The 222,109-nt window shown below is 38.7% G+C and overlaps 2 protein-coding genes, 1 long non-coding RNA gene and 1 pseudogene across 9 annotated transcripts; 3 read left to right on the forward strand and 1 right to left on the reverse strand.

Annotated features, from left to right (window-relative positions):
* Nucleotides 1–6,242: 6,242 nt before the first annotated feature.
* LOC122438096 lies at nucleotides 6,243–28,963 on the forward strand. Its single transcript, XR_006268447.1, has 3 exons — nucleotides 6,243–6,326; nucleotides 27,618–27,680; nucleotides 28,265–28,963. It is a non-coding gene; the product is annotated as an uncharacterized LOC122438096 (long non-coding RNA).
* HEPACAM2 (HEPACAM family member 2) lies at nucleotides 21,127–80,851 on the reverse strand. 7 transcript variants are annotated; one of them, XR_006268446.1, is made up of 10 exons: nucleotides 80,642–80,819; nucleotides 73,341–73,694; nucleotides 69,384–69,668; nucleotides 51,345–51,641; nucleotides 31,378–31,503; nucleotides 31,266–31,290; nucleotides 31,136–31,173; nucleotides 29,245–29,373; nucleotides 25,536–25,645; nucleotides 21,127–21,628 (listed from the first exon to the last, which is right to left on the reverse strand). XR_006268446.1 is itself a non-coding variant. In XM_043462595.1 (10 exons), the coding sequence occupies exons 1-10, from the start codon at nucleotides 80,718–80,720 to the stop codon at nucleotides 21,544–21,546; spliced, it is 1,473 nt and encodes a 490-aa protein (XP_043318530.1). In that variant the 5' UTR covers nucleotides 80,721–80,851; the 3' UTR covers nucleotides 21,127–21,543. The 7 variants fall into 7 exon arrangements, 5 of the variants coding, with proteins under 5 accessions (XP_043318530.1, XP_043318531.1, XP_043318532.1 ...); XR_006268445.1 differs by having other exon boundaries at nucleotides 21,127–21,799; XM_043462595.1 differs by having other exon boundaries at nucleotides 29,300–29,373; nucleotides 80,642–80,851.
* On the forward strand, nucleotides 55,785–57,733 carry LOC122438899 (annotated as a pseudogene).
* A 6,020-nt stretch (nucleotides 80,852–86,871) lies between the features above and the next one.
* Nucleotides 86,872–207,475, forward strand: VPS50 (VPS50 subunit of EARP/GARPII complex). The gene is made up of 28 exons (XM_043462594.1): nucleotides 86,872–87,026; nucleotides 96,818–96,886; nucleotides 108,512–108,634; nucleotides 109,988–110,059; nucleotides 112,255–112,308; nucleotides 113,096–113,166; nucleotides 114,136–114,253; nucleotides 114,338–114,373; nucleotides 116,189–116,271; nucleotides 129,514–129,556; nucleotides 131,046–131,144; nucleotides 132,526–132,666; nucleotides 146,387–146,519; nucleotides 148,746–148,837; nucleotides 150,577–150,671; nucleotides 151,008–151,106; nucleotides 165,924–166,014; nucleotides 167,897–168,073; nucleotides 171,513–171,631; nucleotides 174,774–174,880; nucleotides 185,525–185,646; nucleotides 188,599–188,679; nucleotides 194,771–194,919; nucleotides 196,174–196,270; nucleotides 197,694–197,852; nucleotides 201,014–201,135; nucleotides 202,899–203,088; nucleotides 206,763–207,475. The coding sequence occupies exons 1-28, from the start codon at nucleotides 86,994–86,996 to the stop codon at nucleotides 206,880–206,882; spliced, it is 2,895 nt and encodes a 964-aa protein (XP_043318529.1). The 5' UTR covers nucleotides 86,872–86,993; the 3' UTR covers nucleotides 206,883–207,475.
* The last annotated feature ends 14,634 nt before the right edge of the window (nucleotides 207,476–222,109 follow it).

Here is a 222,109-nt window from a genome sequence, read left to right on the forward strand (position 1 = left end):
AACCAGGCTGGGAGAATATTTGCATACATTTTAAAGGGGCAAAGAAATAATTTGCAACAACAAATTTTCTAAAGTAAATGCTTTAAGGAAAGGGAGGCCTTTAGTCAGGGACCTATAATCTAGAAGATACCTGTCCCAAGTTTAGTAAAGATTTCACGCTCAGCTGCTTAGTTGTATCTGACTCTTTGCAACCCTGTGGACTGTAGCCCACCAGGCTGCTATGTCCATGGGATTTCCCAGGTAAGAATACTGGAGTGGGTTGCCATATCCTTCTCCAGGGGATCTTCCTGACCCAGGGATTGAACTCACATCTCCTGCATTGGCAGGAGGATTCTTTACCACTGAGCCACCTGGGAAGCTTAGAAATCATTAAAGTTCATTTTGGTTAAGAGTCAGAGCTGAATTGAGAGAGGAGGGCACTTCTTCTGGGCAGGAGATAGCAGCATTGAGATAGAAGATTGATTACACAGAGGGATTACTCAAATAAGAAAATATGTAAGGAAGTGAAAGCTGTGTTTCTCACTGTTGGAGAAGTGGGTTACAAACATGAGAAGAGGATAGATAATTTGCAGTATGGAACTACAGTTGGAGATATCTGTGTGAATTCATGTTTTTAAAGTATATTTAGATATGGAAATAAACATAGCTGTGAGTATATTGTCTTCTCTTGTTGATTGAGAGTGAGGGGAGACACCTCCATAGCAATGAGCACAACTAGCACTCAAATGGTGCCTTCTAAATGCCATTTTTCTCTCTAAAAAACCAGGGCCTCTTAGAAAGATAGCAGATTCCAGAGATGGGACAGGGAAAGGCTAAGATAAGCTTGAAACATCTTTTTTTTTTTTTTTTTTGTCCAGAAAGCAAGGAAGAGATCAAAGAAAGATACAGAAAGTACTAAAAAGTTTAGTCAACTTGAATAGGCTCCTGATACTCAAATCTAGGACAACTGGAGGATCCAAATAAATAGTGTAGTAACAGATTATCCACTGAATAATCAGATAATTCACTAAATGATATAGAGAACCATGAGTTCAAATAGATATAAATAAGTAAGTGAATAAGTGGAAAATTTGATGACAAATAGTGTGTTGACAAAGTTTTGATTTACCTTCCCACCAAATACTTACTAATGACAATGAGAAAGACTAGCTTTACAGTGGAGAAGCCTGCAGGCCCTTTTTTTCAGTGGTATCTTTGCATCATCGAGGTGAATGACATCCATATGGGACAAATGAGAAAGATGAACCCGAATAGGATGGCGAGTACACAGCATCACTCCTGTGATATTCCTGCCAAGATGCATAACTTAGATCTACGAATCCTGAAACATCATACAAATGTAAATTGAGGGATGCTCTACAAAATAGCTGGCCTCTCATCTTGAAAAGTGTCAAGGTCATAAATATGTAGAGGTTAAGGAAATGTTTCAGATTGGAGGCAATTCAATGCAACTTATGCTGGGTGTTTTTGTTATAAAGCACATTATTGAGACAATTGGTGAAACTTGAATGAAGTGTGAGGATTAGATGAAAGTAATCAATATCTAAGTTAACATCAGTGTCCACCCCAAGTTAGCCATCCCGATTTGGATGGTTGTGTTGTGACTAGGTTTCCTTGTACTGTGGCTAGAATTTCCTTGTTTGTTGAAATACACACTGAAGTATTGGAAGGTGATTCAATTTCTTACTCAAACCACTCATTAAAAACTTTTGTCCTTGTACTTCCTATCAATCTGTAAGGTTTTGATTGGTAGATTACAAGTTGGTAATTACTGAAAATAAAATAGGAATCATACAATTACCACCTGTATAATATCACTCCTAACCACAATAAGAGAAAGAAGTAAAGTGAAGTTCATTCTCTCCTTCGTTCTCATGGACTTAACTCCAAGTTAAAATTTCCCTCTTTAAATGGCATCTTTCTCAGCTGTATGCAAATAGGTTTAGGATCCAGGAATTTTCACTGGAGATTCTACCACCCATAAAAACATTCATAGAAAGCATACTGCTTGGTTCTGTCTACTGGGACTGGTTTGTTACCTATACACGCACTTGGCATTCATCCACGTTGACGTAGCTGTAGTTATTTTTCATTGCTATTTAATATTCTACTGAGTTACTTTGCCATATCTGACTTATCCATGCTTCTGTTGATGAATATTAGAGTGCATAATGTAGTTTTGAACATTCCTGTGCATGTCTTCTGATGCACATGAACATGGGCTATTCTAGAAAATATTGCCTGGAGGGGAATCTTGGTCGATGTACACGATCAACATTCCTAAATAATACTTAAATGTTTCCCAAAGTTGCAGCAGCTTACATTCCTATTGTTGCTGTTTTAATCACTAAGTCAGGTCCGACTCTTTCGTGACCCCCATGGACTGTAGCCCGCCAGGCTCCTCTCTCTCTCGGGATCCTCCTGACCCAGGGATCTAACCCTGTCTCCTGCCTTGGTAGGCAGATTCTTTACCACTGAGCCATGAGGGAAGCCCCACATTCCTATAAGCAACGGATTAAGGGGTTTCTCTTACTCTACATCCATGACAACTCTTGGTATTATGAGACTTCTAACTTTTATCATTCAAGTGGATGTGAAACTGTGTCTTGCTGCAATTTTAATTTCCATTTGCCTCATTACTAGTAGATTGAAAATCTTTTCATATGTTTAGTACTATTTATGCTTCCTCAGCTGTGAAATTCCTGTTTATTTAATTTGCATGTTTAAAAATCATTTTGGTCATAATTTTTGTTGCTTGTTTTTGGATGTTTTAATTCCTAATCCTTTATTTACTGTGTGTATTGCAAATTTAATTCTAGCTCTTAGTTTCTCTTTTCACTTGCTTTGTGGTGGTAAACAGAAGCTCTTAATTTCAATGTGGTTAAATTCATGAGCTTTTTCCTGCGGTTTATGTTTTTTGTATCTTATTTAGAACATCTTCCCTACTTTGAGATCATATTTTCTCATGTTATTTTGTAAATACTTTCTAGTTTTGCCTTCTACTGGGTATAAGGTAAGGGGCTCTTGTAATCACATATAGACAAAGGAAAGGGTACATGCTTATTCCATAACTTAAAGTGTTAATCATGAATAGAAGGAGACAATTATGTAAGAACTGACATGTGGTATCTACTTTTAAAATTCAAAATGAGGGAAGAATGAATAAAAAAAAATCTGGACAATTTCATTAACCTATGGAGTAACCAACCAAATGGGTCAGTAGGCAACCAAGAGAAATGATGCAAAAAAGCCACTTCCTGTCATCTCAACATTTTCATCCTCACCCCAACTAGAGAGCAGATATATGGCAGAAACATCAAATTTTCCTTCAGTGAAATATCTCCAGCAATTGAAGGCTGAAAAAGGAAAGAAATAGGTAAGACCAGTAGAGAGCATGACAGGCTGGAAAGTATGGTACTCGGAGGGCTTCTGTTAGAAGTCTATCTTTTCACATACAGTTCAGATCAGCAATTATAATGTATAGATTTCACCTCTTTTTCTCTCTTTGTGAAGAGAATGAGAAGAGTTCCTAAAGAGACAAGTGAAGAAAAAATAGTACTTAAAAGGTGAGCCAATTCTTCGGGGGGAAAAAAAAAACAAGAGAAAGAAATGTATATACACTTGGAATACAGTAACCATGGGACCTATCTCAAGGTACATGGGAGGCTTGTGGTCTCTCTTGGAATCAATGTTTTGGGGCTTAACCTGACTAAGAGAATGATGCTCAGGTACCCTGTCCACATGGTGTCCCTTACAGAGCATGGTCCCTGATACAGGACCAGATAAAATTAGATAACATTAAATTGCAGATGGCTCAATGATTTAAACATAATAAATAAATTCAATAATACACTCTCAGAAGACATGACCAAGTTTTGAAAGTATTAAAGTGGGGAAAGTTATAGTAAAAGCCCTAAAAAACATACAGAGAAAAAGTTAATACATTTGAGTTGCATAAATATGTAATCATTCTGTAAAATATTTCATAAAGTCAGCCAAAAGAGCACCAACCAACCAGGAAAATTGTAACACTTATAACACTGTTAAAGAGCTAACTTTGTAATTTATAAAGAATCTGTACAAATCAGTAAGGAAAAACTGAACACTTCAATTTAAAAAAATAAGCAGTTTTTAGGTCCATCCATGTCTCTACAATTCCGTTCCTGCAGCAACTACCACAACATTGTAAAGCAACCATACCTTAATTAAAAAAAGAAGCAAAGGATATGAAGAGGATTTTCAAGAAAAAAAAAGATAAACGCAGTATTTTCAGCCAGAGTCATACAAAAAAAGTATTAAAAACTACAAAATATCACCTCATATCACGTTGCCAACATGAAAAATTTAATAATACCTGGTGTTGGGGACGATATGGGGAAATAAGCTAGCTCATAATACTAAAGATAGAAATGTAAATGAGAATAATCGAGAGAAATTCAGCAGTATCTATGAAGACTATAGACATTCAAAACCGAAAGAAAAGTTTGAAGACAAAACACAGGAGAATATGAAGGTAGGCCAAAATTTCTTAAGCAGGATATGGGAAGTCCTAATGATAAAGAAAGACTATTTCTTTAGACTATATATATTTTTTATATATATATATAAATAAGACTATATATATTTTATATATATATGTAATATATATATTAAGATCAAGCAACTGGAATGCTCATACACTGATTATGGGAGTATAAATGTGTATATCCACCTTGGAAAATGATTGGATTTTGTCTCCTCAACCTGAACATTCTAGGTATATCCAAGAAAGAAGAATGCATGTGCCCACCAAAATGTACAAGGATGTTTGCAGCAGTTTTATTTATCCTTGTCCACTATGCTGATAACATCACGCCAAGTGACTCAGGGTACAGGAAATACTCTGGATTCCTTAGGAGGAGAAACACATACCAGACAGCAAAGATACATGGTACAAATTCAGGGGTCTGTCACACAGGTGAAGTTTTTAGGGATCTCATGGTCTGTGAAGGAAGAAACAGCTCTATAGAAGATGGTGCAAGCTGCTCTGCTTTTCAGCCTATGTGGCCTGGCAGAGCCCAAGATACTAGATGTGTCCTTTGTGGAAGGAGTCTTTCAAAAGGCCTAATATTAGAGGCATGTTGCAGATTTTCCAGGATTCTTGTAAGAGAAGGACTTTTGGGCAGAGAACTACTTATGCTTGAAAAAAGAAAGACCCAGAAGAGACTGAGTGCTTGATCATAGGATATCAAGTGACTGACTATGTGGCTGATTTTCACAACACAAGCTATATGTGATCAGATGCAGTGAGTCACGAGGTCAGGCTGGGCAGACGTGCAAATGCTAGAATGGCACCTTCAGGTCACATCTCGGTAGGTCCAGGGGTCACATGAGGAATCACATAAAGGGTGCATCAGCCTCATAATAGGACCGGAATTCCACATTATCTATCTCAGGTGCACTTTTGCCTCTCCCTGAAATTGTACTTATGATATCAAGGTAATTCCTCATGACTAATAGAGAGAAAAGCAGGAAATAAGGTTTGGTTCACAGATGAGTCAGCTCAGTATGTTGGCGCTCACTGAAAATGGACTGTGCCTGCTACACCCACACTCAACAGTAACCCCGAGTGAAAGGAAATCTGTCCAGGGGGTCATTCTATGGAGGGGAAACGATCTGAAGTATGGACATACATGGATCCTTTGAACAGCGGCAGACGGTTTAGATAGCTGTTCAGGAGTTTGAGGAGGAGGCATATGGACAAATCTTTGGGAGTGATCACAAACTGTGTGCAACCTGTCATCTCCTGTTACGCCTAGAGAGCACCTACTGAAGGGAAGGCCCTAAACAGCCACCCTGTCTGACCAGATGGGCAGCTCATTCTGCAGATGTTCCTGCCTCTCTTCTCAGACACCTCAATTCTTGCGCAGCAGTTCCTTAGGTGAGCTGGCCAGAACAGGTTTTGAGGCTGTTCAAGTATCACATAGCAAAGACTCCCTCTCACAAAACTGGATCTGGTTATTGTCTCTGCATGTTGACCTAACTGCCCACAGCACAGACCAGTGCCGAACCTTCAATGTGACCCCATCCTTCAAGGGTACTAGCCAGGCACTAGTGGTAGGTTGATTATATCAGATTCCTTCCACCCTGTACTAGTTTATTCTTACTGGGGTTGATACCCACTCTGTATAGTGTTTGTCTTCCTTCCTAGAGCGTCTCTGGAATCCAGACCATCTGAGCGATTATAGAATGTATGGTTTACTCACATGGGATTTCACACAAAAATACATCACGCTCAAGTGATCCATTTTAAAGCAAAGGAAGATTTATTGTCCTGGAAGGATCTGGTAAGTCCTGACTCAACAATATCTTAGCCTTGTGATCTTGGCCAAGTCATTCAATCTCTTTGTCTCAGTTTCTCCATCTCTTAGGATGAGGATGACAGGGATCCTGTTAAGATCATGTGAGATGAAACAATATATGAAAAAGCCTTTTAGGTCCCATCCAGTGTAGCTTAAGAATGAATTCTGGATATGCAGCTGTAGCTTACAGTTATATCTTTAGAGAGAAGGGGTATTACTTGTTACAGAATTTCCCATCTGGTAAGGGAAAGAAATGTGCCTGCAGAAGCAACTGTGGCCCTGAGACTCTGGGGTTGCTTCCAGTGTTTGGGAGCAGATTCCAGATGGAGACAGCTTTTTGCTTTCTTTTCTCCGGCAACTTTCATGAACAGTAATCATTCCAAGCTGGTGTGTCCCTTTCATTGTTTTCCCCAAACACTTGGACTCTGTTCAGTTTTTGGTTTTTTTTTTTTTCCCAAAAGAACTATGTTGGAGGTTGTCTCTTTCTGGTATAAACTTTCCTAGAGATTCAAGAGTTTTTAAGCTTGAAACTGATCGCCCAAGTCATCAGCCCATGAGAATCAGTGTTCCTAGTAGAAGTTCTGCTTAATCCAGGATGCACAGCAAGTGGGATTTCTGGGGGACCTGACCCACGTCTTATAAAGGATAGAGTCTGTGAGCACCAGGGCTTTCTGAGTGACCTAAGAGTTGTGTTTCTAAGAGTTTGGAAGCTCTTTAAATATTCAAACATCAACTCATTTTTCCTGAGTTTTCCTTGAACATATTGAGCCAGAAAGTGTTTGGTTACGTATGTACTTTAGGCTTTTCTGGTGGTTCAGAGGTAAAAAAATCTGCCTGCAAAGCAGGAGACACAGGAGACATGGGTTCAATCCCTGGGTCAGGAAGATCCCATGGAGGAGGAAATGGCAACTCACTCCTGTATTCTTGTTGGGGAAATCACATGGACAGAGGAGCCTGGCAGGCTACAGTCCATGGGGTCGTCAAAGAGTTGAACGCGGCTTAGTGACTAAACAACAACAAGCAAAAGGTACCACTCATTTTAGCTTTAATATTCAAAAAGGTTCAATTTTCCTGTGTCAGACTTCAAAGGACAGTTCAGACAGACTATTCAGAATTTAAAGCTAGATGGCATCAGGTCAAATCATTAAAAACAAAATTACCCTGCTGTGGAATCAAGGCTTTCTAGGAGGTGGATGGGAGAAGGTAGAGAGGGTTTGGAGGAAAGCATCTCCTGAGATAGTCTCAGGAGGGAGAGTGAAGGACATGGGATGCTCCCTCCTGCTCTCCAGGACAGCGCGAGTAGGGCTCAGGGCATGAAGGCTGACAGCCAGGAAGGGACAGGCGCTGGCCCCCTAAGGATCATAATCTCAAGAGTTGTGTAGTGAGTAGGCAAAGGGTTCCACTGTGCCAGCACCAGGAGCTGACTTGGTAAAGTGAGAGCTGACATTGGGGGGTCAGTTTATATTGCCCACTCTTTGAGATCACTCCCTCCTGTGAGCTATGAGGAAATCCCACGGACCCTTCTCTAGCCAACCTAGAGTCACCCATGTGAAGAGCAGACCACAGGTAACTGCCCAGTCACAGTACATAAGGCAGGGATGGGATCAGTCTCTCTGAAGCTGAGCCTACTCAGGGAATTGGGGGGGACACAGACATTGTCTCATAAGCAGAAACCTACCAGGAATTGAACCAAAACAACTAGCCCAGGACTCCACCAGTGACAACTTTACTACCAAGGTAGGAGTCTGGATGCAGGTGGAATCAACTAAAAGTTTGCCAAAGTGCTAATGATAAGCTGGTCAAGAAACAGAGGGAGAGAATAAATTCACAAACCAAGATTACAAACAAACAAAGCAGCTAATGTCAAACAGACAACAAAATTAACTATAAACTCATCCCCCCCAAATAATTAGACTTTTGAAAAACATGTTTAGGATTATCAAAGAGAAATGAAGAGATACTATCCATAAATAAGAAGCTATGAAAAATTTAGAAGTTAAATAAGAAAATATAGAGAAGAGTGAACTGAAAATCTTAGAAATTATACATATACACACATATAAATATATACATAAATATATATATAATTTTGTTTTATGTGTATGTTGCATATATTATATATAATACATGTAGTAATATATTACATATGTATATTCATCTTATATGTATATATGCATATATTCAATAAGAATGATAAAATCTGATTATAGTAAAATAAGTTGTGTGTTGAAAGATACTTCTGAGGAATTTACCCACATTAAGCACAAAGGAAAAAATAAAAATATATGAAAGAAAAATTAAAATTTATAGTGAAGAGTTTGAGAGGCTTCAACAAATGTCTGATGGCTGTTTCAAAAAAAGTGAAGAGAGAAAATAATATTTACTGTGATAATGACAGATATTTTCAGAACTGAAAAAAAACTTGAATTCTTTGATTTAAAATAGAGAAAAATAACCAAAAAAAAAAAAAAAACCAAAAGAAATAAAGTAAATCTATAGCTAGATAGAGCATGCGTGTGTGCATGCTCAGTCGTTTCTGTCTTGTCTGAATCTTTGCACCCCCATGGATTGTAGTCCACCAGGCTCCTCTGTCCATGGAATTCTCCAGGCAAGAATACTGGAGTGGATTGCCATTCCCTTTTCCAGGAGTCTTCCTGACCCAAGGATCGATCCTGGGTCTCCTGCATTGCAGGCGGATTCTTCATCACTGAGCCACCAAGGAAGCCCAGATATAGCATAATGAAACTGAAAAACAGTAAGTGTAAATAAAAATTCAAACCCCCAAAGAAAAAAATCGCAAATAATCTACAAAAGATGAGGGGAGGGAACAGTATTCTCATTAGAAACAGCTAATGATAAAAGACAGTGGATAACATATTCAATATTTTTAGAGAAAATATTCATTGGCCTAGAAACTTACAATTAGATAAACCATAATTCAAAAGTAAACATTAAATTAAGACATTTTCAGAGATGTAAATTTCTAGAGGATTTATTACTAACTGATTCTAATTGAAAAAGTGATTACAGGATGAATTTTAACATGAAAAGTGAGCTTAGAAGGAAGACACATGGCTTAAAAAATTGGAGGCACATAAAGCAGTAAGGAAAATATGGAGGCACACAACTTGATAAATGTGCTGAAAACGTAATCCTCTAACTAAGACTAACCAGCAATAACAAAGTGTGTGTGTAGGTGTGTGTGTGTTCTGATAACAGAATACTAAAGCACTATATTTTTCACAGAGGACTATAAAGATATATATTAACTTCAGATTTTGAAATACAAGTTATTTTAAAAATATAGGGTATTCTATGAAGGGTAAAGGGATATATTCTAGAGTGCCCATGAGAGCAGGGGATATAAGAAAATGCAGATAATTTTATCAGTTTAACAGGAGGCAGGAAAACAGGAAAATAAACGAAGAAAAATGATAATAAATAGAAAATATATGAAGGAAATACAAAGAGAATGTAAATATATAGTAATCACAGCAAGTGTAAATGGATTAAACTCACTTGCTGAAAATCAGTCTATCATGTTGAATATATGCAGTTACAAGAGACCCAACTTAAAAAAAAAAACAAAAAACTGAGATTTATTTAAAATAAAGTATTGAAAAATATAATAGGCAAATGACCAAAGGGTATATAAGTGTTAATATAAAATGAAGTAAAAGAGAATGTAAGATAAAAAGCTTTAGTAGAGATAAAGAACATTCAACCAAGAAAATGTAAAAATAAATTTGTGAGCATTTAACAACATAGCCTTGAATTATATAGAGCAAAAACTGAATGACATGGTGAAATTGATGAATTATAAATTAAAATGAAACAATATGGTGAATTAACCATTCATTTAAAAATTTAAAACTTAAAAAATTCTATAAATTGATTATGATTATGTAGATATACGGCACAGAAGAAATTATAGATGTTACATTGTGCTTCTCTCTCCGTGGACAGAGAACCTTGTGGGCTACAGTCCATAGGGTCAGACATGTAGAGTCGGACACGACTAAAGTGACTGAGCACACACGCACGCACATGTTGTGCTTAAAAAAATAAATCTGATGTCCATCAATAGGTAAATGGATAAAGAGGGTATGGTATATCTAAATGTACACACACACATACACACACAATGGAATATAACTCAGACTTGAAGAATGAAATTATGTCATTTTTAGCAACATGGACAGACCTACAGATTGTCATACTGAGTGAATTAATTCAGAAAGAGAAAAGACAAATATCATATGATATCACTTATATGTGGCATCTAAAAAGATAATACAAATGAACTAATTTACAGAAGAGAAACAGATTCATAGACATAACAAACAAATTTATGGTTACTAAAGGGGAATGGGTTGTCATGTATGCATGTGAGAGTTGGACTATAAAGAAAGCTGAATGCCGAAGAATTGATGCTTTTGAACTGTGGTGTTGGAGAAGACTCTTGTGAGTCCCTTGGACTGCAAGGAGATCCAACCAGTCCATCCTAAAGGAGATCAGTCCTGGGTGTTCATTGGAAAGACTGATGCTGAAGCTGAAACTCCAATACTTTGGCCACCTGATGTGAAGAACTGACTCATTGGAAAAGACCCTCATACTGGGAAAGATTGAAGGCAGGAGGAGAAGGGGATGACAGAGGATGAGATAGTTGGATGGCATCACCGACTCAATGGATATGGGTTTGGGTGAACTCCCGGACTTGGTGATGGACAGGGAGGCCTGGCGTGCTGCGATTCTTGGGGTCACAAAGAGTTGGACATGACAGTGACTGAACTGGAACTGGAAAGGGGAATGGGGTGGGGGACGACATGGATTGGGAACTAGGGATTAACAAATGCAAACATATATGAAATGGATAAACAAGAAGGTCCTACTGTATAGCACAGGGAACTGTATTCAATATCTCATAATAACCTATATGGAGAAGAATTTGAGAAAGGTATATGTATAAGGTATATATATACATATATACACACACACACACACATCACTGAATCACTTTGCTGTATAGCTGAAACATTGTAAATCAACTGTACTTTGATTTAAAATAAACCCTCTCTCACCCTAAATCCAGACCATGAGTCCTGTCTGCTCAAGGGAAAGAGCCACACAGAGGGGCTGCAGAAGAAACCAAGCAGCCGCGTGGACAAGGACTACACCAAGAGGGACAAGAGTGGGCCTGCCTTCCCAGCTCATCGTAGGAAACACAGAGAGGAGTGTGATGACCACAGGGAAGGTGGCCTGGGGGGATTCAGTCAGTGAGACACAGCCCCTATGCAGAGGAGGGAATGCAGGGGAAAAAGAAAAAGAAATGCTGCAAGTGTGTGTGTGTGTGTGTACACGTGTGCAGGGGTCAGAGGGGGAGGGTTCCTTCCACTGTGTATTATTACATGAGAGGAGGAACAAGTGTTTCTCTAATACTCAGATTTTAAAAATCAAGGTTTCTCAATCTAATATATATTGAGTGCCTACAAAAGCAAAAAGCATGTGGCTGGGTGCCCCATATGCCACAAAGACGACAAACTCTCTTCTCATGGAGCAGCTGACAATCTGGTGGGACAAAAGCAAGAACAGAATCTGAGCTGAAAGGATGTTCATTATCCTTATGACACCGCAGTCAGCTGAGAGAACGTCAATGGATATAAATAGTTTTAAAACAAGTTCTTAAAGTTTTAAACACAAATGTATTGTGATATGTCTAATACTGTACTTAAGAGTTCACTGACTCTGTAACTTGATCCTAGTATCTGAAATAAGGATATTTTGAAAGCAACTGATTCTGTTCTTGCTAATCCTAAGAGGTGATGCTGTGAAAGTGCTGCACTCAATATACCAGCAAATTTGGACAACTCAGCCTTCCTTAGTAATCAATGTAAATAAATAGAGGAAAACAATAGAATAGGAAAGACTAAAGATTTCTTCAAGAAAAATTAGAGATACAAAGGGAACATTTCATGCAAAGATGGGCACAATAAAGGACAGAACTGGTATGGACCTAACAGAAGCAGAAGATATTAAGAAGAGGTGGCAAGATTACACAGAAGAACTATACAGAAAAGATCTTCATGACCCAGATACTCATGATAGTGTGATCACTCACCTAGAGCCAGACATCCTGGAATGTGAAGTCAAGTGGGCCTTAGGAAGCATCACTATGAACAAAGCTAGTGGAGGTGATGGAATTCCAGTTGAACTATTTCAAATCCTAAAAGGTGATGCTGTGAAAGTGCTGCTCTCAATATGCCTACAAATTTAGAAAATGCAGCAGTGGCCACAGGACTGGAAAAGGTCAGTTTTCATTCCAATCCCAAACAAAGGCAATGCCAAAGAATGCTCAAACTACCGCACAATTGCACTCATCTCACATGCTAACAAAGTAATGCTCAAAATTCTCCAAGCCAGGCTTCAACAGTACATGAACTGTGAACTTCCAGATGTTCAACCTGGATTTAGAAAAGGCAGAGGAACCAGAAATCAAATTGCCAACATCTACTGGATCATCAAAAAAGTGAGAGAGTTCCAGAAAAGCATCTACTTCTGCTTTATTGACTATGCCAAAGCCTTTGACTGTGTGGATCACAGCAGACTGTGGAGAATTCTTCAAGAGATGGGAATACTAGACAAACTGATCTTCCTCTTGAGAAACCTGTATGCTGGTCAGGAAGCAACAGTTAGAACTGGACATGGAAAAACAGACTGGTTCCAAATAGGAAAAGGAGTACGTCAAGGCTGTATATTGTCACCCTGCTTATTTATCTTATATGTAGAGTACATCATGTGAAATGTTGGGCTGGATGAAGCATAAGCTGGAATCAAGATTGCTGGGAGAAATATCAATAACCTCAGATATGGAGATGACACCACCCTTATGGCAGAAAGTGAAGAACTAAAAAGCCTCTTGATGAAAGTGAAAGAGGAGAGTGCAAAATATGAGAATGATAAATACTCTAATTTAAAATCAGATTACTGTTCATAATACATAGATTTTATACTTTAACCTAACACTTTCTAATTTGGAACCATAGGTGGCACTAACAGATCAAGGAATGGAACCACTTTCAGAATCCCAGGTTGGAAAGGATTTGTATGGATGTCTCAGCCACCCACAAGCTTTAAACAATTCTAGAAAAATAATCCTTCCTGTTCTTAACTTACCTATAAATCAACTTGATTGGACATTCTAACTTATACTTTTAGTATTAACTGTCATATTTGAGACTGTGTAACGATGCAAGCCTCTTTGCATTTATCTTGTCTAGTCTGTAGACTATGCCTCAGCATGCCATTTGCAAGCTGTTCCTAAAAAGACCAATTCTCTATTCAGAAGCTTTCATTCTTTTGTTTCCGTAACTTTTGTTTTCTCCAAGAAGAAAAATTTAGTGAAGTGAAAGAAAGTCAAAGTATTAGTTGCTCTGTCATGTCTCTTTGTAAACCCCATGCACTGTAGCCCACCAGGCACCTCTGTCCATGGGATTCTCCAGGCAAGAATACTGGAGTGGGTTGCCATTTCCTTCTCCAGGGGATCTTCCCAACACAGGGATTGAACCCAGGTCTTCTGCATTGCAGGTGGATTCTTTACCATTTGAGCCACCAAGGAAGTCATAAACTGGGAAACGAAATAGGCACCCAAGTCCAGGAAGCAAAGAAAAATGATTCTCCAAGGTTATCAAGAGCTCTGAGCTTCAGTCTCAAAGGACTGGAGGATTATTGGAAACAGTTGCCCCCTAATCATGGTGTCTTCATTAAATATACAAAGCATAGGTAATCCTATTCATTACAATTTGAAACCATATATTGTATGTCTTTTAAAGTGCATATAAAGGAATGGATGCCACAGGGGACACTCAGAAGAACTGGCTATCATGGGGGTGTGGTCTCTGAAGTTGCTACTACCTAGGACAACTGGTTTTCGTAGAATTTAAGGGATTGACTGTTTTGAAGCTTCAGAAAACCTCTGCCATAAACCAAAAGTGGAATTTTGCTTCAGGGAAGAAACAATCTGCCAGTTTACGCCCATTGTGTGGTGAGCAAAAGAGTTGTCATCTCCCCTAGGAGTATATTCAAATGAGAAAGTTCTCAGACACAAACAAAAAGCAAATAAATACTGTCAGCTCTCCATATATGGGGGTTCTGCATCCCGGATCCAACCAACCATAGATTGAAAACACTCAAAAGAAAAAAAAAATCCAGAAAGTTCTCCAAAGCAAAACTTATAAGTCATCTAAAGATTTACAGTATAGGGGAGGAACTGAGGTGGATGAACCTAGAGCCTGCCACACAGAGTGAAGTAAGTCAGAAAGAGAAAAACAAATATCGTGTATTAACATGTCTATATATGGAATCAAGATTGCTGGGAGAAAAATCAATAACCTTGGATATGCAGATGACACCACCCTTATGTCAGAAAGCGATGAGGAATGAAAGAGCCTCTTGACAAAAGTGAAAGAGGAAAGTGAAAAAGCTGGTTTAAAACTCAACATTCAAAAAACGAAGATCATGGCATCTGGTCCCATCATTTTGTTGTAGGAAGGGGGACCCCTTCCAGGGCCCGAAACTGGGCTCTTGTCTCACACTCGGAAATGAATTGTCCGAGAAGACACATGTGCTGACAAAGCAAGAGATTTTATTGGGAAAGGGCACCCGGGTGGAGAGCAGGAGGGTGAGGGAACCCAGGAGAACTGTTCTGCCACATGGCTCGAAGTCTCGGGGTTTATGGTGATGGGATTAGTTTCCGGGTGGTCTTTGGCCAATCATTCTAATTCAGAGTCTTCCCTGGTGGCACACGCATTGCTCAGCCAAGATGGATGCTAGCGAGAGGGAGTCTGGGAAGTGGACAGACACGCGATGTCTCCTTTCGACCTTTCCCGAACTCTTCCGGATGGTGGTGGCTTATTAGTTCCGTATTCCTTATCAGGATCTCCTGTCGTAAAACAACTCATGCAAATGGTTACTATGGTGCCTGGCCAGGGTGGGCAGTTTCAATCAGTGTGCTTCCCCTAACAATTTCATGGCAGATAGATGGGGAAACAATGGAAACAGCGACAGACTGTATTTTCTTGGACTCCAAAATCATTGCAGAGCGTGACTGGAGCCATGAAATTAAAAGACACTTGATCCTTGGAAGAAAAGCTATGACAAACCTAGATAGCATACAAAAAAGCAGAGACATTACTTTGCTGATAAAGGTCCATCTAGTCAAAGTTATGGTTTTTCCAGTAGTCATGTATGGATGTGAGAGTTGGACCATAAAGCTGAATGCTAAAGAATTGATGCTTTTGAACTGTGGTGTTGGAGAAGACTCTTGAGAGTCCCTTGGACTGCAAGGAGATCCACCCAGTCCATCCTAAAGGAAATCAGTCCTGAATATTCATTGGAAGGACTGATGCTGAAGCTGAAGCTCCAATACTTTGGCCACCTGATGTGAAGAACTGACTCATTGGAAAAGACCCTGATGCTGGGAAAGATTGAAGGCAGGAGGAGAAGGGGACAACAGAGGATGAGATGGTTGGATGCCATCACTGACTCAATGGACACGAGTTTGAGTGAACTCCAGGAGTTGGTGTTGGACAAGGAAGCCTGGCGTGCTGCAGTCCATGGGGTTGCAAAGAATTGGACGTGACTGAGTGATTGAACTGAACTGATATGGAACCTAGAAAAATGACACTGATGAACCTATTTGCAGGGCATGAATAGGTATACAGACGTAAAGACTGGACTTGAGGAGGCAGTTGGGGGAGGAGAGGGTGGGACAAACTGATAGAGTACCATTGACATATGCACGCTACCAAGTGTAAAATAGATGCCTAGTGGGAAGCTGCTATCTTACACAGGGAGCCCAGCCTGGCGCTCTCTGATGACCTAGATGGGTGGGAAGGGGGTGGGGTGAGAGGGAGGTTCAAGAGGGAAGGGACTTATGTACGTGTAAAGCTGATCATGTTGTTGCACAGCAGAAGCCAACACAACATTGTAAAGCAATTATCCTCCAGTTAAAAAAAATTTTAAATGTAATTCTGTAAAGCAATAATCCTTCAATTAAAAGATAAATTAAGAGGGGAATATTGTGTAGGTTATGCACAAAATGCATTTTATGTAAGTGTCTTGAGCAAGTCTTTTAACTTTCTGAGTATTTGCTCCTTCATCTGTAAAGCAGCCATGCTTTTTTCTAGCCCACAAGGTTCTTGGGAAGATCTATATGGGTAATAGTTGTAAAAGTATTTGTAAACTTCAAGGTTAACATGATAATCCCACTAAGAAGTGTATGTGGTAAATAAGAAGGAAGGAGAACATCAGTGTTACATCCAAGTGCTGTGTCTTACTTCCGTCTACTCATTAGAAAGAAATCTCTGCTTTCTTACTGCCTTATGAAACTAAAACAAACACATTCATATATATTTGAACATGAACTTTAGAAGAATATATAAAAATGACATACAAGTTCACAGGGATGATAGATGCATACAGAAGCAGAAAATTAAAAGTTTCTGAAAATAAGTTAAATCTTTAATAACATATAGTAAATTATATGTCATGTACTGTGCAATTTTATTAATACAATTTTATTAAACAGAACTTTATAGGGTGTGTGATTTTGTAAAACTTAGGGATCACATGAACCTTCTTGGAGTGTATGTGTGCCGTTTATGTTAACTGAGATTGTCTTATTAATATGGAAGTGCTCAAACGTCAGAAAGACAGGGAAAATTGTTTTATTCATAAGGATTTTAATTTTTTTGCTTAAAAGATTATCAGTAAGATATACTCTTTCAAAATAATAAGCAGGAGGAATATGATTCTCTTCCAAGTTAGAGGCAGGAATATAAAGTTAAAAATTTTAACAACAGCCACGATTATGTTTAGTCATAAGGGAAGAACTTTAGGCTGTTTTTAAAGATTAATTTGTTAATTAGGTGAACATCTGGGTTGATTCATCACTTCCCTTGATTAATTTATGAGATTTTCATCCCTATTTACTAAAAAAAGCAGTGAGTCATCCGGTGTTACACACCAGTGACAGCAAAAGTTAATTAGATTCTAGATCCTTTCACATTTCTCCCTTTAGCAATTCCTTGCTGCTTTGAGTGGAACCACGCACTAAGAGGGTCTGTGTGTTTTTGTGTGTGTGAGAGATACAAAAGTGAGAAGAATTACAAGTGACTGAAAAGTGAGTTTCAAAAAGATAAGAATATGTGCTTATATTTCCCTTGGTTGCGGCAAGAAAATCTGGAGGGATAAACAGAAACAGCCAAACCAAAAACCAAAACCAAACACTAATAAAAAAAGTTTTCTTAATGCATACTTTTTATAGGATTTTGACTTGTGAATCATGTGAATGTATAATTACATATTTAAGGAAAGGCTGTTTAATGTTATATTTAAAATGCATAACCAATAAGGACCTACTAGATAGCACAGGAACTCTGCTCAATGTTATGTGGCAACCTGGAGGGGAAGGGAGTTTGGGGACGAATCAATACATGTATAGGTATGGCTGAGTTCCTTCACTGCTCACTTGAAACCATCACAACATTGTTAATCAGCTATTAAAAAATAAATAAAAAATAAAAATGAAATAAGCTACAAGATATATTGTACATCACAGGAAATATAGCCAATATTTTATAAGTGGAATACAATCTTTAGAATTGTGAATCACTATGTTGTACACCTAGAACTTACAATATTGTTGAATATTGTATATCCATTATACCTCAATAAAAAATTGTCATTTTGAAGCAAAAAAGAAAAAGGCTGTTTAAGACTATGTTTTAAAGTGTCCCAAAATTTGATCTAGGAACAGGAATACAGAGATGCAGCAGTAGCTTATTGTAGTTAGAATCTTGGTGTTGGAGAAGACTCTTGAGAGTCCCTTGGACTGCAAGGAGATCAAATCAGTCAACCCTAAAGGAAATCAGTCCTGAATGTTCATTGGAAGGACAGACACTGAAGCTGAAGCTGCAATATTTTGGCCACCTAATGAGAAGAACTGACTCATTGGAAAAGACCCTGATGCTGGGAAAGACTGAAGGCAGGAGGAGAAGGGGATGACAGAGGATGAGATAGTTGGATGGCATCACCGACTCGATGTACATAAGCTTGAGCAAACTCTGGGAGTTGCTGATGGACAGGGAAGCGTGGCGTGCTGCAGCCCATGGGGTTGCAAAGAGTCAGACACGACTGAGCGGCTGAACTGAACTCCAAGGAAGAAGATACATGGTCTCTGGAAGGAAGCGAATTCAAGCTTGAGAAAGGAGGAGAGAGGCGGATGGATCTGGGGTGACTGGCTTGCTGGGAAGGCTGATCTGCTCTCTTCTAGCCCTACAATAAGACTGCAACCTTTCTTTGGCTCTGACCACTACAGATGGCGTTTGGTTTAGAGGCCCCTCCTTAGACATCCTCCTGTATATGCCACGTGATCTCAGGGGTATAAAATAGTATTCTCAGATGAAGGGGAATTCATCATACTAGTTACTAACCTCATTTCTTTTTTCACACTGCCTTTGTAAACTCTCAGTTTTCCTTCATCCTGTTTTCTTTATCACCTTTATTTTGAGGGGTATATTTTATCTTGTTCTATTATGCATTTATATGAGCTACCATAAATCCTTTCTGGAACTGGAGGGAGTAGGAATAAACGTATGCATGACTAACCTGAGAAAATTCTAACAGGTTATTTTCGTGGGAGTGAAATTACAAGTGATTTTATATTTATTTTTTCCAGATTTATTGAGATATAATTGACATATAACATTGTGTTAAGTCTAAGGTGTGGTGATTTGGTACATGTAAATATTGTAAAATAATTACCACAATAAGGTTAGTTAACACATCCATCACCTCACATAATTACATTTTTCTTTTCTTTTGTCATGAGAACGTTTCAGGTCTACTCTCTACAGGTGATTTTAATTGCTTTATGGTTAGCTTTCTGCATTTCCAAGTATAGATCCACTTTTAACAATGGGCATGGATTCCTTTCTTAATTAGATAATACTTTTTTTTTAACCAAATGTAGAGGAAAATATTTGTGGTAGAACTGATGGACTTTTCTAGCAGAAAAATATATAAGGCTAGTAGAGAAAAAAGAGCAGGAAAGAATGAGTAAGTTGTAGGACTTAGTTTTCCTTTCACCATGTGATTCTATGAAAATATAAGAGATATAGTATAAATATAGTGGTTTACTCAAAATGCATTTTAAAAAGAAATGCTACTGTTTTTATTCTTTAAAATTTTGTTTTTTATTGCAGTTAATTTACAATATTGTTAGTTTGAGGTGTACAACAAAGTGATTTTTTTCAGGTTCTTTTCCCTTTTAGGTTATTACAAAATATTGAGTAGAGTTCCCTGTGCTATATAGTAGGTCCTTGTTGGTTATCTATTTTATATATAGTAGTATATATATGTTAATCCCAAACTCTTAATTTAGTTCTCCCCTCCCTTTCCTTTTAGGTAACCATAAGTTTGTTTTCTATGCCTGTAGGTCTATTTATTATTTGTAAATTTGTTCATTTATATCATTTTTTGATTCCTTATATAAGCAATATCAAATGATATTTGTCTTCCTCTGGCTTACTTCACTTAGAATGATAATCTCTAGGTTCATCCATGTTGCTGCAAATGACATTATTCCATTCTTTTTCATGGTCATCTAATATTCCATTGTATGTAACTGTCCCATCTTCTTTATCCACTCATCTGTTGATGGACATTTAGGTGCTTCCATGTCTTGCCTATTGTAGATAGTGCTGCAATGAACACTGGGGTGCACGTATCTTTCAGAATTAGCATTTTATCCAGATATAAGCCCAAGTGTGATTATGCTGGGTCTTTTGTAGCTCTTATTTTTAGTTTTTTACAGAACCTCCATATTGTTCTTCACAGTGGCAGTACCAATTTTCACTTCCATCAACAGTGTAGGAGTGTTCCTTTTTCTCCACATCCTCTCCAACATTTATTATTTATAGATGTTTTAATGATGGCCATTCTGATCTTTGTGAGGTAATACTTCATCATAGTTTTGATTTGCAGGAAATGCTCTTCTTTTGATGTCTTTCTTCTGTATAAAATAATAGGCCATAAGACATAGCTTAAAGTCGGAAAATTTTGTCATGGTTCTTCTTTTTTAATAGTTGGAAGGTGAGTCACTGCATGGAATTAATGTCACCGATGTCATTTTAAATCCCCCACTGCTGTATATTTAGACTGCCTCTACCTTTATTTAGCCAGAATGAAATCCTAAAGAGCGGCACTGGCAGGTCAGAGTGTCTGTAGCCAAAGTCAATGAATATAAATATTTGTCTTTCATCTTCAAGACTACGAGACTTGGATGACCGCCCCGACCCCACTCCCCCGGCCTCGCTGTGCCCTGAAGCTCTCTGTGCCACTCTGCAGACCTGCTTCTCTCTGGGCCGCGACCGCCTTTCCTACAAAGGGTTTCTGCAACAGGATTCTTGGTAGTTTGATCTGGTAAATTTTATCTAGCAGTCTTGCCTAGTGCTAACTGTTATCTGAATCAGTTATTTCATTTGGGAGTTATAAAGTGGTGTTTTTAAATTCTACCATTTGGTTTCTGTTTTTGTTTTTTAGAATACAGCAATATACAAGGAGAAGTCACAATCCAATAAAGTAAAAATTTCTAGCCTGAAAAGTAAATAGCCATGTGAGAGCAAGAGTCTTATTTTAGCACACCGGGGAAAAGGGATTAAAAAAATCTAATTCTATAATGTCAATTTATGTCAGATTTTTACTCTGCAAGACAAAGAATCAAGGCTATATACAAGCAAAAGCATAATAATTTATTTGAATCCTGTTCCTTGAACAAAAGTAAAAATCAGACTTTAATAAGTCATTTCCTTCAGTGTTTTACAAGTCTTGTAAAAAACTCCATTGGTGATTGACAACCTAGGAGAGGGCACACTCTTGCTTTTGTGACAATCATCTTTATTATTCCATGGTACAAACAGCAAGAAGGAAATTTGGGAATGAAAATTTAAAAGTGTAGCAATTTAAAATTTAATAAAACAAAGCCTGCTGAAGATTTTACAAATAAAAGTTTCCACACTTGTAGGTCAGATAGGATAGTGTCGGTGCTGAGGAAAGGGAAAGTATAGATTAGAACTAATTGAGCTTTGTAGGAAACATGATACAAAAAAAGTAATTGGAAAGTCCCGTCCTTTTCTTTCTTCTGTCAGCACGATAAAGGCTGTCCTCTGGGAACTCTTGCCCCACCACGCTCCTCTGCTGCACAATGCATTGTGTGTATGCTGGAAAATCTGCGGTCAGATTTTTATAAATGACTTTATTCTGCATTAAAAGGACCAATGAGTAAGAGGTACTGGCTTGATTTCTTCACTGATTCCAGATGAATATACATTTCCACTGCTTGCTCAAAATGTGCTTTCCTTATTTCACTTAAATGCACTGCTTTGCCCACGAATGCTTACCTAGTGAAGAGACATGCAAAATATTCTACAGATTTCCAGGTCTACAGGTTGAAGAACCTTAAATTCATTCATTCCCTGCTACAGCTGCAAATAATGAGAACTTTGAACTAGTTCAAGTAAACTATATTTACAAGTCAATAAGTATAAAGAGTAAGCCATCACTCAATTCTGTAGATAATTTCTTTTTGAAACTAAAAGGTTGACTTACGTGAATGTCCTATGAGCAAGTTGGGTTTAAAACAAACTGTGCCAAGAGTATTTAAATGAGGTTGACAGACAGCATTTAAATAAATGCAGCCATGAATTCAATAAACAAATGACCGGGTACTAGAATATGAACACAGGCCAACTCACCAATTTGTTAAACACCAGTTCAGTTAGGTAACAGACATGTGTAGTAATGAAAACAACACTGCTAGAATAATAGTCTAAGAGCCAAAGGAAAAACATTTTGGCTGTGTTTCTATCTCACAACCAACTGTCAAATAGAGGTAAAGAAAGCAGTAAGTTACAGTTCTTTACCCCAAGCTGGGAATGCTGGAGATTCACTAACCACCTGTAATACTGCATTATTCATGAAATTGATCTCTAAATTCAATTGGACCTACAGAATAAAACCATAGATAATCAGGAAAGAAAAATGATTTCTGCAAGCTTAGGGAATATTTATTCTATTGAGGAATACCTGTTCTACTAAGGATTACTGATCTTCAGTTAAAACAAGCAAAGAGGAGCTCACTAAGCTATAAAACCTTTAAAAGACTATGTCTTATATTTAATCTCTATCCCTAGTACATAGTTAATGACCTGGAGATGTTTGTAGATTGACTGTAAAAAAAAAATACAAGTGAAAAACGGTTTCTGAAGAAATAAAAAGAAAATATTCTACCTGCTTGATTTTAAAATTTAGAATACGTAGCCACATCTGTATTCAAGGAAAACAACAGTTTAAAAAAAATGTACGTTCCCATTTAGGATGAGCTGGAAGAGAGAAAGAGGAGAAGAAAATTTAAAAGTGATACTAGAGAGGAGGGAGACAGGAGGAGACAGAGGAGGAGAGAAGAAGGAAAGAGAAGGCAGATTCAGAGAGGGAAGACATCTTAGGATGGAGGTCAAGTCAAAACAAAGACACACAAATGGAACTTCCTCAGAAGATGGGGAGGAATGAGGTGAGAAGAGAAAGGCCAAGGAGATGGGGATTGGGTGAAGAGGAAAAGTTAAAATTTTACATAACCTCCTTCTCCTGCCTCTGTAACTCAGCTTGCCCCTTGCAAAGTCGAGATCATGTAGGTCACGCAGTCTCAGAAAGTGGGGACTTGCAATACTAGGAACTGGAGTTTATCTCACTCACCCTGTCCTGCTCTTTGCAATGGCCCAGCGCCTGCAAACCTGCTTCATCATGCCTGTCCAGGAAGGCATCCCCCTCCCCATCGTGACTGCTGCTCCTGAGCAAGAAACCCCTTAGTTTAAACCAGCCTGTTGAGAACTAGTGTTGCCCACTACAGTCTGTCTATAAAAACTCTGTAATCCCTTTGTTTGGGGCTCAGAGCTTGGAGTGTTAACTCCTCTGGGCCGCCGGTGTAATAAACCTGAGTTCTCCAACTCTCCGAGAGTGGTGCTCGGTTTCTCGAGTACTGGTTTCTGCAACATGGGAAGCACTGGGGCTGGGAGTGTGTGTGTGGCGGGGGGTGGGGGGGGGGCGGTCTTGAGTGGACTGCCCCTGGAAGGAGCACGTCCTCAACAGCAGTTAAATAGTCCTTAATGAGCTTGAAAAAGAGCTTTTCTGCTGTATTTTCAACCTTCAAAGTTTATTTCTGAAATAAAATTTTATACTCTCAAGAAATTCTAGAGATATTGTTCATGTCTGAAAGCAGTCTAATTTCTGAGGATGATTTCCTTTTTTAATTTGAGGAATCATTTTTTTCACCAAGTCATTTTATTTGGTGTTCTGAAATTATAGCTGCCATACTCCACAGTTGAAAATCAATATTTATTTCATTAGTTGGAGACTTAAAAGATAAACCTCAAGTCTTCCTTTGGTTTGTTTGCAGGCTAACTGGAAAAATATAGAATGAAGGACAAAAAGAAAAACAAATGAATTTAAATAGGGCAAAATTTTTGCTTGGAAACAATCTTAAAATTAGGAAGCAGATAAAATCTTAAAATTAGGAAGCAGACATACTCTCAAAATTCTATATATTCCTTATTTTTAACAAAGAAAAATACCCTTTCATTTTATATTCCAGACAGTAAAGAGGGTTGGGTATCATTTTAGAGAGGTTTTGTTTAACTGTCCTGGAATAACATTACACTATGGTGCCCTATGAGATTAATATCATAATGCTACAAAGCAATTTTCTTTTCTTTTCAAACCGGAAGCTCCCAGCTCTGTCAGAGTCTGTTCCGAGTTACCTGACTCCCTTTTCTCCAGGTTCCTTGAGACAAGAAGGAATGCACTGATGGGGTCCTCTGAGGTGCTCCTGTCACTTATTCAGCCCTTAAATGAATGCACAGGTCCCCAGGGCTGGGTCTCCTCCCTGGAAGACCATTCCCAGGCATTCATCCACTGCTAGCTGTTATTTTTGGTATTCACCCAGAGGTGTGCATGAATTACTTTGCTAGAACTGTTTTCTTTTGCCAAAGGGGAAGTTCCCGTGTATGGTTATTGATGTTCTTTTCAAAGTCAATAAATGACAAATAAAGAAATGATGGAAGACGATTCGTGGCAGTTATGCCTGCAGGCAGTTACAGCCCACAAAAAAGGGAAGTTCATTTCATTATTCCAAAAGGCTGTTGGCGTAGTTTTTCCACCCATGGGAAGGGAAGGCGACTGCCTGTTGTCAGCCCCCAGGTTAACTGGATGAGCAGTTTCCGGGCTTTTCTTGGAGTGAGCCCAGTCCTTACCACGGTGGTTCTATTCACTTGAGAGTAGACTGCTTTGAGTCTGTGAGAGGTGGGCATTTGATGGGGACAGTGTTGGGCACGTTTTGCAGGGTTTTTTTTTTCCTGGTCCTATTTGTAGTGATCTGCCTGCCAATGCAGGAGACGCGGGAGACACGGGTTTGATCCCTGGGTCAGGAAGATCCCCTGGAGGATGAAATGGCACCCCACTCCAGTATTCTTGCCTGGAAAATTCCATGGACAGAGGAACCTGGTGGGCTACAGTCCACAGAGTTGCAAAATCGGACACGACTGCATGACTGAACATGAACACGCCCATCTGTAGTGATAGATCACTGGGCCTAAAACTACTACATGTGTGCTTAGCTGCCGAAGTCACGTCTGACTCTTTGTGGCCCCATGGACTGTAGCCTGCTATTCTCCTCCGTCCATGGGATTATCCAGGCAAGAATACTGGAGTGGGTTGCCATTTCCTTTTCCAAAAACCCTATAGCCACTGGAAAATCAGCAAGAGAACCAAGATGGCTTGAGAACTGGCCTAACGACCCCCTTCTTCTCCAGAAGTGGATTCATTGGGGGAAATGCTAGATTCTAGAGCTCTGCGTCCGGTCCACTGGCCCAAGTACTTGGCCCCAGAAGATACTTGTACGTTTGCCTGTTTTATTTCTTAGAGCTGTTTTCAGGTGGGAAAGTGTGTTCACATGTAGGGGAGCTATAATTTTCTGTTTTTAATGCATTTTTTTTCTTCTGAACCTTTCAATAAACTCTGGGGACAGCAGGGACTGAATGCTGAGCCCTCTCAACATAGCATCATCAAACACAAGTTCATACTTACTCTGGATGATCTTGCTGTTGGGCAGGGATGTGCTGAATAACTTCGTAAATTGTACTGTGCAGATCTTGCCCTGGTACACCATCAGAGGCTGGAACAGATCTCGTGGGCATCTAGAAAATAGAGCACATTAAAATAATTGGCAGACTAGCAAATGGAATTTCCACTTCGCTACACAGCTGAAAACAACTGGAAGAGGTGATGATGAGAGAATTAGAACTGTTTAACTTCCCTTCATGGCCTTCCCTGGTGGCTCAGTGGTAAAGAATCCACCTGCCAATGCAGAAGATGTGAGTTTGATTCCTGGGTAGGGAAGAGCCCCTGGAGGAGGGCATGGCAACCCACTCCAGTATTCTTGCCTGGGAAAACCCATAAACAGAGAAGCCTGATGGGCTACAGTCCATGCGGTGGCAAAAGAGTAGGATATGGCTTAGCGACTAAACAATAACAACTTCCCTTCAATATCCATTTCTTCCTTGCTACAGTTCCTTTCACTTAGACTATAGTAGTTTGTGCAGTGGCACAGCTATGAGGTCAGAAGAGGAATAGCTGGGCAAACTATCACTTTTTTCCTCCATTTAAGCAAAAAGCTGGCAGTACTGTATAGGAAGTGCAATAGAAAGAAAAAAATAGCAAAGGGGAAGATATCAGGATAGCTTAGAATCAAAGAGCATATATTACTATCCTTTATATTATATCTCAGTCTTAGCTTTTTGATACTAATTGCCAATCATGTGTGCAAAGGTGGTTTAGGAAAAAGAATAATGTATAGCCAGAAGCCCTCATCACGTGGCAAGTTAGTAAAGACAGTACCAAGAAATATCGAACATACAAGGGAAGATGGTTTGGTTTGAATGCAGTAATGGGCTTTAAAGGTAAAGACTTAAAATGGAATACTGGATGTTTTTATTCAACAAAATAAAACATACTATAAAAGCTTGTGAATTAAAAAAAGATAAAGGCTTGGATGAATGTGGAAAGTATAGTAGCACATGCTTGGTTAAGATCAACATGTATTTTATTATTGCAAGTGGCGTTTTTGTTTCATTAACTCCTATTTCTTATATTTGATGCTGCTACTCTTATAAATACTTCCCAAGTCTTTTGCTAAAGTCTGGCTCCCCTCCTCATCCCAACTCATCCTATGTTCATTGTACTTGTGGCCACTTTCAGTCCTTTGTATATATATAGTCCTACCCGTAGAGGACTCTTTGCACTATATAGATCATCTGAAGAGTTCTTTATTTCATCCCCATTTGACTTGCCAGATCACTTTGGAACATCTTAGCTTCAGGTTTTTCTGGAAACTTCCTATTTCCATTCTACTTGTTAAAGCTTTCACAACAGTCCTAGGCTATGTGATTTGATTCATCCCATCATTTTTGTGTCAAGGGAACTTTGGTTCAGAGTCTGGACTTAAGATCAAGTCTTGATTTTCTTTGGTAGAGAGGTATTCAGGGGCTATGATAAAAACAATCTACAGGCTTCTCTGCTGGTCCAGTGGTTAAGACTTTGCCTACCAATACAGTGGGTGCAGGTCCTATTCCTGGTCAGGGGCTAAGATCCCACATGCCTCATGGCCAAACATCGAAACGTAAAACAGAAGCAATATTGTAACAAATTTAATAAACACTTTAAAAATGGTCCACATCAAAAAAAGTCTTTAAAAATTTTTTTAAAAAGCAATCTATATAGAAAATGACTAACTTACTCACGTAACCTAATACTAGAGCTGTTAGCAAGTAATAAATTTGTTCATTCTATGCCATTGCTTTCTGTACAATTCCCAAAAAGAAGTGCTAAATGGACAAAGAAAAGTATAGCAAGTAGACAGAGGAGTATTCATCTGTTCATGTATCACGAGAAACTAAAAGATGGATTCCGATTTTTGAAAAATCATAAAGTTAGTAATTCATTCCCCTTCGTAACTTCAATTTTGAGATCTTGGTCATGTTATTATTATTCCTTTCTCAAAGCCATTGCATTCAGCTGCTAATCTTCACACAATTCTGGCTGCTTCTAACGTGGATCCTTTTCCTCTTCCTCCTTGGGTTGTTCGTGTTGGTTTCTCACTTCTTCCCAAAGCACCTGGATCTGCCAATGAAAGACCTCAGCTGATTCCTCAGGAGTTTTCATCTCTGAAGATGGGTATGGTTCCAAATCGAGTTATTCCACTTATGACAGATTCCCTGGTGGCTCAGATGGTAAAAAAATCTGCTTGCAATGCAGGAGACCTGGGTTTGATCCCTGGGTTGGGAAGATCCCCTGGAGGAGGGAATGGTTACCCACTCCAGTATTCCTGCCTGGAGAATCCCATGGACAAAGGAGCCTGGCAGGCCACAGTCCATAAGGTCACAAAGAGTTGGACATGACTAGGTGGCTAACACTTTCACTTTTCTGGTATGTAATCAAGCATTCATTTCTTGGCCTTAGGTTCTTTAGAACTGTAGCATTTTGAGCAAACAGAGGTCCTCTCAATACAATCTTAAAACTGAGTACTGGTTAATTGCAAGTATAAATTTAAAGTTTCTTACATAGAACTCACCCCTTTCCAATGCATTCCTAGGAATAAAATATGACTTCAAAATTCATTTCCAGGCCTTATCAGGCTTCAGTTTTCTGCTTTTCCATTTTAAAGACATGCCTGAGAGGGGTGCTTGCTGTCATGATAAGGAGCTGTCTCTGAAATAACTGATCCACCAAATTATTTGTTTTTGTCTTTTTGGTTGTAGAAGTGAACGGTGAGCCTATCCTGCCTGAGACTGAACAGGACATTGCAAAGATTGTGCAATGCAGTTTTGCCCTTTACCTGTGACGACGTGGACACTGGTGCTATGACTCACCCACAAGAAGATGAAATTCCATCATTCCCCCTCCATTACTCACTGGCATTTGAGAAATAAAGCCTGTGGCCAGGTAACTTGCTGGATGAACCTCAGAACCTTAGAATTCTCTGAACAAGTGAGACAACCAATCCTAAATGGCAAATAGCTTTTAAAAATGGAAATGAAAATGCCCAGGCAAGTAGTTCATTGCAGGGGCCCCTTTCTTAGATGAACTATCACAGGGGCATAAGGAAACAGGAAAGATCAATTGTATATAAATCTATAAAAATGTTAATGAGCTGATTAGCTCAGAGAAACATTCTATTTGTCTCTTAAACAAAATTGATTGCTTCAAAGACCTTGTCTGTGCAGACTGGAAAAGAAAAAAAAAGCTTCAACTGTATAAAAGTTCTCTTGCACCTTCAGAAAAAATTAAAATACGTACCTGCATATTTTGGGTTTCTACACTACCTTTCTTCTGAAGGGCATAAAGTACCTGTATAATCAATTGTCTCTGCAATGTCCTCAGGAGATATGAGGGGGAATTAAAGGGGAAGCTGAATGACAGAGACAGTCAGTGAAGAGACAGTCCACAGTCATCAAAGTGATGCAGAATGATTTAAACCAGGGTCTCTCCGTCCCTTTTTTATTCAATTCTTTTGACCTTCAACCGAGTTAATTCTCTCTCCACTGAGCTTACCAGGTAAAGAATGATTATTAATTCGTGTAATTTCCTTATTTGTGTTAGCCTTTTTGATAGAGGCTTAGAAAAACACTTTAGCTCCCCAGATCCGGCACCGCCATTCATTATAGAGTGAGTCAATACGGCTGAGGGTAGTGCAGTCATTGGATTGCGGTGCCCCCAGGTTTAAAGGAATGCTGCTTACACCTCTGCTGAAGCAGAATGCTACTTCTAGGATAAGCAGCCACTAGAAAACCAACCCTGGAAACACCAGAAGCATCTGGGAAAGCAACAAATTCGTATATTCCAAAGTCATCCAGCGCATCCTCGTGGCCTGAAATGGAAAACAAATACTCCTTACAAACCAAATGCCTTGTACTGCGATTGTTATACTTTTTTTTTTTTTAAGAAACCTTTATAAAGTGATCTTTATGGTTTACTTCAAGTGGTATGGTTTACTTCAATTTAACATTTCCCATTGACTCAATGAACATGAAGTTGAGCAAACTCTGGGAGATGGTGAAGGACAGGGAAGCCTGGATTGCTGCAGTCCATGGGGTCGCAAAAAGTTGGACACTGCTGAGCGACTGAACAACAACAATCCTCTATAGCCATGCTGCTACTAAGTGTGGAGAAGGCAATGGTACCCACTCCAGAGCTCTTGCCTGGAAAACCCCATGGACAGAGGAGCCTGGTAGGCTGCAGTCCATGGGGTAGCACAGAGTCGGACACGACTGAAGCGACTTAGCAGCAGCAGCAGCAGCCACTAAGTAGTACTGGAAATCACTCCTTTTGAAGCTCAGAATTGAAACTGAATTGGGACAATTATCCTTAAAGTCTGATGTGGGAACACTGGTGTATCATATATATTCAAATAAACACATGTGGGCAGCCTTGCCCTTTGTAACTTTCAGTTACCAGAGACTTGTGGCCACCAAGGCCTCAATCTGTCAATCGCAGCAGCTCTTAATCCACCCATAATATTGCTATGTTCTGCTAGATCTAACAGAGTCCACCAGGACTGATAAGAAAAAAATAAGCGACTAAGAGCTTCCCTTGTGGCTCAGCTGGTAAAGAATCCACTTGCAATGTGAGAGACCTGGGTTTGATCCCTGGGTTGGGAAGACCCTCTGGAGAAGGGAAAGGTTACCCACTCCAGTATTCTGGCCTGGAGAATTCCATGGACCATATAGACCATAGGGTTGCAAAGAGTTGAACACGACCTAGCAACTTTCACTTCACTTCATGGCTGCCTATGCATACAAAATAGAATATACAAGTTCAATATCACCTAAACTATCATATGTAAAATGTAGGGTGGCTCTTCCAGGTACTCTCTGGGAGCTTTCAGAACTCCAACACTTTAATACTTGTGAGAAAGGACTAGATAAGGGGAAGGAGACCCATGTTTACTAAGAATCCAGGCATTCTATTAGGTGCCTATAACGCTGGATTTAATTCTCAGAGCAACCCTAAGAGGACGTTATGAGCGTTAATGTAGAGATGAGTGGAGGTCAGGAAAAATAATTTTCCCAAGGTGACTCTGGGGGGAAGAGGCACATATGGGACAGAAATCCAGCTCCTATGATTCTAAGGCCTGAGCAAAAGCCCCACTGTTAACAACAACTCAGGCGGGAGTCAGAGGTGATGGCAGTGAGGGGCACCCCTCGGGTCGGAGAAGCAGCAGCCTGGGGGACCTCCCTTTCCTCTTCTCCCTGGGCGGGAGCCGTCAGCACTGTGTCTGCTCCACAAACTGACGCAGCGAGAGCGCACTTGGGCAGTTCCGAAACTGTAAGAGGATCATGGAGTGCGGGTCAGTGACGGCGGGCGGATGACAGTCTCTCTGAGCCTGGGTTCTCTCGCCTGCAAGATGGCGTTCAAAGTGTGTTTCGGGGCTTCTCTTACAGATCTATGTGACCTACACAAAACTCACACAAGGGACAGCACTTCGTGAAGTGAGGGCAGTCACCCTGGGAGGGGATGGTAGCATTATCTCATGAATTCTGTTATCTCAACAGTACATTATATGGAATAGCTAATATTAACAATATATATCAATAATGATAATACATAGCCCCTCTCAGCCTGGCCAGTACCTGAAAATGTTCGTGCTTTCCTGTATTCTGTTTCTGGCCTGAAAAGACAAATTGGTGTTTCTGTCAGTCTTAATCATTGAGGAAAAAGCATTCTAGAGAAAAATTATTTTCATAGAAACATATACATTACCTGCCTTCTAGCTTTTGTTTTATAACTAAAAAACAGAAAGAAAAAAACATAGTAAGATGCTTTTTAGTATACATATAAACCATTCGTATATATTTTTTAAATTTTAACCTACCTTTGTAGGGTTGAAATTTTTTCCATAAGAGAAGAAGACACATGGATATAATCAAAAAGAGTGATATTCCAGTTATACTTGCTAAAGGGGACAATGATTTCCCTTTCTGTGCAAGCTTCTCTATTCCTAAATAAAAAGACAAGTATATTTTAATATTTTTTTTAAAGATCAATAATAAATTATTATATAGCTTGACTTTATGCTTTGTTCTAAATGGTACAGTACTGCAAATGTATATATATTACACTATACACACACACACACACATATATACACACATACAGAGTCTGAGCAAGACCTAACAGAAGGAATACACTTATTTGAGAATACACACTAAACTTTCTAAGGATATTTATGATTGGAAATGTGGTGAGCTGTTCAGAATAATACCATTATGTTATACTAAATGTAGTAAATAGCTCATGTCATATTTTTCAATAGTGTTTGCTAGCATTTAACTTGGATCTGTTGGATCTCATTGTATGAACATCCCCAGATGCTAGGCTGCTCTCTCTCTTCCCATCTCACTTTTTAAACACTGTTCATGTATGCGGATTTTCTAGAGTGGTGGTGTGTGATTAAATGTGCAAGAGGAGAGGTGTTAAGTTTAAATAATTGCTAATTTTTGACCAATAAAGAGATTTTAATTTCTAAAATAAAATGTGCATGATTGTCAACAGAATATTTTAAGTCCCACTTTGGACTTCAATTCACTTTGGTTTGCAAGTCATTCCTTTTGTTAATATTCCTATAGAAAATATAGTGCTAATAGCTAACACCTGTTGAGTGCTTACAATATGTCAGGCTCCATTCTAAGAGTTCATGATACATATCAACCCCTGGATGTCACAACAATGTTATTAGGGAGGGCTCAGAGGGTAAAGAATCTGTCTGCAATGCAGGAGACCTGGGATCCATCCCTGGGTTGGGAAGATCCCCTGGGGGAGGGCATGGCAACCCATTCCAGTATTCTTGCCTGGAGAATCCCCATGGACAGAGGAGTCTGGTGGGCTACAGTCCATGGGGTCGCAAAGAATTGGACACAAATGAGCGACTAAGCACAGCACAGCACATTACTAGTATTATGCCCTCTTAGAGATGGGGAATCTGACCCTGGGGTCACTCAGGAAGTAAGTGGCAGAGTCCAGATGAGACCCCAGACTCTTGGCACTCTGTACTTCCTCACTTTGATGCTGTTTTGACAAAATTTACTAGGTATGGCAAAGTTGACACTAGTTCCAGACTATAACATGCTTAGTCAGAGAGTTAATCTATGAAGTGGAAATTGTTGTGACCCTCAACAAAAGCAAGTAACAGATGTCTTCCATATTACATCTGAATCAGGTATTGATGTGGACATGAATGGTGGTAGCTGCCCATCTCAGTCCAGTTGAATGTGGGGGGTCACAGTCATGGGATGTCACTTCCCTTCTGCCATGGTGGAGAACAGCTTGAAGCATCTGGGTGTGGTGAAGAACACGGTGGAGACTCAACTCTGCAATAAATATCCAGCCTGCATCCTGTTGACTTCTACCAACAAAGACTCGGCTGAGGCCTCCAGCAGCCAAGATAAGGATGAAAACTTAATCTTCCCCTTCTTTCACTGTGGACCTATATATACTCTCTCAGCTTTTCTACCTGCAACACTTGCACTTTTTAATCTTCCCCGAATCTTGTTAAAATGTAGTGTAGATCATATATGTTAAACTCCAGTTAAAAAGTCAGGGGAATCATGATATCTCCTTTAATTTCTCCATGAATTGCTCTTCTTATATTCCCTTTAAGTCCTTAAGAGTTTAGGCAAGTTGCTTTTCTTCACCAAAAATCTTGACTATTTCAGATGGTATGTTTATATGTTTCTGGTAGGTACTCAGAGAACTGTGTTCTTAAAACGTTCCTTTTTTTTCTTTACATGTTTTAAAAAATTTGTTTAGTTATTTAGGCTGTGTTGGGTCTTTGTTGCTCCATGAGGGCTTTCTCTAGTTGCAGTGAGTGGAGGCTACGCTCTAGCTGCGGTGTGCGGGCTTCTCCTTGTAATGGCTTCTCTTGTGGTGGAGCGTGGGCCCAAGGGTGCAGGGCTTCAGTAGTTGTGGCAGATGGGCTCAGTAGTTGTGGCACATGGACTCCGGAGTGAGCAGGCTTCAGTAGTTGTGGTGCGTGCGCTTAGCTGCGTTGTGGCATGTGGGTTATTCCCACACCAGGGATCAAACCTGTGTCCCATGCATCGGCAGGTGGATTCCTAACCACGGGACCACCAGAGAAGTCCCCAAAATGTTCTTTTTATGGAATTACAATAGCTATGTAATATTTATTGCTTTTAAACAGGTTGTAAATTAAACTTTTTTCAGCTTTGGGTAGAAGAAATAAAAGCAAGGTAGTGTAAAATGAGCTAGAATTGCAACTTATTGGTTCTGAGCTAGAACAAAACATCACAAAACTTATTAGAAATATTATTTTTCCTCCTTTTCTCTCTGTTAATAATTTGTAGAAAAAGTTACACTCTCCCACTGTTAGAATGTTGGCCTTTTAGTCGGTAACTGTTTTAGCATTTGGGGGATCACTGTGTGAGGTCTAGGCCTTTCTTCAGATACCACGCTCCTACTTCACAGGTTTGTTTTCTCTAAAGAGCTGGGCAGTGTTGAATGAGCTGCTTACCTCTAAGGGCCTGGATTTTCACAGTAGTAAAATGAGGAGGCTGGAGTGACTGGTCTTTAAGTTCTCTTGTTGCTTAAATATTATATGATTTGAGGCAGCCAGAGAGTTTTACATGAAGTTTATGCAAATAGGACATTATATGCAATAGTATGGAGAAGACTCTTGAGAGTCTCTTGGACTGCAAGGAGATTGTATCAGTCCATCCTAAAGGAAATCAGTCCTGAATATTCACTGGAAGGACTGATGCTGAAGCTGAAGCTCCAATACTTTGGCCACCTGATGTGAAGAACTGACTCATTAGAAAAGACCCTGATGCTGGGAAAGATTGAGGGCAGGAGGAGAAAGGCACGACAGAGGACGAGATGGCTGGATGGCATCATGGACTCAATGGATGTAAGTTTGAGCAAATTCCGGGAGATGGTGAAGGACAGGGAAGCCTGGCCTGGCGTGCTGCAGTCCATCGGGTTGCAGAGTTGGACACGACTGAATGACTGAACAACAATGCAGCGGTATGCTAATAACCGAGTATCAAAAAAGTTGTATGCGCACATATACATACAAAAGTTATAAATTTTACTGATGTGATAGATGTGCAGCCTAACTTAGAATTATTATAATAATAAAGTATGCAATACTCTTTATTGCTAATTCCAGATATCTAACCGATTCTCATGGTTTGTTTTTGATTTTTGCTGAACTCATGTATTTTCAACTATATTTTGAAACAATTAGATTTCAAATAAATGCTTGGTTATTATCCAATTCAGCAAAGAAATAGTTTACGTTGAAGATAAACAAGTGTAACTTCACCATGAATGTTGGTTGACATTTATTAAGATGAAACTGAAACAATGGTGACATTTATTGGAACTTCATTTAACAGTAATTTGAATAACTGCTTTACTAAACTGGATAATAGTTTTTGAATACTGGAAGAACTCAAATATTTTTTGGCCATATATAATGTAATGGCTATGGAAACAATGCACTTTTAAATTTTCTCTGTATTATCATCTTCATCACTTAAGTGTAACAATCAACAATCTTTCCATCACTCTCATACATGGCAACAATCTTATTAATTGAACAATATCCCCTGAATTCTGTAGTTGCTGTGTGCAATATTCATATTATTTCATTTAGGTCAAATTGTTTTTCTTTATCATCATTAGGTTTTGACTGCTTGTTCTATCAGTCATATGCTAAAATCTCCCACTCTGTGGATTTTTCTATTTCTCTGCTCAATTTTTGCTATTTATTAGACGTACTTAGAAGATGTTCTAGTAGATGCATATAAATTCAGAATTTTTATATCTTCCTGCTGAACAGACCACTTCATTTTTATGAAATGTCCATTTTTAACCTAAAGTAATATTTCTTATCTTAAGAAATATATCTAAATCTTATCTAATTTCTTTGGTATTAGTGCTGCCACACCAGCTTTCTCTGGACCATTTGCATGGCTTTTTTGTTCACTCATTTACTTTCAGCATCCTTTATATAATGTATATCTCTTATAAGTGTTAAATAGTATTTTCATACCTAGCTTTACTTGTCTTTTAGTTGGAATATTTAGTCCATTAATATGTAAATGTAATTATTAACATATTTTGGTTTTTAACTATTGTGAGGCTGTCATGGCTAACGCCATGGCAGGCAGCCTAGATTAGGAGTAGGCCTGGTTTCCCGGGGTAACATAATTATCAGGCCTCCTGGAGCCAGCCAATCAACATATGCCTAGCCAGAGAAAAGGGAACCTATCAAGGGAAAGCTAAAAGCCCCACGTTGGGCCAACAAAAATTACCTTGCAACTGTGTAACCAATCTGCTTACGCCAACTACCCACTGTGTAACCAATCCGACTGTGCCAACTACCTGCTGCTTATTTTGACCTAATAAATACCCGAGAGAACTGGGGCTCGGGGCCTTTCGTCCTCACACACCTGGTGAGGGCGGGAGGCCTTGGCTCGAGTCAGTAATAAATTCCCCTATTGCGAGTTGCATTGTTTCGAGGAGTCTTCTTTCCCGACTGGGGACTTGAACTACGGGCAGAACATTTGGGGGCTCGCCCGGGATCCCTTGACCGGGGAAGAACGCTCTTTGGAACAAAGGGGAAAAAAAGATAGGGAATAGCACTGGTGCTCAGGCAGGTTTAGAAAAAGACCAGAGTAAAGCCGAGGCCCTGCTGTGAAGCGGGAAGGTGTCTGGCGCAGAAAAAGACCAGAGTAAAGCCGAGGCCCTGCTGTGAAGCGGGAAGGTGTCTGGTGCAGAAAAAGACCAGAGTAAAGCCGAGGCCCTGCTGTGAAGCGGGAAGGTGTCTGGCGCAGAAAAAGACCAGAGTAAAGCCGAGGCCCTGCTGTGAAGTGGGAAGGTGTCTGGCGTTAGGGAAAGCTTTCCATGAGGGAACGGACTGGCCGTTCCGGCTGGTGTGAGGCCGCGGCCAGCGAGCGCGCTGGGAGGCAGCCAGCTCTGCGGGAAGGAGACCTCCTCTCCTAAGCCCGAATCTGGGGAACAGTGAACGCCATGCGGTAAGGTGACCCTTGTTCCAGAGGATCTGTGTCGTCGGCCGATGTATGTCTGTCTGTGTGTTTTTCTGTGTAACTGCCGGCATTGTCTCCTGTCTCGTTGTTCTCTGGTGTGTCGTTGTCTACTTCTTCCTATAAAGCCATGGAGCCTCATTTCTGTTTCTGGGAGTTTCAGTGAACAGGCAGACAGTTGTTGGGGCAACTGACGAGTCCTGGCCAGGGCTACTCCCTGGCGGATTCTGAAGGCCTCCCAACAAGTCAGCCCCAGTAATGGGAGCCCGAGAGGGTGAAACTCCTTTCTTTTTTTCTCGTATTCTAAACCGAGAATCTGGCCAAATAAAAACCCGTCTGTGTGGGCACGGGACAGGCACTTAAGAGCCGATAGGGTGCCTGCCACTGGAAGACTCCCGTGAAAGGATAAGGGGGTCATGGAACAGGCTAGAAACCCTTAGGGTGCCCGCCCCCAACAAGAAAACTTCCGTGCAACGACTAAGGCACTCAAATAGTTCCACAAAGCATACCACAAGCCCAACCTCCTGGCCGCCACCACTCCCGATAGGATTTATTGGTGGTAATTCTCGGTGACTTTCTTCTGACTCTCGCTATGGGGCAAGAAAATCTACCTCACTCTCTCTCATGACTGATCATTTCTCGGATGTCAGGGCTAGAGCATATGATCTGTCGCTACTGGTTACAAAGAGTAAATTAATAACCTTTTGCTCTGCAGAGTGGCCCACCTTCCAGGTTGGATGGCCTTCAGAAGAAACTTTTCAACCTTCTATTATTCGGACAGTGAAAAAGAAAAAGTTATGGCTCCTGATCCCTGGGGCCACCGGAGCCAAGTCCCATATGTTATGGTCTGGCAAGATCTAGTAAAAGATCCGCCCGAATGGTTAAAACCTTTTGTTCACAAACTCCCTGATTCTCCTGGTTATGGTACAGGCCCTGGTACCAGGTACAGGCCCTGGTTATGAAAACTCCCACTGCCCCAGAGGAAGCCAAGAAGAATAAGGGCCTGAAACCGGTCTTGCAGGAATCCTCGGACCGGAACCTGATTGACTTGGAGACAGAAATTAGGCCCCCGCCATATGCCCCTCCTCCGTTGCAGGTTCCTCCGGGGGGAAGAGCCCCCCCAATGAATCAGAAGGGACAAGGGAATCCCGACCCCGGAGAAAGAATAGAGGAAATAGGGGTGAGCAGGATCATGGGGAACCTTCATCTACTGTACAGACACTCCACGTCCGGGTGGGACCAGCTAACCCGGACGGAGAGTGAACCTATCAATACTGGCCCTTTTCCATTTTGTTCACTCATAACCCCACCTGGGATGATTGCCAGCCGCTGTTGCAGGTGCTCTTCAACATGGAAGAATGGGAGCAAATCCTGGCAGAGGCGCGGAAACGGGTCCCGCGGGTCGACGGGAGACCAACCGCCCAGCCTCATCTCGTGGACGAGGGGTTTCCTCTGTTGCAGCCTAACTGGGATTTTGAGCGAGTGGAAGGTAGGGAGCGTCTCCGAGTGTACCGCCAGACTCTAATGGCTGGCCTGCGGGCCGCAGCTAGGAAGCCGACAAATTTGGCAAAGGTAAATTTAGTAAGGCAAGAGCCCACTGAGAGCCCATCAGCCTTCCTAGAGAGGCTAATGGAAGCCTTTAGGCAATATACATCCATGGACCCCCAGGCTGAGGAATCACGCGCTGCAGTTCTACTAGTGTTTGTGAATCAGGCAGCCCCAGATAGTAAGAGGAAATTACAAAAGATAGAGGGGTTAAGAGAGCAGACAATACAAGACTTACTGAAAGCAGCTGAAAAGGTATTTAATAATAGGGAGACCCCAGAAGAAAGGGAGGAACGACTTCGTCGGGAGGAAAGGGAACTAGCTGAGAAGATCAGGAAAGAAGATAGGGAACATAGGGCAAAAGAAAACTGGAAGAACCAGAGAGAGCTAACCAAGATTCTTTTTGCGGGGATGAAGGCCAGAACAGAATTGAGGGAGCCTCGAGGCCCCCAGACGGGAGAAACAGAGAGACCAAAAAGGCAGGCCCTAAGAAAGATCAGTGCGCTTACTGCAAAGAACGGGGGCACTGGAAAAATGAGTGCCCTAAGAGGGACCCGAAGAAAAGAACAACCAAGAGAGAAAGTTTCCCCTGGAACTCGAGTTCTATATGCGGGGGAAGACAGTGACTAGGGGAGTCAAGACTCGACACCCCTCCCCGAGTCCTGGGTAACCATACATGTAGAGGGGAAACCCGTTGGCTTCATGGTGGACACTGGCGCCCAACACTCTGTTTTAAATCAAAAACTGGGACCAATGTCTAAGAAAACCAGCTTGGTGCAGGGAGCCACGGGGACAAAAAAATTATTGTTGGACCACAGAACGAAAAGTAAATTTGGGGACCCATCAGGTGTCCCATTCGTTTTTGGTGATACCAGAATGCCCAGCCCCTCTACTTGGACGGGACTTGTTGACTAAAGTTAATGCTCAGATCCATTTTGACCCTGGGAGAATGTCAGTCACGGATGGACTTAGACAGCCGATACATGTCTTGTCTCTAGCTTTAAGAGATGAATACAGTCTTTTTGTGCCTAAGCCCTCAGAGGTTATAGCACCAGATATACAACCGTGGGTCCACAAATACCCATTGGCACGGGCAGAAACAGCAGGAATGGGACTGGCTAAACAGAGACATCCGGTCGTCATCGAACTAAAAGCCAAGGCGACTCCTGTGAGGGTGAGGCAATACCCTATGAGCCAGGAGGCTTGGCGGGGGATCACTCCCCACATTCGACGGCTCATGGATGCCGGAATTCTCAAGCGGTGCCAATCCCCTTGGAACACCCCCTTACTACCGGTGAAGAAGCCAGGGAGTACAGATTACAGACCTGTCCAGGACCTACGAGAAGTCAACAAGCGGGTGAGTGACATACACCCTACTGTCCCCAACCCGTATACCCTCCTGAGCAGTCTGCTGCCTGACTACACTTGGTACACTGTGTTGGACTTGAAAGATGTTTTTTTCAGCCTACCCCTGGCAGCCCAGAGCCAGGAGATATTTGCCTTTGAGTGGACTGAGGGGGAAGGCCAACCAGTAGTACAACTAACTTGGACCCGCCTCCCACACGGGTTCAAAAACTCCCCTACCTTGTTTAATGAGGCTTTGAGTGAGGACCTCTATGAATATCGGACTCACCACCTAGAGGTCATCCTGCTGCAATATGTGGATGACCTTATGTTGGCTGGAACCACAGAGGAGGCATGCAGCCATGCCACCGGTGACCTCTTACAGACTCTAGGCACCTTGGGATATCGTGCTAGCACAAAGAAGGCACAAATATCCCGGCAAGAGGTCACCTATTTGGGGTATAAGATCAGGCAGGGGCAAAGGTGGCTAACTCAGGCCATGAAGAAAACAATATTGCAGATACCAGAGCCCAAGACCCCCTGCCAGATGAGAGAGTTTTTGGGGACTGTTAGATATTGTAGACTGTGGATCATGGGGTTTGCTGAAAAGGCCCGGCCCTCGTATGAGGGAAGTGAAGAGACCCCAAACTGGACTTAGACTGAGCCAATGAAACAGGCTTTCCAGACACTCAGACAGGCCCTACTAGAAGCGGCCAGCAGGGACTACGCCGCCCCCATATTAGCCATGGGACTTCCACCTCCTGGTATGGGGACTCTGCCGCCAGTCCCCAACTATTCCCTCCCTGACCTCGTTTGGATCAACAAGGATACCACCCTCCAGAAGGATGACAAAGATGGATGGTACCGAGATCAAAACAACAACCTGATATTGCCTGCCATCCTGGGTCGTCACCTATGTGAACACCTGCACACAACTACACACTTGGGAGAGAAAAAGACCTTGACTCTTCTCCAGACAGCCTGCCTGAGGTTCCCTCGACAAAATGCAACTGTATGAGAAATAATCCAGGCTTGCAAAGCATGCCAGCTGATGAGGACAGGGAAAAGGCAGCACACTGGAACGAGGTACCGAGGGGAAGAGCCAGGGCAACAATGGGAGATAGATTTCACTGAGGTAAGACCAGGCAAGTACGGGTATCACTATCTGTTGGTTCTGGTAGATACCTTCTCGGGGTGGGTAAAAGCCTTCCCCACTAAGGGAGAGACAGAACAAGTGATTGCTAAAAAGGTCTTAGAGGAGATAATGCCTAGGTACAGGCTGCCAGTGACTATGGGCTCTGATAACGGACCTGCCTTTGTGAGCCAGATTGTACAAGGGCTGGCCCAAGCTCTGGGGACAAAATGGAAGTTACATTGTGAATATAATCCCCAGAGCTCAGGACAGGTTGAGAGAATGAATTGGACCCTAAAAGAAACTCTGACAAAGTTGGCAATAGAGACTGGCGGGGACTGGGTGACCCTCTTTCCCTTCGCGCTCTTTCGAGCGCGTAACACCCCTTATAAGCTGAATCTTACCCCTTTTGAGATTCTGTATGGAAGACCCCCTCCTGTGTGTCCTATATTCGAGGGAAAATGCCTACCACCCCCTACCTTGGGACAATTCCAGCAATCACTGATGGCATTAAGCAAGGTGCATAGCCATGTTTGGAAATTAATTCGAGAGATACACGAGGGAACAAGCAAGGGGACCATCCCCTCACATAATATTGGCCCGGGTGATTGGGTTTGGGTAAAACGACACCAATCTAAAGCATTAGAACCTAGATAAAAAGGCCCTTATGTTGTTCTCCTCACCACTCCTACTGCTGTTAAAGTCGATGGGATCGGGCCCTAGGTTCACTGCAATCACGTGCGGCAAGCCACCCCGGAAGAACAAGAGAAGATGCAAGCAGAATGGGAGGCAAGACCTCATCCGTCAAATCCTTTGAAACTGAAACTCGTACGACGGGAGCCCTCTTAACTCTCCTGCTGATAAAAGTTTTCATTGGCCCAGGAACAACCAGCCACAACCCCCATCAGCCAGCTAACCTGACTTGGGTGATCTACAATCCTGAGACTGGAGAAGTGCTTAATTTGAGCTCCAACGTGGCCCCCAAAGGGACATGGTGGTCAGTACTGACCTTTGATTTGTGTGTGCTGGCAGCTGATGGTAATGGGTTTGGTCCCCACCAACTGACCAAGTTCTTTGCCCACGGCCCTTTCTGTCTGTTCACCCGTAACTGTGAGCGGAAAGGCCCACAGTACTATGAAGAGGTGCCTGTCTATGTCTGCCTGGGGGGAAAAAGGGATCGAAACCAAATTGAAAAATGTGGGGGAGTTGACTCTCTTTATTGCACTGCTTGGGGTTGCGAAACCACGGGAACAGTCCATTTCGCACCTCCAAGAATCCTTGAGCTCCTTGGCTGAAGTAGTGTTACAGAATAAGAGAGGTTTAGATTTGTTGTTTCTACAACAAAGAAGATTATGTGCAGCACTGAGAGAAAAATGCTGTTTCTATATCGACCATTCAGGGGTGGTACAAAAATCTCTCCAAAAAGTAAGAGAGAGACTAGCCCAGTAGAAGAGAAAACGAAAAGTCCAACAAGGCTGGTTTAAATCTTGGTTTCAGCGCTCCCCCTGGTTGACCACTTTGATTTCCACCCTCCTGGGTCCACTCATAATATTAATATTGTTACTGACCTTTGGTCCATACATTTTAAACCGTCTGGTCTCATTTATTAGGGAGCGCCTAAATACCATCCAAATTATGGTATTGAAACAACAATATCAGTCAGTTTCACAGGGTAAAGAGGAAGATTCCTCTACTTGAACAACAGACAGGGGGGAAATGTGAGGCTGTCATGGCTAACGCCATGGCAGGCAGCCTAGATTAGGAGTAGGCCTGGTTTCCCGGGGTAACATAATTATCAGGCCTCCTGGAGCCAGCCAATCAACATATGCCTAGCCAGAGAAAAGGGAACCTATCAAGGGAAAGCTAAAAGCCCCACGTTGGGCCAACAAAAATTACCTTGCAACTGTGTAACCAATCTGCTTACGCCAACTACCCACTGTGTAACCAATCCGATTGTGCCAACTACCTGCTGCTTATTTTGACCTAATAAATACCCGAGAGAACTGGGGCTCGGGGCCTTTCGTCCTCACACACCTGGTGAGGGCGGGAGGCCTTGGCTCGAGTCAGTAATAAATTCCCCTATTGTGAGTTGCATTGTTTCGAGGAGTCTTCTTTCCCGACTGGGGACTTGGACTACGGGCAGAACAACTATAATCTGATTTTTTTCTACATATCCTACATTTTTGCTCTCTCCTTTTTTGTCTTAATTTGGTTTTATTAGGAGTTTATTCTATTCCTCTTTTCCTCTCTTGTTTGTTATACACTGTTTGTTTCTTAGATTTTAGAGATGAAAAAAAATCTAACCAGAATTAATGCTTTTAGGCAAAATATTCTGTGACATAAATCACAGAAATATTTTCCTAGATTAGCTGCCAGGGCAAAAGAAATAAAAGCAAAAAAACACAGTGAGACCTAATAAAACTTGTAAGTTTTTGCACACTCAGCAAAGGAAACCATAAACAAAACAGAGAAGCAACTTAAGAACTGGGGAAAAATATTTACAGATGATGCAACCAACAAAGACTTAATTCCAGAATATATAGACAGCTCATACAGCTCATTATCAAAAAACCAAAAAACTCAATCAAAATATGGACAAAAGACATAAACAGATATTTCTTCAAAGAAGACATACCCATGGCCAACAGTCACACGAAAAGATGCTCAATATCACTAATTATTAGAGAAATGCAAATCAAAACAATACAGTAATAATAACTTTCATAGTAAAGATGTTCAAGCTAAAATTCCAATATAGGACTCAAATTTAATCTAGTAGTGCTGACTACAATTCTCTACTCTTTCTACCACTCTTGCCTGACCATTATATGAGAAATAGAAATCCTTTAAACCATTAGGCCCAAATCTACTTGGTTCTACCAACTGGAACTCCAACAAATAAATCAGCCCCTGCATGATGCCACATTGATTGTTTGATGAAGCTCTCACTTCTCCCCTGAGAATTCTCTTCTTCAGATCCAGTATCTCCAGATGATATTCTTTATGTGACTGATTTTCACATTCTCTACCATTTCAGAGGTGCAATTTTAGAAGCTCAACAAAGCTATTCAATTTTACTTCTAAAGTATAAATTCAGAAGGACGCATACTCTGGTGTGGCTGTCAATAAGATAGAGGCAAACAGAATGGTCTGAGACACCAGCAGTGATACAAAAGCAAAGTAACATAGCAGAAAAAATTAATAAGAAATGCTCAGTAATAAAATGGCATGATTTAAGGTACAGCATATTACTTGGGCACCACTTTTAGCAAGTGAATTCTCTTATTTGTTCATTTTAGATCCAATTACTGAAATCAAATTTAGCCAATTTTCAGATATACACAATCAAATCTATGTGCATTATATGTGAATAAAACCAAATGTACATTTGTTTCCCATTTATTTGGTATAGGTACGTCATATCAGTAATAATGAAAATAATAAAGAAATTAAAAGTGTCATTTATAGGTACAAATAAAGAAGCAGTTTCACAGAAATGAAAATACATGCCATAGTCAGTAAGTCCTAGAACGGAGACTGGAGAAATACATTTTTTCCCTGATTGCAAAAATTTTAATGGTTTTAATAATTGGCAGGTAGGCTCAATATATTCACTTTTCCTCTAAACTTTTCTAACACCAGGTTTGATGTACTCCAACTCTCTCACTACTTGATAGCCGGACTGCCTTCACTAAAATTCAATATCCCCTAGTCCCTAGAAATAAATTTAGTGCTAATTTATTTGGGTCAACCATCTACAATACACTTTACAATGAAAAACATTTTAATGTCGTCTCAGCTGTTTTTCCCCTTAAGCTTGAAAACATGCTAATAATTATTATTTCAGAGTGTTTCTCGTAATGCTGAAGTTACACTCTGGCATACACTGACTCTGCCAGGCGATCCTATGATTCTGATGCCTTGTAGTAGGTTTAACAAACAAGGACTGGATGTCTTACACGAGATAAGACACATCTCCTCCCCTCTCCTTCATTTTTAAATTTTTGTCCCTTTTATTGTGTTTCCTGGAATGACTGAATTTGTACATTCTGTCCTAGAGAGGATCCAACTCATTCTCTTTAGCATTACTTCCTTATTTCTTCAGGCTCCTTCCTTATTGCCCTCTGGCCTCTCTTCCCTTTAGCCTCTGTTAGCCCTCCGTCAGAAAGTATCCTGAGGTGACTAGCACCTGTCAGCTCAAAACCTTGGCCATGGCTAAGGCCAAGTATCCTCTCCCTGGAGACTGAAGAATGAAGGCAATCCTTTTCTCAGAACTGATGATCTTCCCTGTTTAGGCCCCCTTCTCTTCTAGAGCATCCTGATTCTCTCAACACTGCTTCTCATACATGGAATCTAGAAAAATGGTACTGATGGACCTATTTGCAGGGCAGGAATAGAGATACAGACATAGAGAATGGCCTTGTGGGCATAGTGGGGGAAGGAGAGCGTGGGACGAATTGAGAGAGTAGCACTGGGATCTATCTATCTGCTACCATGTGTAAAATGCATAGCTAGTGGGAAGCTGCCGTATAAAACAGGGAGCCCAGCCCAGCCCTCTGTGCTGACCTAAAGGGCTGGGATGGGGGTGTGATGGTTGGGAGGCTCAAGAGGGAGGGGTATATATACATATGTTGGTGAGCGATCTGTGTAGTTGTATGACAGAAATCATACAATCCTAAAGGAAATCCAGTCAATCCTAAAGGACATCAGTCCTGAATATTCATTGGAAGGACTGATGCTGAAGCTGAAGCTCCAATACTTTGGCCACCTGATGAGAAGAACTGACTCATTGGAAAAGACCCTCATGCTGGGAAAGACTGAAGGCAGGAGGAGAAGGGGATGATAGAGGATGAGATGGTTGAGTGGCATCACCGACTCGATGGACATGAGTTTGAGTAAGCTCAAGGAGTTGGTGATGGATGGATGGAGGAGGAGCCTGGTAGGCTGCAATCCATGGGGTCACAAAAAGTCGGACACGACTGAGCGACTTCACTTTCATTTTTCACTTTCACGCATTGGAGAAGGAAATGGCAACCCACTCCAGTGTTCTTGCCTGGAGAATCCCAGGGATGGGGTCGCACAGAGTCGGACACCACTGAAGGGACTTAGCAGCAGCAGCAGCAGCAGCAGGGAAGCCTGGCGTGCTGCAGTCCATGGGGTCACAAAGGGTCAGACACAACTGAGCGACTGACCTCAACTGATGACAGAAATCAACACAGCATTGTAAAGCAATTATCCTCCAATTAAAAACAAAAAATTAAAAACAATGTGGTTCTGGACACTTGCAGCAGCTCCCCTCTTCCTCCTTTCAGAGAATTTTGTACTCTTTAGCACATAGCATGCCATTCTCCCCCTTATTTAAACATGATTGACTCATTTAGCAAAGCCCTAGTGCAAATGCTATTTGCCCCCTCCTTAGGCAAACAAATAAAATGAAATAACATATTAAGTGCAAATATAGGTAAGAGGTGTGGTATCCATGGTATCGCAGCCCTGCTGTTTGAGAGACTGCACCTAAAACAAGACAGCCATATGCCACCAGTCAGCGTGTCTATTTCTAGGTCAGAATGGAGTCCTGAGATCGCTCCCACCCAGTCTGCAAGCTGATTATGGCCACTGATTCATGTTCTTATGGAAATGAAGATGGCCTACTGAGGGCATGCTATTTCCACACCCTACCACAGCCCCACCTGACAGACACAGTTGTTCTGTGATAGATACTCATGGGATGTCACCTAAGGCTTCAGTGGTTGTAGCTCACCCCAGTGGTTATCCTCCACGATCTAAAGTGAAATACATCTCCTGGAAATCTTAACCAGAGAAATTTCTAGGTAGTTAATAGAAATCAGTAAATTCGTTTCCCTGCCTAGGAGTAGGGTCATCTTCCCATTCTCTTTTTTATGAAAAGTTGTACAATTAGAAATATATACTAAAAAATGAGAGATTTCGTGGGATCACATACAAAAATATTTCTACTATGGCTAAATCTCAAACTGTGGCCATGTGGCCCTTGAGAACTCTAATAACTTGTACATTGGAATGTTGTCATGAAATGTGAACATTTGAATTCTGATTATAAACATTTTTATTTTATGTATATTGCATGTCACAATAGTGATTTAGACCCAGTTAAATTTTAAAGTAGGGATACTTGCATTCAAGAAAGTAATTACGGTAATAAAATCATTGTTCTTCCAAAATATGAACGCCAAGTTATTACTTTAATTGCTATTCTTTTCTTGAAAGTTACATACTAGGTATTAGCTTTAGTTACAAATATTTCATTATTTCTCACTCATATGAAAGTACACATGTCTGGATAAACCAGAGTATCTATTTGTTTATAGCATAAAGTTAGTTAAGGTGATAAGAAAATACATACTATCTTGTACATACATGTGACATAGCCTGTAGATACGTGACATATTTTTTAGACATTGATATTCTCAGTCAACGTCAAGGGAGGCAGTTTACTCAGTGTTTAAAAAAAGAGGTTTTGAATTCAGACATTACTTTATCACTGACTAGCTGTGTGTGTGACTTTGCCTATTTCCCCTGTTTTCTTTAGGATATCTCTTCTAAGATACAGAGAGGTCGTGGGATTACAGAGATAACTTAGATGTGAATCACAGTCCAAAGAGAGGGGAGGCACCATCTGGTTGAGTCTTAAACAGGCAGGAAAACATAGAGCTAATAGCCACATTCTCTAGTCTTCCTCTCCTGAACTAAAAGTCGCTAATAAAACCTTTGATTATTTCTGGCACTTGTTGTTTTCTTTCCAAATTTATGACTACATAGTCATCTTTGACTCCTTCCTTTGCCTCTCATGTCTTATTGCTGAGATTTTTTGATTGGCCACATTTCTTTGCCTCATTACAAAGAGGTTCTATTTCTTACAACTAGACTCTGCTTATGTCAAATGTAACTTGGTTTTAAAAATATCTCAAAGGCAGACATCTTACCACTTTAAATTATGTTGCATTTTCCACAGATAATAATATAGGTAGCTCATCAGAGTGGATGGTCAGTAAGTGTTCAACTGACAGTTACAAATGATGTCCAATTTTTTCACTGTAGGTTGTTGTTGTTTATTCCCTAAGTCATGTCCGACTCTTTTGTGGCCCCATGGACTCTAGCCTGCCAGGCTCCTCTGTCCATGGGATCTCCCAGGCAAGACTACTAGAGTGGGTTGCCATTTCCTTCTCCAGGGGATCTTCCTGACCCAGAGATCAAAACTGCAACTCCTGTTTAGGAGGTGGATTTGGACTCTTTACCACTGAGACACCTGGTTTGTTTGTACCTTAATTTGCATTGCAGAGATTCACTGATTTAGGAAAGTTTCTAAAAATCAAATACTTAAAACACATTAATACTACTCATTTTATTTGCCATTTGCTACTGTTTAAGTTCTGTGGACATTTGGGGATTGGAAAACAGCTCTACAAACCACAAAGAGGTCATGAATGTTGACAACACTGAATCACTTTGAAAAATAAGCACCTGCTCTTCTTATTTACAGTAATAACAAATGTCTGGTCTTTGTACAGGTCAAACAGGTTTTTTAGATTTTGCAAAAGGTAATTATTTGATATTAGGGCTGTAGCTGTCTTTGGACTTTGGTAAAGAGATCTGAATCAAATATTGGGGGCTTCTGATATTATGATCCCTTGGCTGAATATTAATGGAAAAAGTTTAGGGAGTAAGGAAGGTTTCAGTGCAGTACACACCTACATATTATAGACATGTTTTCACTTGCAATGAGTATGAGGAACAAGTCTAAGACAACATCCAGACTGCCACAAAATTACATACTTAATTATGCTGCTTTTAAAAATTATGTTTCAGTTAACCACTGAGGTAAAAAGCTGGTGAAATATGTTAAAAACTTGGTAAAATAGAAAGTAAACTATGCTAGCTGTTTACTTACATGCCGACCACCCACCCATATCAGGTTGTAAGCATCTTGTTAGCAGGAATTATTTTTTTCAGATGGCATTTACCCTAGTATTTGGCCCATAACAGGTGTCAAATAACGAAAGATTGATTGCCTGATTTATATAACCCTAAACACCCTGGTGGCTCAAATGGTAAAGAATCTGTCTGCAGTGCAAGAGACCTGGGTTCACTCCCTGGGTCAAGAAGATCCCCTGGAGAAAGGAATGGCAACCCACTCCAGTATTCTTGCCTGGAGAATCCCATGGACAGAGGAAACTGGCAGGCTACAGCTTGCGGGGTCGCAAAGAGTCAGACATGACTGAGAGACTAACATAAACACATATATGTTTTTGAGACCTATAAGGAAAATATGTTATTAATTCCTGCCCAAATGAAGCATAATTTGGGTAAAAGTTCTAGCACTGCATTGTCCAATATGGCAGTCACTAGGTACATGTTAGCCACTAGAAATGCTGCCACTGCTGCTAAGTCGCTTCAGTCGTGTCCGACTCTGTGTGACCCCACAGACGGCAGCCCACCAGGCTCCCCGTCCCTGGGATTCTCCAGGCAAGAACACTGGAGTGGGTTGCCATTTCCTTCTCCAAGGCATGGAAGTGAAAAGTGAAAGTGAAGTCGCTCAGTCATGTCCAACTCTTAGCGACCCCAGGGACTGCAGCCCACCAGGCTCCTCCGACTGTGGGATTTTCCAGGCAAGAGTACTGGAGTGGGGTGCCATTGCCTTCTCTGAGCCACTGGAAATACTTAAATTAAAATTAATAGGGACAAAATAAAAGCGTCAGTTCCTCAGTGGCATAATCACATTTTAAGTGCTCAAAAGCCAAATGAGCTATGGGAACTTGAATAGGATTTGCACACTGCTGTTGTGTAAAAATTGTATAAATCTTAATCACGTTGAGTTGGTTCATGGTGCTTTTCAGGTCTACTGTATCCTACTTTTCTGTCTATTCATTCCATTAATTTTTGAGAGTTTGATATTGAAACTCCAACTAAAACTCTTAATTTATTTACTTTAAAATAATTGCAATATATAGAGAAACTATATGTAACTTTGTTCTGCGTTTTTCAAGACTCCTGCAAGTTGCTTTCATAATTTAACACAGAAAGCGGAAAAAAGAAAAAAAATCCAAATGAGGCTAGGAAGTATTATATTGGATAGAGCAGATATCAAACATTTCCTTCAAAGCAAAAGTCCCACTGGACGGCACTCTCCTAGATAGTGTGGCATTTTCTTCACATGAGTAAAAACAAATCCTCCCATGCTGGTATGTAAATTCCAGTGGACGTAGATGATTTTTGCAAATATGAATACCCTCAATTTTAAGGAGTCTTGGGAAGATCCCACCTACCATTTATTTATCAATCTGTATATTTACAATAGTCTTATAACTCTTAATGGCTCATTATGAGTTTTTAAATAAATTTAATAGGCTATGGAGAAAAAAGTCACCATAAACAAGTGGGTGTCATGCTTGTGCTTGTTGAATATTCAGATCCCATATACGAGCTGCCAGGTTCTGATCCGAAAGGTCTGAGGTATCTTAATGAAAATATATTATTAGATATCCCTATGTGATTCTGATGCCCGTGGCCTACAGGTCAAGTACTGAAAATTCTAAGGATTATATTCTTGTTTTACTTATTAAAAAAAAAATGCACTGACTTTCTATGTAATGGGTCCTATTCTAGGCACCAGGGCTATAAAGACAAAGAAAGAGAAGGCACAAATGGAGGAGATAATTTCGGAGGACGAGGAGGAGAAGGGGAAGGGAAAGGAGAAGAAGAAAAGAAAGAAGGAGGAAAGAGGAGAGAGGAGAATGGACTTGAGAGGTAGGAAGAAAGGAAAATGGACAAATTTGATTGGATGCTGGTCAGGCAATAAGCAAGAGAAAGGAGTCTGGGATGGCAATTAGCTTTCTGGCTAAGGTTGGCAGCTACTAGGACCATTCATTTAAATAGGGAAACAGAAAGAATAGCAATTGGAGGGAAAAGAAGATGTCCCACTTTTGATATATTGGACCTGTATGCTGCCTCTGACACGTCAAAAGTGGAGACATTTAGAAGGTAATTGTGTATACAGTTTTAGAGCCTTACAAATTTGGGATGTACCAGTGTCACATGAAACTGCGGGAGTGAATGAAATCATACAGTAGAGAGAAGAGTAGGCTCAGAAAGTTGGGAATTTGGTGGACAGAAGTATTTTAGGCAATGATTCTTAACTCTTTGGATTTATGACCTTTCTAAAAATTAGATGACTTCTAAAAATGCCAAATTTCACAAGTTTACAAAATTCTGTAGTTTCCAAGGTGCTGAGACCCCTGTTGCTAAATCCCAAATCCCACAGATTTCAGGTTTCAAATGGTGAAAGAAGAAGGGAAGCCCATGAAAGACAGTGAGAATGAAGCTAGATGGTAGGGAAATCGCATTTCTAATTCATGGAGGTGTGTTCGTCTGACTTAATGCAACAGTATATATAAACTTCTATAAAGGAGGGATCTGCTTCTCTTTTATTCCCCTTTGTAAAATCAGGAAAGCAAGAATGCACATTTAGAAGGATTGTACTGAATTCTCTTTTTCTTTATAGTCCCTTAGAGGTAGCAACTGATTTCTCTCTCCACTATTCTTTGGGTTTTTTTTCTTTGACTGTTAGAAACCATGGCTTAGTTAACTCAAAAAAGAGTTTCCTAGAATATATGATACACACAATGATATTCTCTTCCACACAAATATAAAATAGGAGCAGAGCAAGGCTAACATGCATTTGGGTTTCATCGGGATCCCTGCCTTTTACGTCCCACTTACCTACAGAAGTGATGATGATGGTGAAGTGAGTTTCATCTCGCCTTCCAGTTATGTTGTTGTAAGCACAGCACACATAGTCGGTTGTCTTCTGGGCTATTTTCTCGGATGCAACTTCCAAGCGAGGCCCATGCTTAATGACATATGTGGCATTGTTTGTCTTCTGGATCCAGGAGTAGGTGTTGGGAGGATAAGAATCAGCAGAACAATCAAACAAGATGGCTTCTCCAATATCCACAGTGAACACTTCCCCTACTTTTAGTCCTCTATCAGAATTAACTTGAAGTCCATAAGGTCCATCTACATTAATTGAAAAGAGAAATAAAGGGGTGACATAAATAATCACAATAAAGTTATTGAGCTTCGGAGAGTTTAGCACCGTTTTATTTTCATGAAAGTCTTCATGTTAAACTTGGGCAATTAGGTCCTCATTTAGACTCCCAGTAAACAATAAGGACCTAAAAGTGTTTTATTCTGATATCCATGGAAAAGGAAGTCATTTGAGATGCAATTGAACTTGTCTGAAACAGTGAAAGCCTTAAAACTTAGGATATAATTTTACAGACACTGTTATAATAATTGTGGTGCTAAGCTTTTGAGTCATGTTTAGATAAATCTATAAGCTTGTTAGATAAATTCCATCTTTCTGAAACTGCAACTGTACTTAAAAGTAATTTTAAAATAAGTTATGGCTTCTACTTTCTCTTTGACAACTTTTTTTGAGGATTATCTGTTTTTCTTCTAAGTGTTGGGACAGTTGATGCAAATATTTAAAAGTTATATAGTTTTACATGGAGCACAAATTTATGCAAAAAAGTATAGGAGTGTTCCATATTTTCATGACATTTTAAGAGTTAAAAAAAATTTAAAAATCCCTCCCCACAAGCTAAGTTTAGATTCCATTTGGAAAAAATACATCTTCACTACTATCAATAAACTACTTAATCATGGATATCCCATGGTGTTTTTTCCTTACATAGCAATATTCCTGGAGCAGGTTGCTATTTCTATGGCACCAGATTGTCTGCAGATAAAGACACATTTTCCATTGTTTCTTCAGAGAACAAATAAGAAGAGATTAAAAAAAAAATATTCCCCAGCTATACAGGTTTTTCTCATTCAGTTATATCCTGACTTATATTCTAAAAACTTTAAGGTTTAGGTATTACTGTGCTCATATTTTAGCTGATCATAATCAGTATTTGTTGGCTATTTGCCATCTGAAGGCACTTTAAGTACTTATGCAGACAACCACATTTAATCTTTAAAGCAATCATATGAGGTAATTGTTTTTCCCATTATAAGGTGAAGGAAGAGATATTTAAAAAATTAATTTCCCCATGGTCACAAAGCTACTAAATAGCAGACCTAGGGTTCTAAAATACATGTATTTAATTATTCATACTACCTCTCCAAAAAACTGCCAAGTTGTGTAACTTTCTTTTTCAAAACTGTGTCTGTTTTTCTAATTGTATTATTTGTTGTACAATAAATTATTGTCCAATTACATATTAATTCTGTACTCAAGTAGTCATTCAAAAAATAGTTGTTTGAGAGATACTAAGTGCTCCATAATATATTTAATATGTGAGTGATAAAAAATGTATAAGACACAGTTCCTACTTTCAAGGAATTTATAAACGGGATAAGGCTATTGATGGTTTGCTCAGAAATAACCTAATCTCAAATGTGATGATTTAAAAAAAAAGTAACACCTGTTCATCTCTCATTGTGTGGAATAATACAATGTGATGATTAGAGAGTAGGATATATAGGTTAAATTCTGACTTTTTCAATGATTAGCAAAATGTTCTTCAAAAGTCACTTAAGCTTTTGGGGTCTCACTTTCCTCCCCTTTGCTATAAAAAGATTGACTGGATGACTGGCTGCCAATTTTGCTATCTTTGAAATGCCATGATTCATGCCAGGCTTGTTATTTTGGATACTGGCAAGTCAACCTCAAATTTGCCAATTCCCAGAGTGGTTCTCCATTATGTCAACATTTTCTGACCAACCTACCACTGGGGAGACAACTTTCCTAAGATACAACAGAAACTGAAGGTGCATAGCCATAAATTATATTTAGCTAAAGGCATACACTTTACACATATTCGCTTCCTGAAGACACAGAGGCATCCGAAAGAAACCTATAGATTTATATTAATATATATACATGAGATGATCCTGCTTTTAGAAAGCAAACATAGAGGTACCTTCAAATTCAAAGTAATCAGGAACTGGAGATGGAGGATTCAAGTGCAGAGAAATGAATGCTCCTTTCCTGGGCCTGTACTAGAACTCCCATACTGTTTTCTCATTTCATGCTGTGATAGAGCCTCAGGGGAAAATCTCTGTTTTAGAATTGTGTGTTGCAAAACCACTTAATAGTTAGTTGTGTAATGGGGATGAAAAGTTGTTTTCATTTATTCAACCAAAATCAATACTGAGATGCAACTGCACGCATAATACTGTTCTAGGCACTGTGAGGAGACCTGAGGTGCTGTTGCTATTCTCTCAGCTCCAGTGCAGCAGCAGGAGTTGATAGTACTCAAGGAGTTGATATCCCCTCAAGTTGATAGCACTGATAGAATATTAGGGAAGCAAAGGTCACTGTCTGGTGGACACTGGTTATGGTTCACACCATAGGAAACCAGTGGGAGGAATCAACAGAGGTTTGGAATAACAGAAGACCCCCCTGTGTCACAAAGACTGAAGCCTGAGTGCATTTCAGAGAGCAGAGCAAGGCAGGCTTGAAAAAGAGAAGTGTGGTCACTCAGTACAAGTTTCTGTCTTTCTACTTGTTTTCAGGGTTTATAGAATATAAAATAAATTGTTTGAAAACACACATAATGATGATAAATATTGCTTTCAAAGTTTGCTGACATTACTCAAAACTTCTTTGGGAACTTTCCATTTGGAATCACTTTAGGACTGCTTCCCCTGTGGTTCATGTAGCAAAGAGTCCACCTGCAATGCAGGAGACCTGAGCTCAATCCTGGGATCAGGAAGATCCCCTGCAGAAGGGAATGGCAACCCACTCCAGTATTCTTGCCTGGAGAATTCCATGGACAAAGGAGCCTGGCGGGTTACAGTTCATGGGGTTGCAAAGAGTCAGACATGACTGAACAAGTAATACTTTCACTTTCTCACAATATAATGGTGTATTCTTAAAAGCAGTAATTCTTCCATTTTGGAGAATGGGTTTGATTTGCAGAGAAAGCCCACAGTAATTTAAAGTGAAGGTAGGTGAATAAGGTTGATTATCTAATTTAATAATCACTCTAGTTTCAAATAAAACATGTTTCTAAAGAAAGGAATCTGATTGTCCTTATTCATCTACCCTATACTCATTTTTATTTTGATTTTGCTACTTCCTCATTTATTGGATTTCATGATTAGCACAATCTTTTCTCTTCTGTCTTAATTATCTGTTATATCTGTCTCTTCAGAGTTAGCATTAACTATCTCAAACTTCCTTGGTCCCCACACAAGCACCTCTTTCAGTTCTTGGAACCTAATACTTTGATGAATTTAAGTTCCTTGCTTCTGATATGATTCATGAAAATTCAGCATATTTTACCTGATTTTATAAGAAATACATTTCACTGCAGAAAATCCTAAAATTCTAGAGAGGCATGAAGATGAAAACTCATTTGTTTTCATCTCAGAGGACGAACATCCATATTTCAGTGTATGATCTTTAAGTCTTTTTCTTTTTTTTTAAAAAAAATGTTTATGTATTTATTCTTTTTGGCCCCAGTGGGTCTCTGCTGCTGCATATGGGCTTTCTTTAGCTGTGGTGAATGGGAGCCACTCTCTAGTTGCAGTGCACAGGCTTCTCATCTTTGTGGCTTCTCTTGTTCCAGAGCTCGGAATCAAGGTGAGTGGGATTCAGCAGTTGTGGCACACGGGCTTACCTGCTCCGTGGCATGTGGGATCTTCCTGGACCAGGGATCAAACCTGTGTCCCCTGCATTGGCAGACGGATTCTTAGGCAGGAAAGGCCTGTCTTCTTTCTTTACCCATCATCTCTCTCTCTCACGCACACAGATGGACTGATCTGTTTATCTATCACTTTCTACATACTGCTTACAATCTACTTTCTTCTGACTACACGATGATGCTATTTCCTTCTTCATTACCACGTCAAGCTGACCATCGCTTACTTTGAAATGCAGCCTAGCATATTATTCATGGCATGAGCAATCCAACTGAGGATATTTGGAGTGATTCAACCAGTATGGCCTCTGACATTGAAGATGAAAACAGATGGATAGCTCTATTTTGACTGTGGTTCAGTTTCTTGCCCTTGGCAGAGAACTCCCAATAGAAATGAAACCTTTGCCTCAGGAATGGGTGTTTACTAAGCGACTTGTAAAATCATATATCATCTGTTCTGTTTAACAATTTATGGCTGGGTGGGAACAGAACCTAAATTTCCATCATGATGTTGCTTGCCATCCTGTTTGGGAGCAGATGGTAAGTATTTACTGTGAATGACCCTTTTTTCTTTCATATTTATCACTTAGAGCACTTCCTCATGAGCAGTGCCATATGTTGTACACAAAATGCAGTGGTTACTGGGTTATAATTTACAACACAGATGGACATACACATTTCGTGAACTGCAAGTAGATACCTGCCTGCATTACTGGCTTGACACTGTATTCCACCAAGGCCAACACCAGGTTATTACATCATAACCTCAACAATACACTGTCACTCTTGACTTTGTTATGCTTTTTTTTCTGCCAAAATAAAAAGCAATTCAAGCCTCCAACTAATAAAAATAAATGAAAAAAAAAGAAACCAGAAAAAAAAGAAAGCAATTCCTGTTTTTGTGATGGAAATTGTCATAGAAACAGCACCTCAAGAAAACAGAAGAGGTGATTCATGCTGAAATTCTAAATTATGATGTGGGCCTCTATGGGGGAATATTGAAATATCACATTTACTACATTACTGAGGAACTTTGCTAAAGGTCAGAAAAAACAAACAAAAGCAAATGGAGGGCAGTGTGAGGGCCCTGTTGAGATGAAGGGCCCAGCTGTGTAGTGCTGCAAAATGGCCGGAGCAGGCAAGGTGTGAGACGGGAGCCACTCTGGAGGAGTCGGGGGCTGGTGGCTCTTTAGATGACATCGAGGGGTCCCCTAGAGGATGAGGAGGCACTCCCAAATAGATGGAAGTCCTTTGTTGGATGATGGGTGTCTGAGCGGGGGGAGGAGCCTTGGGGATGTCCATTTGGCCCTGACTTCAGAGAAGCCCCTGAAGAAGAATGAGAGAAAGAAACAGGATCCTGAGGGGTCACTGAGAGGATGCCCCACTGGTTAAGGGGTCCGTTGTGTGATTTCTGCATAGATCCTAGAGGGTAGAACTGTGAAAAACCCACAGAATCCTCAGGATGCTCATGTTATGACAGGTTATTTCCTCCTGCTTTGGCCAGGATTGCAGGGCCTCAAAGAGTAGCCCTTGGCAGCCAGGTCTTTCCTCGGATCCAGCATCCCACAGGCTACCCTGACAGTTCACCAAAAATGGAGTGCCAGAAGAGTAAGCCCGTTACATTTTAAATCCGCATATGTTGGAGCAGCCTCATACACACAGTCCTCTTATGAACATTTTACCACGTGGACGGTGGAGGTTATGGTCTTCCGTTGCATTCAAGAGTGTTCCCCAGAAAGAGCTGGAGCTGGCAGATGAGAACCTGTGGTCTCTTAGCTGGTCTCATTCCCGTGTGTCTCACTGTGTGAACATCTTGTGCTGGTTCTAGGTTTCGTCACCTAGCCCTGGTTTAGACGTCACTCTACTGGTAATGAACCACGTGCCTCTTCCTTCTGGTTGTGCTCGTCAACACAGATAGTTTTGTAAGCAGCAAGCTTGAGGTACAACAACTTACAGCAGTTTTTTGCATGAGTAAAAGTCCCTTGCAATTTCTGACTGTTCGGAAGAACTCGAAGAAGGCCAGAAAGGAGTAGGAGATGGCACAGTTAGCTGGGGTCTGTAAGATGACGAAAACATGACACAAGATGGACAGGGATGATAATTGGGCCTCCAAGAACAATTTATGAAAACCGAATATACAACCTTAAAATAGAATGTGTATCTAAATATCCAGAAGCACCCCTCTTTGTAAGATTTGTAACAAAAATTAATATGAATGGAGTTAACAGTTCTAATGGTGTGGTAGACCCAAGAGCCATATCAGTTTGCAAATGGCAGAATTCATATAGCATCAAAGTGATCCTGCAAAAACTTCAGAGCCTAATGATGTCTAAAGAAAATATGAAACTCCCTCAGCTGCCTGAAGGACAGTGTTACAACAATTATCCAAAAAGAAAACCACAGGCCCTCCCCTGCCCCCCATTCAATTTAAGCAGTTTTCTTTTTCCACAGTAGTAAATTTTCTAGATATGTCTTGTAGACCTCAAAGTACTGGAAAGAAAGCTCCCATTCAAAAGCAGTTTATCTTAAGATACTGTTCAGTTCAGTCACTCAGTCATGTCCGACTCTTTGTGACTCTATGGACTGCAGCACACCAGCCCTCACTGTCCATCACAAACTCCCCAAGCTTGCTCAAACTCATGTCCATCGAGTTGGTGATGCCATCCAACCATCTCATCCTCTGTTGTCCCCTTCTCCTCCCACCTTCAATCTTTCCCAGCATCAGGGTCTTTTCCAACAAGTCAGTTCTTCGCATCAGATGACCAAAGTACTGGAGTTTCAGCTTCAGCATCAGTCCTTCCAATGAATATTCAGGACTGATTTCCTTTAGGATGGACTGGTTGGATCTCCTTGCAGTCCAGGGGACACTCAAGAGTCTTCTCCAACATTACAGTTCAAAAGCATCAATTCTTTGGTGCTCAGCTTTTTTTATAGTCCATCTCTCACATCCATACATGACAACTGGAAAAACTGTAGCTTTGACTTGATGGATCTTTGTTGACAAAGTAATGTCTCTGCTTTTTAATGTGCTGTCTAGGTTGGTCATAACATTTCTTCAAAGGAGCAAGTGTCTTTTAATTTCATGGCTGCAGTCACCATCTGCAGTGATTTTGGAGCCCACAAAAATAAAGTCTCTCACTGTTTCCACTGTTTCCCCATCTATTTGCCATGAACTGATGGAACTGGATGCCATGATCTTAATTTTCTGAATGTTGAGTTTTAAGCCAACTTATTCACTCTCCTCTTTCACTGTCATCAAGAGGCTCTTTAGTTCTTCTTCATTTTCTGCCATAAGGGTGGTGTCATCTGCATATGTGAGGTTATTGATATTTCTCCAGGCAATCTTGATTCCAGCTTGTGCTTCATCCAGCCCAGCATTTTGCATGATGTACTCTGCATGTAAGTTAAATAAGCAGGGTGATGATATACAGCCTTCATGTACTCCTTTCCCTATTTGGAACCACTCTTGTTCCATGTCCAGTTCTAACTGTTGCTTCTTGACCTGCATACAGATTTCTCAGGAGGCAGGTCAGGTGGTCTGGTATTCCCATCTCTTGAAGAATTTTCCAGAGTTTCTTGTGATCCACACAGTCAAAAGCTGTGGCATAGTCAATAAAGCAGAAACAGATGTTTTTCTGGAACTCTCTCACTTCTTTGATGATCCAGTGGATGTTGGCAATTTGACCTCCGGTTCCTCTGCCTTTTCTAAATCCAGCTTGAACATCTGGAAGTTCACGGTTCACATACTGTTGAAGCCTAGCCTGAAGGATTTTGTGCATAACCTGGCTAGCCTGTGAAATAAGCGCAGATGTATGGTCGTTTGAACAATCTTTGGCCTCTGTTGAGTTTTTAATCTGTGTCAGGTATTGCCTTAGGGATTCAGAGGTGAATGCCACAGAGCTCCTACTTTTTCCTGAGATGCTTGCGAGTGGGAGACGCTCGCGGAAAGTGCGTCCTGGGGAGAGATGGGCATGGAGTGCTGCAGGCACACAGCAAACCTCTGAGGGATGCTGAGGGCTGAGACAAGATGGGGGCAGGTGAGCCTTTCCGAAGAGGATGATGTTGTGATGGCTGTAATAGGTGAAGGAGGGACAGTGACAGCGGTTTCCATTAAATGATAAAGATTATAAGCATGTTGATGCCATACCAGTAAGATAAACGACAGATCTTCAGCCTACATATTTTATTTAATTCTTAAAGACCCAAACCAAAAAGAAAACAAAAAGAAACAAGAAAATATGGCTAATGAAGTGATTTTATGGAAAAAATAATGAACATGTGTTGTGTTTCTATATGTTATATGATGGGTTGTTGTTTTTCAGTCACTAAGTCTGACTGCAGCATGCCAGTCTCCTCTGTCCTCCACTATCTCCCAGAGTTTGCTCACATTCACATCCACTGAATCGGTGATGCTATCCAACCATCTCATTGTCTGCTGCCCCCTTCTCCTTTTGCCTTCAATCTTTCCAAGCAACAAGGTCTTTTCCAATGAGTTGGATCTTAGAGTCAGGTGGCCACAGTATTGGAACTTCACCTCCAGCATCAGTCCTTCCAATGAATATTCAGGGTTAATTTCCTTTAGGATTGACTGGTTTGATCTCCTTGCCATCCAAGAGACTCTCCAGAGTCTTCTCCAGGACCACAATTTGAAAGCATCAGCTCTTCAGTGCTCAGTCTTCTTTATGGTCCACCTCTCACATCAATACATGACTACTAATAAAACCATAGCTTTGACTACATGGACCTTTGTTGGCAAAGTGATGACTCTGCCTTTTAGTGTGTTGTCTAGGTTTGTCATAGTTTTCCTTCCAAGAAGCAAGCGTCTTTGGATTTTATGGCTGCAATCACCGTCCAAAGTAATGTTGCAGCACAAGAAAAAAAAAATTTGTCACTGCTTCCACTTTTTCCTCTTCTATTTGCCATGACGTGATGGGACCAGATGCCACTATCTTAGTTTTTTTAATGTTGACTTTCAAGCCAGTTTTTTCACTTTCTGCTTTCACCCTAATCAAGAGGCTCTTTAGTACCTCTTCACTTTCTGCCATTTGAGTGGTATAATCTGCATATCTGAGGTTGTTGATATTTCTCCCAGCAATCTTGATTCCAGCTTGAGATTCATCCAGTCTGGCATTTTGCATGATGTATACTGCATAGAAGTTAAATGAGCAGGGTGACAATATACAGCCTTGATGTGTTCCTTTCCCAATTTTGAACCAGTCTGTTGTTACATGTCCAGTTCTAATTGTTTTTTCTTGACCCACATACAGGTTTCACAGGAGACAGGTAAGGTGGTCTGGTATTCCCATCTCTTTAAGAATTTTCCACAGTTTGTTGTGATTCACACACTCAAAGGCTTTAGTGTAGTCAATGAAGCAGAAGTAGGTGTTTTTCAGGAATTCCCTTGCTTTCTCTGTGATTAAGTGAACATTGGCAATTTGGTCTCTGGTTCCTCTGCCTTTTCTAAAACCAGCTCATACATCTGGAAGTTCTCAGTTCATGTACTGCTGAAGCCTAGCCTGAAGGCTTTTGAGCATAAATTGGCTAGCCTGTGACATAAATGCAGTTTTATAGTAGTTTGAACAATCTTTGGCACTTCACTTCTTTGGAATTGGAATGAAAACTCACCTTTTCTAGTCCGCTGGCTACTGCTGAATTTTTCAAATTTGCTGACATACTGCACGCAGAACTTTAACAGCATCATCTTTTAGAATTTTAAACAACTCAGCTGGAATTCCATTACCTCAATTAACTTTGTTTGTAGTACTGCTGCTTAAGGTCTACTTCACACTCCAGGATGTCTGGATCTAGGTGAGTGACCACATCATAGTGGTTATCGGGGTCATTAAGACCTTTTTTGTACGGTTCTGTGTATTTTCGCCACCTCTTCTTAATCTCTTCTGCTTCTGTTAGGTTCTTAACATTTCTGTCCTTTATTGTGCCCAACTTTGCATGATATGTTCCCTTGGTACCTCTAGTTTTCTTGAAGAGATCTCTAGTCTTTCCCATTTTACTATTTCTTTGCATTTTTCATTTAAGAAGGTCTTCTTATCTCTCCTTGCTATTCTCTGGAACGCTGCATTCAGTTGGGTATATCTTTCCCTTTCTTCCTGGCCTTTTGTTTTTCTTCTTTCCTCAGCTATTTGTAAAGCTTCAGACAACCACTTTGCGTTCTTGCATTTCTTTTCTTTGGGATGGTTTTGGTCACTGCCTCCTGTATAATGTTATGAACCTCCATCCATAGTTCTTCAGCACTCTGTCTATCAGACCTAACCCCTTGAATCTATTAGTCACCTCCAGTGTATAATAATAAGGGATTTGATACAGGTCATACTTGAATGGCCTATTGGTTTTCCCTACTTTCTTCAATTTAAGCCTCAATTTTGCAATAAGGAGCTCAAATCTGAGCCACAGTCAGTTCCCGGTCTTGTTTTTGCTGACTGTATAGAGCTTCTCCATCTTTGGCTGCAAAGAATATAATTAATCTGATTTCAGTATTGACCATCTAGTGATGTCCACAGATAGAGCCATGTCTTGTGTTGTTGGAAGAGGGTGTTTGCTACAACTAGTGTGTTCTCTTGGCAAAATTCTTCTTAGCCTTTGTCCTGCTTCATTTTGTACTCCAAGGTCAAACTTGTCTATTACCTCAGGTATCTCTTGACTTCCTACTTTTGCACTGCTATCCCCTATGATGAAAAGGACATCTTTTTTTGGTGCTAGTTCTAGATGTTGTAGGTCTTCACAGAACCATTAAACTCCAGCTTCTTTAGCATCAGAGGTTGGAGCACTGGATTACTTGGATTACTTTGGATGACTTGGATTACTGTGATGTTGAATGGTTTGCCTTGGGAACAAACCGAGGTCATTGTGTCATTTTTGAGATTGTACCCAAGTACTGCATTTTGGACTCTTTTGATGACTATGAAGGCTACTCCATTGCTTCTAAGGGATTCTTGCCCACAGTAGTAGATATAATGGTGATCTGAGTTAAATTCACTCATTCCTGTCCATTTTAGTTCACTGATTCCTAAGATGTCTGTGTTCAGTCCTGCCATCTCCAACTTGACCACATCAAATTTACCTTGATTCATGGGCCTACCATTCCAGTTCCTATGCAATATTGCTCTTTATAGCATCAGACTCTACTTTCACCACCAGACACATCCACAACTGAGCGTTGTTTCTGCTTTGGCCCAGCTGCTTCATTTTCTCTGGAGTTATTAATAATTGCCTTCTACTCTTTCCCTAATAGCATACTGGACACCTTCCAACCTGGGGAGCTCATTCCCAGGGTCATATCTTTTTGCCTTTTCATATTGTTCATAGGGTTCTCCCAACAAGAATAGGTGAATGGTTTCCCATTTCCTCCTCCATTTGACCACATTTTGTCAAAACTCTTTACTATGATCCATCCATCTTGGGTGGCCCTGCACGGCATGGCTCATAGGTTCAGTGAGTTATACATGCCCCTTTGCCATGACAAGGCTGTGAATGATGAAGGGGTATATGATCAGTAGTAAATTTCTTAGCACAAAGAAGACCATGATGTTTGATTTTTTGAATCAAATCAAACCATGAGTGAATGAGTGAATAAATGAATGAATGAGTGAATAAGTGAAGGTCGAGAAGATGAGATGTTGACCCAGTGAAAGTTTTTGCATTCAAATGCAAAAATAATCAAGAAGATGTTAACACTATTCACAATTACTACATAGTAAGAGTAAAAAAAAAATCTTTCTTAAATCATCTAGGTAATTCATCCTTACAATGTATAAATGGAACTCACATGGCAAAATTTTCTAAATGTTCTTTCAACTACCTGCCATTAGTCTTTACTGAAGACAGGCATTTCTCTGTGAAGTTTACAAAGATTAAAGAGAATGTCTAAAAAGAATGTAAGGAAGAAAGTTCAGTCTATAAATAAGAGATATGTTCTATAAAATCTGAACTTATTCACATGGGGATATTCTAATTCTTTCAAATAACACAGGAAAGGAAATGAAATTTAGGAGTTTAAAGCCTTTATCGGTGTGATTATGGTTTTCCCTCCATTTAAATACTTTACACACCATTTTCTGTGATAATTAGGGCATGAACATGCACATGTTGAAAGAAAGATCTTATTCAATATTTTTACTTTGTCAGATTAAAGTAAACTATATAGCAAAACAAAAGTGTATTTCAAGATCATGCAAATGACATTTTCATGTATCTGTAGTTGCTTATGAAATTTTCCCCAGGAATTTTTCATTTAAATTTATGGCTAAAGTTCAGACATAGGTAAATAGATGGCAAGATAAAAAGGATTGCTGTAAAGGAAATATTTTCATGTAGAAAAATGAAATATGTTAAAAAACGGTAACTTCTGGGGAAGAAAGTTCTTTTCAAAGTATTCTTTCAGTATTCTCTTTGCAGGTATCTTCCAAATTGCACAGGTTTTCCATAATTTCTTGATGTCATGTTGCCAATTATGTTAGCATAGTTTGGGCTCCAAGGAAAAAGAAAAAAAAGAGGAAAAGCCAAACAGCTAATATTATTGAGTTTTTCCTATGTGCCACTCACTGCCTTCTTTACACATAAAATCTCACATAATCCTCCCCATTCCTCTAGAGATAGGGTTTAGCCTTACACTGGGACAGTGTTGATAAGGAGATGAGGAAGCTGACACAGAGTAATAATGGCAGAACCAAAGCTTTAACGCAGGCAGTTTGAATGACAGCTTAGACTCATAACACTGTGCTAAATGCTATACTCTCCAAAGGACATAGCACTTATTGGAGTCTGTATTGAAGCAAAATATGATCAAGTTTTCATCAGTGGACAAAGAATGTTCCGCCATAATTTTCTGCTGTCTCTTACTACACTGAGTGATTGTTTCTCTGAATTAATTTTTAGTTGATGATGCCTGGTTGGTTTAATATCTTGTTTTCCATTTTGTACCTTTTCTATGTGAATGTAAATTGTTTAGACCAAACAATAAAGAACATCCTAAATAATGTAAGGAGTCTCTAAGATAGCACTAGATTTGATTTTATTTGTCTGCTCCCATTTTCTTTCACTGTGTTCAGGTAACTTGAATGCTTAGGTCTGTGCTCCCTGGAGTTGAATGGAAGTTTAAATTTATGTCAAAATAACCTTATTCAGTCAAGAATATGACTACATGTACTAACAGATAGTGCCAAATCTAAATTTTTCACTCTAATTCAATGCTAGTCGTGCAGATAGTCACAATTTATACTTTGTAAATCCATTTCTCTGTGTTTTAAGGCACACAGAATATTTTCACAGTTATCTGAATATAACGTTACATAAAACTACTATAAAATAGTAGTCCCACTTCTGGGCATACACACTGAGGAAACCAGATCTGAAAGAGACATGTGCACCCCAATGTTTATCGCAGCACTGTTTATAATAGCCAGGACATGGAAGCAACCTAGATGCCCATCAGCAGATGAATGGATAAAAGAAGCTGTGGTACATATACACCATGGAATATTACTCAGCCATTAAAAAGAATTCATTTGAACCAGTCCGAATGAGATGGATGAAGCTGGAGCCCATTATACAGAGTGAAGTAAGCCAGAAAGATAAAGAACATTACAGCATACTAACACATATATATGGAATTTAGAAAGGTGATAACGATAACCCTATATGCAAAACAGAAAAAGAGACACAGAAATACAGAACAGACTTTTGAACTTTGTGGGAGAATGTGAGGGTGGGATATTTCAAAAGAACAGCATGTATACTATCTATGGTGAAACAGATCACCAGCCCAGGTGGGATGCATGAGACAAGTGCTCGGGCCTGGTGCACTGGGAAGACCCAGAGGAATCGGGTGGAGAGGGAGGTGGGAGGGGGGATCGGGATTGGGAATACATGTAAATCCATGGCTGATCCATATCAATGTATGACAAAACCCACTGGAAAAAATAAATAAATAAATAAAAATAAAAATTAAAAAAAAAAAAGAAAAAAAAAAAACTACTATAAAATATAGCTAAAAGTTTAGCTATAAAAACAATGTCATTGTTAAATACAATATAACTAGTGATTGCAATAAATCTTATATAATTTTCTTGAAGAGTGGTATTTTGGTATTTTTTTGGTGAAAAACTATAATTTCCTTCTTCCTTTATGTTCTTTAATACATTGATAATTTCTCCTCTTTCTGCATGAAGAGACTGGTTCATCTTTGAGACACTGAATTCTGAACTAGGTTGGACTAGCAGATAATCCTCTTTGGATTCCCCTACCCTAATGCTGAATTATACAATGTATGAAGTTTTTTCTATTTCTGTGTGAACAATATTTTTTTGGAAAAAATGCTTTTAAGTTGCTCTTAGATGTGTTTAATTACTGCATGTAGCTCAAATTTGGTGACTTTTTTCTCTGTACAATAAGTTAATAAAATACATCCTACCTCCCTTTTTTCCTTTCCTACATATATTCTTTCTATAATTGTATGACATTCGTGACCTAGCTTGAAAACATGCTCTCTAGACAAACATTTCTTGATCTACCCTAGAATATGTTTGTGTATTTATTTATAAAATATTCTGCAGTCTTCTAAAAAATTGGAGCTTTCTTAAAAAATAATTTTCCTAATTGTTTACCAAGTGATGCCTGCTGTTCAAAGCTCCCTACAATCTGATGCTGCTTTTCAAAGCTCTGCTTATGCCACTTAGCTTTTATGAAAGACCTGCATTAATACCTGTTTTAGCTGACTGAGAGAAGTCTGGAGAGGACTTTTGCTTTCTCGAAAAAAAGATGAAAAGTGAAAAATAGCATTCGGAGTTTGTTTTCCAGGAACTGTTTTAGAGGCAGTGGGCTCCCCAGCAGCAAAAGTGGTGCCCCCAAGCTCCTTCCCAGGGAACTACACTCAGCATCTCAGCATCAAGCCTCCGTAGCTCTGAACTTTGTGGGCACCTGTGTTTTATTTTGACTCACTTTTCGCATCCCTTAGCAAGACAGGTCATAAGGTAATGCTTGTTTACTTTGCACTATTTTGATTCATACAAGGTTTCAAAGGAACATTCCATTTTCTGACAGAGGGGCGTGGGGAAGCTGTATCTATTCCTTGCTGCATCTTATGCTCCAGTCAAACTGGACCACGTGCCAAATACTCTGATCTCTGCTTAGCGTCTGTGCCTACTATCCCTAGTGCCTGAAATGTTTTTCCAGACATTTCCCCTTGTCCCCTTCACATCCATCGTTCGAGGTCCATCTCAAATGTTACTTCCTACAACAAGCCTTCTCTCCAGCTAGAAGTAATGTTTTCCTTCTCTGAATTCCCAAAGACACATAATATTGTAGTAATAATAGTAGCCAACAGCTATATATTATTTACTATGGCCCTGTCACTGTGGGGCTTTCTTAGTGACTCAGATGGTAAAGAATCTGCCTGCAATGCAGGAGACCCGGGTTCGATCCCTGGGTGGGGGAGACCCCCTGGAGAAGGAAATGGCAACCAACTCCAGTATTCTTGCCTGGAGAATTCCCTGGACAGAGCCACCTGATGGGCTACAGTCCAAAGGGTAGCAAAGAGTTGGACATGACTGAGCAACTCACACTGAGTCACTGTTCTAAGCAAGTTATGTACAGTAACAGATTTAATCCAAATAGTAACAGTACCTAGGAAGTAGCTGCTATCATTATCACCATGCTGTAGATGAGGAAACTAAGGCACAAGAGAGCTAAGGCGGCAGAAGCAGGATTTGAACCCGGGCCTTCCGTTCCCGAGTTCTGTGCCCACGCTGTGCTCCTTTGCAGGCATTCCTGCAGTATCTATGAGGGTCTCACACACTTCATCGTCACATTATCTCACTTCTGCTAAAATACCGGATAGCTTCCAGTGTTAAGAAGCAGCGTGCCACAATCCTAGCCTGTGCAGCGTTCCCGTTCCCTTACGGGGGATTCCTGGCAGAAGATTAGAATGAGGGAGGAGAATGAGGCTGAGGTGTTTGTTCCCCTTGTTTCTTTCCTCATTCTGGCTGTTTCTTCCCACCAGAGGCCCCTGCTTTATGGAATTTTACTTTTCAAGGTCTCCAGGAACTTCTCCTTGCGCCTGTCCTTTAGGATCTAGGTGCAGAACCAGGTTTATTGGTAACAGTCTGGGTTTCTCCTACATCTCATTCACATCTTTGAACTTAGTCCCTTTGATTATCCTAACCTGTCATTTGTCCACTGCTGAAATCCAGATACAGCCAATAAACACATTAAAAGATTTTTAAAAAGAATCAATGGTTCCATTTTTCTTATCTTAATCTTGCTTAATGAAGCAGATATTATTGTATACCTGTATCGAACCACCATATTACACTTCCCAGAAGTTACTTTTCCGACCACATTTCTGGAGCTCAGTTTTATTGTTAAGCTTGATCTAGCTGAAAAAAAAAAACAACACCTACATATGCTGGTGCTTTTCCTCAAAGAATTAATAACACACATTCTCAAGAAAGACTATTAATTTTCTATTGAAGAAAACAGAAGACAGATGTATTGATAACACAAACAGCCTCCACTTACTGAATCCCTGCTTGGTGTCAGTCACTGGCTAATTTTCAGACAGGATTTCATTTATTGTAGGGAAGTAGTTTTAACCATCTCCATTTCATAGATGAGGCCCAGAAAGGTCAGGGACTTCTTAAGGTCACATATGTAGTGACAGAACCCATTGCCTACTTAGGTCTGTCTACCTCCTAAACACTTAAACAATAGTCTTTAGGGCCTTTCTGGGCATTATGGAGATATGTTTGATGAGGGAGTAGATATATTTACAAGGCTTAATTTTACCCTTGTGGTTCAACCAGCTGAACCCTCCACCCTCACGCCACAGGGTGAGAAGTTTTCCTTTGCCATGCCTTGTTTATTTTGTTATACTGCTATTGTGGCCATGCACTAAGTCAGCTACGGTAGTAACTGATCATATGGCTTCCCAATGTGAAAAGCCATTGGCTCAACTTGGGGAGATTTTGCACATACCACTCCCTCTCGCCTGCACTCAGGGGATATATGGCAATGTCTAGAGACACTTTTAGTTGTCACAACTGGAGGGAAGGGTGCTACTGGTATGTAGCAGGCAGGGGCTAGGCAGTTGTTAGACATCCTATAATGCAAAGGACAAGTACCCACAACAAAGAGTTGTCCAGTCAAAATGTCATTAGGGTGGAGGCTGAGAAACTTTGTGAGAGGCTGAAAGTAGGATGCAAGGCTAAACATATTAGAGGTGGTGCTGCGGAGTAGAGGTGATGGGGAAAAGTAATACAATCAAGAGAGACCTTGCATGGGTTGATGATGATCATACGACATGAACTGAAAAGTTTGGTGAACTTAACGTTGTACATGAGATTGAAATCACAATGATAACAACAGCAACTACAGCAACAGAAAAAAGAACCAAAGAAAAGTGAAACCTGAAATAATTACAGATTCGCTGGGAGTCTGAATAACTTGCTGCAGAATAATTAGGTTTTCTCTGTGATCCTCTCTGCACCCTTGCCTCTAAATATGGGGCTGAGAAAATGGGCAGAAAGACTAGCCATACCCTGGGCCGTATTACCCACATATAACCTGGGAACATTCTTTCTCCCAGTGGTCAGCTCCAGAGCACATCCCTGTCCCATTTTATGATGAACAACTCTCCCTCCTTGCGGGTGAATAAATCAATGCCTTCTGCATGGTTCTGGGTTCTTGAAATTGAGGTTTCTATTTTTCATTGGCAATAAGGTCACAGAATGCACTGAGTCAGAGAATATATTCAAAAGACCAGTATCTCAACTGGATCTTCAAGAAACTGGGCTGTGCAAGTAACTATGCTTCCTGATAAGACAGTGCCTAGGAAGTACAACTGCAGCTGGTGCTGCGTTACAATAGTGGTGAGAACCAAATGGCACCTGGCATTGATGTTCTCTGTGAGACTCTGGTGAAAACTTCCCAGAAGAAAACTCAGTCGATCAGACATGTCTGACTTTTGTGACAGCACAGACCAGGGCCCATCAGGCTCCTTGGTCCATAGAATTTCCCAGGCAAGAATACTGGAGTGGGTTGCCATTTCCTTCTCCAGGGGTATACAAATACATTTACATTTTAAAAAACTTACAGTATATGGTAGGCATAATGATGTCGCTTTCCATCTTACTGACAGGGTTCTTCACCAGACAACTGTAGTTCCCAATGTCTTCTTTGGTCACTGGAGCAATATGAAGGCTGTTGTTCTGAAGAGAGAAGGAGCTGGTGGAGCTGGTGTGGACAGGCCGCCCATTCTTCAGCCACTGGTAAGCCCGCCGGCTGCCCCCTTCCACGAGGCACGTCAGAGTCAGGTTTCCCACGTGCTCCACAGCCCCAGAGGAAGGCTGAACCCGCACCACTGGTTTCGTGACCGGGTCTGCAACACCAAAACAAGAGAAATAATCTTTGTCACCCCAGGATTACAATTAAAGTCTAGGAGGTCTTTCACATGTTTTAACTCCTAGGAAAATGGTTCCAAAATTGTGTACTTTTTAAATGTAGACAGCTCAGGAAGTAATTAAAGAAGAGGATAAAAAAGTCATTACAAATAGAAAATGATGATATAAAAATATCATTTATAGCAGAGATAACCAATTCTAGAATTTAATCTTCAAGAATTTTGTAATGAAAACATTTAGTTTATAGATAATGCAGTTAGCGGTGAAGAACATCAGCTTCCTTATTTCCTGTTCATTGTGCTCCCTCCAACACCATAAAGGTTTACTCTTACAGGCAAATTTTACATGGTTATTCCCCTCTCTTGATTTGTCCTGCTATCCCGAGAGCAATTGGTTGGGATAGATGTAGTGAACCCAAATTCCTATCCACTATCTGCAAAATACAAAGCTTAGACATACTATACTTTGGGGGTATAAAGCAAAAGTTTTAAAGAATCATATTTTCACCATTTACTTTTCTTCCTATGTAAGTAAGTTAATTATATGTTTTAATTGCTGTGCATTTGTATTGCAGCATTATTTCAGTCACTGTACCATGTTAGTCTCTTTAACAAACCAAAGCCTATTATTAACTTTCCTTCTATGCAAAATTACAGGTCACACAGAGAGAGTAAGATGATAAATAAGTAACAGACAACTGGTTCCAGTGTTTAGCTTTGAATTCCTATCAGACTTTTAATTGGAGTTGATGCATCTTCTCAGGTAAATTTGTTTTGACTCATGATCACTTTCATTTTACACTGGCAAATGCACATTAGAGCATATACAGATTCAATCCTTCCACCCAGAGAAGACAGGAAAGGAGAAAGGACTTTGAAAAGCAAACTGCAGGAAAGCTGGGTAGCCCTGAAGGCTCCAGCCTTTCTCAAGATGGAGGCAATCAAGATGTCCACTCATTTTAACCCTTTATATTCCCTGGCAAGAGCAAACGGTTTGGAGTAGCTTTTGCTTACAGTATCATGATTTAAAAAGAAAGACTGTTTGGTACATTTATTATGTAGAAATAGTTTTTGTTTCAAAAATGCCTGTGCATGGAAATACTATATGTGATATGGGAAAAGTCAAATAGGTAACATCTAAAGTCTTGTACGGGGAGAACCAATCATTAGAAAAGACACTGGTACTGTGATCATGCACTTGGGTTTAACAGTGTCACTCAGAGGTGGAAGTTTCCCAAGGAGATTTTTTACACAGGTCCTGTGCATGTGTGCTAAGTCACTTCAGTCACGCCCAAATCTTTGTCATGGACTGTAGCACGCCAGGCTCCTCTGTCCATGGGATTCTCCAGGCAAGAATACTGGAGTGGGTTGCCATTTCCTTCTGCAACACAGGTCCTAAATCCCTACTAAGACGTTTTGGTTGCAGGGGGAAGGGGAAAGATAGAAGTAGGTTAATAAGAGGTATAAACTAGCACTATAAGATAAGTAAGCTACAAGATATATTGCACTACATGGGGAATATAGCCACTATTTTATAGTAACTATAAACAGTATAATCTATAAAAATTTTGAATTATTATATTGTATACCATGAAACTAATATAACATAGTAAATCAACCACTGGCTCAGTGGTAAAGAATCTGCCTGCAATGCAGAGATGCATGTTCAATCCCTGGGTTGGGAAGATGCCCTGGAGAAGGAAATGGCAACCCACTCCAGTATTCTCGCCTGGAGAATTCCATGGATTGAGGAGTCTTGCAGGCTACTGTCCACGAGGTTGCAACAGAGTAGGACATGACTTAGTGACTACAAAAACAAGTAAGAGGTACAAACTAATATGTATAAAACAAGTGAACTACAAGGATATATCATACAGCACAGGGAATATAGTCAATATTTTACAATAACTACAAGTGGAGTATAATCTATAAAAATTCTGAATTATTACATCATATACCTAAAACTAATATACTATTGTAAATCAACTATACCTAACATTTTTTTTCTATAAAGAACTTCTGGCTCCGTTTTCCTCAACACATCTAGTTGCACTACACATTAACAAGGAATGGATGTTCTATTAAAAGTTTGGGGGGAAGAGATAGGGTATTACCCAGGAGAGTTTCATGAAAGTGTAAAAAATGTCCTCCTTTTCTCTCCCCAAAGTTCCCCTCTAGGCATCTGCTGCCACAGCCTGTGTCTTTGCCCCCCGGCAATGTCTCCAGGTCCACTCATTTCCTGGGCACATATTTACTGAGTGCCTACGAACGCCCAGCATCAGGGATTAGGCAGTGAGGACAAAGCAGCAAACAATATAAAGCCTACTCCCGTGGAACTTGTATTCTAGACCAGGAAGAGAAGCAATAAAAGAAATAAATGCATGTAATATATCCAGTGTTATGAAAAGAATAAAGCGGAACTCAAGGTAAATAGTAGCTCTCTTTCTCACCTCTCTCTCAGTTTGGGGGAATGAAGTTATAATTTACATAAGGTGGTCACAAAAGCCTTCAGAGGTAAAGTGACACTCTGGCTAAGATGATAAAGAAACAGGGGAGGGGACCAGGCCAGCATGGGAGAGGAGCGCAGTCTGTGTAGCGTGGACAGCCAAGTGCAGAGACACTGAGGTATGAGAGTGTTTGGCTTGTTCTAGGGATAGCAAGGGGGCCAGAGTGGTGAGGGGAAGAGAGGTGGGAAGGGGCCAGAGGGGGACTGGGTGTGGGGGGGGGATCACACGGGCCTTGAGGGACGCTGTTGGCACTTTGGCTTTGATTGTGAGTGAGATAGGAAGCCACAGGAGGATTTTGAGCTGCAGGAGGCAGGGGTGGAAGCAGGGAGAGTGGGCACAGACTATTTGGAGAGTCCAGGCCAGAGCTGATGGCGGGCTTGAGTAGGGCAGCTGTGGGGGCAGCGAGAACTGACTGACTCACCTCTGTCCATATTCCGAAGGCAAAGCCAAGAGGGTTAATTTGTGGACTGGATGAGGATGTGAGAGAAAGACAGAGTCAAGGGTGATGGCAGAGTGCAACTGATGGAATGAAGCTTGCATTTGCTAAAACAGAGGAATATTGTTAAACAGACAGGTCTAGGGGGAAAAATCAAAAGTTGTGCTTTGAACATGGTATATTATCTTTAAGGTACACTGCTTACATATCTCACTAAGGAAAATAAATGTTTGAAAGTTAGCTGAATCCCATTCTTCCTCTGAGGACATTCCCAGCACCTTCTGCTGTTCCTCAAGTATGGTCATTGAGCAAGTCTCATCCTCTCCCAGTGTACCAAAATTAATAAAAAAACAAACAAACAAAAAAAACCGCACAAATCTTTATGTGACAAAAAATAGGGCTCTTCCCAGGTTGCATTCTGCTAATGAAAAATAAAATTTTCTCCATCTCATCACATCAGCAACTTTACACTTGATAGTTTCCAGACAAACAATAACTCCTACTTACTGCTTGATTAACTTTAACTGGGCACTGTGCATATCCTTTCTACGTATGTTCTTATTTAATCCCCAGAAAGCCTCTTGAGGTGGATAATGCCATTCATGCCATGAGACACTGAGGTTTTGAGGGTTAATGTGCCCAAAGTCGCAGAGCAGACCTAAAGCCCAGGTGCCACTCAGCAGCCGATGTCACTCACGGTGGACTTACCATCAACCGTGACTTGAATCTTCTGACTAGCTGACAGAGTTCCGTTTCCCTGGATGTTGATCTTCACAATGTAATTGCCTTCATCGGTGAACTGCAGTGGGTTGATGAGCAGGGAGGCATTGGGTGGCATCATGGTGAATTTGTGCTGGTATTCCAAGTCGGGAACCACAGACTTGTTCACAGAGCCCAGCAAGTACTTGGGCATCGTATGGGGTCTCTCAAAAAGCCATATGACCTGGATGTCTGATGCTGGAGTGTGGAATCCATAGTGCACGGGGAGATAGAGAGCCTGACCCCTGATGCCATGGACGGTCTGTGATGGCACCGCCACCCTCAGCCCCGAGCAGGCACCTGCTGTGAAGGAAAGGAAAGCTGTGAAGACCCTGAGCCACATTTCATAACCTAAAGGCACAAAACGAGAGAACCTGATCGGGCGACAATCCTTTACAGAGAAGAGAGGCTTCTAGGTACTGACTAGTCTAGTGCTGGTTACCTGTAGAGGTAAATATTTGTCTCTGAAATGAGCATTTTAAAAACTCCACCCAAAGACCGTGTGGATCGCATGACCTCTTTAAATGCATGATGAAAAGGAAAAGCAGAAGTTATTATCTCCGACTGTTAAAGAATAATGGGAAAAGGAGAACTGGGATAGATGATTAGTTCTGAAGTCCAACGAAACCTTTAAAAAAATTGAAATTGCGACTGTATTAATGTCTGAGTCATATCATATCCTAATCAGGCTATGTGATTGAGGGGCTACTTCCTCTTGAGAATCTTCCTTCACAGTCTTCTGACGTGACCTCGTGGTCCCTAATTGGAAGTTTTTCCCTTTAGCCAAAGCCTTGCCAAATGCAAATATCCTAAGGACAATGGTAGCAAACCATTACCAGCTGTGATTGATTATTACTGCTTAGAAACGGGGATCTGGTTTGTGTGTTTGATCAACAGTAAGAGACAGGAAGGGATGGAGCCGAGTGGAGCCCGCGGAGCCTGGTGAGACGGGAGACCAGCAAGACGGCTGGGCCAGAGCAGTAAGTGCCTTAGGGTCACGGCAAACACTCAGGCAATTTTACCGTGAGCAAGACGGGAACACGACCAGAGTTTTGTGAGCAGGAGGGATAGGGGTTTTCTTCTTATTTTTTTTTTAAGGTGTACTCTAGCTGCTGTGAGAACAGACTGAATCAGGGGAAAGAGCAGAAGGGAGCCCACTTAGAAGGTGCCTGCAATAAAGTAGGCAAGACAGGGCTGTTCTCTCTATAAGGGTGGTAGTAAAAGATACTGTGAGAAAAGACCAGTGGTGCCTACAGTATTTGATGACACGTTGGGAGTGGGATAAACAAAGATGAGTGAAGAATGATTCTAAGGTTGATGACTTGATCAACTGGAAGAATAGAGTTGTCATTTATTAATGAGCAGCTAATAAATTAATCATGGGGAGACATTTTTGGAAGACATTTTGTCTTATGGACAGAAGGGCCTGGCAGGCTACAGTCCATAGGACTGCAGAGTCATGACTGAAGTGACATATCATGCATGCAGAGACATCTTACAATTTCAATTCCGTCTTATACAAAGTTTTTATCTTCTTGCATTGCTTCTCCCTTTTTATCTCTACTAGCAAGGGGATCTTTAAGATTTATCTGATTCATATTATGAAAAGCCATCAATATTAAGAAGGGAATGGTAGAAAGATCTGTTTGTACAATGATTTTCTTTGGAGAAACTGAAAGATGCTGGTCTGCTCCTGTGAGGAATAAAAAGCCACCAACAGGAAATTTTCTTCTTTCCTTCCCAGGGTGAAGGTCAGAGCAAAGATTTCCATGGTTTTAGTTTTTGGGTAGCTGTTAGTGAACTCTTGCCTGGAAAATCCAATGGACGGAGGAGCCTGGTAGGCTGCAGTCCATGGGTTGCTAAGAGTCGGACACAACTGAGCCACTTCACTTTCACTTTTCACTTTCATGCATTGGAGAAGGAAATGGCAACCCACTCCAGTGTTCTTGCCTGGAGAATCCCAGGGACGGGGGAGCCTGGTGGGCTGCCGTCTATGGGGTCGCACAGAGTCGGACACGACTGAATTGACTTAGCAGCAGCAGCCCCAGTGAAGAGTGAGACCCTGGGGCTAGCAGGGAAGTCAGAGCAAAGAACTGAAGAGGAGAAAGAACAAAGAAGGATGGAGGAGGTTACAGGGAGAAGATACACAGTTGAAACTGACTATATGGACTGAAAATTAGGTGACTGTCTGGGGAAAATAAATGTGTGTCTTACAGACTCCTTGGCCTCTGTGTATATTTGTGATTGACTTGTAATTTTTTTTTTTCCTGACAATGTGTTGTATCTGCACATTTCATTTTAATGATTTGGTCCATTACAAATGAGTTACAAAGGTATGAGCATTTACTGCTATTTTCTTTTCTGACAAGTGCAAGAATGTTAAATTTGTAGTTGTTTTTAATTTGAATCATTAGAAAAAGAAGGAACTGGTTGCTGAGAGCTGTAAAGAGGAGATATAGTGGATTGCAGGAAAGGAAATCATAAGAGATAAATGAAGTTGAGAGAGTAAATCTAGGACTTAACACTCGTGATGTCTGAGATATGTGAAGCAGTGATAGTGAGAAGGGAGTGAAGCTCTTGAAGCCATAGATATAGAAAGACATTGGGCATCTGGGTGGGGGTCCTGCACAGGAAATTATTATTCTTAGTACCTGTGATATCGCATGAAACAGCATGTATTTTCATGACTTTCAATGTAATTGGCGATAGGAAGTGCCTGACAAGTTCCTGGCAAGAAATAAATAAAAACTAGTTTGCCCATTATTACTAACTTAAGATATGCAAAATGTAATTTTCTCTGTATTTATTGTGTTGCTGTTTCCTTTTTTTTTTTTACTTCAGTGAATACAAAAATATTCCTGTGGGTTTCACGGTTCATTCTTGATCTTGGACTCCCCTGTCCACACATTCTTAAATTAATCACTTGTAAACTGCCTGGAAATAAGAGCTTTTAGGAACCTATTCTCTAAGGTTTCAGAGAGATTTTTGAATTTGCTACTTTAATAAAGTTAAAAGTCCACTAAAGTTTGAGGTGTTGAATATATACTTGGGATAAAATGGTGATTAGTTAGATGACTTACCTTAGATAAGTCATTTTAATTCTGTGACTCAGTTTTCTTTTGTGTGAAAAGAAGGTTATATTAGATGAGGTCCAAGGCCTCATCTTATGGTTATGTTCTCAACATCCTAAGATGCCTTTCTCATGGTAGCAGCCACCCTACATTTGAAGGGGAAGGGCCCATATTTAAGTAAGAGAGGGCCCAAAGAATTTTGAAGTATTCAATCTCAGATTTAAGTCTACTTAATAAGTTGTCAATCCCTTTGTTTAGTCACTAAGTCATGTCAGACTCTTTGTGACTGCATGCATTGTTCCTGCCACACTCCTCTGTCCATGGGATTTCCCAGGCAAGAATACTAGAACGATTTGCCATTTCCTCCTCCAGGGGATGTTCCTGCCCTGGGGACTGAACCCGAAACTCTTGCCTTGGCAGGTGGGTTCTTTAGCACTGAGTCACCAAGGATATCTTCTAATAAAGTGGCAGTTCTGTGTTTTTTTGCCAAGGAATCAAGGGGGATGGTGGGAAGCCACATCATTGCCTTGTGAACACATTGGAAAAAGCGGCATGGCTGCTGATAAAAAGCTCGGTAGTTGCCTCTGACAGTGAGCAATTTGGTCACTGATTTATTGGTCTATTTAATACATTTCACACCTCAGCTTAGAAACTGCTGGTAGACTGCGCTGTAGCTGGAGATGGCCTGAGTGCAATCCTGGCCAATCCGTTCTTGGCATTTGGGGAAGTCATTGCAGAAGTCCTTGTTTACTTTTTACTTTTTTTTTTTGAAAAGAGGAAGCACCCTTTTTAATCTACTTTTTTGTGCGGTTTGAGTTGAAAAAAGATTAACTGAGATTGTAATGTTCTGAAAATGACTGGGAAACACTTTATTACGTGCGAGCATGACTGGAACAGAAATGTAGGTGGATCTTGACTCAGAAAGCTGAATCTTAAGCGGACTGGAAAGTCTATGACTAAAGTTACAGAAATAAATTTTATTTATTAAAATACTGAATATGACACAAACATTGCAGTCTAGGAAAATATGGCACGTACAGTAATCATTAAGGGGAGTGAACTGGTTCTTTGGTCTATTTTGGAAATAACAGACATCATGGAATAGTACCTTAAATAATATATTACCATCAATAATATCTCTGAATATATTCAATGCTTATCATACCAAATGATGTGAAGTCATGTCATTTAACTTTTTTCTTGACATGAAATCATGTGTGCTTTTTCAAGTATATGTATGCCAGTGAGAGAGAACATAGCTGTCACAATTGCTGTTTGCTTAGATTGCCTACACCATTTTCATCAGATAAATTATAGGTAGAAAGTTATGAGTATCAGTGAGGGATGAAATTTTCTTTATAAATTTTTTTATATCAGCCACTAACATCTTTTTAATTTGTAGGAAATACATGAGCCTATTGATATGATGTAACCCTTCCTTGTAATGAACTTTGCAGAATAAACAGATAATTGCATGCTTCTGCTCCACTTTAGGAGCACATACTCTTTAGCCATTGCTGAACTTCCCCCTATAGATGTGATGAACTTATGCTGTCCAAACAGTAGTTTACTAACTTAAAAAAATTAGCTTCATCTTCATAAGTTTTCAAGTGTTCTTTTCTCATTGTATAAGGAAATGTAAATGACTGAACTATGTGGATTTTAGAAAGTCAACCTCTGTAAGAATAAATAAACTTTTTGAAAATAAATGATATGAAAATTGATGAAATTTTAATTTGACATTTCAAATATTTGTACTTAAGTGAAAATTCAATTTTATTATTAGGTTAATACTTTTGAGAAAAGAAAACTCTTGATTTTTTATATCTGAGGCACTATACTGTTTTGAAGAACATTGATAATATCATTAATAATCTGACATACAAAATTATAGCAAAACTCTCCCCTTCAGAGATTCCCTTAAACTATAAAACAAAGGCATGATAAAGGAATGTCCAGTGTTAAAGAACACGACCTCATATTGTGAAATTATCTATAGTCCAGCAACAAAAGACTCTATAGACCAGTTTCACTGTATTGAATATAAACATCAGACTCCACAAAGTGACCTCTACTGTAGCTCAAAATAGTTGGCATTTACTTCCCCATTGCCAAGTCTGATATTAGCAAGCACAACACAGCTATTGTTGACTGTAAATAAACTCTTGTATCTTTAGAGAAAATAGAAATTATGATGATGTACTTTGAATAGACTATACAAACTACATTTGGGGCTTCAAATAGCTACGACTTTTAAAAAAGAAAAAATGAACTGATAACTTAGTATTTCAAAATACAAAAAACACACACCCATGTGCCTTTTCAAAACCAACTAAACTTCTATAAAGCATCTCTAGTTCTTTCAAAATTTGTGTTGTAAGCAGTGTAGGTGATGCTGTAGTACTTTATTTTTTTTTTCTTATAATGACAGCTACCAATTCTTTTTCACTTAGGTTGAGAAATTTCATTTAATGGCAGCTGAAGGGCCATTTTCAATTGGGAAAATTCATTTATATCTGTGGTAAACTTTATTTTGATGAAAAGTTGCACTAGTATTTTACCACCAGATGAAAACAAGATGAGCATCATTTAAAAAATTAATGTATTTAAAATAAAGTACAGAGAAAAACATGTATATAATATATCAGGCTTTGTTTTGAATGAATCTTTTCCCCCAATCCTTAATGTAAAGATCTTGTGCTATAACTTCTAAAGCCATACAAATAAGAGTGCTAAACTGTGGACTTAAAAGTAGGTGTGTAAATATTTTTAATCAGTATTACTTGGAAAATAAAATATAACAACTACAGAAAATAAAAAAAAAAGAAAAAAAATACAAAAAAAAAATTCCAAGTTACCCATGGTCTTTACAACTCACTACCAGTGGGGAAGATTAAATTTGTGAAAGTCTTAAGGGATAATAACTGCTTTAGCTACTTATGGACATGCTATTTCTCGAAATTATGTTTAATTTTAGTTTGGTAGAATCCTTCAAATGAATTGACTCTCAGTGCTTCCTAAAGCCAGTTGTAAAAAAGTACTTAGAAATGACAGCAGTCCTGTTGTAAAAAATTAAGCATGGCACTGCCACAAACGATACTTTTGAAGCCCAGAAAAATGCACAAAGACAAAAAGTCAGCTATGGTAATTGCAACAATGTAATGGAAAAACAATCACAATTATGGGAAACTCAAACATTTAAAAAATTAACAAACTGTACATTTCAAGTACATGGAGTATGAACAACATTAGGTATAAATGTAAATAATCACAGGTACTATGAAGACTAAGCCATAAAATACCAGTAAGTGCAAGCTCTAAATACTGATGAAGGTTAAAAACTTAAGTGGCTGTTTAGCTAATTTGTTCTTAAAATTTAAGGAATAAAAGGTTTTTTTGAATTCCTGTCTGTTGGATATAAACAAAATAAGAAACTGACTCATTCTTTTAACTTGATTTTTAAAGCTGATATAGGAAGAATGGAAAAAGAACGTCTGGGGAAATTATGACATAGACACAGTGGGCTCCTTTAAATTCTAAGGATAAAGAGGAGAATGAGGGAGAGACAAAGTAGAGGGGGAAAATTAATTGAATTAAATATTGGGCAAAGAGAAAGACTAAAGGTATTTTGGAGAAATAATACTTTTAAACACATTTCTCCCTATTGTGTATATTTTTTGTTATCAGTTTGGAATCTAACTTTTCCCCCACATTTCATAAATTAGGTAAAAATAGCTGGAGTTAACAGTTTACCACAATATCTTTAATTAAAACAGCCAGAAACTATGTTCATAAATTGTTCTAAGTTTCCCGGTAAGTGGTAACAAATTCATGACCTATAAGAATGTTTGCCAAAGTAGAATGCATTAAAGAGTATTGAACCTATATATAAACTCTATAAAAAAAAGGAACACATTTAAGTTTTTAGAATATCTTAATTTTCTTAATGAGTGCTATTGACAATAATTGTTGTCTTCAGAAAACAATAACCATCTATTGATTGAACTTCCTTTCTCCTAAATGATCCTGTTTCTTTGCTGGAACAAACTGTGTTATTGTTAAAAGGTTCTGTGCTGTCCTTCAATTATCTGAGTGAATCTACAGCCAAGAGCAAATATTTACCTTATGCTCACAATTTTTGAAAAAAGTAGTTGAAATGCACTTTATGCAGTGCCTTACCTAAGAGAAGGAGGTATATCTTGCACCGAAGGACCCCAGCCGTGCTGCTGAAGGGTTCCATGAATGCATCCTGTTCCATGCACACAGTGCCCTGGTCCTGGCGGTAACTTGGTTCATGGACCAGCAGCTGCTGGTTTATTTGCCAGGGAAATCAGCAGTGAGGTACCAGACCCTACCTTGCCTCTTGCTTCTGTGATTTGAATACAGAATGAATGTGTATACAAAGGACACAGGGAGTGGGAACACCTGTTACATGCTCTGCAAGAAGACAGGCTTGTGACTTTCAGAGCCACTTCTTAGTGATTATCAGTAATTGTCAGCATGTTTCATCAATTGTTCTTAGTTGTTAATCATCACATGAAGGAAAACATCCTTTTGGGTGACTCTAATAAAAAACAGTATGCTTTAATAATCAAGAGCATATTGTGAAATTTTCTGAAAAAACAGAAGCTAGTATCTTATCATGGAAAACGATGCCATTATTTTGAAATTAAATTTTTTTCTATGAAAATCGCAGTATTTCATATATCTGCTAAAATAGCTATAAATCACCATGAAATAACATGTAAAAGTTATATCAAAGAAAACAGAGCATCTTAATATCTTTAAATATGTATTTTTCTGTGTAGTATTTCCTGTTAGAAATGTCCACCATGGCTTTATTGAGTCTATGGATTCATGTTATTTTTAAAAGCAAACCACAGGTGTGTTTCCGAGTAACACTGAATCATGGACTGTGCATAATTATAACAGATAACATCTGAGGCCACATTTTCACAGCTGAAGCACAGAGTAAGTGAACCAACGGCTCAGAGACCATCTTGCCTCTACAGTGGTGCCTGGGCTACGGATTTTCTGCCTGGCTTTTCACTGCCAGGCAGTGCACTTCCGCTTAATTTACCAAGCTGTAAGTTAACCCCTATTTCATTTCATGTCATCTACTGCAAGAAGTTTCCAGTCCAAGCCTCTACTATATAAAACAAATCTGCATCAGATCATGCAAAATTCCTTGCATAAATCATTTTTGAAAAGTAAAGGCTCACTGAAGAAGTTTGATGATAAAATAGGTGAAGAAAGAATATTCCTCGATTGTAATTAAAGGTAAAAAAGAGAGTGATGGTTATTTTGGAATTTAAGTTTGGAAACATTTTTTAGATTAAGGTTAACAGACCTGTGTGTGTGTGTTCAAGCTTAGTCATGCAGTCGTGTCCAACTCTGCAAAACCATGGTCTGTAGCCTGCCAGGCTCCTCTGTCCATGGGATTCTCCAGGCAAGAATACTGGTGTGGGTTGCCATTTCCTCTTACAGGGGATCTTCTTGACCCAGGGATCAAACTCTAGAGTCTTCTTGCACTGCAGTCGAATTTTTCACAGTCTGGGCCACCAGGGAAGCCCAGCCTGGCCGGATCTGCTCTTACGAGCAAAGTGACTGTTGGAAAACCTGAGGCCTCTTCAGAGGTCACCTCTTCAGAGGTCTCTCCAAGCTTCAGGAAAAAAAAAAGGGTAAGAACTTCCCCCCAGGTAATTGTTATACCACAACTTTCTCTGTGCTATTTCTAAATCTTGTATATGCAGTCTAGAGATAGCAGCACTGTTGCAGCACTTATCTCATTAACCTCAACTGATTTTGTTGCAAGTTTATTTTCCCTCTGGGTCCTCGAACACAAAGACTGGTCTTATTCATTTATGAATCTAGCATAGTGATTAACTAGTATTTTTCTTAAGTTGTTCCCCCAGAAATAAACCCAAAAGTTCCTTAGTCCATGTCTTCTGGTTCCCACTTGATGCTTGAGAAATGCCTACAAATATTAATATTGGATTTTACAAAACAATTTGGAAAGTAATATTGAAATTCTACAGATAGCAGATAGACTCCCCCCTCACATCTTTTAAATCAATATCCATCTTGAATTGCAATTTAGTAAATAAGCTCTTTCTAGTGTTTTTCAAACCCAGTGCTGGTTCATGATGAACTTTTTTGGGTCCTAAGCAAAGTGAGATAAATAAAGATGATTCAGTGAGTTTTTCCTAATGTTAAATTTACTCAATTTAAAGGAATGATTTTTATTCTGCATTTTTTTGTTTTTTATATTAAAATAGCCTTTATGATACAGTGATAGTAGATGTTACATAAATAAATAAAATATCAAAATGAATTAGATGATCTTTTCATGTCGAGACACATATTAAAGGGCTTCCCAGGTGGCGCGAGTGGTAAAGAACCTGCCTGCCAATGCAGGAGACTTAAGAGACAGGGGTTCTGTCCCTGGGCTGGGAAGATCCCCTGGAGGAGGGCATGGCAACCCACTCCAGTATTCTTGCCTGAAGAATCCCAAGGACAGAAGAGCCTGGCGGGTTACAGTCCAGAGGCTCACACAGAGTAGGACACAACTGAAGTGACTTAGCATGCAAGCACATATTAAAAAATGACGACTGTCTGGCTCATCTTGGGAAAGTGCTGAGACAAAAATCATGACAATGCGCCCTCTAGTGGCCAGTAGTAGGAATAAAAATCTTAATCTGCTAGAGTAACTTCAGACTTCCCTGGTGGCTCAGACAGTAAAGCATCCGCCTACAGTGCGGGACACCCAGGTTCAATCCCTGGGTTGGGAAGATCTCCCGGAGAAGGAAATGGCAACCCACTCTAGTATTCTTGCCTGGAAAATCCCATAGACAGAGGAGCCTAGTAAGCTACAGTCCATGGGGTCGCAAAGAGTCGGACATGACTGAGCGACTTCACTTTTCACACAGGAAGCCACACAACATAACGCTAAAATATAACTTCAATTTTTTTCAGTTTTTAAGTGCTATTACAGATGGTTTAAAGTGTTTTATCATTGTTAGAAACTTTCCATCAGCTACATCTCACATCTCAGCTGTAACCCCCAGAGGAGCTCTGTTCAGGAGCCTATGGATTTCAAACATCCACACATTTACTAGTAGCATAGGAATGCTTTGGAATGGTAGGAAGAATTGGGAAGGAGAGGTGGTGACACGCCAGTGCCAAGGTCCACAGAGAACAGTGGCTTACCAGATGGCTCAGTGGTAAAGAATCTGCCTGCCAATGCAAAAGAAGCAAGAGACAGAGGTTTGAGACCGGGGTCGGGGAAAACCGCCTGGAGAAAGGAATTGCATCCCACTCTAGTATTCTTGCCTGGAGAATCTCATGGACAGAGGAGCTTGGTGGGCTACAGTCCATGGGACTGTAAGAGTGGGACATGACTGAGCATGCACGCATGCAAGAACTGAGGAAAGAAAGCCCTGTCTTCTGTTCTAATTTGATAGACCTCAGGAAAGATCAGAATTTACAGGGAAGAGGTGGCTGCTAGAGAAGGCCATCACAATCACCCATGCCTGTGCTAACTCCTACCTTTAGGTCTATAGTACTGCCTCCCAGGAAGCCTGATTAATTCATATGGCTACTACATGATTATCAGCAACATCTTCCTTCCAGGGCCCCTCTCCAGATCAGTACTTTACCTTCAGCAAGTGTCCTGTTTTTCTACTACTGCTTGCTCAGGAAATGTCTTTATGTTTGCTGGGGAGGCCACATCTTTCTGCTGCTTTGATATTTATAGGATGACTAGAAATTCATCCTGGTCCTAATCAAACCGGGATCTCTGTTTTAATTTAAGCTTCAGAGGCTCCTTCTATCTGGGCCATCAGAACTATGCCCTTGTGGTGTGTGTGTGTGTCGCTCAAGTGTGTGTGTGTGTGAGTCACTCAGTCGTGTCCAACTCTTTGCAACCCTGTGGACTGTAGCCCGCCAGGCTCCTCTGTCCATGGGGATTCTCCAGGCAAGAATACTGGAGTGGGTTGCCATTCCCTTCTCTAGGGGATCTTCCCAACCCAATGATCCCAGGTCTCCCATACTGCAGGCAGAATCTTTACTGTCTGAGCCACCACGGAAGCCCTTATCCTACATTACAGCTAATGTGACTGCCCCGAATCAGATCAACTTACTTCTTAGCCCGGATATTCCAATCTACAAAAATGGGGCGGGAATTCCTTCACAGAGGGACTACTATCCTAAAAACTTTTGTCAGGATTTGCTGGGAGGCCATCCACACTTTTCACTAATTTGTTCTGGTCTACCACTAATGACCCTCAGGCAACTGTGTGAGTACTAAATAAGTCTAATGAATTTATTTTTGGATCTTTAGTTGTGGCATGCGAATTCTTAGTTGCAGCCTGTGGGATCTTGTTCCCTGACCAGCAATTGAATCGGGGTCCCCTGCGTTGGGAGTGTGGAGTCTTAGCCACTGGACCACCAGGGAAGTCCCCTAAATAAGTTTTACATATGTAGCTTTGAAAAATGGAAATGAAATAACATGCTTCACCTTTTTAAAAAAGTGCGCTTTAGGGCTCTAGGTTTTTGTTTTTATTTTTTAGCTTAAGGAGTCAAAAAACCTATCATGTTTACTTCAACTATTTCCTATAGTGTTAGGGTATGCTGAATTAGGGCATATATTTTATTTAGACAATAGCACTGATTTACTTTCCATGCTTCTACTATTAGAGCTACAGCCTTTGAACTTTTAGAGGCCTGGGTTGTCCATCTCCTTTTAGTTAAAAAGAAACATACTAAAATGTAGAGTATTAAGAGTTAAATAGAGTTTTAATGCTTTCTTGCCTTTTCAGGTCAAGCAGATACAGAAACCACTCTTTTCCCCAATTTGGTTGATAGGAAAACACCAAACGAATGAAATTTAAAAAAAAAACAAAACAACTTTTCTTTTTTTGTCACCTGCAACCTTGTGTAAAAATTCTGGGTCTGGATCTGGGTTCATTCTAAACAGTGTATTTTAAATTCTACAGCTGGCTGCCTATAAAAGTCACTGAAGGTCTTAAACAAAGAACTCCCACAAAAATGATAACAACTGTTCCCTCCTCAGGTGAATCTGAACAATCAAGTTTGAGAACTACTGAACTTAGATCTCCTCTAATACATGCTTTGTAACTAAATTGTAAACTCCTTAAGGATCACGATTGTATTTTATCAATTTGAAGTGCTCGGAATAGGGTTGACTAGTGCCCAGAAATCAACAAATGTTTAGTGAATTGGGTTTCATTTCATTCCATATGGTCAGCAGTTTCTCTTTCAGGGACTGCCTATCAGTAACTGTCTAGCAGTTAAGATTATAGCAGGTAATCCGCTGTAATGAGCTACACTAAGGTTGCCCAAAAGGCACTGGAATTTCTTCATGGGGCGAGAAGTAATAGAGTCTGAAAAGCATATAGGTAAGCATATATTTCAAAAGGAATTGTCAGGCACAATGATAAAACTATGCACAGGGTGGTTCTGTTGGAGTAGAGAACTGGGTAGAATTATGACTCTAATACTTCATAATTATGAAGTGCCTTACAATTTATTAATTGCATTCACTTACTTGTGTGGATAAGTGAGATACCACAAGTAAAGCTATTAGCAAGGTTTTTGACAGTAAGTTTCTGACAGGTAGCAAGCTCTCAATACATGTCTGCTATTATTTATTGTTAGCTCTGGGTTACTTATTTCTGTTATTCTTATAATTGGAAAGTTCTTTCTTAAACTGAGCCCCCAAAGACTCCCTTATTGCTTTCCTCAATGTAACTAAACTGCTGTAAGTTGAAAAGAGAACACTAAGATGACATGCCTACTTACGACTGTTGCTGCATTCATATTTTCTATCTTGATTCGCCTTAGATTACATAGGTGGTAAAAGGATAAGTGGGGAGTTAAATCCTTTGGTTTTAGTTTTCCGCTGTGAATACCAAGACTGAGGAAGAAGAGCCCGAACCTGGACAGCCAGCACGGGACACACGTTTCCTCAGGCCAAGCCCAGCGCCACCTGGGGAACGGCCAAGCTCTCTTGGAGCGTCCAGTCCCTTCGCGTCAGTCTGTCGTCCTTTCACTTCGCCCGGGAGACCAGGTGGGTTTTCCTTCACTACATCCCTAGGGGGCGTCATGTCAGTCAGGTTTATATGCTGCCTCCTCGCTATTTGTTCCTGGTCACCTAAGAATTAAGTTTTTGCCGCCTCCCCGAAGCAGAGCTACCGATACCTAGTACCTCTTTAAAGACTGGCGGCTGCCGCGGTCTCTCAGAGCAACAAGTTTTGCGCATTTAACCGTAGCGTCAGCTGTTTTGCTTGCCGGGAAATGTAGTACCTGGACCGTTCTCTCGCCTCCATTACAGGTGCGACGGCAGCCGGAGGACTACAATTCCCAGCATGCTAAGGGATAGGAAGAGAAACCCAGGTCGGCAGTTCCACGTGACCACTCACTATGGCTTCCCTGTGTCAGGGCCAGCAGTTTGGTGGTTGTGTGTGATTTGTTAGTTCTCTGCTGCAGGATACCGCCTCACGAATTCGACATGCAAAAAATAAAATCTCTTATGACCCGGCAGGTAAGTTACAGAGCCTGAAGCAAAGGTCTCCTTCATCTCTGCTGGGAGAGGAGCCGAGATATTCTGTCCCTGGGCCGCAGGCAAGCAGATACCCAAGTTATAGGTGGTGGCAGGTGTCAGGGGCACTATAAATTCTGGGCACACCCTGGAAAACTCACCTGACCCGCGGGGTTCCGAGCCTTGCTCAGGTGGGACCCGGGGACCCAAAAACATTCCTTTAGATAAGGCCAATGAGGGAGCCGGAGGTTATCTTTGTCTCCCCCTTCCCCCTTTTGCCAATTTTCCAGTGATCGCCCTAGCTATACTGCCGGGTTCCCTTTATCCCCAAGCTGCCTGGTTGTCTGAGGGTGGCCTGGGTAGGAAAGTGAGGTCTATGCAGTAAAGATGACTAGAAAGAATGGGGGGGGGGGAAGCAGTAATTTGAAGGCAGAATTGATATTGATAGCTTTATGAGTTTGGGCAAGTCCCTAAATCGAGTAGCATAAGTTTCCTTATGCGAAAGTGAGAACAATAATTATTTTTGTTCATCCTGTTTCACAGTTCTGTTATTAAGGTCATCAGTAAGATAGTGTCTGTGAAATGATCTTTTAAAAAACAAAGTCACTGTCATGGCAAAATAATGATCTTTTATTTTTTGCCAGAATGTTAAATCTTGAATAAAAGCTTTGGCTGTTTTCTGTCATAAATTATAGGGATATCCTAATAATGTGTCAGCTTCCTTCAAATCAGAAATGGCAGAAATCTGTTTTTATGTACTTATTGATTATGGTTTGGTTTTAGATACCTTTATTTGTTTCAGTTCTAATATTTTACTAGAATTGATCATTCTTTGTTATTTTTATAATAATAAGAGAGGGTAATTTAGATTAGAATTTTGAATCAGTGTCATTTTGAGAACTTTGGAGTATGTGGAGGCAAAGCATTTAGTGAAAGATTCATTTGTGAATATTTTTGTTGTTGATGAAAAAAAGACTACAAATTCCAAATTAAATTCTTATTTGATAGTTTAGATTTGAGAGACATCTGAGTAGATTACACATTGTAGGTCTCTGGTGAAGAATACACAAATTCTATGTGATTATTTTCCTCTGTCAAATTATGTTGTTGTTGTTGTCATGAAGATAAAGTTTTAAAGTTCTGTGAATTATAAAATATTTAATTAAGTGGATAGTAAGATTTGTTGAGTCCTGGTATTATGCTTCATAACACTTCTTTCTTGACAATGGTTTTGAATCCTGGTCCATCCTGTAGCTGTGTGACCTTGAGCAACTTTACCTAACTAAAAAAAAATACTTAGTTTTTAATTGAAGGATAATTGATACCGAATTTTGTTGGTTTCTGCCAAACATCAACATGAATCAGCCATAGGTGTACATATGTCTCCTCCCCCTTAAACCTCCCTCCCATCTCCCTCCCATCCCACCCCTGTTTGAGTTCCCTGAGTCATATAGCAAATTCCCATTGGCTATCTATTTTACATGTAGTGATGTAAGTTTCCATGGTACCCTCTGCATACATCTCACCCTCTCCTTCCCCCCTACCTCCGCCGTGTCCACAAGTCTGTTCTCTATGTCTCTGTCTCCATTGCTGCCCTGCAAATAATTTCATCAGTACCGTCTTTCTAGATTCCATATACATGTGTTAGTATATGATATTTGTCTTTTTCTTTCTGACTTACATCATTGTATAATAGGCTCTAGGTTCATCTACCTCATTAGAATGGACTCAAATGCATTCCTTTTTATGGCTGAGTCATATTCCATTGTATACATGTATCACAGCTTTTTTATCCATTCATCTATCAATGGACATCTAGGTTGCTTCCATGTTCTAGCTATTGTAAAGAGCGCTGCAGTGAGCATTGGGGTACATGTGTCTTGTTTAATTTTGGTTTTCTCAGCGTATATGCTTAGTAGTGGGATTGCTGGGTCATATGGTGGTTTTATTCCTAGTTTTTAAAGAAATCTCCATACTCTGTTCCATAGTGGTTGTGTCAATTTACATTCCCACCAGCAGTGTGAGAGGGTTCTCTTTTCTTCACACCCTCTCCAGCATTTATTACTTATAGACTTTTTGATGATGGCCATTCTGACTGAGGTGAGGTGATACCTCATTGTAGTTCTGATTTGCATTTCCCTAATAATGAGTGATGTTGAACATCTTTTCACGTGTTTGTTAGCCAGAACATCTTTTCACGTGTTTGTTAGCCAGAACATCTTTTCACGTGTTTGTTAGCCATCTGTGTGTCTCCTTTGGAGAAATGTCTGTTTAGGTCTTTTTCCCACTTTTTGATTGGGTTTTTGTTTTTCTGGTATTGAGTTGTATGAACTGCTTGTATATTTTGGAAATTAATCCTTTGTCAGTCGTTTCATTTGCCATTATTTTCTCCCATTCTGAGGGTTACCTTTTCACCTTGCTTATAGTTTCCTTTGCTGTGCAAAAGCCTTTGAATTTAACTAGGTCCAACTTGTTTATTTTTGTTTTTATTTTCATTACTCCAGGAGGAGGGTCATAGAGGATCTTGCTTTGATTTATGTCATCGAGTGTTCTGCCTATGTTTTCCTCTAAGAGTTTTATAGTTTCTGGTCTTGCACTTAGGTCTTTAATCCATTTTGTGTTTATGTTTGTGTATGGTGTTAGGAAGTGTTCTAATTTCATTCTTCTACACATAGCTGTCCAGTTTTCCCAGCTCCATTTAATGAAGAGGCTATCCTTGCCCCATTGTTACCGTTTTTGAATATCTGTTTTCACATCTTTCTAACAGGAATGATAGCATGTATCACGTGGGGCTTTCCTAGCAGTGTTTATGTGATGTGATCAAAGTAAAGAAATAAAGGAGTTAACAGTTCCTGGGGCTAACAAAGAAGTGCATAACCACAGAGATTATCTCCGTGGCTGCACTGATGGTGGAAAAGCCGGAAAACTGGAAGCCGGCTGTTGCAGAAATTTAAGCAATCATTGATTTCAGGCTCACTTTGGTGCCATTTGACTTTTAAAACAATATACACTTCTGTACATTGTACCACTAATACCCCTAAACTGCCTCTGGCATGCTGAATTTGGACTTTTGTGCAGCAGCTACGTTTGGTGCCCTCTCCTGTTACTTGCTGGTGGTTCAGTGTAGTCAACATTGCCATCATTGTACTTTGGTTGGTTTGTTTTCTAACCCTACTTTGTAAGAGTGAGTGAGAGAGAAAAGATACAAAAGTCCAAATAACCAGTGATAATAAGTTTATGTCTCCTGAATGTAGTGAAATTGTTCTGAAAATGATAACTCTTCAGCCTTAGTCATTTGTTTATCGGATTGAGCAGGTAAAATCTGTGCTTAGCTGGGATAGGAAAAAAAAAAACCTAAAGAACACACACAAAAAGCTGGAACTGTACTATATAGAAGGTGAGGTAAAATTAGGAGTTTCACACAGAGTTTTAAGGTCATCCTAATTATATTTGTTTATGACTTGACTTCCACATGTTTGTGTGTGTTAGTTGCTCAGTCATGTCTGATGCTTTGCAACTCCATGGACTGTAGCCCGTCAGGCTCCTCCGTCCGTGGGATTCTCCAGGCAAGACTACTGGAGTGGTTTGCCATTCCTTTCAGTAGGGGATCTTCCTGACCCAGGGATCGAATTTGGATCTCCTGCATTGCAGGAAGATTCTTTACTGTCTGAACCACCAGAGAAGCCTCATATTTAATCATTATTAATACACTTTTTATGAATCTACGAGGTATGAAAGCAGGGTGCTGCCTAGCATTGGGAATTTTATTTGTACTGTTTATTATTAGGTTAAATATAGCAGTATTTCAAATAAATACAAATAAAGATGTTTCTTTTTGGAGGGACTAAAGAATATGCTGATAATATATTGCTGTTAATGTGGAAAGGTATGAAATTAAGGTCTCTGACACTTTTTGGCATTTCAGCTCTCCAAGGATCTTGGTTTGGAGGAGAGTGTAGAGCAGCCTTTGTTAGCTCTCTCTGTTTACATGGGTTGCTTTGTTCTCCTTTCTCTATGATGCTGGCCTCTGTCCTTTTGTTCAACAAGTGCTTACCGAACTCTATGTACCAGGCACCATCCTAGGTCTGGGGAATGCAGCAGTAACAGAACAGACATGTGTGAAGGCAGTCATGGTGATACACGTTTCAGAGGAATAGAGGTTAGAGGGTCCTGGGGGTTGTTGGCGATTTAGGGTCGTTTATAATTTGTAGATGGGGCTTTCCAGGCGGCTCAGTGCTTACCACTGCCAATGCAGGAGATGAGGGATGTAGGTTTGATCCCTGAGTCTGGAAGATCCCCTGTGGGAGGAAATGGCACCTTACGCCAATATTCTTGCCTGGAAAATTCCGTGGACAGAGGAGCCTGGTGGTCTACAGTCTGGGGTCGCAAAGAGTCGGACACGACTGAGCAGCTGAGCACACACAGCGCACACTTTCTAGGTATGGTGGCCATGGAAGGCCTCGCTGAGAAGGGGACATTTGAGTAAAAACTGGAAGGAGGTGAGGGAGTGAGTTCTGAGGATGTCTGGGAAGGAGCATTCTGGGTGGAAGGAAAAGCAGATGCAGAGGCCTTGAGGCAGGAGCATCTTAGAGGGGCAGCAAGAGGCCAGTGTGGGAGGAGTGAAGTGAGTGAGGAGAGAAATACCAGGAGATGAGGTCAGAGAGCGAGGCAGGAAGCCAGGTCACATAGCCTCATCTCCGTCTCATCTTCTCTGCTTCTCTCCTCACTCATGGGAAGGCCAGGGCGACCAGCAAGGATGCTACTGCAGTAATCCAAGTGAGGCAGGACATGGGCCTTCCTCAGGATGCTAGCAGCAGAGGTGTTGAGAAAAGGTCAGACTGTGGGTATATTTGCGAATGTGGAGTTGACAGAATTTCTTAATAGATCGGATTTGGGCTGTGAGAGAAAGAGAAACTTCAAGGTTGACTCCAAATGGTTTGGCCCCAGCAACTGGAAGAATTGAATCGACCTGGGTAAGACTGAGGGAGGAACAGGTTGAAGGAAGGAAGCAAGTTTTTAGACTTGTTCATTTGAAAGCCTCTTGGCTGTTTGGAGGAAGAAAGTAGGCAGTTGGGCTGAAAGAGCTTGAATTTTTGAGGAGAAATCCAGGGTATAGGTAAACATTCAGGAGTCACGAGCATAAGGAGGGTGTGTATGCTGGCTAAGATCACCAATGGTGTAAGTGTAGAAATAAAACAAGAGTCTGCAGTTGGAGCTTTTGAGGACTCCGAGTTCTGAGCTCGGGGGTTTAGGAAGGCAGATTGAGAAGGAGCAGTGAGGGGAGCAGCGTCCCCTTGGAAGCGTTCTCCTGCATCCCAAGGAGCATCCCAAAGAGCGTCCCAAAGAGCGTCTCTCCTGTGGCAGATGCTCAGTACATATCTGTTGGATAAAGAGAACATCCCAACCAGTTAGGTCCAAGTAAAGAACCTAAAAGAAAAGGGAGTGAGCAGCTGTATTAACTGCGGCACCTGGGCCGTGGAGGGTGAGAACAGGAGTGAGCCTCTGGATTGAGCAGCAGTGAGGCCATCAGTGACTCAACAGCACTGCAGTAAGTGGTGAGGAGGAAGGCCCGATCCGGGGGGGTTTGAGAGAAGCCGAGGGCTGAGGATAAACACTCTGAATTTTGCCAGAACTTTTGCTTGAAAAGAGAAGGAATCACAAACCAGCTCCTTTTGATCATCGGGGCCTGCGTTGCTGCTCTCATCGAGGAAAGTTGAAGATTCATGTAGACAAAACAGAGGTGAATCTGAAGTGTAATCTGATTCGGCAAAGAAAGTTGCAGAGGCATGTATTATTTATGATGGATTTTATATGGGGAAATTATGAAAACGAAAACCAGATACAAAAGAAAATCAAACAATGGCTAATGATTAGAGTGAAAGTTTCAATTTTAAAAAGGCAGAGCACTGTAGTTATAGAACCTGAAGCGCCAATACTTGGGCCACCTGGTGTGAAGAGCCGACTCATTGGAAAAGACCCTGATGCTGGGAAATATTGAAGGCAAAAAGGAGAAGAGGGCGGCAGAGGATGAAATGGTTAGATAGCATCACCAACTCAATGGACATGATCCTGAGCAAACTCCGGGAGATGGTGGACGACAGAGGAGTCTGGTGTGCTGCAGTCCGAGGGGTCACAAGAGGTCGGACTTGACTTAGTGACAGAACAACAAGCAGCAGCATAGTTATAGCCATGACTTCCTGCTTTAAAGAGGTGAAGATGAGATAAAGATGATGACTTCGTATTTGTTAATAGAGATTTATAAAATTGCTAATCGGATCTATAATCCTAAAATACGGATGAGTGTCAGATATTGTGCTTTGAGGCATTTACCTAACTCTTGGTTTCTGTTTTGATGAGGTAAAAGCATTTCTCTATGATGTTCAGAATAATTGTCAACACTTAACGGGTGTTTACCATGTACCAGACACTGTTTCTGGCCTCTCATATATGGTATCTCCTTTATCCCTTATAAGAGCCTCTGAGATGTTGTTACTATCATTAGACTATGATGAGAGGCAGGTTGTTCAAGATGGCAGAAGGCATTCTTTGAATCCCTTGCTTCCTAACATGGATATAGGGTTTCCAGTTTTTATTACTTTTATTTTGTATGTTTGGTGGAAAGCTGCCATGTATTAATATTAGTAGCAAATTATGGTGTGATAACTAACTTGGAGACAAAGTGTTTTTCTAGATACTGGTGTGTACCACTTGTTTGCTTGTTTTAGGCATTGGATTCTTTCCTCTTAACTCTAGGGAAAGAAAAAATGACACCTGATATATTCTTCCAAGAATTTGTTAGGTTTTTAAACAAATGGTTTGTTTAAAAGGCATGAACATTGTATTTTAAAAATATATTTTAGGATTAGTTGTGGTTTTGAATCAAATTATGAAGTTTTACTCTCATGTATGTGTATATGAATGCATAGAAGTGTGTGTATATAAAATGTATTTTGTTATTGTTCAGTCGCTAAGTCAGGTCTGACTCTTAGAAATCCCATGCACTATATATAGCATGCAGGGCTATAGTGCATCCTCTTTCCGCCACTCTCTCCCTGAGTTTGCCTAAATTCATGTCCATTGAGTCAGTGATGCTCTCTAACCATCTCATCCTCTGTCACCCACTTTTCCTTTTGCATCAGGGTTTTTTCATCTTTTCCAGCATCAGGTTTTTCCAGTGAGTCAGATGTTCGCATCACGTGGTCAAAGTATTGGAGCTTCACCATCAGCATCAGTCCTTCCAATGCGTATTCAGGGTTGATTTCCTTTAGGATGGACTGGTTGGATCCGCTTGCAGTCCAAGGGGTAATTCTGTAATCCAGCCTTGCCCTCTTCACCACTTTTGGTGCTATGCCCTTATGATGACTGTTGGTGAGAAATTGGGACAAGGAAGAAAACACACACACCGGTCGTTTCACACTTTAATTTTCTCACTCATTGTAAGACTTTAAGCCTCAGTGCGTGCATGCATGCTCAGTTGTGGCTGACTCTTTGCGACCCTAGGTACTGTAGCCCACCAGGTTCCTCTGTCCATGAAATTGTCAAAGCAAGAGTACTGGAGTGGGTTGTCATTTCCTACTCCAAGGGAATCTACCCAGCCCAGGGATCAAACCCATGTCTCTTGCGTCTCCTGTATTGGCAGGCAGATTCTTTACTACTGTGCCGCCTGGGAAGCCCTTAAGCTTCCATAGGCTTTTCTTATTCCTGCAGACTTCCCTAGAAACTTCATTTTAGAGTCAGTTTAATGTTCTTGTGGGAATGGGGTTTAATTAGCTGGAGGTTGGAGCCTAACCAAGGCTCCAAATAAATTACTAATTTCTTTGGTGTTTACTCTGTTCCTGGAATTGTGGTAGCCAAAGGCTAGAGAGGCAAACAGAACCTGGTCTTTCCCTTCTCTTGGGTCCAGAGAGAGAGGTATGTTTACTATTTAAAACTTTGCTACTTTGGCAGAGGTATTGGGAAATGTCTAGCAGGGTTTCCAAAATATTAGAAATGATAGTAGTCACCTGGGTGGCTTGTTAAAATGCAATTCCTTGTCCTGATCCAGAAATACCTACTTGTTAGATCTTTGGTGGGACTTAGGAAAAAACTTCCTAGGTGATGGAGCTGGTCTGTGGATCATGCTGAGAAATAGTGTTTCTTTGAAACATAGGATTTAGGAAATTTTCACAGAGGAGCTCTGAAAGTGGGGTGTTGGTTTGGTGGGGTGGAATGAGAGAGAGAGAAGTGTGCAGGGAGAAGAAGACGGGGAGAATGAGAGCGGATGAGAGAGAGAGAGAGTACGGATGGAGAGAGAGAGAGAAGAGGGAGAGAAGGCTGGCGGAGGGGGGCATTTTCTGGGGAAAATGGAAGAGTGGGGATGAAGCAGAGCACCTTGTCATAAAAAAAATTATAGCTACGATTGGCGGTATTTTATATTAGGGAAGGTAAAATATACACTTCTATAATTTAAAGATGAGTAAGTTCTACTCTAAGTCTCAAATAAATGTGCCATATATTTTGGTTACTATGGACACCAGAAGACCAGTATAGGATAGCTAAAGAACAAAAACTCAACAGCATAAATCTCTCCTTAAGTTCATGTACCAGCTGATTTTGCTTTCAGACTATTATTACAGGGATTTTAGGGGTTTGCTTTGAATAGCCTATGTTAAAAAGAGGCTTTTAAAAGGAAATTTAAATTGCACACTTCTTTCTGTCTTGATGACTTTCCCTGGTGCACAAATGAGACTTTCACAATCCCTGAATTCTTGAATCAGAATCCCTGAATACAGAGAGCTGTTATATAGTCACTCAGTCGTGTCCGACTCTTTGCTATGTCATCCGTGAACCGTAGCCCACCAGGCTCCTCTGCCCATGCGATTTTCCAGGTAAGAGTCCTGGAGTGGGTTGCCATTTCCTTCTCCAGGGGATCTTCCCGACCCAGGGATCGAACCCTGGTCTCCAGCTTGGCAGGCAGAGTATTGACCACTGAGCCATGAGGGAACCTGGAATAGAGAAAGTACCAAAGAGCTAAAACAGTGAGACGTGAGATTTAACTCTCAGTTATGTAGTATAAATTGGGTACGTTGATGAGAATGATAAGGTAAATTCTAGGGATTACTTATGTATTAATTAAGCCTTTATCATTTAAAAATTTATCATTATTTAAAAATCTTTGGTTAGCTCAGTCATAATGCTTGGACCTTTTTGCCAAGGTCCAATTTGGCAAATGAATTTGGTCCTGATTCATAGATAAGTGCTTTTATGGAATACTTTTTGTCACCCAAGTTTCTTCTCTCTTGGTTGTTTTTGAATAATGGTTAACTTAGACTTCAACCATTAGGTATGAAGTTGCCATATAGTGATTTTATTTTGAATTTTCAAAAGTATGTTTTTCCTTGATTTAATAATAGTACTGTATGTATTGTGACAGCTGTTTTTAGAAACATATTCTATATATATCATACAACAGGAGCATATCTATTTTTAAAATGGTGATTTTTATTTCAGTTAAGTATAGTCTAACTGAGGGTTGAGAAATATGAATGGAAAGTCTTTTGCTGTCAGCTGATGGTCTCAGTGAAAGAAGAGGAACGCTTTGCAGCTTATTTTTGACTCCTCCTGCAGTTCTCTTTATACAATAAAACGTTAAAAAGCAACTGTTCAAGGAGATAAACAAATCGCACATATCTGCACATCAAAATCAATAAACTTGGTGGAAATATAACAAGACAAACAAGCAAATAAGTATTTTCTCTCATGTTACAGTTCTGCAGCACAGTTGAAATTCTTCTCTTTTTTATCTTTTTTTGAAGGGTCTGAAAAGTCCTCCAGAGAGCCTCAGTGATCTTGGTGCCATTGAGAGTCTCCGGGTCCCTGGAAAGGTATTGATCTACACGAGTGAGCGTGACTTTTCGCTTCCTAAAGAAAATATTATTGCCTTCGGATGCTAATTGATTCACAGAAGATTTCTCCTCCCACAGGCATATGGTTGATGTGATGAGCTGGATCAAGTTTTATAATGCAGTGGGCTTGGGGCTTGTTTTTGCTCTCATCTTCATTGGGATGCAGTATGATTCATTATTGTGAAGCAGAAAATGGGAAATTGATTAATTTAGAGTTGATTACTGCATCAAATTCTTTGCCCGAAAGCAGTGAGAGATATATATATATATAAATGAAACGTATTGATTCATCTGCTGTAGTTCAGATAAATAAAATGAAATGATTTACTTTTTATGCTACAACACTGAGCTCCAAATCATAGTAAATTATGTTTTCGTTATGAAGCAGAGATATTTGAATAAGTAGCTAAAGCACAGCTTATACTAAATTGTAGAGATCTTGGATTTTAATCCCCTAATATTCATGTGAACTTGGCCATGTACAAATTTAATAGGTGTTATTTGAAAGCTAGCTGGCTCCCCCCCAGGAGAAATATTAGCCATTGTTAAATAAGTCAATCCCTGCTGTGCCTCACTCTGGGGCCCCACTCCTCAGAGCTGCCTCTGTCTGTAGTAGCTCCATCACAGATCAAAGCCAGTTTTGAATGCCTGCTCTTGTGATTTTCAATTTGGGCATCATATCTGAAACTACTGTTTGTTTCCTGTGCCTAGCAGCTTAGTACAAGGGCTTGTTTCTCTTGATTGGCCGTCACAGGGCCCCTCATCACACCTCCATGTCAGCTGCTTAGGAGGAGGATTTCCCACCTCTTTGAGGTGCCTTACCCCCTAAAGTGAATTTTGTATTTACTGCTTAGCTTTTTTATATTAGGTCAGATCCAAATACAATGAAATTCTAACCAACCCTTTTGCATGAAATGGCTCAGACAGAAGTCTTATAGAGGTATTTTGAATCATTGTACATAGTGTTATAAAAGACTATTGGATGTGATAAAATTGGGAATTGAGAGATAACCATTAATCCTAATTGACCGATCATTTTCTATTTCTTTGACTTAAAAAAACGTGTATCAGGCATTATGAATATTCCTTGAATTAGATGGCATTAGATGTTTCTGAACCACTGTGAAACTGATGAGTGAGCCCTTTTAAAAAAAAAAATACAGTAATGTATTGCTGTTGTCTTTAAACCATGAGCTCATGATGTCTTTCCAGTAGTGGTATGTAGTGAATTTATAATGATCTTATTATACAGTCTTCTTACTGACTCCCAGCTCTCCCTATCAGTGATCAGCAGTGTACACTTTTTTATTAAAAAAATTTTTTTTAATAATTTTTAAAAGTTTTACGTTGAAGTATAGTTGATTAATGCACAAGAAACTCTACTCAATATTCTGTAATAACCTAAATGGAAAAAGAATTTGAAAAAGAATAGATCCATGTATATGTTTAGCAGTGTATACTTTTGAGATGTTGGGGTCGGGGAGAACAGTCTGAAATCACAGGGTCAACAGGTGTAAATAAATGGTTCACGTGATGATTGAGCCTGAGGTAGTAGTCTTATTGTGGGCTTCCCTGGTGGTTCAGAGGTTAAAGCGTCTGCCTACAATGCGGGAGACCTGGGTTCGATCCCTGGGTTGGGAAGATCCTCTGGAGAAGGAAATGGCAACCCACTCCAGTATTCTTGCCTGGAGAATCCCATGGACAGAGGAGCCTGGCGGGCTACAGTCCCCGGGGTCACAAAGAGTCGGACACGACTGAGTGACTTCACTTCTGGTAGTCTGATTGACACACACTAAGAAGACGATTTAGGTAAACTGTAGTATCTCTGCTTTAATGTAGCCTTTAGCTTAGAGAAACTTTTAAATATTAATTCATTTAATAGCTCTTCCTTACTCAAGTATGGGTAGAACATTAAAAAGAAGAAAGCATCTTTTATCTTCAGGACTGGACCCATTTCTTTTGCCTGTTCTTGTTATCATGTCTTTCTAAGTTAAAACAGGGAATTGAGATTTTGTTGGGGTTTTCAAGAAAGAAAGAAAGTTTAGCTTGGGTATGTTCTGTATAAAAGGGAAAGTAGGAGGGGTTATTAAGATGGAGCATATGAATTAGCTGTGTTTTAGGTTAGAAATGGTTTAATATTGGCTGATTTCATATGGTTCAACTCAGAAAAAGGAGGGTAGTTAAGGAGAACTGAAGAAGGGCGGCAGGTGAGCTTGATAATCTAGGAAGTACTGTTGATTTTTTTTTTTTTCTTTTGAGTACTATATAAATTCTGAGTGGAAGAAACCTTAGAAATCATCTGGTACAGTTTCTGTATTTTATACACAAGATGACACTATCCAATCTTAAGAGGAGATGCAAGTCAGTAATAATCCATATACTGGAAATTGGGGATGTGGGTGGAGAAAATAGAATGGAAGGTAAAAAAGAAAAAAGGATTCTTTTCAGAACTTGCCATAGGAAAGGAAAACTTTGAGGTCGATTAAAAAAATCATAGCTAAATACTTCAGAGCCAAGGTCAGCGGTGGCCACATTTTGCACATTAGAATTGCTAGTATCCAGGCCATGGGTGTTGTTTAGTTGCTCAGGCATGTCTGACCCTTTGTGACCCCATGGACTGTAGCCTGCCAGCCTCCTCTGTCCATGGGATTCTCCAAGCCAGAATACTGGAATGGGTTGAGATTTCCTTCTCCAGGGGATCTTCCCAACCCAGGGGTGGAACCTGGGCCTCCTGCATTGCTGGCAGATTCTTTACCACTGAGGTACCCCATTCTAATTGCTGCATGGGGGTTAGAGCTAGGCGTTCATAGTGTTTAAAGATCCGGTGAGGATCTTGATTCTGGATCCCCAACTGATTCCGCTGAGGAGCCATGTTTGGGAACCATTGGCCGAGCTGAGGGTGCAATGAGGAGAAAGAAAGGTGGACCACAGAAACTGTTCTAGATAAAAATTTGGTAGTTTTCCTAATAATTTTTGTGGGGAAAAAGGTAGAATAAAGAGTTAGTGATGATCTAAGATTTTATTTTTGGGACATGGATACTGTTTATTTTTATTTTTATTTTTTTTTAAATTAATGGGTTTTTTTTGTGCAGAGGTAAGGCTATAAGAAATTAATCTATACTGTGTTTATTGACTGAATATACATTTAAGGAAATGTATACTGTTTGAACTATGTGAAAGATTTTTAGATAATTGGGTAAAAGAATTCTGAAGAATTAAGACAAAAATTTAATATAGTATATAATAATTGTAATAGCCACATGTTTAGTAGTTATAGAACTTATAAGGACTGTTTGAAAGGACTTGCTGAATCATGGTTTACAAATACCTGCACTTTATAAATGTATATCTAGGCTTTAGGTACTTTCCATAGCGCCTCCATAATAGTTACATGTCATAAACCTGAAAAAGAGAACTAATATTAATATTTTTTATGAATTTTTACTGAAATACTGCCTCCTTAATGTTAAGGATTTTTGGCGGTGGGGTTAGTTTCATTTTTTTTAGGCCTTGATCTTACTGACTCATAATACAGATAGGATTCTGCTGCATTTACTCTTCACGGTTGGTTTAGCTATGCCTTTGATTTTTTTTATTGAAGAAAAATATAGGGTGTGGAGAAAAAAGAAATCTATTGCTGTCAAAACCTGAAAATACATTTGTCTAAATATAAGAAACTATTTTTGTTTGTATGCCTAATTTATTCCACAAATATTTATTGAGTACGTACCTACTCTGTGGCATTTCTACTATATAACATTCTGGGATTTGGGGTAGAGTGTATGCTAGCTTTTAGATTACTTCTGTGAAGTATGAGAAATGTATTGACTGACTTATTAGTATCCGTGAAAAGACTCCTAAAACGACCCTAATTACAGAGCTTTATTTTCAGAACTTTACCAAGACATGAGGAAAGTGCTGGAATAAGAGCTAGGAGAGCTGGTTCAAGTATTGACTTAAACGTTTAGCTTATTATTAAAGGGAAGTCATTTTAATAGCTTTTTACCTCAGCATCCTCATCTGTGAAAACGTGATTAAACTAGAGCCCTTTTAGCAATGATGTTTTTTAGTATCTCTATTGTAATATTTGTAGCAGAGATATGACATAAAAATACAACCAAAGGATAAACTGAGCAGTTTTTTTTTTTTTTAAAGAAGATGAGTATATTACTGTCTGATGCAGACAGAATTCGTATCAACATTTTTGACTAGGAGACTTTTTTAGCTTTAGTGATTGGGATAAAAACTTTCAATTTAGGATTATGTTTCATTTAAGACAGGTGTCTCCTGCAGGTGGTACCTTGAGGGATTCTAACTGTGGATCTGCAAAATTATTTAGAATTTTTCTTAGACACTCGTGGATAAAAATGTTTATCTGTGTTCTTTTTAACCATTAATGAAATTCTGCTTCTCTTAGATGCTTTGGGGTTCTTAACCATTCTTTCTAGCAGATCATAAAAGATCAGTTACACTGTGCATTTGGCAATGATTTATTGTGCTTTTGGCAATGATTCATTGACCCAGGCAGTTACTAAGCTAGGAAGAGGCAAAGAGGTACAAGACTCTGTTCCTACCTCAACCTGAGTAAAAGACAAGCAAAAATAGACAACGTCGGAGGCTATGGTAGAGGTCTATAGTAAGGTGTGCATGCTGGTAGCACAGCTAGGGGACGCTGGGGGTAGGGAGACGTGGGTGCTTGGATCTTCTGGAGTTGGTGATGGATTTGTTTTTGAAGGATAACTAGTGTACAGATAGAGTTTTGAGTGGCAGTCCTGCGCCAGGATACTGATTAAAAAGATAATATGAGGTTTAGGAAATGAAGAAAAGTTAAAATTTGAGAGACATTTTAGAAACAGGATTTAAGACTGAGGATTTTATTGGCTGTCGAAGGTAAAGGAATTGGAAAGACTGAGGTCATTAGACACTGGGATTAAAGGTGCTATGATGTCTTTTCTCAGAATAGATAGAAATCTCAATTTAAAAGAAATTCTTTTAAAGAGAGGGTCTGATCAGATGTTTGAAAACTAAAACCAGAAGCCCTAAATTAAGGCTTAGACACTGGACTTCTCTCCGTGTGCTTCAGTCTATGTGTCTTGTCTTCAGCTTTAGCGCGACAGGCATGTGGCAAATAGCTTGATAGTTTTCACTGAAGTTGAGAAATTTTTAAAGATAGCTTTTAGGAATAGATATACATTTGATGCCTCTCTCCAAAGCAGTTACCTTTAATGTTTTCTCTATCATAGGAATAAATTGGGGATAAAATAGCGTAGCTATTGAATAAGAGAAGTAAGTAATAATAGTTGGCAGAGTATCAAATATGAAAGTTTTGCTTGATCATTTGGTGATTTTTAGTACATGTTAATAATTCAGTGCATTTCTATGAATGAAATCAGTTTTTCTTCAATATATATTTCTTTAAAGACAGATATGTATATATTTGGGTTGTTGTTATTTTGAGGAAAGAATTAAAATAATGCCACTTTAATAATAACCTTTTATAAAAATCTTCTATAAATCATGTTGCTAAAACCTTTCAAATTGTAGCGCTAATAATATTCCACTAGATGGCACTGACAGCCTGAAGAAAAACAGTTGGCTTGAAAAGCTATGTTTTATTTAAAACACACAGAAAATGATGAACCGGCTGCTTTGATAGATTATTGTTGTTCTAGTAATAATTTTAAGAAAATATGCCATTTATCCAACGTAATCAGACATCTGTCAATTCATTATAAGCTTACATTGGTAGATGTATAGTTTTAGTGTATTTGTGATCTTGAATCCTTTTTCGTTCGGAAACAGAAAAACCTACTTTTTTTCAGTGATTTATGATTTTTATAACACTGATTGCATATTGAAAACTCTTGTGTTTTTGTTCTTCCTTTAAGCTCTGTATAGTTTTTGATAATCACGTTTTGTTCTCAATTAGAACTCTAATGTGATGTTAGCTTTAGTAAGACTATGATTTCTGTTTTTAGTATTTATTATAACAGAATAGCTTTTTGTTGTTGTTGACTTATGAAAAATGCAAGCAGACAAATAAACCTTTTGTCTTTTGGCAAACCTAAATTCATGCTGTGTAAGAGCAAACTTTTTTTTTCTTTACTCCCTCGCTTGTGCCCAATACAATGCATTCTGTATTTATTCTGGTATATAATTTGAACTATGGTCTGATAAACTATGTACCAAAATGGAAGTTGGTTTGCATTTCTTTTTTTGTTCCACTTTACATTTTTCTGCAGGATTTTGAAAGCTGACCTGTGAAATGAAGATTTTTACATTCACCTTTTTATTTGAATAAAAACCTACTACCGAAGATGATAAGTTTCCAGGCTGTTCTGTGGGTTTAAAAATTAAATTACTTTTCAAAGAGAATATTGAACCGAATAATGTTAAGGAGAACTGTTAAGCTATCATAACTAACTTTTTACACTTATGAAAGTGAATAGGATTGAAAGCCTGAGCCTGGGTTGATATTTTTAATTAGTGTGGTATTTCAGATAATTTGAAAGTAGTGATTCAATATAAAATTTGTAGTTTTTCTTTTCCCTCCTGGACTTGAATACATCCCCTTAAGAGGTGAACTCTTAAGTGGGAAATAGTTTTGTAAAGTTATAGCTTGGTTTCTTTGGAAACCATAGATATATTGGAAATGTTTTATAACACCTTTACACTTGAGGGCTCCAATTTATAGACTTGAATCCCCAGTTCTCATATAACCTTTTGTTGTAATGTTGAGAGGAAACATGGCTTGGCTAAAATCAAAGATGTTGACTTAAATTTCTATTCTGATTTTCTTTTTCAAAAAGTTACATTTGCAATATGCATTTTTATATGTATTAGTATGTTCAAGTAGCTTTATCTCAGAGATAATCTGAAGAATAGACTAGGTAGTATGTATTATATACAATCTGATGGTGTACTGTGACTGCTGGAAAAGGCAGCCTCTAAAACACTGAATGACTTCTTCGTTATCTACCACTTTGCCAAAATATTCCTGCTTGGTGTATTATGTTAAGAAAGTGGTGAATGTTTATGCTTGTTTTTTGGATACAGCATCTGGCACCGTGGTAATGTGTTAAGATATTTTTAGTAAAGGAAAAATATGGTCCTAGTTTATATAAAAAAGCATGTTGAATTTTAACAGCATCACAATTGTTCCATTTTCTTGGCTCTTGGTGTCCACGTAGTCTCTCCCCCATGACATTTTGCTGCCCTGCAGGAAGTCATCCACTGTTACTTAACCTGTTGTATGCTTTCCCACTCCACTGCTTTTACTTCTGCTTCACTTTATTTTTTTACCCTTATCCCCCCAATCTCTCATATTTGAAATTTTACCTTTTCTCATGTTCTGTAAATGCCACCGCTTCCATCAGATGGTAGCTCACGATCCTTTAATGCCCTTCATTTTGTTTGTATTTCCTTTATGTTCTGCCTAGCATCATCATTTATTCATCTATTACTTCAGCAGCTATTTGAGCAAAGAGCTGTATTTTACTCATCTTTGTTTCTGTATGACCTAGCACAGAGGATTTTTACATAGTGGGACTTTAATTAAAAAAGTTCTTTAATTGGCATATGTGACTTGACTGGGAAAAAGAGATAATGGAGCTTTGCTAGTAGGCAGGTTATTTCCTAATGATAATGTGGGAGAGAGGTTTGATTTGTTCTTTTTTGACATTTGTATTTTTGTTTCTATGTCCTTTACAATTAAGCTCATTAATTGTAGTTTTTCTCCAGCTTTAATTCTGGGGTGACATTCGTGTACTTATTTGAGGTGTAGTTGATTACCCACCCTTAGTAGGCAAGTTGTGACACGTTTGATGGATGGTTTGTAGTTGCTGATGAATTATTTTTGGATTTTCAAAGTTTGCAGAGCATTCCCACCACTATTATTAATAATAATATGTATTTATTACTTGCTGTGTGTCATAAACTTTACTATAAAAATTCAGTCCATAAGACTAAAATATTTTATTACCAAACATAGTTAAGGCATCTAATCTTGTAACTTTTAAGAACATTACATATTTTAATATTGGCTTGAGGAGTTTCGTTTGTTATTCTACTCCCCTGATTATACCTTTAAATTTGTTTTGTAGGGAATCTTGTTCATTTTGTTTATGTAAAGTTTTGCCACATACATATATATTGGCTTGCAAAACTGGTTCTGTTTTAGGTGAAGAATTAATACTTTTGCACATTTCCAATTCTAAGAAACCAGTTTACATAATGGTAAAATTATGGAGTGATTGTTTTAAGAATATGCCGTCTAGCTGTTTCTTTTTATTTTTCTACTCTACATGCATAAAATATTCCTACAATCATTTTATATTTATTGTTACTTCTATTTAGAAGAAAGAAGCCTCTCCTTAGGCGTTTGTGGAAAATTTTGACTATCAAAACAAGAACATACAGTCTCTTCCTTTCCCTTTGTTCTTATATCCCCTTTTTTTTTTTTTAATACGATTCACTGTGTAAATTAGTTTGATCCATGATTTTTATCTACCGTGTGCCTTGGCACTTGGGAGCAAATGATGGAAAGTGAAGAAAAGCCTCCGTCCTCAAGAAGTGTGTAATCTGATGGAGCTGCCGGCACTAACAGACGTTTAGAGAGTGATTGGATAGTGGCTGAGTTACAGACGACAGTGCAGTGCGATTAAAGGGAACACAGTGATTGTGATTCCAGGCGGAACGGAGTGTGTTCTGACTGAGTTCAGACGTACGTGTTCAAACCGGAGCCCCTGAAAGGAGCGGGCATTTTATAGCGACGTGGCGTCAGGCGCTTGTCTTGGTTGAATTCTGCTTTGTGTGCTGTGTTTCTCTTTCTGCCTTTCTTGATTTTTCTCTCCCTCAGTTCCAGGTTTCTTAGTCCGGTGTTTTAAGTGTTACATGTCACCGCTTTGAAATTATTTCGAGTCTGTCTGCTCTCAGTGATACAATTGCTTGGTATTCTAGGAAGGAATGGCATTTGACCTTTTATGTACATATACAGATCGTACATTTTATTTATTTTTTTTACAGATACATCACCTTTGTGAAATGAGTATTTGTGAGATATTTATAAATCATGTTTTCCCTCTGACATTCTTAATAACTTTGGAAATTTGTTTCACTGTCATTTGGAGTGTGTGTGTATGTCCTTTACAGGTGGAAAAAAAATAGGCATGAGGAGACCTAAGTTGCCATTAACTAAGGTTAATAGCCGAGTTGCAGCTAAAACCTGCGTCTTTCCCTTTAGGTTAGTCAATAGATAGTATATTTAGGGAGAACCTCAGCATGGAGTTCATGCCATTTACACAGTTGAGATGACAGTGCTCATTCACTGCAGTCTATTTGAATTGCCGACTTGTTTCACATCTGATAGTTTTCATTCTTAGACATTTTTGTACTCTTCAGTTTTTTTGTGTGTGAATAGTCCCAAGTACATTTATTTGCCACTGGTGCTGTGGAATTACTAGGGAGGCATACCCTCACTTGGGCTTTATTCCTTCCCTCAGCTTGCAGTATCTGAAGCTGGTATTTCAAATGCCTGCGCACCTTTAGGGAGGGAGAGTGCCAGGAATTTCTGATCTCTTTTTCTGTTTCATGTCTCACTGTCAATTCAGATTTCCACCGTACTCAGGGAGGTGGCCTGTGGACACGCTAACTAGTCGGAACCCTCCCGCAGATGGTGTGGGTTTCTGTTGAAACTCTTCTGTGCCGTTGTCCAAGGTGCTGCACCGTGAGTGTGGTAGATAAATCCCTCCCGGAACACAGCTCCCCCTGTTACCGTGCTGGATTTCTTATCGCACTCACAGGATCTAATTGCAGCAAAATCCGTGATGGCGGTATCTTTAACCTTTTTATTTTTTTGATTAGTGTATTTTTATAAGTTGAGTTTTGGTACCGAAGAAGCATTTTCTTTTTCATGCACTTTTAATTCTGCAGGTTTAGTTTTTGTGATTTTACCTTCTCTTTTCAATTTATCAGAATTTTAAATGTAAACAGCTATTATCTTAAGTTTCAGGTTTACTGCTCTAATATTTTCTTTTAGCTTGAGTCTACTGAGAAGAAATAATTTTATAGTAATTGTATAAATTTAAGATATACATTAAAATCCTAAAGATATATGAGCTAGGCTCTTCCTTTTTTTCTTTTCTACAAATGAAAACTATGCCCCGCAATAAAACAATCTAGTGTCTCTACTTGGCAAGTTTGGTCCTCAAATTAACCATATAATTTTTGTATATTTAATTAATGGTGATTCATTAAGAATTCTTGTTAAATATTATTTTGACTGTAAAATGATTTTAAATACTGATTTCTTTTTGTGTACTTAAATATTTGAGATTAATTTGAATAAAGCCAAATAATTAAATTATGTATCTGTAATAATGTTTTGATTAATTAGTGTGGCAGAGAGTGGGTATCTGTATTATTGAAATTTCCCAGTTAACTGAAGTTTTATCTGATTATGCAGTGAACTTGCATAGGATAAGGATGCAAGGATAAGGGCTTGTCTGTTAAGCTCTTTTTGGTTGCATATCCATAGAAGCCCCATAATGTATCTTTAGAAAGCAAGCATTTTATCAGAGCTTTAGGTTCATAATCAGTTCATTAATTATAGTATCAGTACACTTTGAAGGAAGCCTCATGGGAGTACAGAAGTAACCTTGTGAACCTTTTTTTAAAAAAAAATATTTATTTATTTGTTTTTGACTGTACTGGGTCTTCGTTGTGACACTCAGGATCTTTCATTGTGACCCACAGACTCTCAAGTTCTAGCTCGTGGGCTCAGGTGCCCCGCCCTTGGTATATGGGATCTTAATTTTCCAACCAGGGATTGAACCCGAGTCCCCTGACTTGAAAGGCAGATTCTTAACCTCTGGGCCACCAGGGAAGTCCCTTATGAACCGTTTATGGAACAAGTTTTTCTTAGCCAAGCAGTGAGATTTTCAGCAGAAAATCTGTTCAGGGTTCCAATACTGATTGTGACCCGAAAGTCACTGAAATGTCCATGGGTTATCTGTGGTGGGACAGATTTTAGAGCATTGTAGATGAAGAAAGGGCTTCCCTGGAGGCTCAGACAGGAAAGAATCTGCCTGCAGTGCGAGAGACCTGAGTACAGTCCCTGGGTCTGCAAGATCCCTTGGAGAAGGGAATGGCTACCTACTCCAGTATTCTTGCCTGTAGAATTCCATGGACAGAGGAGCCAGTGGGCTACAGTCCATGGGGTTGCAAAGAGTCGGACACGACTGAGCGACTAACACACTTACGATGAAGAAACTGTGTATATTTATGATAGATATTAGGTAGTCACTTTTTTTCTTTTTGTTTAACATCTGAATTTTCTCAACTACTAGTTGATACACCAGGAATTGAAAATAAAATCTGAATCTTCAAACTGGCTAGTATTTTCCTCCAATAGATGGGTGGTTTTTAGTATTTGACTTTTTCTTAACTTTACACAAACTTTCTTGTTGTTTTCTGTCAGTTTGTCTCCTTGGTCAGTGTTTCCCAGGAGATTTGTCAGGGTTAAGACAGATGATTGATTATTTCTGTGCAGATAGAATTATAGCAACTACAAGTACTATAATTTTTTTGTTTTGTTTTCCCTTGAAGGAGGAATTCCGAGAACTTCGAGAACAACCTAGTGACCCTCAAGCTGAACAAGAACTAATTAATAGTATTGAACAAGTGTATTTTTCTACAGATTCATTTGATATTGTTAAATATGAACTAGAGGTAAAAAAAAAATTCATTAAAACCTATCTAAAGCCTATTTTGTTCAGTGATTTAAATTTGTGAGTGAAATATGAATGGTTTTTAGGGTCATTGTCTTTATTTGTGTTTGATACTAGGACCGATCTCTGATAACCAGAGTTAAGTTCTGATTAAATGAACTTTCAGCATTGTTTAAAGATGAGATTATTTTTTTAAATGTAAGGTTAAGTGCAGCCATAGGATATTGGTCCAAGAAACATTTTTGTATTTTTCGTTTTTAACTCTCAGCACACAATTATGTTAGTGTACTGCCTCTATCTTATTTTACGTTGGCTAAATATGTTTAGGGAAGCTCTGAGACTTTTAATCATGAAAGTGTATTTACATCATTATTTAGTTGTGATAAATACCCCTGTGCCATAATGTTTATAACTTTGGCATTTTAAATTTATAGGAATTTCAAAAAAAAAAGTCAGAATAGTAAAATTTGGGTTTTAGATGAAACCAAATGCTGTATGCACGCGTGCTTCATATGTAGTACCTAGAGTTAGTACCCAGCTTATTCCGAAATTTCATCATCAGTTGACTGAGACTGGAGGTCTAACTTGGTATCTTCCCATCTTCACCATGGCATGCATTTTTGTTAGTTTTTGCACTGTCCTCTGGGCTTCCCCGGTGGCTCAGATGGTAAAGAACCTGCCTGGAATGCGGGAGACCTGGGTTCAATCACTGGGTCAGAAAGATCCCCTGGAGAAGGGAATGGCAACCCACTCCAGGATTCTGGCCTGGAGAATCCCATGGACAGAGGACCGCACACTGCGGTCCATGGAGTTGCAAAGAGTCAGACATAGCTGAGCTGCTACACTTTCACTTTCATACTGTCCTCTGGAGTATGTATCATCTGTGTCTTCAAATAACCGTCACTATCACCCTACACATGGAGGGGTTCATTTCCATTCATGGTATTTCAGAGGGGAAGTAGGTTTTGAGTTCTGTCATGGATGAATAGGGAGATACCAGGGCTGGTAGAGTGGGGAATTAGGGTTAGGAACTTTCTCACATTCTCCTGTTACGGGTGTTGGAAGCAGAGTTCCCCAGCTTAGGGGCCAGGAGTCCCCACAGGAGTGGGATTTCCAGGAGGTTGGAGATGGCTGCAGTGGAGATAGCAGAGGGAGGGTGGAGGTTGAGCCTCAAAGGGTTAGTAATACAGGCTGGTGTCTGGGTCTAGTGCAGAGGTAGGGAGGATGGGCGGAGTGGGGTGTGACACTGTTTTGTATGTGCAGATTGTAATTCCTCACTTAGGTGTGCAGGGAAGTGAAACTAAATTAAACAATTGATTTTTTTCACTCTTTATTTATGGATTTTTCCTTTTAGAAGCTCCCTCCTGTTCTCAATTTGCAAGAATTAGAGGAGTACAGAGACAAATTGAAACAACAGCAGGCTGCAGTAAGTAAAAAACACATTTCTGACAAAACTGTGAAGGAAACGCATCAGAGAAGTGTAATGTTTGCAGGTTTTATGGCTTCACTAATACGCTAACATTTTAAACAAATCTTATTATTTGACATGACTTCGACTCAAATGATACATTTATATGTATGCACATTTACTATCCAGTTCCCCTCATGTTACCTTGATAGATTTGCTTCTAGAACTTGGTGTTCTTTCTCTGGAATCCTAAACATGATGAAAGAATTTTGAATTTATTTTTCTCAAATTACTAAGTACCTTCTTAGATTGCTCCTTGTCACATGTGTGTGACTTTCCTATCCATATATATTTTTTAATCCATAGTTTTATGATAGGTAGAAGGTCCTTATATCAGAGTAGAGGCTCCCACTTCTAGTTGAAAGGTCCAAAGACAATACAGGGTTAAGGTTCAGAAAGTCTGAACTGCTGTCGCTTTTAATCGTGTGACATCGGGCAAGTCACTCTGCCTTGCTAAATCTTTTGTGTCATCTGTGAAGTAGTGGGCTGGGCCTGCATTTTACCTAATGATGTAAAATTCTGTGATTTTCTGTTTTCCTTGTGTTAGGCTGAATTCCTTTTATAAAACTCAGACTGTACTGTAGGAGATTAAGTAATGGTAGTAGTCTTGTTAATTTTTTAAATACTAAAAGCAGTAATAATGCATTCAGCCATTTTAATTTAAGATACAATCTTTAATAATACATGTGACAAATAAAGGAAGATACACTTCTGTATCTTTTGTGTTATACCCAGAGGCCTCAGTGGGTCTGGGATCCCCTAGAGGGCGGCAGCTGTAGCCTGGGGAAGGGCCCTGAGCACTAGAGGGCTGTGTAGTAAAAGCATGTTGTTGTTCTGGAGACTTTTGAGTTCAGCGGATGCTGGCACCTTTTGGCTTTTGGTCTCGGCGTGTTTTAATATGTACTCCCCCCTCTTTGTAACTCATGTGGTAGTATTCTTTTGGGGATGCATCCCACCACAAGGGCCATGTAGCATAGTGGCCTTTGGAATTTGATCAACCTGGCCTTGAACTGTGACCTTGCAACTTACTGTGGGTGAATTATTACTGTGTCTAAGATTACACCCCTTGGAAAATAAGGAAACGTGTCACCCATTTCAGTAGATTGTCCTAATTACTAATTGAGGTGATGCAAGAAAAGCACTCAGCACACTGCCTGGTGCCATGGAAGCTGACATAGCCACCTGGTCTATTTAAAACAAGAACAATGGAAAAACCTGTAACTCCAAGACGAAAAGCAATGAACATACACAAATGAATGAACGAATGATTTACAAAACAATATGGTAAGATTAAGTGGGTTTCTGTCCGTGTACATCTCTACAGGTTCCTGTCTATACAGATCTACACAAATTCAGAGCAGATTAAGAAAACATGAAAGAATCAGTGCAGTAGTTGAATGCGTGTGCAGTGTTTTGTTCTCAGCCGAGTTGGGGCAGGGGATACAGTTGTATTTCTTGAGCAGATGGTCACTAACTGCCTTCTGTGCCCCGCAGCATGGTCGTGGTCATTGCTGGTCATGGTACCTCTGCAGTGCAGTGTTGCAGAGGCCCCTGAGATTGTGAAATAAGAAACTTACGTTCAAGATCATTAGAATTCTACATTGCATACATCAACATTATTCATGACACCGACCAAGAAACCTTCAGTACCTTCATAGTGCTCCAAAAAGCACATTTGCAGTTTTTCAGAAGTAGTGGACCAAATTGCTGTTTGTCTTCTTATGCAGTACAAACAGTTTAAAGGGGACAAGGATATTTTCTGTTTTCCAGATAGTATTTCCATAAATTGAGTAGATTAAACATTTCTTTATCTTAAGAAGTCTGTGTTTTGAAGGCAAATCAGGTACCCTTAAAGATGGGTAGACTTTTGCACATGTTAGTGAAATCAGATAATGATACTCATGTTATTAACAGTAATAGTGACCATTTATTGAGTTTCTATTAAGGACCAAGTATTGTGCTACGTGCTATACCTCTTTTACTAAGTTCATGGCCAGAAAAATGTGTGTGTGGCCATAGCATGCCAGAATCCTGCTGTAGGAGTGATTGAGAAGCCCTGTTGAATGTTCTTGCTATAACTTTAAATGTAAAATGTAATAGGAAGCATGAGACTTTTTCTTTTATTTCCTTTGTTTGATTGCATGTTCTTCTAGGTCTCTAAAAAAGTAGCAGATTTAATCCTTGAAAAACAGCCTGCTTATGTCAAGGTAGGATAATATTTGTTATTTTTCAAGTAAAATACTAAAAATGTTTGAGTGACTTATGCTTGGAATTTGAAATATTTATTCTTTTGTCTGTAGTTTATAGCAACATATTAACTTTATTTGGGTTGTGTTTGTATATGGTTTTTTCTCTCATGTGTGGAATTTACCAAACTGTGAGAAGTGAAAGAGTTTTTATATCTGACTCTAATCTGTTTGGTTTTCCTAACTTGAGAACAGCCAATGAAAATTGCTTCTGTGTATTTTGTAACTCAGATCATCAACAGTGATTGCTCAGTCTGCCTTTAAAATATGATAAAATTGGAACTGTCTCTGTGAATCTGCCTTTTCATCAGAAAAACAGAGACTTCAGAATGCACTGAAATATCTGTGTTCAAACGAAGCCATTCACTGTAAAAGCATCTTAGCAAACAAATCATGTTTGTCGTATTTGTCATTATCTTGTGAAGCTCTCTTGGGTAGAAACATTTAAACGAATATATTATTAGTATTTATTTACACCCATTTGAAAGAGGATGGATCTAGATTTCCTTACAAGCAATACTGCCTAAATATTTTGTGACATGCCATGATGAAAATCAATTGAAAGTAGTTATTTAAAATGATTTTATGAAAAAATATACCAACAGTGTACGAGTTCAGGTATCTTTGTTACTACTTTATCAAGCAGGCTTCTCTTTGAAACCCACTAAAGTTTGATTTAGAGAACCATACCAATGAGAAAGAAAAATAGAATGCCTCACCCAGTAACCTACACCTCATCTTTCCATAGGAACTTGAGAGAGTTACCTCATTACAAACAGGTCTTCAGTTAGCTGCTGTTATCTGCACCAATGGGAGGAGGTATTGTGTTTGATGATGCTTTGTTCTTTAAGCTAAATAACATTTAAGAGAAACTGTCTTGGAAATTGATTTATTTTGTGGTGTCTAGAATGCCATTCATTAACTGAACATACATAATGATCTATAAACTGCACTAAGAAGGTGTGTGGGAAATGTTTTAAATCTAGTTAGGGATTACAAATATTAGTTTTTTTAAGTTTTTTTTTTTTTTTTTTTTAACGTGGGCCATTTTAAAAGTCTTTATCAAATTTATTACAATATTGCTTCTTTTTTTTATGTTCTGGTTTTTTGGCCCTGAGGTATATGGGATTTTAGGGATCAAACCTACATCCCCTGCTTTGGAAGACAAAGTCTTTAACCACTGGACCGCCAGGAAAGTCCCAAAATATTACTGTTTTTGTATTGCTTAAATCAGTGCTTCTCAAACTGTCTTTGGTGAAGGACCAGCTTTTTTTTTTTTTTTTTCTTTTTAATTTCCAACATGTTACAGATTATTGTTTTTATAAAATACCATAAAAACAAATTACTAGAATAAATTAAAAAAGACAACCAAACACATATAAAATACAGTCTCATTTTTTCCATTATCAGATTCATTAAGCATAAAATTACCATGTCAACTTTTGCTCTGTGTGTTTAAAATTTTTTTGGTTAGATTCATCAAGCATAAAATTGTTTCGTCAACTTTTGCTCTACATGTTTCTAAATGTTTGTTCTCAATTTCTCTACTTTTCTTGTGATGAACTAGTAACAGTTTGAAGTTTGGTAGCAGACCACCTACCGCTCTGGTAATGCTGATTTATTTTGAGCCATTGAATAGATCGGTCAGTCTGTTCAATCGGTAGGAGGACTCACAATCCCCAAATTTAAGAGCAATCCAGGATACTGTCTCATTAACTGCCTAATTGTTCTGTGTGTATAGTGTTCTTATAGTAGAAAAACTGAACTATTTATTGTTCACTTTTACAGACACTTGAATATTGCAAAGGAAGGTTTTACTCAAGCTAGTTTAGGCCTCCTTGCAAATCAGAGGAAACGTCAGTTGCTGATTGGACTTCTGAAATCTCTGAGAACTATAAAAACATTGGTATATGCCAGTTCCTTTTTAAAAATTAAAACTTAATTTTATGGTTGAAACAGGTTTTACCTTTGCATTTCTGTTATTTTTCAGCAAAGAACAGATGTCCGCTTAAGTGAAATGCTGGAGGTAAGTTTACAAGGCTTGGAAGTTTGGTGCTCCTCATAATATTAGAGAATTATTGTGGAAAAACACAGATGTGTGTTTTTCTCTAATTGGTGTATGGTGTAAAGAGCACTGTTAGACAGTAAAGGACCTTACTGTTTCTACTCTTACTCTTGTGCATCTTTTTCTATTGTCATGATAGACTTCATTCAGAAAAATTGATTGGGGGGAATGTTCAGTGTGTAGCAATGTGGGAATGTTAATTTCAGTATGTTTCCATTGTATCTGGGCCCAAATAGCAATGAAATTACCTTTTGCATGTAACATAAAGTAGTAATTTGAGGAAGAAGGCAGGTATTAGTTATTTTGGTGTCTCATATATATATATATATACAAATATTTTCTAATTACTAATTTTTAAAGTTTTTGGCTGTGCTGGGTCTTTGTTGCTGCCCGAGGGCTTTCCCTAGTTACGGCAGACGGGAGCTGCTCTTGGTTGTGGTGACTTCTCTTGTGGCCGGGCACAGTCTCTAGATGCACGGGCCTTGGTAGTCATGGCATGCAAGGTCAGCATTTGTGGCACGCAGGCCGAGCCACCCCCCTGGAATCCTCCCAGAGCAGGGACTGAACCTGTGTCCCCTGCATTGGCAGGCAGATTCCTACCCACTGGATCACTAGGGAAGCCCTCATATATGTATTGATTTTCTGAGTGAGCCATCTGTTTTCTCTTCGATGGCTTTCTTAAGAATTTTCTATATACTTCTGTTGTAAGGTTCACCAAGGCCTCGTGTATTATGTGTGTTTCCCCATAATTCTTAAGCACCTTTAGGTAGGTACTTTGTCATGATCTCAGCATCCCCTGTGGTTTGAATTGCCTTTGTTGAATTTAGATATGAACTTAAGGAACATTTTTTTTTTGATGGTTTTCTGTTTAATCACTGTATTACTTCTAAACTATTACCACTCAACTATGGTTTGAGAAATCCATATGAAAAATTAATTTGGCAGTAAATTACTCTGTTTAGGTGTTAAAAATATCCTGAGGCCATTAATGAATATTTCACTTTATTTTCCAAATTTATTTAAGAATATTTATGGATTCATTGATGGTAAAACTGTTGAATGTTGATTACAAGTAGAATAAAAATGGAACGTTTTTTATATAAACACGACCGAAAGAAGATACATTAACAGTTAAAGAACTCCTCTCTGAAGCAGCTTATACTTCCTGTGTAGGCTTTACCCGCATGTCATGGTCTCAGAGGGCTATTACTGTGTATTTGGCACAAGATATTTTTTCCATGTTACATTTTAGGTCTGGAGCTAGTTGCTTTGTTACATTTTACTATTTATCTGTTGCTGGTATTATAATCTTTGAGAAGAATTAAAGCTTTCTCGTAGTGTAACTTTTAGATAGAGTTATGAACAGAGATTTATCCTTTTCAGAGGCTTTTAGTTTTGGCTGCACTGGGCCTTCATCATTGTGCGTGGGCTTTCTCTAGGTGCAGCAAGTGGGGCTACTTCCCAGCTGTGGCGCACAGGCTGCTCACCGCCTTGGCCTCCCTCGTTGTGGAGCACAGGTCCTAGGCGCTGGCTTTCGTGGTTGCAGCCTGTGGGCTCAGGAGTTGTGGCTCGGGCACCCTGAGAACGGGTTCAGTAGCCGTGGTGCCTGGGCGTAGTTGCCCCACATATGTGGGTCTTCCCGGACCAGGGATGTAACCAGTGGCCCCTGCATTGCAAGGCGGAGTCTTAACCACTGGACCACCAGGGAAGCCCCTTTTCAGAGTCTTTTAAGAGAAATGTTTCTGTCCTAATGATTTCTGTTGTTGCTCTCTCCAGGAGGAAGACTATCCAGGAGCTATTCAGCTGTGCCTGGAGTGTCAGAAAGCTGCCAGCACTTTTAAACATTACAGTTGCATAAGGTAAGCTAAAATCAAATTTTTCAAGCTGACTCTGCCGTCAGTTTTAATATAGGAGTTGTATAATATACAATGTTAACAAACACTGAAAATTACTAAGTGTTGTATCCTAGTTTAGCTTTCTTGTTTATAAATGGACAGTACAGTAAAATAGGACTTCCTTGGTGGCGCAGATGGTAAAGCGTCTGCCTACAGTGCGGGAGACCTGGGTTCAGCCCCTGGGTCCGGAAGATCCCCTGGAGAAGGAAATGGCAACCCACTCCAGTACTCTTGCCTGGAAAATCCCATGGACAGAGGAGCCTGGTGGGCTACAGTCCATGAGGTCAAAAAGAGTCAGACATGACTGAGCAACTTCCCTTTCACTTTTCACTTTCACAGTAACATAACAATTCTTAAGGTTTGAAAGATCAGAGAGATACTTTTGAATCCTGTTTCCTGTGACATCATTGTAACTCTTTTTTTCGTATTTTTCCCAATCTTACTGATTTCATTTTTATGCAGTAGTAGAGAATAAATTCATCTGTTCCTGTCTTCATTGCACCTCTTGGGAATTCTTCCTCCTTTTCTTTGCCCAGCTTATAAATATTGAGAGTGTTGTCACAGTTTGTTTTTCAGATCCAGATGGTCCAACTGTTGGCTCATCGTGATAAGAATTCTTTTGGAAAACTTAAAAGCAGTTTCACCTTATGTAATTGTCATCTTTGTAATATTTAAGTGATTATGTAATTAATGTTTCATATCTCCTGTTTGTTAGTTAATGTATTATATCTTTTGTTTGTTTGTGAAATGTGCTGTCTGAAAATAGCTGCTGCATCTTCTGCTCTGAGTGCTAACTTTTTTAATGGATTTGATCTGTTTAAAGTGAAGCTTTTGCATTAGCTGTGACAGTACCTCGCAGGGGTGGGGGTGGGCTCTAATCCTCATACGTAATTTCTGTCATTCCTCTGAAACCATCGAAAATAAACATACAGTCTAAGGAAAATAGTGAGGTTTCGAGGCAAACTCAATTTCAAATTAACTTCATACTAATCTTAGAATGTAGCCTGTTAGTCTCTCTTGTATGGAGATTCCAGCTGTCAGTGAGCAGGATGCCCTGATGTTCTAGGTGTTGATTCCTTGTGTCTGAAAAGATGAAAGGATTGTGATAGAGTAAAACATTAACACAGCTTAAAATTAATTTTTTTTTTGTAATATACTCACACGTAGGTCTCTACTGGGTATGGAATAACTGAGTATTTCCCCCTAGAGATGATGTTTTTTGTGGTTTTTGTTTCTCTAGGATTATGCATTTTGAAGCAATATACTTTTTATTTGATTAGGAAACACATAGTTGAGTAGTACCAGTGATATTTGGATTTTATCCTTTTTGACAGTGATTAACTGTCACTGTTAAAAACTTGATTACGTCATTTATATTTATTAGGTTGGATGAATAGAGTGTTAGCTTTAGTGTGTGAATATACTTGAACCATTTCTAGCAGGGCCTTCTGGTTCCCGAAGAAGCATAACAACCATTTGCTTCATTTCGTGATGATATGTCTCTTAGAATGAGAAAAGTTTATTTCTGGTTGGCTTAAAGTAATTCAGGCAGCTATATATCAGTTGAGAGCTTGTTATATGCCAGGTGCTTTGTTTTGGAATTGGTTGTATAGTGATGAATCACATAAAATATAATCAGTATAATCCTTGGTCATCAAGATGGACTTGGATTGAGGTAGGCACAAGTAAGATGGGGCTTTAGAGAGAAGGAAATTGAGCATATGGTGGAAACACTGGGGTCTAATTCTCCTTGGGAGTCAAGACTAAGGAGGATCTGAAGGAGGTGCAGGAGGGTTTAGCTAAATGAGAGGATGCAGGGTTGTGGATATGAGATTATGGGTATTGTGATGAAGTTCTTTGTTGCAGAGATGTCAGGCAAAATGAGGACTGAAATTATCTATTGTATTTATAGCAACAAAGAAATCAGAGTTGACCTTGTTGGGGACAGATTTGGTTGAAGTGTAAGTGTGAAAGTGAAGTCGCTCAGTCGTGTCCGACTCTGTGACCCCATGGACTGTAGCCTACCAGGATCCTCCGTCCGTGGGATTTTCCAGGCAATAGAACTGGAGCGGGTTGCCATTTCCTTCTCCAGGGGATCTTCCCAACCCAGAGATCGAACCCGGGTCTCCTGCATTGTAGGCAGATGCTTTACTGTCTGAGTCAGTACAGAATGAGGAAATTTTATAAAGAGGAAAGATGTGGAATTGAGAGGGAGAAACCTGAGTGTTTGAAAATCAGTGGGAAAGAGTGAGAGATTGAAAAGAAGAGAGAACATCCTCATAAGGCTTTTTAGGGATCATAGGAGAGATTGACTTTGAAAAGGTCCACTGTTCTTTTATAATAGAAAAGAATGAATGTGGAAAACTGAGATGACATGTTGATACTTTATTTTTTCCATTAATTGTAATGTTTACTTTAGCTTTGTTAAAGTAAGTATCTTACTTGATGAGAGTTAGCTATAAAAAATGTTTTTGAAAGAAGCCCTTGTTTGGGTTTTTTTTCAGGTTGGCATGAGGTAGCCTCTAAGCACTTTTTCATTTTTAGGTATATAGTGATGTGTGGAGGAGGTGTGACTACAGTTATCTCACCTGGTGAAAAGTTTTGAAATTGAAAAATCTGTAATGCTGATTTAAGTTAATCCTTGTTTTATTTTAGATGTATAGAATGTAAGAGGCATGCTGTGTTAACATATATGAGTCATGCATGCAGTAATAAGAAAAGGTTGACATATTCTGGAAATAGAAAAAAATAGATGCACAGATACATTGAAATGTCCTAAGGAATTCATTGTAGTGGGATTTTTACCTTAGGTTTCCTGGAAATTTGTTAGAATTGTGTTTTTAACTTGGCAGTTTAGTGACAATGAACTGCTTGGTGGTGATTGAGGCCCTCCAACGATTCTTCTCTTCCACACACAGCAGTGTTTCCTTCTCCTGCCTAACCCAGTCCCCTTCTCGAATCTTCACCTGTTAGATCACCCATTTGCTCCTAGTTGGGAGAACCTAAGCTTGTTCACTTCTTGTAGATCATATGATGTAGCATACAGCTATAGAGTTAATTGATTTATAGGAGAGATTGAGTCCACAAAAATGAAAGGGATTTTATTATATTAATAATTTCCTTTTAATTTTGTGTTTATTTATTAGATGTGCCTTTCTTATTCCATGCATTTTCTTCATTTTGCTCTTTTTCCTCTGGTCTTATGAATACAGTCAATATTGAACCTGTTCTTGAGCTCTCCCCTTGGTTCAGATGTAATTCACCAGCACTTGAATGTTCTTTCCATTTACCTAGAGCTGTTAATTTAGCCAAAGGCAAGATTTAATCTTTTGCTTAGATCTGAGTGATTCAAAAGTGAAAAATCATTTGACACTCTGGTAATCATAGAGTAGTAATTAAATTCCAACTGAATTCACACTCATTTTCTTTAACATTTAAATTTATTTTGTATTCCTATTGATGACTAGAGAATCAAGAAATAGTCTTCTTAGCAGTGTCCTTTAAGAGAACCATTCCCTGAATCCAAGTGTTTCGGAATTATCGGGTAATATTTGGGGCTTTTGTTTTTATGTTGCAGGCAAATTCATCTGTACAGTGGGTCTATTCATACACTTCTTAATTTTTCCTTAGTAGATTATATGTTCCTCTTTTCTTTCCTAATCACATTGCTCCTTTATTGGAAATAAAGTATTTGATAGAAGGCAGAGACTCTGTGGCCTTAGGAGTAGATTACATGGAACAAGTGAGGGTGAACTCTTATGATTCTGAAAGTAGAGAAAAAGAGAATTCACAACTTTGCTTCTGCATAAAAAGGCACTGACTGTATGCCTAATAAATTCAGGTTACATGACTATGTAGTTTAATATGTGACGTACCAAGTAATTCAGTATCTTGCTTGATGTGCTGTGTTTCAGCATGAGAGAGTTATATGGTTGGGATTTATCAGGAATAAGAATCAGAGTGTGTTTATCTTAAAGTATGCCTGAGTAAAGCATTTAATTTCTTTATCACTTGAAATTTATCTAAATTAGTTTCTTGAAAAGTTATTAAAAGTCAAAACTTCTTTATTGCTTTGTAAAATTTCCTTTGAAAGAAACTACCGGAATGAATCTTAGAGCATGCTAGATTATGCACCAGAAAGTTCATGTACCACCAGAACTAGTTTTGAGTACTGCACTTTAACATAGACAGCTGTATTTAATTTCTGATGATCTTAAAATATCCTTTTTTCCCCCCTCAGATGATGATCTTGGCAGTTGAAAGAAAACTGTAGGTTGCAGACCCTTAGATCACCGAATAATGAGCACAGCCTTTAGGTACAAGTACAGTAGTACTTGGCTTCCCAGGTGGCTCAGTGGTAAAGGATCCACCTGCCAAGCAGGAGACTTGGGTTTGATTCCTTGGATCAGGAGGATCCCCTGGAGAAGGAAATGTTGGCAACCCACTCCAGTGTCATGCCTGAGAAATCCCACGGAGAGAGGAGCCTGGCGGGCTATAGTCCATGGGGTCGTGTAGAGTCAGACGTGCCGTAGTGACTGAACAACAGACAACGGCAGTCCTAGGGACTGTTCTTCTGTGGCCCTGGAGGCCATCTTAGCAAGCAGAGTCTGCTCTCTCTTTCTTTACACTCAGGCAGGGGAAACCAGGAGCCTCACCTGGAGAGATGAGCAGTGAGTTTCTGCAGGATCGCCGGGCCTGCTCAGCTAGACTCACATGTAGGTCTGGAGTCCCTGTTGCTTGATTTGCTTGGGCTGTTATTGACACCATGGTATTCTGACACCACCTCCTTCCTTCGTCTTTTACCTTGTTTTCCTCTGCCTTCCTCCTCCACGCAGTGCCATTTAAAATTAATGTAAAGTGAAATCTACATAAAACATGATACTTGAACAAAATGGTCTTAAAAGGTGAAAGTTTTTCTTTCTGCCCACCCATCCTTCCCTCTACTACTCCCTAGAGTAAACCATTTTTACAGCTTAATTTTCATCCTACCAGATTTCAGTGTAATTTAAAAGATTACATTATAATATCCTTTTCCTGATTTATCGATGTAAATAGTCATTGATACTGTTTACTCTCCATAATAAAAAACAATAAGAGATAGGCACATGGTGTACCCTTTTACTTCTTTTCACTTCTCCATCTTCCAGGTTTTGTTAGTGAAACTGTTATTTTTACTTGGTCAAGTTTATAATATTTATATTCTTCTCACAACTATAATTAAATCTCTGTTTTGTCTAATAGGTTACTTCTAAAAAATTAACTTAATAGAAGTCATGTTTACTATATTATGGATAGTTAAATATTATTATCTGCAGAACTGAGTGATTGGATGTATGAAAAAGGAAAAATAATCCTTTGTCTCTAAATGAAAATCCAAATCCATAGTGTTTTTCTGTTTCTCTTGAATAGTTTTCACTTTTGTAGGTCCTGCTTGACTTCTATCATCTTTGTAATATTCCATTTTGGTGCATTTCTTTGTTGTTTGTTGTTAGTTGCCTCTTGGGAAATTTTTTTAATACAGGATACTTAGGGGGTAAATTTTCAGATTTTGAAATGACCTTAATTTAGCCCATTCATACAGCCCATTCATCTCATCAGAGGATGAGATGGTTGGATGGCATCACCGACTCAATGGACATGAGCTTGAGCAAACTCCAGGAGTTGGTGATGGACAAGGAAGGCTGGTGTACTGCAGTTAATGTGGTCACAAAGAGGCAGACACAACTTAGTGACTGAACGACAAATGATTGAAAGAAAAATTATTTTTTTTCCTTAAAAAATGGAAGGCATTGTTTAGCTGTCTATTCCAGCCTCCTGTTTCAAAGGGCAGAGTCAGATACTACTCTCCTCATTTTTTCAAAGAGATGGTGTCTTTCTTTTAGAAATTTTAAAGATTTTTCTTTTTTTTTCCACTTGATCTAAAATTTCACGTCTAGAGAAGTCCTGTCTTAGATTCTTCACTCTGAGATGATGAGACAAGAATGAAGTAGTATTTAGTGCTTAGCTGCATGAGATGCTGTGTTTGCTTGTTACACCGAGAGCTTGTGAAATGTGTTTGTTCCGTAGGAGCTGGTAATAGCAGGCAGTTAACAGGCAGGACCGTGGGATAATATGCCAGTTAAGAGCACAGAATACATAAACAAAAGCCATCAGAGATGCTCAAGCTGTGAATGGTTCACTTCCCATACCCCCGTGGGAATGGGAAATACTGACATTTATAGGAGTGGGAGTAGGAGCTTGGCACCATTATCCAAGGCAGCACTGACAATACAGTGATTCTAAATTAGATTTTAATAAGGCTTTCTCACTAAAGCTTTATTCTTCAGCTTTTAAAAACTGAATCATGATAATAGTGATGATATAATATTTGAAAAAATTTTGGGCTTTAATAAATATCAAGCACTGTACTTATTTTTTATCTTTTAAAGATATTTAAACATCTTTTATTTAAAGATAATATTCCTTATTTTTTCCTATTTAGCATTAACAAAGTATTCCTCAGGTGGTGGTATTCTCTCTCTTGTAGATGAGGACATTGATGCTCTGTAAAATGAGTGGCAAAGGCAAGATTTAAATTTATACCTGTTGGGATGCACATTGTGTTGTTCTTTTTTTTTTTCTTTTTTCATCGTGTTGTTCTTAACCACAGCTATGGTAGGCCATCTACCAATGTAATAGCTGTTATGTGCAGTGGAAGCTCATGGCCAATAGGCCAATTTATATTATTTTGCTCCAGTCTCTGAAGTATATTCTGACTAGAGTTAACTGTATTTTTCCTAAACCCACTCTGCCAGTTGTGTTTGTTACTGTCTTTATGTTGCTTGAGTAAATAAACTAATGAGATGAAACAATGTTTTGGAAGTAAGTTGGATGCATTGGAAAAATAGAACTTATTGTTAAAAATAAATTTCCTTTTGAATCTTTTGTAGGTGAGACAACTCATAAAAAACTGGGGGTTATAAGATAACTGTAATTTGGCATTCAGGTTGTTCTGTGTTTGTTTTTAGGTTCCTGCTTCAATTTTGAGAATCTGAAACTTGAAATTATAGTCAATTTATTTGTGATTTGGTTCATATGAGACTAAGAAGTTAAAACTCCAGTCAGATGAAAAGACCTTAGCTCTAAGTCAGAAATGGATGTACACTTAAACAATTTTAGTTAAAATATCACATGCCCATGCCAAGTCACTTCTGTTGTGTCCGACTCTTTGTGATTCCATGGACTGTAGCCCGCCAGGCTCCTCTGTCTGTGGGATTCTCCAGGCAAGAATACTGGAGTGGGTAGCCATTCCCTTCTTGAGGGGATCTTCCCAACCCAGGGATCGAACCTGGGTCCTCCCACACTACAGGCAGATTCTTTACTATCTGAGCCACCAGTGAAGCCCTAAAATATTCAGTGCACATAAATATTCCTGTTTTAACTTTGATCAGTTGACCAACTAAACGGTCTTCTGCTGAACTGTAGCACAGGGCTGCCAGAGGGCCCTTGTCTTTAAAGGGCCAGATAATAAATATTTAAAATTTTGCAGACCATAAGGTCTTGGTTGCAGTTATTCAGCTCTGCCCTTGAAGACCAAAAGTGGCAGTAGACGATATGTAAACAAATGCGTGTGGCTGTGTTTCATTAAAACTTTATATAGAAACGTAGCCTCTTGGCTAGATTTGACTCCTGAGCCTGGCCTCTGCTCTGAAATTATAATTCATAAAGTTTGGAAATATTTTGAACATTTTTAGTGTCCTTAATAATGAACTCTGAACTTTCTATGTGGTGAATGGTTGTGTTGTGAGTTAGGTCTGGGATTTCTGAACAGAGTGAACAGAGATCCCAGTAGAGCCAAAGTGATCTTGGGGTTCTTTTACAGTTTTTTCATGGTTTGAAGGATCCTGTGACACTTTATGGTACCTCAGGGTTGTTTGTTTAGCCTCAATGTGTTTGAAAATCATGTTTGCTCTGAGGTCTGTTGATAAAACTCGGCAGCAGTGAGTAGATTGAAATCCTTGGAATTGTATAATACCTCTGATCTAAACAGACTGGAGTTTCTGCGGGCCATGGGCACACAGTATAAACTTGGAAGAATAAATTTTACTTCTGTGTGTTCCAAAGGTTTTAGCATTCTACTGAATCATATACAAAGATGTGCTAATTGGTTAGCTGGTGTTCAGCATATAATAAAATCTAGAAACTTTAGAGCTAGAAGCAGCCCTTTAGATCTAGCCCACTTTTGTATAGGAAACTGGTGCCCAGAGTTATTAAGAGACTTGTCTTAAATCACTTGGCTTAATAACAAACCATGGAAAGATTGTTAAGAGGCTGATTACCTCCATACCATCTTGTCTTTCAGTAAGTACAGTCAAATTGCACTTTTCTAGGACACATTTTGTGAGTGTGTGTCCCAGAGCAGCTACTTAAAAGAAAAGTTAATTATTTATGAATGTTATTTTTAATATTTTCTGTAGTGATTATAAAAATGCCCTCCAAATTGTTTGAATCATTCCACTCACTTGCAAATAGCTTTTAATAGCTTTTAGTCTTTCATCTTACAACTAGTAATTTTTTTGACCATAATGTAGCTTTTATTTATCCAAATGTTCATGATTAGGTCCTTTTTACATACTCTGATTAACTGACCCAAATAACTGAAATCCATGTTTCTAAATGATGGCTGAAGATTTCTTTAAAGACCACATTTAATATGTCCACTCCTTAATCATACTTTTATATGTATATGTTAATTAGTAGCCAACTGTTATCAAACTACAGTTGTAGATTTTGAAAGCATTTTTTTAAATTTATTTTTAATTGGTGGATAGTTGCTTTATGATGTGTTGGTTTCTGCCATACAGCAACAAGAATCAGTCATGAGTGAGTGAAGTCGCTCAGTCGTGTCCAACTCTTTGCGACCCCATGGACTGTAGCCTACCAGGCTTCTCCGTCCATGGGATTTTCCAGGCAAGAATAGTGGAGTGGGTTGCCATTGCCTTCTCCAGGAGATCTTCCCAACCCAGGGATTGAACCCGGGTCTCCCACATTGTAGGCAGGCGCTTTACTGTCTGAGCCACCAGGAAGAATCAGCCATACCTATACATATATCCCTTCCCTCTTGAAAGCATGTTTAATAAAACCAAAATGGTTGATTTATAGATTTTATATTTAAAAATTTCTGCATACTATATACATTACCATGCTTGCATTAACTCTTAATATATAGGCTACAAAATCATTTTAACCATAAATAATAGAAGGAATAAAAGCACCTAGATTTATGATAATATTGTGAATAAATTCTAAAGCCCATTTTTTTCAGTTGAGAAGCTGAAGAAATTGTTACTGTCACCTCTGAATTAGTTTAGATATATTCCTTTTTTTCTCCAAACTCAATATTCCCTGAAAGAATGTGTTTATGAATTCTGATACTTATTATTCTGGGTGTTCTTGCCTCTCCATGTCTGTGTCTTCAGCCTTAGTGAACTTCTGAGTGCTGTGTGATAGAGGAGTAGAACCAACTTCTCTGCTTCTCTCTCGCGCTTTTATTTTTTGTTTTTTCCTTTACTAAGACCCCTGTAGACCCAGAGTCCTGTCTGACTCTTGTTCTTCTTTCTTTTTTTAGAACATTTTTCTAAAATGTTCTTTCTTTCTTTTTAAATTGAAGTAGAATATGGGAGCTAAAGGAATGATGGTTAAAGGTTGCTGTTTTTTGTTTGAATTGCAGATTTGACTCAGCAGATGTTTATCTCCTGCTCTGAGTCAGGCAGTGAATTTAGTTAGTCCTGGGGAATCCCTGGGGAATAAGCCACAGTCTGCTCTGATAAATAGTCACAGATACTTCTTTAACCTTAATTCAGGGTGCTGTAAACCAAGCATTGTGTAATTTAAGGGAACAGTTAGTCAGGAGAGAGAGACTTCCCAGAAAAAAAAACATTTGGGAGTGAGAAAAGGGGAATGTACTTTCTAGCTATTATGAACATTACATGCAAGAACAGAGAATGGAAAAGCCTGGGGTTTGTTTGGGGAATTGCACCTAGTTCATCTGACTAAATACATAGTTGACTCTTGAACAACCTAGGGGTTGGTGGTGCTCACCCTTGGCTTCGTCAAAAATCCACATATAACTTACCTACTTGGACTTCTGAATAGGTGATTCCGCATCTACAGATTCAACCAACTGAGGATCAGGAAGTACTGTAGAATTTACTATTGAAAAACATCCTCTTATAAGTCGACCAGTGCAATTCAGATCCCTGTTGTTTAAGGGTCAACTGTAGAGGCACTGAAAAGTGAATGGGAAGTTAATTTTTTGTCAATTATGAAGAGTCTTACGTGCCATGCTAATTTAGGGCTTTATCCTTGGTTTCATGGGGAATCACCAAAGGTGTTAAAGCAGTAGATGAATACGATTTTTATTTCTGCTTCACTTAGGAACTGCAAACTCAGCTGTCTTTAGGGACCAGGCAGGTAACATACATGTGAAGCTGCCAGATGACAGCAGGAGATGGTCAGGTGCACAAGACTGTTGCCTTTTCTGTTGAGTCGCTCAGTCGTGTCCGGCTCTCTGTGACCCTGTGGACGGTAGCCCACCAGGCTCCTCTGTCCATGGGCTTCTCCAGGCAAGAATACTGGCGTGGGTAGCAGCCATTCGCTTCTCCAGATTCCTACATGGTTGATTGTCAAATGATAAAGGCTTGTTCATTTCAAGTTTTACTTGAGAGTATAATCTTCCATTCTCAACCTTAATTTAAAGCATGCTTATGGTACATAGTATTTGTTGAAAATGGTCTAATTCCTCCACGGGTTTGAGTGTTGATCTTTGAGACCTTCAAAACTAGGTACTTATATTATTAGTTTCACTTTCCTGACAGACTGCTTGGCATTTGTATATGTCTATATCTTTCTCTCTATCAAACCACCTTGTTGTTATCTTCTCAGTTTGCACTAAAGGCTCTTTAAAGGAAGCCATGAATCCATATTGTATATTCTGTAAGGCTGTTGCTGAGGGTGTTGTGCCTTAGGAGAGAAAGTATTGCTGTTCTCTTTATCAAGACTGGCAAAATTTTCTCTCTGAATTTAATGCCAGCAAAAGTGAGTTTTGTCTCTTTGCTTTTGCTCTTTCTCTTAAATTACTGGTTTGTTTTGATAGTCTGGACACCGAATTGTGTACTGTGGCCTTCCCTATTTGTTTTGGCTGCTAGGACTTTGAGAATCACATTGATAATCAGAAGACAGTTGTAAGAAAAAAAAAAAAAAACCCTTGTATAATTTTGCTGTGAAAATATATCTTTCTCTTGTTCTTACTATTTTATTTTACTTTTACTTTAATCCCTTTTGTCAAAACTTTTTCTCTAAAATTGTATTTACTTTTTTAGGTAACAGCAGATATTGTTTAGTAATGAGCTGTTATAATTCCAATATCAGTTGTTTTTAAACTGACCTCTTGAGCATTAGGGCTTCCCTGATGGCTCAGACGGTAGAGTCGGCCTGCAATGCGGTAGACCCCATTTGATCCCTGGGGTCGGAAGATCCCTTGGAGAAGGAAGTGGCAGCCCACTTCAGTATTCTTTCCTGAAAAATCCCGTGGATGGAGGAGCCTGGCAGGCTACAGCCCATAGAATTGCAAAGAGTTGAGAACAACTGAGCAACTAACACTAACGCTGGAGGATTAAAGAGGAAGAAAATCAGATTCAATCACATATCCTAAATGTATAACTCAGTACATTTTTACAAAGGGAGCATAGTTGTGTAATTACTTCCCAGAAATAAAAACAGAAGTAGAACATTTCTAGGACCCTAGAAACTTCCTTCATGCCTCATTCCAGTCATTATATTACCAAGGTAACCACTGTTCTGGTTTCTGTCACTAACGTTATTTTTGCCTGTTTTGAACTTTATGTAAATGGAATCATGCAGTATGTACTTTTTAAACTGACATCTTTTGTATTATGTTTTTGAGATTCAGCTGACACATTTTCATTGCTATAGTATTTTATCATATAAATAAATATATCCCTTTAATTTTTCATAGACAGTTGAGCTGCTTCAAGTTTTTGCCTGTTACAAATAATGTTGTGAGGATTGTGTATGCATTTGTGATAGATAGAACTGGAGTAAGTGTATGTTGAGTTTCAGGAGGTATTAATGGTTCCAGAGAGGTGGTGTCACTTTTCCCTTCTCCAGCATTGAGTTGAGCGTTTTATTGTTCTACATTCTTGCCAACATTTGTTGATGTTGTTTTTAATTGTTTAAAAATAATTTTTGCCATTCTAGTCATTTGTTATAGTCTTTTTATAGTTTTAATTTGCATTTCCTGAATGCCTGAAAGAGTGCATATTTATGTTTATTGGCCAGTTGAATATCTTCTTTGTCAAGTATTTAAGGCTTTTACCCTTTGTTTTTATTCTGTTCTGTTGATCTGTTAATGTGTTCTTATAATAAGTGCCACACTGCCTTATTGCTGTAACTTTATAGTAAGTTATATATATATAACTACCTATATATTACATATATATGTAGTCTACATATATATAGTCTACTGTAGTAACTATTTTAGTATGTTTTACAGCATTGTTCTTCAGGGTTTTCTTGACTAGTCGTAGCCCTTTGAGTTTCCACATAAATTTTAGAACAGCTTGTCAGTTTCTCCATTAAAAAACCTACTGGCTTAATATTAATAAGAAATCCGTTATTTTAAGATATCATTTTTGTGAGAATTGGTATCAGTTATATTAAAGATTTTAGTCTGTTTACATAGTATACCTCTGTGTAGTTGTCTTCTTTATTTTGGCTCTGTTTTGTATTGTATATTCTTTATTTGATTTATTCCCAGGTATTTGGTTTTTTGAAGCATATCTTTAAAAATTTCATTGTCTAATTCCTTGTTTTTGATATATAGAGATTAGTTTTATCTTTGTTTTACTTTTCATCTATATTACACATATTATCTTTAAAACTTGCTATCAGTATTTAATTCTTAAATTCTTAGTTTTATCTATAAAGTCTTCAGGATTTTCTGTCCACACAATACTGCTGCTGCTAGTGATGACTCTTATTTCTTCCTTTCTAATTTTTTTCCTTTATTTTTCTTGCCTTATCGTACTGTCTATAGAATCAGCACAACTTAACTGCTCATACTATTGATTTGTCATTTTAAGTGTTTATTCATCTAGTTTGTCTCTTTTAAAGATTGACACACCTAATTCTGTTTTTATTTAATAGTGAACTGAATTCAAAGTTGCAAGATACTTTAGAACAAATCGAGGTAAGAAGGATTGTATCTTAAGGTAAACGACTTTCTTTCCAGAGGTTTTTGAATAGCATAGATGTATCTTACGTTTTGACTTCCATATTATTACCAGTGTTTGTAGATCACTACCCTTTGTGTTTTTCATTTGGAATGTCTGTTAATATTAACAGACTTGATCAAGTTAATGTTAATTTACTCATTCTCTCAGTGATACTTTTGGAATTGTAGGGTCTGAAAAGAGTATTTGAAAATACTACCATATCTACAAAGATTCCTAAACTCTTAGTTATAGGTGTGTTCTCACATAAACTATAGGCAGAATATTTACCATGCATCAGTTATTTTTTGATTATCAACTATTTCTCCTTTTTAGCTTACTGAGTTTAAGAATGATTTTTTTTAAATTTTATTAATTGATGATAACCCTCCTAAATTCATAAACCTCATAATAACATCTCATACAATTCCTCAAACGTGTAGAAACTGGAAATGAAAAGCTATGTCATTGTGAGCATAAAGTCTTCCTTAGCAATCTTTGTAAAGCAGAGGGTTCATTTAAATACATTTAATAAGAATTATTTAGTTTCTTCTGAGATTTTATTTTATTGTTTTCCTGATGAGAGTTCTTAGAAAGGTTGAGGCTAGACTTTCAAATGACCTTTGTGAAAGTAGTTTTTGATCATAAATGCAATTATTTCCATAGTAAGAATGATAATTTATTTGGTAAGCATAAATAGAATTATTTTGAAAGTCCCTTAAGTAAATAATCACCTGATTTTTTTCTTTTCTTTCTTTCTTTTTTTGGGGGGTGTCACCTGAACATTTTAATGAAGACTCTCTTTAGAAAACTATTTTCTTCATTCTTATAATTAAAATGAAATCATTGAGATAGAAACCCATAAACAAAGTGGATATACTTAGATATAAAAAGGCAGTACCTTGAGGTATATACTTTTAAGTCAATGTAGTTTTGTTGAGAATTACTTTTCAGTGATTAAGAAGGGTTGTTTTATTTTTCAGTAGCCCTTACAAACTCAGTTCATATAATTACACGATTTTAGTTGATGCTTGATGAAACATAAAGCTAAGTAAAAAATAAACCTAGAATTCCTTTAGAGACTAGTATAATTATTTTGTGTCCCTAGAAATACCCGGCAAAATTTTTTTTTAAAATTCACATATTAATAACATCTCAATAAACTTGAGTATAGTTGGTAATAAGAATTATAATTTATTCCCTGGTGGTTAGGACTTGGTGCTTTCATTGCCATGTTCTGGGTTTGATCCCTGGCTGGGGAACTAAGAGCTTGTAAGCAGTGTGGTACAGCCAAAAAAAAAATTCCAACTTATGCTTTTAATTAAATTTGTTCTTGACTATTCAGTCGTGTGTGATAGTAATGTGTTTAGGTATTAATTACAAGTGAGGAATTAGTCTTAATATTTTCTTACTACCTTGAAAACATGATTCCTTAACCACCTCTCACTTTCTCTTTTAATTACATAGGAACAGTTGGATGTTGCTCTGTCCAAAATCTGCAAGAATTTTGATATTAACCACTACACCAAAGTTCAACAAGCTTATCGACTTCTTGGAAAAACACAGGTAAGTTTTAAAAGGATTTTTTTTTTCTTAATCAATAATCTGTTGCTCTTCCTGATTGCTTAAGTTTGAATATTATTAATGTCGTATGCTTAAAAAGTTTCACTGAAGAAAGTAAATTTTTATGATGTGTTAACAATGGTAACAGGATCGCATAAGCTCAGAGTGTGGGTAGTGTTATTAATACATTACTGAGGTCTGTTTTAAACTATGAAGTGTGTCTCAGGTTTAATATTTTCATCATTTCCTGTAGGTTTTTAAAAAAATATACTATAATTCAGTGGGTGAGGATGTGTAGTCTCTTTTACCGCAGTTCTTGGTCCTGAATAAGACCTTTTAAGGTTGGAACCTCATGGTTCCTAGATGGGCCAGCGTGATTCCCTCACAGTGGTCTGTAAACTTTTGTGTATTGTGTACATTTGTTTTAAAACAGGTCTGTTTCTTTTATCAGAGTTTTCAAAGGATTCTGTTACCCCAGAATGTCCTCACTATTCCCATATTGCATGTCTTTATCTGTTCTTACTTCTCAGGGGCTTTCTTGAAAAGCCTGAAGTGGAGGCCATAGTTTGAAAGTTAATTACATCTTCTGCATATAGGAGTATACATTTTTCTTGAGAACATCAAAACATTGATGTAAATTTTTTTTTCCCGTAAAATGTAAGTCTCTCTTATTAAAAGGAAATGTAAGACTACCAAGCTATTTACATTGTGTAATGTGAATAAAGAAATATGGTTATTTATTGTACTTAATTAGTTTTGATATCTTTAGATATACCTAGGGAAAATACAGGAAGGAAGACATGTGGTAATTTTGAGGGATATGTATTTTCAAAGGTCTTTAAGCAACTATAACTTCTAATTTCCCCCATTAGATGAATTCTTTCTCTCATTAAATATTTATTGTTGCCAACTATGTGCATTGCTCCAGGCACCTGGATATAACCCCTCGTGTATCTCACCTTCTAGTTTGGGAGACAGACATTAAAGAAAGAAAATCAGTGTAAAGGTACAGAGTGATGCGAAGTACTGGTTTGTATGGGATAGTCAGGAAAGGCTTCTCTGAGAAGGTGACCACTGAGAATCCTGAAAATGAAAGGATGGCAGAGGGAATTCAAAGGTGTGATTAGGAATGACATGTTTGGCAAACTGGGTACCAGTCTTAAGTATGGAGCAGTGTTTATGATTCAGGTTTATCTGTAGTGGTATCATGTTGTGGTTGTTTGAAGGGTTAGCTGCAAATAATCAACATTTATAATTCTGTGAATAATAGTTATTTGTGCTACAGGTAAAATTGGTAAAGATTGTTTCCTATGTTTTTCAAATCTGTTTTTTTATTTTAGTAATTTATTTTAGTAATAGGTGATAATGTGCTTTATTTCCATAGACAGCAATGGATCAACTTCATATGCACTTCACCCAAGCCATTCATAACACCGTGTTTCAAGTTGTTCTTGGCTATGTGGAGCTATGTGCAGGAAACACAGATACAAAATTCCAAAAGCTGCAATATAAGGATCTCTGTACGGTATGTTGTAACTTAATTACTGTTAATATGAATCTCTTTTAGTTTTTAAATTCATATTCCATTTTTCCCAGAGCCTACTATCAGAAGATGTCACTAAAATAAAAACAAATATGTTTGCCAAAAGTTTTTTTTACTCCTTTGCTCATAGAGAAACTGGAAGATTCAGTCACAGAAACAGTAAAGGTTGATGAGATGGTACCTATTTGTGGAGTACAGTTGCTTCTAAATGGACTTTCTACCCATTTAAAGCTCTTTTTACCATCCTGTCTCAGGCTGTGGATTCTATTCTACAGTGGCATGTAGCGTGCTGTTAAGCAGTCTTCTTTGCTGATTTTCCTTATATATGTTCAATCAGTCTTTTCAGGTACATAAATGCTGTTTCTGTCAGCATCTGTAACCAGTTCTTCTTTTTCATTCTTAAAGAAGCATAGATCTGCAGGTAATATAACCCACAGGTGGGAAGTGAACTGAGTTGGGTTCCATTTTCACATTGTTCCTTCTGGTGGATTGATGTACATATGGGAGGAAAAGAGAATGATGAACATCTAGGAGAACGGTGGTGTTTCTTGCCTTTACAAGAAACCAGGTTTGCAGTGGAAAATCATGATTTCTGTTTGATACATAGGGTCGCAAAGAATTGGACACGACTGAGCGACTGAACTGAACTGAACATTCAAGTGGACTTATTGAGGCAGTTGAATGTAAAAAGATCAGAACTGAAGTTATAGGCTGGGGACCATCAGCATTTAATGTATTTTAAGCCATGGTACTGAATAAGAAGATTGGGGAAAAGGGTGGAGAGAAAAAAGACACGAGGGCCTTGGGCCTGTGACGTTCAGAGATTGGGTGGGGAAGAGGGCCCAGTAGAAAAGCCGGAGAAGGAGCAGCTGGCGGGGGAGGAGGACATCTAGGAAATTGTGTCGTCACCGCAGCTTACAGAAGGAAGTGTTTACGGGATGATCAGCTGTAAACCTATGTCAGGTGCTTCTAAAGAGTCTGAATAAGTGGTCATAGAACTGACCTCTTGACTTGACAATATGCAAGTCATTGTTGACCTTGGTCTCTTTAAGTCTAGCCCAAGAATATCTTATGTCTCTGACTGAGAATTTCTTGAGTTTTTTCCCTAATGTCCCCTAGAGAACAAAAGTTCTTAGGAAGTAGCTATATATTGAGTTAGTGTGAAGTTAATGTTCATAATGATTTTGTCAAAAGTTCAGGTTATATGTCCATTGGTAACTGGGGAAATACTCTCACTTAAGCGCCAACAAATATTCCAGAAGGTTGTGATTATGATTAAGGATTAAGTTAATAAGGACAGTGGATGTTTGTTAATATAGGTTAAAATGTCTTTTTAAAATCACTTCATAAATCACAGGCACTATCTCACAAATCTTATGATCAAGTGTGCAATATAGTTGCATAGTTCTATTTTAAATACCCAGTTTTAAGAACAGCCATTGTTTGATAACTTTCAATGATTTTGAAATGTATCATTTATTTTCTTAGGTTGATAATATACATTTTAAAACTAAATATCCAAAAAGTCAATTTTACTGTTTGATTCTGTTAGTGTTGCTATTACAAATAATTGGCTTAAGTGGTAAAGCAATTTATTGCAAGTTAGTGATTTTTCTGTTAAAGCAGAAAATAACTTTAAAAACTTAAAGTAAATATTTTTAAACAAATCAGACTTTTGTTCTTCAGTCTTTTTTACTTTGGTTAAATCTGGTATGTCTGTATGCCTGTAGTGTATTTTGTTACTATTAAACTTTTATATGCCATTAAAAGTCCTCTATGCTTTTATATAACACAAAGGTGAAAGCTGTATTTAGCTTATACATTTTTATGAACAAAAAATTTGTTCTTAAGATGTTTACCACAGCTTTTTAAAAATAATTTCTTTTGCTTTTTCCTAAAAGGCTATAAAATAACCTTTTGAGGTGTCTGTGTATATTTAAATTATCAGATAACAAAGGGCTTATCTTTCTTGATTTCATCTCAAGTAAGTGCTTATTAAAATTACTCCAGAAACATTTGGTACTTCTTTATAAAGTTATCCATATTTGTGTGATAGTAGGTATATATATATAATTAAATTAGGGGAACAACTGCTTTACTGGTCCGTTAGTGCTCAGTCATAGAAAACAGCCGCCCTACACCCACACACACACAGAGAACGGCAGGTATGTATATTATTACTCATCTAACATAGTTGTACATTTCTGATTTATACTCAAACTGTGCTAAGAGCATTAGTTGAAGTAGTTTTAGGTGTAAAGTGGTGAGAATAGTATTGAATGTTAACAATGCATTCATGGAGGCATTTCTTTTGAGGAACAGATTTAACAGAATTAGGTATGATAGGGTCTTTAATGTTGAAAGAACAGACATAGAAGACCTGAATAATGACATGAAGAATATGATGCCTTTTAAAGTGGCCCACTTTCTTTGGCACTATTCTTGATAAAAAATTAAGGAAGTTTAGAAATTACCTAAGGCCTCTTGCAAGTATGTAAGTCAGTGTTGTTGTAGGCAGACAGGAATGTGAACATCTCTTATAAGCCTAAGTTTTAATTTTTTCTATAATATTGAATGATATTGGACCTGTTTAGCCCAGGTAAGTTAGGAAGAAATTATCCATATCAGGTTTATTTATTTAGTTTGGTGGAAAGATGTGTACTTCTAGTTATATAAATAAAAGTGGTTAACTCAGGAGAGGAAAAATAGAAGGAACTCTTAGAAGTTCAGTAAGCTGATGAAACTTAAATATGTTTTCCTGGTGAGAACACATATCAATGACCTCGAATGGCATAACTCAGGCAAGGGAGGGGATTTGTGAAGGAGCCTTATATTAGAATGTGTGGTTCTTAATTTTTCCATATATGGCACTCGGGCATCATTTTTGCCCCGATTAAAATGAGCTGACCCTAATTACTGAGGATATGCCAGCTCAGGAGGATACCTGGCAAGGAGCGCTCAGCTAGGAAGGAAGCCGCAGAGCCCTCAGGGCACGCATGCCGGGTGTCCACAGGGAGAGTTTGGAAATGAGGGGGAGGGGCCCAGGCATTTGGGCAGTGGTTGGTTTTCTCTGCAGAGCAGCAGTATTTTCAAGGAAGCCTTTACTAGTAGATAAATATTTAAATATAAGAGTAAAAAAATAAAAAATGGTACACTGATTGAGTTGAGAGAGGGATAGAGTTCCTGTAAACAGGGAACCATTTTGTTTCCTTTAAATGGAAAAAGATGAGAGATGAAGAGAGAATCATTTGCTTGTGCTCATTCACAGTGTTATTTTAAACCACTCACAGATGTCTTTCTATTACTGAAATGGGCTAGAATGGAATTGAACTTTTTTTTTTCTTTTTGGATATTCCTTTACAAAGAAGCCTGGGGCAAAATTCATGTTCTGTTTTTATTTTCTTTGGTAAGCAGAGATCTTCAGCATTCTTAAGGGCAGCAGCATACTGTCCCGTTAGGAAGTGTCTGCCCTGTGTGTCCTGTTACCATTGCTCTATGTTTAAAAGTGAGTTGACTTTGAACTTTTTGAAGTCATTTTGCAGTTGAAGGTACTTTCTTTACTAAACTGTGTTTTCTAAATGACTAAAAGTACAGTTTTTCTTTGTATAGTTTATCTTTCAGTCTTGTTTTGCTATTTATCTTGAATGTCTCGACTTAAGAGTTTTAAATCAGTAATTTTGGCTCTTTTAAAAAATATGTACATAATCTTGCAGCACAGATGATGAAGTACTACTTATAAGGAAAAGTTTGAAATGAGAATTGCATCACATTCATTTCTGGCAAGGGCCAACGTAAAGGGGATAGTAGTCAATTTATTTGATTAAAAAGCCTTTTTGTGATTACATTTATCAGTGTGTTGATGTATCTTGCATGTTTACACCAGTTTGTGGAGAGATTTAAAAATATCAAGTGGAAGAAGCTATTTCATGACTTTGTAGGGAAACCCTGTGTAGATTTTTTGAAAGTTTATGAAGTATGCATCAGTTTTTTGTCTTTTTTTAAGTGTTGTTAAAACATTTTTATTTTGGCAGACTCATGAGTTTCCGTGGGGAACTTATTTCAAGATATTAATTAAGGTGTTACTGATTAATTTTATAGAGCTGGCTAAGCTGGCTGCATTTTCTCAGCCTTTTTTTTAATTGTTCATTTCCAAATGATTTTATTGAGTTTTGAGTTCTGTTTTTGAAATGAACTTGGCAATGTAATAATACTTTGGGGGGAAATGTAGTGTTTCTTTTAGAAAAAGCTTTCTGAAATAATTTCAGTATTTATTTTCACTATCTGGCACATTGGAGGTGTTTAGTAAATGTTTAGTATGTTGGATTGAACTCATTGTCTCTAACTTGTGTAGTGTTGACTTAATCAGGCTTTGGATTTGATTGAGGGGAAAAAGACCAACATTGAGTGCTTTCTCAGTGCCATGTACTTTTAAAACAACTTTTTATTTTATATTGAGGTGCAGCCAGTTAACAATGTTGTGATAGTTCCAGCTGAACAGCAAAGGGACTCAGCCACACATACACACGTGTCCATTCTCCCCCAGACTCCCCTCCCATCCAGGCTGCCACATAGCACTGAGTAGAATTCCTGTGCTGGATAGTAGGGATACTTGTATACTTTTACAAGTTCCTTCAGGTGCATACTTTATAGAAAGACCAACAAAAGGCTCGTCCAATGTTCCATTCTTCTAGGTTTTAAAATTTTCATTCTCGGAAGTAATAAATACCTTTTGGTACTGAATTGTAATGATAAGCTGCTAGGAATTACCATCATATTGACTGTTGGCAAGTACAGAAAAGTGAAAACGGAAAGTAAAAATGAGTATTTCTGCATGCAAAGCTGGTTCTTTTAATGTATATTATATAAGCAAATAGCTTTTTAAAGTAGGATTATGCTGTACATGCAGATTTATAACATTTTTTTCCCACTTGCTATGTTATCAACAATTTTCTGTTTGAGTAAGTATGCTACTCACATACCTTTTAGGGCTTGACAGGACTTCAATGTAAGAGATCCTGTGGATTAATTAACCAGTTTCTTATTCTTCAATATTTATATTATTTCCAGCTTTTATCATGATGAACAGCACTGTAGTAAATATATTTAAAGCTAAATCTTTGCATAGATCATTATTTCTTTAGGATAAAGGATGAAGAACAAAATTGCATTGTCAAAGGCTTTGCATTTTTAAAACTTTGGTTTATATTTCCAAAATTGCCTTGCAGAAAGCATGTTTCAGCTTAGGCTTCTCATCAGTAGTGTTTGCTCTTACCCTTTCCCCTGTGTATGTGAGTGCTGCGTATTTTATATTTAATAGCTTAATTGTCAAATACCAGAAGATAGCATATCAATAGCAGTTTATGTTGTTTTTCACTCAGGCATATTTAGGATCTGAAGGAAATTAAACGGGGGCATTTCCTTGATTGTTGAGGTTAATTTGGTTGATTTGGTTGGATAAATGAGTGAACCTTTCCTTTCTTACTAGAGAAACCTTTCCAGTTAGAGGAATACTACTATTTACTTGAGTGCTTTATCAGATTAGCTTTAAAATACTCCAAGAATTCAGCTGTCAGATTTATTCATATCAAGTGTATGTAGCACCCAGTCAGTTTTTTTATATGAATTATATATTGGTTTCTAAATATTTAAGGTAAAATAAAAAATAAATTTTGGTAATTTTAAATATTTAAAACTTAATGACCAAAAGATAAGTAAAGGAAGTTTATCCATCTCTTCCTTTTTCCCCACCATTTCCTCTTTGGACTGTCAGGAACTGTGAAAGATTGAAATTTTATCCTACTTGCAGACTAACAAGGTAGTCTGTTAATTGTTTTGTGGGTGCTAGTAGAAGATGCAAGATTCCGCTGTCTTAGCATTCTTAGTATAAACCAGTTCCCTTGTCGTTGGTGGTGGTTTAGTCACGAAGTCATGTCTGACACATTGCAACCCCATGGACCATGGCCCACAGGCCCCTCTGTCCATGGGATTTCCCAGGCAAGAATATCGGAGTGGGTTGCCATTTCCTTCTCCAGGGGATCTTTCCAACCCAGGGACTGAACCCATGTTTCCTGCATTGGCAAGTACATTCTTTATTGCTGATCCACCAGGGAAACCCTCCCTTGTCATTACCCAGTTTTTGTTCATCAAGTCATCAGTTCGGCTCAGCAAGGGGCAATAAGCTTATAAGGAGTTTGTTACCTAGGATGGTTGTATTCATTATGATCAAAGGTAGATAAGAAAAGTTCCAACAACATATACACATGTCAGTTGGGATCAACAGAATTCTTTAAGGGTTGAAGGAGACAAAAAAGCAGGCTATGACTTGTGAGTGGGTTTGGATTTCAGCAAGCACAATGTATGTGGCCGGGTCCAGAGATACAGAGGCAATATTCTGTGCAGTGGCCTGAAAGGAGAGCGTGGGCAGAGGAACGGAGCAGTAGGCTGTCTGGTTGGTTTAACAGGATTACACTAGATACAGTGATTTGGTTTCTCTGCTACCCTGGGGTTAATGAGTGCCTGTAGAGAGCATGATGTTGTTTGCGTAGCCACCTTTCTCCCCCTCGCCTGGAAATGAAGGTGTTTTCTGCTCACTTGAAATGGACGCAGGTGTACTGAGGCCTCTCTTAGCTGCCCAAGACTACAGACACTTAAAACTACCAATGTAGTTTAGACTGCTGGGTGATCTTTTGGGGGTAAGGATGGGGGTAAATATTAAAGAGCCAACCTATTTTTTCTAATATTTATCTTTATTTATTTGGCTGCATGAGATCTCAGTTGTGGTGTGTGGGTGCAGTTGCCCCATGGCATGTGGTATCTTAATTCCCTGACCAGGGATCAAACCCGTGTCCCCTGCATTGCACAGCAGATTCTTAACCTCTGGACCACCAGGAAAGGCCCCAAGCCAACCTGTTTGCAAGGTGTGGTACACAGCTGCCAGCCGAAACAGTCATTTACTGGTAAAAGCCATTCTTGAAACCTGCCAAGTTCTTATTTTTAAATACTGCCCATTTAGGGTGATGATCTTAGCATGGGAGTTCACAGCACTTCATCATTTGAAATTTTGAAAGGTAAATTGTATATTCTGATTCTTCAAGCTTTGCTTGTTTTGCAGTATTAAGCTTTGCATTTGATGAAGGCCACTTAGCAGCAATTACCCAAACCTGGAGCTTCCCAGGGGTTGTAGGTGGTAAAGAACCCCCTTGTCAGTGCAGCAGACATAAGAGACACGGATTCGATCCCTGGTTCCAGAAGATCCCCTGGAGTAGGTAATGGCACCCTACTCTGGTATTCTTGCCTGGGAAATCCCATGGACAGAGGAGCCTGGTGGGCTACAGTCCCTGGGGTTGCAAAGAGCCGGACACAACTGAGCACATAACACCACATCAGGCAAACTTGAGGATGGTAGTAAAGGAATTCCTTCTGTGTATTTCACTATTTAGAGGGTGCTAGTTACTTAGTTCCAAGTTGGTATCGTTTATACCGTACATGTTACATATGTCTTCATGTGTACATACATATTTAGTATTAATGATGAAATGCCTAGAAGATAATGACTAATTTTTTACCATGATATGTTTGTGTGTTGAAATCATGAATGAATCTGGTTCAGTGTAAGGAAAGTCTTGCTATAGCATATGCATGTTTTATCTATGGAGAATCATAGTCTTTAAAGCTTCAGAGAAACTCTACGTTATTTGCTTTATCCCTTGGGGTTTGGATACATGAAATGATGTGTTGGAGTTATGCATGGCTGAGTAAGTCACAAATTTGGGCCCCAGGCCCAAACACATGTCATCCAGTCCACTATACAGAGCACTGCTCTGGTGTCCAGTGATTCGAAAGGACTTAAAATATTCATGTTTTGTACAGGGTAGTCCTAACAGAAGTACTCAGTGGTTGGGAAAATCTTTAAAATTGCTTGGCCCAGCCACTTATTTAGTTCAGCCTCCCCAGAGATGTTTTTAGTTCCCCGGAGCTGAGTGCTGTTTTGATCTCCAACATGTTCCCAGAACCCTCTCAGCTACGTAGTCAGTCTTCTCCAGCAGCTTCTGGTGATGTGAGTTCCCTGTGCTAACAGCATTTGTCTAGAGATGCCGATAAGCCTCCACTGCCCTTTGAAATCATTTCTGAGTGTGTTTGTGTGTTTGGATGAGGGTGGGGATGGCAGTGCTAGGAGTTTTAAATCTCTGGGCGGATGCCACAACATCTGCTCCCTTTCTGTTTGGCGGGATGTGATTAGAGTGCTAAGTCAGAGTGAAACAAGAACATGGTAATAGTTCAAGGATGCTCCTAAGAATTTTTGTTGTGCTTTTTTAACATAAAAGATCATCTTGCTGAAATTTTTGTTGGTAACTTGTAATAGAGAATTCTGGTGGGTAAAAAGTAAATTAATAAGAATCAAAAGACTAAATTTAGTGGCCCCTTTTTTTTTCATATTTACCACTTGGCACTGAAGCAAGTTTCAAAGGTGAAATTTTTTTCATTGTGTGGTTCAGGTGTGAAAAGGCTGCATGTATTCATTCTGGCTTTTCTCTGTTCTATGAAAATGATGTCTCAGTTCTTACTAAATTATTGCTTATAGGTAAGGCTGAGATGTTGCTGCTTTTAACAAGCTAATTTCGTCATTTTAACTTTGACCAGGTAGATTGGTTGGGATGGTTAATAGTAGAGATGGAAGGTACAAAGTTTTATTCTTAACTAATAGTGATAAGATTAGAAATCAGATCTGTGGATTCTGTCAAAGTGTTCATCAAGACTTGATTAAATAATGAATTTTCACAAAGATAAACTCAAAATGGATTAAAGACCTAAATATAAGACCAGAAACTATAAAACTCTTAGAGGAAAACATAGGCAGAACACTCAATGACATAAATCAAAGCAAGATCCTCTATGACCCACCTCCTAGAGTAGTGGAAATAAAAACAAAAGAAAACAAGTGGGACCTGATTAAACTTAAAAGCTTTTGCACAGCAAAGGAAACTATAAGCAAGGTGAAAAGACAATCCTCAGAATGGGAGAAAATAATAGCAAATGAAACAACTGATAAAGGATTAATTTCCAAAATATACAAGCAGCTCGTACAACCCAATCAAAAAGTGGGGAAAAGACCTAAACAGACATTTCTCCAAAGAAGACATACAGATGTCTAACAAACACATGAAAAGATGCCCAACATTGCTCATTATTGGAGAAATGTAAATCAAAACTACAGTGAGATATCACCTCAGACCAGCCAGAATGGCCCTCATCAAAAAGTCTACAAACAGTAAATGCTGGAGAGGGTGTGAAGAAAAGGGAACGCTCTTGCACTGTTGGTGGGAATGTGAATTGATATAGCCACTATGGAAGACAGTATGGAGATTCCTTATAAAACTAGGAGTAAAACCACCATATGACCCAGCAGTCCCACTCCTAGGCATATACCCTGAGGAAACCAAAATTGAAAGAGACGTATGTATCTCATTGTTCATTGTAGCACTATTTACAATAGCTAGAACATGGAAGCAACCTAGATGTTCATTGACAGATGAATGGATAAAGAAGCTGTGGTACATACACACAATGGAATATGAGTCAGCCATAAAAAGGAACGCCTTTGAGTCAGTTATAATGAAGTGGATGAACCTAGAACCTATTATACAGAGTGAAGTAAGTCAGAAAGAGAAAGATAAATACCATATCCTAATGCATGTATACGGAATCTAGAAAAATGGTACTGAAGGATTTATTTATAGGGCAACAATAGAGAAACAGACGTCGAGAATAGACATATGGACATGGGGAGAGGGGAGGAGAGGGTGAGATGTATGAAAAGAGTAATATGGAAACTTACATTACCACATGTAAAATAGATAGTCAACAGGAATTTGGCTGAAAAAAAAAAAACGAATTTTGACGTTTGAATAGTGAAGCTTCGTAATAATGCTGTGTTGAGCTTTCTTGCGTTATAACATCTGGATTTGTGAGTCTTCTCCAAATCCTGCCCATAGGATGTTTGTTTCTTGTGATCACTGGTTACTAGGTGTGTATGTTGTTTGTATGGAGTTTATGAGTTGCAGACAAAATTAAGGTTACTTAAAATATTCCTCCTTTTCTGCATGGTTTTTGAGATGGTTCTAAAATACTATACCTTTTTCCCTTTCTCACCTGTCAACCTTCCCTGAATAGATTAGTACTCATAGCTTTAGAATGGCAGTGGAAAGTTGCTCTGGAACACAGAAAAATGTTTGATAAGTAAATTTCTATTTCCTCTACTTACAAGATTTTCAGACATGCTGTTTCATTCTTTGGGGTGTCTCACTGTGCGAATGTTTTCTAGATTGATTAATTCAAGGCTTTTGTTGCTATTATTGATACGCGATAGGAGCACTGGACTGATACTGTTGTATGGCCCTGCTCTGACCTGGTGCACCTGATTTTATGCTGAACGAATCACCCATTACTTGGAACTTGAACTGAGTTGCAGTGCTGGGTATTTGGTAATCAGTGAATGGGTTAAACCATTGATGGAGTAGCAGAACTGAGAATCTCTAACATTGGTTTGTGGAATGTGAGTGTGAGCTATCCAGAGTGGTTTACTGTCTAAGGGCGTGTGACTGGTTAAGTTGTGAAACTGGTGCTGGTTGGGACCCAGGGCTTCCCATTCCTTGTCTAGTCCTCTTTCTGTTACGCTCTGCTGGTGTGAAGAAGAATTGATGTCTGAGCGGAAGTAGTAATTCAGAAACCCAGATTCTCTTCTCGGCCTGCCTTTTATTTACTGCTTACTTGTACTGCTGCTGCTGCCAAGTCGCTTCAGTCGTGTCCGACTCGGTGCGACCTCACAGACGGCAGTCCACCAAGCTCCCCGTCCCTGGGATTTCTCCAGGCAAGAACACTGGAGTGGGTTGCCATTCCCTTCTCCAATGCGTGAAAGTGAAAAGTGAAAGTGAAGTCGCTCAGTCATATCTGACTCTTCGCGACCCCATGGACTGCAGCCCACCAGGCTCCTCCGTCCATGGGATTCTCCAGGCAAGAGTACTGGAGTGGGGTGCCATTGCCTTCTCTTGTACAATTATCTGCATATTTGTTGGTTTTTTTGATTCTCTCATTATAGTCATGGTTCACACATGTCTGAAATAAGATTCTCTATTTGAAATTTGTTGGTGATTTTGTAAATCAGTTGGAAAGCATCAGTTGTGAATGATTTTAGTAGTGATGTGTTAAAAGCATCAAAAGCATTTGTTGCTATGAGAGTTGACCCTGGTTGATTGCGCAGTATAGTGGAAAGTGGTTTCTGGAGTCCAATTTTAAAATGAAATGACTTCTAGCCAGCATGGGCTTCCAAGTACAGAGATGAACACTTTTCAGCTTAAGTCTGTTAAAAACAATATATTTCCGTTGCATCTTGTCTTTTTTCTTAAACTGTTTGCTGTCTATTTAGTATGATGAATCTATACATTTGTTTCTATTTTAGAATATAAATTTAGGTCAGAAGCATCTTGCTCAGTACATCACAGTCTTATGTTTGTACATATGACATTTTTGAAGATAAGTTTGGGCAACTTTCAGGTGTGGGCTTTGGCTAGATCTGTGAATTCTTTACACTTGAATAAGTTAGGTGAGAAAAAGCTTCTGTAGTTTCACTAAATAATTTCAACTTCTTCTGAAAAACATTTCACATAAACATTTCTGTGTGTATAATCTCATCCAAACCCATTAAGTTTTAGCAAATCATCAAGAGGTAACAGTAAAGAACCTCCTTTTTTTTGAACAAATAGGAAACTAATGTATCCAGACAGTGATCTAATGGAGAACAGACGGTAGTAGCTCCAAGTTTCAATTTTCTGATTTGTTAAACTGTGACAATTATAATAAAAGGTAATTGGTGGACTATAGCACCATTATTTGTATAGTCATACTTTTGCTTTGGAAAAAACAGACTAGCACTGCTTTCCTTTATCAGAAAGATATGTTGGGATATAATTAGATCAAATTTATTTGCATAGTATAAACGCAAACTTACACAAAGTTGAGTTTATTAAAGTTTGTAGAAGAATACCTTTATTCAAGTGAATGGTTGTTAAGCTGCAGTTCAGACCTTTTTGTGATCTTTGCCTTTTCTTTGTCCTCTGCTTTCAGCTCTTTTCTGAACTCATACATCAGTATTAATTTTAGTTACATGTCTGTGGTATGAGAGAGAAGTCAATTGTAGTGATGTGGTAAAAGTAAACCAAGGAAAAATGCAAGACTGGTTCACTGTAAAAGTAGTAATTATAAAAGTAAACAGGGAAAGTCAACATAAAAAATTACCCCAAATTATGGCGTAAGTGTGCAAAAATATTTGTGTTAATCTCTGCAAGCCATGTGTAAATCTGGATAGCTATCCTAATTTCGTTCCCTCCTGTGTTCCTTGTCTCATCCCCCATGCCACCTCTTACAGGTAGCTAATTTCAGTGTTTTCTTCTTTATATTCACTATGTTTATTCTTCTGATGATAGGCAGATATATGCATTAATTTTTTCTATTTATTATAACATACATATATATAATAAAAATGTTTCCCTTTCTCACATGTATACATATCATATGAAAGGGAATATTTTTTATTAAACTTTTTTTTAAAGTGTATGCTTATTATTTTTCACAGTGCTCTTTTGTGTGTGTAAAGATAGTTTATTCAACGGATCTCCTGTGTTTGGACGTTTAGATAGATTCCAGTATTTTGCAGTTACAGATTATCCTTTAGCAAACAACCTGTGCATATGTATTTTCACATTGTTTGAAGTACACCTTCTGTATAAATTCCTAGAAGTGGAATTGCTGGGTCAAGGGGAAATACAAATGATGGAGCAAATGCTCCATTGTGACAGACAGAAAACCTGCTAAATAGAATTGAGGCATTACCCTACCTATGAAATAAAAAGAGCAGAATGACAACTGCTAGTTTTTTACTAAGGATGGAGGGAGAAAAATCCACACATTTTCATTAGGGAGAAGATTTGGGACCACATACTTTTTCATAGCCATATGCAACATATTTTAAAATATTATTGTCAAATATGAAATGGCTATATCTCTGTAATTTAAAGAATTTACAAATTGTCAAAGGTGCTAACTTAATTTACGTAAATGATTGTCTTGTAAAGTACGACCACCTTTTTGCGAGTTGTAACTTGGGTCTAAGAATGAGAATAAAGCTGCGTTTGTATGCTAAGAACATAGCTTTGAAAACATATATTTGGGGAAATTTGCACTCTTATTCATAACACTTACCAGTTCAGTAGTATATGGATTCATAGTATGAGAATTGATACTACTAATGAATACTAAAAAGCCATGTTGAAGTAGGAATTACTAATTGTAATTGTTACTGTTAATTACTAAAAGTGTGCTTACTTACTCATACAAGTTAGTATTTTTATTAATTGCTTAGTGTTTTACTAACTGGGGAATTTAGAGGAGGGGGAAATCATTATGGAGAGAAATTACTATTTGTTCCACATTGAAACATGGAACATGTTGAACAAATTACTATTTGTTCCATGTTGAAATAAGAACACAATTTTCTTGCCGTTGGGCTTTCTTTTTAGATGTATCAGTGGAAGAAATTTTCTTATCTAATTCTTTATTGCATTTGATTGACACCATAGCATTTTATTTCGATTAACTTTGTGTTAAAGTAAACGATCATTTGAAAGTTGGCTCTCGTCATTTCCTTCAGCATGTTACACCAGACAGCTATATCCCATGCCTTGCTGACCTGTGCAAAGCACTGTGGGAAGTCATGCTCAGCTATTACAGGACTATGGAATGGCATGAAAAGCATGACAATGAGGATACTACTTCTGCTTCTGGTAGGAAATAATTTTGATTTTATTATAAAAACTGAATTATAAATATGCCATATTTCTGGAGTAAGGAGAAAGAAAAGGGTAGCTGTACTTTTAGAATTTCAGGGACCGTGACGACCTGAATGGGTGAAACGGGTTAGATGTTGCGCAGAGAAAGCAGTTCAGCTACTGTAAAAACTCCATCACCTTTGGGGATTTACCAGGCTGAAGAACTTCCTATGTGATAGGTATTACCAATTTTCAGGAAAACGTGGTCATGGTCTCAGCACTAAATTATTAAGAGAACGCTTTAAAAAAAACCCAAAAATTAAGATAGACATTAGTCTGTCCAAATTTGCAATAAAATTAATGCCAATTTTTTTATTAAGTCTTTTTTTGCTAATTTTCAAATTGTACTAATAAAGCTAGGTTCTAAGAATTAGTAATTATACTGATGCTTTTCTCCTTGAAAATAGTGGGACATTAAATTTTAAAAAAGATGTTTTAAATACTATCTTTGAAAGAGAAATACACTTTAAATGTCTATCGTATACTCATAAAGAGCACATCTTTGAGAAATTGTATTAACTAAGCATTACTTCATAATATAATTATATATCTTAAGTGATTATCCTTGAACAATAGCTAAGATTAAGTATTCAGAGTACTTTTAAAAGAGTGTATCAGTATTTAGTATGGGCAAAATAAATTATACAATACATATTTTTTTGTATTACATACAGTTTAGTATAGCTAGTTAATCAAGTTATTTTAGTAACCTCTAATTTCTGAAGCACTGGTTTTTGTGATTGTGAAGGAATGCTTAAATCTTACTGTTTGATGAAATGTAGGATTTTGGTAGTATAGAAGATGTATATTTAATATTAATCTTGACTTGTAAGAAGCTCATAAATACAGGTAGCAAAAAATAAGAAAGATAAATTCTATGGAAGGATTTCCCTTCTTTTAGAAATATTATTGGGGAGGACGAGGTTTAAAGAAAGAAAGAGAAGGGAGAAGGTAGAAAAAAGAGGAGAGCACTGAGTCAGGATCCTAGACCAGACATTTTACCCACCTCCTCTACTGCATCTGCAAGTGTGGGCATACCTGGCTTCAAATTTCGATTGCCATTTACCAAAGGTGAGAATGTGAAGAAGTCGCTTTTGTCCTCTCCAGGCTCCAGTCTGCTCCTTAAAATGGTAGGTTAAGAATAAACAGAACAAACAAAAAGTTTCATCAGATAGTAACACATTTACCTGTAGGATCTCTATAAAGTTTAGAGACAATGTAAAAAGTGCTAACACTAGTTGTTATTAATATCATCAAAAGAAATGAATCTAGAGAGGTAATTATAATAATAATGAAATGTCTATAGGCCTTTTTTTTTTTTCTAATTTCATTTTATTTAGGGAGTTTGTGAGCTTAGGGAATTTTTTTTCCCCCCACAAAGTTTATGCTGTTTTGGCAACCTTAATTTTTTTCTAGATGTGGTAACTGTTTAGACATCTCAGCATCTTTTTCCCTTTTCTAGTCTATTATTTAAGAAAAAGTCCGGCATGACTGAGCAACTAAACAACAAAGGCATGTGTCCAGGGCCTGGATATGAAAGGGCCTTTTGCTGATTTCCAGTGGGCGGACACCCTGCTAGCCTGAGATGATTTATTTGCACAGAGGCATAATTTTTTAAATACAATGTTTTTATGTATTTTTCAGTTGCTTTTAGGGAGAGAATTATTTTTGAGGCCGGTCGTTGATCTTAACCTCTTGAAGTGGACATTTTTAGATTACTTACCTGGAATGGATAAAAGTATTCTGGATCATGAAAAATAGAAATTGTATACATCATTGCCTCACTGCATGAGCAGTTTTGCACTCCATACTCTTGTTAACATGTGTATTAGTTGATAATTCGGTTGATCAGTCCTGTAATGCTCTGGCAGCAGGCAGTATACGGGTCATTAAGAACCTGATTTCTGGGATTACACTGCCCAAGTTGGAATCCCAGCTCCAGTCACACATGACTTGAGTAGTCTTAGGTGTAAAGTATAATACTTAACATTTCACAGTCTTGAGTTTGTCTTATCAAATGCATTTAATCCCAGTTCTTATTTTTGACATTGTTTTGATTATGTAAATATTGAGAATATTTTATGTATTTTACATATGCTTACAGTATATTAGAGTTCAAATTTTTTTTTGAGAACAAAATATGAAGCAAGTTTAAAAATGTATATGATCTTTTATTTTCAGAAGGGAGTAATATGATGGGTGCTGAAGAAACAAATTTTGATCGTGGCTACATAAAAAAGAAATTAGAACATGGACTTACACGAATATGGCAGGTTTGGTTTTTTTAAACTATTTTTTTTTCTATGAAAACAATAGAAACCTTCATGTCAAAATTGTTTTACAGATTCAGTATTTAGATTTTCTGTATTTGTTTTTCCTTGCAGATTTAGTCATATGTTATTTTCTTTGGAATAAGTCTGTTATTTGAGTTATATAATTTATTAATAGTTGTGAATTATATTTGACTATAAGTGGCAGTAGAAAAAGTGGTTTAATTTGAAATTCTCCATTGAAAATATCCCTTGACTACATCTTACTTTTAGTATCGTAGCAGATCTGTGTGCTTTCCTAAAGAAGTTGTTTTCTTATGGAGATACTGTTTATTTTATGTGTTTGTGTGTTTTCCTTTTCTGTTAATTTTAGGAAAAGGATAACTGTGTAATAGGTGACATACTTGGGTTGGAGTCTAGAATAGAATGAAGAATTTTTTTCTAAGTCAATGACTTTTGTGCCTTCAGTGAACCTTATGTGTTTATTGACTGAATGTGTCTTCCTAGGCTTTTCTTTTGTGTTTTAGTAGCTCAGTTGTTGTTATCAGATAATTTAATTTGTTAAAATTTTTCATTTCCTAGATAAAATGTAATTTCTTTGATAACTTTTTTGTCCGTTTTGGACTTCCTCAAAATTTAGAAGACTGTAGAAACTTTGATCATATTATATTGTTTCAAAATGTATTTTTGATTTTTCTAATGAAGGTGATGTTTAGTTTGAAAATCTTTTACAGGATTTCTTTTGAAAAAATTATTTAGCTAAATATATACTACAAACATAAATTTCCTTAAGAATCACTTAGCAGTTATAATTTAGTGTTCTTCTAACTTTTTATTACTTGCTATTGGATATGCTATTTGAACTTATACTTTACTATTTAAATATGTGATAGTTGAAAGAGCTTCATCTTTTATAATTTCTGATATGACCATATTAAGGTAATTTTTAACTTTCCACCATCTGCAGTGATTTTGGAGCCCCCCAAAATAAAGTCTGTCACTGTTTCCATTGTTTCCCCTTCTATTTGCCATGAAGTGATGGGACTGTATGCCATGATCTTAGTTTTCTGAATGTTGATTTCTATGCCAACTTTTTCTCTCTTCTCTTTGGCCGTCATCAAGAGGCTCTTTAGTCCTTCTTCGCTTTCTGCCATAAGGGTGGCGTCATCTGTATATCTGATGTTATTGATATTTCTCCCAGCAATCTTGATTCCAGCTTCATCCAACCCGGCATTTCACATGATGTACTCTGCATATCTTAAATAAGCAGGGTGACAGTATACAACCTTGACGTACTCCTTTTCTGATTTGGAACCAGTCTGTTGTTCCATGTCCAGTTCCCACTCTTGTTTCTTGACCTGCATATAGATTTAAGGTGATTACTTAAATCTGTATGCAGATTTAAGTGATTACTGCATACAGTATAAGGTGATTATACTAGATATACACAAATAGTGGTGATTTTTACCTGTGTATCCAGCATAAGGATATAATTCTTATCTTGCTTGTGTATGTGTATATTAATAGTGATGACTGGCCTATACTATTTTTATATCTGATTATGGGACTATTTCTGATATCACCCTTTGTTGGGTATTGGCCTAGCTATATATTTAGATATTTTTTTGTCAAGTTAATCTATTCTGTCTCATTTTAATGTGTAGCTATACAAAAACATGGTTCTGAAAACTTACTTTCTATATTTTGGATTTACTTGAAACATTTTTTGTTTTGTTTTATAGGATGTTCAGCTAAAAGTTAAAACCTACTTGCTTGGAACTGATTTGTCTATATTCAAATATGATGATTTCATCTTTGTTTTGGATATAATCAGCAGGTACTGTTTGAGATCTTGTTTTATTCTTTATCTTGATTCATTGAACCATGATAATTAATGAAATCTTGAATCAGTGAGTTATAAGCTATAACTTCATGAAAGTGAAGATAACTGAGCATTCACAGTCTAATTTCTGCTGGTTTATGTGTGAATGTGTTTAAATATTTTTGCCCTTTGGATGTTTGTAAACTGTAATGAATTTGTGATCTTTAGAATTTCTTCAAGTATCCAAATTTTTATGATTTGTTATCTTTGAATAAAGATGACCTGGACTTCTTTTGTTTCCTTATAATAAGCATGTTGCTGAAATTGTTATAAATCTTTCTGTCCACGTAGGTTGATGCAAGTTGGAGAAGAATTTTGTGGTAGCAAGTCTGAAGTTTTGCAAGAATCTATTAGAAAACAAAGTGTCAATTATTTTAAGAACTACCATAGGTAAGAACTCTAATAAAACATGAACAGACTTATTTAGGTAGTGAGAATAGCTTTTTCTCATGTTTATTCATCTTATAGACTTGATTGGTTTAAAAGAATTACTTTTGAGTTTGAAAGACTCATAGCTCTTTTTAGGGTGGTTAGGTTTTTTTTTATTTTTTACCAAAAATAGCATAAATTGTCCTCATTACTTTTTGTAAATTTCAATCTGTACTTTGTCTTGAGGGGTTTAAAATGTTGAACTGACTTCTTTGTGGGTATAAGATGAGTCTTACATTGAGGATCCTTAGAAACATTTGACCACTAGTCTCTACCTGCATATGTGGTGTAAGTTTATAATGAAGTTAAATCAATAGAGGCAGCACTCAGTGAGGCGGGAGGTACTTGAAACTGTGTGCTTTTTAGGAGTAAAAAGGCTTTTAGACAGTGGGGCATGATATTCAGAATCTAGCTACAAGGCCAAGACTATGTACTGTGTTGCTCTCACAAACAATCACTACCAGTTTTAAAAAGGGTGCAGTGGAACAGCTTTGGGAATGGGGAAAGGTGGAAAGAATGTTTACACAGCCGTGTGATGGTGTACTGCAAGTGGCATTAAACCGAGAGAGCAGGCAGTTACTAGACCTCTCTTCATGTGAGCTGGGCCCTGCACGCTCTCTCTTATGTACATTTTATCATTTGCATTGAGGTACATTTCACTTGTTATTCTGCTTTTTAAAATGTTTTAATTCTGTTGTTATTTGGTACCAGGGAGAGTTGGGATTTGAAATTCTTTTTCTCCTTGTTCGGAGTCAACCCCTGGTCACGGTGATATGTGCTGAGTCAGAAGAGAGATTACTGCATGTGAAACCATTGACTAATTTAATTTACTATTCAATATATTTCAGTACACATTTTCTGTCTTAATAGTAAACTATTAAAATTAAATATGGGCTTCCCTGATAGCTTAGTTGGTCAAGAATCCGCCTACAGTGCAGGAGACCCTGGTTCAATTCCTGGATCTGGAAGATCCACTGGAGAACAGAAAGGCTACCCACTCCAGTATTCTGGGCTAGAGAATTCCATGGACTGTGTAGTCCCTGGGGTTGCAAAGAGTCGGACAGGACTGAGTGACTTTCATTCACTCATTTATTAAATATTTATTTTGAAAGCATATTTAAATTGACTCTTTACCAAAGTGGGCTTCTCTGGTGGCTCAGATTCTCAAAAAGAATTTGCCTGCAGTGCAGGAGACCTGGATTTGATCCCTGAGTTGGGGAGATACCCTTGAGAAGGAAATAGCTACCCACTCCAGTATTCTTGCCTGGAGAATTCCATGGACAGAGGAGCCTGCTGGGCTACAGTCCATGGGGTCACATAGAGTCAGACGTGATGGAAGTGACTTAGCACGCATGCACAGGAAGACAGTGGTAAGGCAACAAGACAAAACCCTAACACTACCTTTGTTTACAACTTCCGTTTCTGTTAAAACTTAAGCCCTACTAAATGGAAGTCCCAGCCTGTACACACTGCTTTCCAAAATGAGGGTGGGAATCTTGTAATCACAGATGGGAAATGGAAAAGAATCAAGAACTGTGAAGAAACGAAAAGCCTCACTTAACCGTTAGAATGAAGGCGTGCTGCTTTTCTGTTTCCCAAAGATTGCTTTATATCCTACAGTACCACTGGAGGGTCTTTTGTTCGTTGTGACTGCAAGATGTATGCAATGCAGAAATGTGGGCTCATTTAATGGTTTCCGTTCTGCATTCCACTTTATTATCAAGAGATGTTTGTCATCTGTTGCCACCAGGCATAATAGGCATTTCTAGATGCTAATGGAGATTCCTCACAAAAGTTCACCTTGAACTTAGAAAACATAGATATTAATTACTGTTTTCAAAACACTCAACATTTTAATTGACTTTTCTCAGAAACACTTGTGAAACTTGATTCCCAATGAGGAGGCTATGTTGTATTGTTAGAAGGAGAGGAAGACTGGGAAATAGTAGATTGGGTTCTTATCCCATCTTTGCCTCTTGCCACTTTTCTGACATTGAACAAATTACTTAACCCTCTGGGATATGGTTCTGTCTATCAATTGTAATCAATTACAATCTATCAATTGTAAAATGAGGTGGTTGGAGTAAATGGTCACCCTAAGTATTACCTGCAGATCTTTCCCTTTTTTCATACTGGTCTGTATATTATAAAAGTAGGTTAAAACATAAAGATTTAATTTTTTCTTTTCTTTTTTTTTAGTATTCCCTTTACCCAGTGTTTAAACCAGTCTTGCTTATATACTGCCTGTAATCATTCTCTTTCCAACAGCTGCCATTGGGAAATTATAATGAAAATCACTTGGCAAAGTGGGTGCCAACCATCACTGTGTTCTAAAGCAAGATAAACTCGATAGGCAGTTTAGAAATGATGCCAGTGTACAAATATTGAGTTGATGAAAGTCATTACATTAGCCAATGATGAATCTAAATCTACTAAATTCTGATTTAATACCTCCTTCACCAAATCATCCTACGCAAATACCAGAAAATACCGTGAAACATGGTAAACTACAAATCATCTGTTCTGATTTTATTAAAGTGTTTAAATATGCTTACAGTTTGTTTCATGGTCTTCTGCCAAATAGAGCTCTTGAGAATGAAGAAATTCCTGAACCGAATTATCCTGACTTTGAGTCGTTTAGGCTGTTGGTTTGAAGATGTAGACATAACAACCAGGTGCACATAGAAGCGTTTTGCTCTGTGGCAGAACATCTGTTTATAGAATGTACTGGTGTTTTTTTGTGGACGTATTAAAGTTTGCCTGCCATTATCTTTTTCTTGGGCCAAGTTGGATGAGCATGTGAGGAAGCGCAGTCTCTGTCGTCTGTCAGTGTAACTTCACATCTTTCAGGGTGTGTTTTATTCCCGCAGGTTTCTTTATGTTCAGGCTCTAAGTTTGTATACACCGAGAGCTGTCAGTCTTCTGCCAGATGTCGCAGAAATCCCCAAAGCACAAATAATCTAAAACAATAGTGACGTAGAAACTATGCAGTAGTGTACTGTTGTCAAGACATTTAACAAGTGCATTTTGTTTTTAATTACTTTAATAATCAAGGTTTATAAATGTTTTCAGTGACCTTAAAGGTGCATTGACTGATGTCAGCAGAGAAAGATCACTTATCCTTTTAGGGAGAAAAGTCTTTGCTTGCCTGAGTAAGAAAGTCTTGGTTTATTCCTTAAAGTGTCCTTAAAAATGTGTGCTTCTAGAGTTAGTTTTATTATCCATATACTTACCTTTGTTTTCTGTCTCGGTCAAGTGATTGAATCGTGTGTTCTGGTTTGAATATTGGACCTGATATCTTCTAGAACTGACCTGCCTGCTCATGTCACACCGCTCCTCCCTCCCCTGCCCATATATCTTCTGCCAAATAAACTGTTTTGGTTAAGGCTTCAGAGAGAATAGAAAATAAGTTATCAGTAATTTTAGTTGTTGTATAAGATATCTGAGAGTTTTTTTTTTTTTTTAAGGAAAAGGTTAACCAGTATAATAACTTCAATTTACATTGCAGTTATTTGTTACATATACATTGAAGTTATTTGTTATATATACATTGAAATATAAGTGTCCATGGGTATGTTTTCCTAGTATTGCATTGTAACAAACTATCCTGAAACTTACAGGCTTAAAACAGCCACCATCTTATTGTTATTTCATGTATTCTGTGAGTCAGGATTAATTTAAGCAGGGATCAAGATTCTTCTGCTCCTCATAGCGCTGACTGGGGTGACTCACCAGTGGTCAGCCTGGTGTAGCAGGTTCAAGATGGCCTCCCTGGCACCTTGGTGGAGGTGGCTAGAAGGGTGTACAGCTGGATTGGTTAGTCAGCGTGCCCACGTGTGGCCTCCCTGGTGTGGTATTCTCAGCATGCTTGGACTTCTTCTATGGCAGCTGACTTCCCATAGAACCAGCTGTCCAAGAGAACCACGCGGAGGGTGCTTGGCCTTTTCAGATACACGCTCGGGACTAATGCAGTCCTTCTGCTACATTCCATTGAATGCAGACTTCTCATAACGCGGTTCAGATTGAAGGGGAGGGAAAGCAGACTTCTTCTGTTGACAGGGGAGTGGTTAGGTCATGTCGTAGAAGAGCTGTGTGTGGAATAGGAGATACTGTTGCAGCCCTCTTTCCTGTATTCATTGGGAAAACAGGGAGAAGTGTTTTCAGAAACCAATTTTGGGGGGAATTTGGTGAAAATGGTATCAATAAATTTGTTTATTTTTTTAATCACTTGACATGTTCTACTAAAAATTCAATTATGTAAAACTTGACTATTTTCCATGTCTAAACTATACAAGAGGGCTTAAAATTTGAACTTAAAATGAGAGCGAAAGGAAGTGTCTTTATAATATATACCTCTTATGTCAGACTAGTTTCTCTTCTGTATATATATATATACACATTATATAAACATACGTGTATATATGTACATACACATATACATAAATTTTTTGTATATGTACATACACATAAATACACCAAATAGTGAGTAAAGAACTATCAAATTCCACTTTTCCTCCTGCTGGTAAAAAGTTTGGGGCCATGTGGTGTTATCAGTGGCCTTGGGGTTCCTACCTTTACTGTGTTCATCAATAGCTTTACTGCCTGTGTGATTTTAACCAATCTTTTTAATTTTCTGAGCATCGGGTTCCTTCTCTTCAAAGTGTATAAGGCTTATGTTGGATACTCTGCCTTCTTTAAACTCTGTGCTTTTATCATTCACTTCTGGAGCCCAACTTCTATTGCTTTAAGTCTTTTATTAGGTTAAGTAAAAGATCTGTGTTTCACACACTTGTAATTCATTGATATTTTCCCTTTAACTTGGAGGTCAACATATTTGAGACAGTTTGTAGATCGGTTATTATCTTCTTCACCATGTTTGCACTTTAAAATCTCTTTAATTTTAATTTCGTTGCACCTGTTCTTTCGTTTGCCAAAAAAAATTCTTTGTATCCTGCTTACGTCTGGTTTCTTGAAGACGCAGGTGACACCCACAGTGCTTAAAGTAATGATCAAGATTGCTTTTCACTTAACTTTATGATTACAGTCAATTCTGTTATTCAGCATCTGGTTGCAGTCTGTACTTTACATACTTACTGCTTTTTGATCATAACTGCCATCTTTTGTGTATTAGTATAGTAAATTAGAAGAAAGGATATAAAATGCAGATCTTTCCATTTCTATAAAATGTTCTTGGGGAAAGAGATGCAGAGGAAGTTTTCCTTGGCTTTATTGAATCAATTTGGATAATACTCACCAACTTATGGTTTCCAGTAAAAAGCGAAATTTTTCCTTTTTGCTATTGTTTCTGACTATGTTGCAGTGAAACGAACATGACTTGGAAGTCAGGGCCCCTGTCTCTGCTGTCTACTAGTTGTGACCTTGGGACCCTTTACAAGTGGACTTATGCTTGCTTGAGCCACCTGTGGCTTTATCTTTAAAATGGGCCTGCCTTTTATTGCACACAGTTTGGGAGGATAGTGATAGACTACTAGTTTTTTCCTTTGAAAAAATTTTATTAAAATTTAACTCACACAAATGTTGGCATATCTTATTGTACAGCTCTATGAATTTTTAATATATGTACACTGCATAAGGGGCTTCCTAGGTGGCTCTGTTGGTAAAGAACCTGCCTTACAGTCCAGGAGACCCAAGAGTTGTGGATTCAATCCCTGGAGTGGGAAGATGTCCTGGAGGAGGGCATGGCAACCCACTCTAGTATTCTTGCCTGGAAAATCCCCATGGACAGAGGAGCCTGACGAGCTACAGTCCATGGGGTCGGAAAGAGTGGAACACGACTGACGTGACTTAGCACGCAGACACACACACTGCCTAAACGGCCCAGGTTAACATGTGTAGCTTTTCCAGTGTCCCCGAGGAATCTCTGTACTTCCCTCAGTCAGTAGCCTCTTCAGAGTTAACTGCTGTTCTTAACTTCTGTCACCATTGACTAGTCATGGCTGAACATGGTGTAAATGTTGTGGTTTTATAAATATTATTCTGAATTGTCTTGCTTTTGTTGTTTCTCATACACATAGACGTTGAGTTTGATTTAGTGTATTGACCTAGGATTCCTATGGTCTGGGGGTTAAATTAGCATTTTACTAAATTTAATTGGAAATTCTTTTGAATTGCCCATGTATACAATATGTCATGTGTGAATAGTGATGGTTTTATATATTACTTTCTAACATTTGTATTGGTTAGGACTTCTGGTACAATTTTGAATAAAAGTGCCAACAAGGGACATTCTTTCATTCAGTACTTTACCGGTAAATATGATATTTGTGGTAGGTTTTTGTAGATACTCTATATCAGATGAAAGAAATTCCTAAGAGATAGTCAACTCTAAGTCAAAAGGTATTAGTAAAAGTAAAGGTGAATTCATTCATCATAATGATGAATAGATTTTCATTAGGAAGGTGTAACTGTCCTAAATTTGTAAGCTCTTACTAAAATAAAAACAAAATATATAAAGCAAATTTATTCAGATTAGGAGAAGAAATAGACAATTTATAACCGTAACTGAGAATTTTTGGGTGCCCTTTTAGTAACTGGTAATATAAACAGACAAATTAGTCAGGATATATGTTTGACCAAATATTAGTAAAATTTACCTAATTTATGTAGATATATTGATATATATATATGTTTATATATATATTATATATACATTATAATACTTGATAGCTGAAGAATTCATATTTTTTTTTCAGAGCAGAAGGACAGTTAATCAAAGTCAATCAATTGGTGGGCCGTAAAGCAAGTCTTTGAAAAAGAAGAAGTCAAAAGATTGAATTCAGAGCATATTCTGACCATAGTGGAATTAAACTAGAAATAAGAGAGAACTAGAAAATCTGCCAGTTTGGGGATATTAAGCAACCTATTTTCCATGATAGAGAAGGAACCATATTGGGAATTAGAAAATATTAAAAAATGAATGTTAATAAACATATAATATAAAATTGTGAGGTATAACTGAAGCAGAGGGGGGGATTTTTTGGTCTAAATGCATTTTTTGGTAAAGAAGAAAGTTTGAAAATCAGTGCCCTAAACTTACATTTCAAAAAGTTTAGGAAATGACAGCAAATTAAACCTAAAGAAATAGTGGGAAGATAAATTATAAGAGTAGAAGTCAATATAAGTAAAAGAGGAGAGTGAAAAAGTTGGCTTAAAGCTCAACATTCAGAAAACTAAGATCCAGTTGAGCAATTTCAAATCCTGAAAAATGATGCTGTGAAAGTGCTGCACTCAATATGTCAGCAAGTTTGGAAAACTCAGCAGTGGCCACAGGACTGGAAAAGGTCAGTTTTCATTCCAGTTCCAAAGAAAGGCAATGCCAAAGAATGCTCAAACTACCGCACAATTGCACTCATCTCACCCGCTAGTAAAGTAATGCTCAAAATTCTCCAAGCCAGGCTTCAGCAATATGTGAACTATGAATTTCCAGATGTTCAAGCTGGTTTTAGAAAAGTCAGAGGAACCAGAGATCAAATTGCCAACATCCGCTGGATCATCAAAAAAGCAAGAGAGTTCCAGAAAACATCTATTTCTGCTTTATTGACTATGCCAAAGCCTTCAACTGTGTAGATCACAATAAACTGTGGAAAATTCTTCAAGAGATGGGAATACCGGACCACCTGACCTGCCTCTTGAGATACCTGTATGCAGGTCAGGAAGCAACAGTTAGAACTGGACATTGAACAACAGACTGGTTCCAAATAGGAAAAGGAATATGTCAAGGACATTGTTACCCTGCTTATTTAACTTATATGCAGAGTACATCATGAGAAACGCTGGGCTGGAAGAAGCACAAGCTGGAATCAAGATTGCTGGGAGAAATATCAATAACCTCAGATATGCAGATGATACTACCCTTATGGCAGAAAGTGAAGATAAACTAAAAAGCCTCTTGATGAAAGTGAAAGAGGAGAGTGAAAAAGTTGGTTTAAAGCTCAACATTCAGAAAACTAAGATCATGACATCCGGTCCCATCACCTCATGGGAAATAGATGGTGAGACAGTGGAAACAGTGGCTGACTTATTTTTCTCGGCTCCAAAATCACTGCAGATGGTGATTGCAGCCATGAAATTAAAAGATGCTTACTCCTTGGAAGGAAATTTATGACCAACCTAGATAGCATATTAAAAAGCAGAGACATTACTTTGCCAACAAAGGTACATCTAGTCAAGGCTGTGGTTTTTCCAGTGGTCATGTATGGATGTGAGAGTTGGACTATGAAGAAAGCTGAGCACCAAAGAATTGATGCTTTTGAACTATGGTGTTGGAGAAAACTCTTGAGTCCCTTGGACTGCAAGGAGATCCAACCAGTCCATCCCTAAAGGAGATCAGTCCTGGGTGTTCATTGGAAGGACTGAGGCTGAAGCTCAAACTCCAATACTTTGGCCACCTCATGCGAAGAGTTGACTCATTAGAAAAGACCCTGATGCTGGGAGGGATTGGGGGGCAGGAGGAGAAGGGGACGACAGAGGATGAGATGGCTGGATGGCATCACTGACTTGATGGACGTGGGTTTGAGTAATCTCCGGGAGTTTGTGATGGACAGGGAGGCCTGGCGTGCTGCGATTCATGGGGTCGCAAAGAGTCAGACATGACTGAGCAACTGAACTGAACTGAACTGAAGATCATGGCATCCGGTCCCATCACTTCATGGCCAGTAGATGGGGAAACAGTGGAAATAGTGGCTGGTTTTATTTTTGGGGGCTCCAAAATCACTGCAGATGGTGATTGTAGCCACGAAATTAAAAGACGCTTACTGCTTGGAAGGAAAGTTATGACCAACCTAGACAGCATATTAAAAAGCAGAGACATTACTTTGCCAACAAAGGTCCGTCTAGTCAAGGCTATGGTTTTTCCAGTGGTCATGTATGGATGTGACAGTTGGACTATAAAGAAAGCTGAGCGCTGAAGAATTGATGCTTTTGAGCTGTGGTGTTGGAGAGGACTCTTGAGAGTCCCTTGGACTGCAAAGAGATCCAACAGTCCATCCTAAAGGAGATCAGTCCTGGGTGTTCATTGGAAGGACTGATGTTGAAGCTGAAACTCCAATACTTTGGCCACCTGATATGAAGAGCTGACTCTGAAAAGTCCCTGATGCTGGGAAAGATTGAAGGCAGGAGGAGAAGGGGACGACAGAGGATGAGATGGTTGGATGGCATCACTGACTCAGTGGACTTGAGTTTGAGCAAGTTTCAGGAGTTGGTGATGGACAGGGAGACCTGGCGTGCTGCAGTCCATGGGGTCGCAAAGAGTCAGACACGACTGAGCAACTGAACTGAGAAGTCAATGAGAGAGAAAGTAAATGTATAATAGAAAGAAATCTACAGTACTACTTAGCAAAACTGGGCAAGAAAAAGAAAGAAACTATGTCATCAGTTAAAGGGATTCTATAGATCTTAAGGTGCTTCCCTGGTGTCTCAGTGGTAAAGAAACAACCTGCAATGTAGAAGTCACTGGAGGCACGCATTTGATTCCTGGGTCAAGAAGATCCCCTGGAGGAGGGAATGGCAACCCACTCCAGTATTCTTGCCTGGAGAATCCCATGGACTGAGGAGCGTTGTGGGGCTATAATCGATGGGGTCGGAAAGAGTAGGACACGACTGAAGTGACTGAACACGCTCCTACATAGATCTTAAGACATTAGAAATAAAATGATATAGACTTTATGCTAATAAAGTTGACAATTTAGATAGAAATGAATGAATGAATTCCTTGTGAAATCAAACATAATAAGCTGATATAATATAGATAATCTGAGTAGTCCTGTATCTTTAGAGAAATTGAATCTTTGCTTCAGAGCATCTTCACAAAGAAATCTCCAGGCCTGTGGCTGTCATTGATCAATGGTCATTGATCAATTCTTCTAAACCTTTAAGGGGGAAGTAATATCAACACAAACTCCTTCAGAGAAAAGAAAAGAACTTCCCTGGTAGTCCAGGTGTTAAGGATCTGTCTTCCAATGCAGAGAATAGAAAAGGAGGGAATGCTTTATAACTTATTTTATGAGGCCATCATAGCACTAATGCCAAAACATTACAAACAAGAAAAATTACAGGTTAGTACCTCAAAGAACTTAAGAGCAAAAGTCCTGAACAAAAGATTGGCAGGTTATATCCAGTATATCTTAAAAAAAACCATACTTCAAGAATAGGCAGAGTTGAGTACAGGAAAACAAGGTTGGCTAGACTTTTTAAAAATTAATAAATTTAATTTACTAATTCACAGCTATAGGAAAAATACCATATTGATCATTTTAATAAATGAAGAAAGAATTTTGATAAGATTTCCTTTGTAGTTCATAATTTTAAGAAATCATGTCTGTAATTTTTACTTTCAATGTAGTTTTGCTTCCAGTCTAATTTTAACTTCAACCTTGTAGTTAAAGTATTCTTATAAATAGCATATAGGGTTTTGTTTTCTAATTTTAAAATTCAGTTTGACAATATTTGTGTTTCGATTGGACCTTTATTTCATTTTCATGTAATGTATTTATTGTCATAGTTGGGTTTAAGCCCATCATATTGCTATTTGATTTCTAAAAGTGTAGATAACTGTTTTTTCATTCATTTTTTCTCTCTCTCTGCTTTCTTTTGGATTGATCTGTGTCTTTTCAATTTTCAGATCACTTTTTTGTCAGCCTTAAAATGTATATTCTGGTAGTGGCTACCATCAACATTCCAATATGCATCTTGCTCTGTTACAGTTGACCTTAGGTTAATATGCTTCCAAAATAATGCAGGAGCCAACTTTGTAACTCATTTACCTTCTCTTACCCTTTTAGTGTTGTCGTATATTTTACTTTCTGTATTATTTTCCATACTTTTTATATGTAGGTGTAACTAAACTTCAGTCTGGGAGTTGGTATCTTTCATCACCGTAATAGTTTTATATTATTGTGTAATAGAACACCATGAGTTTTAGCAGCTTAAAACAACTCCCTTTTGTTTTCTCACAGTTCTGTGAAAGTCTGGAAGTCTTATCTAGGTTCCCAGCTTAGGTTCTCATAGGGCCTAAATCAAGGTGTTGTCTGATCTTTCATCTGAAGACTTTGAGGACGAATCTGCATCTGAGCACATTCAAGACACTGGCCCAGTTCAGTTCCTTGTGGTTTTAGGACTGAGGTTTCTGTTTTCATGCTACCTGTCAGCTAAAAAGCCTTCTCAGCTTCTCAGGTCTCTGGTGCTTGCACTTGACCCCTTTGGTTTCAAAAGCCAGCAATTCTCTCTGACTTCCCCATCTTTTATTAGGAGAAGAAAAAAGGTCTACTTTAAAAGGACTTGTTCACTTAGGTTTGTTCCACCTGGATAATCTCTGTTTTGATTAACTCAAGGCAGTTCAAGTAATCTTAATTATATCAGTAAAATCCCTTTTTTCCATATTTGGTAATGTAATCACAGGGTGGTCTTCATCATACTTAGTCCTGGGCATTAGTGTAGACAATCTTGAGGGATTTTAGAGTGCATTTTAGAGTCTTGCCTATCTCAATAATTGTTGTGTAGTAATAGCTTTATCGAGATATAAGTCACATACCGAAAATGCCAAAAATTCACTCCTATAAAGTATATATTAATAATTCAGCAACAGCATCGCAACTATCTAATTTCAGAATATTTTTATCACTTCAAAAAATAACCCTTTACCAGTTAATTGGCACTTTTCTCCTCCTGTGGCATCTGACAATCACTTACTTATTTTTTGTCTCTGTATGTTTGCCTGTATATGAACATTTCATATAAATGAAATCATTTATATATATATATGTGTATATATATATATAGTGGGCTTTAACTTAGAATATTTCTAATAGTTCATCCATGTTGGAGCATATAACAGAACTTCTTTCTTTGTCATTGGTAAATAATATTCCTTTGTATAGATAGACCATAATTTGATTATCCTTTCCTCAGTTAATGGACATTTGGGTTGTTTTCAGTTTTTCAGTTCAGTTCAGTCGCTCAGTCATGTCTGACTCTTTGCGACCCCGTGAACCGCAGCACACCAGGTCTCCCTGTCCATCACCAACTGCTGGAGTCCACCCAAACCCATGTCCATCAAGTCAGTGATGCCATCTCATCCTCTGTCATCCTCTTCTCCTCCTGCCCTCAATCTTTCCCAGCATCAGGGTCTTTTTCAATGAGTCAGCTATTCGCATGAAGTGGCCAAAATATTGGAGTTTTAGGCTTCAACATCAGTCCTTCCAATGAACACCCAGGACTGGTCTCCTTCAGGATGGACTGGTGGGATCTCCTTGCAGTCCAAGGGACTCTCAAGAGTCTTCTCCAACATCACAGTTCAAAAGCATCAATTCTTTGGTGTTCAGCTTTCTTCACAGTCCAACTCTCACGTCCATACATGATTACTGGAAAAACCATAGCCTTGACTAGACGAACCTTTGTTGGCAAAGTAATGTCTCTGCTTTTTAATATGCTGTCTAGGTTGGTCATAACTTTCCTTCCAAGGAGTAAGCGTCTTTTAATTTCATGGCTGCAGTCACCATCTGCACTGATTTCAGAGCCCAGAAAAATAAAGTCAGCTACTGTTTCCACTGTTTCCAGTGGAAATCTGGATTTCAACCTTGTGATTTCAGACTTCTGGCCTCCAGAACTGTGAGATTGTAAAGTTCTGTTATCTTAAGTCACCTGTGTGTGCGTCTAAGTCACTTTAGTCATGTCAGACTCTTTGTGACCCTATGGTCTGTAGCCCACCAGGCTCCTCTGTCTTGGGATTGAACCCAAGTCTCCTGCATTGGCAGGCGCATTCTTTACCACTAGCATCACCTGTGAAGCCTTAAGTCACCGGTTTTTTTGTTTGTTTGTTTGTTTTATAGTAGCCACAGAAAACCAATACAGAGTGAAGTTTCTGGGTCATATGGTAACTCTACATTTAACATTTTGAGAAACTACCAAACTTTTCCAAAGTGGTTGTACCATTTCGCATTTCCACCAGCACTATATAAGGGTTCTAACTTCTCCAAACCCTTGCTAGCTCTTGTTGTCTCTTTGGTTTAGCTATCCTGGTGGTTGTGAAGCGTACCTCCTTATGGTTTGGATTTATGTTTGCCTGATGAATGACACTTTTTACATGTTTACTGGTCGTTCATATATCTATCTTCTTTACAAAAAAATGTCTGTTCAAAGCTTTTGCCTATTTTAAAATTGATTTATTTATCTTTTCCTTGTAGAATTGTAAGAGTTCTGAACTTCATAGTTTCAGTTCTTACATTCGATCTGTGATTCATTTTAGTTAATTTTTGTAAATGGTGATAGATATGGGCACAACCACTTTTGCCAAATTCTCAGCCATGACCTACCACTTCAGACGTTTCTTTTGCTCTTCTCTCTATCCTCTCCATCCAGTTGCATGCATACTAGATGTTTTGACAGTCTCACCTATCTCTTATGATCTTTTCTGGTTTTTCCCTTTTTTTTTTTTTTTTTGCATTTGTGCTTCAGGTTTGCTATTTCCTATCAAACTGTCTTCAAGTTCATTAATTCTGTCATCTGGTGTTTTACTTACCCAGTTTTAATTTGAAGTATTATAGTTTTTCAATTATAGAATGTTTGATTCTTTTTTGTTTTTATTATTGCAGTTCTTAAAAAATTTTTCTTTTTATCCATTTTTGTGCATCTTTTTTCTCTATTTTGTTTAACTTGTTTAGAGTAGTTATTTTAAAGCCCTTGCCTGTTAGAAACACTAATATTTGGAGCAATTTCTGCTTTTCAAAGACTTTACCATTTATTCTATCTTTAATTTAGAGCCTGTGAGTTTTGTTTTTTTTTAATCTAGATTTTGTTTTTAGCATGATTTTAGTAACAGGAGTGAGGCTTGTTGTAGGAAGAGGACAGACACTGGCCCTTTTATTCCTGGGTTAACAATAAGGAAGTATTTGTTTCTCTGGAATTGCTTGCATAATATACTGATTACCAAAGAGACAGGGCTTCCCAGGTGGTGCTTGTGGTAAAGGATTTGCCTGCCAGTGCAGGAGACACAAGAGATGGGAGTTCGATCCCTGGGTCAGGAAAATCCCCTGGAGAAGGAAATGGCAACCCACTCCAGTATTCCTGCCTGGAAAATTCCACGGACAGAAGAGCCTAGCGGGCTACAGTTCATGAGTCACAGAGTTGGACACTGCTGAACATACATACACACACATGCACACACTCAGAAAACAGTAAGAGCAATAGCATTAAAGAAAGAAGAGATCAGCATGATATGTGACTACTTGTTAATTTAAGTGCCATACTTGCTAATTTATCCCGTAAATGTTGTGTAGAGATAGATAGGCACTGAGCTAAAATATATTTAGAGTGATAATCACCTTGATATTGTGGTTTAGTAAAAGTGATTAAGATCTATGCTCTTTAACATAAAACATTTGTCAGTATTTATGGTTTCCTAAACCCTGTAAATTATTTCTTGTTTTTTCTTTTGGCAATGATATGTCATTAGCTAAAGGATATCTTACGTACATGAATTGGTGAGTCGCTTAGTTTAGTCACTTAATATAAATGTCATTTTCCATGCATTTATTATTTTTGCAATATAGTAAAAATATTCTGAGTTTGGTAAATACTTGAGGTTTTTTTCTCTTACAAATAAGTACATAAAAGCAAATGTTTGTGTTTACTATATTGGTCTGAATGGATTTTCAGAATTGATTATGATCACAATGATAGCTGTAATAGTTTTTGTTATATTAATTCTTGCATGCAGTGTGCTTTTCTCCTTACTTTTTGGATTATTCGTTATTTGTTTTTAAGAACAAGGCTTGATGAACTGAGAATGTTTCTAGAGAATGAGACCTGGGAACTTTGTCCTGTGAAGTCAAATTTCAGCATCTTGCAACTTCATGTAAGTTTAAGAACAGATATATCAGTTTTTTATTTAGTAATCTTTAAAAGCAAACCAGATACATGAAAGCATTTATAAAATAATTAAATTAAGAAAGAGTGACTTTCCTTTCTTCCTTAAAAGTGATTAATAATAAGCCTTTTTTTTTTTACAAGAGTGACACTTTTATAGATGTCATAGTCTGTCACATTTTACAAATTTCAGTTTATACAGGTTAGAGAAACTCTTTTGCCTGCAAAGAGTCACAATTAAAGTAATTTGTTTTCTTTAGATTTCAGAAGAGGGTCCCTGCTTTGTTTAAATCTTACAGAAAAATAATCAGTTATGTTTTGATGGTCTTTAGTGAAAATGCTCATGTTTGAAGAATATTTGTCATTCCTTAAAGAGTCCAGTAGGTTCTTAATTTCTGCTGCAACTCATAAATTTGTCTGCAATGAGAAAATGCCTCAGGGATAAAAGAGGCATTTACTAAAAAATACCACTAATTTTTATTAGTTGATTCCTTGAATCCTGTAATGTAATCTGTGAAAATATCTTTAATTGATTTGTTTTTTCTCTTGGTTGAAACATAGTGTAGATAAATATTTCTTGTGTGTTAGACAATGTCCTACAAATATCCAGTGTCAGAATATAGTATATAAATTTAGATTCTTTTTTAAAAGGTCTACTGTGGTTAGTTTTTGCCTCTGGAAGAAATATCTTTCTAGAAAGAATTTTCTTATTCTGGATAAATGTAAAGAATACATGATTAAAAGGATTTTTTTAATGTAATAGTGTTTACACTCATATTGTATAATAGCTTACTTCTTATCCAGGTTTATCATATTGCTTTCCTAAAGTGGCAATATGAAATGCAATGAAACATGTTGATTAATAAATGCTTTAAAGATAGAAAAATTAATATTAATTTTAACGTTATTTTAGAGTTATTAAATTAAGATGTTTCCTTATATTACTTCAAATTCCAGCATTGATTTTAGAATCTCTATGTAAATAATTTTATTTGAATTTGTATTTAGCCATCAATTTTGTGTGTGGTACAGGCATACATAAATTTGATATAATTATAAAACAGGGCTTCCCTCATAGCTCAGTCAGTAAAGAATCTGCCAGCACTGCAGGAAACCCAGGTTCAATTCCTGGGTTGGGAAGATCCCCTGGAGAAGGAAATGGCAACCCACTCCAGTATTCTTGCCTGGAGAATCCCATTGGCAGAGGAGCCTGGCAGGCTACAGTCCATGGTATCTCAAGAGTCAGACCTGACTTAGCGACTAAACCACCACCACCACCACCATAACAGAGAAAAATATATGTGCTTGGTTTTCATTGTTTTCACACAGAGTATCTTAAATGGTGTAAGCTATTTGACCTGACAATAATTAGCTTTTATAAATGACTCTGTTGATTAAAACTACCCTACTGGGACTTTTGCTATTGTGTAAAAATTTTTAGAATTATCATTCAAATTGAAGTTATTAAAAAAAATTTCTGTGCCATTCCATAAAGTAAGCCAAAAGTAGCTTGATGCAGACAGCTCTGTTTTAAGTGATGTCGGTTACTGAATTGTCTTTAGGAAAACATTTGAACATGTGTGTCCAAGCTTGTGCTCTCAGAAAGCTTATGAGATTTAAAAGTGAATAACGTAAAGAATCAGGATGGTTTTCTTCACTAACTCTGCATTTGCTCTGATGGAATATGTTTATGTTGATGTTGTTCAGTCACTAAGTTGTGCCCAATACTTTGTGACCCCCATGAACTACAGCACGCCAGGCTTCCCTGTCCTTCACCATCTCCTGGAGTTTGCTCAAACTCATGTTTATGTACTTGAATTTTATTGCTGTTGCAAAAAGGAATCTGGCTCGTTTCTTTTTTTAATGTCTAGGAATTTAAGTTCATGGAACAGTCTCGTTCCCCATCCGTTTCCCCCAGTAAGCAGTCATCTGCAACTTCCTCAAAAACAGTAACCTTGTTTGAGCAGTACTGCAGTGGTGGGAACCCATTTGAAATTCAGGCCGACCACAAAGATGAAGAAACGGAAGATGTCCTGGCTTCTAATGGGGTATGTGGTGTTTTTAAAACATACCGTGGCATGTAAGTGGGGTTTTCTTATCGAGAGGGTGGTACCCAGTGAGCAAGGTAATTGGCTAGATTTGTTCTTACGTTTACTACCCTCCTCTCCTACCTGTGGGGCTTCCCAGGTGATGCGGTGATAAAGAGTCCACCTGCCAGTGCAGGAAACACGGGAGACACAGGTTCGATCCCTGGGTCGGCAAGATTCCCTAAGAGCAGGAAATGGTAGCCCACTCCAGTATTCTTGTCTGGGAAATCCATGGACAGCGGAGCCTGGAGGGCTACAGTCCATGCGGTTGCAAAGAGTCAGACAAGACTAAGCACACGCGCATGCATTCATATATTTACCACCCACTTTCCTACCTTTATACTTAGGCACCTGTGTTACTGTTTGTGCTGGAAGTGAATGGCTTTCCAGTACATTTTGTTGACATTGTCCTTTTGAATGATGAGCTCTGTCTTTATGTTTGCTTTATATTGTTATCAGATTGCTTTATATTCTTATCAGATTATTGATGGAATAGGGGTATAGTTTCTTCACTGCACAGTTACATGATTTGTTGGATGGGTGGATGTATGCAAGAATAGATCATCTTCACTTTTCTCTCAACTCTACTCTTAGGCAGCTAAGTGAGTCATTTTGTTCCATATCCCCTTTACTGAGAAAGGGTAATGTCCTGTTTGGTTACTGGCTAGGAATGTTTAGAGCATTTAAGAGTATGATGTTTTTGTTTTGTAAATTTATTTATTTTTAATTGGTATATAATTTTATTATAATGTTATGTTGGTTTCTGCCATACATCAATGCGAATCAGTCATGACTATATATATATATATCACCCCGCTTTGTGAATTTCCATCCCACCCTTCTAGGTCATCACAGAGTGCCCCGCTGGGCTCCTTGTGTTATATAGGAGTAGTGTTTTAACAACACTGAGCAGTTCAAAAAACAGCATAAACCAGGAGTAGTGTGAGTTGGTGGCAAGATTTGCAGGCAGCTGAATGATTATGACTTTCATTGATTAACTGTGGGGCTCTTGGCAAGTTATTGTAACTCTGTGACCCTCAGTTTTCCCATATTTACATGTGGGAATGCTTGCTTCACCATTACCTATAGGGTGTATTCACAGTTTTAATTTGGATGTGTCCTTCTGCTCTTCAGAATTTCCAGAGGGACTGGTACGATTTTTATTTTGGATTTGATGAAGATGCAGTGAAAACTGTGCAGATTTGACAAAAAGCTGTTGAATTTGTTTCCATGTTTTTGGATTTTGTTATTAAGTGAAACTATCCTTTAAAAAATATTGTCATGAAAATTTACCAATATCATGTTTCATTGTGAAGTAGAAATTATTTCATAGTAAACCTTATTTAAAATGATAATTTAGTGATTCTTTGTGATATTTTGTCTCTGTTAATGTAGACTAAACAGAAAGGATTAAGCCATTTCAATATTTTTGAAATAATGTATCCCTCTGTACTAGTGATTTGTTCATTTTAATCTCCCATTGCCTTTGATTCTTTCTTTGTGGCAGTTGTATTCTATATAAGGTAACCACGAACACTAAATCTGCAAATAGAAAACTGTTACTTTTAGGCAACATATGGGATTAAGTATCTGCAAGCTTCTGGTCACAACATTTGCACCAACTGGTCAGTATACAACCTTTGTTTTATGTGTGTTTTAATATACAGGGTCGACTTATTAACATTGAGCTCACAGCTGACAGCACCATAGCCCATGCCTGAGTGAAGCTTACCTAACATACTTACTTTTGCCATACGGCGCCTTACAGTCTTCTTGCACTTGGAAACTCTACACGGCACTAGTCCTGTGCTTGGGGCACATTCTGAACAGTGAAATCACCAGCAAAATGCACAGAGATTTTAAGAATGTGGCAGTAAATCAACTGTGAAAAGGGTGTTTGTTTACGGTGGGAGGGCCAAAATAAGAAGGTGGAGGGTTGGTTGCCTGGTTGCCTTGTTACCTTGTTGGGAGTATGCAGGGCAGGTGACTCAGAAGGGTTTCCCACTCCACGCAGAGCACACACCCATGCATGACCATGGAAGTGTTGTGAAGTGTTGGTGTTGGGTTTACAAATTTTATCAGGTAGGGAAATGTGCAAACACAGAATCCTTGAAAATGATCTGTGGTGCTGGGGAACTGACCCTAGTTTATAGAGAAGACCTTTCTGAGTGTCAGCAGAATCACGTTGTGTACAAGTAGAGGAGAATGTCTCTAATGTTCGTTTGTATCTATTAACATGTGAGCTAATCTTCCCGGGTACAGTATAGGTCCTTGAGAGTCAGAGTCCACATCTTAGAAAGAACCTGTCATAATGCTTTGTTGTTGTTGTTTAGTCGCTAAGTCATGTCTTACTCTCTCGGGACCCCAGGGACTGGAGCCTGCTAGGCTCCTCCCTCCATGGGATTCTCCAGGCAAGAGTACTGGAGTGGGTTGCCATTTTCTTCTCCAGGGGATCTTCCTGACCCAGGGATCAAGCCCTCATCTCCAGCTTGGCAGGCAGACTCTACCACTGAGCCATCTGGGAAGCCTGTCATAATGCTTTAGACTCGAAAAGTAGTCGTTGAATGAGAGGACTAATTCCTTCCCGTGTTGCCATCATACTGGTCTCCTCAGCTGGCATATGGGGATGAAACTCCTTTGTAGATTGTTCTGAAGAGTCGGTGGGACAGTTTATGAGAGCACTTAGCCCAGTACCTGGTTAAAACTCCATCAGTGTTAGCCGTTGTTCAGCCACATTAATTTATAATGCCCATCGACGGTGATGTGGTGACACCACCATGCTTCCTTTCTTGGGCGTGGACTCCGCTTCCTCTCCCACGCTGGCACGGGGCCACGATGCCAAGAAGATGAGGCACTCTGCCTCTCAAGAGCAAATCTACCATTTTTGTCCTTGATCAGTAGTCCCTGGGCGCTTAGCCTAAGTTTCTAAGCTGCCCTTGGAATTAAATAATGAATTAGAATATTAGCATGTGTGTTGTATGTGTTTATTAAGCTGAATTAATACTTCTAGACTGTCAGAATTTTATCCTTCAGCTTTTTATAATAAAGTAGCAAAATGGAAATATGTTTGATGAAACTACTTGAAGAAAGAGTTTTTTTAAATCAAATCAAACATACACTGTTTTCCTCTTCTAGGGTGTGTTGTTTTTTATTTGTTTATGTGAAAACTTTCTTTTTCTTTTGGTCATTTATAAGCTTTTGAAAGTATAATGTTTGTATTTTTCTTTTTTCTTTTGCTGGTTAGGGTAGCATGATGATAAAGAAAAGGGAAGGTTAACAAGCTTTTGATGGCAAAATTAAAGCTTCTTATAAGATTGGTTATTATTGTGTTGAAAGACTCCAAGAAAGGTTGGTTCTATGTTCACACTGTTGAATATACTGTTTTTGTTTTTGTTTTCAGTATGAATCTGATGAACAAGAAAAAAGTGCTTATCAGGAATATGACAGTGACAGTGATGTTCCTGAGGAACTAAAACGAGATTTTGTTGATGAGCAGACAGGAGATGCTCCTGTGAAAAGGTAATTATTCTTAGGTTGTATGGTATTTCACATTTTATGTTGCATGCTTAGCATATAGGATTTACTTGCAAGGTTAAGAAAAAACAGACCTCAAAAATTAAATTTTCTTTTGGTTATAATGTCACATGACAAGTTAATATATTTTTTAAACGATTCCTGAAAGGCTGAAAATGTAGTAGTTTTTTTTTTTTCTCATAATGGCATAACCTAAGAGTTCTTAATTCAGTAGCTTTTGCAGATAAACAGACTTGCAATTTATAGAATCAGTACCGCTTTCGAAGGCAGTTTATGCCTCACATAGATCTGTTTGTTTCACATTGATTTCCTTTTCCTCCAGGAGGGAAACAGTCATCTGTTTTGTATGTGGAGTTCCTGCCTCAGTCTAGTAAATACAGAAAAATCTTCCCAGTGTCATTGATATTTGCTATTTGAGCCTTTTGTTGATGTTCCTTTTTTTGTACTTGAGTTTTTGTTTTATGATTAACTGTCTTCTTCAATAACTATGATAACCATATAAGAATTTTTGTCACCTTCTTTAAATTGGGCCTGATTCTGATTTGTGAGTAATGTCATGACTATCAGACACTGAATGACCACAAATATACTTTATTTTTAATGACAGATTTACATACCCTTTACCCTCCAAGTACCTAGTTAATACTTGGTTGGTTTGACACCTTGATTGATGTAATCTCTCACCTCAAAAATAAGCAACTGATATAATTGGGAAAATTTTTTTTCCATTGGTTTGCACAAATGTGTGATATCTACATCTGTGATCCATTCTGAACTGAGTAGAACTATTTTGTTGGACTTCTTCATCAGATGTTCTAGGTTATGTTTTTGCTGAAAAGAAAACTCTTAAGTTGAACAAATAGCTGCCATTTACATGTGTATGTACTCACATTCTTGGTAGATTTTACAGCCCCTTAAACTTTTGCCCCTAAGAAATATACATGATGTAAACTACTAATTGGCAACCAGCCAACCAGTCGACAGTTACTGTCAATTCCAACTTCCCAATGTCTCTTGAATTTATCAAAATTTCTTGTATTTCACTGCCACCATCCTAGTTCAAGGAAAAGTCTCTGTGCAGATCATTGAATCAGTCCCCTTTCCTTGGCTTCCCATCTCTAGTCTTAACCTTTCTAATCCATTGTTGGACACAAATTTAGATTTTTCTTTCATATACAAATTTGACTGTGTCTTTTTCCTGGCAAAAATGCTTAATGACTCACCACTGCAATTAAGATAAAGTTCATGCTCTTTATGATCATGAGGTTCTGTTGTTTCCAGTGGTCTGGCCTGTACTTTTCCTTCTGCCCATGCATTCTCCAGGCTTCCACTGTGAACCCCTTAGGCCTCTCTGAGCACACTCTATTGTTTTCTCACCTCTGACCTTGTTACATGTTGTCCCCTTCCTTCTGCACTTACCGTATATCTGCTGCTTTTCCTTTGAATTTACTACTGTCACCCCAGACTTTACCATTATACTTTATACCTATTTCAGATTCTAAGTAAAATGTCGTTCATATTTGTAGGTCTGAAGTCAGGATGCTTTGTACAGTTGATGTGTTATTTCCCTAGAACATTTTTTTTTTTTTAAATGGTATAGCTTCTTTTTTGTTTATTATTCATTTATTTAATGACATATAGTTGATTTATAGTTTTGTGTTAGTTGTCATTGTACAGCAAAGTGATTCAGTTATGCATATATATGTGTGTATATATATACTTTTTAAAAATTCTTTTCCATTACTGTTTATCATGAGATATTGAATACAGTTCCCTGTGCTATACAATAAATCCTTGTTTTTTAATCTATTTTATATGTGATGGTGTGCATCTGTTAATCTTATATACCCAGATAATCTCCCCACCACTTCCCCTTTGATAACCATAAGTTTTTATTCCAATGTCTGCGAGTCTGTTTTTGTTTCATAAATAAGTTCATTTGTACTGTTTTTTAGATTCCACATATAAGTGATATCCTATAGTATTTGTCTTTCTTTGTCTGACTTACTTAACTTAGTGTAATAATCTGTACGTTCATCCATGTTGCTCTGAATAATATTATTTCATTTTTTTATAGCTGGACAGTATTCCATTGTATGGGTGTGTTTGTGTATGTGTGTGTCCATATGTGGGTGTGTGTGTCTACATATATATATTTATACATACACATACTTTATCTGTTCATCTGTAGATGGATACTTAGGTTGCTTCCACATCTTGGCTATTGTAAATAGTGCCACCGTGAGAACTGGGCTTCATCCTTTTCAAATTAGAGTTTTCATCTTTTCTGGATACATGCCTAGGAGTGGGATTGCTGGGGCATGTAGCTCTATTTCTAGTTTTTAAGGGACCTCCATGCTGCTCTCTATAGTGGCTGCACTAATTTACATCCCCACCAGCAGTGTAGGAGGGTTCCTTTCGCCTCACTCTCTCCCCAGCATTTATTATTTATAGACTTTTGATGATGGCCATTCCGTCTGGTTTGGGGTGATAACCTCACTGTAGTTTTGATTTGCCTTTCTCTAATAATTGGCACTGTTGAACATCGTTTCATGCACCTGTTGGCCACCTGTATGTCTTCCTTGGAGAAATGTCCGTTTAGGTCTTCTGCTCATTTTTTGATTGGGGTGTTGTTTTTTTGTTATTGATTTCTATGTGCTGTTTGTATATTTTGAAAGGTTAGCCCTTGTTAGTCCCATCATTTGCAAATATTTTCTCCCAATTCATGGGTTGTCTTTTGATTTTGTTTATGGTTTCCTTTACTATGCAAACGAATGTAAGTTTGATTAGGTCCCATCTGTTTATTTTTGCTTTTATTTCTATCGGCTTGGGAGACCTAAGAAAACATTGCTCTGATTCAGTGACACAGCTTCTTTTAGTGGTTGATAATGTGTGAGAACCAAAGAAATACGTTATAGTCCTTTATTTCTTGGTTTACTGATTTCTCTTCCCCTCTGGACTGTAAGCTCGGTAAGGACAGGAGGGTAATCTCTGCATCCCCGGCTGATACGTGGTAAGATTTTCAATAGCTAACTAGTGAAGGAAGGCTATATCCTAAGCTGAATTACTTATTGACTTACTACTTGACAACCCTAATTTGAAATCTGTTTTGTTTTCTCATATCAAGTGTTTCTCGAGAGACCCTAAAAAGCAGGAAGAAATCAGATTACAGTCTAAATAAAGTGAATGCACCCATCTTAACAAATACAACATTAAATGTAATAAGGCTTGTTGGTAAGTAGCTATTCCTTTTTTTTAAAATTATCATACCAGTTAAATTAGTCTACATTTGTTACCAAAGGGGTTTTCATTGTGCAGTCCAGCGCCCACCACAGTGAGGAATTTAAGAGTGTCTTACTGTCAGTGCTTTCTCATCTTAATTGTTCCAAATAGTATAATACTAATGTCAGTTTTTCTTTTTTAGTTAGCTACTTAATATTTGTATCTTCCTCTTTTTCTAAAATATTCCAATTAATAGAAATCTAGTGGAAAAATTCTCTGTGTGAGTTAGAGGTCCATATAGGAAGATGGTAGTACCAGTTTTGTATTTATACAGTATTTTGTATTTTATTGTTTCACTGATATTCACAATCTTGTCAGATAGGCAGAGTGAAAAGTGATTGTTCTGGCATTTTTCAGACACAAGAGTTCTACAAGCTAAATGTTCACACCATGGGAAGTGTTATTCATATTACAGATAAGACCTTTATTGATGATTTTGTAGACAGCAGATAACCTAGAAATGCCATGTGAAATATTTAAGTTTGAAGATGATATGGATTTTTAATATCAGTACTTCAGCATTTTATATGCTCTCTTAACCTTTGTATCTCCCAAATAAGTCTGTACGTTTGACAAATAAGTTATAGAGATGTGTTCTGATGTTAATTAAGTTACCTATACCAGTCAGGAATCTTAGTGATTTTCTATAAGAATCTCTGTCTTCTATTTATGGAGATGATAATTTCCTGTTGCCTAGTTTAATTACTCTTAGCTCTAATAAAAAAAAGTCTGTGTTCCTAAAGATAATTTCTAAATTTCATTAATGAATGGGATAAAGAAGGAAAAATGTTTTTTTTGTTTTTTTTTTTAAATCTCACTTTCTTTAGGAAAAATAGTGTGGAAAAGTAATAATGAATTGAGCAGAAAAGAAAAAATTTATATTTAAAAAGTTTATATTTTTATGACACAAAAAAATGGAAGATTCTAAAAAGCTATTATATGGCTGATTATTGCCAGGGAATTAGCTTTTCTTCTTTATCCAAGAGAGCTAACTGAACCTACAATCGTGAGTTACTCTCTAGAATTTATAGTCAGAAGAATTCTGAGGAGACAATCTTGTATAATTTCCCATAAAATGAGGATTTCTTTCCCTACTGCATCTAATATATGTTGGACATCTAGTTTCTGTTTCATGTCTTGCAGTTGCTAAAACCATTACTACTTTGCAAGACTCCTCATTCTGCTCTTACTGATATAATTGGTAGAAATCTCTTCCTCATAGTAAACCAAAATAACTGTCTAATTCTACCTCTTGGTCTTAGATATGCCCTTAAAAGCAAAAAGAGTAAGTCTATATTTTTTTTCTCTTTTTTTCCCATGTGGTCACTTTTCCGATAGGTGGTGGTAGCTATACTGTGCTTCCTTTCCTTTTGCTTCCCCTCCCCCAGTCCCTTCTTCAGGGTCAGTGTGCTTAGGTCCCTTATATGGTCCTCACTGATGGATATTCCAAGGTCCTTGTCATCCTTACCAGTCCTCTGTACTCACTGTAGATTACAGCGTCTGGGCACACTGCTTGAGATGTAGTTGAATGCAGTCAGTTTTTGCTCGGTTATGTGGAAGTGACAGAACACCCTAACTCATCAGTGGCCTCATCATGATTTACCATGATGCATATTGACTCCTGAGCATCTTAGCTCTGCCCCCTGTGTGTCTTCATTCTGCGATGCAGGCTGAAAAAGTGGCACCAGTCTGGGATGTGGGGAGGACAGGAGCTGAACCATGTTAGGACTCTTAAAACTGCCACTCTGATGTGCCGCCCTGACTCCTGTGACCTGTCACTGGTCATAGCAAGTCGGGCTTGACCCATGGCAGAGACGTGAACTTCTGTCACAGGAAGGAACTGCCAGTCCAGGGCAGTGGGCAAGGATGCGTAATCCTCTTCCAGGGAGTGGAGGTGGGAAAGAGCAGATAATTGGGGAAAATAGTACAATCAACCACATTAAATGGTAACTTAACCACATTTAAGGTAGGTTAACTCCTTTACCTAGTTCAAAAAGGACTAGAGGTCATCATTGTTGCCTTTTACCCTAAAAGACATATATTCACTCAAAGCAGATAGGAAGCCACAACAAAATTGAGGAGGGGAAAATCATGTTTTATTCAATTGTGTGCGTGCTGAGTCGCTTCAGTCATGTCTGATTCTGCGACCCTATGGACCCCACCAGGCTCCTCTGTCCATGGGAGTCTCCAGGCAAGAATACTGGAGTGGGTCACCAGGCCTTCCTCCAGGGGATCTTCCCAACCCAGGTATTGAACTCGAGTCTCTTACATCTCCTGCATTGGCAGGCAGGTTCTTTACCACTAGCACCACCTGGGATGCAGGCAAATCAGAAGGAACAATGCATTCTGTTTTCCTCATTATCTAAGAAAGGGATATGATAATGATAGAAGTGTGCTGCTGGAACTAAATTCAGAAGACAGGAACAACAAATTCTTCCATAAGGATCACTGACCAGCACAGTGGACATTGTTTTCTAACAGTGGCTTTATAAAAACAGAAAAACTTCATTCTGTGGCTCTTTAGAATAGCAAGTGTGTAAAACCTGAGCAGTCCTGAATAGAACCTTACTCAGGGAACCTGACCACCGTAATTTAAGTCGTCTTCCCCCTGGATCTTTTACTAGAGTTGTCACTGGGGCACAGTGCCTAGTGTGATCATCTAACTCGTGTCTTTCATTTCGGGCTGGGACTAGGTGCTGCCACTCTTCCTCAGTAGACTTCCATGCCTGCCACTGTCTCTCTGCCTGGGTGTCTTTATCTTCATTTCGGACATATTCATAAAATAGAACTTTAAGGGAGCCACTCACTGAGGGGTCTCTGACTAGTAAATAACAGTACTCCATCCCCTGTTATTATTGCATAGAAATACTTGAAGGTAATACTGGCAAAGGAAACATCTCTTCTTACAAAGCCGGTTCAGTTCAGTTCAGTTCAGTCGCTCAGTCATCTCCACCTCTTTGTGACCCCATGAATCGCAGCACACCAGGCCTCCCTGTCCATCACCAACTCCCGGAGTTTACTCAAACCCATGTCCATCGAGCCAGTGATGCCATCCAGCCATCTCATCCTCTGTCGTCCCTTCTCCTCTTGCCCCCAATCCCTCCCAGCATCAGGGTCTTTTCTAATGAGTCAACTCCTCGCATGAGGTGGCCAAAGTATTGGAGTTTGAGCTTCAGCATCAGTCCTTCCAGTGAACACCCAGGATTGATCTCCTTTAGGGATGGACTGGTTGGATCTCCTTGCAGTCCAAGGGACTCTCAAGAGTCTTCTCCACAAAGCCAGTTGTGTAAATAAGCTAGATTAATTTTTGGTGCCTGGGAAGATGAAGGAACTCATTCTCAGTGGTTGGGAAGCACATTTGAGAACATTAAAGGCGTATACAAAGTGGTGTTTATTTGGCAGATATTTAGGAGAGATTAGACAAAAGAGTGCTAATGGGGCTCCCCAGTCCTAGGTGGTACCCAAATCTATTAGAAAGGCTTGGAGTCTTTCACAAGTACAGGGGACCAACCAGAATGCTTGCTTGTGAAAAGAGAAAATCCTGTCAGGCTGAGAATTTCTTGCAGCTAGAGGCAGAGAAATTTAAAGGTATATGTCTCATCAGTGAAGTAGCCTTGTTACCCAGTTTTCTCTACTGGAGGCAACTCTCATGTGAGCAGCTGTGGTTAAGCTGAGGGGCAGAAGATAGGGTGCCAGAACCTATGTTCATAAAACCTGCAGTCCTTAAATCAAAATTATTACCTTAGCAGCTGGAAAGAATACACACCAGCCCATGCACAGGATTTAACATTACCGGGAAACGTACATAAGGGACATTTAGTCAGACTGTGGCTGAGTGGCAGTGTATGTGATGGAGGAAACCCAGAAATAGGAGGGAAGAAATCTCTTTCATTGGTACATTCTTATAGGTGGGGCATTGATATTTTTCTTTTATCACAGAGTGTTTAATTTTTGTGTGTGTATGATTCCTTTTTTTTTTTTTCAGTTTTATTTATTTATTTTCTTTACAATATTGTATTGGTTTTGCCATACATTGACATGACAGAGTGTTTTAAATTGAAAAAGTAATGTGTGAAAATGGTTAAAAATTAAAATACCCCAAGGTATAAACAAAGCCCTGACCTCCAAATCTCCTTTCTCACTTATAGCATTTCCAGTTGGCCTTAATGTGCTATTTATACCCATTGAGGATCTCTCAGCTCAGTGCACTGTTCTAAGGATAACGAGCATCCTCCCAGCTCAGATCCTGTTCTTGCCTTTGCCCCGTCAGATTGTCAGCTCCTATACAAGAAGGAGAAAGTTTGCCATCTTCGCAGCATATAGAGCACCCAGCCAAATGCTTTTCGCTTCTGTAGCTACTCAGTAAATTTTACACTGAGAACACTTAATTTTTAACACACACACAGACACACACACACACACACTTGCAGCATTTCTTTTTCTTTTTCCCCGCATTCCCTCCTCTGCATAGGGGCTGTGTCTCACTGACTGAATCCCCCCAGGCCACCTTCCCTGGGGTCATCACACTCCTCTCTGCGTTTCCTACGATGAGCTGGGAAGGCAGGCCCACTCTTGTCCCTCTGGGTGTAGTCCTTGTCCACGCGGCTCCGTGGTTTCTTCTGCAGCCCCTCTGTGTGTCTCTTTCCCTTGAGTAGACAGGACTCATGCTCTAGATTTAGGGTGAGAGGGTTTTTGTTTTTTGCTTTTTTAAAAAAAGTTAAGTATAGTTGACTTACACTGTTTCCGATGTATAGGAAATGGTTCAGTTTCATATACGCACATATGTGCATACATATATATGTATGTATTCCTTTTTCAGATTGTTTCCATTATAGACTGTTACAAGATATCAAATATAGTCCCCAGCGCTGTACAGTAGGCCCTTGTTTATTTTGTATGTAATAGTGTGTATCCGCTAAACCCAAATCCCCAGTTTATTCTCCCTCTTACCATTTGGTAACAATAAGTCTGTTTTCTATGTCTCTGAGTCTGTTTCTGTTTTGTAAATAAGTTCATTTGTATCATTTTTTAGATTCCACATGTAAGTGATGTCATGTGATTTTTGTCTTTCTCTGTCTGACTTGACTTAACTTACTATGATCATCTCTAGACCCATCCATGTTGCTGCAAAGGGTGAGAAAGTTTAAACAGTGCTTCCTCTGAAGCGTTTCCTCATCTCCAGATTAGGTTAGATTCTCTTCATGTAATATCCTATATATATATATATGTCTCCCATTTTGCCTTCATCATGAGTATATTTATTTTTAAAAAGTAGCAGAGGTAGCTAAGACATTTTGCTCTCTTATTATATGCTATGTAAATACTTGACAAGCATTTTCTCATGAGTTCTTCAGAGTACCTTTTTAACATACAGTTAATTGAAGCCCAGTGATAAATAACATGCCTTATATGTCACACAGGTTGTCTGATCCTAGAGCCAGTGAGCTCTTGACTTGCATGCTTCATAGCCCTAGTGGAGGATGTCAGGAGTGTCAGTTCCTGGACAGAGGTCAGCACGGTGATAATAGAGGTTGGAGGCAGAAATAGGAACTTCATGAAGTTTGTAGTTTGGGAGACACCTTTCTTGGTTATTTAGGCTACCTGTTAGGTAACTTTCCTCTGTGTCCCTAAAGCATGCTACCTCTGTGCCTTCTGTCGGGAACTCTGGAGAGGAAGAGAGGGTGCTTGTGTATCTGAACTACAGACCACATTTTCTCAGCTCCTCTGGCTAACTTCGGAACCATGCTTCTGTATTTTTATCAAGGTGGCTCCTCTCACAGTAACACGTGCATGTGTACATGCATGCTCAGTTGTGTCCGACTCTTCGCGACCCCATGGACTCTAGCCTGCCGAGCTTCTCTGTCCATGGGATGTGAGCTTCTCTGTCCATGGGATGCTCCAGGCAAGAGTACTGGAGTGGGTTGCCATGCCCTCCTCCAGGGGATCTTCCCGACCCAGGGATCAAACCCGCATCTCCTGCACTTCAGGCAGGTTCTTTACCACTGAGCCACCGGGGAAGCCCTCGCAGTAACACATTAATTAGTAAAGAAGAGCCTGTGGTAAAAAGCAAGTGTCTGCCACCCACCTACTGCTCCCTCTCAGTAGTATGGAGGCAATTTCTTGGTTTGTTTCCGATTGTCTTTCTTCTAATTGTAATTTCTCAGAAAAGGGTGTTAAGAAGTAAATGTTTTGAATACTTGTCAGTCTAAATATGTCTTTATTCTGCTCTTGGAATGACAGTTTAGTTGTGTATAGAATTGTCGGCTGAGAATTACTTTTCCTTAGAAAGTTGAAGTGTCTGATGTTCTATTATTCATTTTGTTGTAGGTGAATCTCTTCTGTCTGTCTGAAAGCTTTTAGTGTTTTTTCCCCTTGATATCTCAGAATCCTCTGTGATGTCTCTGTGTGTGAGTTCTTTTTCATTAAGTGTTTTGGGTAGTTTGTTATCCTTTCAGTCTAATGGTTCATGTGTTTCTCAGCTATGATGTTTCTTTGATTTCTACCTCCCCATTTTCTTTAATCTCTTTTTCTTTGATTTCCCCTTACTCAAGTGTTTAGTCTCTTAAGTTGGCCCTTTACGTCTCATATTTCTCGAATATCAATATTTTTCTGTATTCTTATCTTTTTGCTATACCTTCTGGTAGACTTCCTTTCCCCATTTCTTTAATATTTTTAAAGATCACATTTTTAATAACTTTAAATACATAACAACCCTTCTGTACTCTTTTTCTTCCTGCCATGTTTGCCTGTTATAGGGCTTTACATAATTACTGTGTTTTCTCTTCTTTAGCTTCAGTTGTTTTATTTTCTCTAGCATCAACTTTTCTTTTTACTGTCACTCTGAATTTTCCTCATGGGCCTGATGACTTTTGATTATTTATCCCTAGAAGGCCTGGATAGCCATGTGGGTGTCCTCTGCTGAGTAATTAGAACTGTGTTGGAGCAGGCTCTTTCTCCTTAGTAGATGTTCTAACTGGGAACTTGGTATAGAGTAGGGCATGTCTGGGTGGACTTGCTGGTGGCCTTTACGTTATGGGGACAGATCTCCAATTTCCCAGAATGAGAAAGGTTTTAATCTGTGGTGCCAATAGCCACACTAGAAACCTTAGCTTTTCTAATTTATAAGTTTGTTCAGTTAAGTGTATTTGCTGGGGTTGGGGGTGGGGGGAGATGTTGTTTACTGTATACTTCTTTTAGAAAGAACTCCTAGGGGGTTTTATTTTGCTTTTGTCTGGGAAATTCTGGCAGCCTATACAGTAGTCCCCCCTTATGTGTTGAGATATGTTCAAAGATCCCCAGTAGATGCCTAAAACCATAGATAATGGCATACTGTATATAGATGATATTTTTTCTTAGGTATACATACCTGTGGTAAAAAGTTTAATTTATAAATTAGGCTAGGCACAGGAAAAGATTAACAAGCCAAACTAATAATAAAATAGAAAACTTATAACATAGACGATAATAAACGTTATATAAATGTAGTCTCTCTCACAGTATCTTACTGTGCAGATTCAGCGCCTTTACCATCTTGGCTAAACACTTATTGCTTTGGCTGAAACTTTTGCAGTCCAGGGTGTGACAACGAAACTAGCACAAATTTCATTTTCCTTCTTCATGGTTTCACAGAAGATTCAATCTTACCGTAGATCTTAGCATCCTCAGCATATGATTTCTTTTCTTTCATTATTAAGTTGTGAACGTCCACCTTTTCACTCAAAGGAAGTACCGTACAGCTTCCCTTTGGCAGATCCAAATTGCCAGCATCACTTCTCTTGCATTTGGGGGCCGTTATCAAGTAAAATCAGGATTCCTTAAACAGGCACAGAGATACCACAACAGTTGATCTGATAACTGAAGTGGTACTAAGTGACTAGCAGGCAGGATTTGCTGGTCACAGGGATGGTGCCAGACAGCTGAGATTTCAGCACGCTACTGAGAGCAACACTCGACTTAAAACTTACGACTTGTTTATTTCCAGAGTTTTCTATCTGCTATTCTCGGAGTGAGGTTGACTGTGGGTAACTGAAACTGCAGGTGAGGTGGGGGAGGCTACAGTACTGTAACTGCTGATGAGGAACAGTAGCTAGGACAGGTAGCTCGTTCCGTGTGCAGACCTTCAGTTCATCCGTCCTTTCTCAGCCCCGTGTCTCGTTCCTGTTCTTCTGCAGTGCCTGTTGATTCTCAGCAGTCACGTCTTACCAGACAGCTTCCACATCCTTTGTGGTTCTCTTTGTATCTTTCCATCGTCCTGCTCCCAGCTGCTCTCTGTCATCTAGTACAGACAGGGATTGGGAAACTGTAGCCTGCAGGCCAAATCAGTCTGACTACCTGTTTTTGTAAATAAAGTTTTATTGGAATACACCTATGCTCATTTGTTCACGTATCGTCCATGGCTGCTTCTGTGCTGTGATGGGAGAGTTGAATAGTTGAAACCAAGACCAGCAGAGCTGAGTATCTGCCCCAGAGACTGAATGACATACAGAGCCTAAGCTATCTAGCCTTTGGTCCTCTACAGGAAAGGTTTGCCAACCCCTGGTCTAGGAATGTTTGGGGATTTATCGTTTTCTGGTGAGCACACCTGCCTGCCTTTACTTTCTCAGCCACTTCTCTTCATACGTATTTTAAGTGATTGTAAAATTCTTTTTTAGTTCAGTAATACTGAGGGAGTGTGTAAGTTCCCTCAGGTCTCCAAAGGCCTACTCAACCCTCTAGAACTGGAAAGACAGATTTCTTACTCTTCTCGTTAATATACTGGCAGCCTGCTTATCAGTGACTGCCTTCCATGTCGGACCCTGTGAAGTCATGGAGTGGGCTCTGTGAGAGAACAGGGACTCTGTATGGTTCCTTGTGTCTTAACACAAGACCGGGAGGGAGCATAGTAAGCTTTCAAAAAGTGTTTGTTCAATGTATTGAATGAGTGAATGATTATGTTTCATTTTTTTTCAGACCAATTGGGATCATCTGTTATTTTTTTTTCTTCTGAATGCACATTTAAAATAGCTTTTACCTATTAATTCATTTTTATATCCTTTCTTAAGATGACTTATATGAAGAATGGTTAATCTTATTAAGAATGGAGAGGAGCTTTGTATTCTGGATATGTGTCAATACAGATGTTTTCTACTATTCACCTTTTAGAAAAGTTCTTTTACAGACTAATCTACTTCTTCATTTTTTTTTCTTTACAGTAGCACATTATTTAATGGGTAAATAGTTGCAGTTTAAATAGCAATGTGTTTACAGTCAATGAAATATCTTCATAATGATCCAGAATGTTCTATGAGTGTATTTTCATTAAAAAAAAATCTTGATTATGTGAAATGATTACAAAAAATAATTCTGAAACAAAAGACTTGTAAATCTTTTGTTTACAAAGATCTAAAAAACTAAAATTTAAAAAACTCTAAATCGAGGAGTTAGAATCTAAATTGATGTTTTTTTTTCTCTTTGATATATGTGTGTGCTTGTTTTTCTGACTGTCCCTTATTTAAACTAATTTCTCTTGTAAATTAAGACAGATACACTGAGTTCTTAGATAATAAAGAAATGATGTAGATAGTTCCATTAGAGTAAATTTGTCATTTTTTTCCTACTGCAGTTAATGTGTTTTCTCTTGAATTCTGGTGTCCTCACTGGTACCACTTTAAAATGCATAGCAGTTCCATAAAGTGGAGATGGCTCCTGAATGCTCATTTGGAAAAAGCAAATAGCCTGTTTTGACAACTTCTGCAGAAGAGCATTTTTTATAGATATGCTTCTTTCCCTGTTATTTCCTTTTAAAAAGAAACACAATTCAGTACTCATTATTGGGTGTTATTTGATTCAGCCCATCTCCCATGCACCTTTCAAACACATGAACAAGTTTATAAATGCAGAAATTTTGGGTTTTGAATGTTTTTATGTAACTGTATCATATGTGTAGAGGAAAAAGAAAGGAACACTGGCATCTCCCAAAGGAAGGAATGAGGAGGATGTGTTCTTGGCACTTTGAGACTGTTGAGCTCTGATGTGGTGATAAAGAAATGTTCTTGGCCTCCAGCAGCAGATTTCACAGGGCTAGGATCCAGGGTAACGGGGAGTGTCTTCCACATTTTATTCTTGTTTGTTTGTGTTTTACTTTTGCTACATGTGTATAATATGCTTATGAAAAGAACCCCACTTTTTCTCAAAATATATTGTCTTTTGTCTTATTACACCTAAGCATTTTTGAAGAAATTGTTCTAAATAGAATCTCCAAGAGATGAGGAACTGTGTTGGGTATGTGTACAGTGTCACTATACACATAGAAGAGGTCAGGAGTTCCATGAATATAAGGCAAACCGTAAAATAGAATGACCTGAGAAGTCTTTATAGGGATTGTTTTTCCTTTTTTAATCAGTGCCATCCTGTAGTACTTTCCAAGATGGTATAACTGTTCTATATCAGCGCTGTCCAGTATACTAGTCACTAGCTACAAATAACTGTTGAGTACTTGAGGCATGGCCGACATGACTAAGGAATGTAATATTTCATTTAAAATATTTTGGTAAAGTATTTCTATGGTTTCTTAATTAGAGGCTAACTTTGTGCTATTTAATTTTTTTTTCTTTTCAGGTAAATATATGCAGATGATGAACATTCTTAAGCCAATTGCTTTTGATGTTATCCATTTCATGTCTCAGCTCTTTGATTATTACTTGTATGCAATATATACCTTTTTTGGTCGGAATGATTCGGTAAGTTAGTCTTTTGGGGGAGGAGTCTGTTTCTTTTAAAATTTGTTTTTGTAAATGTAAAGTTCATTCTGTATAAAATACACAAATAACATTATTTTGAAAATTACCCATCCAAAATGCAACAGAATTATTGATACCAGCTTTTTGTATGCCCAGTTGCCTTGATTAAAATATTAATTTTAAGCTTTGATATAATAGACATATATTATTCACATTTTTGGCAGAAAAAGTGCAGCATCTCTTTCTAACTTTTATGTATTTTGGCAGTGAAAATGTGCATGTTGCTTTGTTTAAACCTGTCTTGGTGTATATTTATTACAATAAATGAAACATTTTAAATATTGGCTAACAACCATAGCAGGCACTGTACCTTCAGAAGATAATGGCAACTATTTTTTAAAATAATATGAAAACCTTTGAACTGAACCATCTGCCTGCGATAGATTTAATATTTCCTGTACCTCCTTTATGTGCTTACAAAGATCTTGTTGAGTTTTATCTTTTTCTACTCCTAAGGAGAACAGCACAGTATTAAGCAGGTAACTGATCTGATATTTGGGAATTCCTAGATTTTTGACAGACTTTTTTTTTTTTTTTAATAAAAGCATAGCATTGGGTTTTATGAACATATCCTCATATTAATTTTTCACATACAGTATTTTGTACCTTTTCAAAAACTTGTGGGTTTTAATGGACGACTATATTTGTCACACAGAATGCTCACATCCTCACTGTGATCACAAGTGTATCAAAGACGTGATCTTTTAATATAGGATCTGAATTTGCTGTGTTCTTTACTCTGCAAAATTAGAATACTGACATAATCAGAGACTTAAGTTGTTGTAGAGTTCATGTCACTATAAAATAGGTACTAATTCATTATACAATGCTCAATAAATATTAAAGAAGAAAGCCATTCTGGAGTTTTAGCTAATTGTTAGCATCTTTTAGCCTTTTAAATGAGCCTGACTCTATCTTTTTTTAGACTGTGCCTCTAGAGCAGTGCTGTCCAAGAGAAGTTTTGCAATAATGGAAATGTTCTATATTTGTACTGCCCAATATGGTAACCACAAGCCACAGTGTCTCTTGAGCACTTAAACGTGACTGGTGTGATTGGGGACTGGATTTTTCATTGTACTTGATTTTAGCTGGTTTATATTTAAATTAGCCACACGTGACTTGCGACTATCATATTGGTTAAAACAGTTCTGTTCGGGCTTGAACATTTGTCAGGATAGACCATACTTCTGGGCCATGAAACATGTTCCAATGAGTTTAAAAACCATAGAAATCATATAGGATATATTTTCTGATGTCAACATAATTAAATTAGAAAGAAATAACAATAAAATGGGAAAACTGAACTATTTCAAAATTAACACACATCTAAATAAAGATTGGGTTAAATAAGAAACCACTAGAGAAATCAGAAAATATTTCAAAGTGAATGATAATGAAAACACAGCGTACCAAAATTTGTGGAGTGGAGTTAAATCAGCACTTAAAGAGAAGCATCTGGTATTCAGCTTTACCTCTTCTTTTCCAGTCTGTTTGCCTTGTATGTTTTAGTCTGTAGGCCTCATGTAGCATATATATCTGTATGCTGGAGAAAAATTACAAAAACTTGACCTCCAGCACAACGTAAAATGAAAGTGGTGAGAGTTGACATCCTTGTCCTGTTCCCCCCTCCTCCATCTCTCCAGGATGGAAAGTGTTGAGCCTTATACCATTGAGTATGATGCTAGCTATTTTATAGAGTCCTATGATCATGTTGACAAAATTCTCTTCTGTTACTGGTTTTCTGAATTGTTATTATGAAAAGATGAATTCAGTCATGAAAGAATAAATTCATGTTATCATGAAAGGATAAAGTTTCTGAATCTATTTAAGCAATCATAACTTTCTTTCCTAAAGAAATATATTAATATGATGAATTGTGTTGGTTAATTTCAAAGTAGTATTTTGGGCTATTAAACCAATCTTGTATTCCCAAGACAAACACCACTTGGTCATGAAGGAATTTGGTAATATCTTCTTGTTTGTCACTAAGTCATGTCTAGCTCTTTGCAACTTCATGGACGGTAGCATGCCAGGCTTCCCTGTCCTTTACTGTCTTCTGGAATTTGCTCACACTCATGTCCATTGAGTTGCTGATGCCATCCATCCATCTCATCCTCTGTCGTCCCATGCTCTTTCCTCAATATTTTCTTAAGAATTAAAAAAAAAAATTGTGTCCATAAAGTTTATGAGTCTGTAGTTAGGTTTTCTGTGATATCTTTGGCTTAGAAATCAGTGTAATATTAGTCTCATAAAACAATTGGGAAACATTCTTTTTTATATTTTCTGAGAGTCTATGTAGGGTTAGTACTTTTTGAAAGTTTTTATTAAATTTAACAATAACTGCTAAATATTCTATTTCTTCTAAGGTCAATTTTTATGAGTTTGTCAAGGAATTTGTCCATCTTATCTGGTTTGGTAAATTTATTGGCATAAAATTATTCATAAAATTCTCTTATTATCCTTTTAATGTTGAAGAATCTGTAGTGTTACCATACTCTCATTCTTGATACTGAAAGTATGTATCATCTCTGTTTTGTTTTTCTGTGTCAGTGTGGCCTTTCCCATCCTTGGGTTCTTTAAGTATATGAAAATCTTTAGGCTTTACAGTTGAAAGTAGTAATCTGTGGGAAGGAAATTCTGGTGAATTCTCTTCCGAAAGATTCATTAGATTGATTGATGTTAGTGTGACATGTGTCAGTAGCTCTCTTGTTCCCTTGAGGGTGAAGATTTGACTTCTTTCCTTGATATTTTGGTAATTTGGTGTTTGGAAACCCTCTGAATGCTAAGAATTTGAGTAAAAACTCATCAGATAGCTTTTCACCACTTTGAAGTTAAAACATTTGCAGGGTTCTCTCCAAAGTGATTTAACATGCTTGCCGTTGTCTTTTTCAGTTGGAATCAACAGGACTAGGTCTTAGCAGTAGTAGACTAAGAACAACTCTAAACAGGATACAAGAAAGCCTCATTGATCTGGTAAGTAATCAGTTGGAATCCATTCTTTGGGGTTATTTAAAATAGAAATTGGCCATCTAATCAACTACATGTAAATGTATTTCTGTACATACATTAATCTCCTGTGTTCCTAGTCCACTAATTGCCTGTAGGAAGTGAGATGGAGGTTTCTTATAGCCAGATGGAGAGAGACAGCTAGTATACCCAAAAGAATATGATACTGGTTCTGCATGCAGTGCAAGTTCAAAGAGAAGAAAGGTTTATCTTCACAATTAATGTCTGAGAATGACTAGAGGAGGATGCTAGACTTTGAAGAGCAGGCATGGGATTAGTGAGGAAAAGGAGAAAGAGTGGTATTCAAATTAAGGTTCTGAGGCTGAGCAAGGGCTTGGAGGTGGGAGCAAGCCCAGCCCAAACTGACAGGTTTTTGTGATGGGGCATCTGTTTATGCCAGAGAGTTGTGCTGCACAGATTGTTTAAGGACCACTTTGTAAATGTCTTTAACATTTGAGATGTTTGAGTTTAATTGGCTGTATAGTAAGGAGTCTTGATTCTTAACTGTCATGTGATGAAATGCATGTTTTAAAATGCTGTGTTAGCAAAGCTGGGACTGATCCACTATAGTATTTAAGCCAACATAAGCATTTAATATAAGGAAAAAATTTTTTCTTATGCTTGGTCACTGTAGCCAGAGACATGTGTTCTTCAGTGCTTTTCTCTGCATCCATGAATTTTTCTTTATTCCTTCACTTACCCAAATAAGCGATCACTTTTGCATAAGCTCTATATTATGAGCATACTTCTTATTGAAGTTTTTGTAATCATTCATTCTTTTAAACAGTACTTATTTGGAATAATTATTATATGTCATGCATTACTGTAATAGTGGAAAAGTCATCAGTACACAGAGGTAATTCTTATCTTCTTGAAACTTGCATTTTATTGGGGCAGCGAGACAGATAAATATGTAAGAGTGGCGGGTCCTGGTAAGTGCCAAGTAGAAAATGAAGCAGGGTGATGGGACAGTGCTCTTCAGACAGATATGAATAAAGTGAGAGAGCCCTGTGTAGATATTTCGTGTGAGCACTGTTTATGCAGAGGAAATAACCTGTATCTGTCTCAGCTAGTCCCCTTTAAATTTGGAGATCTTTTTGCCCAGCACTTATTTTTAAAATATACATTCATATTCATAGCACTTACTTTAGTACACAGCATCTCTTCAATATATGTATATAAAGTAAATGAATAAACTTGAATCCTTGAGTTTGGTGTCACCTGGATTAACCTGACTTTTCTTGGTCTTGTTTTTGGTTTTCTTGGTCTTGTTGCCCACTTAATCCTGATCTTCATTTGCAGAGTCAAAGCTTGTTTGACACAGTCATCAATTTTTTTTTCTGTATCTTTTTTTTTGGTTTTGTGTAAAATCCATCATTGACTTTCAGCCCTATTGGCATTTATCTGTTTCGATTTTGCTTCTCCTTGTTTGACACTGAGTATGACCTTGACCTGAAGATCTTGTTTTCCAGATCTTAGCCCACAGCTGAATTTTTTCTTGTCTCTGGCTGAATGCCTGATGATAGATGGGCCAAAATATACCACTAGAGTCATTCACGCTGGTGTTTCTCTGGTAGCTGTGCTAGCTACTAGCTTATGATTGTCAAGCCACAGTTCCAGATCTGACCCTTGAGGTGTGGATTTAATATAGTGTGTAATGAAAGAGCATGATCCGGTAAATAGTGACCAAACTAGCTGTTCCTTAAGACAAGCTGTCACCCATCTACTATTAACAATGCGTCTGTAGCATCTGTCAGACCAGCTCTTGATGCATTGGAGACCTTTTGTCCTGGTGGTTTGTGGTTTAGTCGCTAAGTCATGTCCAACTCTTACGATCCCATGGAGTGTAGCCTGTCAGGCTCCTCTGTCCATGGGATTCTCCAGGCAAGAATACTGGAGTGGGTTGCCATTTCCTACTCCAGGGGATCTTCCTGACCCAGGAATCGAACCCGGGTCTCCTGCATTGCAGGCAGATGATTTACCAATCGAGTGATGAGGGAAGCCCCTAAATTGGTATAATTGTCAATTTTATAAATGCATTTTTTTTTTAAACTGGAGACAAACCCCTCCCTAATAAATAGATTTTTCCTTTGGTACCTTGTCTTTTAAAGATATTTATTTGTTTATTTTTGGCTGCACTCTGGGTCTTTATTGCTGTGCACGGGCTTCTCTAGTTGCGGCCCAGCGGGGCTGCCCTTCGCTGTGGTGTGCGGGCTTCTCGCTGCGATGCCTTCTCTTGTCGCAGGGCATAGGCTCTAGGCTCACGGGCTTCCGTAGTTGGGGCACGTGGGCTCAGTACTTGTGGAATGTGGAATCTTCCCAGACCAGGGGTCAAACCCGTGTCCCCCTGCATTGGCAGTTGGACTCTCAACCACTGGGAGAGTTCCTAAAGATATCTTTTTTTAAGACCTTATTCTTCCGCACCTTGGACCAGAAGCCTGTGCAGGCTGTAAGCCCCTCAGTCTGTAAGGAGCACCGACCTTGGACAGAGCCTCTCCGGAGTCCTGACTCCTCTGATGGATAGGGCTCTACAGCAGCACACCGGAAGTTTTTCTGAGAATTCCCATTAGTTTCCAGTGGTTTGCATGTTAAATTGTCACTCATACTGATAAGCATTGCTTTATTATTTTAAAAAATATATTTGTTGTTTACTCGACCTTGATCTCAGGTTTCCATAAGCTGGTATATAAATCATCTTCATTAATTTGCATCTACACTGGCAGAGAACATTAATTGGTTTCTTGCTATTCAATATATTTCTTGTCTGTCAAAACAAATTATAGCCTAATCAATCTGAAACCACTGGATGGAAGTAGTATTTTTTCTTCATATTTCTGCTGTGTGTTCCTTAAAACTTTAATAAGCACTTTTGGGGTAATTTTCTCCATATATATTTTTTAAGTTTTGCTTGTCTTTAAGCTGTAAAAGGCAGAATCAAATCATCGTGTTCTTTAAAACGCCACCTGAAACTGTTTATCACGTAAATTCACTGTAAACTAAGAAAATTTGTTTGACACATGAAATAAAAGTCTAAAAAAAATGGTCTAATAGTGAACAAGTAGGAAAGAGGGCTGGCATAGGTGGTGGTGGTACCAGAAATGTGAATTTTTAGTTATCTACCTGGTGATGCTATAAATTGTTTGCTTTAAGACCTTTGGCCAACTTTGAATCTTTGATAAGAAAAATTGTATTCTAAATTGATCCAGAGAAGTCCATAAATATGAACTTTCTTTGTGTTAGTACATTAGTGGCAGAAAAAGCTATAAATGTAACTTGCACTGTGAGAATAAAGATGACAGTTTCGTTTCTTAAAGTCTTCAGAGGGCTGTATATCCTTTCCTTACTCTCCTGGTGTGAGCTGAAACATGGGTCCTCTTTAGAAGCTTTTCCATTTAAGGGTGCAGTAAGCACATACCATTTGCTTATGTCATGTTGACATCTTGGTGACTTTCTTGCTCTTCTTGAGCATGTTTCCCCAAATGGGTCTGTTTTGAAGGTAGACCCATCAAGACTTGTTGATGGGTTACAAGAGGACTTGACACTGAGAAGCGTCAAGGATGGCAGCCGACTTCTGGAGCCTGTGCCATCAGTGGGGTGGATAAGGCTAAAGGAGCCACATGTTTTAGGAGGACATCAGGGGTTCAGTTTCAGATATGTTAAATCAGCTGAAGATGAGAGACTGGTCAGGGCTTAAATTTTGAGCTGCTGGCATGTGGATGGCATTTAACTCTGTTAGACTGGATGAAATTGTGTAGGGAGTAGAATATCAGTAAGAGAAGTGTCAGGAATTAAGGCAGGAGCACTGCTGGGTTCAGAGGTCGGGAGGAATATTCAGAGATGGATATTCAGAGTTGACTGTTGGACTTGGCCCTAAGGAGGCCAGTGGATACTTGGCTAACTCTTTTCTTTGGAGTGAAGCAGACAAACACCTGATGGGAATGAATGGGCTTGAAAGAGAATAATAGAGTAAGAGAAGATTCTTACTATCCTCTCCATCAGTGAAACTGAGGAGGGTCTGCTCATGCCAAGAGGCATGCCAGGAACTTAAGGTACAAAGAGGGTGAAATTGGTCCCTCCCTCGGGAACTCACAACACTGTAAGGAGGAGCAACCACTGATAGACTGTGCTGTATGCCGCATACAGGTACACAGATAGATAATGGTAACACACGCAAATTTCTTGGGAGAGTGAGAAATTTATAGGAAAGAGGTGAATATGAGCTCACACTTAAAAAGTGAAGTAAGAGTAGGAAGACAAGGAGAAAAGAGCTCTGGAGCGTCAGTGCGACCGGTGTAACAAGCAGTCCGGTGTGACCAGATCTCAGGGTGCAGAGATCATCTGGAAACAAGACTGGCAAGGTGGTAAAGGAGTGATGTCGTGGCAGCAAGTTTAGGCTTTTTCTCCACAAGGAAGGGATGGTCAGTTGCGATTTTTAAATGATGGACTGGTGTGATCACATGTCCATTTTAGAAAAATCACCTAGGTATTATTGAAAAATAAACCAGTGTGGAAAGTGGGGTAGACACAGGAGAAGCTAAAGGGACTATTAGGGGACTTTTAGAATGGGTCCGGTCAGGAATGTTGTGGGGCCTTGGTCCTGATGAAGTAATGACATGAGGCAGAAACAGACAAGAGAGTTGTCTGTTAAGGCATGATGGAGGTGAGAAGAAAGGGGGTTCAAGAGTGATTCTAAGGTTTTTTACTTGGACAGTCCAGTAGGTGGTGATTAAATAGCCACCGGAATTAAATTATTAAATATAATAGCCCAGGCAACCAATTGGTACAAAACAGTATGAAATTTTATGACTGTTTGTTTGTTTGACAATAGTGGGGTAATTTTTTTTACTTTTTAGTAGAAAGAAATAAATAATGGAGCCATGACAGTGATTAACTTGCATAGTTTCCTTATCTTGATCGTCCTGAGAGAAAACACAGTTGTTCACAAAATGATGGCTTTTAAATGCTAATTGAGTAATTAGAGATTGAAGAGAGACAGTACCTTTAGTAGAAGACAGGCTATTAAAAAAAACTAAAGAATAAAACCATTTTCTAACTTGAAAGGTTTTATAATGTATTATCTCCATTTTCCTAAATTTATAAACCTATTATGCTCCCAGAGTTCTATGCATTTGATGTCTCTTTTTTTCTATAAGGCAAATGTTAAGAGATTTGTGATTATAAAATTGATTTAAAAATTAATCTAGATTTACATTTTGTACACTTCTAGCTTTGTTTATATTCAATTTTTGTGCTATAATTTTCTTCAGGGATCTTTTAAGGCTCAGCCCACTCGTCTCTTTGGACATCCCTTTCTTTTATTTCCATCTGCCATCTTTCTGCAGATCAGTAATCTATCCGTGAAAGTGAAGTCACTCAGTCATGTCCGACTCTTTGCGACCCCATAGCATATAGCCTACCAGGCTCCTCTGTCTATGGAATTTTCCGGGCAAGAGTACTGGAGTGGGTTGCCATTTCCTTCTCCAGGAGATCTTCCCAACCCAGGGACTGAACCCGGGTCTCCCGCATTGTAGGCAGATGCTTTACCATCTGAGTCACCAGGGAAATCCCAATCTATCCATAGACATATACAATAGAGTTGATTCTATTTCAGTTTAGAACTACATTTTAGTCCTACCTTCTTGGGAGTATACCAAGGTTACCTTGGTTAAAACTTCAATGTGAAAGGGTTGATCACACCACAGTTTTTTGGATTTTAACAGCTTAATCCTGGTGGGGCAGTCTCTTTTTCAACATTTACAAGTTCTTGAAAGACTTCTCACTGTTGTCTCTATGAAATATTTGTCACTTCGTAAGGATTTCTTGTTTGACCACGTTTAGAAAAATATTATATGGAGTTGGGTCACTTTCCTTTAGTATAACAAGGAAAGTTCTAGTAATTACGAACTATAAAAGGAGGGAAAAAGAACTGAAGTTAAGTGTAATTAACATATGCCTGAGAGCATTTTAATTATGGTCCCAGTTTTGTAACACTGTGTGGTTTATTGCTCTGAGATTTGCTATTTCAGGCTGTGTGTGTGTATGTGTGTTGTGTTTTCAGGACGTTTCAGCTGACCCCACTGCCACGCTCACAGCAGCAGAAGAGAGAAAGGAGAAGGTACCAAGTCCTCACCTCAGTCACCTAGTGGTTCTGACATCTGGGGACACGTTGTATGGGTTGGCAGAAAGAGTGGTCGCCACAGAATCCTTGTAAGTTATTAAAAATCAGTTGCTTTGTCATTAAATATTTAAGAAAGATGATAAAAGTAAGCAGTGTAGTCTGTATTACTTAAATTACTCAGTAGTTCTGAGAAATATGTCCTAAGATAGAGTCCCAGTCGATTTTTAAAATTGCATGGTTGAGTTTTAGGTGTATAAATGGAAGAAGGGAAATCTTTTAAGGTTTGTTCTTTGGCAGCATCATCCTTGCTTTAAGTGAGACTTCAGAAAAACATGTTACAGCATGCTGGTACTGTTTAGTCACTCAGTTGTGTCCGGATTCTTTGTGACCACATGGACTGTAGCCCACCAGGCTCCTCTATCCAGGGAATTCTCCAGGCAAGAATACTGGAGTGGATTGCCATTTCCTTCTCCAGGGGATCTTCCTGACCCAGCAGTCGAACCTGTGTCTCATGCTTTGGCAGGCGGATTCTTTACTCTGAGCCCCCAGGGAAGCCCATGTTATAGTATAGTTCTTTATATTTTCCCATTGAATTATGATTCTAGAGAAACTGTAGTTACACTGTCAATTTAGTATTAAATGTAGTTGATCCTTGACCTTTGTAAATCACCAAGTTCTTTAATAAAATTAAACCGTATAACTTCTTCCATAACATGTGGGCATGACTGAGCAACTGAGCATACAGTCAGACAGAATACTCTGAGTTTTTGTGTATATAACAAAAGGTAGGGAAAGATAGAATGACTGCCAGCAGTCTTCCAGCTGAGTGACTCCCATTCATGCACACCAGCCTCCTGCCCTGAAGTTCATGTGTATGCCTCAGCCAAGTTCTAGTTTATTTCATGTTATGAATGTTTGGGTTATTTTTGAAAAGCACCAGGCATCAAATCTGTGAATTCATGGGTCTGCTGTGTATAATTTACATGGGATCTTTGAAAGAAATCTTTTCAAAAAATACTATTGTATTCTTTTTTCTATCTTTTGCGTTGTCACTGCTCATATCTTACATGCAAAGCAGCGTAACTGTATACCTTGTAGTAACCAGCTTAGCTCCCTTGAAGTCACGCTTCTTTCACATCAACTCACGTTCAGTGGTAACTCAGCATTAATTCTTGTGTGAATTGTAAATGAGTGTGTCAAGTGGCCATGCACGGTCATTCTTTAAAATGGAAAATAACTTTGTTAAACTTTTGGTCAGAGATCTTAAAGATTAGTTACACAAAAGTATTGACAGGCTCTAAATCCTGTGTTTCATTTACATGTGGGTTCTTCACTCCCTTTAGGGTATTCTTGGCTGAACAGTTTGAGTTCCTTCAGCCTCATCTGGATGCTGTGATGCCTGCAGTCAAAAAGCCCTTTCTTCAGCAGTTTTATTCTCAGGTCAGACGTGTCTGGTGTATCCTTTCGACTGTGAGCAAGATAAGACTGTCACATGTTGTTTATTTTTTTATTTTTTGCTAATGATCAGTGTCTCAACTTCAGGAGAGCTGGATTAGAGTGTTTATTTATTCATGAATTCCTGTATTAACTAGATACTTATTGAACTCCTCATATAATGTTTAGTCTCGTGAGAGCCAGTTAAAACTGTATTACACTAGTGTGTTAGTACATATGGAAAATAGACAGCCAGTGGGAATTTGCTGTACCACTCAGGGAACTTAGACCAGGGCTCTGTGACCCCCTGGATGGGTGGGGTGGGAGGTGGGAGGGAGGCTCAGTAGGGAGGGGGCATATTTATAGCTGTGGCTGATATTTGCAGATGTATGGCAGAAACGAACACAATATTGTAATTATCCTTCAATTAAAAATAAAGAAAAAAACCCTATTACGGTAAACTATAGTTCTGGGAAAGAAACAGGGCAGGGTATTTAACCTTGACTAGAGATGGGGCGGGTATAATTGGCAGAGAAATGCTGTCTTGAGGAAGTGATGTTTTAACTGGACCAAACAGAAAGAGATTGAGTCAGGAGTATATATATTTTTTTTAATCTGTGCTTTTGATATACTTTCATTGTAGGTTTATATAATTTTTATTTTTAAAAGTTCTACAATTTGTTTTCTATTGGAGGATAATTGCTTTATAATGTTGCATTGGTTTCTGCCATACAACAACACAAATTGCCCTTAAGGGGTATATTTCGACTGAGGCAGTGGCCTATATGAAGACCCACAGGTGGGAGAGAGGCATGGTGGAGCTGAGGAAGATCCAGATTCTTAGATGAGGGAAAAGGGGCGGTGATGAGAAAGATGGCTGGAGTGAGTAAGCTGAAGTTTCGTGACATCCAGCGCTCCCAGCTGGGAGCTGGACATTGCTCCAAGGGTGCTGAGAAGCTGTTGGAGGATTTCAGAGAGGTGATGAATAGCACAGTGAGGTGTGTGTTTTGGAAAGAGAGCTTCGGGGGTGGTGTGGAGAACGGACTTTAGATGGCAAACCTAAAGACAGGAGACCAGCTTGAAGACTTTTGGACTACTTCAGGTAAGAGATGGTCGGATCTTGAGTTGCAGTGTGGGAATGGGAATGGAAATGGAGAAAAGCAAAAGAATTTAAGAAATGTTTGCTCATCTCCATGAAAATCTGTAGTTTTACTGTTGGATTGTCAGTGGACTAAAGCATATTGAATGTCTCAAAATTATGTTTTGAGTAAGATCTTTGCCCACAAGTTAAAGTATTTTCATAATTTTTATCTCCAAATGTATAGTGTTTTATTTTCAGATACGATGTATACTAGAAATGGGGGCAAAATAGTTTTTATAAATTTGATACTTTTAGAAAAATATTGTTTTTCTGTGAAATTTATTTCAGACAGTCTCAACGGCCAGTGAACTACGCAAACCAATTTACTGGATTGTAGCTGGTAAAGCCATTGATTATGAACAGATGCTGCTCCTAATGGCTAATGTGAAATGGGATGTAAAAGAAATTATGTCACAGCACAACATATATGTAGATACACTGCTAAAGGCAAGTATTCTGGGAAACACCTTTGTTAAAGATGTTTATAGTATGGAACTATTCCTGTAATTGCAGTCACTCTAAAGTCGTGAGATTATGGTTTTTACCATATTTGAGCATTCTTGTGATATTAAAGCTCCTGAGTTGGGTTTGGATTTCCTTCCAAATTCTGTGTTCTTTTAGACCCAAGAATACTTTGCAGATTTTGTCTTTGATCACAAGTTTCCCATTTTGAGTTAGAGTTTGTTTAATGTGTCTTGGCTGCCTTTCATATTACATAATCTCGATAGCCATGGCTGTAGAGACAAGAAGACATTTCTATAGGTGTATTTATATTCATTGGCAAGAGATCATACTCCTGGCTATTCTAGTTGGTTTTTCCCAGAAATCACGTTAACTTTTGCTATGTGTTATGCAAACATCATTGTGTTTAATGACTTACATTTATAAGTTTTCTGAAAAGAAGTATAGTTGTTGTTTTTTTTCATTTATGTATCAAAAGATATTTATAAATCATCTGACATGTGTCGAAAACTGATCTAGCTGCTAGCAATATAGTTAGTTGTGAATTAAGAAGCTTAATGTGCCACCAGGGTATTTATATGCTAGAGCAGGGACAACAGTAAAGAGATACGTAATATATAATTATCAGGTGGTGAATAGTCTTGTGAAAAAATCTCCAGCAGAAGAGGGATAGAGAGTGGCAGAGTGTTGTGGGGGAGGAATACCATATATTTCCTTGTGGTCAAAGAAGGACTCAAAAGTGATAATGAGAGGCCTGAAGGAAGGGAGGCAATGAACCATGAGCATGTCTGAGGTGAGGAAAGCGCAACTGAGAAAAGGAAAACAGCTTTCAGAAAAGTGTTACTCTTCGTATTTGTCAGCGAAAAGAAAGTTGGCCCTTCCTGGCTCCCTATTTATCTCATTTACTCAAACATTCTTACCTACTTCATCCAAGGCAGTAAATAATAGCCTGGAATACTTGAGAACCAGTCAACAAACCCAGAGATCAAAGCAGAGATAGCAGCCGAATTCATCTGGGGTGCCAACTCCCAGCGTGTGTAGGATTGTTCTGGAGGGCTGGGTTGAGGACTTGAAGACTGTCCTCAGAGTCAGGGAACGAGGGGTGCCGAGATCAGTTACAAGTGTCCAGGTGTTAGCAGAAGATCTGCACGCGCTCGATAATTGCAGCCCTGGAGGGACTTTGATTTCTCGAGCACCCAGGAGACTTCAGCTGGGAATTTTAATTTGGAATATAAAAGATACATGTAATTTATAATCACACTTTTTTGAACGGTTCTATTTTTGAAAAGTTGATTCTGTTTTTTAAAACCTGCTAATTATAGTACTTGGGCTTCCTTAAGGTGGCTCAGCGGTAAAGAATCCACCTGTCAATGCAGGAGACTTGGGTTCCCTGAGTCGGGAAGGTCCCCCGGAGGATGAAAATGGCAACCCACTCCAGTATTCTTACCTGGAGAATTCTATAGACGGAGGAGCCTGGTGGGCTATAGTCCATTGGGTTGCAAAGAGTTGGACACAACTTAGCACTAAACAACAACAATTACATTACTTATGGAGATGCAAGAAAAAAGAGACTTCTGCCCTCAGCAAATATATATATATATATATATATATATATATATATATATATATTAGAAAGAGACTATTTGCTTCAATTAGTCTTAATTTCAAGAAATATTATAAGAAAGAGCCAGTGTTACTGAGATTATTAACCTGAACTCAAGTTTCAGCAGTTTACGACTTTCTCTCATAAGGGAACTTTTATGATGAATTTTGTTTTTTTTGTTACTTTCCCAAGTCCAAACCTTTAGGTAAAAGCAGTCTGCATTTGTTGCCCCAAATGGATCATAAGTAAAATGAAATAATTTTATTATTCATGTAACAATAAGCATTCTTGAAGATTGGATTTAGCAATGAGTAGAATGGCATTTTATATAATAAGCATATAAATTTATCTTTAAAATATTAATAAAAAGTATTGTGACTTTTAAAATCTAAAGCAGCTTTCACTGTAGTGAAGCATAAATCTGGTAGCAAATACTATTGGTTCTGCTAGATTCATGAAATGAAAAAAGGGGAAGAGCAATTACTTATTTACTTTGATTTTCAAAACTAAGCTTAATGGATTGAAGACCCACTTCTTTCTCATAAATAATTAAAACTTGTCAAAGAATTAATCATCAAAAAAATTGTGATCTAGGAAGTAGCTAAGGATAACACAACCATCATGTAATAGTAGCTTCACTGGTGATGATCAGATTAGATTTTTTTTCTAACCTGTGTGTTATTTGAACACATTGTCAGTCTTGACTTGTTCCATATTGCATAGCTTCTTTATTGAGGAAACTAAGGAAAAAAATACTGTTTTAAGGGCTGTTAAATTTATTTGAACTGTATTGTCAAGAAAGAATCAACAGCATTTACTTTTGTTAATGAACATATTTAGATGATAATAGTCCAAAGAAATCAGAAATATAAATTTATTGAAGGGTGAGCCATCTGCTGTTTTCATGTTGTTAGTATTGTCTAAATTATATATGTTTTTATTTTTAGGAGAGTAGTATTATAAAAGGTACTGATGAGTAATAAAAATGTTCAGTTTTTCTATAGGTAATGAGATAATATGGAGCTTTTTTGGTGCTGAAAATTTACAGCTATTATATGACTTGACTCTTTCAGTATGTAATCATTTATTGACACTTACTTTAAAAGAATGTTTAGGAAAGAGAATAATTTATCAGACTGCTCTCTAACAAGTATAGCTACAAATTACAAATAGTTTACTCTGAGTTGAAAGCTCATTAAAACATTTTTTTTTAAAATCTGGGTCTCTTGAAGATATTTTTAAAGACATACTAGTTATTAAGCCTTTTAATTCATACTGACAGTCATAGAAAATTTGAGATGTAGAAACATTTGAATATTGTTTAATCAGTTAATGGCACTTACTTCTTTTGAGAGGAAATGTAGTGTGCTCTATATTACAACATGATTAGTCAATTTCATATACTTCACAGTAAGTCCAAATTAGCTTGGTCTTTATCTCTTTTTGTTTTACTTGATTTCATTCTGAGTCTTTTAGGTTTTTTTTGCCTCTAAGATGGGAAAGCATTATGATTGTATTCACATATGGCTATGATTTTTCTTAGGAATTTGAGCAGTTTAACATGCGGTTAAATGAAGTTTCTAAGAGAGTTCGGATACCCTTGCCTGTGTCTAATATACTTTGGGAACATTGTATACGCCTGGCTAATAGAACTATTGTGGAAGGGTAAGTTTTCCATGAAAGCATATCTGATTCTTCAGTCATAATATATGAATAACATTATGTGTTATCACAACAGATGCAGAGAATAGATAAGAGATAGTGATAAATGTCAGACAGTCTCATTATAATAATTCAGAGACCGTAAATCCCACTGTGTCCCTTTTTTTCTTTCTGATGACTTAGAATCAACTAGTTGAGGAGTGAGGAATGTACCAGCTAATGGTTATCTGAAAGTTAAACTATTATTACCAAATATAATTATGCTGATGATTATTATACATCCTGTTCATTGATTACTGTTTGTCATTTATTGGACCAAGCCCTTCAAGCCCTTCACAGGATTCTATCACCAAATCCTAACATAAACTCTTTTTGGTAGTACTGTTCTCTGTTTTGTCAACAGAAAGATAGCCTTGCCCAAGAAAATCAAGGCTACAGAGGTTAAGTAACTTGTCCAAGTTCACCCAGTCTTTGAAATGCAGAGAAGGCTTAATATCTCCTAATTTTCTCATGGCAAAATCAGTCCTCAAAACCACTATATCACTGCTCAGAGTATCATTATTATATCCTTGTAAACCATATAAATCTTTCATATGTTGAGTTTACAGATCAAAAGTAATTTTCCCACTTACTCAGAGGTCATGCTTACTCTGTCCATAACATCGGGAACACAAATAAGAATTAGTAATACATTTAAAATATACCTGGAAAGCAAGCTTCTATTTCAAAGACCACTCACAGTGATCTAGAATGGCACATCAGTTGAATTTTCACACTGTCGTTCATCTGATTTCCCTCAGTTCTTATTTGTTACAGAAAAGAGTGTGTCAGAAAGTGGAAGGTGATGGTGACAAGCTGACAACAGCCGTGGCATTCTGTATTGAAGTCAGCAATGCTGTAAATCCCAAGATGTTTCTGTATCAGCAGTGATGGCTGGATTTCACTGTTAATAAATTTGTTTAATAGTAAGAATAGTGACAAACAAATATTGTATATTTCAATATAAACACTTTATTAAAAAATAAAAAAGCTTTATCACTTTAAATAATATAAGCTAGTCTTCTTGCAGATTTTCTTAGGGAAAGTACCTCATCTCCTCAGATTGAATTCTCCACATTTTATGTGATGGAAGGAATGAGACACTGACTTAATGAATAATAAAATTGTACTGTTAGGGTTAACAAATGTATTCTTATTACTAGTCCACCTTAGAACATGCAATTTTTTAGTAGTGTGGGGTCTCAGAAATAAGTCTATAAAGGTGTTTTATTATGAGAAATATGTATATACTTTCTATGCTTCTGTTTCTTAGGTTTGCTGAGTGTTTATGGAAGAGTTATTTCATTTGTTTTCTTTGCATTGAGTAGTTATATTGAACAGTTCTATGAAGCTAACTTGAGAATATTCATAGCTTAATTTTATAAATAATTCTTGGCAGCCAGATTAACTTAAATGTCAGTTTAACTTTCTTATAGATGAGTATGTTAATTGATTTTATAGAACTCTGGCCTGTAGAACAGCAAAGAACCTTAGAAGTTGCTTGATCTCTTTGCTTTGCAAATGAGAAAACTGAGGCCCAGATAAGTAAAATGATTGCTGAGTGACAGGGCCCAAATACAACACAGTCCTTCTGACTCAGCACTTGGGTCCTCTTTTTCTTATGGCATCTCAGCAAATGTGGGTTAGAGAAAAGTTTAATAAGTGCCTAAAGGTTTCTTTTCCTAACCATCCCATCACTTGTGTTTTTTTATTATCGTGTATCTTAGATACGCCAACGTCAAGAAGTGTAGTAATGAGGGTCGTGCCTTGATGCAATTGGATTTTCAACAGTTTTTAATGAAACTTGAAAAGCTAACTGATATTAGACCCATTCCGGATAAAGAATTTGTGGAAACCTATATTAAAGCGTACTACCTAACTGAGAATGACATGGAACGCTGGATCAAAGAGCACAGGGTGAGAGCTGAGAAGCAGTTAATTAAATTTTTATTCTTTGTCTTTTGTGTTGTTCTTGTGTGGTATGTTAGATAATTCAAAATCATATGGATGAAACAGAAACTTTCTTTTTTTGGTAGCATGGACTACTTAGGCCAGTTCTTTACCATATTCACATTGTGTCTGTGCAACACCCTTTGCCTCATCAGATCCTTTCGAGACTTTGTGAACTGTAACAGTAATTATCTGGAAAAACAGAGTCTGAACTTTAGCTGTGTTTGTCCTGCAACTGTGTTGTAGGAAAAGATCTGAAGCTGGTAAACTTCAGGACAAATACAGGAACATTGAAATGATTCTCAAGCTCAAGTCTGTATATAATTTTTAGAAAGCTGGAGTGGATTGCCATTTCCTTCTCCAGAGGATCTTCTGACCGAGGGATTGAACCATGTCTTCTGCATCTCCTGTGTTGGCAGGCAGGTTCTTTACTGCTACCACCACCCGGGATGGCATCACCAACTCGATGGACATGAATTTGAGCAAGCTCCAGGAGTTGGTGATGGACAGGGAAGCCTGGCGTGCTGCAGCCCATGGGCTCTCAAAGAGTCAGGCATGACTGAGCAGCTGAACTGAACTGAATTGATGTATAACTTAAACCTTCTAGCCATCAACAATGATGTTCTGAACACACTGACCTGTAGTAATGTTGATTGGATTTGTTGTTTAGTTGCTAAGTCATGTCCAACTCTGTGACCCCATGGACTATAGCCCACCAGGTGCCTCCATCTGTGGGATTTCCCAGGCAAGAATACTGGAGTGGGTTGCCATTTCCTTCTCCAGGGGATCTTCCCAATGCAGGGATCGAACCCACGTCTCTTGCATTGACAAGCAGATTCTTTACCATTGAGCCACCAGTGAAGCCTAATGATTGAATATACTAATATTTATTATTTAAATAGCTCAATTTAACTTCATCCTACATTAGATTTTACCTGAAGTATAGATAAAATTGTTTTTCTTTTGTGTGAGTATATAGATATGTAGAGAAAAATACTACATGTACTAAGTGTTATTTAAGATTCTGAATTTTTGACACAGTTCAAGTCAACATGTATCACCAGAGAATACTCAATACGAGGAGCTTTTTGATATGATTGTTATATCATTTGTCTAGTTAGGCAGTATATGAAGATGGGTTTAATGAAAATATGGAAAGTGTTGAAATCTTCACTGAATCTTATTCCATCAATAACTCTAGCATTCACATGCTATAAACATCATAGGTGAAAGTTATGTAAGTTTTTATTTCATCTGACTGGATAAGGAAGTAAGGAATTATTTATATTTATCAGGCACATCCTTTCTAGTTTCAGCACTTTAGAAAAAGGAAGTGAGGTTTAGTCTGCACCATTAACCTGAATTTTGTGTTGATGTGCCCACCATAGGGCAGTTTCAGATCTTTGACAGCAAAATAGAAACGTACATCTTTCCAGTGATTTTGATCAGTACACCAGAACTGAGAGATGTCAGCACTTTTTGTCTCATTGACCTCTGTCATTTGAGGAACAAGATGCTAGATCACATGCAGATAAACTGCTGAATGTGGCTAGAATCCATTTCATAACTTAAGCTGTTAACACTTTGGAGTTGGTATTGAGGAAGGGATTTATTTGATGTAAGAAAGATGCCCATTTTAAGGTTTCTTCTTTTGATACAGCGGGCTAACGTTTTTTTATTGTTGTTGTTCAATCTCTGAGTCGTGTTCAACTCTTTGTGACCCCATGAACTGCAGCACGCTAGGTTTCCCCGTCCTTCACTATTTCCCAGAGTTTGCTCAAAGTCATGTCCATTGAGTCAGTAATGCCTTCCAACCATCTCATCCTCTGTCATCCTCTTCTCCTCCTACCTTAAATCTTTCCCAGCATCAGAGTCTTTTCCAGTGAATCAGTTCTTCACATCAGGTGGCCAAAGTATTGGAGCTTCAACTTCAGCATCAGTCCTTCCAATGGGTATTCAGGACTGATTTCCTTTAGGATGGACTGCTTTGATCTCCTTGCAGTCCTAGGGACTCTCAAGAGCCCTCTCTAGCACCACAATTCGAAAGCATCAATTTTTTAGCACTCAGCGTTCATTATGGTCCAACTCTCATATCTGTACATGACTACTGGCAAAACCATAGCTTTGATCATACGGACTTTTGTCAGCAAAGTGATGTCTTTGCTTCTTAATATGCTGTCTAAGTTTTTCATAGCTTAGTGTTTCAGAAGAGCTTTACTCACTGATAATTGTAATACAGTGAAATTTTCCTTTCAGCAAGATGGCCCTGTTTTCTAGAGCTCTTTCCACAGTGCCTGGTGTGGTGCCTAGGTGGCACTTCCTAAATGTTGAGTCATCACTTGAGAGAATTCACCAGGTGTTGACAGGTGCTCTCAGAGATCAGACACACAAACTGAGCAGTTTGCTGAATTATTAAAAAGAACTCTTTCCTGTATTTTGAAGATGTACTATCTTTAATGTTGTCTCCAGTGAAGACATGTTCTTTTCTCATTAGATGATAGAACACAGCTCTTTCCCTTGCTGAACTCTTGGTCTTAATTCTCCAGAACCAAATCAAGATGTAGAACTTTCTGATGAGTCCTGTTCATCATGCTCATCCTGACAACTTATCTGAAATCAAGGAACTAAATCAATTTGTACAGCAAAAAAAATACTTAGACAGTTGACCGTCAGAAAACATGGATTTGAACTGTACAGGTCCACTTATATACAGTTTTCTTCAACAGTGAATATCTACATTATCCTCAGTTGGTTAAATTCTTTAATATGGAGGGACATCGGATGAGGGGGGCCAGCTATAAATTGTGTGCAAGTTTTCCACTGTGTGGAAAGCGCCCCTAATCCCTGAGTTGTTCATGGGTTAGCTGTGACTTCAATTTTACTTTCTAGCTACTGTTAAGATACAAGGGTTTAAGAACCAATAATTTTCTCATCTTTGTTATTACCTTATTCATTTGTTATGTCTCAGAAGAGTTGTTCTGTGTTTGGAGACTTTTTTTTCTTTTATCTAAAATGTGCAAAATGTGCAGTGCTAGAAGCTACTTACTTAGTAGCATTTTATTATATGTATATAAGTTCTTGAAATGTCGGTGTATTTTGATAACTTGATGACAAAGACCGTCACAGAAAGAGGCACAGTGTGTGATCTTAAAAATAATAAACATTGGCGTCTTATGTGCCACGTGAAGGGCTTCCCTGGCTCAGCGGGGCCTGACAGTGCAGGAGATGCAGGTTCATTCCGTGGTTTGGGAAGATCCCCTGGAGAAGGAAATGGCAACCCACTCCGGTATTCTTGCCTGGAGAATTCCATGGACAGAGGAGCCTGGTGGGCTATACAGTCCGTGGAGTCGCAGAGTCAGAAACAACTAGTGACTGAGCATGACTACATGCACGTGCCATATTAAAAAGATTCTGGTGGTTCCTGTTTCAAATTCATGCTGTAGATGCTCTTATTCCCTTATTACAACTCTGTAACCAGTTTGTTTTCCATGTCTCAGTTATAATTTCCACTGCTTTCCACTATTTGTAGTGCTCAGTAATTACCCACTGAGTCCTGATTATCTATCTGCCTGTTCTTTTTCTGCATTGATCACACACATGTGTATCAGTGTACTAAATTCGAATCTTCTTTTTTTGAGCAGGAGTATTCAACAAAGCAGCTGACCAACCTGGTAAATGTTTGCCTGGGATCCCACATCAATAAGAAAGCAAGACAAAAACTTCTCTCAGCTATAGATGATATAGACAGACCCAAAAGATAATGAATGCAGTTCTTTTTCCTCGGTGGCACTGATGGTCTCTCAGCACGCGTGACATGAAAGCCAGTTTTTCACGCGCTGCCGACAGCCGTCCTAAGAAAACTGTGCATGCTCTTTGCAGCTGAAAGTGGAAAACACTGAAGTTTATGTGGTCTTTGCAAATGATTTTTATATGCCGTGATCTCAGCTCTTCAATTTTTGGTCTCATTTGTTGTATTCCTTTCTTGAAATGATATTGCCTCATCGTAACTATTGTTACATGACTACAGTTACCCATTTTACTGAAGAATGTACTCTAAGTATATGATCAGAAGGAACAGTGACCGTACACTCACGGGCGGTTTCGGAGAATGAATTTATGTTGGCATTTTTCTACCCTCAAATTTACTTCTTAATAAGTGTAATACGAGAGGGTTAATGTGTAATGTCTCTTAATTATGAACACTGCATGACAGTTGAAAAGTACATGTAAGCTAAATAGTTGAAAAATCAGTATGCTCTCTGTGTTTTTAAATGTCAATATTTCTGTTAGAGTTAATGACACAGTGATCATAAATGATGAAATTTAATAAATACTACACTCTAACATGATCAAATGAGACTGCGTTTTGGTATTTTTTCACAGCAGACAGATTGCATGAAAGTATAATGGAATTCCTTTTTTTTTTTTAAACCATGTTCTAATTTTAATGGTCTTGTTTCCTGAAATCAGTGTGAGAAGTAATTTCATTGGGTAAACCTCTTCAGCACCTGAGTGGCAAGCAGAATGGTGATTGTGGGACTTCCTTCTTCCCTCACTCCCTTTTTTTCTTTTTAAATAATGAAAATTTTTTTTTTTTCCTGTAAGCTTTGTTCTTTTTGAATTTAACTTTTGTCTTAGAACAGCAAAACCTGGCTTAGGTGATTCAGGGAAAGAACTGCCAGTTAGTCAGGCAGAGGTACAGGATCATATGTTCGCCATTCTTAAGTATCTGCTTTGTATCACAGATACAGTGTCAGTTAGCCGGTGATAAACTTTGGAACTAAGTTAGTTTTGAGTAACTGTGTCCTGTTACTCTGAAATCTTCTTTGAAGCTAAGGATCTTCTACCGTCACATATGACATGAAAATCAATTGCCTGTGCACTCCTGCCAGCTGTCTGCTAAGAAATTTTTTGCATATTCTTTCTGACGGGGGAGTAGAAGCTTTTGGTGTTGGTCCTGGATTACTTGACATGACCTGTAACATTGCTAGCTCACAGAATCCTGAAGCATCTCCTGAGAAAAGGGCCTTGGGTCCTGTGAGTCTTTGAGAGCTGAAGTCAGGGGCACAGCGTGGCACCTGATCAAGCACAGAGGTGACAAAGAGGTGATGGCCACTCAGCGTTGACTGGTCCCCGCAGATACCTGTAACTGGCGGGAGATGACACGAAGCACTTTGAGAATATGTCTGCGTGAGGGGAGCGAGTGTGGACCTGTGTCATGCATTTTTCGTTTTCCACCTCTCACTTCCCTGTTCATTTGCTGTCGATTAAACATTGACCGTAAATCTTCCCTCTTGTGAAAAGGCATGAACGTGGCTCCACTCATACACTCCACAGTGATCTTGTGGAACTAGACTGTGTGCTTGTAAGGTGGATCCTGCAGGTAACCGTTATCTGTGTGCAGCCACTTGTGGAAAGCGAACAGGAGATAAGCTTAGTCCTTGCGTTTAAATGCACGTTCAGCTGGGCAGGGGAAGAGCTAACCAGTCTCATTTATTTCTCAGTTGTTAGGCCCTGCTTACTTCTTCGTTTTCACATAGAGTTTGTAGTTGGTTTTCTTTCATTTCTACTTTAGTTCACTCCAGATTGTATGATCAGCAGTTATCTGCCTGGTAGGGCGTTTTCCTGGGTGATAACAATAGATACAGGAGAATTATTTATCTTGTTGGAGACAGCCATATCAGTTGGAGAGTCCTTTTAGCTCACCTGTACTTTGCTTTCCCCATCTTGAAAGTAAAAGTGCTACATCTTTTTGATACTTTTTAAGAAAAATATTTTATTTGTTTTTTCATTAAAAGGTAGCTTCATAAGTGTAAATGATTTTAAAATAATAACAAGATTTTTGAATCTTTAAATTACTTTAAAAGAAAGTTACCAGACATTCCTCAAATATGCTATTGTAATGATACTGAATTATAACCATAGAACATTTTATGAAACTAATTTTTTTTCTTGATATTTTTAAAACTTTTTATTTTGCATTGGGGAGTAGCTGGTTAACGATGTTGAGATAGTTTCAGGGGAACAGCGAAGGGGCTCAGCCATACACATACATGTATCCATTCTCCCCCAAACTCCCCTCCCATCCAGTCTTATGAAACTGATTTTAAGGTAAATAGAATTGAAAAGCTTGAGGATGTAAATGGAATTATATGTGTTCTAGAAACTTTATAAAACATTTAGTGTCTAAGTATTCCTTAACTGGCATTTTGTATGAATGTGTGCTGTAGAATTCAAGATTTTAAATTGATATGAGAGTCTGGTAAATTACCCCTGAGAAAGAATGATGATTTCTACAAATGCATTGTCTCCCATTAAAAAATACCAGGGAGATACATAGCAATTCAAGTGAACTAGTTTGCTTCAGTTTATAAAACCTATAGAGATCTTATAAGATCTCTTTGACTAATAATAAGCTCATTTGCTCAACTTACAAAATGAAATAGAATTTTCTTGAAGTCAGGACCATATGGTATTTTATCATATCTTTAAGCAGAATTTCCTTTGAAATTTTCTGTTCAGCTGAGTGCTAAAGTGAAACTTTAAGTTTAGATTAAATAGCTTTTTCTTTACCCACTCACTGAAATAAAAAGTCTTGTAATTCAGTTCACTTTGAAAACATAGTTATCTTTTCAAATGAAAAATTATGCCTGAAGGTGAAATATAAGTTGTGCTCAGAGCAAAAAGAAGTGGTCCAGGGGAAAAATATTTCTATTTTATATTTACTTTTTGGGATAATTTTAATGCGGACTTAGTGGTTAACAAAGTGATATTTAATGCTGGACACAATGGTTAATGACAAGAAAATTATTAATACTCTGGTGTATTCTTTGTAAATGTTAAGACTGGTGCAGCTTTTTACAGATTTTTTATTATTATTATGAAAAATATTTGCTCGATAAGAGGCCGTCAAAAAATTTAATCTGTGCCACTTTCCCAAGGAAAAAGCTGTGTCAGACTATACATGAGAATTCGTAACTCATCCCAAATGATGGTGGAAAGTAGTTCACTAGTTCTGATACTTTTCTCAATTGGCATATCCTTTTGTGAATGTTGCTAAGTGTTAACACCTGCATCATTTTTTTTCAGTGTTACCTTACAGCTGGGCTCAGGACAATTTCCATATCACATCCACTGGGTTAAGGAATAGACTTTCATGGGGAGCTTCACAAGCCTGAGACAGACAAAAAGAGAGAAGGCTTTGCCCCTTACTCCCTTGCCGTTGTCATCAGAGAGGTGAGACAGCATTAGGGGAGGGTTTTTTAACAGCAAGTACAGCAACTTAGCAGGCTTCCCTGGTGGCTCTGATGGCAAAGCATCTGCCTGCAGTGCAGGGAGACCCTGGTTCAACCCCTGGGTTGAGAAGATCCCCTGGAGGAGGGAATGGCTACCCACTCCAGCATTCTTTCCTGGAGAACTCCATGGACAGAGGAGTCTGGCAGGCTATAGTCCATGGGGTCACAAAGAGACATGTTAGTGAGTGACTAACACTTTCAGAGCAGCTCACCACCTAGTGACCTGGGGTCTGTGGATGTCGTCGTTTCTTTGTCTGGGAGGAGAAGGCCGTTTTCTTTGGGAAGATGAATTTCAGTACAATCCCTCCTCTATGGTCAGCTCATCACCCAGGCAACCTGAGTGAGCCCCCGGGTGAGCCCAGTGTCTGCCTGGTACCGGCAAGGCTCTGGTGGATTGGACAGATAACAGCTGCCCTCAGGGAGCGTTAAGTCTAGCGGATAAATGGATGCAAGCCAAACACACTTCATTCTGGGGAGTGCTCTGAAGGAAACTTCTGGAGTAGGCGTCAGGAAAGACTCCACCGAGGAAGAGATGTGCACCTGGAGACTGAGGGTGAGGAGGAGTTTGTTGAGGAGACAGGGAAGAGTGTGCTTGAAGATGAGAAAGGCCAGGGCGGTCAGTGCACAGAAGGGAGGGAGAAGGGGAAACTGAGGAAATGAGGCAGACTCAGGGGTCCTGAGCATCCAAGCAGGAGATGCAAATGAAAAAGAGCAGATGTTATTCAATAACGAGTCAGATGTGGGCAGGGCAGGCTAGGCTATATCTACAGGCATTCGAATTATACTTTGAATCTCTGCATTTAAAGGAACGAATCGCCTTCACTGGCCCCATCAGCTAAAGGCAGAAGAGACTCTTTATATAGAAGAAAACAACTCAGAGCATCCATCTGTGTGTTTCCTTGTGCATCTTGATAGCAGAGAATCTTACTTTGCTCAAAATGGCACAATGGATGGTGTGGTCGAATAGATGAGATGCGAGTACTTGGACTCCTCCAACAAGAGTTCCTCCCTAGCCTGTCCTGAATGGCTGGGCAGTTTGTTTGGGCAGGATTGTCACAAATTCACTTCTTTACACTCCAGAGCTCCTCATCCTGGATCAGACATAATTGATGCTTGTTTATTGACTTCTTGGTACTGAGAAAAGCATTAATTACTCAGTGATTGTTGAAGAGAAGTGCCCACTGGCACTGGAAGCTGAAATAATAACAGTTTAAAAAGAAGCTAATACTGAACTTCTATTCCTTAATTTTTTTTTTTTTTCCACACCTGCAGGCTGCCTGAGACGAAGATTGACTTGTTTTAATAGACTGCCCTAGACCAGTGGTTCTCAAAATGTGGTTCCCAGTCAGCAGCCTCAGTATCACCTGAGAACCTGCTTGTGTAGCGGGGACTTTTGGAATCAGAAACTCAGGGTGCGACATCATAGTCAGTGTTTTAACAAAACTCTGTTGTTCAGTCGCTCGGCTGTGTTCAACTCTGTGACCCCACGAACTGTAGCCCGCCAGGCTCCTCTATCCGTGGGATTCTCCAGGCAAGAGTAATGGAATGGGTTGCCATGCCCTTTTCCAGGGGATCTTTCTGACCCAGGGATCTTCCTGATTCAGGGATCGAACCCCAGTCTCCTGTATTGGCAGGTGGCTTTGTTACCACTGAGCCAGCAAGGAAGTGAACCACTGCCTTCACACACACACACACACACACACACACACACACGAAGTGACCCAGAGAAGTTGTTCACTTGCAACTTTTTCCTCACAGGAAGGATGGCAAAATAGCTATTCCAAAACAGACTGCTGAGGGGGCCTTTTTTTTTTTTTTTTCATTTTTGGACAGTTTTTTCTTTTTTCCCTTCCACTTTAGGATAAGAATGGATACTTTCCTGTGAAATAAATGTTAGCTCATTGCCTTCCCCATATGAGCCTCTATAACTAGTGTTTGAACAGGCCACCAAGCGTGTGTGTGTCCTCCACTGTGATTTGAGTGGAATCAGAAAGATTCTCCCAAGACAGTTTTAAGCGCCCAAGTCACCAGCAGTGAGACAAGTGGAGCTGCAGGAATAAAATATAATGTATTATGTTTTACAGAGACTTTTGTCTTTGATTCTCTCGGCAATTAACTGAATCAGATGGAGAGAGGGGCCAATTGCTTTGGTAAAAGGAGCTTGGCATGAACTGGGTATGTGTTGGTAACTGGGCTTCTGATGGGTTCATATTGTTTCATTCTTGCCCAGTCTCTAGTTACCCTTCTGTGTCAATAATTTTAAATTTGTTTATCTAAGGTGGTATAATCATAGTACCCACTTCATCGAGCTGTTGTAAGAATAAAAGAAAATGTGAAAAGAAGTTCTTTACGGTGCCCAGCATTTAGGAAGAGTTCAATAGATGGTGGTTGTTACATGAACTTATTTGGTGGAGATGGAGATTGTGGCCCAGAAGGGTGGAGCCTTCCTCCCAAAGTCACATTGCAAGGCATGAAAGTGGCGCTTGAACCCAGCGCTCTTCCCCTCATGGCTTCTAGCAGCGGTGTGGTCTGCGGCTTTGGTACTGGTGGACCTCGTCACGTTTCATCAGAGCACGGGTCCACCTGAGTTACATCCCCGGGTCAGCCCCTTGGCTGTACTTGGGCCTCCTCCCTGAAGGGCTGGCTGGCACACCGCGGAACACATTTTGGTCCTCCGAGGAGCTCCCTCTGTTTTTAGTGCCTCCAGATTTAATAGCAGAGCCTGCTGGAGGTGAGTGATGTGTCTTGACTTGGGGTAGTGAGAATCAGTGTTTATGCCATCATCACGGGCACATGCTGAAGAGCCGTTTCCTTCATGGATTCTGTTGGTAAACCACCCAAGGGACCCTCTTCTGACTCATAAGAAATTCAGGTATGATTCTTGGCAGTGATAGAGTTTCCCCGGCCATACCGGCCTCAGGAAACCCCCAGTGTTAGCGTCAGTTCCATCTCAGGTGTGCGGAAGCCTTTCTCTTTTGCCTCCGTAACATCACCCAGTCCTCCCAGTCTCTATTCAGGGGTTTAAATCTGGGGCCCACAGGTAAAAGAAATGTCCACACTCCGGGCAGCTCAGCCCTGTGTCCCTTCTCTGACCTCTTGTCCATGTGTCAGAATTGCCTTCCTTTTCCTCTGTTTTACTTTCTCCATTTCTTTCTTTTTTATCCCAGACACCCCACTGAGAAACCCAGTACCTTTCTGTAGCCTCAGTCTTACCATGTTTGGGGGAACAAGTGGTTCTGCGAGTGAGCATGTTCTTGTTCGCACCGTGTCAGCTTTGGTAAGTCAGCCTCTTTGAGGGATGAAGGAGGAAAAGTGGCACTCGGATGTTAGTGAGAAGCAAAGGAAAGGGAACTAGCCCAGAAAACCAACAGAGGCATTAACAGGGATATTTGTTTTTCTTATTAAGTCACTCAGTTGTGCCCAACTCTTTTTTGACCCCAAGGACTGTAGCCCTCCAGGCTCCTCTGTCCCTAGGATTTCCTAGGCAAGAATACTGGAGTGGGTTGCCATTTTCTCCTTCAGGGGATCTTCCTGACCCAGGGATCAAACCCGAGTGTCCTGCATTGCAGGCAAATTCTTTACCGCTGAGCAATCAGGGAAGCTAATCCTGCCATTTATTAACATCTTAAGAGTGTCAGGAGAGAATTCTCAACCTGTTTAGTAGATTCTTTGTGGTCTGTAAATAAATAATTTTCAAAATTTAGAAATGCAAGGACTTGCTATTTTCCTCTCCAGGTTGATATGTCCATCCACGTCTCCTGGAACTCCCAGTTTCATTGACGAAACAAACAAACGGCCTACCTGCTATCTGTTTCTTCAGATAACGGAATAGTTACTTTAAAATTTATTCGGTCTGAGGTCCATTGGTTACTTCTTCTGAGTCATTAATCTTTGAGACAGGCTTGTTGCAAGCAACGAATTGCAGTTTTGTCCCTGAGATTGCAGTGTGTGTCAATAATAAAATTCTAATGGGGTCATAATTAGCACCCACTAGGGGGCTGAGAGGTGCCAGTACCTGATACACTCAGTAAGTACTTTGTCTTCATCTTTCAAATCTCACTTGTTGGAAGCAGGTTTAAACACTTTCCTAGGCATCTTATAGAGAAAAGCCAAGGTGATCTTCATAAGTGAAATCCCATTGACCACTATGAACGAAATGAAGGAGTTTTTAACATACTGGCAATTTGCCGTGTTGTTTGGCTGGAATTTAAGCATAGTACAAGGCACTTGGTTGTTACGGTTTAAGGCATCTTGCCTTTTTTTTTTTTTTTTTTAATTTAGGCTAAAACAGATTTCTGTTCTTGTTATGAGTCAAGCTCCTCTTTTCTTTGACTCTTGCTCTTTCACGTCTTAGATTTCATCTTCAGGAGAATATGAAGAGGAACTTTGGAAAGAGTTCACGATTTAATAAAAATGATGGTGGCATAGAAGGCTTTGTGCAGAGGTTGGGATGAGCAGGTATTAACTCGTTCATGCTATGAATTATTGTTCCTTAAGCTTCAGGGACACTGTGTAAATACATAATTGTAGCGTTTGAAATAGGAAAGTTTTAGCAGTGACAGTATCACACTAAAATTATCCATCTGGTGATGTAGAGTCGGGGAGTAAAAAAATGCTTTAGTGACAACAAAAAAAAATTGAGCATGAAGAAAAAAAGATGGGCAATTATCTCTTTGCTGTAATTTGAGGAGTCTACCGTGAGTCTCTATGGAGGTGGGGCAGTGACTAGTAGGCAGGAAATGTCAGGAATCTTCTGCGAACCCGAAGACCAGGAGCATCCTGTTTACAGAGGGTCCATGGATTTGTTTGATTTTATTGAGGCTGTGCTGAGCCTTCGTTGGGGCCCAGACCTTTCTCTAGTTGTGGTGAGCGGGGGGCTACCCTTCACTAATGCACAGGCTTCTCACTTCTCTTGCTCTGGAGCATGGATCTAGGGCGCACAGGTTTCAGCATTTGTGGTGCGTGGGCTCGAAAGTTATGGTTTCCAGGCTCTAGACCACAGGCTCAATAGTTGTGGGGCACGAGCTTGGTTGCTCCACAGCACGTGAGATCTTCATGACCCAGGGAGAGAACCCACGTCTCCTGCTTTGGTATGTGGTTTGTTTACCACTGAGCCACCAGGGAAGCCCTGGACCCCGTGACTTTGTATGGAAGGCAGCACAGGCGTCTGGCAGCAGGGATACATATCAATGTAATAGCCCCAGGGGACAAACAGATAAGGTGCTGAGAAGCTTCCAGAGTAACATCTAACAGTTCTGAAGCTGGTAGGAAGCTTCAGTCTCCTCTGGGAAATGCTGGGAAAGATTGAAGGTGGGAGGAGAAGGGGATGAGATGGTTGGATGGCATCACCGATTCAACGGACTTGAGTTTGAGTAAACTCCGGGAGTTGGTGATGGACAGGGAGGCCTGGTGTGCTGCAGTCCATGGGGTCGCAGAGTTGGACACGACTGAGGGGCTGATCTGAACTGAACTGAGGAAGCTTCACATTCACCTGGTACAACTTTCTACCAGGAAAGATAAGTGTTCCAAAACCTCTGAGCATCCACAAGGCAGGACATCCTATACTTACCAGCCTAATCCTACATGCTTTCTGAGAATTTCCAGCATCAGGAAACTGGCTTCCTCTCAAGTTCTCATCATCGGTGATCTCCCTGGATCTGAAACTCCTCCTTGGGGCCTACATTCATTGTCCTGTGTTCCACCTTCTGATCAGGGAGAATAGAGGAATGTTTCTGTTTCCTTTCTATTAATGGAAGGAAATGACACCCCACCTCAGTATTCTTGCCTGGGAGATGCCATGGACGGAGGAGCCTGGAAGGCTACAGTCTGTGGGGTCGCAAAGAGTCGGACACGACTGAGCGACTAAACCACCACTACCAAGGCTACCTGCAGCTGCATTAACTAATGACAACCTGATCATATGCAGGATATTAACTCATTTTGAGCTGTAGACAACTAAAGTTCTTAAGTTTATTCAGTGCTGTTAAAATCTACCCTCTTCAGCATTGGTACGGTGTTTTTCCCAATATTGATACAAGATCTTATGCAATCTTCATCTGTATGTTATTTTATTATGTTTGGCCTTATTGTAGCCTGTCTAGAATTTTTTGGTTCCAGAATCTGTCATTCAGAATATGAAGCATGCCATACTTTGCTGTCCAAGCGATAAGGTGGTATTTCTTGTAGTTCCTTGGTCAAGTGGATAAAAATATGAGGACAGAACCAAGGACAGAATTCTCAGACCTAGCACAAGCCAGCTCCAGTCATGAGAATTCTTTGAACAGGTATGTTAGAACTATGAGCATAGTACCTTTGATCATTTTCCCCATGTTTTTCCAGTTTGACCACAAAGGTAATAGGAAATTTTGTGAAATTCTTTGCTAGGAATAAAATAAACCATCAAAATGGAAAGTGGAAATTTTTTAGTATTCTTGTCCTTGCTTGATTCTATGCTGGCTTTTGGTGACCTTTTACAAGGGCTCACAAACTAATTTTTAATACCTTACTTGTGAAATCTGCCAAGTATTCCACAGTAAGCTCGCTAGGTGGTTGTGTGGAAAGCTTAATCCCTCTCAGTGTTAGAATGTTATTTGCTGAATTCCAGACTTCAGACACCCTGCCTCCGTTTGTGTAATGGTGCAGAAATTTCTGCTAAATCTCACTTCTAGTTTCTCTGAAGCCACAGGAGGAAGACTTGAGCCCAAGTACAGTTTCTAGGTGTCCGTTTATTGGAGTACTATGTACTGACTTCCACTTATCTTAGTAGAGTGTTCTCATCCCTTTCTAACTGTAATGAACATTCTTCCTGTTTACTTTTAGGCCTAACTAATATTACTTCATACAGCTCGAGCAGCGGTGTGTTTTCCTCCTCCTTTGGGCTTGGAGCACGTATGGAAACACCCGGAGAGGCTCCTTGCGTCTCAGGTCACACAGTCCTCTAACCTCCTGAGAGGCCGCTTGTCCCTCTTTTGTCTTTGACTCTGGTCATACCTCTGTCTTCTTCCCTTGTACTGTTTACAGTGAAATGAACACACTACTCCTTGAGCAAGTACACCATCATCTTCAGAGGACTCTTTGTCCTCCTCAGAATGATTGCTTGGAACTCGTTAGTCAGAATTTCTCTCTCTCTCTCTCTCTCTTTTTAATGTTATTCTAGAGTTAAATTTCCTTTCAGTCTGGACACAGGATGCGATATCTTTTCCTGACTATTTTCTGAACTCTGCTTTCTTTCAGGGAAGACTATATGGCAGTTAACTGACTCACCTCTAGGGTCCAACATGCTCATGCTCGCTGAATGTGGGCAAGTTACTTAATCTCCTTCTCAGTTTCCTCATCTATAAAATTGGAATAAGAGAATAATACGTCATAGTGGAAGATTGAAGATGAAAATAGGTAAAATTCTTAGCAAAGTGCCCAATGCAATACAATATGTATTAATTATTTTTTGTGGTGTAGGGACCATTTTTTGACCAGGCTACTGTGAGTCCTAGGAATTTGGTTCCATTTGTCCAATAGTCGCATCTTCCTGACTTGATTAATGAGTTCTCCCTTATTTGAAGAATGAAGTTTAAGAATCTGTCTCCAGCGCTGTGTGTTGTGCCCTATATAACTGCAGGGGCAACGTTCACACAGACTTCAGGGGGAATAGTGCCTCCTACCGGCGTGTGGGACACACTCTGGCCCTGTGCCTCCCACTACTTCCTGAATGAGGAAACCATCAGGAAGGCAAAGCCAGAATGCCTCAGATGACCCTGCCTTGAGCAGAATTAGCCTTATAGAAGATGTCTTCAAGGAATTCCCTGGTGGTCCAGTGATTAAGACTCTGATCTTCCAATGAAGGGGGCATGAGTTCTATCCCTGGTTAGGGAACTAAGATCCCGCATGCTATGCAGCATGGCCAAGAAACAGAAATTAATTAATTAGTTAATTAAAGATGTCTTCAGATTTGAGGTCCAGTGGCTCAGACAGTAAAGAATCCACTTGCCATGCAGGAGACCCGGGTTCAACCCCTGGGTTGGGAAGATCCCTTGGAGAAGGGAAAGGCTACCCATTCCGGTATTCTGGCCTGGAGAATTCCATGGACAGAGGAGCCTGGCAGGCTACAGTCCATGGGGTTGCAAAAGAGTCAGGCACGACTGACTTCCACTTCACCTGTATAGCATAGTTTCCTTGAAAGAAAGGGAAGCCAAGTGAGAAAGAGGCCCTGGAGGAGGGAGGGAGTCGATGAATCACAGACTGGGATGTGGTGAACAATGCATGTAATGTAAGTAGCACCTAGAGTTGGCTTTAGGTACTTCAATTTCCTGGTTCCCAAGTGTACTTAGTTACCACTTGGTCACCCCAACCTCTCACCCTCAGACTGTGAAACCACAGACTAATTAGACGTTGTGTGTTCCATGGTCCTGCAGATGGATAGCTGTGATTTTAGCTGCCTCTGCTTCCGTTTCTTCAGTTCCGTTCAGTTCAGTCACTCAGTCGTGTCCGACTCTTTGCGACCCCATGAACCGCAGCACGCCAGGCCTCCCTGTCCATCACCAACTCCAACACCATCAAATTGATGATGCCATCCAACCATCTCATCCTCCGTCGTCCGCTTCTCCTCGTGCCCTCAATCTTTCCCAGCATCAAGGTCTTTTCCAATGAATCAGCTCTTTGCATCAGGTGGCCAAAGTATTGGAGTTTCAGCTTCAATATCAGTCCGTCCAATGAACACCCAGGACTGATCTCCTTTAGGATGGACTGGTTAGATCTCCTTGCAGTCCAAGGGACTCTCAAGAGTTTTCTCCAACACCACAGTTCAAAAGCATCAATTCTTCGATGCTCAGCTTTCTTTATAGTCCAACTCTCACATCCATACACGACCGCTGGAAAAACCATAGCCTTGACTAGACAGACCTTTGTTGGCAAAGTAATGTCTCTACTTTTTAATATGCTGTCTATGTTGGTCATAAATTTCCTTCCAAGGAGTAAGCGTCTTTTAATTTCATGGCTGCAATCACCATCTGCAGTGAGTTTGGAGCCCAGAAAAATAGTCAGCCACTGTTTCCACTCTTTCCCCATCTATTTGCCATGAAGTGATGGGACCAGATGCCATGATCTTAGTTTTCTGATTGTTGAGTTTTAAGCCAACTTTTTCACTCTCCTCTTTCACTTTCATCAAGAGGCCCTTTAGTTCTTCTTCACTTTTTGCCATAAGGGTGGTGTCATCTGCATATCTGAGGTTATTGATATTTTCCATTTCTTAGAATCCTCTAAAAGCAATGTATCTTTGTAGGATGTAAGTAAATCACCATGATGTCTCTAAGATGTGTTATACTTTTCTGAGTCACATAATAAGCACTTTTAACTTTAAGCCTGTGGAGGCTTTCTGTTTTTGGCAGTCTCCGTATTTTCCACTGGCACAGGACTGTGGAAGGTACTGAGGGCAAGGGGTTCTTGACACTCTGCGGTGCCCCAGTTCAGAGAGATGAGAGAAGGACGCACCATGTTTGTTTTACAAATGTCACTGGACCATTTGATTAAAATGGTGCTTTAGGATTTTTTTTTGAAAGCAAGTCTTAACCAGCTAATGAGTTAGTAGTATTTTTATTAACTCTTAACTGAGTGTTGGTTTTTCTGTTTTCCATTTACCCTGCTCCTATGTCTGTAAATTGGAAAATGGACTTAGTCATTGTATGAGTTGTGAACTTTAACCTAGAATAGACTAAAAAGATAGCACATGCTTCAATACATTGACCACTTATAATATTTTAGGAGTTTGACAAATTAAGAACCCAGTTTTACAAAGACTCTTGGCCCTAAAGTGCTCATGTTGACATGTTCTGAGAGCCTGTCTGTAGGTAGCTGTACCTCTGGCCAGTGAGTGGAATATAATCCACATATCTTTTCTTCTTTAGACTGTTGATGTGTTGATTACATTGCTTGATATTTGAAATATCAAACCAATCTTGCATCCCTGGCTTAAGCCCTGCTTGTTCAATGGTATATAATTCTCTTTATATTTCATTGAATTCTATTTGTTAACATATTTTAAGGATTTTTGTGTCTCTATTCATAAGGAATACTGGTCTGTAATTTTCTTTTTTGAACTGTCTTTGGGAAGTTTTGATATCAGGGTAATAATAACTTTATAAGATGAATTGGGAAGTATTTCCTCCTCTTCTATTTTTCTGGAAAAGATTGTTTTGAATTGGTGTTAATTCTTCAGGGAAATAATCTGGGTCTAGGGATTTCTTTTTTGTTGGGATATTTTAAATTATGAGTACAATTTCTTAACAGATAAAGGGCTATTTAGATGATGTTTCATAGAGTGAATTGTAGTTGTGTTTTTTGACTCTATGCTTCCTATCATGTAAGCTGTCAAATTCATTTGTATAGAATTCCTTGTAATATTTTCTTTCTTATTTCTTTGTAGTATTTTAATATTATCCCTTTGGTGTTTATAATATCTGTGATGATATCTACAAATTCATTCCTGATATCAATAATTTGTATCTTTTATCTTTTTTTTGCTTTTAAGTTTTGCTAGAGGTTTGTCCATTCTACTGATCTTTGCAAAGAACCAGTTCTTTATTTCATTGACTTTCTCCATTTATGTCTTCAATTTCTGCTCTTATTTTATTATTTCTTCTTTCTGTTTGCTTTCAGTTCCTTTTGTCTTCTTTTTTTGGTGTGTGCTAGTTGGCTTCTTTGAAACTTTTCTTTTCTAATGGAAGCAGTTAATGTTTTAGGTTTTACTCTCAACACTGATTTAGCTCCTTTCCACAAGTTTTGATATAATGTGTTTTCATTCAGTTCACTTTATCTTTTGATTTTCCTTTAGGCTTCCTCTTTGATCTTTATATTACTTAGAAGTATGTTGCTTAGTTTCCAAGTGTTTAGAGTTTTCTCTATCAAAATGTGACATACATGTTCTAGTGGTAAAACAGAATGAACCATGGACTTATTTCTAACTTTACTTGATACAGAACAACTCCTGAAGGGTCTTCTATCTTGTGCTGTAATGGGAATGATTGTAGCATGTGGGATCCAGAGGAAGAAGATTTTCTGGATTGGCAATTATAATTATCTAAAATATCTTATTTATTTTGTTATAAAATATGCCCCATTGAACTTCCAAAAGTAATTTGAAGAAGTCTATACATAAAAAACATATGTATATGTATATACATATATATATACGTAAAAACATATATATATACATACAAACATGTTGTTGTTCACTTGCTAAGGCATGTCTGATTCTTTCGCAACCCTTAGAATATAACATGCTAGGCTCCATGGGATTCTCCAGGCAAGAAGAGGGGAGTGTGTTGCCATTTCCTTCTCCAGAGGATCTTCCCATGCCAGAGATTGAACCCACATCTCCTGCATTGGCAGGTGGATTCTTCACCACTGAGCCCCCAGGGAAGCCCACATAAGCCCACGTAAAGCACTACATACATATTAAAAAAATAAGTCAATATCATATGAGGAGGAAAAAGAACTGCACCATTTCACTTACCAGAGAATTACTGAAACAATATAGAATTTGTGTCACTTTTCTGACAAAGAAAAGAGGAAAAGGAGAGGGCCTGCCAATGAACAAAGTCAGTACAGAGGAAAGTAAAACTCAGAGAGGATAAAGAGACTGAATCCACATGATACCTTGAACTCTGGACCTTAGTGTGTGCCTAAATGCATTTCAGCCTTGG

The sequence above is a fragment of the Cervus canadensis genome, chromosome 3 (genome assembly GCF_019320065.1).
Source record: "Cervus canadensis isolate Bull #8, Minnesota chromosome 3, ASM1932006v1, whole genome shotgun sequence".
Classification (NCBI taxonomy): Eukaryota; Metazoa; Chordata; class Mammalia; order Artiodactyla; family Cervidae; genus Cervus; species Cervus canadensis.

Excerpts from the sequence above, each read along its gene's own strand:
- HEPACAM2 (XM_043462595.1), bottom strand. The coding sequence starts at position 80,720 with ATGGAACAGGATGCATTCATGGAACCCTTCAGCAGCACGGCTGGGGTC. Across the intron at positions 25,646-29,299 it reads ATGCTTCTGGTGTTTCCAGG|ATGCCCACGAGATCTGTTCC; the intron begins GTTGGTTTTCTA and ends TCTATTTTCTAG. Across the intron at positions 21,629-25,535 it reads CAACAGCAAGATCATCCAGA|ATTTTCCAGCATACACACAA; the intron begins GTAAGTATGAAC and ends ATCTGACCGCAG.
- VPS50 (XM_043462594.1), top strand. The coding sequence starts at position 86,994 with ATGCAAAAAATAAAATCTCTTATGACCCGGCAG. Across the intron at positions 114,254-114,337 it reads TGAGAACTATAAAAACATTG|CAAAGAACAGATGTCCGCTT; the intron begins GTATATGCCAGT and ends GTTATTTTTCAG. Across the intron at positions 171,632-174,773 it reads GGAGATGCTCCTGTGAAAAG|TGTTTCTCGAGAGACCCTAA; the intron begins GTAATTATTCTT and ends TCTCATATCAAG.